We start from the raw sequence: 211,315 nt of genomic DNA, 5'->3' as shown, positions 1-211,315 counted from the left end.
AAGACAGGCTGAGAGAGCTGGGGTTGTTCAGCCTGGAGAAGGGAAGGCTGCAGGGAGACCTTATAGCAGCCTGCCAGTACCTGCAGGGGCCTACAGAAAAGCTGGAGGGGGACTTTTTACAAGGGCAGGTAGTGATAGGGCAAGGGGTCATGGCTTTAAACTGAAAGAGGGGAGCCTTAGATTAGATAGAAGGAAGAAATTCTTCACTCTGAGGGTGGTGAGGCACTGGGACAGGTTGCCCAGAGAAGTTGTGGATGCCCCGTCCATGGAAGTGTTCAAGGCCAGGTTGGACGGGGCTTTGAGCAACCTGGTCTGGTGGAAGGTGTCCCTGCCCATGGCAGGGGGCTTGGAACTAGGTGATCGTTAAGGTCCCTTCCAACACAAACCATTCAATGATTCTATGATTCTGTGATCTGCAGATGACTCTTCTTCCACTCGGTGTGGTTTTCCTCCCTTCCTCCCCTCCTTTCAGAGGCCCTGGCCTTGGTAATGTCACACAGTACTTCTGTATCACGGTAGATGTGATAGCAGGGGATGTTGATTGACAGCAGTGTCCCAGAGCCTGTGGTGGCCTCTTCCCACAGCCCAGAAGCTCTCCTGCAGTGGACAGCTGAGATGCTCCTGCTGAGAGACCACCAGACTTTCTTTTACCTTCATGCATCAAAAAGCCAAGCCATCCAGGGACACCGGCCGTCTTTCCTCAGTTGCAGGGGAGGGACACGAGTGTGGACCAGGAGGAACGGCCTCGCTAGGCGCGGAGCAGGAGCTGAAGGTACAGCACCAGCAAGAGCCAGCGCGTAGAGTTAGACTCCTCCTGGAAGACCTGCTCCCTTCTCCTTTCGGCACACAAAATGGGGAGGGACCCTCGTTGCAGACCCTGTCCTCCCACCCCAAGGGTCTGCAGCATCTCCTAGCAGGGATTTCACCCAGGAGGGGAGGCTGTGACTAATGTACGGCAACTCCTGGAGTGCGTACGGTGTGTGGGGGGGGTAAATGTGAGGGGAGAGGGGAGTGTTATTCCATCCTGCGCTTTTCAAGTAGATGATTGTACTGGTTGAGGTTTTAAATGCTAAAAGCGCAACCATTCGCGGTCTTCCTTGAATGAAAGGAAGCATTGTGTATGAAACGCAGGAAGAATTTCCTTTACTGTAACTTGTATGGAGCAAAGGAAATAAAAGCAGAACAGCAGCTAGATGAAGGTCAGGTGATCGTATGAATCATACGGTGATGCAAGTTATCGAGTGTGCGGCTCAGTGCACCGCCCAATAAAACCAGATGCCACCTAAGTACGCACATACCGCTTACCTGCAATCACTTACCCACATGGAAGTAATTCCTCTTGCTCAGAGCAGAATGGGCTGCTTTTTTTTTGGTTTCTTACTATGAATTTAAAAACCAGGAAAAGATCTGTCAGGTAGGACAACAGTGAAGATATTGGGGCAGAAGCAATTTCTTTAGATTTTTTTTAGACATTTCATTTCAGCTAGGTGGAAGTTGAGCGTTCCCCGGTCTGAAATACTGAAGAGGTGATGGAGGCTGCTGTCGGGGTATCGGCAGAGCTCTGTCTGGAAATGTATTTGCTGTTGCCATTAGAAGGGGGAACACGATGAAATTCCTGCAGAGAGCTGCCTGGCCTGTAGGAAGCACACTGACTTCCAGAGACACCGTGCCAGCAAGAACAATCTCGTCAAGGAAACACTATTGTTAATAACTCCGTATGAAATGACTGCGCAACTTGAACCAGCAAACTTTGACTTTTCTGGAAAGCTGAATGGGGCTCACTGTATTTTGACACGTCGCAGGTAAGCTGCCCTCCAAGTGCCCTAGCTCCCCTCCATGCCATTGGGAATACTCTCAGTGCCGCACGAGCATGCCAAAAGCCGTGGATGGTACCAGCAGGTATCTCAGCATCTGAATTTTTGAAACTGTTTTAGTGACTAATATTTTTCTCAGAGCTTTGGCCAGTGGGCAGATTCTTTCCGTAGAAGTGTGCGTTGCATCGAAACAGTTGGGTTTCATTGCTGTCTTTATCCAAGGCAAAATCGCCTTTGCAGTAGAAGCGGTTCTTTTATATAAACGATTGCTGTAGCAGTTGCTATTTGGTGAACCGCTAACTGAGCCTGTCTCCAGGAGGGCATTACAAATGTGCTGCACTTTTGAAAGAAGGTACCAAGAGAAATGGACACAGTTTGTGGGCTTAGCAGTTAAGGAGACCTTGAAGTAGCAGGAACCACCCCAGAGGTTTTTTCCAGTTGTGGTCTAAAAGAAGGATGTGCACACAAATGGTAAAGAATCTGCAACCAAAAATGGCAGTAAGAGTATTACAATGAGAAACTAAGAGAGCAGAGCTCAGCAGAAGCCCGTGCCCAGGACGGGACTCACCAGCAGCTGCAGGCATCTCCAGGGATCAGGCCAGTAGCCGGCACTGGCTGATGGTGAGTGGAGACGTGAAGGTGTGGTGGCTGTTGCACAGCCCACCGGTGACGGCGGTCCAGCAGATGGAACTGTGGGTAACACCGCGGGCAAGGAGAGGGTTACAGTTCTGTTGGCAAAAGCATTTTCCTCGCTGAGATAGCAAGACCGCCACATGCTCCAGTAATGATGCTCAGCTGCCTCTTTAGTTGACAGTCTGAACAGGAAATAGCCGAATCACAAATTAATTAGAAACGCTTAATGAGCTCTCATGCTTCGACTGTAAGTGATGAAGGCGGAGGACAGACACTGCTGATGGAAGACGTTTCCTCTAAAACTGTTGTACGTGTTCTGAAGAAGAGGGAATCCACCCCGTATTTCTGCGACCGATGACTTGCACTGGACAAATCCCGCGTGGGCTCCTGCCGAGCGCTGCCCGAGCCGGCGATTCTTTCGCAGACCAAAGGGTGACCTGCCACAGGAACCTGCGATCCGGCGGGGTCAGCAGCTTCCCAGCGAGCAAGCCTGGGAAAAAACAGACAAGAATGTGACAGTGAACTACAACATACTTGAAAAGTTCTATTTAGGTTAAGGATTATTTTCCCCCTAAAAATGGGAGGCTGAATAATTCATAGCTGTGAAGAGCTATTGCCAGGAGCAGCGGGGCTTCTCACTAGCCCGAGACAGGGCCCTTGATTTTAATTCTAAATCAGTTCAAGCCTACGGTTCTTACAAAACTATCTGTTTCCATGGGAAGGGCCTGCTTTTCACTAACCTATAATTTAAGAAATGGTTCGCAGACTTAAACTGTATTTTGAAAAATAAATTTGCCTCCAGGCTGATGGCTTTTACAGCCTAACCAGCCTCCGAACAATGTCATGTGAAATGACAGAGATCAAGACCTTTATTTAAACTGTTGGAGCTGTACAAGAAAAACAAGCCTGGAGAATAAAGCGCACGATCATTAATTATTGCGGCACAAGCAGCACAGCTGTAATTATCTTGTTCGCCGAGAATGTCTCCTGCAAATTTTATCAGTCATATTGTTAATACATGGAAACAGGAGCCCTTATTCTTTCTGCTCTTTCGGTAGTGATCAAAATTAGACAAGATTTCTAGTTACAGCTGCTATTAATAAATCTACTCCTTGAAAATTTGGTAGTTAATTTCTTCGGATTCAGTGCACTCAATAAGCTATTGAAAAATATAATTGCTCGTGGCTGTAATTTTGAAGTAATTATAGAAGAATTGCTGAATGTAGTCTTTTCAAATGCATTGAAGTTCTCCAAAGTGAAAAGCCTCTCTGGCAGGAAAAAATCAAGCACACAAACCCATTTGTACCCTCTTCCCAAAAGTCGCTGTTTATAAACGCCTTTGTAGCCTAACGACCTTTCGCAATCCCCACGCCAGAGCCTTTAAACGAGGGGGTTTGCTCCGGAGAGGCCCCACACGTTTGAAGCACCGGTTCCCGTGGTCCAATATCAGTGCCGGGAGCCGACTACGTGACTCGCCATCATCACCCCTGTACGACTCGGGCCTTGCCTCCGTGTGCTCTCACCGCTGCTTTCTGTGCTGGCTCCGGGCCGTTTATAAACCGCTTTTCTTTCGGTGACATCAGTGGAAACATTCTAGAAATTCATTCTGTTAGCCAAGAAAACTAAAATAATTTGCCTTTAGGAAGTAAGATGCTCATTTCTCAGGGCAATGCTCTCACCCATCTTTTTCAGCCCGACTTCATGCACTTCCATAAGAAACACCAGTTTCATTTTCTACGCCCCTCAAGGAAAACATCTGGTTTCTGTTAACAGGCTGGGACAAACTCCACCTTCGGCTCTCCCGCCCGGCCCCAGCGATGCCACGAGTGACACAGACGTGTGTCTCCGAGCTGCGGCTTCAGCACATCCTACCCGAGAAGGAACTAACAGCGAGCAGCCCTGCACCTCGCTCATCGCAATCGCTCCGGCGCAGCGGAGCCACGCAGGACGTCATGGCAGCATCCTGCACCTCCTTAGTGGTTTTTCCTTAAGAAAAAAGCTGAGTCTGTCCCACCAGCAGCACAAAAACTCATGCTAACGAGTTAACGAAGAAGAAAAAGCAAGTTCCAAATTAAACAGACGCTCTGGTTACGGTGGTTAGAAACTGAACAACGGAAGCAGCCAAAGGCACGGTGGTCGGAGAAAGTTCCTCTCTCTCAGCGGTTTAGAAAGCGCAGGATAGATGAAATCTTGAAACAATAAAATACCAGCATTGAGCAATGTCTTTACGGGCTAAAACCCGGCGGGGCCAGGGACAGCCCCGACCTCCGGCATCTGCGGCACCGCAGGGGCTCCCCCAGCCCCGGGCTGAGCCGGGCAGCGCTCCCCGGGGCGAGAGCTGGGACCTGTGCCGGAGATAGCGGCTCCCTCTTGTCCATGGGAGGTTCTGATTTTGTAATGGGAAAAAGATGAGCCAGGGCAGGACGTTTCCCTCCTGCCACCCCCACCCCGAGATAATAAAAGGTGAAGACTTTTCTTGGTCTGTAACTTCATCTCTGAGAAGACATACCTACAGAAAAACTGTTACCAGAGAGCCAGGTTGCAGGTCCTTAAGGAAAACAACAGCAAACAGAAAGCATGAAGGCATTTGGGGAACGAGGGGTGGATCACCCCAGGACCCCCCAGCAGCACCCGGGCTGAGGCCCTTCTCCCTGCCCAGGGCCTGGCCAGAGATGGGGCACAGGCAGAGCGGCTGTGTCACAAGAAGCAGCCATCTGCTCATCTCCTGTGCTGCTTTTGAAATCCAGGACCAAGCTACAGCCCAAATACTTCCTTTGGGATGTTGTGAGAAGGACCTGCCGGCTGGTCCAGGATGCCTCATCAGTGCCGAACGGCAGCGGGGCTCCGCCATGCTTCCCAGCTCTGCCCCGGAGCCACGGTTCCTCACCCTCGGTGGTGTTTGAGCACCCAGCCGGCTGGCCAGATCGTATCGCCAGGCTCCGGTGTGGAGCTTTGGTGTTAATCTGGCCTCGAAACAACGGCGAGTGTCTGTGGCAGGACCGGAGCACCCGAGCCCCGGCATGAAGAAGCCACATGGTCGGGCTCGCCCCACAAACCGCCGGGGCCGGTTATTCAGCCCCACGCCTGCCCCAGCCCAGCTCGCGGGGCTCCCATGGGCGCCGATGGGCCGGATCCGCGTGCACAAGCTGCCCTGCCCGCAGACCGGCCACGATGGGCATTGCTCAAACCCGCAGGGGCTTTGAGCAACAGGTACCGGGCAGAGGAAGCGACCACGTGCTGGCGTTCAGCTGACGTGCGGCAACGTCGTGGCTTGGGGAAGGAGCCGGTGCCGCCGTGCTGTGGCTCTGAGCCGTTCAGGAGGTGCTACCGGCTGCCTCACCGCAAAACGCTTGCGATGCCTTTCCTTCAGCAGTAACGTCTCAAACCGCAGGACCAGCTACTTACTGTCGTCTGCCTTCCTCCTACACCTTTTTCTTCCGTGCAGTAATTACCAGTGATTGGCATCAAGAGCTCTCCGTGCCCTGTTGTGGCTGGTTCTCGGGAGCGCAGCTGAAGGCAGGAGCTCAGGCGGTGACTCCCCACCCTCGGAGCAGATGTCTTCAGCTCCAGCTGGGAACAAACAGCTGGAACAGGCAGACATTTAGAAATCAAATTCTGCCGCTGTACAAATATTTTCGGTAATGAAAATAAACAAAGAAATGGGAGTAACATGCTTCCTCCTGCTACTATGCTTCCTAGGAGGAGACGGGCTGTAAGAGAGCAGAGGACTCTGCGTGGGACCCAAGCGGGTGATGGCTCACACGAAGCTGTTCATTTCCAGAGGCCGCACGTGTCCAGCTGCGCAGGACGGCCAGCAGACATCGCCCTGGCAGAAAACGCTGCCCGGCAGTGGTCCCTCCGGGGAAGGGAGAGCCACAGCACCTCTCCGACTCGTGGCCCCTCGTGCTGGCTCCTCAGCCGATTCCCACGGGGATCCACCACGCCGTGGGAAGCTCCACGTTGGCACTTTCTGTGCCGGCCGGGGCAGGACCTCACACCGCCGTACTTCGGTGCTGAGTGAGCTGCGTGTCCTGCAATGACGCTGACAAAGCCAGCACACTGCAGCTGAAAGCTGGAGGAGATATCTTTAAAATAATTTTTTTCTGTTCGGGACAGTATAAAAGCGCGCGCTCTGGGTCAGCAGTTAACCCCTGCTCTGCTGGGTGGGAGCTGTGCCGTGCCTCTGGCGTTACCACATCCAAATGCTGCTCGTCTTTCTCCTCCTCCTCCCCCTACAAGGCAGCAGGGCTGGCAGCACCAGCCGGGTTTGGTGCCCTGCTCTGGGGGCAGGCCAGGGGACACGTCCCCATTCCTTCCCTCTGACCCCCAGGGAGGGGGAGAATTAACCACCCTTTCGGGGGAGACACGGGCACATCGGGCACAGCCGATTTACCTCCTAGCTCCTCTCCCAGGAGAGGTCTGGAAGCAAAGCCCATGTTAGCGGGGAACCAGGTTCTGCTCTAAAAAGCCTGGATAGATCCCACCAGGATTTCAGCTTGTGGTTCTGTGACTGCCAAAGCTGAAAAGCGCCGATTCCAGTAAAGCAGCATCTCCGGTGAGCACCAGCGACACTTTTCACTGAGAACCGGTGCATTTAGATTTGCCCGTAGCAATAGCAAAGACGATGTTATTGTACGCAGGCAAGATGGAGAGGCCAGACAGTCGCATACAGTCGGCGTGCGGAGCCTGTAACTGCTCCTGTAGCCCATGAAAAAAAGGAGGGGACGGCTGGAACAGAACGTGCACGCTGCAGCACATACACAGAGGCATTCCTTTCGGCACAGACACGGACTCGGACGACGCGGGTGTCTCCAGGCTGTACGCTCGTTTTTAACTCCAGCTATGAGGCCAGTATTTTCTAATGACAAATGTTTAAGTCCCATTTGCAGAGGGAGAAGAAAGCAGCAGCGGCTCAGCAGTGAGCTGTTTAGGAGCTCTGCGCATTTGCGCAGCCAAGAGCGACACAGCGAGTGCTTCCCGCCCCGCGGGTCCAGGAGTCGCCCTGTGGCTACGCTGCACTAAGCCCCACAGAAAATAATCGTCTCCTCTCCTGCAGACCCCCTGGTAATCACGCAGGGGATGAAAGACGCTGTGGTGCTCGGATGCCTACAGCTTGCTTCCCTGCCTTTGCCTAGGCAAGAGTGAATTAGCTTTCCCCTTTGTTTCAGGAAGATTAAGGGAATTACAGAAAAGGAGTAACAATACATTAACAGTATTGGCTAGCAAGTGCTATATCCCAGTCTAGCTGGAGAGTTAAAAAGGAAATCAATTCTGGGCATTAACATCAGCGTTTTCGGGATGCTGCAGTGCTTACACTGCTGAATCTACTGCGAACGTCATCGCTTGCCAAGCACCCGCACAGACACACGATCACCGGCTCACCTCGGTATCCCTCTCAGGAGGACACCCCACGACCATCCGCTCTGGTAACACAACATTCTCTGCCCTCCCTTAGGGGCCCTCAGCCCAGCCCGAGGGACGCCGCAGGAGGGCCGGCAGTCTGTCTAAAGCGGCGGAGCGCAAGCGTGCGTCGCCAGTGCCCCACGGCAGAGCCTCCCGCCTCTCCTCCGGCACCGGCTACGGCCGAGCATCTCCCGCTGCAGATGGTGCCGGAGTCGGACTCGGTGCTGCCCGCTCTACCCCTCCAGCGCTGCTGTGGGATCACAGGCTCTGCCTTTTGAATCCGTCATGGCACAGGAAGACCAGGCCAAGCAGTAAACCCCTGTGTTATAATTATTAAAAGGCAATTGATTCTCTTATTGATTGTTCTATAATCGATTATTCTTAGATCACCCCACCCAGACGGAGCATTAAGCCATTTGGTATCGTACTACTCAGGATGGGAACCAAGAACGCACGGTCTGAACAATTCATCCATTCCTGCCCATAGGGACAGCTCACGGTGGTGTGGCAGGACCAGTTTAAACACCCGCCAGTCTGCTGTAACAGCTTTCATTCCTCCTGGAGATGGAAAAAAAAAAAAAAAGGCTGGTAACAGGTATCTCTTTACAAGACAGGACTTGGCAGGGGCCAGTGGAAATCCTAGAAAGCCCCGGTCTGGTAAGGCTCGCTGTGCTGCCCATCGGACCCGCAGCCTCCTGCCCAGCAGCTGGTCTCTGCAGGACGGGGCCCAGGGCCACGTACCTCTGCTCGTGCCCCGGCTCGTCCCCGTCCCCCCCCTCGCATGCAGCGAGGGCACCTGGGGAAGGTGCGTACCAGGAAAGGAAACCACGAGAAAGCTTATAAAAAATAGCGGGTGCAACTGCTTCAGGCAAAGCAAGGTCTCCATCTTTTGCCGATTATTTATTCTCCCTTCAAGAATACAGGACCTGTATTAATCTGAATGCTCTAAAAGCCAGCATAGGTACGCTCTGCTACATCTTCCCAAGTTAATTCTTTTTCCTGTTGTATGATTATTACTTTGCTTTTCTTGACAGCACCGTATCATAATTTGAACCTGTAGTTAATAAAACCTTACAAAGACTTCTCAATAACCTTTATTCCTGTGGAGCAGCAGCCCAGAGAGACAGAAAAGGGATTGTAACTGGGCAGACGGGCACAAATACGGTAACTGGTAGGAGAGGAATTACAAAGACTCGACTAGTGTGACAGCCTGCTTTGCAGGTCACTCTAGGAATGAACGTACGGACCAGGGCGAAGACCACGGCCTTATGCGTACGTCTGTTCTCCCCATGCGTCAGTACGGACGGTCAGGACCACCTTCCCATCTCAGTGTCGCGTTTTGGGCCAACGACGTTCACAACTGAAGGGACAGCAAGTTCAAATACAAATTCCTATTTGAAATGATTAATTCCTTAAGAGACCCCAAGTGAAATGGCTGCAGCACCCCCGAGTACCAGGCAGCATGCCCCGAGAGGGATGTGTGAGAGGAGATGGACAGATGTCAAGCTTGAGATGGTCATAGTTCATACACTCACCCACACTCTTGTACTACAAGTATAAAAAACGGACAGAAAAATGTACCAGAAGTAAATTGACATACTGTATTTATTGCACAAATTTCCCCTAAAATTGGGAATGGTTATTATAATACAAGTGCACATCTTGGGAAATATATACAAAAACAGAAGAGAGAACAAGTATGTACATTTTACCCAGCATTTTACAAGTACCACCATCTAAATAATTTAGAGAAAGCAAAAAATTGTCATAAAACATCTATAATAACTAATAGGGAGAACATACGCAAGGTGTAAAATCCTTTCTTTTAAATATTTTTTGTTCTTAGCAGCCCAGTGTTTGCCAATTGCAACAAAAACAAATTTGCTAATTTGTGTGCCTAGTACACTTAGTTTTCAGCCAGAAAATTAAGACATGTTAATGGAGATTGGTAACAGTGGAAAAAATAAATCAAACATTAGTTTTCTATTCACATAAAAAAAATCGCGATACACTTTTAAAAAGTCGATGCTATAGTCCTGTAAAAGATCCCTTTTTGTATTATTTAACAAATAGACATACGTACCTCGTTGTTCACGTACCCTAAAAGTTAACTTACAGAATAACTTCCCATCACACGAGGGTTTTGGCTGCGTTTTGACTACAATACTGCTCGTGAGGGTGCCGCCGCGCCGAGAGCCGCCGCTCGGCCCCGGGGGCTCTGCGGGGACAGGCACCGGCGGGCGGACGACAAGGAAGCCGCATCCGCGGCCGCTTCGTCTGGGACCGACTGAATACATCATTAGGACGACGTTAACGGGTTGCGTTAGGCAGAAGCCAGCAGAGAAGGATGCCGCCCACCAACCGCCTTTTGCTCCCTCTCCAGTTCATACTAATTTCAAGCTGTGCAAGGGCCTTTCTTGAGAGGCAAATCCGTTTCGAAGCAATACCCACAATTCGCCTAATAATGGTTAAATGGAGGAGAACACGGTATTTTCCTGTAAGGATGCCTTCTAAGCACGGTCCTGGGAAGTGCCAGGATCAGGGTGCGGCGTGCCCCCGCTATTCGGGCACGTCCTGCGGATGAACCCGCGTACGGAACCTCCCCAGAGGCAAGGGCAGGAGCGCGTCCTCGGGGTTCCTCAGCCAGGACCACGCCGCCAGCACTAACATCATCAGGTTACAACTGCAGATTATGTACAATGTTCAGAATCGTAACTATTGGCTATATAACGTATTACAGCAAAGAGTTAAAAATCCATATTCCGAGCTCAAGCCTCTATTTCATTTAAAATGTGTTTACACCACTGGGCCCCTACGTTTTGTGCTCATTCCAAAAGCCAGATGTAATAGAATTGTGTGGTGAAGAAAGGACATTTGAAGAATAGGGGAGAAACATATCCTTAGATCCCTTATTAAACACAAGTTTCTTCCCCGCAGCAGTCAGCGTTGGATTTTATATACAAGGGAGTTTCAAATGACACTGCCTATATTAAGGTTTGGTTTACTTTCTAACGTAGACTCAGTCCTCCATGGAAAGGGGTGCGGGTTTGCCATGTAGATCTTCCCTGGAACAGAGTCTTAAGTTACAGATTTTAAATATTACTGAAAAAACACTCGGGGTGAAACCCTGGCCCCAGCGAAGGAAGGGAGGAGAGTTTTGTCATTGACAGCGGTGGGGCAGGGATCTCTCCTATTGTTTTCAAGTTTATCAAATGGTTAAAATAGATTTGTATTTAAAATAACTCTGCAAACAACAATAGCAGGCGTGCTATACTATTGAAAAGATGATTACAGAATGACGTATTTATAGAACTGTTTATAGAGTTTAGCGACCAAGTGAACATGTATCTCCTACTTCTGTGGATAATCCATGAATTTCAACATACTGAGCGTAATCGATGAAAACAGAACCTAAAAATCAGCAACATTAATTGGCTGCTAGGACAAATACGCAAAGAAAAGCCTATAATGAAGTGTCCAGTTAAACTGAGGTAGTAGAGCCTTTGAAAACATAATCCACCTACCACTGTATATTTACATTACTTACACCAGATTGGGTCCATCAGCGATTCGTACAACTATTGTATATACAATGACAAGACAGCGATGGCTGAGTAGAGGAGAAATGCTGAGAATAAAATAAACAACGGTTCCTGCTGGTAATTACACGAGTGAGTAGAAAAGGGATTAGAGTCATCTGCATCAAGGGTATATCTGTCAAAAAATAATTCTGATATTACTACACTATGGCGTAATCAACGTTCATTTTTTGTAGAATGGTTTTAAAAAATATATCAATTAGTTACCTGAGCAATTAAGGGTAATAGTCTATTCGTTTTTTTCCCCAATGCTTTGGTACAATTCTTTCTAGTTCGTTATTTCAATAGCTGACTGACTGCTGTAAAAAGAATATGATGTTGCAAGAACATTATAGACCATACAAAAGTTAGAGGTAATAGTCACGTCATTCTGGGGACCCCACCGGGAAATTTCAGCCAACGTTCTCTTTAGATTTTTTTTTTTTTTTTTTTTAACATTTTGATTACGTTGTGGAAGAAAAGCATCACTTAGTAGAAAGCAACATTGAAACATTATAAACATTTAATACTGGTTATAACATCCAGCCAAGAAAGAGAATCTCCATCGCTAGTTTGTCTGTTGGCCTCTTCCTCCCTGTCCCCCCCACGCCCCCCGCTATTCCCTCTCCCCAGGAGAAAGATCATAAATAAATTTTGGAGCCGAGTGTCATTAATAAGCTTTTTACAAAACAAACCAACCCCCCCCCCCACCCCCTGTTCTTCCTCTGGGAAGTATCCAGAGTTTGACTATGCCGTGAAAAAGTAGAAGTTGTTTACAAATCATTGCAGCTTGAGAATTACAGATCTGAACGAGATCCTCATCAGTAGAAGCCAGTCTGAAGACAGCTGCTGCATTCTCTTGTTCAGTTTATAACTGGCGACGGCATCACATAGTCCTCAAAGCAGTTCTTCCTCGCATTCCCCAGTATAAATTACAGTTAGCCACTGTGGCAGAAACTGATAAAAAAATGCAGATCTTCAGCCTTTGCTAAAATCTTTGATTTTCTGTGGCTGCAATCTCAGGCTTACTCATTTTTCTTTTTTCCTTTCTTTATCCTTCTTTACAAATGACCAAGCGGGAGAGGAAAAGTCTCCAACTGTTTGCATAACGTGCAGTCATATATGGAGGTGCTGCAGCTGAACGAGCAGTTTGTTTTAGTGGCTTCCAAGAGAAAGGAGCCAGAACAAGTTGTCTTCCACTTTGTTTCCAGAGAGGAAAAAAGTCAACGTCTATGGCCTCTGGCATTTTAAAGTAGTATCTGGGCAACGTACGGAGAGTGAGTGCTTGCTACAGCTGCCAGCAAAGGGAGGTCGCTGGATTCAATCCTAAAAGGAAGCAGAAGAGTCACATTTAACCTAACCTGAAACGTAGCCGGGCCGAACACGTGCGTCAGTAACCACATTGCCTGCTCAAGCCCAAGCGTTTGTGCTTGGGCCGTGAGTGCATACAGCTCCGAGCGGCCGGGCATCCTTCAAGTAAGACTGAAGCCAAATTGCGCTTCCCTCCTGATGCAGAACTGCCCGCTGGGTTACGCACTCCAGCCACCAGACTGTTTCTAACATCCCCTCCAGATGTGCCTGCTCGCGCTGACGAGCGACAGCTCTGCACTGCCAACGCTGCCTTAGCTCCTACCTGCCTGTTTGTTTTTTTTTTTTTCCACAGAGCCAACAAACTGGTGAGAAAGCAAATGGAGGGAGGAAAAACAGCAGATTCCTTCCTACCCTCAAAGTAAAGGGAGCAATAGTTGGGGGACAAAGCGCAGCAGCAGAGGACTAAGCTAAACTACTTCTGCAGCTTCCAAGGAAGCCCTGGCACCATGCTGCAGATCATCCCGCTGCAGCTGCTCCTCCATCTCCAGCTCCACACATGCTCCGTGCGCCTTCCTGCTCACCCTCTGCTCCTCTGCATAAAAAGATATTCAGAGCCTTCCTATAAACACCCCTTAAATAGCTTCTCTGCCTGTGCCCCACACCCACAGAGAGGTATTACGTGCCTTACATGACACAGAGGGTGTTTTCTGCCATGTAGGGAAAGTCAACCTGGAGGAATCAGGTGCCCCATGTTGTTCAGTGATGACTGACCAACTAAGGAAGGAGTCTGATAAGCTCTGGAGTGCTGAGCCCACCTTCCTGCCCGGAGGGAAGAGAGAAAGGCTGGGGGATCCTCGGGATCAAGCAATGGCTAAAGGAGAAGCCTGCGGCCATGAGTGATTTATGCCACACTACGGTTCCAGTCCCATTTAGGAATCCATTTCGCTGTGCTTAGAACAAGCCCAGGCGGAGGATTTGGCACCAGGAAACCCAGGGCAGCACTGCTCGGAGGAAGTTTGTGATCGTACCCCAGCACCATGCCCAGCTCCTTGACGTGAACTCTCATCTGGCCCTTGAGATACTCAGACAGCATCTTGCTTTTGAAATAGAGCTCCTGCAGCCGATCTTCCAGGTGCATAACACACTAGAAAGCAAAGGGAGTTGTGTCAGGGAGAAGACAGCACTATATCCAAACCGCACCCACCCTCAGAGCAGAACAGCACAGACCCCATACGTCTATTGCCTTTTCTGCAGCCATGTCTAGGTGAATAATTAGTAAGATATTCACTGGCCAGACTCTTACTTTTGAGCAGAAGCCTTTGATTGCATGTTAAATCAGAATTAATGAGACAGCTGTCTTGATTACAGAGTAGCGTGTAAATGGACAGCTCAAACAGCTACATGAGGGGATGCACTGGCTACTCAAACCGTGGCTATGGATAAATAAACTAGGCAGAACCATACAACCTCTTTAACCTATGAAGTGAAAGGATGCTTTAGAAACACTGCCCTCCCGATCGTCATTCATACTTACAAAGTTTGGAGATAAATTATGCTTGTAAAGCTGAAGAGTGGAATGAAGCAGGTTGGAGACGAGACTGGAGACTAACACTTCTTTTCCCAGCTTATTATCAATCATTCGTCTCTGGCTACTGGCCACTTGCACCATCCATTTGTCCGTGTCTGCAATAATGCAGACAGCTTCTGCAATCGGTTCATCCAGAACAGGATGCTAGAAACAAAAAATGAATAGCAGAACCCTGAGAATGACAAACGACAACAGTCTTTTCACAAAACGTCGCCATCCTGGATAGCAGGGATAGCATCCCAGACACTGCTTCATCTAAAATACCGTAAAACGTGCTAACATTGCATTCCATCTATTAAAAACTGAGCTTTCTTGTAAGCAAGGCACAGTCTTAGAAGGATAGTCGCTATTTTACATTTTCTTCCAGGCTTGAAAGTGTGCCACTGGCTGACAATTAAATCTTTTGATATTTGATATAAAGAGTTCTGACATATCTAAAGTATATTTTAAACCCCTAAACCTGAAAGTACCAAAACCCCAACTTGCTGTTCAACATGGCTGTGTTAACGTGGTCGGTTTTATTCCCAGTTGTCACTGGTTTCCCTTTAAGGGAGGGCCAGCAGAGGGAGTCAGGAACCAAGCTTGCGCCCAGCTCCTCCATTCCTTCCAAGTAGCATTTCACCTCCCTAAAGCCACGGAGGTTTTACAAAGGGAGTATTTGGAACCCCACTGTCCTTCCCTGATACGCTTTTTGGGCTGGAGTGTTAGGAAGCACCTCTTTCCAAAGAGTTGCACAGGGACTTCACACAGGGCTAGGATGCAGTTATTATTTTACTTGAAGATAAGCGTATAAAATCTTGCTCGCTCCCTTTGTATCCTCTCAATCTTTGACTTTTGCAATTGAAGTTTAAGTCTGGTGATGGACATGCACCACTGTTAGGTTATATTTCAGACAAATCTGAAGCTACCTCACACTGCTGCCTCTGTTGCCTGAAGTTCAATTACACTTCACAAACGGCTTAAACATTCAGCCTAAAACACAATGGCTTAAAACAGCGCCTAGAACAGCCGCGCAGGGAGCGAAACTCCCCCCTGCAGGGTTGGGCCCAAGGGAAGGGGACAGTAACGCGGGGAACGGCCGCAGGAAGGGTGGCTGTGCCTGCATAAGGTGTGACGCACGTCATTAACTCGAGAGGTGTGGGAGAAGGGGACATTTCGGAGGCTCCCAGGGGAGCGCTCGGAGAAGCAGACTGCCTGCTCACCAGTCTGTGTGTGGGTCTTTCCCCATTCCCTTGGGAATAAACTCGAGGGGAGCAGAATCACGCTTTTCAGCGACAGCCTGCTTTCCACTCCTTTCCTGGTGACTATAAGAGGGGTAGGAAATACCATGCTTCCCAGTCATGCCCCAGTTCATCTAGGGAAAAGCCTCTGTGGAGAAGAGAGGACTTCCAGCACACCTGAGAAGTGTGAGACCCCCTTAGGACAATTATCTTTATATTGGTTTCTCCTTTTCCGACAAAGCCAGCACTACTGGACACTATGACTACCACCCTAAAAAAGGAGTAATGTCCCCAAAATACTGAGCATTCCTGATGGCTTCACCGCAGAGAAGACATTCTGCCCCACAAGCAGCAGCACGTTGATTAGATGTGCACGGAAAGAGGAGGGAGCAAAGGGAGCTTCTGCACAACCACTGCAGCAAGACTCCGTGCCCGGGAAGAGATGCAGAGCAACCTCGGCGTTTGGTCTTGTTCAACGTCATTCCATCCCATGGGCACGCAACCATCAGCAGGCTGCCGTGGCCTACAGGAGACAATGATTTATCTACGGCTTAGCACAGAGATCCGTCGTCCCAAGGGCACAAGCCTCTCAGCTGGCTTCAGTGGGAGTCCACGTTTTTGTGCTCCAGATTTGCAGTGAAATACCCGCATTTTTCAGATACATTGATTGAGAGAGGAGAAAAAATTGGTGACCTGGGACTGAAGAGAGCTGCAACAGTAAATATTTTCACTTCCAGCAGGTTTGTACATTCAAAAACATTTGCCTTTCCCTACTGTGACAAATACATTTACCAAATATAGCTTAATTACCTGCACAGCATGAGACAAATCTGACACCAAACAGTGCCTCAGCTTGTCATCACTTCCTATTCCTTGCAAAACAAAGTCAGGGACATAAGATGAACAGTAGCCACCTAGTAAGGATCTTCCAAAATTGGCAATGCTGGGCTGGACAGAGTTCACTTCAACTAATTTTGACCTGCAAGAAAGGCATATCAAAGAGATTTACCATAGTAAACAACAAATTCAGCTTACAGAGAGGCTGCATTTTCACATTTATCATCTCTCTTCTAACTTCCATTCAAGCACTTTTTGAAAAGAAAGAGTTTAAACGCAGCTTTTGCAGTCAGCCCACTGTGGAAGAAAAGGATACGAGCCAAGATCGCAATGCACAATTAATATTTTTTTCCAGACCACTGATCTCTCTCTATATTCTTTTACAACCAGCAAGCTCAAGAGACACTTTTCCAACCACTGATGCCAAGTTAGGCTACATTCCTCCAAACACATGACATGGGAAGAGGCTCTATCTTTTTTAGGCACTATTACTGCTGAATAGTACTTACCCAGGGAAGGGAATCTCATATTCTTCTGCCCAATCTTCTTGCTCTCCTCCATAATAGTTACCGCTTGGTCTAGTTAGATCATGACCTGTATCCTCACTTTCGCTGTCACCCAGGGCACTATCTGAACTCTCATTTCTTGGAATGTCCCAGTCAATTCCCGGGGCAACTTTTTTCTCTACGTTTTCTCTGTCCCCATGGGGGACACGAATAGAGATTTTCTCTCTTTGGTCCTGCTCATTAAAGCAGTTTTTGTAGGTCTCTTGTCGAACAGAGTCCATAAATTTACAAAACTCGCTAGGTGGTTTGCTAGTCTTTGTACACAGCTTTTTAGAAAACTCTAAACTACTGTTGTGAGCAAGAAGGTCTGTAGCTGCTTGCCCTGGAATATCATCAATAGTCCGGGTTTCAATTGAACTGTCATCGGTAAAATATTCGTCAAACAGACTCATGCTCTCAGCGTTGTATGGATTTGGATTCCAGCTCTGATGCTCACTAGCAACTTGAGGAAAGGGTTCAGCTGTCCCACAGTCTCTGTTTTGGTCCTCAACAGTTTGTTTAGCTTCACAGTTCTGATCAGCAGACACTCCTTCCTCCGCTGCTGGCGGGCTGTGATGCCTAGCGATTTGTTCCACTACTGCCTGACTTCGGAGTTCGATGTCTGAATCGGGTGACATGGAATCTCCGATGAGGAAAGTCACCTTTGTCTGAGCTTCGGCAGCACTGCAAGGAAACGCATCGCAGAAGAGCTTATCCGGCGGCTTCTTTTCCACAGCAATACCGGGTGACCTTGTTACACTGACCGCCTGGTTGCCCGATTCCAGCAAGTCTTCGTTCCTCCACACATTTGCTGTTGGCTCCAAACCAGATTCCGTCACCACACGTTTTTCTGGTGAAGCCGACCCTGTGCACACCACGGTCTCTAGTTTTGTGTCCAGGCCGGGTCTCGGTTGCTTAGCATCAACAGCATCTTCCTGGCAATCGTCAGGAACAATAGTTCTGTTCTCATCTGAAGAAGTTTCCAGCTCTACCTTAGGAGTGTTTTGCGCATCTTCTCTCTCTTGCTGTGAAACACCTTCTATGTTTTGTGCAAGGGAAATCGGACATTTGCAGTATTTACAGCTACAGTTAGGAGTTCTCATTTCTTCAGACTCCGTTGGTAGCAAGTTGCCCCTGTTCTTATGCATTGTGACAAGCACATACTCAGATTCTTCTACTTCTCCTTTCTCCAGCGTGGTAGTTATAACAGTTCCAGGCATGACAATGGCTTCATCTTCCCCATTTTCTAGAAGATGCGTCTCTTGAAGTTCAGAGCATCTGATGAAGTAAGTAAGGAAATAAAGCAATCTCTGTACCAGGTCATGCCTTTTGCCAACCACAACTGTTTTTGCTAATCTCACGGGTGATCCAATAGCCCCATACAGGTCACCTAGAATAAGAGATAAAAGAGAGAATTATTTTGCGTCTTTAACATAAATTATTCTTCTAACAGACAATTGTTGTGGCCAGTTTTCAAAGGCCAGGTCTACAACAGAAAAACACTAAAGCAGAAGACTGAGGACAGCTATGCTAGTATTTTGTTTTCAAGACAGAGAATCCCAAAGATGCTGTTGGTATCTTATGTAAGGTGACACGCTGGTCAGGGAGACAGCTGATCTTACATATTAGGGAGTATTCGCACCACCTAACTTCAGTGCCTAGCTTTGGAGGCTCATCTCCTGGGTTCCTTATATAGCCATGGGAGAGAGGAGGCATCTGCTCTGAATTACCCTGGATAGTCTGGAGACTGTGCTGAACTTTTAGCCACCAAGAGAAAGCTGTAAGGAGAAACAAACCTATGCCAAGAACGAGGGCAAAAAGTGACAGTGGCGGGTGCATAGCTGAAGCCAACCTTCTTCTCCTCCCTCCTGTTGAGCTCTGCTATGGGTTGGATGGGTTGTTTTGACTGTACTCCAGATTCACCTGGGGAAGTGCCTGTGTTTGTGTTGTTCTGGAGGTATTAGGGCACTGCATGAATACAGGGATGGGGGGACAAGGGATCCCAGAGGCCTCGAAGGCCAACCTAACCACAGTGGATCCCTTGAGTCCCATGAGCTCTGAAATCAAGTCTTCTTGCTAAGTCCCTAGCTATTCCTGCCTATACCAGAATAGGGCAACCTCACAAAACTTTCCTTTCCCTTCCCTAACCAAATTCCATACGAGTCTGTGTGCAGAGCAGGACAATCTGACCAGAGAGTAGGAAGCTCATCTCCTCTTCTCTACTCAGCAATTAGAAGACAGTATGACTACCTACTCAATCGACTAGGCTTGGAGACCTTACCCAGGGGGTTGCCTAGTCATGATTTCCTGTACTGTGCCGCTCCCTTGCCTGTTGTCTTGAGAGTATGAGAGTTCATTTCTTACCAAAAGATGGATTTCCTTGATTTGCTCTTTCCGGAACCAGGCTTATTGATAGCAGCATCCCCAAAAATAAAAACTGATTTTCCTTAGAGAGGGAGGACCAGAGGAGGACTGGAATCCTCCATCATCACCAGGGCAGGTGACCTTAAGAGACCTGCCACAGATGACTGAAGAGGGGTTTACTTTTTGGCTGCCATTTTATAATTGATAATGCTTTAAGAAATTACAGCACATATAAAAAAAAAAATACAGTGACTACCTCTGACCACACTTTTGTCTCATTTTGAATTAAAAAAAAATTAACTTGCGGGGGAAGTAACAAGCATCCATAAAAACCACCACACGCATACCCATTGATGTAAAGCTGCTGGATGGTTTAGAGATGTTTGCCACATACCGAGCTGTGCCCACAGTGGGTTGTATGGATGAGTTTTGGCCAGCATGTCCACACTCTGGGAAGAATGCTTTTCCAGGAAGATTCTTATAGGCGGCTGGCCGTTCGGCATGACGGTAGGGACCCAGGCCAAGTGGTTAGTCAGGACTGCAGTCAGTAAAGCCGGTAAAAACCTGAAAGCAAAATGTTCAACATCATTTTTTCCCGGTACACACTCAGGATGTTAAACTGACAGCAGTTCTACAGTCTATATGGATCAAGGATTGCAGAAACAACCAAACAAAGTCGGCAGAGATCATCCTTTCGGTCTTGGTTCTTTGGGGAGAGAAGGGAGGGCTGTACCCTCCCTCCTACCCCTGCGAAGCTCTTTTTTAGAACACACATTGAAAGTAAAATGAAATATTTTAAACTTGTGGCATCTCAGTTCCTCTGTTTGGCAATAATTATGAGACTTCCTATTTTGCAAGCTTTATGTTGTAAAACATCTCAAAACCAACTTACTTTGTTCGCTGTAAGAAAACAGTGGCACTGTGTGGCCTCTGTACTCCAAGAAGGAGATCCCAGACCCTTAAGATCTCTGACTGTTGATGAGAAGGCAGGCTATTTCTACCAAACCTGTAAAATAACTAGGTGCTGTAGTCTTTCATCTAACTGTTATGCAATTTCAGCACCCATGGCTGCTCCTTTTCAAAAAGAAAAAACCCCAAAGTTCTGTAGCTCAGCCAGAAAGGCTGTGTCCTTACACTGGCAAAACAGTTTTCACTAGCTAAGCAAGTTAAGGCAAAAAGCCTTTCTGAACAACGTTAACTGTCTGATTTATTGCAACGATAGAGCATGGCTTCTGCTCCGTGGAGGGAAGACTTTCCCTCCCAGTCTCCTTTCCTGGCAGGAGGAGTGTGCAGAAGCGCAGCCCAAGAACGTCCCACATGCCGACAGATGGTGCTGGCGGCCGCCGCAGCAGCTCAGGTGCCCAGACAGGAAAACAGTCACACGCCACCGAGCCTCAAAATCATGCTATTTGAATAGGTTACAAGCATCAGGAACCCTACAGCTTAAATTTAGCCGTTTCCTCGCTGGAGACAGCCAGAGGAGGAAAGGAGATTTAAAACTGCACTGAAAAGGAATATGGGGCTTGATTTTCTTCTTGCTTCCACCAGTGTAATTCTTACTATATTTAAAAGAAAGCAAGCAAACCAAGCCAAACAAATGACCATTTAAACGTAACCAAGATGTATAGGGCTCAGAATGACAGGGACCAAAGGGGCTAATCCCAGGAAAAAGCTGCCTCTACAGCGGGAACTGATTTTAAGAAAACACATTTGAACCCCTCGCAACTCCCTACGGTCTCTCCCATTGCACTGAGGCAGGAGAAGGTGGACCACACTGACCGCTAATTGTCACCCTCCCATCTGGGGGGGAGAGAAGATGACAAAGTTGGTGGCGAAGCTGGAAGATGATGAGCAGCAGCCCCTTCCCCACCCTGCAGAGAGCAGCTTCCCAGAGCTAACAGCTGGTCTTACAGTGCCATTCCCACTCAAACTTCACATGTTTGTGCTCGTTTTAGGACTTCAATGGAGCCAAACGCTTTAAAAACTTCCCCTATTCATGCCCTGGGGAAAGAGGATGAAGTGTTGACAAAAGAGTAAATTTATCAGATTCTCCCGAGTTTAAGAACAACATTCTCTTTCTCAATTTTTAACAACCACTCACGGCTTTGTCCTCAGGGCAGAAAGGTGAGTACTAATGAAGCACACAGTTTCTTTAGTGGCATTTTACAGAAGTCAGGTTTAATAGCAATTTGCGGTCAGACAGTACTACAGACACAGCTCTTACTGAATGTCTAACCTTGCTCATCATATGATAACTGATTTTGAAAGGCAGATGAATGCATTTCATAAGGTATGTTCACCCCCTTCCAGACATACACACCCATCACGCGCTTCCTATGGACATGGTTCAAATGTTTAGCCTCCACCAAGATTTAGAGGATTGTGGGGAAGCAGGCATTTAATGAGATACTTTCTGATTTCTTTTTTGTTTTGGAAAGAAGGTATTTCTGGATAGTCTTTTGATTCTTTGATTACCCAAATTTTAAAAACAGATTCAAAACTTGGTTTGAAACACGAAGGCATAAACGCATATGTAATTTAAAAACTAAAATCCACCATACTGATTTTTAGAAGCATTTTCCATCAAGAAAGTGAATTCCTTCATGAAGCGATGGCAAAGCTGGTTCTTTTCTGGTGTCCCCGACATCATAGTAAGCCAGACAGGCTCCCCAATCCGTGGCATCGTGTAGAGATTGCAAATAGTTGTTCTAGAAAACGAAAAAAAAACCAAAAAACAAACTAAACAAAGTAACGAAAGGCAGAGATCCCTATTCAAAGATTTTAATGCAACATTTCATTCCAGCTGTCATTTCTATCAGAAACAAAATTTCCCTCATTAACCATTACCCAAACCATGTTGTTCATTAAATAGCATGAATTTGCCCTTCTGCCTCGGGGAGTTAAGCGTCACAGGTTCTTCATGCATCTACCTGAAATGATCCCAAGCACAGCAGCATTCACTGTCAAAAGTCAAGAGCTGCCCTGTTCCGAATGGAGAAGAAATCAATGATTTTTTCTTGTTATCTCCCTGCTTTCTCTCCATTTCATTCAAAACACGTAAATCATCCACGGTTCTGCTTGATTTATGACTAGGGCAAGTTTATGTGTATCTGACTTACAAAAATACCTTAACTTCCTCCTTGCTTTAAAAAATTGGTGTATCTCCAGGCCAAACCCACCAAAGCGTGGATTTGTAGAGAAGCGGACCAGGTTACTTCTTTAGCTTTAAATAAAGCGTATGAGAGTCAAAGTTAACCCCCGGTTTCAAGGATTACGCACCTACCCACATCCTTTGTGACTCTACAGAAGACAGTAAATGTATGATTAAAACTTTGGCTCTGCAGTAAAACTCCAGATTAAAACCTCTCAGATTACTGTTAAACTCCTCTAAAATCTAAACCAAATTATAGTTCTGTTTTAAGTACAACGCCTGCGTTATGACACTATGGGAACCTGTATTTTCATCACAGTAAAAATGTAAGCCTGAAAAAAAAAAAACAACAACAAAGGAAATGACTGATCAATTCAGGTTTCTCCCCACCTAACGCACTACTTTTTCTAGAATAGATCTTTTTGTTTTACAAGACAAAGATTTACATGATCCCGTTATCCCTAGTACCACCCCTGATTTATAAAGACCTTCTCTGGATATGTTGGTCTAAAAATTTATAGACACTTCCAGAAGTAAAGCAAGGGCTGCGCACGTCAGGCAGGCAAACGCAACTTGAGCAGCAGCTGCCAAATCTTCCGCGGTTTAGTGTTTAAAGTGAAACTCCCTAGGAAGTAAGAGCCCGGCACGTCAGCAGCAGAGCAGCACACAACAGCGGCGGGACGAGGGGCACTCGGGGGAGGAAGGAGTTATTCCCCGGTTATTCAGCAGAGAAGAAAGCAGCTGTACGGTGACAAGACCCCCAGACCAGCTCCCCAAAGGGCAGCAAAGGTGCCCGTGCACCATGCCAAAGTCACCGGGACTGCTCAGGAAGAAAGGGGGTGAGGCGGGCAGTGGCATTTTCTACCTTATTTTTTTCTACTCGTTTGCATTAAATACAAAACCCATCCTGTGTGTTCACAATAGTCAAAATCAACCCCGTCTTCCTCAAAGGTTAGATTTTTCAGACACTTCACTGCCACAGGCACTATGGGAAAGCCAGAAAACAGTCAATGGGCTGGAGAGGGGAAAGGCAAGTTACCAGACCCACCGGCACTCAGAGGCTTGCTGTTTGCTGGGTCACTTTAGAGCAGCCTTGGAGCTGCTCTATGTTAACCCTCTGCTGCTGGTCCTCTCTGGGAGGAAAGCACAGACTGATTACAGACCTGGGCACAACAGTCCTGCCAGGTTAGACACGAGCGGGGCATGCAGCCGGGGGAGACCGGCACTGCCGCACCGCGGGGGGAACCGGAGGGTCTCTGGCAGCGCAGCGCTCTTGGGGCACCAGGATTTCATACCTCAGCAGTAGCAAGTTGGGACTAGAGGTGGGATTATTAAGGGAAAGTTTTCGGTTCATAGCCCATCAACTGGAGTGGATGTTAAAGAGGCCCAAAGAAAGGGAGAAACCCCATGTCCAGGGACTTCAAAGCTGGATGAGTTTCAAAGCTCAAAACAAGTACTGAAACCCCCCAGACACAGCTGACCTTAGAAGCTGCAGATAAATTGCACAACTTAACGTAAAATACAGCTTATTTCTCCTTCATATGCAAACTAATCCAAGCCAAGCCTCTTGCAGCTCGGCTGTTTTGAAAAGAAGAAACTACTTCTATACTAAAACCAACATATTAAAATATTTGTTTTTGTTGAAAAGATAGACCGAGTCTTGTGATTCGTTATTTACTATTCTGGTAACCCTGGCTGCATCTGCAACTGATAGTGTTTCCTCAGAAAGAGATCAGATTGCCCTGGCCGGCAGCCAGCAGGCATGTGACTGCAGTGCAGGGAACCCTCCATGCCAGCGCAGGCAGCAATGGCACAGAAGCAAGGGCAAGGATTAACTGCTTTCCAGCTCTGCAAACACGGAGGGAAAGGCTCTCCTTCCATTTATTAAAGAACAAAAACAACAACAAAAAAACCAGCACAACAACAACAAAAAAACCCCCAAACACTAGAGGGAAGTTAACTGGATTTAAAAAATAACAAGCATTAAAAATCAAATTGACCCCTCTTGGCCATCTGCAGCAAGCAGCCCCCTCCCCTCCGCTCGCTGGCCCCCACGCACACCAGCATCGCACAACGGCATGTAAGGGAAAGTTCAGTTAATGAGAGAGACTGTTCTTTTGAGGGTTCCAGTACGTTTAAAATGGTTTATATTTGGAAATGCTTCTGGGAGGGTGAACTCCAGCCTGGAGCTTACAGGCACCTCGGCACCAGCGATGGGTGCAGCAGGGGCTGGGGGAGCTCCTCAGGAAACACCTTCGCATTGAACAGCAGCTTGAAACCAAACAAAGCACAGCCCAGCCAAACGAAAATGAAGACCTGAGCAAAACCCCTCCTGCAAACCCTCTGGGGTTTGTCTGCTCTGCAGGCACAGATGGCACCGAGGCGAGCGGCGCTGCTGCTTGCAGACGCGATGGTGCTTGTGGGGCTGCGGCAGCTGCCCTCCGCACAGTGCGGCACGGCCGCGGCTCGGGTGTTGTGCTACTCCCCGCTTCCTGCTTCACCCTCACCCTAACACACCCGCCAACCTCCCCGGCCTCTGTCCTGCATTTTAGTACCAGTCCAAGACGTCTTCCCCCTGGTGCTGTACAAACCAAACGAGCCAGATGGCTCCGCGTGGATGAGAGCATCCCTCTGCAGCCCCTTCCTCCCCAAGGGAAACACTTCTGACTCTCAGCAGCATGCTGGCAGAGCTGCTCTGCTATTTAGGAGTTGCAATATAATGGCAAAGTTAGCATCTCTTTAGGGATTTGTTTCAAAAAAGGAAACACATCAGTGGTTTATAAAACTTAATTCACATGCATTTGCTCCCTGTCCTCATTCCTTCCTTTCGAAGGTGACTTTTCCTTAAAAAGGAGAAAGAAAACGAAGGCAATAATTGCTGCAATGAGCACAGGAGCGGGGCTCCCCTGTGCAGGGCGCCCATGCGACTCCTGTGCCCATTGCACAGGGGCCAGCCTGCACCGCTGAGCAAAATGCACCACTCAGTTCACAGCAGCATAAGCTGCTTAAAAATTACTGGCATAAAATAGGATCAAATTTGGCTGCCAGAAAGCAGAGAGAGGTGTTTCCCTAGGCCTTGCACTCAGTGTTTCCTTGCCAGTCTGCGTATTTGCCACACAGGTATTAGTCAGAGGCATAATCTGTATTATCAATGTGCTGCATTGGCCTCAGGGACCGGAGGAGTTGAAATGTTTATGCAAGTACAGTAGCTTATTTCATAAGTCATGTGTCTGCACAGCTGACATCCAAAGAGTTTTAAGCCTCTAAGTCAAGTGTGAATAGCTAAATCCATCAGTGCTTTAGAAAATTAAAAATTGTTGTAAAGTGGATAATGATGCAAGGGTAGGCCTGGAGCTGGGCACCAAATTGATGGCAAATTTATCAATAGCATCAATTTGCAGAAGCAGCCTAGGCCTTTCAGAGAAGGCAGCTTTGTTTTTCCCAGGGTGAGACGACAAGAGCAAAGGAAGGGGTCTGGCTTGCTGTCTTCTTTTCTCCCCCTCAACCCCCAGTACCGGCAGGTAAATGCCTGTAAATGCCTGCCTGACCCTGCAGCCAGCTCCTTGCAGTAACCCTGCTTGCAGGCTAGCGGACAGACCTACAACCACAGCACCTTCCCTGCAGAGGGGGACTTTTGGGTGGCAGGAGGCTACGGTAACAACTGTCACAGTCCCTCCTCCCTTTTCTGATCAGCACGGCAGCGTGTAGCCGGTCCCCCATGCCCCAGTGATTTGAGGATATTCTAATCATCAGAGGAGTGCACATCAGCTACACTTGAGAACCTCTGAAAGTCTGGGTTTTTACAAAAAAAGAAAAATTTCTCCTTAAAAAAAAAAAAAAAAAAGACTGCAATGAGTTAAACCAGCACAGGATTACGTTTTAGAAACACCAACTCACTGAAGTCAGCACCCTTCTTCCCTCCAGCACAATTTGCTAAGAGGGCAGGAATCAACGCAAGTCTCAGGTTCACCAAAGGACTCAGGCTCCTGACTTCCCCATGACTTCAGTGGGAAAGCAGACGCCTAAAGAGATAATAGTGGCCTAAATGGGTTTGCTGAACCTGTGCCAAAGCATCTTTGCATCCAGCCTTCAGTATTTAAATATGCCTTTTTTTATTTTCTTACCAGACACATATTGCATTGCTTTGAAAAGCAATTGGCTCTTGCATGTTACAGAAACACTTTTCTTGATGGCAGCACACACTGCCATCCCGAGATACCGCGGAGGCACAAGGACCTTGCCCGGCGGGCTGAGGGCACTGGCTGGTGCGCGCCTCTGAATGCATTTGCTTAAATTAAAAAAAAAATAAAAAACCAAACCAGAATTGCCAAAGTCTGCTGCCCCAGGAAATTCATTTATATGAAATTAAACTGGATTTAATTTACCTCGTTACACTATTAAAGAGTAATATTTATATCACCATGGAAACCTCTGCATAAAACTGGTAGTTAGACACATGCTTCCAGTGCTGGTTACGCAACGGCCGTGTCATGTGAATGACTGCGTCTTACAGCAGCTCAGGAGAGTGCCAATCCTCCGATGTCCGGTGGGACATTATTTTCCTCCTCAGCCTGACAAGAGCAGCCTTCCTCGTCCCATCCCAGCTCAGCACCGCCGAGCTTCCCTCCAAGGAGGAAAAAGCTAGCGAGGGGGGATTTGGCTTGTGTTTTCAGGGTTATTTTTCCTATGTTTGACTCGGGATACGCACCCCTCCCCACCACTCTGGAACTGTTTAACTTGGAAGGACAAAGGAGAACGGGCAAAGTCCGCTGAATGTATCTTGAGGGGGAATATTTTGGGGGAAGTTTTGGGAAAGCAGCTGGGAAGGTGGTGTTATCGGGGGTGGGAGTGCAGAGAAATGGCTCTGGGTGAGAACGGGGAGGGGAGGAGAGGCAGAGCGGGGCTGGGGGGAGCGGAGGAACCACTGTGGCTGCTCTGAGTTGCCGAACTCGTCTCGGGCCCCTGGGCAGGGTTGGCGGCTCCCAGCAGTCACGAGCTCCCTCTGCTCCTTCTCTTGGCACTGCTTATCCCATCCACCTCTCACGGCAGGCCCACGTGCTCGCTCTTCCCTGCCTCCTGTCCCTACCGAACATATCCTCTGCCTTCCCTCGCAACCACCCGGAGGTGAGGTTCTAAAAAATTTAAAAAAAAATTTAAAAATACAGTGTGCCTTCATCCTGCAACACGACCTAATCCGTGGCACTCAGATAGTAAGTGGAATTGTAGAAAAATGAGTGAGCCCTCACGATCCTTCACTGTTCGGTAAAATACATCCTGATGTCAGGATTTTCTTTTTACAACATCAGAGCACCGTCTTCTCTAATGTCTTTAAAAAGTAGTCCTACACTGGTTGTAAAAGGAAGCACCCTGCCACTCCCATCTGAGAGGAGATGAATCACTTGAAACAGATGGATTTCATCTTAATTCCCTCCCCATGACTTAAACTATGGAAAGAAAATACAGTTAAATGCCAGGGATGTGCTTATCTGTGTTACTTCGTATATTAACTGTTGAATAGAGACGCTCTGCAGGTACTGATAGCAAGAATTACAGGACCGCATTTTACTGTGTGAAAAAGATAGTCCTCCTTCTTAGTAGCTGGTTATCTGAAACGCCTTTAGAGCAGAATTCAGAGCAGGGTAAAGGTCTTGCTTTGCTCACACATCAGGAAAATATACACTAAAGGAGGATTTCCCTAACATGGCTTTGTAATTCTTTTCCCCCTCTCAACAGGCCATAAAAGAGAATTTAGAGAGGTTGCCGAGAGCTTCATTACTACTTAAAGCACAGAGAACCTTCATCATCTATGTCCTGTTCACACCGAGCCCTGATGGATATACTCACTTGGCAAAATCTAAAAACTCAAACAGATTATAATGGCACGCTATCCCCAATACCTTTATTGTACTTACTTTTGCAGAAGACTTTAGACATTATAAGGTACTGATCCTGCACTAAGGAGAAGATCCTTCTAAAACAGACTTGAGTGCTTTTAAAGAAACAGACACAAAAGACAGGAGACAAACTGCTCACCTGAATTCATTAAGGGCATCAACAATTCTGTTATATGCCAAACTCCGCTGACTGGCATCAGCTGATCTGCGACTCATTTTCATAGCCTTGAAAACAATCATTAAACAGATAAGTAACACATAGCTACAGAAGCACAGAAAATGGAAAACAAAGTCATGTGTTTGACTTTATCTTTCATGCAACTAGTCATGCAAATAATTTTTTTTAAGTGATAAAATGATGGTAGAAGTGCCAACTTCCATATCTGAGGAAAGATAGGTGAGGCACATGCATTTGCAGCCTCTGCTGCTTCTGTGCTTTTCATCATTCAAGGCATAAAAGGGGTCAAAGTTTTCACTGCAGTGGCAAAGTAACCGCTAAGTATTTCCTAGAAGAGAGATTTGAAGCAAATCTAACCGCACTTTTGAAACTTAGATCTTTGAAAATTTCCTACACATCAGAAGCAGGGAGTTAAAAAAAAAAAAGAGAAAAAAAAGCTTGATATTTATTTACAGCCTGGAATAGCCTAGAGATAGGTTCTGACCCTGCGATCCACTAGCCTCAGATACTGCTGAAGCAGGGAGGTAGGGGTGGCCTTAAAAGCACCTTTCCCCCTTGGCTGATCCAGGGCTTGGTGGGAGCTTACACAGCCTAGTGCCCGTTCTAGCTTTCAGCAATCCCTGTAGCGTAATGCAGCATACTCTGTCCTCACCCTGTGTAGTGCTTTTGCTAGCAACAAGAAACATCATCAAAGATGCTGTGGAGCAAAGCTCTCCTCTGGTGCAATTCCAATACCTAACAGCAAGTTGATCCAACTTTTGTAAACGAGTAACAAGAGTTAGGAATTAAATCTGACAGGGCTGGGGGGAACATACAACAATACAAGTGCAAGAATCAAAAGAGACGGTGTTTACCTGTTCTATTGCACTCTTCAGTTTGTTCATGTGACTCTCAAAAAGAGGAAAGTGTGAGAAGAAGAACTCATTAAATTTGTTGTTTTCATCTTCATCTCTTGAGAGTGAAAAAATAACTCCAATTGCTATCTTTTTCTTCCTAACAATTCCTGGGCTAGGACCAGAGCTGTCATCTGACAAGTTAAAGCTTTCATCCATGGACCTTGAAGCATGAAAAAAATAGAAAGTTAATGTAATCCACTGCTTAAAGTTGTACCTTGGTTTCCTGTGTAATTCAATTCTTCAACATTTAACTTCAATAAACACCTTTTCTTTGCATGTGTTGTCAAATCATCACCTTTGATAACATCCACTTTGCAATTTTTTACAACCAACCATTAATTCATCCTGCAATCACAAAAGCTGGAACCAGATTCAAAGTGTTCGTGGGATCAGAATATGGTATTCTAGTTCTCTCCCATCTCTGCCAAGAATTTGTGTTTTGAGTAGGATTTTAGGGCTTCTTATCCTCAAAAGTACAGCCTACAGGTTTACGTTTTGCTGAAGGCTTTCTAGTTAGTGCAAAACAATGAATGCCATGAAAAAAACAGATACTAAAAAAGATCAGGCGTTGAAGTGCAGCCTGACTTACACCTCTGTAAATACCCCACAGAAGGCAACAGCGAGAGCAGATGTACATATGCAAGAACAGAATCAAGCTGACAATGGTGGAAAATTTATGGGCAGCAACCAGCATTTTCATTCGCAGCTCACCATCGAGGGAAGACCCCATTCTCCAAGCTGGTAGTCTGACTGCGACGCCAACGCCGCTGGTAACTGCTAGCACAGCTTTTGTTAAACGAAGAGCCCGGAGATGGAAACGGAGTGATGAGCAGACTGCTAAGAGATGCTGCAATAATAAGAGGAATAAATAAAAATCTCTCCAGAAGAAAGAGCATTTGGAAAATAATACCAGCAACTAAATGAAGCCCCTCAAGATAAAGTGGTGTTGCTTCTCAACTGCCTTCTCTTTTGCTTATCTATGTTTCCTATCTAAAAATAACCAGTTTATAACAACATTAACAAGATATATAAGGACTACAAGGGTGGGACAGTCCTGCAGCTTTACATAATAGACAACATACAGGCTGCACCTTGCTATCAACCCTGAGTACTGGGAATTAAATTATTTGTGGAAAGGAGTAACGTTAATCACATCCTTTAACAGCCTTTCCAATCCTAACCTTAAGTGCCCAATATCCTGAATTTGGGGGGAGTGGAGGGGTGTTGTGGACACGAATTCATGTTTTAATATTACCGTCCTCCTCAATTTGGAAAGGAGATGACGACAAGTATCGTGTACAAATGCTGCAAACTCATTTCAGTATTTAATTTGGCTTGCTTATTTGCAGCATGCTTTAATAAATGGCACTGCTGTTCAGATTACCTCTGTGAGGTTCCTAATGCAAGACCCTTGACGCCTACAACATTTGTACATATAGGTACAAATTATAGGTATGCATTCATGCTTATATATGACAAAACAGAACAATCACGTTTCAGCACAAGAAAAACTGTTTGATGATGTCTAGACGTCTCAGTGACGAATATTACTGCATACTTTTGGAGTCTACAGGGTTAACACATGGAACTGACATTACCAGATCTTGCTATACCGCTGTCTCTGTCCTCATTCTGCTCCCTCCCAGGCATATCCATAGGGTTGCTATGAACTGTAAAACAAGGAATGCCAATTAGCAGGGGAATATACAGTTCCTTTCTTGTTTGCAGATCTCCATGTAATTAATGAAACAAAAACATGCTCATTAATTCAGATCAACAGCACTGCACAAGGCCATCACCAAGAAAGGCTGCTTAGCTGAACAAGCCAAAACACTTCTCTGAAAAGGCTGTATGTATTTTTCTGAAGTCCATAAACCTATTTTAGTACAAACTAAAAGTAGTACACTTTGTTTCTTTACACAGATATTTTTCAATGAAATTTTAATGTACCAAAAGGATGCTGGCCACATTGGTAGTACTCAGTGTATAGACAAAAACCCCACCAAAAACCAATATAAACACGACTTCATTCATATACCAGCTTTCTTGGGTATTATATATATAATTTTAAAAGGATTTTACGATGCTGTCTTGAAGAAAATAAATACTTTTAAATCGTGAGCAGTGCATTGGTTGTTCAACTAAGCCGTAAGCTGTCCAGATTCACGGTCTGCATATACAAGATCAAAAGTGTCTCAGGCTCAATAGTCTTTAAATGTGATACATTTTACAAATATGTGTGTGACATAAAAGCTACACAGCCATGGAAATAAGACCCAGCCACTAAAAGCAAGACATGTCCATTTTAAATGAAGCTAGGTTAAGCTTTAGTTTTTACAGTTCGGCTGAAACAAGTCTGGATCAAAACAGCTTGACACTATTGTGAAATATTATTTCCAGAAATATGAAATCCACCATTAAATATATAAGTTTCCAAAACAAACCAACACAACCAACCAACCCCAAAGAGACTATTAAAATGCCTGCTGTCCCCTGGGGATTTAAAGCATGTATCCAATAAGGTAAGAGAGCAGACATCACTGTCCATTTTGTATTTAGAAAAAAAATTTAAAAAATCTTATTTCCAGGGCTAAACTACAAATCCGCAGAGTTTTGTCACACCAGCTAGACTAGCCACACAGCACAGCACACAGCACACTGCAAACCTGCAAAGAAAGAGGCGCTCCGGATCAGGCGGAGCGGACCTTGCTCTGAGAATGCCCGCCTAGGGCTGCAAAGCTGTGAAAGACCTACATGGCAAAACGTAAAATACACATGAAAGAATGAGGTTAGTAAAGCAGAACAGTCTGTAGGGAGGGGGCCAGGGCAGGGAGAAGATATAAGCCAGCATAAATGCAGACTAACAGTATGCAGGAGAACAGCTCTTAGGCTTAACAAGAACGTCGATTCAAGGATATGGCTTACAGTTGAACTATGTAGTATTTATAGAATTAAAATAATAGACCCAGCTTTACACTGTCTCCCATACAAGGATGGGGTTTCTCTCCAAGTGCTTTTTCTTTTCTTTTCTTTTTTTTTTTTTAAGTTGAAAAATGATTAATTTATGCAGGCTCAAAGCCTAACTTGATCACAAACAGGAGATTCATCATGGAGTACAATGTTTGTTTTAACATCCACACTGGTGGGGTGGCCGAGGAACACTGTTGCTGAAGAGGACGGGGAGGAAGGGAGAGAAGGCAGGCAGAAATTCGTCTTAGTAGAACCAACAGAAAATTTTAGGCTGAAGTAGTTGTTCTGAGAACAGTCAGTACATCAGCTTAGTGAAATGATCATACAGAAAATAAACGTTAGCAGTCTCAGTAGTCCATTTTAAAAGTAATACTGGATTGTAGATGCACCAGGGGAAGAGTGTATTTACTGTACATGGAGCCAGGAAAAATGCATGGGTATTTTTAATGAGTTAATTGCCAGTCCCTCTCCTAAATTTGAAGCTACTGCTCACTCAAAGTATTCTGATTATACAAAACACGAAGGCTGCACCTCAACAAAGCTCCCTTCCATTCTCTTAGGTCTTTACTCATTAAAGGAAAGGACATGACCAGTGCTGCTTTTTTTCTTTTTTTTAACCAGCATATCTAAAAAAAGCAGCTTGTAAATAGTTCCCAACCAAAACACATCACATAGACCCTTCTCCTATCACAGGCTGGCGAGAGCCAGCGAGTCAGGAGCAGGCTTTGCTATTGCACTCAGTTGTTAGAAATACTGCAGTTACAGATTAACTTCTCTACCTACTTTACCCATGGTTCCCTCTGCGCTGAAACGGGAACTGTAAACAAGCGCTGTCAAACCGACTGAAAACTTGTGCAGCTCAATTACAAAGAAAGTTTCAGCATCCTCTTCTAGAAGGCAATCTCGTCACTTCTTGTTGCACGCCCTTCCACCGAGGTGCCTACACCTCCGGGCCAGCTCTCGGGGCAGTTATCCTTTCTGCTCGGTGGGGAAGAGTCACCCTCACCACAGAGCCAGACACAGATGAATGTGTGGCACTGGCTCTGATTTAGGAATCATAGTGAGTCCACACCTAATAGTTGCAGTATCTGAATTTGAACTTGCACTTGCAGTTTAGATCACACTGGTGATACAGCAAACTTCTGCCAAGCACAAACCACAACAAAACCCTAAAAGTAGATGAAGTGAGTTCCTCTCGCTTAGATCAGGCACCTCATTCACTCATGCACTGTGAAAAATCACAACTGAAGTCTGAAAGGAATACTGAATATTAAGAAAAATGCATATTTTTAACTTTTCTGACTTAGTAAATTCAGGAAGCTTTTAATAGGGAATAGGTTCTTACAGCTTTAATTGGCTTCCCTTATAAATGGACTATTGGGAAATATTTTTAGGGAGCTATACAGCTTTTGAGCCTGAAAAGCATTTAAGCCCATGCTTAGGTGTAGTCTTATCAAATTCAGTGTGAAGGAGAGAAGTAAGCACACCCAAGAAGAATTAGGACCATGTCAAAGCCAGAAATGCAGTTAGAGTAATGAAGTCATCAAATTCACTCCTTACTTCCAACCGTAGAAAAGTGTATTTTACATACAGTGATACTCTGGAAAGCAAACGTAAAATGAAGCCCCTTATTCCACCTACTACAACAGACATTTGTCTGGAAAGTCAACAATCTAAACCAAGGGAAAGGGAGGATGTGCTGAAGAACTCATCAGGCTGCTGTACTGGGCAGCCAAGCCCTAAAGTACAGTATCTTTACTATCAGCTCTACCGTTCCCACAGGGAAAAGCCAAGACCTTCCCCTCTTTCTGTAATCTAATGTTCACGGAGCCTTCACCCACAGCACTTCCATGAAGGCTGAGAACCAAAGATGCCAGATGGTTTTTCAAGGCTGCTTAGCTTCCATGGTCAGACAGAAAGAGGAGAGAACAAAAAGATATTCTGTCTCATCTGATCAAAAACTCTAGCGCAACTGTGCAAGGTTAACTTAGACTAGTACGAAACACGCGGCCACGTGCGCTCAGGTGGCCACACTACAAAACAGAATGAAAATTATTAGTGAAAATAAAACTGAGGAACTGAGCCAGGCAGAATCAATCCTGCCTGACCTGAGATATGCTGCTTAGAAAGTTCTACAGACTATTATTTTCCAACATTTTCTGTATTTGAACTTAAGTATATCTAAATATTTCTATTATGTATTTTATATACACGTATACAGCTGTATATATTGAACCACTGCTAATTCTTTGAACTGACCAATTTATTCTCCTCCAAACCCCACCAACATTAATTTTCTGTTATGTCTGTAGCTTTTTTTTTGTTTTTTAAATTTGATTCTATTTAGAAGACTTTCATATTCTAGAATCTATGATTACTCAGAGATACCAGGAAATAAAATCTGTTTGTAATTACCTATATTCCCGAGAAGTCCATTCATAATTGTACTGTGGTCAGGCTTTAATGTATTGCTGTCTTGATTAATGAACTCAAGACTGTCCTGCAACCTATAACAAACATAAAACATACAACACAAACAGTGATTTGCATTTCAGTAGAATATAGTGTGACTTCATCATAGCCCAAATGGAACGGACAAGGTAAGAAGGCAGGCTTCCACTAGAAAAAGCCTTCAGAGCCTAAGCCACATTCTCAGGTGGGTCAACTGATACACAGAAAACTAAACACTGAACCCTCTGAAGCCAGATGGTTTTGTAACACCTTTTTCTTCATCTTGGACTGAATTCCCCAATTCCAGTGTTCTGTCCTCATCCCTTCTCCTTTGGTGGTTGCAGGTACTATTGTACCTTACAATATCAAGCTTCACCATATCAGCATTAAAGGAATGGTTCATTAATTCGCTTAAAGCAAACTGAGGTGAAGACAACCCCAAGGGAAAGGTGAGGACACTAGTGACAGGACGTAACAGATCAGGGAACAAGAAGTTATTTTTCTACAGAAGGAATCTGGAAGGTCCAGAAAAAGTCTTCTGTGTTCTTACATTCATCTGCTTATATGCAATACATACAATTTGTAATGGACTCACGTATTCAGACTTCCGTAGATGCTGCTTCCAGTGCGAGCTGTGAAAACCTTGCTGAGCATGAGCTGAGGAGGTGAGCTAGGGGACAAAAAGGAAGATGTCAGTCAGAAACACAGTGCCAAGACAGGCTTTGCTTTCCATTTCACAACCCTCCAGATTTTATAGACCTAAACACAACATAACAGCCTTTTGTGTCAAAAGTGACATCAGAATAATTTTAAAGCAAACCCAGAAATTCTTTTTACTCTGCACTTGTGGCATGCAATTAATTACATATTAGCACTAAGGAGTAAGCCTTCTGAAAAGACCAGCAGTAAAAAATTAATCTTACCGGATCTGGTGAATTTTCAATGTGGAGCCCTTGTAGCTCATAGCCACAGAGCCAAACATCATCTCTCCAAGCATGTTAGCATCTGAGGAGCACCGAGAACCCTGCAAAAAAACCCCCACCAACATTTGTTTTTAAGCATTTTAGAAGCACACTTCTATTAACGCAACATACAACTAAGGAAAATATTCTTTATTTAAAAGAGAAACATGTAAAATATCTTGCTATAATACTGTTGAACATGCTAAGTTGAACAGTTCAATAAAGATAATGCTAGCATAGAAAGTGATCTTCACATTGGCTGTGAGCTAAACCACTATAATCATCCAACAAACCTAACACATCTACAGAGGGTGAGGGGAAGCAGATTCAAACTGCGCTGAGTCAGGGGACTAAAAAGTTTTCAGAGTGTGAGAACACACTTTACTGAATAAGAACCATTAAGCCTAAACCTTGTGTCTGCTTGACAAGAAGAATCACAAGTTCACTGGAGATCTTATACAGACTGTGCACTGGAGCCAAGTTGGACCAGTGCTTTCTTGACAAAGACTGATTCATAACTTATCCATGGATGGTATTTTATATTTGATGCATCTTTCCCTGGTGCTCCTGTGATAGTACCAGCAAAGAGTTGTAGCATCATGATGCCAGGCTTAAGTTGTACAATTCCTGCTTCTCGGCTGGTGAGAGCTTGCTGTAAGGCACACTGGCTAAATACAAAGGAGGAACATCACTATGCCACATCGCAGGCTAGATCAAATACTGCAAACAAAAACCTAAAATTAAAAAATTACTCAGGGCAATCAACTGGAGACGACTGCTCAGCTGACAGTCATCTTATCCATATACTTTCAATGATGGAGATTACTGTCCCTTTACCCAGGGCTGTTTCATCACTAGGCTAGCAGAATATTAGTGCTGGCTCTCTCCATTTGCGCCTTGCGCTGAATAATTTAAAATATCATGATCACTCGCTCACAGAGCTCAAGCAGTTCATAGGTGAGGTACTTTGGTACTGTGCAAGAGAGCAATACATTTCCTTTGAGGTGCATGATAACTAATAACACTTCCTTGGAGTAATCCTTCCAAAAGGTCCCTAAAACCAGCCACAGAAATAACTTTGTGTTTGGAAAATGCTAAGTGCCATATCTCCATATCCCTTATCCAAGCTCTGGACAACCAGGATCTTCACCTGGATTCCATACACAGGCTTGGAATATATCTAAATATTTTGCCCAGCGTCAGACAGTGAGCTCGGAGCACAACCAAGGACAGGGTGTCCACACCATGGATTCCTACCAGCAGTAAGGAGTGGTATGAAAATGACCACTCGATGCTTCTGCTCACGCTAGCCCGCAGAACAAGGGCAGGACAAGGAAATGCTAATCAGCCAAAAGGCAACACACTTATAACACTTCTCAATTTTTAGCTCTTCTCAAGCACTCTCAATTAAGATGATGGTACTTTAACAGACATACTATTAACCTCTGAAATCTGCTATCAGTGCAAGAAAGATAGGGAATGACTAAAAGTAGCAACCACAGTTATCAAAATGAGGATACAATTGCAAGGTTTGTGAGTGTTCATATAACAGGGCAAAACCTGATCATTAGCTGGGTCTCAGAGAAATTTCCATCTTTACCTCCCAGGATATCACACTGCCTAGGTGCACTGCAGGCAGTACTGGAAAAACTAGATGTTAAAATCAGTCAGTATGACCCAGCAGCTCCAAGGAAATAAAAGCATAGATGTTAATGGCTCCAGGAAATGATAGGTCTGCCAGCATCATGAAATCTTGAGGTAAGAACACTGCAAATTACTACAGCCAAATGTTATTATTGTTATTTTTAAACCTGTTGCAGATCTCCAATTGAAGGACTCGTTCTGAATAAATGTCAAGCCCTTGATGGCTGGTTTTGGTTTCAACTTTCTGCTGTTGTGAAAATCTAATTCTAAAGCTGAGGAAAAATACTTTAAGATAAAGTATTGATTTTTTTTGTCAAGCAACAGAATTTAAAAAAGCAAGTGAAAATCAGCTGCTTTCAAATTTAATTATAGGGGTTTCCCTTTCCTCTGAAAGTCAGAGACAAGCATCGCTGAAGGCAAAGAGTATGATAAGATGCACCCATGGCCTGTTTCAGACTGGTATTTCATCTACATTTAATAACAATAATTTTACCATGCATAACAGAAGATGCACATATTTAATGCATTTAATATGGAAACACTGCTACAGCTCAACTCTGGGCCTTTAATGCTGCAAAATAAAGGTCACTCAAGACCAAAGTAGAGTGCAATCAACTGAGGAAAGGGGTTAAATATTAAAAACTCAAACAAAAAATAGCCAAGGAGCATCTAGCAAAAAGGGCACAACCTCCGGCACTGACAGCTTGGACACAAACCAATTCCCTAGGTCATATTTACAAGCTCACATAAAAACTGATCATAAAATACCCACAAGTGTTTGTTATTGCATATTAGCATATTAGAGGTAGTAAAATTTGCATTATTTGGAAATTACATTTCTGAATGTATTTAAAGCATTTAAAATTCCACTTACCGTACATATTGTCCTATCAACAACTAAGTACATATGGAACTTAAAAATGCAGTACAGAGATAAATGTCAAATGTCGTGATCAACAAATCAGAAAGACTTTCAGTCCTGACTACGCTGACAAGCAGGTACAGAGGTAACACTAGTGTCATAATGTGCAAAGAACTGTGGGCAAGCTTAGCTTCATCTTAATGGATTCTAATCACATTTGTGAGGGATCTGGATAGGACATAATTAAAAATATGGAAGCCTGGAACAAACCCCTGTATTTCACCGTGCAACTAAAGTTGCTCATATACGGTCAAAGTGTATTTAAACAAGGAAACATAAAGAACTACTTTAAAAGTCCTATAGCATTGTATTATTTGGACTTCCATTTTATAGCTTTACAAAACCCCAAAAGAACTTATAAATACTGCAGATACATTAAGTAACTTCTGAGGTTACCAGACACAGCAGTTAGAAGATAGGAAATGCCAGGCTGACTGATGTCTGGACAAACTTACTCTGGCCCTTCTGCATACTCGATACAAACTTTTATTGTGCAGTAAAGAACTCTTGTATTTATGGCTCTCTGCTCACTTGCTGGGGAAGCCTGGAAGGAGTACAGGGATGCAGTAGATAGTTTACAACAAATACACTGTGGAAGACCAACCTACGCTGAAGGTTTCTCGCACACTTTCTGAGCCAGTCACGTGGCCACACATCATTTCAGTTCAACTCAGTAAGATTTTGACTAAGTGATAGGCATGAGGAAATGGGGACTCAAAAGGGAAAACTTTCCACAGCTTTAAAATACACTGTCATGCCAACCACTAAAATTAATTTCCTTTAATAACGGTGACCACTGTTTGCATAGAGCCTGCCCAGTAGGAGAGACAATTTCTGGATAGTGGGGGACATAATTTTTCTTGGTCACACAATGCACGAAGGAGGTTATTTTGTGCTGGAAGGAAGCTGCTGACAGAAATGTCTCTTCCTTTCATAACCGCAGCTAAGTGCCCTTCCAGGAAGGGAAGAATGGAAAACAGATCTTCAGGCACCTTACTAAAGCTGTGGAAAAGAGTGTGATGAGAAAGAGAAAACAAGAATACGCAGCTCGGCAAATATAGCAAGAGCTAACGTGACAGTGGGAAAGTCAGCACTGAAAGGTTCTTCATTTATATCTATGGTAGATTAAGACATCAGTAGTACTGTACTTCAGAATAGGTTGTGGAGATAGCAGCTTCCCTCAAACACACAATTACTTCATTACAAAGAGTGGAAGGGCTTAGTTCTATTTTAGGGTGGCTTAATATAAAACACTTGTGATCCATGGAAGGAGAGATGACAGAAATATATCCGTGTCAGATGACTCTAGCTGCTCTCATGGCCAAAATCTCTTATGTAAAATGTAACTCAAGTGCACTGAATCCCTTGTTATAAAGCTGTTACACAGACTATCCCTATAGATAGCGCGTTTCTCTGTTATTTCCCTGGCATTTAGCAATAAAGTAAAATAAACTACCTCACCTACACCAAGATAAAATACTTGTGCCAAGTCTGATCGTACCGAACGAGCGTTATCACCCGGGTCATAAGACAGAACAAATGCCCTGGAGAAATCACTGCCATTCAAGACACATCCTGAGAGAACCAGCTGGTTGGTTTTCGACTTGTTCAAACCCAAAGCTACAGAATTAAACATTACTGAGTCAGAACCAAAGTCTGATTTTGACTGGAAACTGCTCTCCACCGCCAGCCTCTAATTTCAAGCATTTTAAAACATTCAGTACCTCACCTGCCAGTTGTATTTCACGTGGGTTATGCAAAAAAAAAAAAACCACAGAAGAGTGACTCACCTGGTATTTTGGGCATTGTTCTTTTGGATCAGAGAATGAGGAGGATGAATTGATTGAACTGTCCAAGGAAGAAGAGCTGTCTCCCCCAGGCTTCAGTTGGCAACATTTCCCAAAAACTCTCACCTGAGCATCGCTGCAGAGTTTCTGAAATACAGACAACATGTGACACACTAAGACCCATGACCTGAAATCACTGTTTAGTGATTGTACTTACCTGTTTAGGTAAGATATTTAACAGCTGAAAGGCTTATGACCCAGGAAAACAGTTAGCAGGATATTTATTAGTGTCTCCTGCAGCCTGGCTGTACAAAAGAAAGCTGAGCTGTTTTACTTCCAATTAGCCAGGAGCTAACAGGTCACTCCAACTCCATTTTCCTAAGTAGCCATCTGCCTCTGAAGCTTTACAAATGACTTTTTTAGACCCAGGATTAGGAGAAAGGATGGTACCAAAGTGTTTAGAGGAAGGATGGCAACAATAGGCTCCAGCTGTCTTCATCGTGCTCCCTGTGCCCGCTGGGGCGGAGGTGACACAGCAGTGCGATGGGCACAGCCCTCCAGAGCGACGATGCCGGCCAGATCATGACAAGGAGCAGTTCACGCTGTACAGAAAAACACACTGACGAGGAATAATCGAGCAAGAACACAGAATTCAAGAGAGATTCATGTTACAAGGATAAGTGGAGAGAAAAGGTACTATTTTTATAGATCTCTCCCTAGCTGTGTCTAAGTCCCCTAGTCTTTTTAAAGACTGGCACAGAGGTGACACGTTCCTCTCGTTTTCAGTACGAGGGAATTGTGAGGCTGAAAATGGGCAAAGCTGAAAAACATAGTTAGTGTTACAGAGAAGCCAGAAAAGTTTCACAAAATGATGGAGAAATAGTCCAAGGGGTGATTTCTGCTAGAGATTCAGACAGAAAGCATAGCAAAAAAGGGAGTTAGGAGGGCTCAGATGGAGCTGGAACCGACATACAGGACGGGTGGGATCTGTGTCCACTCTACACATGCAGTATTATCAACCACTGGCACGGGAGATGCTCCTCTACTGTTTTGTTCACTATTTAAAAATATTTGCGATTTCCCCTGCGAATCTCAGCATCCCAAGCAGAATCAGCATCCACATTAGTTAATGCCATTTACACTAGCATTAGGCAACCCTCTTCACGTAAAGATCTCAACATATTTTTCACATACTCATTACACTTCAACACACCCACGTAAGGTTGGCATTATTTACATTTGCTAGTGGGCAGCACTAGGAGACAGAAATAGTCTACACTGCTCAAAATTACATACTAAATCTGCCCGAAGACTTTCTTAATTACCATTTCCTATACAAACACCAAACCAGTAAGAGCAAGCTGGAAGAAAACCCTACTAGAAGCAAGGTTCAAGGGACAGACAGAAATACAGAAGTGCTGTTATATGTCACAGCTTCGTCTCTGGACTCACAGGTCCACATCACAAGCTCCCCCTTCATTCAAAAACATAAGTATGTCTCAATCTTTAATAGCTATGAAAAAAAAGGAAAAGGCATAAAGAAAAGTGTGAAATATCCAAGGCACAGGGTGGTAAGTTCATGAGTCTGCTGAATAATCAGCAACAACTGTACAAAAAAAGATGACTACCCTTACTGTTGTGGAGGGATTTTGATGAGGGACAAGATGGGAATCCCATGCCTCTGTCCTAGGCTGTGCAGGTTACTTTTTTTTTTTTTTGGGGGGATAAATCTCACCCACAGTTAGGGACAGGTGACTTTTTTCTTGGCCCTCACTGTGGGTGAGATTCAGCAAAACAGCAGAAAACGTCAGGGATTACGGAGCTCCACGCAGCAGTCTGCACTGCTGCTCCCATTAGAGAGCTGCTGCCACAGAAAGCCTTAAGGAAAAATGTGCAAACAAATCAGTAATTCTGTGGCAGAGGGGAAGGAAGCATTCACTAGCCGCTGAGTCCTGTGCTTTACTGACATATACAGCCTCCCATAGTAGTAGCCTCTTATTACCACATCGTGGTGAGTACGTTGAATTCATGCAATACGTAGATTTGCTAATGGCTAGTATCTGTGTCTTGAGCACAGTACACAATGGCTGGAACATGTGAATGATCATCATATGACTTCAGCAGGAACTCGTGAACTAGAATTGCATTTTATCTCTGACACAAACAACAATGTCCTAGGCTAGGCAAGCATCATGTGATAAAACCACATAAAATCCACAGGGTTACAGAAGCTTTTACAGGCAAACCACATTTCAGCTTGCATTTTCCAACAGATGTTGAAAGTTCCTTCTAAAAAGTTATAATTGTAACTAAGCTTCCTGAGACTGTAGAGCCAGTAAATGCATTTTTACAGGTGAAAAAAATTTCTGTGCATTAAAAAAAATAGGCTAAGTTTGCAAATTACATACTTTTAAATCATTTTTTCTCATTATCACTGCATCTTTCTGCACAGCAGCTTTCCCCAGATCCATTGGGGAGTCTGGTATCTTGAAGTAATAGTTGCCTAATTTAAATAGCAAACCAGGAAAATGGCTGTTTGGTCTTTGCAGTGGAGTTTAATGAACCAAGACTCCTGCAAGGAGTCTGTAAAGGAGTGCAGGATCTTTCAGATACGACTTTTCAGAACCTTGTGAACAGTAAGTCCCTCCTAAAATGCAGATCACTGACGAATTTTGGTGTTTGCCCTTTTACAAACTTAGCACATGCTTAAGAATAACCTGTTGGACAATGAAAATAAGTACCTGCAATGCCCCTCTCCTCTGCAGTTTCTGACTCCAAATGTCAATGAAATTTTAGATGCTACAAATCTCGAGATATTATGCATCAAAGGAGTGGGATTACTTGCATTCCAATATAATATTCCAAAGATACTCAAGCCAGGTTTCCAAAAATAAAAAGGTATCCTAATTATTTAAGAACTGTACAAGGGAAAGTTTCAAAGTTGTGGATTTTCCTTCCAAATAGACATAGCTGCAACAAATCAGATCCCTAGGCAAAGTGCTGCTGGAGTCCTCCGAAACGCTCGCTTTTGCTGGAGAGCAGAACATCGGCTGGAAGGATGCCGCGGGCAGCTGCCGCTCCTGGCTGCCACGCTGCTCTCCCCGCTGTGGTCACACTCTTTGTTCTTTCTCTGCCAGCTCGCTGCAGATACCGCCCAGCTCCAAAGACTTCCTGGCAGTCACAGTTCTTACATTAGAGGTCATCATTTGCTGAAAGTCTTGGAGACCTATCAGGTAGTACTGAAGATAACTTAGAGTAAAAAGTCTTTATAGTACAACAGGGTACAAAGTAGTTTTCTTCTACAGTTCTGCTTCTGGAATCTTTCTCCACCTCTATCAGCAAAGACCTTTAACTCTTTGCCACAAGGTCTATAAATTCCTAAGTAAGTGGAAAGAACATGCCCAGTGCTGTGCACAGGAAGAGGAGTTTCTGCTGGGCAAGTTTTGGTTTGGGGATAAGAAGAAAGTTGAAAGGAGCCTGGTGTGTTGAACTAAATCCAGACTGTGTCCATGTGTGTTAGGGCTGAGAGTGACAGAAGGAAAGAAAAATGTCATCATATGCTTTACTCTTTTCTACCTCTCTGCAACAGCAGGTGCTCAAATACCACTGTGGTGGTAGTGATAGAGAAATCTGTATTTCCAAGCAAAGTTGCCACTCTTCAAGAGCTCTGTACCTCATTTCTAGAACAGGTTTTTCAGCAAAGCTGAAAAATTATTCCAAAATAGAGAAATTAACTCTTTCGCTTTATTAATATGCATTGGTCTGACTGTGTAATTAACTGTATGCATCCACGTAGGACATGGGAGTAACCTGAATAGGCATTCATTCCTTCCCTTCAAGTGCTGCTGTAAAAATCCAGGTATCTTTCTTAAAATGCAGCTGTCAAGTGCTACATTCTCCCTTTATTTCCAGAGTTGTCAAGTTCCTCTGCTACTCAGAGGTCAGTGAAAGATGTAAAGACAACCCTATGCTCCTCCACTCCACTAGTATTCTTCCGTTTCTGTTTAGAGAGAATAAGCAGAGTTAAGAAGGTGGGACTCTGTCTCTGTACTTACAGCTGGTGTCTTTATCTGTCCGCTCAGCCTGGCTCACTGGAAACCTGTCCACCGAGAGCCAGATACAGACCATACAGCCTCCGTTTCACACAACTCACCTAAAAGCAAAAGGCTCACTATCCAGTTACTAATCCCTCAAAGCAATTTGCTGCTCAACATTTATCCAGGGCTGAAGTATATTAGAACACGTGGCTAATCCTGGCTTGTTTAAAACAGCATGCCATTTTTCTACTTTGGGATAAATATGACATTTGGAGTGAAAGAAATTGCCGCAGTAGGAGATCAAGTATCATATGACCTTTCAGTTAAATTATCCCAAAGATAAAGACAACTAGGTTACGTGGCAAAAGTGAACTTTTTGCTCCCCAAATCCAAGTCCACTGTTGCACCTCTAGATCTCAAATTCTACACCCCGGGGCCACTCTTTCTCTTTCATTTCTTCAAAAAACCAAAACAAACCCTGCTTCTGAAAATCCTCTTCTGACTCTGGGTCCTGGGAACAAGCCATTGCCCTTGTCCGATTCCTTGTCTTTCTCCCTTCCCAGCCAGACCACCCAAACTCTGGATCCCCGCTCAGCACAGTGCACAGCTTGGCTCTTGCTTTCTTCTCCTCCCTCCTCTTCCTCATGGTCCCTTGACAGCCCTTTTCCTCCCTGGACTCCACGCCTTCCTCTAGGCTGATCTTTAGACTTAGGAAGTCTTTTAGCTTCTTATATGTCCATCAATACCTCTCTTCAGTCAAATCCTGAATGGTAACCGCTGTCTTGTCATAAGTCACCAGTGGACAACATAAAAAGGAAAGCGAGCAGTTAAACGAGACAGCTAACCCTCATCCCTGAACTCATTCAGCCTGCTCCGAGGAAAGCCCTGACACAAGGTTCCCCTTCCCAGGTTCTTCTTTGGTTTACTCCCCATTTCTCCCTCATGGCACCATTTCTGTGGCATCCTTATCCCAGTCAATTGCCGGCCCTTGGAGGAAAACTCATAACTTCAGCTGGCCTTTGCACACCAGCATTTATGGCAACATAACTCATGCGCCACACAACAGCAGCAGCACAGTGAAATACAACGCAGCCTTCGCGTAAGGTTAGCATGAACGCAGTGTCAAGGTTGAGAAGCCAAGCACACAGGGGTCAGGAAAGGCAGAGCCAAGGCTGAAAGCTCAGCACTGGCCAGGCCACCTGGCCTCTGCACCTTAAAAAGGAAAAGGAGCTGCTTGTCGTGCTTGATTTGAAATTCAAACCAGGCCTGGTATCACAGCTCTTGGAAGAGTATACCTGTGTTCACACACGGCTCCTGGCTTGGAAGCTCAGTACAACCCAAGGGGGTGGATGTGTGCGGGACTTCGCACAGCCCCGAGGCACCGTGCAGGGGGGCAGGAGGGGCTGGGGGTACGCGTGAGCGGAAAGCTGGTGAGGAGGTGTTAGAGGAAAAGGAGCAGACAAGCACAGAAATAAGTCTACTAGTAGAAATCAGTCATAGGTCGTAACACTATCACCTGCAAATCAAGTAATACAGTCTCATTAGAAACGAGACACTTAATGAGGAACAAACTCTGAAGTAACACTCTAGAGGAGACAGCAGATCAAACCCTCAAGCTTGCCCGTAGAAGTACTTTGATACCCAAAAGTCCAAGGGATGTGGATGTTTGGGTGTGGACTGAGGCTGTTTAGTAAAGGCATCAGTAATGTCTACTTCTCGTATCACACGCTGCCGTGGTATACTCAATATGCAAATGCCTGTTCTGATACATTTGCTTACGACCTAGTGTCACAGGCTGGAAAGGGCAGCCACTCTCTTCTGGGATACCCTGGCAGAACTCAGACAGGGGAGTTGCCCAATTTTCTAATGCTTGTGAAGCAGCAGTCTGTCGGCTCTGCTTACAGAGCCCGGCTGATCAATAGCCCATCCCCTGGAAAGCCGGGAAAGAACCTCTCCTGCTTAGCACCAAAAAAGGTATAGGACTCACAAAGGGGATCTCTCGGCCTCCCCCCATGCCAAGTGCCCACAGCTGCCTAAGGCGGATCTCTGCCTGGCCTCGGTGGAAACGCCTGGCACAGCCTTCGGCCAACATTCCCGGTGCGGCGGCTGCCAGCCCTCCAAGTCACCAGACTGCTGCTCAGCTTTGCTGGCCAAGTTTAACTCTAGTGAGACCCGAGGAAAACATCACTTCTCCTGCGCAACTGAAATATTTTAATGGCCATACTGCAAACTCTCAGCTGCCTTCTGTCTGTCTCTGTTCAATACCCTCCCAAAATTTTTGTTTACCTAATATTTAGCTTTACTGAAGACATGAAGGGGCTGATTTAATATCCAATGAAAATACAAAATCCTTATTTGTGTTATAGTCACATTTCCCTCACGGAGAATATGAACCCAGTAATGCTTTAATAATTAGAGCCCAACTTGGTGTGAGCACAAACTCTGCAGTTTTCACTCATCAAAAAGTCAGAGCCTACTGTTTTATGTCTTGAAGCATCTGTGTCTGGAAAAGTTTGCTCTGATGCTCCTTAAATTTTATAACCATACCTTCCCCTATAGAATTCAAATGACTGAGCCATGTTCAATCTTGGTCCACCGCACACAACTCTTGACATATGTAGAGATTAGACATATAAAATAGAGCAAAGTATATCTCACCTTGCTGCAGGCATACAACTCTCAACTTATAATTGCTTTCACATCTCATAAGCAACAGAAAATGGGAACTGAAGAGCACAGCAACATAAAGCAAACTGAAACCCTCTCGGTTTTCTGCGTTAGACTGATTAGACCTCAACCAGAACAGTCTGGCCACTGCTAGACACTCTTGCAAATCTCCCCCCTAGTGTTATTCGTAAATCCAGAGGTATAAATCATGTTGGGGGGTGGGGGTGGGGGGGGGAATGGAGAAAGCGTTGGCTTTTGTAGGGTGGTGAACAGATACCCTTTCAGAAGAGAGAGTGCCCAGCCCACCCACATGTCTTGCTGCAAAAGGGCAACAGTGCCTTGGAATGTGCTTAGAGCCAAGATCTGGCTTTGTATAGGCAGGGTGTGTCTTTGTTAATGAAAATGATGATAAAGAGCGAGAAAAATAAACAATGCAATTCCTTGAAAATGGCCAGTACGTACTGCTAACTGTACAAGCCTGTACTAAGCTCGCAGCAAGCCGAGCCGAGGACTCTTCTGCACGTTTTTACCTGCATAATGTTTCTGCTATCGCAAAGTTTTGTTTTACAAGGAAAGTTTTGCCTGACATGTCATTATCTGAGTGCTGCAGAAGGCAGATATCATGGCAAGCAAATGTTTCAATATAGTCTCTTTCAAAGGTTCCTAATACCACAAAAAAGAAGAAATATATCAAGTTACTAGAGATGAGTACTGGGCATTTCAAACACCCTGGGAACAGTCTTCCTCCACCAGTCTCACATATTTCACAGAGATGGTGAATACAGCCGTTTCCATCCCCCTTCCCCCTTAGCAAAGAAGAATAAAGGAGAGATTAATATGGAACCATATTAGTTTCATTATCAGACATTTATTCAGTTGCTGTTGAGCTGTCACAGTCAACGATCTTTCTGAAATAAACCAAAACAGTGAAGTTCGCAAGTTCACTGTGCAAGTACAGATCTTTCTTAAAGAGGTTTTAGGCTTTCAAGAAATCAATTGAAATATGGCAAGAGGATTTATACTGTACAACGTCTTTTTTATTAATGAAGTAATGCTTTATAACTAATGAAGTAATAGTAATAAGCATAGCCAGCAATTCGTACCAATAAACCACTTCTAAAGATCTCTTGTCTTTAAAAACCTGTTTTCCTGGCAAGAACACCTAGAAGAACAGGAATTTATAAATTATACAGCCATTCTAACAAGTTGAAATTCAAAAGAAAGATGCATTTTGTTCAACATCTGTGAAACTTGCTTTACTTCACAAATTCTCAAAAAGAACTAGGAAGTTGGGATCTTGATTCATGGCTAGGAAAGCGCTAGAGTAAGCGATGGAGAAGCCTGGAAGTTAGTGCCCGATGAGACACAAACTGACTCCCAGAGGTTAGGATATGCGGCCACAGGAAGCACTCAGGACCAGGATGAGAAGCATCAGGCTGGCAGCATTCAGCAATAGGCCGGAAGAGCTTACAAAGCTGCATGAAGAATCCTCTGGCTGTACTCCAATACCCAACATGAAAACCAGAGCTTGGGGGTAACGTTATTTTGTGTACTCCTGCTTACAGAACTTAGTAGGTCCTATGGGTAAAAGCAACTGGGATAATAAATTTCAGTTCACAGTGCTTTCTGCTCGCAGAGCTTAAAATGGTTTGCAAATGTTTTCAGAGATGGTGAAAAGGAAGTTCAAAGCAGCAAAATAAGTTGTCCAACCTCACACAATAGCACTGTGGCTAGAAATTAATCTTCTGGCCAGAGCCCTTAGAAGGAAGTATCCTCATCTGACTGCATCCATTACAGTTTCAATTAATAGATTACCATGCAGACCATGCCAAAACGAAAACCAGAGGAAAAGTTTTCAAGTAACTTTCTGTGAAAAAACTGTCAGCAAAGCATAGAAACAACGACTGGCAAAAGCTAAGCAAACAGGACGCAAGAGGACACAGGACTGGGAGGACCTTCCAATTAAGAATGCAGACCCCACCGTGGCATAAAAGCACATCCACAAATATCAGTTTATGCCCTGCCTCAGCCCCCCAGCATTGCCTGCTGCAGCCCCAGGAAGGAATCCTCTTTGAAAGAGCAGAATGTAGACAAGCCCAGGAATAAGAGATCACTACAGTATTTAAAGCTGTTAAGAGTGAAATCACTGAAGCCTGAATAATTTGCAACTTAACAGGCATTTAAATATAGCCCTGCATATAACTGACGTTTAAATGTTGACATGAATAAAACAGAACATTTGTGATTTATGAATCTTGCAATTTTAAAAAATATAGACGATAACCGTGTAAATGAGTAAAATACTCACCGACACCGAAACATCCTCTATTTTTCTTTTAGCACTGGAGTCAAATAAGACATTCCGTCCTCTTCTTTCGCAGTCCTGATACACAATCAGTCGGATCTGACTTGGGTCAAACTCCGGCAAAGGCCAGCTTTAATTAAAAAATAAAAGAGCAGAAGGATCAATTACCACAACTCTTTATTACACTGTTCTTTCTACATTATCTGTACATACAACTTTATTAAAACAAAGTCAAGCAAATGCAATGCCATTTCATCAGACTATTTGATCCTGCAGCCAGACCGATGCCTTTTGGTTTTTTCTTTCCCCTACACTTGCCAAATTACACCGGCATAAACGGCACCAGTCCACTACAACCATATACAATGATGTGCGCAGCATTACTAGCTCTTGTGCTTTCTTGTGATACTTAATGTTTTCTTCAAGTTCCAGCTTTTTGAAATCAAAGTCATAGAAGAACTCAGCTTTTGTGTTTAAAGAAAAGAAACGATGAGTCCCTCATCATTGCAAGCACTAGCTTGAAAGCATTCACAATTCAAAAGCAAAAAGAAAAAAGGTATATATTCACACTGGCCTCTCCCTTAAGTAATGAATTTCTGCATTTGTAGTCATGGGTTTTCAGCCTCATGGGTTGGCAAACCACTGAACTCCACAGCTGAAAAAAATGCAAAGTACCTTTCCTACCCTTCTTCAGGTTTCACAAACACTGTAGTAACATAGGTGTACAGAACTAACTGCAGCATTATAAAGTACAACATCCATACTAATATATATGCTTTGATGCTCAGGAACAGAGCACCACGTGTAGCTTGGTCCTGACAATATACTCAGGTCCTCGCTACATTCAGACTTAGAAATAATCTCCACTTAAGCCACTGTGATTCAAGGCCATGCTGCTGCATGGGTCAGCAAAACACACACAGCAGTCCTCTTCTAACACATCTATCCCCAAACTGGTTTTGCAGTCAGTAACAAGGAAAGGAGCCTTCCTGAGCCTCTGTCTTCCCCAGTGCCACTGACTTCAGAGGAGCTCTGCAAAGGGAGAACTTGCAGGGCTCAGGCTTGAATACCAATGCATAATCTTGCCTTTAAGGGTGCTTTGTAGCCATGATCTTAAATTTCCATTTTAAAAAGCCAGCCATCACTTTAAAGCCCAGCAAGCATTGTTGCCCGTGGGCTCGGGAATCCATTTTCACAGATATCTTCTCGGTTCTTGGAAGATAGAAAACAAGACGACTGCTCCATCCATGAAACCAACAGGAATTATCTTTCAGCTAGTCACGCGCCATTTCCTAGATCAAGTGAAATTCTATCTCCCTCATCCTTGGCTTTTAGGCAAGCAGCATTAGCATGAAACCCCAAGAAATGAGAAATGAGGCCCTGGAACTTTCCAGCCATTAATGAAGGATACAGGCTCCCAGTTTACAAGAAGGAGCTGTACATTTATTTCAGCAAAAAGACACCCAGAAGTGATAATATGGATTAAAGCAAACCTGGCACGCTAGACTCCAAGACTATGGTAAATTTTCTTCTCCTCTGCCCCTCTAATTCACCAACCCAAAGGTTTCCTTCTCTGCACCCATGCTTTATGTGATCAGTACACTAATGATGATTTGTAACCCAACAATTTCTATAATAGGTCACAGCAGAGAATCAATTTGATCACCAAAGCCATCGTTGCCTATCAGAAGTTTTTAAGCCTGTCCTATATAGATTCACAGGCTTTACAACTATTGTAGTCCCAGCGAGGTGAAACTAAGCACCAAGACATACAGTTACTCAGTCTCTTAAGAGAGGAAATCAATTTCCTAATGTGCTCAGCCCCACCATTTAGCAACAGGAGAGAAAAACAGAAGTTGCAGAGAAGATAGTGTGCAACAAATGTCAAAAGCAACTTATTACAAGAAAAAAGCTTGAGCAACTTGAAACTGAAATAACTAGATGTCTAGATTTGGGGGCAAAGAGCCCTGCACCCTCTCTGTTTGGGCAGAGCTTACATTTACGAGGGGCTCTGCTAATGAGCCCCACCTTGCATTGCAGAAAATGGAAGACAACAAAACCCATATTGTTTGATGCATATCTGGAGTGTTATCAACCGAGAGGCTCAAAGGCACTAGAGCTGGGAACAGTTACTTGTAAGAGCCTGACTTCAGCTAGAGGTGAGGCGGCAAGTGAGACCGCTGGATAAACTGGCTTCCTGGAGGAACCGTCTCCTTATATTTAAGTGAAATCAGTGGAAGCCTGGAAACGCATTTTGTTTCCAGATAGGCCACTGTGGTTCCTATAAAGAAACAGTATGTGACAATAACAATGAATTGCTTGCCAAAAAGGTGCTATCGCTTGCTCCACCCTTGCAACGCATTTGAATTTCCTTCACACTTAGACAAAAGCATGTCTTCCATTACCTAGTACTTTTGATATTTGACTTTGAAATTACTGGCAAAGAAGGGCAGTAGCTGTTCCAGATCTTAGGAAAGTCTACTTATAAAAAGCTCCAAGAGCAGATTACACGCTAAGAGGAGAGAAAGCTAAATATAAAACTCTTGCTGTATTCGGTAACATATTTGATCAAGGTAACAAGAGCTTGTTTACTTCTCAGCTTCTTCACATGACATTTTAACTTTCTCTAGACAAGCATTTAGTAGATATTATCCATCATAATTTGTGATAATTCCAAACAAGCATTATCTCCATTACATAACAGAGTCCTTAAGCACATGTCAGCCTTGCAAAAACACTCCCTGGCAATAGCGGGCCACTTCCCAAACCAGAAGAAACTTTAAGAGACCTGGGGGAAAGTTCACTTAGACAGACAGTAAACAGAGGCAGACTGGCACCTCCGACTCACCCCCACCACCTCCCAGCCAGGCACATTTTTCTGGAGGAAGCAGGACAGGGAGTAGCTTTGCCATTGCTGTTAGCAGCTTTAAAATACCGTTTAGCTTGATATCTGGGTAGATTATCCCCAGAAAGGTACAAATTCCTGCGTGTAATACGCAGGGCACGTTCTCAAAACAAATATAACAGGGCAATACTCCAGCGCTGCTCTTCAGGCAGATGAAAACTGACCTAGATCTTCTGAATATAATTAGTTCTGTTTATAAAAGGAAACTAACTTTGACATTTAACTGATGTTTTCTTGAGATTGTTATAGGAAAACCAGGAGACGTAGAATCAAATGTTCTAGTAATGTTAATGAAAGGCGAGCCTCCATCTCCCACGCTGTTCTGGAAATGACGGTTCCCTTAATGAGGACTTTTTCCTGCGCAACCTATCTACCAGTCTTTGATCTTTCCTTGAAACTGATTATATTTAAAGAAAAAAACCCAAACCAAACCCAGAACAAACAAACAAACATAAAAACCACCACCAAAAAAACCCCAACGATCTTTTCACCAGTGGAAGCGTCTGTGACTTTGCCACACAGTTAGTGCAGCGAGTTCACGCGTGGAGCAGGAGAAGAAATAGTGATAAACAAATGATTTCTGAGCAGGACACCAGTCCTGTGGAGATCTCCACTACACAGATACTGATATTTCTCGAATGAGGTGTTCAGAAATACCTATATGACTAGAATGAGGCAGAAATCTGTATAAACGCTGTGTGGGATATTTCAGAAACAAATCAGGTAAAACCAGATCTCAGACGATCACAGACTGCTTGAGGTTGGAAGGTCATCTGGTCCAACCCCCCTGCACAGCTGCTAATGCGAGTAGAAAACACAAAGGGAAAGGAATTATTTGGGACAGAAAAGCAAACTTCCACATGAATAATGATGAAGTTATTAGAAACTAATAATAATGAAATCAAGGCCTGAAAAATGGTATTTTAATGCATGGTCACACTTAAGCCCTGCTATTGTTCAGCTCTTCTTGCTCTTTCACCCGTTTTGTTTTCCTGCCTTTTTTACATTCAGCCACCAGGATTTGTAGTTTTTTTGTAGTTTACATTTACAGATCCATTACACGCTTCCTGACATCTCCACTGCAAGTTGCATGGCAATCCAGAACTCCAAATTCTCTCCAAGGATGGATTTTTCTCATGCATCTAGTTCCTGGAGTTTATTACTGCCAGACATTTCTCAGCAAGAGGCAACTGAATGGCTTTAACTTGGTATTCTTTTAAACTCTGTGCAAGTTTTAATAGATGAAACGACAGACACAAAAAATCCTTCGTTACCACTCCACCAATTAAAATACAAGATTTTTCCCCTGTAATTGAAAGCAAGTACATTCCTTCCTCCTTGTTTCCACTACAACATGAACAGCACTTCTTCATTACATTAAGGGTTCAGCTTAATAGTATTTTTCCTCCTGCCTGAGACTTCACATTTAAAACAATTTCATACTAACACAGCTTAGGTAGTATCCAATTACTTTTTAATAATTAACACAGATATTTTAGAAGTCTTAAAGAAAAGCAACTGAAGCAAGCTGATCGAGATATTAACCAGGTAAGAACTGTAAAAGAGTTTGCTAAAAAGTAAAGTTGCTCAAAACCCGAATGTGACTAATCATTGAAGAAGTAAGTTGAAACTATCAGTCAAACTATTGTTTCCCTACATCATGTTACCCATAGTTATAAAAACTGCCTGGTGATGAATCACTTCCAACTATTTTTAAATGCATCTACGCAGATGATATTTATAGTTTATGCTAGCTTATCTGTTCTGCATGTTTTTCATGTTAGCACCTTTTAAAAAGCTGACAGGAACAGCCAGGGCAGAGCAGACGGCAGGCCCACCTCGCCCCATGCCCTCCTCGCGGGGCTCCGCGTGGAAGGAAACGTCTTGCTTTACTCCTGTTAAGATGAGCATCAGAACAGAGGCATAGGGATCCCCAGGGCTTATCTCCAACTGCAGATGATCCTCTTCATGTCCTATTGTTGTTACGGTGGTGCTTAGACCCAGCCAACTCCTACACAAGCGCTGGACAGAGACTGTCCCTGTCTTGAAGAGCTTATGTCGTAAGTATGAGACCGTTGCATTGGGCGCACTGGGGTATTTCAGATGCAGATTACCTTCACGTTCCACGGAGATGCACATTCACATCGAAGCATGCTCACCTGTACATATACAGCCCAATCGTATTTAGGATCCCGCCGTTGCTTTGTTATAGGGAAGGGTGATCAGAAGCAGAAGGCAAATGGTCCTTGCCTCGCCCAACCATCGTATCATACACCTCTCACCCCTGCCCGAGATGCTTTTTCCAACAAGGGATTCCCTTCTCCTGCCCAAATTCCTCTGTACATTTCTATTATCTGTTACTGGATTTGTTCTTTTGGCTCTGAGAACATGCAACAAAAGCTGAGTATATAGGACACAAGGGGAGGGTATTCTATGTATTTTAATACCTTCCTACTGCAATTCAATAATTGGCTTATTATTTGACCGCTATTGTACAAAGACAGCTCTGTAGGCCTTTCTGAAAGAGCACAGCTAATTCGGAAGCAAGGAAAACAGCCATGTACGGCATGTTGATAATGCTTCCAGCTTTGGAAGACCATCCATTAGCTTTTTTGAAAGAGGCATGGGCAGGTTATTTATTTTTTTTAATAATAACACCTGAAACGCAAAAGAACTTTGTCAGGATTCATATGATAAGGATGATCCAGACTGCATTGCCAATTTGTAAAGTTGGCATTTTCAGCGAGAGATTCCATTTAAATGCTGGTGACATAACATGACCATAAGGCTGTGAGGAGGAAGAAGATCCCTAAACTAGAAACCACGGGGCCTATAGTTAGAAAAAATATTGCAAGATAATTATCTTTACAAGAGTTGAGGTCACTTCAGGGTTGTGTGACTGTTGTGGTGAACGCCTGCTGATCCTGCAGAGAAAACCGGCGTTTGTGACTTGACCAAGGCCACGGAGGGAGCCTGTGACAATCGATTGCGAAGGAGTTTACCCATCGCTTTGGGCAACGCTGTCCTCTATCACTTTGACCTCAGCTGGGGTTTTGCAAAAGTCAACGGACCTGTACTCCGGGAAGCTTGGAAGAACTGATAGATGGTGGATCATCTCAGGGACAACCACTCACGACGGGTGACTGCTTGTAGCACTTACATTTTTAACATTTATCAGGAGGAAATAATGTTTCTTTAAAAAAAAAAATATCCAAGCCGCCCCCTTTTCATTTCTTGAAGGAAGGTGACACGTCCACAGGCACTGCAGCACTGTAGAGGTCAGCTCCATGCCACATCTATAAATCTGTCTCGTTCGTTTACCAGCTTAGCAATCCTCACCTTGAATAGCTGCACTACTTGAGCTCCAGGAAACTTCTGCTGCTTACACTAAGCACATATTGTACACTAGGCACATATTCAGTCAGCCAGATATTTCACACTCAGTATAACAAACTTGGACCTAAACTTCAATCGGCTTCCAGGGTCCTTGGCTCTGTCCAATTCTTTTAACTGTATATGAAGCTGACTTTAGTTTGTTTTCATTTTTTTCTCCCTTCTACCAAGTCACTTGGCTCTCATTAAGGTACCCAATTTATACTCTAAAGTCCAATACATGAGCCAGATGCCTTTCCGCAAGCAAAAAGACATAATATATACATGTTAGGTGCAGTCTAGTCAACACATTAATCACAATCTGGAGTGTGATATTGAAAATAAGTAGGTTGGAAGGTTTTTGTTAAAGATGTGTAGCATGTTGAGTAACTTTGCAATTTACACTGCTTCAGAATTTACAATTCATATTAGTAATTTCAGAGAATATTTTTGGGACTACTTCACATATGTCCTGTCAAAAAGTACCTGTTCAGCTTTTAGCTGATTTAAGCACATATATGCATGCAAATATATGCACATAGATGCACACACACACAAGCTCTGTGCTCTTCTGAAATACCTGTTTTAATAAAAAACACACACAAACAAGACACAGTTCCTTTCAGTTAAATTCACTAGCATTGCACACAATATTTTACATTATTCAAGTAGACTGCACTTCCCTTTGCAAAATTACAACAGATAGAACCAATTCAGGGAAAAAAAAAACCCGCATTCGTGCCATTTAGCATATAATTCTAAGAAGAACCATAAAAAAAGTAAATCTCTAAAAGCTTCACATCTCTGGAAAATAAATACTTTCATCACAGTGAAAATATTAAGCTTTCAAGTAATCAAAATAATCTCAAGAACTGTGCAGTGACTGTACCTGGGAAGCATCTTTGTCCCCCGAGCAGTTCCACTTTTCAAAATCCCTATAAACTCCTGTTGTGCCCAGCTGCCAACTCAGGTTAATAATAGCAATGAGCCATATTCATCCAAAACCACAAGACTGTCAGGTGACATATCAAGAGGTCTGAATTTAACTCAGACAAAAGACTCTCCATGCTGCAATGCAAAAGGCTTCATCCTAGCAACAGGATCACAAAACCCGCCTTAAAGCAAGCAGTTCGCTGAAGCGCAATATCGGCGTTTGCACCAGGCTGGGTTTGCACTGCCCTGGAGTTTCATAACCCAAATCCTGCCCCTCCATGCTGTTGCACAGCCCGGGATTTCAGCTCAAGTAAATATCGCCCGTCTTCCCCATTCCTTTGTCTCTTCCAGTGTATTGCTGCAGAGAAGATCGATCTAATTCATTGGAAAGCTAAGCGCTGCTTTGGCAGGCGCCGGAGCGTACATGTCAGTCCCATCTATCCTCCTCCTCTAGCGAACGCGATCGGAGTTGAGTCTCATGACCGAAGTCCCCTGGCAACTGTGGCTGCCGTCCGTCCTGCACCTCCGCGACCCGCGGCCGTCGGGAATTCAGCCTGCTCGGACAAGAAGCGGGGGGGGGGCAAAGCAACGCGGCCTCCTTCCAGGCTGCACCCCCAGCCTTTACATTCTTGGAAGCGATGGGATGCTTGTGCTGGAACCCGGGAGAGCGGAGGCAGAGGGGTGGAAAAGTGAGCGCTGACAGCCATCATGTGACCCAGCTGTCAGCGTGTGCCACCTGGAGCCGCCATCCGCCACCAAGCCCAGCGCCGCCGCCGACCCCTGCCCACCATTTCACCCCTCAAATACGGGCCTTTAAAGGTCCCAGCTACACGGGGTCTTGTTTGCAGGCGTGCTGGGAAGGGGGAAGAGGTGCCTACAGCTACCGATGCTTGCTGCCTGCCTTTGCATGGCCGGTGCTGAGCTCTCCAGCGTGTCTGCAGGCTAAGTAAAACCAGCTCTGTTCCGCGCATCACAGCAGCACCCACTCCCCCTCCCCATCAGCTCCTATAAGAACAAAGAAAGCACTGTATGCCCTGTAAGGGCTCATTAATATTACAAGTGAAGCATCAGGAACATGCAAGACAACTGGATGGCAATATATACGTTTTTTTAGGAGGGGGAAAAAAAAAAAAAAAAAAAAAAAGATGTGAAATAATGCCCACAAAGAAATCCTGACCAACCTGATAGCTGTAAACAAGGTTTCGTGATTGCTCTTGTGGTAACCCGGGCCATGCTAGGAAGGCTGCCCGGCACATCACAAAAGCAAAGAGCTTGCTATTTAAAGAACTTTTTTTCTCTAAATTGTGGGGGAGGAGCGAGAGGGATGGACAGGGAAGTGAAGAAGGAACCAGGCATCCAAAAAAGCAATGCACATTAAAAGCCATCAACTATTGTCACAGGCATATGTGGGGCTAATCATTCATACTATTAATTTTGTATTACATTTGGACAAAGATCAAGAAATATATAAACGCAGGAGGCTGTAGCATCATAGCTCCTACTGTAGGAAAACCTACAGGTTTTGCCAATATTTCAAATACAAAGGCAGCAAAAATCCATTTATCATCAGGATCTCCTGTTCCACCGCACCCCACCACAAAAAGTTGAGGCTATCGATGATTCCCCGATATCACAGAGCGGGTGAGCTGAGGCGCTTGTTCATGGGCTCTGGTCCCCAGACCCAGCAATCCCAACAGCCCGGATGATGTTTTGCCACCCAGGATGGATTCTACCGGAGAATACTGAGCTCCCTCTTCTGCTACACATCTGCTGGATTACGTTCAGGGAGAAATTCTTAATCTATTGACACAACAGCACTTTTGCTGCTGACTTATAGGAAGGTAGTATTTTGATATTTGGTGCTGGGCAAGTATTTTGACACAAACGCAAAGAGATAGATGCTTACTTCGTTCCAAATCCAAACCCACTATCTTTTGTGACCATGAATGTTACATAGGAAATTTCTCATTTTGAAATGAAGAGCTGAGGTCCTGACCCCACACAGACGTACATTATAGACTCAGCTTTTCATATGTGACTAGTGCCAGGGAATTCAATGGAATTACTCACATGAGCAAAATTGGGTGTGTACTGTTTACAGGACCCATGCCTTAAAACCAAATCTTGCCTTTAAAGCTTAAAATGCCAAGCCTTGGGAGTTGTAAGCAGTAACATTTGACCTCTTCCTGCCTTCTTGATCTAGTGAAAGGAACGTGCTGTGCACAGTAACTTTCTTTACCTGTGTGGCAAACGCATTGCTCTCTAAAGGTTACTGATGTCAAAAGTGACCTTTTTTCCTTAGACATGCAATGCTGAGAAGTTCAGTGCAATATATTATGTAAACATTTATTTACAGGAGTAACATCTAAGGTTTCCATTTTACCTCAGGGTAACCTGATGCGTATTAAAGACAAGTGCTTTGAAAGCAGACCCAGCCTTCATCCAACAACTGACCAGGAAAAATACTGGAAGGAATTTCTCTTCAAATAGAGACAGACTCAAAGTGTACATAGAGTAAATAGTGTTTTAGCCAGATCAGTGAATATTTATTGCTTGAGGAAGGACTTCAGATACCCAATGTTGGTTCAAACACACTGTCACCATTCCCACATCCAAGAAAATACTCAGGCCTCTTTAAGATTAAACACGCACCATCCTCTTCTCTAGGTGTATATCCAGGCACAGCGAACATCCTATTAACTGAGCTGGAACAGAGGAGAGAAGTTTTCAAAAACAAAGTCTGATTCTAAATTTCTGAGGACAGCGAGATGTTCTGGTCACACCAGTATGTAGCTATGGTATTTTAAACCTGGGTCCAAGCCTGCACTCAAATCCAAACCTACTGGCTGCCAACCGCAGACGCAAAGCCGTGCTCAGAGAAGGTCCAGGCCATGCAGGGATGGGGGAACGCAAGGCGGGTGTGCAGAACCGTAACCCACCCTGCTCAACTGACGGCAGCCTGCAGTGCAGAGGGGCACGGCACAGCCCCTCGGCTGCTCCTCACTGCTTATCTGTACTGTTTCTACAGGGGGGGAAATAAAAATAAAACCCAAAATGGGCCATTGGTTAGTAAAAAAAAAGTTATAATTACAGTATTGGTTGTATTCCAGCTACAGTAACTTGTTTTCACCTATGCTGTGAAAGCTTTATGGGGTTTGCAACAGGCCTAGGGCATGTATCATTGAAAGGTGTCTCCAGAAAGGCAGCTTTCCCCACCCTCACACCCCCCCTCAATTCCAAAAATGTCCCTCATTTACCACCTAAGCAGTATTCGGCTTTGCCAGGGAATATGATATTCTCCATCACTTTGAAAAGGTGCAGGGTTTTTGTGTGTGTGCGCGCATGTAAATTTGAACTTGGAAAACAAAGCTGATAATATTTTCTAGCTTCAGAAAAACATTTAACAAGTTCAAGAAATAAAGTGATCAAAATCTCCTGCCTTAGCCCATCGCCTTCCAGAGAGATCCTGGGAGGGCATTTCAGTATCCATGCACATCCACCCGACTGCGGCTGGGAAAGATGTGGGTGATGGTGTCCAGCCACATGGATCGGCCGAGAGGACGAAGTACTTCCCACCCCAGGGGTTCTGTGCAGACCTCAGTGCCAGACTGGGGCTGCGGCTCATTCTTAAACATGCACAAGCCAAAAAAAAAAAAATCCTCAAAACAAAAGAGCACTGAAAAGAATTACTTTCTTCATTTTATCCAAAGGCATTTCTGAAAACGTTTAGAAATACTGCAAAGGCTCATACGCACCTTTTGGGTATAGATCACCTGATTTTAAACTGAGGAGACAATAGTTTGCTCCAACCACAAGCTAAAAAGTAATGAAATTACTCATTTTTGTTCTCCACTGCCTTAACAAGTTTTTTTAGTCTTTCTCGTGAAAGAAGGCTTCCCTCACACGTGTTGTAAATGCACATGACAAAGAGGCAGTAAGCAAGCCAAGAAATGTTTATTGCTTAGTAATGCACCAAGGTAGGAGCTGGAAGCCACGCTAGACAAAAAGAGAGAAAACCAATTAGGATTTTATTTGAAATCTGACTAGAAATACTTGGATATAATTTCTCTACAAAATACTTGCCTTAGTAGGATTACCACTGAGCTAGACTTTTTAAAAGAAAATGTGCTTTCTGTCCATTTTTGTATCCCTGCAAAACAAAGTTCCACTGAATTCCTCACTGCTGGAGAAGAATAGTGGACAGTGTTAAAGCATAAACCTTCCGTATACAACTGGAGCTCACACACATACCTGCACGCACCATAGATATGCACGCACAAACATAAGCCCAGCCAAAGGTCAGCAAGAGCCAAAATGATGAGAAAGATCACTTCAAGCAGTCTGCAGGTTTTTCAAAACCTAGGCCCCATTTTCTTTAAAGGAAACCAGATTTTTAAATACTGAAAAAAGTGCTTTTCATATGCCAAAAAAAAAAAAAAATCAACAGAGAACCAAAGTTTATAAACTCTCCGTACACAGGATTCTCAGTAGCAGCAAGACATCTCATGACTGGAATAAACTGTCTCTCCGGGCAGTATAAAGGAGCATCAGCATAAATGCGAATCCGCCTGGGAGCATGCTTGGAGGGTGCAACATGCAACATTATCTTTCTTTTAAGAACGTGGATGCTGAGACCTCAGCAGATTGACTGTCCCTTCACTGTTGTAATTTTTCAAGCCATGATAAAAGATGCTTAAAATAAAAAGAACTACCAAAGTAAAAAGCTGATGCATGGTTAAGCTACTGGAACATTGGTGTTTGTTTTGTATCACATTTCGAATTGCAATCTACTATAAATAAGACACCGAACAAACCTCCATAATACCAACTGGTACTGCAAGACAACAGGGCATTTTCCCCCTGCCAAACAGTTATTTTATTGTGCACTCTCGGGTGTGCAGAGCATAATAATCTTTTGCTGTAGCTATTAAAAATAAAGTGTAAATAGTTCAGTATTGTGTGTTTAATGAAAAGTTGGGAAGAAAAAAGTTGCAATACAAATTGCTTTTGCTACACATAAACAGTTGGTGGAAATAAAGAATTGTCCAAAGTCACACAGTGATGCTACACATCTAGAGTAGCAGAGAAGGGTTATGGGGGGAAGTCTTTTTTCCCCCCTTTAGGTTGTGTAATTCTGGAGATGTCTAGATAGGTTCTTCAATCCTTAAACCCACACATAAAGCTAACTTCTGTTTTCCATCCCCTCTTCAAAATGTGAATGACAATACAACACTCAGTGACATGCAGCATCTATCTTTGCCTGATACATGAGAGTTTCCAGTAGACAATAAAGCAAACTTGGCCCATGAAACCCAGCATCTATGTTGCATCTGAGCTACCACTGTTGAGAATTACTAATATGATAAAAAAGTGACTGTTTCACAGTTCTAGACAGAAAAAATGCGCTCACGGGCTTAGATGTATCAACTATAAAGTTTATTGCTCAGATAACTTAATGGTGAATTGCTGCTTTTTAACTTGGAGATCACAGATATTAATAGATGATATAACGAAGGGAAAAGAAGATATATTAGAGTCAAGGTTGACTGCAAGAACTCTGTTGCCATGAAAATGAAGACATCTTAGAGGGATCACTATAGCTCCACAAGTGCTATCAATTCTAATATTACTAATAAACCCTTCAATGACTCCTGATGTAACAAGAGCACGTTGGTTCAGGAATCCTGACATTTTCATTTTTTAATAGACAAACATTGAATTAATTGTATTTATCTTCAGCTTAAAGAGTCTTTAAGGCTTTTATTTTCACGCTCTTCCCAGCAACTGTAAGGACTATGCCAGTTTTCCTTTCTTCTTTTTACACAAGTGAAAACTGAGATTCTCAATACATTACTTCAGGAGATATAAAAAAAAAGCTGCAAGGTGCATAAACAAATTGCTAGTGTACTCTCACTATGCCTGACATGCCATGTGATTTCTGCACCAACACTGAGTAAACATCTAAATAACCACTTTTTTATCAGGTAGATATATCAGGAAATAAATATCTTTTTAAAGGCTAAAAAACCAGAATGTAAACAGCTGCATTTTTTTTATGTCATGCTTTTTAACTTGTGAGCTGTGCCGGGGTGGGCGACCAGGATGCTGTGCCCAGGGTCGCTGCAGGCAGTGGGTCCCTGCCAGGGCAGCTGCCCAGACCCTGCTTTCTCCTGGGCTGAGCCCAGCCCCGAACCCCACCAGCCTCGCAGCAGGCAGGCCAGGATGACCCCTGGTTGATACCTCCAGCCTGGAAACACTGCACCATGGAGCATCCCAACCACCGCCACCTCCGGTGCCAGGGCACGATGGCAATAACACCGCCTGCTATAGACCCAGGCATCTGCTGCAGAGCCCAGCACGTCCCACGCGCTACCTGGAAGCCCACTGCCGTGTCAGGGTGGAGGTAGCCATCTGCTTACGCTGATTAAAACATCCTGTAATACTTGTTTCGTGAGGTTTTTTTAAGGGGAAAAAAATATTGCCTTGGTGGTGAAAGTCATACAGCGCGAGCAGGCAGCATGGGGATTTGAGCATTCCTTGGCTGTAGGCCACGTCCGTGTAATTGATTAAGGTGGCTGCTCTTGTGACTGAGTGATAATTGAGAGCCCAGTAAATCTCCACACAAGTATTTGCCACTGAGAGATGGAAAGCAATTGTTATGGACCTTTCATAACGTGCTGCGAGCAAAAGAATTACAACTAATATTAAAAATATCAAGAATCCCCCCAGACCACTCCAAAGAGCTTACTGTACTTCCTTGCCCAACATTCACATTTTCAGTTAAATTCCCAGGAGTGTCAAATGCACCAGGACTACAACTTCAAGCTTTCAGCTAAGTCATCCCCACCACAAACTCAAATCATTCCAATTTCTCAAGATTTTGCCCAGTACTTCCAAGTCTTCTTTTCCCCCTACCCCAGGTCCCATTTTTCTGCCCAGACAGCATTGCTTTAGCTGAGGTTTACGTGATCTTTTTTCCCTTGGAAAAAAAAAAAAAAAGCAAAGCTGCAGCTGTTCAGGGTTCCTTGGAGAAGGAGGAAGACAGATGTAAGTAGTTATTCTCCAAAGATTCACAATGATCAGTGCCTGAGCAGCATTTTACTCTGTCCCTCATGTGACTGTTTAATTAGGTGTTGATTCACTCAGTCATGAGACACAAGGAAACAGGGCTGCAAGCCTTAACGTCAAAGAAAAAGTAATGCCTGTTCTGCCAGTTTCTGTACTAGCAAAGCACAAAGGGGACATCCAGTTCTGAGAAGCAAAACTCATGTTTCCTTGCCCATCAGCCAAACCAACAAATCACTTCAACCTTTCCGTATGAAAAAAAAAAAAAAAAAGACGACATCTCAACGATTTCAGAGCAAGATGCTTGTGAACTCCCCGATTCTTCACTGCCGTAAGGGCTGAGACCAGCTTGAGCATTTGCAGGGCGAGCTCCCCGGCCGAGCTCAGCAAGCCCTGCGAGCAGGGTGTGCCCTTCCATCTGGTAATCCAGGTCCAAGCTGCTTCAGGATATCATGCTTTCCTCTGGGGTTGCTTTGTTTGCTTTCGAAAAAAGAATACAAGCTATTTTGCTATAGCTTTATTCCTGAATCTTAACAGAATTTCTTAGCCTTCTTGTTACCAAAAAGCTTTTCTGTTATGGGGTCCGGCTGCCATAGCAACAGGCTTTTAAAAATATCAAAGAAATTTTCAGGACATGGTAAACCAATTTCACAAACTGTGTACAGTTGTAATAGGAAAAGCTGGCAGACAATTATTTGTATGTACTCGGTTCAACCGAGGTTTGACGTAGGGATAATCCCAAAATGCTGCTTTCTGTCTAAAGCCTGGTGGTGTAGAGGACTACAGCGAACTTTAGCTTGCTACATTACCAGGTCCTTTATCAAGGCAGTCACATAAAATTAACAGATAATGATCATTTTTCCAACAAAGGGGACATTTAAGCTCAGTGTGTCACTAAAATGCATTAAATGCCAAAAGCTTTCTTCCTGAATACTGCTACCTTAAATCTTTGATTTGTAACATTTTAAACATTGTGTGTTTGTAGTCCTACCCTCCTCATTTGTGTAGATTTTACTCAAAAAAAAAAAAATTAGACTCTGGATCAGCAACTTATTGAAAACACATGCCTAATGCTAAGCACATGAGCGGTTTTGTTGGGAGCAATGAAACTACTTACATACTTAAAGCACATGGCTCAAGTAGAGTGCTGACTCAGTCTTATTCCCCCCTCAGATTTCACCAAAAACCCATCTCAGTTACATAGGAACAACTGCAAACTAAAGACAGAGGATGACTGTATAAACAAGTATAACAAATTAATATCTATGGAATGAAATCCCAGTCTGGCCTATCTGTACGTGGTGCTCATTTATACCGATATCCCACGAGTGCTAATGATAGATACTCCCCGTGAATCAACAACTGTCTGACACCACTGTGTTTGTCACTTGCCACCTAAGCATCCTCCAACACCTTCAAAAGTCCGATGCGATGCTTTGCCCACTTCTGCAACCTTTCTGCACGCAGAGCGGTTACTTGCTTCCGTGACAGCTCTGCGCCTGGAAGCCTTTAACCAACCCCCTTAGTTAACCCTCAAAACTACTAACCAGGAAGTTCACTGCATTTCAAGACTACTGCCAGGCTCTGAACCAGAAACAATTAGGAACACTTTCATAGATCTGCCAAATAACATTAATGAACATCTAGGTGGACTGGAGCTATCCTACAGCTGCTTTTCAGGAAGGAAGACTTTTCTAACTTGGCTCCAACCCGCGGACTGAACATCCCTCCCTTACTGGCTCTACAAGTTGAACGAGCCCCTGCTTAATTTGCGGAAGGGATGAGATCTTGATTTGCGTAGATATTGCAAGAGCCCCAAGACTGTGAGGAGCCTAGATTGCTCAGTTCTCCAAGGCAAGAGTCATGCTGCTCAATTGTTTTCCAAATTAAGCATTCAAAGGTGACCTGAAACTATTTCAGGTAGATCTATATAGAGCAGACACTAAAGGCATTGCTTGACTTCACTTTTATGTAACTCGTAAGGACACGAGGACAAAGAAAAAAATCAGATGCTTGAACAAGCCACATGGCCATACAACTTCATTTAATATCTGCAAAAAAATAGACTCCCAGAATAATGGGCGTGACACCTAACAAACAAATGCACCAAAACCGTGAGGTCCTGAATACTCTGGTTCCCCAAAGCAGCAGAGCACTTAAGCATGCTTTTAGCTGTCAGCCAGCTAGCGGTCCCTCTGATTGTAAAGGAGCTGCTCAATCTTTAAACCAAGCTTAACAAAGTGCTCTACTGGGTTTGCAATAGAGTGCTTTGCCCACTGCCATACTGAACTCTGTACTCTCACATTTTCTGCCATCCCCTTTCGTTTTCAAGGTCTCACTACATGCTTGCCGTCTTGGGTTTCTAAGAATGGTAGGAATGGAAAATACAGTGTAGGACTGGCCACTGCCCTGTGATGATTAAACAAAATGAGCTTTTCAACACAACTATCCATCTAGAGGGATTTTCCACTGCAGAACAGCTGAACTGGTCAACTCTTACTGAAAACTCCACAAGACAGATACATGCAAGCTCTGAGCATCTGTTGAAAACAGCCCGTGTGTGTCCACATAGCTTTTCTTACTGTTAAAATCTTGGTCTGTGATAAAGAAATTGCAGGTTCAGCTCAGCGTGCCCTCCCTGGATATCAGCACTGAAACTCACTCCAAACACACACCTTCCTTATCACAGGATTGGGCTGGAACACACACTCCAAACCAGCTCTGCCTCACAGCTCACAGAATCAACAGAAACACTTGATAAAACCTACATTGTTCTGCTGGGAGAGGTTGTACTCAATCAAGATATATATATATATATTTAGTGTACGTTCAGTAAACCTCTTTTTGCCGGTGGTAATGGATTTGATGAGAATGCAGTTCCAGACACTCCCAGCCAACACAGCGTGCCAACAGATGTGGCTGGGGCAACTCCTGCCTGTCTCCTAGAGGGACTCTCCTGGGGTTGCAGCAGAATGAGACACTTCCCAACCAGCTCCGATCAGCTCAGCATCAGCTCTTGCATCTTCTGTAGTTCACATACCACAGTCTAACAAGAACAAAAAAACATTTATTGTTTCCTCTCATTCCTATGGAGTGGCAGACTCAGCTTCACTTTCTCATTCACAAGTATTTTCCTGCCTCATCTTTCTTCTCCCTATTCAGTCCATCCACATGAGCATCTGTAAGATGGGGGAACTCAAAGAAGCCTAGTGCCACAGATATCCTGCTGTGAACCAGTAACAGCACCACATGAAGCTATTTATTCTGCTGCATCAACAGGAAAGAAAGGCTCACGTGCTGGACAGCAATAGCTGTCAATGCCACCAGGACATTTTGGACTGGGTTGTTTTGTTGGATTTTTTTTTTTTTTTTTTTGGAAAGGAACTGTTGGCAAAGTAATCGCTCACTTGGCTCTTCCGTTCCCTTTCCCCTTCTCATGCTAGCGCATGTCATTTCAAGTGACGCAGCAGTAACCCCAAACAGGATGCACCCTACTGCTTGTGGCAGGAGGAGGAGGGGATGGTACAGCACCCAGGGGAAACCTTCAGAAAGGAGAGGCAGCACTGCAGGTCTCGGACAGGACAAAACTAAGGAGAGAACAGAAAAATGGAAGGGAAAGTCAGCTGGGCTTTAACTCTTTTCTTCCTCTGTGTGTGTGTGCACGCATGCGTGTAAATACTAGTTTCCAAAGCAGAGCACCAAACAACGGGGACAGTGATGATGAGGGAGAACATTACGAGGCTCAGGGAATACCAAGCAGAAAGAACCCTGTAAAATGGATGCATTAAATCACAGCAGCACCATCCAACTGCTTCCAACTACACTTGCACACGTTATCTTTCTGTCTTTCTGAGCACAGAGCAACTCCAAAACGCTACCACTTTATACTCATTACACTCACTTCACACCCAGCATTTCCAGCCTGACTTGTATTTTTTGTACTTAGCAGCTGTCACTGTTCATGTTGTACCTTCCAAATAAAAGCCCATTGCACCCCTCTCCCCTCTGCTTTACTGCTGCTATGCAGAAGGTGGAGCCAGACCACCTACCAGCCCTGGCCCCTTCTCTCCATTGAGATACATAAGCGGTGGTCTCCAGCTGCTCCTGGGGCCACAAGCGCTGCACTGACAAACGCGGGGAACGATCTTTTCGTGTCTTGTGGGCAAGAAAAAGTGAAAGAAAATAAAGATTTTAGTTTTCAAAAGTGTCTCCATCTCTTCTGTTGCTAATATCTTAGCATATTTATACGGCAACTATCACCCCCTAAATCCTAACACAAAAATCTTAGAACTATGGTTCTGATCTAAGAAGCAATCGAGTCTGTCCAGCATTATATTAAAACAATTTAGGCCTGTCTACACAGCGTACTGGATTTATCTATCTCACTGCTGGGGGAAAACACAAAAGACCTCACTACAAAGACAACAGTCAAGCACTCTGCTGAACAAGGTAGGCAGGCTCTTGCTTTATGGCCTCTGATTACTGGAAGTTTATACAGGTGCACATGCACTCAGAGCCATGACAGTAGATGAAGGCACCTGAGTATATTTTGAAATATACATATATATGTACACACACACACACATATATATATAGGAGACAGAGATCTGAGAGTAGGGTCTTTCTTGCTCATAGGCTCTCTTTTCTTCCGGCATAAATATCCTTCAGCAAGGCTCAAGGCTGCAGCACTGAAAGCCTTCAAACCCCACTGAGTTATGCTGAGGATGCTCAGAATTTCATAGGACTGGGCCATTTTGTATTTGCCTTCATCTCTAAGTTTCTCTTATTTTTTTTAATTTTATATAGAAACAATCTCTTGTCAAACTCCCTGTTCCCTGTACATTTTATTTTCCTCTGTTTTCTCTGTCCATACAGATGAGAACAATTGCCATTAGTGAATTTTACTTTATCTTGCATGTTTTTTTCTCCAGCATGGGTGTGAACTAATGTCATCTCCTGAGTGTAATTTAGCTGATTTGTCCTGCTAGCTACTAATAGAAAAGACAAGTCTTTAAATTAATATATACCAAATCCAGGTGGGGGGAAAAAAAACCCAAACCAAAACCCAAAACAAACAAAAAACCTAATACCTGGTGTCACCTTCTGGCCCCAATGTGGAAAAAAGTCTTACACAACACACAAACACAAGCCATCTAGCAGTTCTGTGAGCATTCTTCAACTGAAAAAGAAAATCTGATGACACATTTTAAAATAGATACATTGTCAGACTAACCAAAATAATTCATTTGCAGATAACTGCACATAAGATACTATGAAAAAACCACTAAAATATAAAGCAAGTAAATTAAATCAGTCTTATACCAAAGTGGTATTTTTGCTTATCTGAAAGTTTGATAAACATTTCTGTTTATATAAAGATATAATTCTGTCACAGTCTCATAAGAATTTATTTTAAGTTGCTTTGATTTTTTTTTTTTAATTCTATACATTTTAATTATGTCTGTTTTGGAAAAAAAGAGGTCATGAGTTCATGATTAGCATCTCTTGTATGACTAGATAATACACGTGGTTAAGAAACCAACATGCTCATTTTCACAGCTTCTTAGCCCTCCATGCTGTCAGTAGAACAATTTCCTTTTCTACTAAGAAAGTAATTTCCAGTAACTCACAGCAGCTGAAATATGTTTAAGTACCAAAAAAATAAACCAACCACCTTTTTCTGTCTGACTATTTAAGTTATATGTCAGAGTTTGGGCTGCCTTTAAATAGAAACAAAGTTAACGCTGTAAGCCAAGTCACTGTCCTAACATTTGAGGCATTTCTTTAACTCTGTCTTTGGGGGTAATACTGTTAGTTTTCCTGTAGGAACAAGAAAATTCTGGCAGACTTCTTCCTTAACAGCTTCTCAGATGTTCAGATAATGTCATTCAACTAGAACAAGCTTCTGAGGAGAGCATGCTCACCCCCTGTTTTGCAGCCTCTGCTGCCTGCACACTCAACCACACAGCTTATCATCGGCACTTATTTTTCATTAAGACCTGAACTAGCACCATTTTTCTACCAATTTCTGGTATCAAGTTTCATGAAAAGGAGTAAACAAACCATTCAGCCACCTCTCCAAATGGCAAGAAAATTTTTAGGTAGGCCTTCAGGAGGGTCACAAAAAAACCTGACAAGAATCTCATTGCTGTTTGATAGCTCGTTTCTCAGCTAGCTGAGACAAAGTTGTGCAAGGAATGCAGGAGGCAAGAGAAACGTGGGTATGTAGTAGACGGTGTGTATTTTAGTACTAGCTAGAAAGCAGAGTAATTCAGCAAACATAGATTTTTATATTCTGGTATTCACAGTAGTCCAGGACTGGCCTTTCTTGTGGTCACACTATAGCTGTTCCCTGAGCAAACTCTGAAGCCACATATCTATTGTCTTCTTCCAATATGCCCATACTCTGGCTGTCCCCATGTCTCTTCTGACGTGCCCACTGCAAAGAGCAACACAACGACATGTAGCCAACTCAGAGCTTCAGGGGTACTAACGGGCAGGAGGCACCCAACAGCACGTGCAGCATTTTTGCTAAAGTTACAGAAACTCAGCTCACTCGAACTTCTGTTCTTGTATTCTCCACCACACACAACTGAAGTCAATCAAAAGGTTTAGAAATTACTAAGAGGGGAGCACAAGACCGAGCGCAGCACTGCGTGAGCCACCATTTCCATAGGTACCGAGGCTAAAATAAAAAACAAAGAAAGCATATAGCAAAGCAACTGCTCCTATGGGCGATGCTCAAACAAACAATATACCTTCTGTCTCTTAAAGTGGAAAATGACACAGGAACTGGGGTGAAGATACTGCTCTGGCTTAAATAGGCACAATGCCAGGACCTTAAGTCAAGGCTGAACTGAGCTCAAAGTTTCTTCATTTATCAACTAAAACAGATGGCAGAGAACTGTAATTTGGCTCCTGTTTCTTTCCAGTTATATATCACGCAAACTGGAAGGGTAGAGGGTTTGTGGTGCTATTAGAAGTTTTATGTTTTGTTGACATTTTGGCTGGAGCAAGGGACAGACATTTGAAGACACTGCTAATGAGGCACACGCAGGTCTGGAGGAGTATCAAATACCATGAACGCGCAGGGCACGAACAGTACCTATACTACAGGAAATACGATTGTTTCTGTGATGTATTTTTACTCATTTTAGGCCAAAATCACTGCTGACGATGTTGTGGAAACATCCTGGAGAAACAGAGCAGGATCAGCGGTGTGTGATGGATCATTTCCATGCTTCAAGATGGCTGCTTTCGGCAACGGCTGCCTCCCTGGTCCGCACTCATGCTACAACCGATCACGGAGTACTGTTGGGTTGTTCAGGCTGAAGTGGACAGGGGGTGTCTACAGCCGAGCTTGGTGTTACTATGCGACACTGGCATCACTGCAAAGAGTCCTTCACCTGTACAAAACGGGGGGTTCTTTCAAGGCCAGGTAATACGTAAAAGCTGGAGGATACCCAGATTATCACCCCAAAAGCATCAGGCAAGACTGTTGAAAATAAAGAGCTTTTACATGTAGTCAAACTGCTTAAGTCCAAAAGTTTAATCACTCAGTAAGGGCTATGAAATTACTTTTTCAGAAAAGACAGAAAACTTTGTACAAACACACTGTACTCATGGATGCATGCTATATGCACGCACTGTTGATATTCTATATGCAGTTTGTGTAGTATTTTGTGCTGCAATTCACATGTTTGAACAAGTTTCTCTGCAGTGTATTGTATTCTGAATAATAGTATCTACAGAAGCTATCTGTTTCAGAAAAGAAAAAGGTCGTACTTCTTACGCAAATGTGCAGAATTACCTCAATTAAAAGCTTCAGTTGAGCACCAAGCAACAGCACAACACATTGTTGTAAATACAAATAAATCCTTTTTGATACAAAGACTACATAATAACTGTTCACACTTCTATGGAGCAGAACACATTTGGGCATGTATTTTTAGAAATTAGTGATTAATCCTGCACAGAGAACTGCCCCTTTTGAATGTAATCATTACGGTCACATTCCTTAGGCACAGCAGAATCACATGTGTATTTTGTGCAAATGAGTTTTTTCAAAGGAATATTTCCCTTATATGAATTCTGTTACTACTCGGTATAAGGTGGAGTAGCTGGCGCATTAGCAAGTTATTTACAGATGACTAAAATTACTTCCTGTTTTTAATGGGCATAACTTTTTTTCCCTCCAGCAGATATTTTATAGAATAAGGTTCTCTATCTATACCACAAACTCAATTTTTTTTTTCAAGTCCTCAGAAACAAATTTTGCTCTCAGCCAACTCTGGAAGCCCAGCACAACCGCGCTGTGGATTCGCTGGTGCAACTGAGCTCTGCATTTTTCCTAACGTTACTCATGAACATGTGATCTTGCAGACATTCTGCTCCAGATGTAGCAACAGGAGGGAACACAGCCTCTGAGCATGAAACCACCAAGCGTGTTACTTTCCACTCGTAAAAGACACTTCTAAAGTGGTCACTTCCAGCATTCAGCCAAAATTACAACACAAGTTTCAGACTCTAAGTCACACTGGACCAGTTTAATCCAGAACAGAAGCCTGAATTCATCCAAGCTGTCGCCATGAGCATACGCTAACTCAGCATACACACAGTAAAGGATAAACCCCTTTGAAAACACAAAGAATCCATCTGTCAACCAGAGGAGCTGATCATCCCAAGAAAGCAAGGTAAACTTGCTCGGGTACAACCCGAGTCAGGTAAACACACCGTCAGTCACCAGAAAATGAACGGTGGAACTGTTTCAGAAAAGGAGAAGACCTCACAGTGCACAAACAGGTACATACACCGCATGCTCCTGGCACATCTTCATGCCCCTACGACCTCACCTGGAGAAGGAGGGAAAAAACAGCACCCCTAAGTTTGCAGAAACACCTTCTTACAACACTTGCCAGCCTAACCCAAGTGTAAAGAAGCATTTTTACTCTAGTGTACCTACACATACATTTTTAGACACACAGAAACCACGCCAAGAAGTCAACATACTCTTCTCCCACAGTGGAGATGATGGGCCAGCTCACCCTGTCTCCACAGAACAAGCACAGGAGCAGGGTCCGTCTCAGCCCCGTTGGGTCAAACCCACAGGGAAGAGGACAGCAGACATCCATGCCTTCCAGAGGCAAAACTGCCACACTCGCTTGTCTGGCACGTACTGTTGGACACCCAAGAAAAACCTGAAGTAAAATCAAAGGATTCACCTGATCAGCTGGCAAGATCCAAAGTAGTACCATGGCCCGAAGGCCTAACCAGCAGAGATCCCAGTGGTAAAGAGGCACCACATGATTCACTCACTACAGCCTCTCCTCAAAAAGATTTCTAACTTAGAGGAAGAGTTGAAAAGCTGGAAGGGGAACCAAAAAAGCAACTGTTCCAGCTTAGCGAGGCAAGAGACCGCAGGCCATCCTCAGACAACCCATGCCATCCCAGGGGGAGGAAGCGATGCTGCAGGCTGGGAGGAAGCGATGCTGCAGGCTGGGAGGAAGCCGAGCACGCTGACGGCACCCACCTTGTGATGCCCACTAAGGGCAGCGCGACCTCGTGATGCCAAGTTCTCGAGTCACTGCAAGATCCCAACCACCACGGGAGACATCAGTACAAGAGGCAACACGGTGACGCTTAACCTGTGTGTTGCCTCATTTTGCATCTTTACCTCCAAAAAAAAAAAAAAGAGGAAAAACCAAGCAGAGGGTTTTTCCATGCCACTGTTTGCGTTCCCTGTTCCACAGGCGACGGGAAGAAGCTGAAGCAAAGCCCTAACCAAGGGCTAGGCAGGCTGTGTTCCCACCATGGCAGAGGAAAATTTTCCAAGGTACAAAGTCAGGCAGGCACAAGCACCCCAACAATTTTCAAAGTATTTGGTCATTCTCTGTGTTCGCGTGCACCTTGCATGATGGGGGTACTGATCCAAGTTAATTCCCTTAGATCTGACGATAATATGAGTAAATAACAATCACCGGCTGGACGGCCGACCCTCTGATTTGCAGCTCCTTCAGGCACCGTATGGACCCAGCTTGCAGCATTGCCTTATTCAGAGCTAGCATATAATTTTCAAGGACATGCTGGATCTTTTAGCAGCAAATTCATGCCTGCCTGGAGAAGCACTTGGAGACCTACAGAGTGGTGTCAAGGAGGGCTTGGAGAGTGGCCCCTTCAGCAGAAATCATCAAAACTTTCTCCGTGATCCAGAGGTGCTTACTGGAACCTATTAATTTGTATGTCTCTGCTTCCAAGATGAAAGCTGACTTAAAGCACTGGAAGGTACATAAAAGCTCAGATGACAGGAAATGCAAAACAGAATTTGGCAAAAAGAAGTACTTTAGAAAACAGCAATGTATTTCAAAAGACAGGCCAAAGTCATCATAGTGATAGAGAAAGCTGCGCATAAATCAAAGTGAAATATTTATTAAAACTTGTTACACTCAAGCTAATGAATACAACCAAAAAGCCAAAAACTATTCCAGAGATATTACAGAAGAGATGGATTTTTTTATAAAAAACAAAACTTAAGGGACATTAAAGGGCAGAAATGAGCTTAATAAAAACACAAGAACATTTCGGATGTTTAAGAATTTGAATAGTCTTAAAAACTTCTGGGACAAAAGCTTTTTAAATTCATCAGGTAACTGGAAATGATGAAAAGCTGGAGCTACTACAAAATGAAGTCCAGCTAAAGCCCTTTTTGATGATAGACTTTGAGGTGGTGAAATTCCAGGAATTTTACAGCTATTGGTGGAAGACTTGCAGAATGCTAGAAGTGAACAAATATCAAAACACACTATTTCATTAGTAGCAGGTTTTGGTCAGACTGGCTTGACGCATTGGCAGCACTGTTGAGGACAAGCCTTGTGCGGTGCTGTTAGGATAATGAATTCACTAGCTGTATTGCTCACAAGGACTGACACGGCTTGGTAAGAGGTTTGCTTCCCTGGGCTCAGGCAGGCTGCACGCAGAGTTACCTGCTGTTGACAGAAAGCCTTTAACTCAGTGGAGTGGGATATCTTGTTTGCTGTGGAAGGTGAATTCAGTAATAATTTTGGCAGTGCTTTTATCTGTTCAATTGTTTGATGATACTACAGTGTCCAGACACCGCCAGCTCTGAACTCCTTCAGCACTTCATGAAGCCGTACCTTAAAAATGGAAAGCAACATGGCAATCTGTGGTGGTTACCCCTGCTCTGAGCACAGGAGGAACAAACACAAAACAGTCCCTGCAACAATACCACACAATTTACGTCACCAGTGCCAGCCACCTTCAGAAATAATGTAAAAACTTACCAAGAAGTTTTGTGGGTAAAACTTTGACTGGAAAATCAGCGTAAAGACAACTTTCATGTTCCTCCTTCACCTTACTCCAGCCTCCACTTTAAAAAGTCCCAGCTACATGTTGTTAGATGTCTCCAAGTCTCTTCGCAGTTTATTTCAAGAAATTAGCTCCTGGTTCAAGAAGCAATTATGCCTTTGTAAGAAAGCATATAGCATTTTTACTGTGCAAGAACAATAGCTCTTCAGAGGAACTGGCTCGTGAAGCATCTTTGTATCATGCTACCCATTTCCAACTTTAGGTTTATTGCAATTCCCTTGATGAATTGCGCTGCCAAAAATTATGTGAAAGGAAACAAATCTCAGGATACCATTTAAAGTCACTGCCACAGAGAATAGAAAGAGTCTGGGCCGATGGGGGATACTTGCCTAGACAGATTTCAGGAAATACGACTCTGCAGCCAGCCTTAGGCCCTTCATTTCTCAGGAACCTGACAAACTATTCTCTCAATAAAAGAGCAGCACGTATTACAGAAGGACACCAAGAAAGTACGTTTCCAGGATGACCGAAAATGGCCTTCTCCATGAATAAAGAAAAGAATGTTTAAAGTTATTTATTCCTGTACCTTCCCACTTGGAAAACTGCACTCGTCCTCAGAAGTACCCAGATAACCAAAGCAAACCCCTAAAGGAAGAATGTGCCCAAAGATACTCCACACCGTTGGTAAGACTCGAAACTGGAAGGGGTTCTTTCAAGCTTGAACAATTACCACACAGCTGTACCTCCACAACAGGTGCTTTAACAAGAGCAAAACAGAGTTTGCAAACATCAGTGGAATGCCCCTCGGGGTGAGATGGTTCTTTAGAGCTCCCTAGATTTAAAAATAAAAAATAAAAAGACACTGAAACTTTTATTGAGCTGTAGTGTAAAAAAGAACTCCTAATTAATAATCCCTCTACCCCCCAGCTAGGTGGGAAGGATGTCTAGAGATACAAGGGAACAAGTATTTGAACTTTATACATAAGATGGAAAGAAGCACCGAGTGTCCCTCCTACATACAACCCCAAAATGTACCAGTCCCATAATTCAGTATTGCAGGACCATCCCTCTCCCTCTGCAATAGGTTAATAGTGCTCCAAGCCCAATTACTATCTCAACGGACGCACTCTCCTGCAAAAACTCCGCTGCAGTCCTTTACAGCTGTATTTACCATTGGAAATACTGCCCACACATCTTAACAACAAAGATATAAAGCCTGAGACCTCTTGGTAATTTACTGAGCTTTGAGTTCACTCAACTGAGCCCATTTTGAAGAACAAAAAGCTGGTTGAGTTATCAGTGGTTTAGCAGCTCCCTCTTCTCCAAAGCACTGAAGCAGACCCCTAGAAGGCCAGAAAAGAAATAGTAGCTCGAAATCAGTATCTGTGCCAGTCAGTAATGTAAATGTGCACTGGAATACTTTGTGCGCCCATATAATATTTAGCAGAAATGTGTGGCTGCTTCTGCTTAGTTTAAGGGAAGTTTTTTGTAAGATTGTTTCCATTTTACTGGGGAAATTGATCAGAAAATTCTGGAAGAGGGTTCATTTAACTGCAATTCAAAAGCATATATACATTTTAGACATGTACAGCACACAATTCACGTGAACAGCTTTATGTATTTTTACAACAGGAATACTTTGATTCTAAAATTCTAGAAAACAACATACCTGAAATCTCATATTCCTAATAACTGTAACAGCCCAAGCCTGGGCTGAGCTCTCCTGTCACCAGCAGCCGCCAGTGCCAGATGCTACAATATGGCCAAGAGCTCCTATTTATAGTAAAAGTTACCCCCAGGGAAAATCCACTCACATGAGTATTATTTGCAGTAGACAGCGGGTACTCTACACCTTGGAACTTAAGGGCTTGTCTCGTCTCTAGAATACTTGCAGGTGTTTCTGGTGAACAGATTTTACCACTAAAATTTTGAATATTCTTGTTCATCATGTGAATGTCAAGCTGTACCGAGAGATTTCAGTCTAAGAGCCAAGCCTGCCAATTATCCTTGGTTAAGACGAAGAGCTAAAATACTAATGCGTAGCAGATCTATTGTGATATCCTAAGCCTTCTGTAAAATAAACTTCATATATATATATTTAAAAAAAAGGCAAACTGCTACATCAGCAAATACTTTACAGTTGCCAACTTACCGGTCGCATCACTAGAACTGTTAACCTCTCCAGCATCTAGTTCTGAAGGATTTTACAGTTTGGCTAGACCCAGACTCATAAAATTTCACAGCACAGAAAGAGATTCTGGGCAGGAAAAAAAACAAAAAAACAAGCAAACAACTAAACAAAATATGTTTCCCCAGAAAAGTATTAATAATTTTCTTTTTGAAACAGTGTAAGCTCAGATTAAGCAGAATTTATGTCCTGGCAAATTTTCACAATAAGCCTGATGGAAATGCAAAATATAGTCAAAAAAAGAATGAGCATGAAAATCATCCTTAAATGTTCTGCTATACTGATGTCACTGCCAGAGTAGTCAGGCTTTTCTAAGTACGTATAATTCACAAAATATATTAAGAGAATTTATGTATTTTTTTAATGGTTGTTCTACACAGTCTCCTCAGTAAAAGGACCAAGCTTTCAGAGCGAAGACAGTCAGAAATAACAGCGCTCAGAATATTTGGAAAGTGTTCTGTTATTTAGAATACAAACAGATAATAATATATCAATCCATAAACGTAACCTTGCCCCACTGCAATTGATGAGGCTGTTGCCTTCACATTTACTGGAACCAGGAACAGTCTAAAAATCCAGAGTGCTTGTTTCCAGTCTCTAGAGACCCAGCTGTAATAAATAACGCTCTTTATTTTGTGTATTATCCAAAAGTTTCACCAAGAACTGATAAGACCATACACAGTGAGGATTAACTAAAGACTTATCCCCATTTGGAAAATGAAAGCAGCCATTAGGCAACATGCCTAGAGGGCATCTGTATTAGTCTTCAAAAAATAATACTTGGCTCTCCTAAGTAAGAGATGGGTCTCCCACTCCCCCAGAGCCTTAGTCAGAGGAGTCGTCAGCCTCCTCCTGGGATTTTATACCTGTGGGTCCGCCAAAAAGAACCAACTGCAAATTCACTAGTTACCGGTTGACAGTTCCCATCACAAAGTGGAACAGCACTACGTAAACAGAGGAGGGTAAGAGCAGACAGAGTGACATATCTTTTTTAAATTTCACGTCCAGTTTGGCACAGAACGATGCAGGTGAAGAGGGAAGAGACCTTGCCAAGTACTCACTCTCACTCCTTTCAACACAGGCGTGGTCCCCACATTTCTGCCCCAGGGTCTGCACTGCAGCTGTTGAATTAACCACCAGCCTCTATACAAATCCATCACCAACAAATGTCTTAACGGGGGGAAAAGGCAAGGCAATTATACAGAGCAGTCCTAGTGCCCCTTCCCCACCAAGGGGTCTGATCCCAGTAGTAAGCTGATTTGGAAAATGAGATGACACAGACATCATTTAAGAGACAAAACGTTTTAAAAAGATCATTTTAAAAAAGGAACCACCTTCGCAGTAAAGAGCGGAGAGGTGTGTGAGCGGCTGTGATCACTGTCTTTAAAAGGTGTGTGCTAGCAGTTAAAGCACTGGACTTCAGGTAGTGTCCAGGAGCATGTTCTCACTCTATAACCCATGAATATTCTGTGAAAACCCTGATGCTTAAATTACTGCAGATATACTATTAACCACCAAAATTGCTAAACTGTATCACTGCAGTTAAAAGGAATATTCCACCACATAAAATTAAGCCCATCAGTCAGAGATCTCCCTTTATAGAACGACCCAAGGGCTGATCATTTGTAGGTAATAAATTTAAAGAGAGCGGGTGGGAGGAGAGCTTTACCACACTGTTAGAAGTGTTTCAAGAAGCGCATAACTCTTACTAATGAAGCATATTGTATTTGCATCCAAGTCGCAAACTCTGCACTTTAAAATTATTTTGCAGGTTACCTCTTCACTACGCCAGCCAGGACGAGGACGAGAGTAATCATTATCCGCTCGCGGAACAGCACTTATTTTACAGCCACAAAAACTACCTGTTTCCAAGCTAACCAACCCCCGAGGAGGCCCTGGGTAATTTCTAGGCCCCGGCGCAGAAGCCCGAGCGAAGCCTCTCCCCCCACCAAGTCCCCACGCCGGACAGCAAACCGGAGCAGCCACCCAGACCCCGCCGAGGGGCTTCGTGACCCCACGGCCGCCCACCTCCGGCGGCCCACCCGACTCGAGGGGGCAGGGAAAGGTCTCCTGGAGAAGGGCTGCCTTTCCTGCCTCCCCGTGTTGTGCTTGGCACCTCTCGGCGGATCCAGTTTTGTTGCGGTTAGAGCATGACAAATTTCACGAGAAACCCTACACCTCTCTTGGCAGCGGCCAAAACTTCACGTTTTCTCCCCCCTTCCTCCACGCTTCCGAGGTTGCTCCCTGGGGATCGCCAGCCGCCTGCCCGCCTCAAGCGGAATGGCGCCTTTCCCCCCTCCCCGGCCTGCAGCATCGCCGGAGGGAGCCGCGGGGGGCCGGGGCCCCACACCCGCCCCCGCCGGGGGCCGCCGCCGATCGCGACCGGGCGAAACCGACGGGAATGCGGCGACGGGCCGACCTGGGGCTGAGCCCCGCGCCGCTGCGGGCTGCCCGCGGCGGGGGGCCCGCCCCGAAGGGGGACAGCCGGGGGCGGGGGAGAGGCGGCCACCGCGGGGGAGGCAGCCGTGAGGGGAGGCAGCCGTGAGGAGGCAGCGCGGCGTCCCCGACGTGGCGGCCCCGGGGGGCTCCCGCCCAGCGCCTGCCTGAGTAGCCCGGGCACCTCAGCGCTCCTGGCGCTCCCGCGGCAGGGCGGGGGACCGACCCCGGCGCCAGCGGTAGGCGCGAGGCTGAGGAGAGCGGCGGAGCCGCGCCAAGCGGCCCCGCCGCAGCACGGGCGGCTGCCGAGCGGGAAGGGGGCTGCGGCCGGGAAGGAAGGAAGGGGGCTGCCGCCCGCCCTCCTCCGGGGCCGGGCAGGCGGCGGAGGGCGGCAGGGAACTCGGCGCAGAAGTTTGGGGCGGGGGAGGCGGGCGGCCCCGTCCCGCTTACCTGAAGACACAGTCGTCCCTGGCGTCCCTGGCCGGGGAGATCAGCCCGTGCTTCTTGTTGAAAAGCTTCTGGAACAGGGTGGGCGGCATCTTGGGGCGCCGCCGCTGGCCGCCGAAGCGCCGGGCTCCGCGCAGCGCCGTCCCCTCGCCGCGGCTAGTTCCGCCCGCCCGACTCCATTCGGTGTCACAGTCATATGACAGACATTAGTCACTCGGCGCTGCCAGAAGGGGAGGGGAAGGCGGGCCGGAGGGGGGGGGGGGAGGGAGGGCCGGGCCGGCGGGGCGGGCCCGGCCGGGCGGTGCGCGGGCCGCTGAGTGGCTGCGGCGGCGGCCCCACGTGGGGAGCGGAGCGGAGCGGGCCGCGCCGGGCCGGGCCGGGGGGAGCCGAGCCCCGCAGCCCCCGCCGGGGAAGCGGGGCCGCGGCCGTCGACGCCCGAGCGAGCGCCGGCGGGGGCTCGCTCCAGCCCCGCCCGCCTGGGCAGCTCCTGCGGCCGCAGGCAGCGGCGTGAGAGGGGGGGACGCGGCTGCTCGGCGCGGAGCTCTGGCGGGAGCGAGGTATTTCCCCGAGGGGCTGGGTGGTAACACGCCGCTGTTTTGTTTTCCTTCTTCAGAGGGACGTTAAAGACAGAAGCACCGAAAGGCAAAACGAGGTCAAGAGCTGGGCATCGAACCCCTCTCGTTGCTGTACCCGGCACTTCAGGACTTTCCGTGCAGGGGTGCAGCAGAGACGGGTGACTTCTGTTACCCCTAAACCTAGAAAATCCTGCTCCTGCCCCCTTTCTTCCCCCCATGTACCTGCCTGGGGACATGAAGCGATTGTCGCTGGGCAGTAACACAAACAGCACGGCTCAGAGGCACTCACTTCGAAGCCTACACGGAAGGTGACCACGTGTATTGCATGCAGAGGAAGCCGTCGTTACAAGTAAAACATCCATCTACAAAATAGTATTTAGGACATAATAGGCAGCAGGTGAATCCAGAACAAATATATACACAAAACAAACCGACAGATTTTAGAAAATCAAAAGGATCTGCAGATTTTTGCAAAACTCTTTATTAATGTTTAAACGAGATGGCAATGCTGCCTACAGTTAACAGTCTCCTTCAATGTCTCACTGTTCAGATACAACACTACTAGAAGTTTAATTAAGAACTGACAAGACTGACTCATCTGCTTTCCCTAGAAAATGGAATTAAACTAAAACAGTGGATGATGTAAGATTAAATTAAGATTATTTTTTAAAGGCATAATTTGGTGCATGTGTAACATATCTATATGATGATTCCTCGCAATCTGCAGGAACTTTGGTTTTCATCTAGTAGAAGTTGAAGATAACTCTAAGAGAAAATAGGAATTAATGTTTAGATGCATCTTTTTCCCCTTGTTCTGTATGGGAGATACACCTGCCTTCTGTCACGGGTTTACAGATGACTGATCTTTACATCCTTTCACCACGTGAAAACCTCCTACCTTCAAGATGGGCATGTAAATACAGTCTCAAATATAAAAAGTCCTCAGGGAACACTATGAAATAATAGAATTTTGGCCAGGATATACAACTCTGCTTTCACTAGTTTCACAATTACAGCACTGCAGATCTAGCTAATCTCAGGTGCATTACAATTGCAGCTGATAGCGTCCCTTCAAAAGTAAAAATTAACCTGTTCAAACCTCCTAAATTAACAGCAAGTGATTCTGATAGGCTTGATTGACATACCTTAATCAAGGGAGAGGAGGATGGACAGTAAGAGAAAAAGGGATAAATACAAGTTTAATCATCCATTTTCCTGTAAAAACCTCCCTGTAGGCAAATCTTCATACCTACACAAAGAATATACAAATTCCAACTTCTGTGTCCACTCAGCATGCATTGCCTTGGGCCCCAGTCCTGCCCTCTCTGTGGAACCGAAAGAGAACCATTTGCGTGTAAGGTCTTTACCCTCCAACAGCGAGTACACGTACCCCGATAGCACTCCAGTGCAGGAAGCAAACATCTTTCATCGTCTCTGAGCACTTTAAGCCAAAGTCTCCTAGAAGTAGACTTCAGATAACAAAAATAACTGAACAGTGTTAATGAAAAACCTCTTATAGATTTATGTATCGTACATTTACTAAAGACGCATCTACAATGCACAATTCCTAGTGATAAAGTATTATCATACTTCTTGCATGGTCTGACTCACTGGAAGCGATTCCATTCAAGCCATTAAGACTTCATCATGTCTAGGACATGACAGAGCAGCCCTGCTGACACTGAACAGATTTCTCTCCTGAATCACTGCACAAATAAGCTCTTCTGTACCAGCCATTAACTGGCTATGACCCATAACCTTTATCCACTACTATGGAAGAGCCAGTTTCCACTTTGAATGAAATTTTATGTAGTCATTCTTCAGTTTAAAACCAAAACATGGGAAAATGCCTTCCCTGTGAGAAAAGCAGAACAAGAGTAGATATTGTTGCGGCCTCAAAATGAATAAATTTCCTTCCCTGGGGCACAGAGCTAGCCTGGTAATTAATTACACTTTCTCCAAGAGTCAGACAAAAGATGAAAATAAGAAGCAGCGCTTCCGTAACTGAAGGGAAGGACAAGAGAGATTGTGGTTCATGATATTTCTGTCCTCCTATACAGCCTCATCACATCAAGAAAAGCAAAACTCGGCAATTTCCAGGCTGCTACAACCAATTCTGCAGTTACTTGCCATGTTTTCTTCTCTTGTACTCTCCAATTAGTTTGTCAGTCTTCATCTGTTTCTTGTACAGAAACTACAAAATGGTTTGGGGCAAAGTAAGTGCTTTTTCCTAGGATTCCTAGAATACCCTTACGATAAACACCTCTCTTATTCTGGACCATCCTTTAAGTGAACAATCATCATAATCACAACTTAATACGTACATAACTTTCAATTTTGCTTAAAGCTACATCAAGGAGCTCACCTCTGTCTCCTAGGGGCTCTAAATTCCTGCATAATTACCAGTGGCTTAGTATTTGCAAGAACAAGGATATTGATAATTAGAAGCATACCCGAGAGGACTCCAAGGAGTTATTGGCAGAACTCATTCTACTAATGCTTAAAGGAAAAATACCTTAACAGCATCATTTTTAACCTTGAGCCATATAGAATGTTTATACAATACTTGTTCATAGACTAATCTAGCACCATTTATTTGCACTTCCTTCTACCCCAGAGCAATGGGAAAAAGGTTCAGGGTCTGAGCTTTCACAGGTATCTTCAAATGTAGTCAAACTAATTAAAGTTGTGCATTTTATATGTCTTCTTGACATGCTCTTTTTGGAAACACAGAACTGTTTTCGAGGGCATGAATATTCTGGACAAGAATACTGAGAAACAAACTGAGACTTCAAGAGGTTTGGAAAGCCATACTATCATTTTAAAACATTGAAAAACCTCCTTTATGTCTACAAAAGAGTCTGAGTAAGGGGTGTCGTAGTGAGAACACTGTAGGGATCTCCAAATTACTTTAGCCTGTAGTGAATGCAACTGGAGAAAAACTGTGCTCTTGTCAGTGTTTTCTGAGGCATTCAGCACACTGCTGAAGAACAACATTTATGGATTAACAATCTACAAACCGAACTGGAAGCACTGGGAATCTAACCTATGTGCCAGGTAGTGTGAGCAGTAACCTGAAAACCCAGAATGCCAATATCCAGCTCTTGAGACAGTTCAGCTGTAAAATATATGTTTCCACCCTTGTATTCATGTAAGGCACTTATGGCCTCTGCACAAGTCTGAAGCAGCTAGAAGAAACAATGACTGAGGCGACGTTACAAAATAACTGAGATGAAATGGGAAGGACTCTGAGATAACAGTGAATGTGCCTAGAATGGTGACAGTGCTGATCATAAAGAGCTAGCTGTACCGCGGTGATGGTAGGGTGAAGGCCACTTATATTCACATTTAGAGATCAATTTACAGCAGAACACACAGAGTCCTGTACCTCCAAAGTTCTGCAGACCCAAGCATTCAGGCAGTTTAACAGTAGCGTACTACTGACTTCTGAGAGTGCATGAATGCTTTACATACCCATTTTCAGGACATGCAGTTACCTTTATAAATAGTGTTAACACTTCTTAACTCAAGTACAAGTCACATCTTTAGATGCTAATGCTACTAGAGAAATCTAGAAATCTTGGCACAGCAAGAGGCAAAAATAATTCCATTAACACAATTTGGTCTGCTGTTCTCGAGTCACATTTTTTAAAAATCTAAATGAACTGAAGAATCATCTTTATGAAGTCCTTACAGAACAATGCCCAGAATAAGATTTAGTTGCTTGTACAAAATAATTTAATATTAAATACTTGAGTAAAGTATTTACAAGCTTACTGCAAAGCTTTATACTAAATTGCAAACAATGTATATGCCAAAAAAATATGGCCATTAATTACTGGTTAGTAGTTCTGTTTCACCTCCCTGCCACAGTAGCAAGCCAGTTACTTCTTCTGTTGACTCCAGCTGAAACCCAGAAATCTCATCTGCGTTTACAGTAGATCCAGTTTTTGGTACTCGTAATAATATCTGGGGAAAAAGTGGTAAGTTAAATACTATCAGTAAAGCGGCACATTCTCAAGTGGAAGAGAAAGTTCATTGATCTGACAAGCTGTTCAGATGCTCAATAGATATCCTTGCTATCATTTGTTTGGAGGAATCTGAATCTTGTACCTCAATTGCCAGTGATAAGAAAATAGTTTTGAGTGTATGTGCATTCCTAATGGAAATGAGCATCATCTGAAAGGCTCCTTGAGCAGAGATGAAAACATCCAGCATAAACCCCCCCCACCACCACCTTTAGGCAGCCTAATTCCCGATTGCCAGGCTCCTCTAGAAAAGCCGTAGTGAAACCAGACTTTTGTTCTGACAACAGCACTTGCTGATTTCTGAGATCCACCTGCCTACCAAGTACAGTCTATGTTCTGTATTACCACAGTTCTCTTGGGGACACGACTTAACATCCTTGTCATCCTTGTTCTTTGATCTGTACAGAACCATCAGATGATTGTCATTAATTAACACATACACACACTTAAAAGCACTTCCCTGCATTCTAGATGCTATATATACACTCAATCTTGTAATGAAATAGGAGAGTATTTGGACCTGGGAAACTGCAGTTCCATTGGAAATTTGTGTATATTCAGTATTTTTGAAAGCTATTATGCTTACGCAGTATCTCTGTATTAATTAAAACAACATAAATGACAAATATAACTTGCAGAAAACTTGCAGACATTGCAGCAGTAAAGAACTACTTTAAACTTAGGAAGACATATGCCATCCAGTGGCACACTGAGAAACTTCAAGAGAGATTGGAAGGGAGGGATTTTACCTCTACGGTAGCAATGAGACAGTTTTGTACATAGTTCTCATTTTTGTTTAACAAAAATCTAGGAAGTGAAGAAAGGAGCTTCCTCTATGTTAAGGGTCTCAGGAGAAAAGAACAGAAACCTTTAGAGAAAAAGCTGGCAATTTTTAAAGAAAAACACACCCTATTACATGAACTACTTTTGGGGGAAAAATATTGGATGCTAAAGAGCTCAGTTTAACTGAGAAAGATATAAAACACACCAGTGGCTGAAAGCTGGAGTCAGACATATTCACCCTAGAAATAAGGCACAGGACAATAATTTACTAAACAAGCTGGTATCTTTTCTAGGGAGTCTCCATACCAGCAGTGAAGCTGAAAGTTGTGTTTAGGAGTAACCTGAAGAGGTGCAGATATTCCCTGAGTTACCTAGTAGCACCTTCTGGTCTTGACGATCCAGCCTATGAAACAACGGGATTGTATTAATTCCTATGCTAACGATCCTTGGAGGAGAAAACGTTGGTGTAGTTCGTTAGTGAAGTACTGTTGCACGAGAACGCTGTTCAGTCAGAAATTTGAAGTTTTCAGTGTCTTTTACTCTTTAGCCTTGTGATTTTTCCAAATATTCAGACTTAAAAAAAACCAAAAAAACCTTTAAATGCTGAAATAGCCAGTTACCATCTGCACAGTGAACCAACTCTATATTCTGTTACCTTCAGGCACTCCTTCGGGAAGGCAGAACGCTCTTGTGTTAACTGGAATTTGGTGGAGTCTGGAAGGCTTCCGGCACGGTGAAGTTCTGACAATGGAGCAGATTTCTTGTCTGCCACACGGAGGCTGAAAAGATTAATGACATTTCATTCACACAACTATTTCCCTTGAAGAAATATTCTTCTAGCTTTCTTCTAGGGAAATTAGAGATGACATACAGATTTCAAGGGATGTTATTAGAAAATATTTAAAACTACTTGTGTACACTTAATATGCTGTTGGAAAGGGTGATAGAAAGCTTCAAAGCTTAAACATTTTCTTCAGCTATTTGTAATACTGTAAGGCTTTAATATCTAGTACATTACATACTAACATGCCAAAACCGGATTTTAAAGAGTGCAATAAAATTAGAACCTGAAAAATATTCCTTTCTTCTGGACTTTGAGGAATAATTTCTTTTTCTGAGCTCACATATGCAGGAACAATTTCTTTTGAATTTACATAGGGACCTGTGGTATTCAGGAACAGGTCTTCCCCAGGTAAGGCTTTGCACACTGGTGACAAGCTAAGCTACAGCTCCGTCAAAATATAACACACACAGCAATAACTGCCCAATTAAAGAACAGACAACAATTCAAACTGGCAAACACTTGTTCGCTCATGCAAAAGGCGTTCTATTGCTTCAACAATATGATTTAGGACTCCAGTGATTCCTATCTTCAGCCTCCAACAAGACCCTGATGTTCTCTATTTGTTAACCTAGTATCCATAAACTCAAGGATGCTTGCAACAACACTAAGAATTTGGCAGATTATTTCCTGCCAGATAATCTGGAGCAAAAATAAGCAGTCTTTCTATTGTAACCATTTCCCTTTTTCTAAAAAAAAAAAAAAAAAAATTACAGTTTGCTGATTTGATTGGGAGCTATGGCATGAAAGTGACAGAGACATCACTTCTATTCCTGCAGAGAGACGTGATAATACTATACTACCTTTACTGACAAAGAAGTCAAACTGGCATTTAAATATCAAGTTTGTTTGTATCAAAGGGGTAATGCAAGTAAGGCTACTAGGTCCTGGGTTTACATGAGAAGATGTTGCAAAAATACAAAGCAGATACCGAGGGGTTTTTGTTGTTTTTTTTTTTAACTGTCCGACTGATTGAATTTAACATGTAGTTTGTTTTGCAATTTGTATTGTAGCATAAGGATAGCCAGAATTGGACTGTGCCACGAAGAACAATTTGTTTGGTTTTAATCATTTCTAAAAAAGTATCAGGATAGACACTCACATCTAGCTCTGCAGGCTGAGCATAACCAAGGTTTTTTAGGGCTTTATTTTCCTCCATGATCAGCATGGTGGAACTCATCTGCTAAACAAAAACAGAGAAGAATTCAGTATGTTTCCAATTCTTTGCTGTTTATTATTAGTCCTACAGTATTCCCCTAGTACGCAATACTATTTGTAACAACTCCATTTAGAATTACTAATAGTTCTTAGGGCTTAACTACTGAATTCCTGTCATTCACTTTTTTTTGGTCTTATGCTCTCCAAAATTAAGACAAAGAATCAGTTTCCTGCAGCACAAAACACAAACATTTCAGGTCCCCTTCACAACTAGGGGATGAAGCACTTCCTACCACTTCTCATATTTAACTGTAACTTTTGTCATGATTCAAAACTCTCACTTCAATTTTATGCCTTTGCTAATTAGCAGGGCACAATGGGAATACTTACTACCACAGCATCTGTCTGTTTGGATGGCAGTACTTCTGCTGCCAACCCCACTGATTTGGCTGAAGTGTTTCCCGGGGCATCAAGCTGACTGAATGATGATGTACCTTCTTCTGATGCATTAGAATTCTTCTTTTTTTTCTTACACTTCAGCCTTTTGGGTTTAGCAGTTTGATTGTCAGGCTAAAGGGTGAAACAATTACATTTTGTGTTATAAAGTGAATCTTATAGCATGGTAAGCACTACCAAAGAGTCCCACTGTCATACTCGAGCTCTACACAACCGATTTGGTACCACTGACATAGTCTGAAGAACAGTGAGCTTAGGGGCACCCGTGACTATTACTGCTATCCAGAGGTAGAGGCAAGCTACATCTTCACTCTCTGCCATTGTCTGCAGACATCCCTTTCAAGGGAACTGCTACACTTCTAGGTGGAGTCTTCCACCTATAGAAGGAAGGGACAAGTCATCGATGTTACGATCTGGCTGATTCATTAAGGATCTTTCACCTTTCTTTCCGGTCCTAATGGCGAAGAACAGCGCATACTGGTTTCTAGGTCTGGAGTTCTCTCTCTTGCAGCTGTAATTTTACAGACTTTTTTTCCTGTGATAAATTTCCAACAAATTAATAAACTTTGAGACAAAGACCACAGCTACTCTCCAACCCACGTCTTACAGGATGGTTTTCAAAGAGGGATCATTCCAAAGCCACCCATGTAAACACACTTCCTCCCTTCAATATAATCTTCATCTCCCTCTCCCCACCAGCAGGGCTGCTTTACTCCTCTCCCTTTCCTTGAGGAAACAAGGTTGCTTATTAATCTTACGCTCACCTGGCTATTTACGGCTAGACACACATACTGTGGGAGCAGAGAAATTGCATAATCACAGCGGTCTTTGCCAGTGGCAACTTCTGCTGCTATTACAGTCCAAATTAAGCAGGGGAAAATTATGTGGTACCTGGGCCACAGCCAGAATTGCATCAGTCACAGTTCAGAACTGTAGTTACATGAGGGACTCCTAATAGTATTTATGAAGCTGATATGAACTAAGTTCAAGCAAGGAGCATGACACAAACAGTTCTGTTCCTGGATAAGTTAAATAAGAAATGCTAATTTTCATTGAGCATCACAGGTGATTAAATGGAAAAATGCAGGGTTTGGGGTTTCTTTGTTCTTCTCCTAACACGTTAATTAGAACCAAGTCTCATTTACAGGGAAGATTTTCGATTCACACTTTCCCTTCTAGACACAATTGAGCTTAGCCTGTGCTAGGGGAACAAATGACCCAGTGGAAGCCTGGTTCTGATATTTTGCCATCATTTAAGTTTGGGTAGAATATTCTGTTGTCTCATAGCTAGTACAACTGCTTCAGGTCATATTTTACCTGCCAGAGTAGTTGAAACACTTAATGCTGAAGAAGTGTAATTGCAGTTTGATGATCTCTTTCTAGGAGAGGAGGAAAAAAAAGTGAACATTCATTCAGAATAGTCGTTAACATTCAAAAAAACCAATGTATAAGGAAGTCATAGGAAAATATAGTCTGAGTGAAATGGATAAAGCTTATTTTTAAAAATATTGTACTGAGTTACTTCATCACACTTTACAGGTATTTGATAGCTTATCATCAAGTCACACAGCTTATTCTGAAGATACTTGCAATTTAAGACCCACAGAAGACATTCACTAAAGTACTCAGCACTGAAGCATACTAGGACAGAACATAGTTAAGGAGGATGCAGGGAAAAATTAGGTGCACAAGAAAATTCAGATTGAATTGTGTAGAGATCTGTAACACTAAGATTGGTATAAATGAGGTACGAATGGAAGTGTCTGCATGTAAGCCTGGAAACAGCAGCACAAGGGTTAAAGGATACTGTTCCTAGAAAAACACTCATGTTACTCAGGTTTTTATGTCAGGACTCGAAGGTGGCACTGTGACAAGGCCAAGCGCAGAAGACACAGTGAAGACCCTGCATTGTGAGAAAACCGCAACACAGATAACTTGTCAACAGAAAACCTGGCATCCTAACAGAAGGAGGGTGGCAAGAGGGTTCCAGCGTATCGCATACACCATTCCGCTTCCTGGTAGGCAGGTATTCCAAATAAGAAAAAACTGACAATGGGCAGCAACCTGGCCCAAGATTCATGAAGGCTGAAGTCAGCAAGATTCTGAAGCAAAGGAGTGCCCCATACAAGCTGATGATTCCTAAAGAACATAAAAGATCTGCCCAAAACCTAATTTTGTCCTGGGCAAGCACAGAATGCCAGAGACTTAGCGAGGACTTGACAACAGGTGCCCCTCATACTCTGTACTGCACAGGCAATCCTGGCCAGACCACCTGGGCTCACGCAGCTTGCTGCCTGTGACCGAATGAAATCTGACAGAATAAGTGCAGTTGGATAAAAGCAATTAATTTAGGGATTTTATAAGTAAACGTCACCTTCCCCTTCCATAAAATCCTTCACTGAGTTTTCTTACACTGATTTCCCCACAGCTGCAACACCAAAACAAAAGTCTGTAAGGCAAACTCTTACCTGACTTAATGCACCAGTTTCAAAATTAGTGAGGACGCAGGTAGCTGAAACTCAAAGAAGTGTTTGCAGCATCAGAGGCTTATTCATGCTGGCCTTTCTTTCAAATATCATTCAAAAGAGAAAAACCTGAACATTTAGGTGTGTCAAAGAGTCTGCTTTGCAGATTACCTTCTAGCGTATTGGTCCTGAAAATCCACCCGTACAGGTTCTAAAAAAACATAAAAGCTAAACTTTAAAAGAAAAAAATCTAAGCAGACCAGACAATGTTTTAGTGCACAGTAAATTATAAAGCAAAATATTAGAAGCAAAGACAGACCACTAACAGGGAGCTGTTCCCAGTTATGCAGACATGCCTTAAATGAAATGATCATTACATATTTTATACAGGTTCCTTGCACTAGAATGAAATTTGTTTAGGTATATATTCTTAAGTATTGTAGAAAAGAATTACCTAATATTGCTGAAAGATTTGACATCTGTGGTATCTTATCTATGGTCACTGCTTTGCTGGAGTCCAGGAGAGTGGAGTTCTTGTATTTGCCAGAGTCCTCAGAGTAAAAACTACTTCTTTCTGGACATAAAAGATGTAAGTGCAAGCTTCTTATGCTTAAATTCATTGAGTTATTAAATTTGTGACCAAGCTGAAAGCAATCACATTTGCAAGACAGGAACTTTAAAGCAAAGCGAAAGCAGTGTCTTGGCTCAAACAGCCGCAGAAAAGTTTGGGAGGAATTTGACTCAAAGCAGATTTGTTGGTCATTCTCAATAAACAGCTCGTATCAACAGTGCATACTTTAAGTTTACAGTATGACTCAAATTACACCAGGACCTGATTCACTCTGGATTGGAGGACCAGATATACAGATCCCATGTTAAGCACAGGTTGGCTTACAGCAAAGATCTGACCTGGTGAGTCACACCAAGAGAGGCCACTAGACCTTCTATTGTAGATAGTCCCCCCCCATTTTCTACATCAAATAAAGCTCAAAAACCAGAAGTCTCACCTGAACCATTGTCTCTGAATGTTTCAGGGGATGAGAAACTGTTCAGGCTGCCACTAGCACCTGCGTTATAATCTGCAGTTGAATCTACATCCAAACACTCTAGGAGAAAGGTTGAAACACCTGTGGGAAGAGTCAGTCCTGTACCTAGAGAAAGAGGCAAAAAAGGCAGCTAGGAAAAAAAAAAAGTATCATCTTGTACAAACCATCAGGATTTCCCTAAGTTTCATTCCTGTGATGAGCTAAATATTGTCAAGTCAGTATCTTATACTGACTTATAATACAGTTAAAGAAACAAACAAACAAACGGCATCCTGAAGCCCAATTTAGACTGCCATAAGCTAAGAGAATACACCTTCCTTGCCCAAGGCTCACTAGAAATACTCAAAGAATTTAGCCTCTGATAAGGTAATTCTTAGCCAGGTTTGTTTTCAGAAGGACAAACTATTTAGGCACAAGCTTTTAAAAACGCAGGTTTGAGTAAACTGAAGAACTCGTGTCAACAACTACTTCTGTCAATGATAAAACCAAGATCATGTGGTTTTCCACAGGCTGGGCTCAAGACTGCCTCAGGTCTTGCAGGGCTCCTGCCCTGTTTGTGCTGCCTACAATCAAGTCATGTGAACCAAGCCACATGCTGGGATAAGAGGCAGAAGTCCAGCCAGTGGTCTCAAAACCTTTACTTTCTAATATCATGCAGTCAGAACCAGTACAAGAACAGTACACCAGTACTTTTATAGAAATAAAATTATGTAAAGAATTTTACATTTAGTTTTATACAGATATAAAAATATATTTACTAATAACCTGTATTGCCATTATACTCACTTGAAGTCACTTCAGCATTTTTCAAATTTTCTTTACTTTCAAAGTTGATTATCAGGGATTCCTAAAATTAAACAGCCAATACAACCTGAGAAAACTGGATGTAGACAAAAAATGCAATTAAATGTATTCCTCCATTAGTAGATGCTCAGAAACTTACTGTCTGGTACTTCACCACCTAAACTTGCTATTCACAGTGTAATTTGTACCAGGGTTTTTCATGCATCAACAACAAGTCTGCAGTCTGACTTACAGTTCCAAAATTCATAATGAATACCCAATAATTTGATCCTACAGTCTTTGCTGGATGAGACTTCCAGTGAAGGCATACTGACATCAACTGAAGGTATGCATAAGACAGCAGTGGAGTAATCAATTTCCCTGTCTTTTTTTTTTTTTTGAGGTACAATTCATGCTGCTCACTTTCAGATTCCTAGATTGCTCCTATAAATACAAACAACTCTGTTGTTTATGTAGTATATTCTATGACACTAAGCATTTGCAGGAAATGTAAATAATTTGTGGACTCTAAATAACAGCGAACATTTTAAAGAAAAATAGTTTTACACCAATCTCACTCAAGCCCTTTGCTGTAGCAGATTTCAGTTCAAACACGCCTGGTGAACTATTTTCTTGCCATTGCAGCATTAACTGTCCTGTAACACTTCTGCTCAGTCATCTCAAAATACTTTCTTCCACTTGTACTAACATGAGGAAGAGCACAACAGTGACTTGCCAAAGGTCTGTGTCTGAACTAGAAGTGAGCAATTCTCTGGAATCACACTCTAATGAGATATCTTCCACACAACACAATTGCTACAGCCTTTCCTCATTAAGGATAATTAGTATTGCTGTCTTCCCATGCTACCAATAGCTCCAACAGCTTTTATTCTGGACAAAGACACAGGAAAATGTCACCAAAATACAGCACCAAGTTCAGCCTGAAAAATGTGCGCGCACACCTCGTGGGAAATTTTACTTGATTAGAAAAAGAATTTAACATGTCACATTTCTTTGATTTAGCCTCCGTAAATTACTAGTAGATAAAAAGCAAGACAGCATTCTCACCTTCAGCGGTACAGTGCTTTCTTCTATTTTCTCTTCATTTTTTTCCAAGTCTGTTGCTGCTTTGACATTCACTTGATCGCTGCAGTTGAAGAACAGAGCTAAGCTCAATACACAGGGCTACGCTGTTCTAGAGGAAGGCGACAAAAACTACAAAATGTCTTTATAAGGTGCCAACAAATGGTCTCACAAACATCAGTTTACCAAGAATTCAGACTGCGTATCTCCAAGAGACATCCCATGCAGGCAAAACAATATAAATGATTAGCTAGTGTTAATAATGACATATTTGAATGAGCTGTAACGGACCTTTGGCTAGTTGAATGGCTCACTTCAGCGACTTCAAGATTTTCTTTAATTTTTGGTAGGGTTTTCACACTGGACCTGCCCTTCAGGCCTAGGGAAGAACAAATATTTAGTTCAGTGATTTTAGTTTTAATATTAGAATTTAGATGATTATTTCTAATAGGGCACCTTTAGCTGTTCCCCCTATTCCATGCCCATAACAATTTTTGACACTATTATCACAAACACTGTAAAGTCTGAATTTGCTTTTTTATCGGTATATCAACAAGACAAAAAAAATAGCAGCTTTCAAGAAATACTTCAGGTGGTTTAGAAACCTCGATTAAAAAAGGAAAAGCCACTTTGGAAGTGACCTTTACCTAGGTTCAAAGTAGTTTGAGTCTAAATCAGTTTTAAATGGAGTTTATTAGGAGTATCATAAGAATTTCTACATAAACTGGTCCTCACTGCATGTAATCCCAAAGGCCACAATGGCACAATTACTTAGGAACCAGCAAATTTCAGAGACATATTTTCTTCTCCTAAAACCAATTTTACAAGTTGTTTAGCTTTGTGTTTAATTTTCAGTAGCCAGGAACTACAAAACAGCCAAACTTTCTAGAGTTACACTTTTATGACAGCAAGTCAAAAGAGCATCCATCCGCACACTAAGAAACAGCTCTGAAGTCCTGCATCCTCCAGCACTGCACAGAGCCCTTTAGCTGAAACTCCCTGGGAGTTCAGGACAGGATAATGTGTGAGCAGGACTCAACCCAGGACTTATCCTTTCCCTCGTTCTTCCATGTATATGTAAGGATGAGAAGCAAACAGACCTCAAGGCTGCTAGTTGTACCCAGTCAGGTACACAAGAGTACTAAACACCTAAGAGAGCACTAGCCAGCAGAGCAGGATCAAGATAGAAACTAATGTTCATTGTACTCCAGAACAGTAATTCAAAGCTTTACCCTTAAATTATCAAGATCAGTGTGGGACCAAGACATCCCACACTGGTCTTCCCCATTTACTTTAGCAAGTTACACTATTACTGACAGCCTTTACTTGAAACCCGTATCTTCCCCTCAGACCATATTGTTTTCTTTAAGGTCTCCAATTCTTAAGTCGAGATCTGCTAAACCGTATTCAACAATGAGGCTGTTCCTTTCGAGGAACAACTTTAAGCAATTTTTTAAAGTATCCTCTCAAACGTGGGCAAGGGTTTTGTCTTCCGGGGGGTATGGGGGAGGTAAAACCCTTTTTATTACTAACAGCTAAAACAGAGGAAACGGTCCCCTTTCCAGATCAGCTGCCTGCTTTCTCCAAGCCGTAAGGGACATGGGTAACAACAAACCGCTTCCCAGCCTCACACAGGACCAGCTGGGCTGGACGCAAAGGGGGAGAAACCCAAAGCTACACGGCTGTGGGGGGACGCCGAAGCCACACAACAACATCTACCAGATGACTGTTGTGAAGAACCTTCCCCGCAGGGTGACTTAACCTGACCGGCATCCTTACCCACTCCTCAAATTGCCATGAAGACACAAGTATTGGACAAAGCACGGCACAGGAGCCTCTCCCCCCGCCCGCCCTCACCCCTGGCCCTGGCCCAGCCGCCTCCCTGCCGGTGCTATCGGCCTCCCGACACCGCCCGGCTCCCGCGGCGCCTCACCCCAGCACCGGGGGGCTACGCGAGCATGGCCGGCCGGCGGCGGGAAGAAAAGCGCTTACTGCCGGGCTCCGGCCCGCGGGGACCCGCGCTCCCGAAGAGGCGCCGCCGGCACGGCTGGGACGCGCCGGCCCGGCCGCCGGCTCTGCCCGAGGGTGCGACCGCCCCCGGCAGCGGGGACGCGCGGCGCTTCTTCCGCGGTGCCTTTCCGCCCCGGGAAGCGCTCTGCCAGCGGGACCGCTCCATGCCGGGCCGCGTCCCCGCCTGAGGAGACAGGCGGGCGCTGGGCTCGGGCTGCCCTCAGGGGGCAACAACCGCCCCCTCCCCGGGCCCAGCGTCCCCTCAGGCTGCGCCCGGCCGCCCCCACCCAGCGCCAACCGCCTCCTCCCGCCGTTGGGCCGGCGCAGAGGGCGTCCCCGCGCCCCCAGCCCGCATGCGCGGCGTGGCAGCACCCACGGCCGGCAGCAGGCGGCGCTACCGCCCTGCGGCGCCAGGCGGGCGCGGCAGCGCTGAGGCGGGCGGCGGGCAGCGGGGCCACCGGCGGCTGCGTTCCGTTCCGTTCCGTTCCGTTCCGTTCCGTTCCGTTCCGTTCGGTGCCCTTCGTGCCTGCCTGAGGGGAAAGATGTGGCTCCGCAGGCAGCCGCCGCTGGGGCGGGAAGGTGGCGGGCCCGCGCCCCGCTGCGGGGCTGCCGGCCGGCGGGCGGCTCCCTGAGGGAAGGCAGCGCAGCTGTAGAGGCGGAGGAATGCGGACGGTTGCTTTTTCCTGGGTGCGTTATCAGCAGGCGTCTGGCCTGAGGAGTTTCATGCTGAACGAGCGTACAGTAATGTTGAGGGCGGTTATGAACCTGATCGAAAGAAACGGGGAGTGAGGGGGGAGCGGGCTGACCCCAGCACCGGGGCCGCGGCCGGGCCCGGGGCCCTCAGGCGGGCTGGGGGCAAAGAAACCTGGAAGATGATGGCAGGCGGCATCAGGGATGGCCGTTTCCCTCAAACCAAACACCAGCCACGGGTTTCTAATGCAGAATTGAAGTGCATCGTTGCCCATGCATAACCCTGCCTGGTCCCGCTCCTGTTCCCCACTGCTGGCACCTGCAGGGTTGCACTGGGTGCCGCTGCTCCCTGGGACTGGTTTTGGCCAATAACTGCTGATAGATGTGAGTTGATAATATTACATCCCACTACCAAAATTGCATAAGTTACATTCCTTTTATTAATCAGACCTCATGTTTCAGCTTAAGTTTCTAGAGCAGAGGAATCTCGTTGCTTCATTAACATGAAAAACCGAGATAATTGTTTGGCATTACTGGATTTCCAAGTGAAGGGAGAGATGCAAGTGCACACATAAACTGGAATAGAGACTGAATGCTTTTAAACTTTATTGTTTTAGACACATAGTCTGAAAAAATACTATGCATTCCCAATTGTCAATTCATATTAAACAAGCATATACATTTGGTTATATTATTACCGATTTAAAATAAAAAATGAAACCATTACAGAAAGACTGCTGCATCTTCAGAGAACTTTGCAACATTTTTTTCGTAGAAGATTGCTAAAATCAATCTCAGGTTCCAATATTCCTTTGGTCGTTATTTTACGTATATATATATATTTTTTACATGTTTAGTACAAGCACGCATTCTGAATGACTTCATACCGATTGTGAGGACAGAGTGCTGGAGTGACAACAGATTTTATAAAAGAGTTTTTATTGTACGTCAGTCCACGAGAAAATCTTATGAGCAGTTTTGAGAAATGTGACAATTTAATTCTTTACAAAAGTTTCCACAGATGACTTTTCGATGTACATGCTAATATACCAAAACATCTTTAATTACAGTTAAGATTTTTTTTTTTTACACAAATGTATCTGTTCTATTTTAACCCTTTCGCTTTCAGTTGAAAATAGAATAGGCAACGCTTACGGAAATGCCTCATTTGTTCGCTGCTTGTACTTTGCTAAAATACGTAACAAAAAGCTGAAATGAAGCGAAGGGCTTAAAGGGGCTCTAGATGCCTCAGAAAACATTTTATTTTGGAACAATTCCAGGGATCTAAAACTTTTTCCCTTCCAGACTGCAAGCATACAGATTTCTCCTCTGAGAAGCATAGCCTCAGCTTCATCATTTAACAGGAGTAAAGACGGTGTAGAAACCATTGAATATGCAAAGTACTGAAGAATGTTAATTCCAAGAAGAAACAAAGATCTAATTCTGATATCTTTTTTTTTTTCCCACGGACAAAACCAAAGTGAGCTAAAGATACAAAAAGTACACAGATAGAATTGCCTCTAAATAAAATGCTTTTCCAAATTTTCTGTAAGGCATCAAGAGGTCTTTAAGTAATCTGTTACCATGCAAAAATAGTATATTCTTTCCCAGTTTACATTCATCTTGTAGCAGTTTATTTACATATAGATCACCAGCTTGTGCTTTTAACACATGGAAAATGAAAAAAAAAAAAAGAAATCTATAGTTATTTTGTTTCATTCCAGAAGATTTAAGTCAGATTATTTTCTGTTATATGCAAGAATTTCGTATTCATGGCAAAAATGACACTGAACTTTACTGATTCCGATATATACTTACTAACAGTGATGAAAGATTGTGAAATAGTGCTTTTATCACTAAACAACTCACTATCTCTCTCTCACCTGATGTCTGTCAACCATTTTAACCTGCAAATGTGCCTTTCAGGACAGAATAATGCTGTGTATTTCCTGCCAACGTGGGGTTGAGACTGTCTGCTATGGTTTCTGCTCACACCTGTGTGTGTCTCTGACCATTTCTGTGGCAGAACGGTATTTTCTCTGTGCAAAGAAGCAGCAAAGAACGTACAAAATATATAACTAAGCCATATTCTCTTCCTGGAAAATGTATTTTATTCTGGTTTTTATAGACGAGCACTGGAGACGGTCTTCCAGTGATTTCACAGGCATAGCACCAGGCCCAGGAAGAACCTCCGGTATTTAAAATGTCTGAGAATACAGGAGCTGAGCCCGCAGCACACCGACTGCAGGGTGAGCCTTCGGGGGAGAGGGTGCCGAACTGCTTCGTCCCACTTGGCTGCCGAAGGCAACGGCGCTTTTGGGACGCCGAGTAACAGCCCCGTCGCAGGGGCCCGACTCTGACCAGCACCGATCCCACCTGCAGTGGCAGAGCGGAGCTGTGCTCGTTTCAGTGGGCTTGCTGTATTTTGTCATTGACTGATTGCGGAATGAACCCCCGGATGACAGCGATGAGTTAAAACCCGCCATCCTGAAGCTGTCAAGAATAGGGCTCTTCACGGAGGAGGGAAACTTGTGTTGCCACTTACGCAACGGCACTTGAGTCTCAACTCTTTCAAGAAGAAGAACATTAGAAATTAATTTTGTAATTAGTTATCCTGAGGAAAGAAAAAATGGTTATTGGACAGCCCTGGGGATTTTTCCTTGGTGGTCACAAGCAGTATTTCCGTTTAAGAAAGCTCAATGCAAAACAAATATTCCTGGAATTTGAAGAGAAGCATGTTTGTGCCTAGCTCATGTTACACGTGTATTCTTTTCAAGTTTTAATCTCCTACAGCATCATTACGATTATGGCAAGAGAGAGTGACCTGCAAAGGAAAATCTGATTACACAAGAAAGTATTAAAGAGCGCTTTTAGTTTATTTATACAGCTTTTCACAAGTTCTGAAAGTATTCACACTTTTGGTGTGACAACACAATTTCTCCCAAATTTTGCATTGTCCTAGTGGGGCCAAGTCTGTATTTTTTCTTTCTTATTCTTTTGGTGTTCACATCTTTGGCTCTAGTGCATCTGACATTCTGCATCAAATACCAAAAGAAGAATGCAGATATATTATTCAGCATTATATATGTAAAAATAACAGCCATCTAAGCCGTAAATAAACTCATATTGGGATCTTCTATACTTATACAAAGTCAGAGTTTAGTTGTCTAGAAAAGTCTGGTAAACTGAAATCATCTTAGGAGAAAAGCAAATTCAGTTCACGTGGTAGAAAAAGGTCAGTGGAAAATAGCTTTTCTGTACTTCTTTAGATGACTTTTTTTTTAATTTTAAAAGTATGTCACATTAAAACAGACAGGAAATTGCACTGAATCTAATTCTTCATTGCTTTGAAGCGTGTGTATGTAATGACTATCTTTTGGCTGATACAAAAAGGAGATGAATTAGACTCCGCAGAGATGAAAATCCTTTATGACTTGACCTAGAGCACCAGATTTTATACAGTAATTCCTATCCTCTGTAGACGTGGCAGATGCAAATTCCCCAGGGATGCTGTTGCTTTGTACATTGGTGAAAAATGAATGTACAGTGCCATCAGATCATAGTAGCAGTATTTCTTATTTGCTTTGGACTGATATGAGTCATTGCAATGGAATCAAATGAGGAATCAGGCGCAAAAAGGGATTCGGACAAATCATTCCACATTTGATAAATCAAATAGCTATGTTCTTTACAGGAGTGATTATGTTAGCTGATACGGTTTCCTTTGTATCATTTTGTCCTGAAATTACTGCAATAAATCAGTCTTCATGTAACGCTAACTCATTAATTCAATTTATTTCCTCTTGAAGCATGCAATGGAATTTCAGAGGGAAAATAAGAGATTACTTAGATTAAAAAGTTAAACTTTTAGCTTCAAAGTCTACGGTGGATTCCAGTTTAAGAGAGAAAATAAGTGTGCTTTCACTGTCCTAGCAAAGAAGATCTAGCAGGCACAGCTCCATGCTAGTATGCACTGGTGCAACACACAGCAGCTATTAAATACACGTAACATATTTAGGACCCTGTTTAGCAGAAGGAAGCCACCGACAGTCCAAGCATTCAAGCGACTCAACATTACAGTTTTCTCATTGTTTTGTACCGTGCTTTGTATCAGGAGAGAGCTCTAGAGTCTGTTCCTGCTCCACAGGGGACTTAATCCCCTTACCCAGACTACTTGCTGTTTATTCCAGAGAGGCCACTGGAAGTGATGACAGTGAGAACGGAGGCTTCCAGACGTCTGAACATAGAGGTGTTTTCTTAGCAGGCCTTTCTGCAACCACGTCCAATGTTCTACCGTACCATGACACCTTACAACAGCAATGGCTAACACAGCCCTTCGCCCAGCCCCGTGGGCCTTTTGGAGCAGCATTTGTTCCTCTTCCACGACCGGCCGAAGGATGCCTTCCGCTGCTGCATCTCAGGCTGGCCTTTCTCCCAAACCAATTCCTTTTGCTAAGCCCCATTCAGAATCGCAGCTTATACCTTGTGCTCCATTTCTTTAGCACTGTTTCTGAAAGGGAGTTAGTCCAACTGGACTACGCAGTATTAGCAGCATGTAAAGTAATAAATTAGGGACTGGGAGCATGTGGGTTAACGTGAACTCCCACAGAAAGCCGCCACAGAGCCAGCGATGCTTTTGCAACCTTCTCAGTTTGAGTAGTTCAGATGTCCGTGAGGGTACTGTGCTGAAGGAGGCCCTAACGTAAAACCAGCATGCCATGTATACATTGAGTTCGGATGAAAAGGAAATAGAGGGAATTCTATACTATTGCTTCCTAACCTGTTCTTGTAATTTCAAGGTAATATTAATCTCTTAGATGTAATATACTAATAGGTCTATTAAGTACAAATAGCGGGAGATTAATTCCTATTTCTATTCCGGTTGTTAGTTAGGTCATTAATGATTAAATCAAAGCAATGTAATTTATGTCCTGGAAAATATAAAAACTATCACTTAATATATAAACCAATATCCAGCTTGAAGTTCCAGATCAGGGATAATAGACTTTTACCGTCAATCACTGATTGTTTGAGGTAGACCACATTATTGAATTATCCACAATTTTAGTTTCTAATGTATTAGGTTCTATACAATCAAATATCAACAGACATACCTGAAATTTTCCCTCTTTTAATTAGAAATGTTTGTAGTTATTAGTAAGGTAAGTTTCCATAATTTACTTGGTCACAGATTGAAATTTCTGCATCTTTTGTGGCAATTTAGCATAATTCTTAGTAGTGCCGTACTGTGTACATAGAGTAAAAATGAATTGGATCACACCTGATGGGAAAAAGAAGGAAAATTATGGTTAGTGGTGAAATCCTAGAACAATGAAAGGCGCAACTGTAAGATTCAGATGCTTATCCCTTTCAGCTGTGTCATTCTGGCTCTGTATTTTTGAATGTTATTCTAATATTGCTACGAAGTCCATTATTCAGAACATTCTTCCTGTGGTTTCAGATGGAAATGCTTGAATATAGCTCTTCTATTTGTTTTTTGAAGTAATCTCTTAGTTCTGGTCTCTTAGCCTTTAACGTTGGTGTCAACAAACCGTTTTGTACCGAGAACATATCCGAGTGAATGTAAATGGCTTTGACCTAAAATAAAAAAGGGACATATTTATAGCAAAAATTACAGGCATCACACTGAATAAGCGTAACTTCTTACACCAGCCTTGCTGTGTTACCTCTGGCTGGCCCTGGAGCCCAGGGGACCCTGCCACCAGGTCCCCGGGATTTTCCTCACGTGCCCAAGTTTTCCAAGGTGACACTAAATCCCTCCACCACCCCTCACCACTCCCTGCTCTCCTGCTTGTTTTCTTGTGTCCGCGCTGACCCGACAGCCAGCCAGCGCAGAAGGGAGCTCTCCGAGAGAAGGAGCACATAAACCTCTTTTCTGTATGAAACCAAGGCCAAAACACAGCGAGGCAGAGCGCGAGGGACAGGATCACCATATGTGATATTGTAACTGCAGAGTTTCACACGGTTGAAAGACTATGGGAGAGAGGGGAAGGGAGGGAGGGCAGGGAGTCATGCTAAGAAACCTCATCTTAACCAAACTGCAAAAGAAGGTAAGCAGCACTAATTCGGTCGTGCAAAATTATCATGAAGCTCTGCAGGCACAAAGAATGTACACGACGATCATCTTTAAAGAAGACGAATTGATGGTGTTTTACGAGCTAATTAAAATGATATAAAATCATTCAGCCTAGGCAAACAGGATTTTACAAGGCTGCCCTTGTTAGCGGCGGTGCCTCTGAGCACAGCAGGGAGCCTGGCAGCGCAGATGGGAGCGAGCTTTTCCTTCCAGTGCATTTATGGGAGTGCTGGTGTGGGAGAAAGCAGAAAACTGCTGCGTGACTGGTCATAGTCCACCGATTTAAGACAAAATTCCCCAGCCATCTGCTGCTTTCGTGATTCCCCAAACCAGACTGGTTTGCATTTTGTTAGACTGGGAGTTGCAGGAATATAGACTGAGAATCAATTTTTAAATTCCCATTAGATAAGTGATTCATTTTCCCCCGGTAAGCATTGTGGTCCAGTTCCTCCCGCAGTGACATCCTTCACGAAATCAGTGTCCGTGCTATTAATGCTTCCCTCGCTTGCTGCACGGGCTTTCAGAGCCTGCGCCCTGGAAGCTGTTGGTTATAGAAGCCAGAGTTGTCATTTCCAAGCCAGAGGTCCAAGCTGATGATAAAGAGTGGCTCTTCCATATAAAGGGGATCCCATCCCACAAGAGCATTAGCCGTAATATCTGGCTCAAAGTTCGGTTTTAAGATTACACGTTGCAACAGAGATGTTAATTTTGAAGGCCTTTAGTTTTGAAATGCGAAACATTTCTTCTTAACTTTTAGAAAGACGGCAAGGCTTTCCTCTTTATAGTTTATTAATTGCAAACTGCTGGTGGACTAGATTACTTGAGGATATTTCATACCGTGAAGACTATGGCAGGAGCAAACCAGACTTACTACCACAGACAATTCTGTGCATTCCAAACCGTGCTTGATATTGAATTTCATTTTTAAACTCATTTCTTTTTACTATCATTTCATTTGCATATGTAAGTGAGAAATGAAGAATACCAAGTTTATGTTTAATGGTGCTTCTGCTGCACTCAGCTATGGCTAATTACTCATTACAATTACCACCCAGAAACAGTCTAAACAAAAGCAAAAAGGGCCTTGCTACTTATATGTAATGATTAAGATGTTCATTATTTTAACAGAAATAAGCATTTGACATTTTAAAATGTGGTGGATTTTTTCTTTACTGTGTTTTTAATGCTGGGTAATCCATGGTTGATTTCAGATCTCTCCTTCTGAAGTGTTTGTAGCTCTGTTGCAGAAATATTTACACAAGCACCAGAAAAGAATTAGTGCACAGGCTGAAAATAAATAAACCAGCAGCATTTCCTAGGTCAGTTGTAGGAATGGTAATTAGTGACCCAGTTTCTTAACAGTTCTTTCAGTGGCAGAAGCATCGGAGTCCTACAGATAATTTATCTTGACCCCTGGTTGTCTGACTGGAGATTATCCATGTCCCTGGATTCGATTTTTACCTCTGCACCCAAAACTTTCACTAAATTTAATTCAAATTTCAAGCATGAGTGGAAGGCAGAATCACAGCGTATATATTTTTCAAAGGAACAAATACAACTTGTGAGCAATAAAGCTCGCTCTCAGAAAACATTGTGTGCAGCCGCAACAAGGACATGTAGTAGCATAACAAATGCTGACAAATCCCCGTTCGACACAAATGGACAAATTGCCTGTCTGACCACACTGAATAATGTATTAATTGTTTCATTTTACCTGCTCAAAGGAATGAAGTCCACTCTCCTTACCTAACCGTACCATGTCTTCCATTATCGCTTGCTGCAGTTCCTGGGTTAAAATACATAAATTCCTCGTGAAATAGCAGAGTCAACCTTACGTGCAATTAAAGTCATTGTTCATCAAGAAAACAGGTTTCTGAGTAAGGTTCAAGTGCCTTATTGATAGTTAATACATAATTAGCCAATATTCTATTAAAGAAATGTACAAACATTGAACTTAAGTGCGGTGATGTTAACGGTTTCCTCAGTATGAAAAGTAAGGTTCTGTTTTCAAACATATATGACATAGATGCTTCAATTTGCAATCCTTCACCCAGTTGCCAGACTTAGATGCAGAATTATTTCCCACAGCCACCAGTGGGATGACTCCCTGGCATCAGTGTTCACTGATGTGATGCAACTCCGTTACTCAGCATTAGAGAGCGCGTGTAAATACGGCTGGAATCCTTATTTAAAACAGCTCGACAAACACAACCTCTCCTACTGCCGTACTGTTGTTCTCTGCAAGACAGACCCGTGGTCGCCGCCATGGAGGAGTTGCAGAGGTCTGTACCATCAGTCAGCACACATCACTGTATCCGGGTCAACTCTGCTTAGTTTTCAGTGAGGAAATAATTCTTGTCACTGAGATCATTAATAATAGACACCAACTCTTAACTGGGTTATGCTACAGTGAAAAAATGTCTGTACTGCAGATAGATAGAAAGACAAACCTTATTTTTACAGAGTTCTGCGTATGTTCCATCAAATCCTCTTTTCTTTGCCCAGCCTGGCATAACTTCAGAATCGGGCACCACGATTCCCACCAGAAAGGCCTGTAGGTGAAGGAGAAGGAGAGCTGCAGGCAAAGGCTGAACGACATTCAAGGCCCTACACTGAAGTGAGTACATAAGCTGGTTGAATTTGCTACGTGTTTCTCGCTTCTCGTTAAATTACGTTAATAATTTGCTAACATGTCATAATGAAGTATATTTTGGTGTCTGTGCCTTTTCCTCAGATAAAATGGTTCTCCGTGACTGTTCCTGCATTTGCCAGCAATTTGAACACCTTCAGTTGGGTTTGCGTTCAGCTTGGACGTTAATTAAATTACTTTTTCACAAGCGTAAGCCAGAGCAGAACATAGCCCGTATCATTTATACACATGCAGTTCATGGGCCTGTGAGTCTCAGGCAAACTCCGATGCCAAGGGAAGCCTCACGTTTGTGGCCACTGAATGTAGAGGGATGAATTGCAATGGTTTCAGAAGCTGTACATGTTCGTATAGATACGCGAATAAGTGGGACAAGACTGGTCAAAACGAGTAGGCAGTGGTCGTGGAGCAGCGGTGGCTCTGCCTTTGTCTGGCTGACCACAGGCAACGTGGCGAAGGAGAGCGTTAGAGACCCAAAGGGTGACACTGAAGCGAATTTAAAGGCTTGATCTTTGGCCACAACATCCTCCAAGCTGCTTAGGGTCACACCAGCTCCTGCGTGGCTGCCGGCCAGCTCCAGAACAGGAGGGAGACATCAGGGCAAAAACGTGGCATGACCCACTCACACTTTCCCCTCATTCATGCCCAGCAATCTGTCTTCTATTTACAAAGAATAAAGTAAGATTTTCTGAAAACTTAGTTTTTACCTGCAGGCTGTCTCCATGGACATAGATCTGGGCAACAGGGTCACTGCGGATATAGATATTCTCTATCTTCTCTGGCGCAATATATTCTCCCTGAGCAAGTTTAAATATATGCTTTTTCCGATCAATAATTTTAAGAGTCCCATTCTGTTAGGAGAAAGAAATGAGAGTTCCCAGAGAAGTTATTTAACCATACAGACTCGGTAAGCAGTCTGCTTTTAACAGAGCTCTTTAAATTGTCAGAAAATGCTTCACTGACATATCGAGCTTATTCTGCAAAATATAAACTTAACCCTTCGTAAAGACAGATCTGCTTGGAAATTTAGGTTCAGGACTTGAAAATTTATGTGGGATAATACAATAGATACAAGAACTAAGCATCTGATCAGTACACACAGGTAACCATTTCCCGATGTCTCCAGTGTGAAGCCAGCCCTCCTGGTCCAGTGCTTCAGTTGTCTTCTCTTCATCTTTCAGATAACCTTTGAAAACATTTGGTCCTTTCACACATATCTGCAAAACAGTCAGAGTTGCTGATAAATTATTTTATTATTCTGCTGTAAATACTAACAAGCTAAATAGTCATTCAGTAAAATTGCAGTATTTTAAAGGCTGACTTAATGACTGTGCTCCATGAAACTAAAATATATTGCGTTACAAAATTACCTATGGATTTTTTTTCAAGCTAATGGAAGTATGAAGCAGGGAATGCAAAACTGATTTGTTTGAAATTGGTTTGCATTCAGCTTGCAGTTAAAAAAAGTTATTTCAATAAGTTTAATTTCTGTGCAATATAGAAATATCAGCAATGCAGAAATCACAGCAGTTCAGCTCTTCTTAGCTGAACTAATTAATTCCATCTTAGCTTTTAAAGTAATCAGGCATGGCATTGGCTGGAAGTACTGCCACAGCCCCTTTTTAATGAATGCTTTGCGGCTCTGTTGCTGAATTGACGTTTTCATTTCCTGACTGTAATAGGTAACACATCAGCAACCATGCACCTTACAAAGGTAAAATGCTTCTGTAACTACGTAACTACTGAATACAGTGTTAACTAGTGAGAATTTGATATAAAAATGTGATTTACTACCTCTCCTTCTCCTTTGGAAGCAAAATAATTCAGCTCTTCCACATCCTTCAATCTGATTAAGTTACAGGGCAAAGGGGCTCCTACGTGACCTGGAAATCAAAGTTATCAAGTCACTTGTCAGCTCTGCTATAAACAACAGTTAGCATTTTATTCCTAGTTGCTTGCGTTGTTGTAGATACACTGGATGGTCTTCCAGGAGCTGTGTCTGTGTGCAGAAATAATTTCCTCATTTCAGGTTTTGCACTATTAAGACTAAATGCCCGAACCTCCTATTTGGATATATAGAAACCCTATTTTCAAACATGTCGAAATACAGACCATGTCTCCCTTACCTGTAAGAGACTAAACCCTTTTCTAAGCTTCACTCGCTATAAAAGCACACAAAGCTCTGGACTCCTGTTGTTTTAATCCCCTGGGAATACCAACCGCAATGACATTACGCTGACCGCAATGACATTACGCTGAACACATTTCCCCCCACCCCTACAGTTTCTCCAAAGATGAAGCGAGGGCAACGTCTGCTGCAGCCAACAAGCACTGCTAGAGCACAACCCACCCAAAACGGGCTTATTTTCCCCAGAAATAGCCACTAGGAAAAACGGACTGGAAAGAGGAGTCACAACTCCACGTCACAGCACTTTGGGCGCTGTAGCTCTCAGGGGCTGAGCCCTCATTTTGCAAAGGAGCCAGATCGAAGCGCACTGAGGCTGAGGATGCGGCGTTGGCACGCGAGTGCTGCTTCGCCCAGTGCCGCCCAGGGCACGGGCCGGGGGCCGGCGGGCAGCGAGCCCCAGGACACACCAGTATCTGCAAGGGGCTGGTTTTGGTTTGAAGAAACCAAAGAGATGGCCACTTGCGCTGGGAAAAGAAAGCATGTGCTCTTCTCCAGCCACGGAAAATCTAGGTTGGAAAGAAGGAAATGTTTAACTGGCCAGACCCATTAATATCTGATGTCCAGGTTTCTTACTAGTATTCATTTGAATAAGTATGATACCCATTTCAAAACATTTTTATAAACGCTGACGAATTGTGTTAAGAAGAAATTAAGCTGCAGTACTTGCATGTATTATCCAAATCTTGCTTAGTGCTAATTTTTTATCAAGATTCAAAAGTTTTGAAAGCCTGAAATATATAAAGTATTGAGCACCGGTGGGTCTGTATTCAAAGCCTGAGTTTGCTCCCTAATTACATGAATGTATTAATCTTTTCTTTGTTCCAGCATTTCATTATAAAAACGTTCTTTTAAATTCAGCTCCAGTGCTCTAGAGAGGACTCACAGGGCCAGGAGTGCAGAGACAAGAGTATCGCAAATAACAGCTCAAGGGACAATTCCAAATCTCCCCAGGCAAACGTGCCCAACATCTGATCCCTGCGTATTTATTCTGGACCAGCGATACTTTCAAGAACTTCACATTTGCTGAAGATTATTCACACGGCGGCGAATGTTGCATAACATCCCGTGATGTTACAGTTCAGAATTTTCAAAAGAAATGTGCATTTCTTTTCTTTCTGGAAATGGTGGAAGAAAATCATTACCTGATGTCCAGTCCCCTGGGGTCGTAAAGGTGCATCCAGCTGTGCATTCTGTTTGGCCATAACCTTCGTAAACCTGACAAAGAAACAGGTATCTTTGAAGCAGTATATACGATTTCACTGTTACAGAATAAAATTCTAAGCATTGCCTTCTGTTGCACAGTCCTGTGAGCTGATCCTGCCGGCTGCAATGCACAGGCACACATTTAACACAGGGACACTTTCCCTGGCTCTTACTGTATACACAATTTCATTTACGTGACTATGAATTACCATGGCTCTGTAGAGCTGAAAATAGTAAGAAGACAAGTTCAGCAATTAGCTTTTGAGTCAAGAAGTGTGTTACTCTATGAGAGGAATTTATTAGTGGGGAAAAAAGGTATTTTTGTGGGACATTTTGAAAATACACCTTTTAATTTTTTTTCACCTCATTTTAGACTCTTGAATGAGGCCTTTTACTTGCCCTGGGCTTCCTAGTCAAAGAGCAATAATGCAGTGGACATCTTAAGGGAGTTAAATGGCCATCTGAAGATTATCTTTCTCCATTTATATATAGAATAAAACTCGTGTACCAAAGTTCCTAGCACGTGCACAAGCACATTTAATTGCCCATACTCAATTAAGTGCTGAGAAATGGGTGGGATGAGTCTATCGCTTTTCTTTTGGCAGCTGCCCGCAGCGAAAGCAGCGCTTGCCCGCTCTTCACTTCCCAGGGCCACCGGTCGTTCCCAGTCCAGCCCACGGCTGCGGGAGCAGAGCTCCGGGGCCACCAGGGCGCTGCATCTGCCCCGAGCCCTGCAGCTGCTCTCGGATCGGTCCTGGGAAAGCTGTCCTAAATGCAGTTCTGAGGTCCTAACCCATCTCCCTTCTTAAATGCAGGGCGTTTCCTAGCCAGCAGTAAATGAACGCCTCCCAAGCGCCGCGCGAGCCCACCTGGCATCCGAGGGCCGCACGGAGGAAGCCCAGGACAGTCGGAGACGCAGGGGCAGCGCCTGTTACTATCATGCGAACGCACCCACCGAGACTCGCCTGTTTGATACCATGAGAAAACAACAGAAAGCATCACAGATTATTACAGATGGCAAAACCATCCGTTGGTATTGCTTATACAGAGCTTGCGCAAAATGCTCTCTCTAGAATAGATGCAGCCGTGCTATGGAAATATGACCTGGGTCAGAACCTTTCCTTAGGGATAAAAAGCCAGCTAAAAAGCAATAACTGTCCCCCTCGCAGGTAGAAATAGTGCCCCAGGAAAAAAACCATTCGACATACAGGGTGGGAGCCCCACATCTCTTGGAGGGTGAGCTGCTCAGTCTCGACTCCGGCGGCTGCCCGTGCCCGGGTGGGCTGCAGACCTGCGGGGAGGCAGCCTTGGCCTGCAGGAACACGTCTGGCTCTGAGGAACTGCTGGGTAAAAACCAGACTCTTCCCCCTTTCAGTTTTCTTTGCTTATTTGTATCTCGTCATTTTTAATGAATTGGCTCCCAAGCCATCTAAAATCATGCTGTCCCTTTTTTAAGGCAGATGACCTTCAAATATTTCTGGAGGGTATTACATCAATTCCTGTGTCACACTTTACTTCTTTCCCCCCCTCTTCATTTCCTTTTTCTTATTCCAAAAGTAAAAAGAAAACCCAGAACAAAAGAAAACAACTCCTGCTTGAGTCTGCCAGTCTCGCCAGATCCTGAATCAATACGCAGCCTGCCTTGTCTCATGCCTGCGCTCCCGTCAGCATCGTGTGAACTCTGCTGTCTTTGCACACTGAGGACAACTAATCCGCAGATGAAAAGTACAGTCGGTTTCTTTAGTTAAAAATAAAGTGGCGCGTCTCCAGATAAGTTATCCAATTAAAAAAATGAAGTAATCAGAGCCTCCTGGAGTAGTACAGTGCCTGGAAAACCTGGTTTAAAGCCAATTTAATCTTGTTTTCCTGAGGAGATGTGCGGCACACAGCAGGGCATTCTGATTTCTTTCCCCTGTTGTTAAATCGTGATTTACTTGTGCGTTTTTCTTTACACCCTTATTCTTGTTTTCCTAGGAAAAAAACCCCAGTCTTGAATACGCCCAATTGAAACCCGACCCTAAATCCAATCATATCTGTAGAGAATTTGCAGAAAACTTCGGAGCAACGTCTCTTTGATCATACTCCTCTTTTCATGACCACCTTCCTGAATTTCATCCCCACCGGGAGGAGACAGGAGTGGGTTTACTGCAGTCCTCTCCCCTGCCTGTTGCTGGCTGTGAGCGAGGAGAAACCATTTACCCACGGGGCACGGGCAGAGCCCGCGGCGGGTGCCCAGTCCCCGCAAGGCAGAGCACCCAAATAATGACGCACGCACAGGCTGCCCCGACAGAAGCCCTGGTGTCGGGCAGGAGGCTACGACCCTGCTTCTGGGCAACTTCACCTGGCAGAGGGCAAGTGCCTCCGCACCGCACCACGGCCCTCCTTGGTGCCTGTGCAGGGCCACAGCTTGCAGCCGAGCGCTGCGAAAAATAGGTGCTATTCCGCAAATAGGTGATTTCTGGGTGCTGCCGAAGGAGGGATGTGGCAAAAGCTGTCTTAAGCTGCCTTGCGTTTCTCCCTTCCCCTCTGGAAAACTATCCCTAATGGAAGTGAAATTTTGGCATCTTATGCGTGGTGTTTAAAAATAAATACATAAATAAAAATAAATGTGGCAAAAGCTAATGCAAAAGTTAGTGGAACAACAAACGGTGCTCCTTTTCCTTTTTCTATTCAAATTTTCAGTCTGCTGTTGGCTAGTGAGTAGCAATTGCCCACAGTTCATCATCAGGCAAGCGGACCACGCTGACTTTAAGGAAAACCAGTCCTTGCTAGAGGAAATGACAGTTCCTTGACTTTAGACTCACTTCTTAAATTCCTTACCTGTATTTTATTAAAGAAAAGCTTATCCCACAAGCTATCATTTCTGATGATCCCGTTTCGGACTTCAGCCTTTTTCCGTTTTGCAGCAAATTCCAGAATCCAGCGCTTGAGGGACGTGTCTGCCTGGCTGAAGATCTGCGGGAGTGCGGGGTGGCAGGCAGCGCGGCACCCGAGAGAGAGAAAACGTCAACGGCTGTTCTCACAATTACAGCTATGCTGCTCTGCTGGTGCCGGGTAGGGTGTAGATACATTAGCAGTACAGTTAAATAAGACTATGACTTTTTATAAAGGCACTATGGCTTTTTTATTGGAGGGGGAAAAAAAAAAGGAGTGGTTTGTTTTGCTCCGTTCACTATCGTACATACTGTTCCTTTGGGGAAAAAAGAGAGAGGATGACGGTGTAGGCTTTGACGAGATTTACATGACTGGTACTTCTCTATGGTTTCTACGGTAGGATTCAGTGCAATCATGAAATCTGAGCAACTAGGAATGAGCAACTTGAATACTTGGCAGTTGGAGCAGGTATCGGCGCTGGCTGAGGAGGTGATGGGGGCTGCGTTTACCTGAGCTTAATCAGACAGCAGGATGCGCTACATCTCTACAAATGAGAAACCCCCGGTGCCCATCCCTCTAACGAGGCACCAGAACCCCTGATCCAACAGTCCTGACCTTGGGGAAAAATTAAATCAGTAGCTTGTGCTTAAGCTCATCTTTAGAGGATAAGTCTTCTGAGGAATAAATATTCCCAGCTGGTCAAACAGATTTAACGTGATGACCAGACATGTTTGTCTTAAATACCTTTCAAGACCATCTCTTAGTTTTAAAGATTTCTAGATCCAAAAGCCAACCTCACATTTACGCTGCCTAAATCCTCACAGTCTTTTTGCAGCTCCTGATTTTGAGCTGTCATTGCCACCAGAGAGAGAGATTCAAGTTCCAAAACTGGTTGGAGGGCATAAAAAGTCCTAGTGCATCCAGGTTTGACTGGTGTTTCTCTGATGAAAAAAAATCCCTCGTCTCTGGAAACGTCACTAGTAACCTCGGTGAGAACAGGGTAAGAGGCTAAGGCAGAGGGATTTCATATTAACACGCAACAGCCACGTCTGCAGCCTGTGTAATTCAACATACTACAGACTTACGGATTCGAGCAGCTGGATCAGTTACGCAGGGTAAGAATGTTTTCCAGTAAGGCAGAAATGGTATAATCTGCTCAGGAAATCACCATGACTAAGGGAATGCTTTCACATAAGTACTAAAGGGACATAAACTTTATTATTACAAAAAGAAGAAAATTAAACTCACCTTATCGTACATCCTGTTTAACAGCCGCGGCACGACAGGGAAGATGGTTGGACGCAATGCTTTCATATCGTCAGATAAGAGACGAATATCTCCTTGGAAGAACCCAATTCGCCCTCCATGGCAATATACGACAGACTGATGGGAAGAAAAAGGAACACGTGTAACCTCTTTGCTTTGAATTCTGATGGCAGAGCATCCCTCCCAAGCGCAGAAGTGCCTTTCCTGAAATTCTACTCTCAGTAAGGCAAAAATGGAGCTTTACAAATATATCTAAATGTAACCATAAATTTTGCGCTGAATAGAGATATACAGATGGTTCTGGGCACTTATCAGAACTGGCAATTCAGCATCCACCAAATTTGCCGCTGTTTCTGGAAGAACAAGGAGCCACAGCTCTCGGAAGGGATTTCCCTTCACCCCCTGCGTACGGGGATGGAGAAGTCTGAGTTACGGTCAGATTCTGGATCTGAACTTCTCCTCTGAAGCCCAGACCTACCATAGCAGCTGACAGCATGAGGACCTATTGTCGATAAAGAAATGCACATTAAGAAGCATTGTAAAACATACTGAGCGGCAGCCGATTTTTAGATGTTAATACTTTAGTTTTGTTTAAATACAACAATATAGACTACGTTAGCAATACAGTGCCTGATCCTGTATCCCAGAAATAGAAGCCCACTTCATAAAAGGTGCTTTATGTGTATGGAAACTACAGATCCAGGAGTTTCATACTTGGAAAGAAAACAGGCCGCTTTAATCAGATCGGAATAGAGCTGGATGTGCGGGATCGGGCAGGGCAGGCTGCCTGCGATGAGCCAACTGGCAGCTGAAGCAGCAGCTCCGGTAGGCAGTAACACCGCAGAGGACTAGTCACTAACTTGGTAAAACTGGCATTTGATCGCTTATAAACGTGATAAAAAGAAGTGCTCCTGCTGGCGAGCGTTCCGAGACCAGCACCTTTTGGAACGCAAGCAGGAGAAGGCGTCCTCAGCAAAGCGCCCGCGATGCCAGGAGCTGAGCCCAGCCTTGCTGAGCCCGGACCAGCGCACTCGCTTTTCTGAGCTCTCCAAGGCATAGATTGAGAACATCAGCTCCCTTTGCTGTACTAAAAATTCCTTAAGAGACATCTAAGTCTTTTTGTGCTACTCCTAAAAATCTGTAATACTAACCAGAGTGCTCTCACTGCTTTGTCAGCCCGGTAGAGACTGTCTCCATCAACTGAAACCACAGGAATTTTATACATGTGGCGTGGGTTTAACAAACATCACTGCCAAATCTGTGCATTACACTGCACATGAATTAAAAAAAGGAAAATATAATCAGTGTGCTCATTGGGAATTACAAATAACTACCATAAATTTTTAGCTTTAAAGAATATACGTGTATAATTTTAACTATAAGTTCCAGGAACTAATAATGTTGGCTAAAACTAGGGAATTTGACAGAGTGCTTGCTGTTCAGAATAATTTGGAAAATTTTTTTTAGCCCTTTTGCACAAATCTTTATATTAATGAGCTTTTTTAGCAGAGAGGATAAACCTGAACATTCTTTGGAGGCCTGCCCCTCTCAGTATGGTAACATCCTGTGAAATGAGGTTATTTCAAATGTTTCTAATTTTTTTTTCCCCATCAGATGACTTTTTAATTATTATATCCTTGTTTGCTGGCAAAGCAGATTGCCTGACTAGTGGTGCCATACTGACCAACTTGCCTTTTAAAATTAGACTTACAAGTAAAGATAGGCTGGGCTGTAATTCTCCCAATCTTTCATGGACTTTCACTTCCAACTTGCAAGTTTTTTAACAGGGCAGAATATATTCTTTCTGGCACAGTTGCTACTAAGAAGTGGGAGGCTCATATTCAGACGCTTGTCTGACTCAAAAACCGTGCTTTCAGCCCAAAACAGTCCTCCCTGAGAAAGTACAGAGCTGCGACTGACTCCAGATCCAGTCTTTGGATATTGGATCAGTTTTTAGTTGGCAGCTTCTCAACTGATGTGATCGTCTCATCTGACTTGCCTAACGCACCGACTGCAGCACAAATTATCACCTGTCTTTTCAGAAAAGAGATGTGAAAAGTCAATTCTGCGGGCTGGCACGAGTTAGCGCTTCTATTTGCCGTTATTTCCAGGGGACGCTGGCTTCCAGTTAATGCCCACCGTACGCTGCCCTGCCAGGAGGATCACCTGTGTCACACCACGATCTTAGTTTCCTCTTTTTCAGTGTCCGCAAGTTTTTTGCAGACCTGGTTATTTCTGCAATAAAAGGATTTTGGCTGATGTAGAAAATGGCACGGAATTATTTTTACTCCCGTGATACCTGACCCTAGAGTGCTTTGAAAAGCTGCCCCCAAAATCGTGCAGGTGGCAGGTTCTGCTCATTGATGAAGGGCCGCTCTCCAGTCTCGGAGTCCCCGGTGGAAGCTGGAGAGCTTGGGAACCTCTCCTGGAATCGCTCTGGGCTCCCGGCCGTGTCACCGAGACCAGAGGCCAGGCCCTGGTGTTACGCACGTGGCACTTCTGGAGTACAAGCTTTTTTAGTGCTACAAGATATCGCTGGTTATTTAGTATTTTATTCTTTTTTTTTTTTTTTTTTGGCGTGGAAAAAGACGATTTCCACTGACGCTAGGACCTTACCTGTACCATTCTCTCAAACATGTGTGCTAAAGGCAAATAGGAAATGTGTACATCCTCACAAGTAGGAGACCACTGACTCTGGAAGAAAACACAAGGAGCCCCACGAGGCCTCGTCAGTTCAGGCAGGTTTCTTACCTGTATAACTCTTTCAAACATGTGAGCCAGAGGCAGGAAGGAGATGAGCACATCGTCCTGTCTCGGAAAGATCACTTTCTGCAGGTGAAGGGCATGGGAGACAGAAAGGAAAGAAACACTGACAGGAAGACAACAAGAAAGTCATAAAACAATAAAAAGAAAAATGGCACCAGAGGAGCAAAAGGGTAAAGATCGTCGAGAGAGGAAGGGAGCAGCGTACGAAGGGAAGCGTTAAGCCACAGCGTCAATGAAGCTCAGTTAGCAGGAGGAGTAAAGAGCACGGAGATGTACACAGAGGGCAACGGAGAGGCCTCTCCATGGCAGAAGGCGTATTGTATCCGCACAGCTCACGCTGGAAACGAAGGCTCACCCTGACAGAGAACCCAATTTGTATTCGTTGCTTTCTACCATGAGGTGCTACGACCACGATTTGCGCTCTCAGCTGGTGCAGACCTGCCGGGGCCGCCGGGAAAGCAGCGGGGCTCTACGGGCACACCATTTTTGCACATCGCACAGAGCCCGTCAGAGAGAGATTCACAGTGTTACTAGAGTCAAAGCTATAGATTTTTTTCTTTTCCTTAGGTTAATCATTGATTTGAATCAGAATATGTTGGAAAAATTAATGATTTTTTTTCAGCTGCAAAAATAAATGATTTCTGTTAGTGTTTCTCATAATTTGAAGGGATTAAAATGTGATTTTTTCAGGGCGTTATCACTGCCCCACAGGCAGGTGCAGTGGGGAAAAAGAAGGCTGGACAAATTATGCAAAAATAAAAATGACCAACGTCTTTGGTTTGCCAAAGTTTTAACTCTGGCTCGCAGGCTGGAATAAACAAAGGCCCTGAGAGCCTTACCTGATCCGTGCCCCAAAAGAAAAGTAGCCTTTCTACCTGCATTTCCAAGGGTAAGGCTTGCCATAATATTATGGATTAGAAAAACTGAAAGCTTGATTACCCAATAACTTGCACCAAAGCCAGTGGTTAGTGGAAAATGGGTATAAAATCTATTAGCTCACAGTATTAGCAGTTTATACCCACTTTGCATCTCCACTGCTGTGACAGAATCGATAGTCCGTGACCTGGGACAGGGCGGTGGATGGAGGCACAGGAGTTTCTTCCTCGGGGAATATTTTAGTGGAGTTAAATCTGGGCAAGTCAGATTTGGGTACGCCCTCCCAACCATTACCTAGTGAAGTCAAACATGATTGACCACGTGGGCGTTTTCAGCATCCTGTTTCCTGTTATTTTATGTGTCAGTCTGAATTAAACCATTAGGGCCCGCAGATCTATTTACCCATTATTTCGCATTGGCCTCAGTTTCTGCAAGCACAGTAATGTAAAACCATTAGCATCACTAGCTATGCTGCCTTTTTTTTTTTTTTAATACGGCTTGAAGTGCCCAAACAATAAATGATGTGGTTTTAAATTGGACCAAAATGATGACATTGAATAGTATTTCACAGTTGGCACAGTTGTCCAGTTAAACGTAAAAATTAAAGCAGCTTCTTGGCATTTCAGAACAACCTTATAATAAAGCTCTAGGTTCACTTCAAAAAATGTTCCATTTATAAAAATCACTGAACTAAGCCAAACTGGCACAAGAGCATGTAAACAGAAAATCTACAATATTTCTCAGCTTTAGGTATTTTTATTTTATTAATTGCTACTACTTTCAAGTATTTTGCACTTTGCTTGATTTCATTACTGTGGTTAGATGCTGCCCTAATCGTGTGGATCGGCTACAGGCATTTACACTCTCACCTTCTCATCTCTGGTGACTGAAGCTATTGAATTTACAACCACTTACACCACACTTACGTCTCAGTCTGACACCTTCGAGAATAATCAGTGTCCCCCATTGCCATCACTGAACACTAAATCCATTTCTGTCGGCCAGTCCTGGAAGATGCCAGGTTCCCTCAGCTCCCTCTGAATTAGTTCTCTTCCAAAATAAATGTTCCTGCCCTTGGAAACTCAGGCGTATCTAGGCATCATCTTTCATTTGTGCATCTTGCTGCCTCGGAACCCAGCGAAAGCTCCGCGCTGCGACGCCCCAGGGCTCACGGCAGCAAACTGCTGTATTGACACTTCGTGCTGCAAATTACTGGAGTCACAACCCTGCAAATACTTGAACACGTGAGGTCAGTGGGGTTTCTCACATCACGAGCCCAAGTTTCTTTACAACAGTGGTGTGGAAATCTCAGAAAGTTCAAGGATTAGGATAAGAAGACTGCAGTATTTTCAGTACCGATGATAAGACCAGCAAGAGGTATAAGGTAACAAATTGTCCATCCCATATGTACATCGCTACTTTATAGAATTGCCTGTTTACTACAAAAAATTAGACTTTTTTATATTTGTTAGGTACAAAATGCATATACTCCTTCATATGTTGTGCTCCAGCAATTCTGCTTCCTATATTGTTTCTAATCACAAGTTTACACATTGCATGAAACATATTATACGGGTACTTGGCCAGTGCTATGCTTTTTTTAAAAAATATGTATAACGGAAACCGAGATATACTTTAATATCAATGAAATTAACCATTCTTGTAAAAACATATATGTTCTCATATATACACCCTTTATATGCAGAAAGCTTTCAAATAAATGAGGATGACATTGCGTAGGCATCCTTAAAAGTGGATCCTGTAATCTTTTTGGAGCACCAGTTGCAACTGTACAGGGCTTGTTTGCTTTCCTAATTCTTGGAAAGGAGTTAAGTGATTTACAGGAGCCAATATTGCTCCTCAGAAGCACTTTGAGCCTTACGGAGCCAGGGAGCCAGTGCTGGAAAGGGGATTTAATGCCCTCCAGTGCTGTAAGCTCAGACCTGCTCCCATGCCCATGGATTTGGCCCTCTGAGTAAGAGACATTTCACCTCTTATCTGCAGGAGCACATTTCCAGCCCATGCAGGGACACAGCTTAACCCACACACTCCGCACATGGCAACATTTTCTAAATCAGGGTATTCACCTCCGTCACTTTCAAAAAGCCTGAAAAATCAGCAACCACGTTCCCATGAGTCAGCATAGCACCTTTGGGGTTTCCTGAAAGGAAACAAAGAGTGATTTTAAAAGATGAGCCAGTAGGTAATTTCCAAAAGCTTCCAAAAGCTTTAAAAGATGAGCCAGTTGGTAATTTCCAAAAACCAAACCAGGAAATGGTTAAAATATTAAGTTCTCTTTTTGAATTTTAAAACTTATGTAATTTTCGCAGTCATTTCTGTGCAGTAGCATGCACCAAAAACACTTATTGCAATCCTCAACATTTAATAAAATGATACTATAAACACGGTATAACATGAGTATTTCTCTTGGAGACTCTGAACAACAGGTTCCACCAGAAACAGCCCAACTGCAATCTATGAGAGTACTCGGATGGAGCTGCTTGGTGAGCACGGCCGTCGGACCTGGCTGGCTCTTCCCGGCCTCTCCAGGTAGGATTTATTTCATACGGATTTTGACTAAGAATGATCTTGAATACCAACAAACCCCATTTAAAAGGCTGTTAAGCTCTTACTAAGCCAGCGCACTGGCTAACCTGAACAATGCAGAAAACAGGTAATACATGGTAAAAATTAGGTTACAAGAAGACCCTATGAGACTGCAATTAAGGGAAGTCATTAATACTGTCAGCAGCAGAGCAGAGGTGTCCTGGAGACAGGGACGCGCGGCAAAGCCTCAGCATTTCACCGCCCGCCCACGCAGGCAGCTCCACACCCTCGGCATTTGCTTTTTCACCCTCTTTTCTCGTCTGAGCTGAGAATCCCCTTCGCACCATAATACAGCTTTTGCGTTTCGTATCTGTTGGTACGCCAAAATGCAGGGTTTGTTAAACAGCAACCGCACAGGCCAAAACCTCCGGGCGCGGAAACCAGAGCCGAGGGCCCCACGCGAAACGCTCTGCCTGCAGCGCTGGCACGTGGGACTCTGCATGTCCTCCTGCCCCAACCCCGTCCCCTTTCATCACCCTCAAAGGGTTTACTTCCGAAAAGAAGGTGTAGCTCAGCTCAAATAAAGATTACAGAGCCAGCCTCTCTCTCCAGCGTGTTTTTAAGCAGATTGTTTTAATTCGATCACACCACTGCAGCGTAGCTCCCGCTACGCCGTGCGGAAGCAGATCGGAGGAGGTTTACCTGCAGGCACCCCACGTGGCCCCGGCACGGCGGGCACAGGGATGCCCCCAGGAGCTTTGCAATCCTGTTACAGTTAAGGATGGATACAACGGCCTCACAAGATTGTAAATCGGCCAAAATTTCATTCTGGCTTCCTCAGATTAGGAAGGGGCAATGGTGTTTTGTGAATCAGGTTCAGCACAGGAAAATATGCTTAATCCTCTCAGTTTCAGAGCAGTTTGCAGGCTGTGGTGCTGGCAGCTCTTCGGTGTGGGCACGCGCCCACGTGGCACAGCCCAGCTCAGGCCCCGCTCCAGGAGCCGCGGTGCCGAGCCCTGTGCCCTGCCAGCTCCGCTGACATCGCTTCTACCTGGTCTCTCAAATAATTAAATAAAGGCCCAAACAAAAGCAGTTATTATCGCACACATTTATTGTACTAAAGCAGGACATTTTGAACACAATGTATTTTACTGAAAACCCATATTTGGTGTTCCAAGTGCCTTTGAGTATTTCAGTCCCAAATACTATCAGATGAGCACAGTGCACGGGAGCTATTTTGGTCTCACTTACATTCGTCCTCCTCCGAAGCTCAGAGGTGAAGCTGGGGCCGACATCTTTGCCAACCACAACTGCTCCTGTCCTAACGTGTTGTGCAGACCAGCTTGCAGGCACCAGCTCAGCCAGGCAGGTTTTGTTTCGAGGCGCTTATTTTCGCAGCTGGGTGCACGCGTGGATCCAGACCTCAAGAAAACGCCCGTGAACCAACGGCAGTTGTAAATACATGCCAACGACCCAGAAATTGCTCGTGTTATTTTAGTTGTATCTCGCCAAATATGCGTGCTCAGCCCCTGCAATTCTACAAGTAGCCGTACTCCCACAGCGTTGCACAAGTTTCTCCGCGTTGGCAGCCCCGTAGGTCGCACTCCGGAGGAGAGGACGTGCTCAGTACTGGTGTGGAAATTCCAAACTGCACCCTCTGGCTATACCAGCGGCAGATCTGGCTCCTGCACCTTGACACACCTCTTTTCAGACTTTTTTGGAAGATTTCTCAGATGCTTTGAGACCTCAGACTCATTTACTTACTCCACCTCTGGCTGGTTTTTTTTAATGCAAATTCAGTACCTCTGCTCAAATCACCGCGACATGCCTGGAAGCAGGGTGAACATCCTGGCTCCTTCGCCCGTGTCCTGCCCGCAGCAGGTTCAGCATCCCGGACAGGCTGTGGTGTTAACGGTGTCAAAGCAGAGTAGCAGCATTAGAGCCAGGAGAGCCTTCATCAGGAGAAATCCAGAGCAAACCATGCTGCCACAGGGGAGCTGGAGCTCTTGGGGCTGGGAGATACCTGTAAATTTTGACCTTCTTTAGTTCTTGTGTTTTAAGAGTTAACCCAGCAAAACAGATGCCCCTTGCTATGAGCCTTTCCCCAGAATTACCACTTCAAGAGAAAAAGGTTGGCAGTGATACTGCTTTTCTTTTTAAAAAATCAATGCCAGATCCGTAAGACTGCTCTCCAGTTGGAATTTCCTTGTGAAGATACACCTTGTGAGTGTCCTGTTACGGAAAGGGTTGCACTGCGATCCCGGTCAATTAACAGCCCGGGTACAGCAATTCCTCCTTATCTCAGTGCTGAGCTGGTTTGAAAGTTCTCAGAAGCAACAGAAGAACCTTTTCCACCTCACTAAATGGGTCTTTCAAGTAGCAGCTCCAGCACTAACGCGGTGGTGTGATCCGTCAGCATTTTGGGATGCAAGCGCTTTCCTCACCCTGGGAGCCTCCGGGAGTCAGGGAGGTGCACTTGGAGGCTGTGAGAAACGCCTAGGAAGCAATTTTTATCCAGTTGGTTACAGGTGGATCCTTGAGGGAATGACAGTTTGCTTCTCTGGAGCAGCCAGCATGAAAAATTGTATCCTGATGGTTTGGGGCCATCTGTGTGCCTTTGGCCCACTTATGAGTGCTGATGATTTCTTGGTACGACAATAAAAGTTGGTCTTGTGATCTGAGCTCAGCAATCGCAGTCTCTCCCTTCAGCCTGTGGAGGCATTTAGACATCTGATCCTATCAAAGGAAAGCACACATTAAAGTCCACTTCTGTTGGGTTTTTTTATAAGCAGCTAAAATTGTTTCCAATTCTACAATTTCCAGGTTACAAACTCTATAGCAAAGATTTCTTTCACACCATAGAAAAATATTTGGAGCCCTTCAGAACTGAAAAAGCCCTTGAGAACATATCCGTTGGAAGAAAAATTCTAAATCTGGTCATTAAAACCATCCTGACGAGGGCTATACACAAGCCAGGCCTTTTACATCAAAAGATAATGTTGAAAACAGACCAGAGTATTGATGCAACCCCTGGAAAAGCCAGAAGGTGATGTGCAGAGTCCTCCAGCAGCAGAGGATGGGCTGGGGGTTCACAAAGCACTGCTCTATGAGAGTTTAGTTTGCAGATAACCTGCAGAATTTGCAGTCTCTGGTTTGGGTGGGAGAAAGCAAATGAGCTCCCTGGTTGTCCTATTTCTGTAACTTCAGACACGTTCCTAAAAAAAGCACAAAGTCAGAAACTGGCCCATGACTGCATTTGCAAATAAAAAAAGAAAATCAAAAAACCCTTCTCTATTCAGAATTTCTTATTTAGAAATAAAAATATCAACAAAAATGTGACTTGCAAAAATAACTGCTCTGCACTTTAAAATCCACACAAACAAATTGTGCTCCACCATAGTCATAGGCCTGGTTCCTTTTGTTTCCTACAATTCCCATTTGTGCCCGGCCACTTTGCACTGGCACAGCTGGTGCTCACAGCGTCCATGGCTGTGATGTCCGTGTCCTGCACTGGGTTCAACCTTCTCCTTTTTAGGAACTCCCACCGCCGAGACGGAGCAGAGTCACAGGCTCCTTTCACCCAGTGCACTGCCTTGGGTACTCTGAAGTGCACAGACCTCAAAACTAAAAATGATGCATGAAGGTAAAAAAAACAAAGCTTTTTAATACATTTTGAGTTTGACTTGAAGTTGATAAAGCAGCTGCCTACCTGATCTGCAGTACAAGTCTTCTCCAGGAGGTGGAAGATGAAGATCCCCCCTCTTGCTCAGCCTGATCTGCAGGCTTTGCACTCTGCAGGCTGAGCAGCACAAGCAACTCCCTTCTTGGAGGGCAGCTTGGTGTCAAGCGGCATCATCTGCTTGCCTAAATGAGTGGAGGCCAAATCGAGGATGCTTTGGGGTAGGACCAAGCGTTACGCAATCCTGAGAGCACAGGTGGGCCTAGAAGAGCTGCTCCAGCGGTCCCTGGAGCATGGTCTTTCCCTGCAGGTAAGTATAAAAGCAGTTTCCCAAGCAATCATGCCTTGTGCATCTGCGCTGTCTGCCTGTAGAGCTTTTTGGTAGACATTATGGAGGTCAAGTTCTCAAGAGCAGGAAATTCCTGCAAGCCGTATGAAAACCAGGGTCTGGAGAGAGGAGAAAGCACTGTGTCTGCTAAGAACAGGCAGGAAAATGATGCTGCCCCTCTCCAAGAAAAAGGGGCCAGCGGCACGGGAGTACCGGCAGCATGGGCTGCCCGGGCTCGTCCCCAGGCCTGCCCCAGCGCGTGGTGCCCCAGGGCCAACCCAAGGACGTGGGCAACACGCAAGCAAGCTGGGGCACGCTGCAGAGGAGACAGAGGTGCTGAGGACGCTGGTGGGGCTGGGGACATTGGTGTGCTTCGGACACAGAGAACGGAAAGCTGTGGACCTGCATTTCTTTTTTTTTTAAACATTTGCAGAAGATAAGTACCAATCCATCAAGCGCTTCACAACTGCACTGCAAAAGGGGAAGCAGAAACATGGGCAGATTTCCAGACAACTGGAAAATCATACTGCCAAGGTGTATGTCAGGGAATTCAAGTGAAAAATAAATATATCATTATTTTTAATTTGCAATCTACAGAAATATATATACCTATGTATTCTTAAATATTAAAAATGCTTAGAAATACCATTGCCATATCAGTATAACAGCAAGTTTGCACATATTGAGGTGGTATTAATAATTAAGTTGATAATCTATTCTAACATTTAGAGATTAAAATGCCTCTTCTTTTACCTGTAGTGCCACTAGTAAAACAGACAATTGATAGATCTTCTGGTCGAGGAGGCTAGAAATACACAAGGAGAATAAGAAAATCACATCAATCAAATGCAGAACGGTCAACAGTAGACTGTTGTCACTGTATAAACTTAAAGATCAAACCAGTTGTATTTCAGCTCTGCCATAAAAAGCTTTCATTCCCCTTGGCAAATGTAAAAGACCATCATAAAACTCTTTTTATCAGGTTTCTTCAGTTGATGCAGACTCTATTCCTCCCTTATGTTTTGCTCCAGCTGCAATAAGGGCATGCTTCAGTGTAAGAAGACTTCGATGGAATATTTGTCCTGCAGTTAGTATTTTCAAAGGCATCATCTATACCTGTAGGTGTGTGGGAAAACTTGAGCTAATTTACTGATTTCCAGATAAATTCTGGAAACGTGTGGTTATCCACAACAGGGGACAACTTTCTGAAGCTGCCAATTGCTCCCATTTCCAGTCATCTCTCTGTATTCTCAGCACCACGGCGTGTGTGCGCGCTATTTTGGGTCACGAACGAAAAATACCAATGCAATTTCCCAAAAATATCCCAGAGAAATACTGCCAAGTACTGTTTCTGAGCTATAGAAACCCCCACCAGAAAGCCAAGGGTGCAAACACATTCCCCCGGTGCCGCCTGGCTAAGGTAGTGGAATTACCGTGGCTTAACGATGGCATTTAATTACTGTCCCATTAACATGTTCAGTAAGGATGAACTATCTCAGTTAAATGTCCCAGGCGGAGGGTATGAAGCAAGCACTGCACATCTGCAGCGGATGGTATCGACCGCCCCTGGGCTCCTCCACCGCCTCCCACGTGGAGAGGGTCTCGGGGCACTGCCCCCGAACACACGCACGCTTCCTTCTGCCCAGAGCAAACCCTTCCCTCTTTGGTCAGTGAAATAAATGTAACGTAGTCAGCTGTGGGAAAAGTGGGAAAAGCAGCATGCCAACACTCACCACAGGCACATGTCGACTCTCAAGGCCACAGTCCTGAAAGAGATTAAAGGAACAAAAATTATTTCCACTTTAATTCCTGTGGTGTAACCCACTTGCTAATGATCTGCAAACCACTAAGGAAGAGTGTGAGCTAGAGCAGAAAAATTTGTGGCTAACGCTTAGGTCATCTTTTCTATCCAAAGTTTCTTGCATCAACTGCAATGCCATCCTTGGATTTCACGTAGTGCTTGGGTTGGTTGAGCTGCATCCAGGCTGTTTCATAGAAGTGTAAGGCTGTAGGCTTACATGTAGGAGGACAGTGTCTGGAACAGCAAGCCCCCTTTCCAGGCTTAGTTAGCAGCTGATATCTTATTTGAGCAGGAAGGATTGAAATGTTGGCTCCTGCCAACAAGGAATAACACTTAAGAGGCAAATGCACTGAGCCGTGCATCAATATTAACAGCCACAAGCTGCGCTGTTGTGCTCTCCAGACAGTGAACCTGCCACGCAGTTCACAAGTCCCTGTATAGTTTACTGTCTTTTTACAGAAACTGCAAAATATAGTCAAAAGAGAGGGAGAACAAACTTACCTCCACCTCCTGCATGGTCTGGATGCGAACCCCACAGCGACTCCCTCTCTCCAGCAGCTCCTTCTCAAACGGGTCCATCAGGATGATGGAGCTCAGACCTGGTGTTTCTCTCCTCTCCACGTGGTCAAGGAGTATTCTGGCTTTTTCAGGTTTGTCACAAATGACTGTGGAAATGTCAGCTGGAAGAAAAGCAGCCAAACAAGGTGGCCCTGGAGTAATTCCCACTGTCAGAGCAGCCCCATCCACAGCTGTGCACGACCGGGCGCGTGGGAAATGCAGCAGAGCCAGCCCTGACCCAGCATGGGGACACACCGCTCCCCAGAAACCTCTCTAAACGACTTCAAGACGCTTAATGAGCAAAATCACCCGTCTGTTGGAAAGCAGAAGAAAATGAACCATTCTGAGCAACAAAACTGGTTTCTGAGATTACATCAATTTTATTTTTACCTGTGTTGACAATGTAACGAATGGCTCCAGGACCTAAGGTGTCGTAGAGGGGAACCACCACCATGGAGTAGGTGTAGCAAGCCAGCTCAGAAATGATCCACTGCAGGAGGACATCAAAGCGTGAAGGTGAGAAGGCGGCCATGGAAGCAGATTTAACACACTTGAGAACAAGCTTCAGGTATAAAGCAAGCTCACAAGTCAGGAACATTATTAATACAGCATCAAGTTGAACTTAAAATCTCACCTCTGGACGGTTTTGAGCAAAGACCCCAATGAACTGCTTCGTGGATGGCTTGCAGCCCTGCTGAAGAAGCCCTGAACCCAGAGCTTCTGCTCTTTCAGCCACCTGGAATTTGGAGAGAAAAAAAAATACATTAAAAAAAGAAATTATAAGCAATACCAAACTAAGCGAAGGCTTAGCTTATACAGGGAAGCTCTCAAATTATTGTATTTACTCTCTAAAAGCCCAATTTTTTACGTTATCACAAGCCATTAGTAGTTGACTAGCAGTTGACCTCTGGTTGGCATCGCCCCATGGCTTTGAGCGTGTCAGTGCCGCTGTCAGGAGCGGGCTAACGGCATTGAGCCGGTCCCCGGAAGCCAACACGCCTACAACGCCGGGATGTGCCCGGCTGGGAAAACCGAGAGCCCTCGCACGGTGCGTTAGCAACCTCCCGGTCTAGCGTGCGCCTGTTACCGACGGGTGCCTTAACACCCCTTCTTCTGCCGGGCAGGGTGAGAGCGCTGGGGGAGAGGATGCTGCGGGGGGTGTCATTTCCAGCTCACCTCCTTGTAGGACAGCCACTGGTAGGGCTGCTTGGGCTTCCTGAACCCCAGGCAGGGGCCGTTTTCTGGAAGACACAAGCAGAGATGATGGAGTTACAGGAGCAGCGCCAGGAGTTAACGCGCTGCCCAGTACCACGCTGCGGGGATGCGGCAGAGCCCTCAAAGAGTAAATCTGTTGTTATGAGGGTCGGCTCTCACTCCTGGGGCAGAGCTCACAGCAAGCCCGATCAAATTAAATACACGAGTGCGGCTAACGGGAGACCGGCTGCTGGGATCTCCCCGACAGTCGCTTCAGTCCTCCTCCCTGGGCTGCAGAGGGGACAGCAGCAGTTTGCCCCCAAACAGCCTCGTTCAAAGACACTTCTCCAAACGCAGTGTGAGCATCCACGTCTGATGAACGCTTTCATCCCAAACGCTAGCTCCCACTGCCTTCCCCTTTTGATTTACACACTTCAAGGTGAAAACTGCTATTTTTAGCACAGCTTACTCCGGAGGAGGGTAAGACAATGCGCAGCACTACATGACAGAAGGAATATTGCAGAAGTTTAATTAATTTGCTAACTGTACTTACCTGTACAAGATCCATCCCTCCATACACCTACTGAGTTATTTATTTACCCCTGTCCTGCGGGGTGGAATATTTGCAATTCCACTGAGGCTTTTGGTGGTACCGAAAATAATAATCTGACAACGAAACTGGTGTATTCAACGAGGCAGGGCGTTGTAAGCAGTGGACACAGAAATAGTTATGATACAGCAGGGAAGAGTCATCGTGGCTTTTTAGAGTGGGAAATGCTGTCTCACAAGTGTGTGAGAGCTCTTTGATGGTACCATCGATCATGGGGTAAGGGCGAGGGACCGATACACCACACTCAGCTTTCCTAAGAGCTTTTGGCAGAGTCCTTTACCCTACCCCGTTGCGGAATAAAAGGTAAGCTGGGTGAGTTACAGATGAAAAGGCAGCAACAAGCAGAAATAAGTATCAGCGTGTGCAGCGGAGGAAGAGCTCTGTTGGGTTCCACAGTTCTATGCCCGGATCAGCCCCGTTTAATGTATTCATAAATGTTCTGGAAATGAATAATGTACGATGAGCTTTGCTGATGCTGCAAAATTCAGGATGTTAAGCTGTCTGCCAGCAGCAGCAAAAAGATCTCATGGTACTAAGAGACTGCACAGTAAAATTCAATGGTATTAAGGGCAAAATAATGCATGTTGCAAATAATAACCCTAATTATAACCCCCACGCTCTGCACTTGTCAGGCCTTCCACACCTTTTAGGCCTCAACACTCAGGCCTCCCAGTCTTTGGCCTCAACACCCGTGGGTCCTCCCACTCTTCTTGGTCCTCCCACACCTTTTTGGCCTCTAAACTCTTCTGGCCTCCCACACGTAATAGTCCTCTCTAGTTTTTGGGCCTCCCACACTCTCTTAGGCTCTATGCTCTCCGGGCCTCGGCACTTTTTTGGGCTCCCATACTGTTTCAGCTTCCGTCTCTCCTTCAGCAGTCATATCTCCTTCGGCTTCCCACACTCTTTTTGCTTCTACGGTCTTTGTGCCTCCTGCACCCTTGGGGCCTCCTACACTTTTTCAGCCTCTCCGCTATTTGTGCCTCCCCCCTTATTTCAGCCTCTCGCTCTCTTGACTTCTACAATTTTGTGGCTTCCCACATGCTGGTGGCCTCCCACTCCTTTTTGGGCCTCCCACGCTCCTTTCGCCTTTGAGTCCAAATGGGCCTCTACACCATTTGAGCCTCCCACACTTTTATGGGCTTCCACGTTCTTTGAGCCTCTACGCTCTCTGAGCTTCCCTAAGCCTTTGAGCCTCCTACACCGTTTGGGCCTCTACGTCACCCGGTCCTCCACCTCTCCCCACCTCTGCTCCCAGGCCTCCTCGTCGCTGTGCTCTCACCGGAGATGCTGAATCCCCTCCTGAAGACCTCGTACATGGTCCTGGCGTCGTCGTAGTAGTGCGTCAGCAGCTGCGGGCTGTCCCCGATCACCGACCGGCGCGCCCCGGCCAGGCCCTGTGCGACACAACGTGACATGACGTGACACAGCCGTCAGCACCGCCTGACAGGCGGCAGATGGGGAAACCCCAAACCATGAAGCAGCACGCTCCCCAAATGCCGGAGAGACCTCCTGCAGCCGCCACCATGTTCCTGCCCCAACACCCAAAGGGACAGGAGAGGTGGGATGTCCACCTCAGTGCCCCAGTAACATGGAGAACCACCTTCCCGGAGAGGAGCACTTGACCTGGCTCGTGCCACAGGAGATGGCTGATATTTCCCAAGGAGATTTGGGGAGGAATTATAAATCTGCAGGTAACGGAGTGGGGACGTGCTGGGGGAACGACTGCTCTGGGGTCCACGGGTCGCCAGGACTGGCACCGCGGGCACCTTCTCAAGGACATCTAGACCAACATGAGGACAGACTAAAGCAGAGGCCAGACTCCAGACCCCAGTGCGTGGTTCAGTAGGGGTGTTTCAGGAGTGGGCGAGGGGAGGCAAGGCAGGACGAGAGTAACCGAACCGGGACTGCGCCGTGGGGCAGAAGAAAGTCTCACTAAAGCCCTCACCACAGGGGAAAACTGTCTTGAAAAATGTAAATTCCTCCTACTCTTTTAAAAAGTTGCTGGAACTAAAGACAGTAAGGTTTTAGAGGGGACATCACAAAAGGCTTTAAATTCTCATCGCACTTTCAGATATTAATTTAAGTGGAAACAATTTCCAGAAATATTTCTGCTCTTTAAAACGGAGCAGCTGCATTAAACTTTAAAACCTTTTGCAAGCATGAAAATTAATAACTCCTCAGCCTCTAAGCATGGATTCGGGTCTACTTTTTCTTATTATTACAAAGTTTGCAGCAGCAAATTCAGTAATGGGCACACACAAGAAGTGCCAGCTGATTTGATCTTATCAGCTGTTGCCTTTCAGTGCCTTCTCCCATGCAGTGGCAGCTCCTGCAATTTTCAGTCATGGAGGGTTAAGCAAAGCTAAGACCAAAATGTAACTGAAAATCTAAGAGAATAAATTAATGGGCTGTATTCTAGTTTTCCAGTTTACAGAAAAAGGTGAATTAAGGAGTGAAGCGATCCCTGGCATAGCGCATTACACGACTGATTTCAGGGTGAGGTTGGGGAGCCCTCGAAGCAGACAGAAGCACCTCCTGGCATCCCCTGCGGTCATTCCCACGCGTGCAAACCTCGGGTGAAACCCAGCCTCTCCCGTCGGGGTGCCCCTGGCCTCACCTCGACTTCCTCCGACTGCATCCGCAGGTCGCAGGGCGGCTTCACGGCCCTGGGCCGGCTGGCAAACCAGTAGGCGACGACGGCCGCGAAGGCACCGATGCCCACCAGCGCCGTGGCCGGCAGGTTGCGGAAAAACTGGCTGAGGTCGTCGAACTCGGGGAGCCGCAGGCTCCGCAGGATTTCCTGAGCCTGCATCTTCTCCACGAGCGAAACGGCAAACTCTGCAAGAGCCAGAAGGATGCGGTCAGGTCACGCCGTGGGACGGGCACGGGCAGCACGGGTCTCTGTGCGGCTTGGGAAGGGGAGAACGTGCTTTCCCTTGTCAGCCATTGCAAACACGCTGCTCTGCTGACCCCCGGGGCTGCCTACCAACAACAACCTTAACTTGAGAAGAACAGCACCTATGGAAGAGATAGGAGAAAGGAGGAAACACCCCTAGAAGGGTGAGCTGGAGCAGACAGCTCACTCCTAAAGGACAACTGAGTACAAATGCACATTAGGCGATGCAACTGCAGTTATCCGTAGCAGACAGATGCTGTGACAAGCTCTGGGATCCAGCTACGACTGTACCCTCAGGGCTGCCAGGAGCTTACTCTGCCTTCCCTGAGCAGGACGGGGACTGCGTGGTGGCTGCAGGCCCTGGCAGGGCCAGGCAGCACGGCAGGGCCAGGCAGCACGGCGCCAGCCACAAGCCCTCGGCTCACGTGGAGCGGGGCAAAGCCGGCGTGCCTCTGTGTGCAGAACACTGTGCAGACACGCTCTGAAACACCGCTTTCTGCCTTTATGCCAGCTTCACATTCTCAACTTTGAGTTCCTTACGATTTACATCAGGGTAAATTATAGGTGATTCAAGCCAAGTAAAGTTTCATTTCATTGCTTAAATGCTTCCTGGAAGAAAAAACAAGTGACTGCAGAGTGGGGATAAGGGAGTGCCGGGGTATCAGGCTGAGAGCGTGCCACCGCAGGGCCCCCACCCTGCAGCCCCGCCAGACGCGACGCCTCCGGGTGCTCCACGGGGGAGATGGGTGGCTCCTGGGAAGGAGAAATGCCAGGGCCCTCCCCAACGGGCAGTCCCGCAGGGTGCAGTCCTGGCACGAGAAGAGAAGGGCTGGAGCCTCGGCTCCTCGGACACAGTGGGGCTGCTGGGGACCCCCCGGCCCCTGCCGCCAGCCCCTGCGCTGCTCTGACAGCGCTGAAACTAAAAGCAAAGAGAAAAGCTTTCCTCCTTTTCTGTAAAGAGGGCTGCGCGCGGAGACAGGCAAGGGGACAAGTTTTATGACATGGGATGGTAACGCTCTGCCATCCCCAACTCATTCCCTTTATACCTGCCGGCATCGCTTTGCTGTGGGCGCAGGGAGGGCGGCTCTCTGCTGTACAGTCTGGCTTGGTGAGGCTGTCCTCAGGGGACTTGTGTTTGGGTGTCGAGTACCCAAGAAGCATTTTAAATAAGTTGTATTTACAGTAAAGGCCCAGTATCCGCTCCCTGACAGGGAGTCCCCGATAACTGCCAGCCCCACGAGGGACAAGCCAAGCAGATGCTGCAGAGGAGGGGATGCAAACAGTTAAGGTTTCCTGTTAAGCCCCACACAGCACTATTTATGACTTTACCAGCAGTCAAGATCTTAAAGAAAAAGCTTTTCTGCTGCAGGAGCCCCTTTCCTCTCGCCCTCTGGCCTCGCTCCAGCCTGCAGAGCTACCAAGCGATTAATGGAGGGGCTTCACTCCCATGGGGGGGCCAGGACTTCCCGCACAATGGCACCACTGACGTTAACACTAACCAGCTTTTTTCCTCCTGGGAACAGTGTCTGGGTTACGCTGAGGGTCAGGACTACCCGCTCGCAGCCTTTTCCTATGTTTGTGCCAAGTGAGCTCCGGAGGCCGGTGCTGGCCAGCCTGCAAACAGGGGGGTACCCCTCGCACAAGGCTCTGGAGGAGGTTTTTAAGTTTGCACGAGGAAAAAAACACAGCGAACAATTAACCTCACCCATTGTCATGGCGGGGGGCAGCAGGGAACGGCGGCAGTGACACAGAGCCCATGTTCGGGGCCACCTCCCTCCTGCGGGCTCTGGCCCAGCCATCCCTTGGGCCAGATGCTGTGCCCCGGTGCTAGCCCAGCATAGCGCAGCCACCTCTGCTCCCCCAAGAGTTCCTGACTCTGCAAACCCCCTGGGACCACAGCCAGCCCCTCCACAAATGGTTGCAATGATCATGGCAGACGAAACGGCATCCAGATGGCGTTACTGGGCAATACCCACCCGTGGGGTAATCTTCTCATGAGCTTTGAGCATCTTTCCAGAAATCTCCACATCTGATAAAATATTGACTACGTGGCTGCAATGATGTGAGGATGAACTGAGACAGAGTGCTGATTTCTCTCCTCAATATTTCTCCACATCAGGCTACGAAAAGCAGCTTGCCAAACACACTTTTACTAGCAAACTACAAAAAGCGGGAGAGCTCAGCGAGGGAGCTATTCATTTACTGATGAATTAGCTATTTGTGCAAAAGCCTTTCAGCAAGTCCCACTCAAAACTGTCTGCTCCCAGAAACACAGCCTGTCCCACCAAAGGTAGCCGCCCAATTTGCCACGGTTGCTGGTTACACTGAAATCTTGAGAATGACTCCCTCGAGCCGCGTGCCTCTGCCCGGCTCGGCTGCGGGTATCGCCTGGGGAGCACCAGGGCCAGGCCTTTATGCTCGTCTGTCCAGGCACAGGGCACCCGTGGACACCTAGAGTTGGCAGCACCGGCAGAAGGATCGCAAGAGCCAGGGTTGCAATAAAAAGAACAAGTGTTGGAAGCCCGACCCTATACAATACGGGAATAAAACTATTTCTGTTATAATGCAGATAATGAAGAAAGTGCGATTACACCTTTACTGACTTTGCGTCCCTCTGACGCGTGTCAGGTGTCATTTATGTCAGCACCTGGATTTTTAAAAATTTGCTCTAGAGACATCAAAAGCGCGCTTTTAATCTGCCAAAAAGATACGATGTTTAATCGTAATACGGAATTAAGAATCACTTATAATTGCCGGGAGGTATTTGGCTTGAGCAAACTGATGGGCACAGTGCTCCTTGGCTTTGCATGGAACGTATTCCCCTTATCGGGGCGGCGGCAGGGACACCGTGGACCATCGTGTGCCGCGAGCAGGGTGCCGTTGGCAGCATCTGCCTCTGCAGCGAGGTAAAACGTGCTACAGCAGCCAAAGTTACCCAAGACCTACAGGGAAACAACTTAAACTGCACTCATTCCATCCGCTCCCAGGGGAAAAATCAGACCGTTTCTCTCAGTCAAATGCTTGTGGTACGTTTATTATTTCTGACCATTTGTGCCACATTCTGCTGCCTTCTGCTAAATTCCTACTTGGGACATTACTTCCCACCGACCTGAGGTTTTTGTGGTGCAGCAGATCACATCCCTGGAACAAGAGCCCGAATCCTTCATTCATAACCACATCAGCAGGATTAAATAAGTATGGCTGGAAGACAGACATTCACTTTTCCCTGCTCAAGGGAAGCTGCTGGCCCATTTCCATGGTGAACTTAAAATCCTTGCAGACTTCATGGTTGCAGGAATCTCTTAGATCCTTTGTGATTAAATAAAAAATATGTAAGTACTTCTTGCTAGTGACTCATTGTAAGTACACCAGAGGGCATCTCAGAAGATGCCACAGTGATGGAGATGTCAGTAATGGCAAATAATACCAGAAAATACACTTGGAAGCAGAAATCCATTTAGTTTTCTGCCCAGATGCAGTGACAAGTGTGCTGGGGTCCCTGGGAGAGCTAAGTAGAAGTGCTAGTGGTAAGGAGAAGGTTCACAAACTCATCTGCTTATGTTTTCCCACTTTCACTTAATAATCTAAGTTCAATGAAGACTAAACATATACATTAAAAACAAGATCCTGTTCTCAAGAGTGAACTTACCCAGTCAAGGGAAGTTCCCGGCACCTCTGAATCCCCTTATTCAACCTGAGACCTGTAACTTCAGTCACTGACCCCCCCGTTTCTGATCACATTTGATTTTTGCCCTACAAAGCTCATCCAGCTTGGCTTTTGCAACAGTTAATCTTGATTTTTGCATCCCAAAGTGACTCGTGATGAGCCCGTACTTGATCTGCTCGGAGCAGCAAACCTGCCTTGGGAAGGTGGCCAGGAAAGGGGCCCAGGTGTGTTTGGGAGGAGCTGCACGGTCCAGACAGAGAAGAAACGCTCCGGCACCCTCCTACCCCAGGGGAGGCTGTTTCTCCCTCGCCTGTGGAAACAAGGCTCGGGGCTGCCCGGATCACAGCCTGCTCCGACGAATCGCGCTGAGCGGAGGAGCGCCTCGCGGTCACACGCTCTCTGTGAATATATTTCTCGTGTGACCAGGAAAATAAATAATAATAATAAAAAAGAGCCAGCATGGTTGGGCTGGGTTTCCCATCAGCCAGGCAGCATCACACCCCAGAGCACACCACGAGCAGCCGCTGCCATCGCCTCGGTCTCAGGAGCAGCGGCGGGACGCCCTCCACACCCTTTCCCCAGCGGTTTTGCCCCATTTCTGTTACCGGCGGTGAATCCACCGCCCTGCTGCGGTGCGTGCTCCCCATGAGCGAGCGGCCCTGGGCACAAGCGAGCGAGCAGAGCACCAAGTCTGTGCACATGGAAACACTGACGTCTCCATTTATTCCAAACAGGACTTCACATTACCACTGAATTTCTAAAGTATTCCCACGGCAGAGAAAAGAGAAACAAATATGCAAGGGGGGAGAGAAGAAAGGGGTTTTGAGAAAGGAAGAAGTGCTGGTTAATTGCTAGGAGGGAACAGCCACGGGCGAGAGTCTGGGGCTGCCCAAATTGGATGGCACGTCTGAAACCCTCCACGCCCAGGGTTTGGGGTGAAGAGGGCTTCTGCAGCCAGGCTTTGGGTAGCTAGCAGCGACACTGGGCTTTGAATCACCGACCAGCCTTTGTTAACAGGCAATCACCACAGGGACAATGCTTATTTGTTTCTTTTTTTTAATTACAAATGGCCCTGTTGTGCAATTCTGTTTTGATCTTTTCCTGCTGGAAGTGACCAGTGCAGTCGATGGAGTTTTAGTGACATAAACCAGTGTGGGAACAGCCTCCAACTACTGGTGTATGCATAATGCAATTAAAATTTTACCCGTCCTGTGCAGCCGTGCAATCACATCCTTCCTACCATTACGTCAGGACCCTGCTTAGGAAGGAGAACTTCTTTTGAGATGCCTTTATCTTCCTGCCCACCACGCATTCACAGCGGGGTAGGGAAGAGGCGGGTGATTCATTTTATGTTGGAAACTGGGCAAAACGTCTAATTACTATCCCTACACTCAAGCACAAAAAAAGAGACTATTTACATTTGACTTTATAGCACTAAACCTAAACCAAAACCAAATAAGCAGCTTTTCAGCCTGAGAGAATTAACAATTTGCAGTGGGGAACTACAAAATGCAGCCAGCGGACACACGATGGCTCGGAGCCTGCAGACCCCCAGCTTCTCTCCATGCAGCGAGAGGAATATCCCCATCAGCCGGCAGTTGCCACAGATCCGTGTCCCTGGCTACGGCACCGGCTGCTCACTCATTTCACTGAGGAAACGGAATTTACAGGATCTAAAACATCTCAATCCAGAGAGGCAGATTTAGAGGGATTTCACTCAAGTGAAACAGTCTGAGCTTTTTGAACTCTTAAAGCTGTGTTTTCTCACATTCGGCTCCGCAGACCCCAGGCTCTGAGATTTGTAGCTGCTTTCCTGAAACAGGGTCGGCTGCAGAAGATTTGCACAAGGAAGCATCCACCAAAATTTGCGCCATTCTCCTTTACCTTCCCCTGCAGAAGAAAAACACGCTCGCAGTACTCTGTACCCACGGTTCAGGTGACTCTGAGATGAGGATTCCAACCATCTTGTGACTATGTCACTATGTGAGAGTCTCCATTTACAGAGGGTAAGGGAGCATCAGAATTCACAGGGACACATAAAACTGGCGGGTACTAGTCGGACGGCATCACTGCAACCCATCTGCTAATTTAAATGAAAGCTGTTGCGATGATTAACTTGTTTCTGAAACAATGTGCACAGAGGCTGCTGTAACCGTGCGGGCAGAGGGCATTTGGGGATTTTGTGTATTGCTTGCAGAGTACAATTCTTTTTTTTTTTTTTCCCTTTACCAAGCTTCATGCAAGCATGCGGTGGCACAGCAATCCTGGGAGGAGCCGCTGTCATTAAATGCGGCTCAGGTACCACTGCCTTTCTCCAACTTGGCCAGGGCAGCAGCTCTTGGGAGACCACAGGCTATGAATTCCTAATCACTGCTGTAATTAAAACCAGAGCCGATGCCAAGCCAGCCTCTGCCATGCACCTCCGCAAATTTTGCTTGTACGGGCACAGAAGATGAAGAGTTGGAGGAACCTTCAGTTCCCAGCCTAAGGCCCATCTGGGTTGCGGTCGGGCTCAGCCGAGGAGGGGGGACACCGGCCGTTCTGCAGCAGACTGGTGTCATGCTTGCATAGACAGAGATGCAAAAGATTTTATGAGAACAAGTGATCTAATGATATCTCCCACCACAAAAGCTGAAGTCCAGCCTTCAGCCACAAATGCAATACCCAGTTTATTCCGAACCTGCAGATTTTTTCCTCATTTAAGTAGAGAGGAGAAAATTTGGAAAGCTTAGGCACTTGGCCACCTTTCTATTTTCAGCTAGTTTGAGATTAGGTCAATTGTGTTCTCTGTTTTAATAGTTTGACACTATAGCATTTATGGAAATGGTAAGGCCACACTTCATAGCAGGCCCAAAGCCAGCTGAACAGTGTTAATCACAGAGAGGAAATGCCATTATATACTTATTGATCGTTACAGATAGCTACTGAAAACCTTACAGAAGAGTTGCACTGCTGTGACACAAGAAGCCAGACAACCTGCGAGCCCTACAAACTGCTTGAGAAAGAGTAAAGGGCGTGATGAACATAAAGGGGAAAATATCAGCACCAAAAGTATCTGAAACTATGAAAGAATCAATGTGCAGAAATTCAGTAAACAGCCCCGAAACGAAGCAGAAGACAAGGGATACTCGGCTCACATACTTTCGCGGGACTCCTATCCGCTTCCTGGCCTGCACGTGTAATTGTGGTATAAACACGCCGCCACAACAGGGACCCGAAATACATCATTCCTTGGCCTGCATCCCTCCGCGAGCAGCTCGGGCACCGGCGACCTCGCAGCCCCGACCCATCTCGCACTTACTTAGATGTGCAACAGGGACCCTCTGTACTCTGCAAGGATTAATCAGCTGTAACTACTTGGGATTCAGCAATTATTGGGATTATCGACCAAGCCGAGGCTAATACTATTTAAAACTTTCTTAAACTTTACCTGCTTTTGCTCCTCTAAAGGGACATGTTTCACTATAGCCCTTTTCCCCGTTTAATGTCTCTCACCTTCAGTCAGATCACACTGAAGCGAACTCCTGCGGCTTCCGTGTGATGTATCACTGCTTTGATTTTTGGGACAGTATATTGTCATCAAAACTGTGTTTTCCGTTAAAAAAAATGCCCCCTACCCACCGAAACAAACTCTTGCAGATGCTTAATTTTACCCACTGTGAGTGAAATAATCGACTCCCAAGTGCAACAATACATAAACCACAATTACCGTCTTTTACTTAGATTACACGGTTCTTTGCAGGGTCAAATCATAATTTTGTATTTAATTTAAGAATCACAGCAAAGGCATTAGTCCTCACTGACTATGGTTCCACAATAACTCAGTAAGTCATAACTGGGAAGGGGGAAAAAAAAGAAATGAACCAGTTTAGAGATAAAATTGCTTTTTTTGGGTTATTATGCCAGGCCTCAGACAACATAAGAAGGTGTGAGAGGCGATGGATGCAGAATACATATTTGCTCTTGGACGTCTATTTGCATGGATAGCGAACAAGGGAGGAAAGGCACACAACGCCTGCAAGCCTGTGGCATCTCCCCGGTGAGCGGACACTGGAGAATCACCCAGTGAGCAAGAAATGTAATAACAGCAGGTTTTAATTTTTATTTTATTTTTACTAACAAAAAATGTCCTTCTCTCCTTCCTTCGGCAAGCAGACCCGTCCAATCTGTTAAACTGGCCGTTTGCCAACAAGACTATTAAAGAATGAGGTTTCAATGGTACGTAAGCCTCTTTAGCTTGAATTGCTTTCGTGCCGGTGGAGCCGGCCGGGGGCCTGGTGCACCCCGAAGTGGGTGTCTGGGGTGCGGGAAGCAGAGGTGGGGCTGTGGCAAGGCCATCGGGGACGGTCCCCGTGCCACTGCCTTCCCGCTCACCCCCCTCGGCACTGTCCCTCCCCGGTCAGCGAGGCAGAGCTATCTGCCATGGAAAAAGGCTTTACAGCCGGGTCAAGCCTCTTTGATCTGCTGGAGAGGAATAAAGCAAATAAAGTTCATGGCGAGGAAGGCAGCAATGCTTTCGCGTGTCCTCTGGTTACTGCACGGAGCGAGGAGAGCACAGCGACAAATGAAAGGGACCGGTTCAGCATGCGGTTGGAGCTGTGGTATAAATTTGGCCCAGTGATGTGAGACTATTTTTTAAGAGAGGCAGGCAGAAAAGTGCCTGGTGCAGAAAAATTGTCTCAGAGAGAAGGCTGCCAAAAGATTTGGTACCATTATATATACGTATATATATACACACATAAAATTATATATCTGCATATGTGGATATGCTTGTGTGTGCGTGTGCATATATACATAAAATATATATATATAAATTTCCCCCTGCTCTGGGTGACTGATGATTAACACTTGTGCCACTAGCATTATTGCACAGACATCTCACGCTCCTGCTCTGTGTTCCTGAAAAACCTCCTTCTCACCAAGTCTCTGGTGTGTGAACAGCACGGGCTCCTCCTCAGCGGGACCACGGCACCACGCTCTGCTGCGGCTCTCGGGGACCGAGCCGGTGGCAGATGCCAGCGCTGGGCGCAGGGGCCCCACGGACCCACCAGCCCCCTCCAGCCTCCTCGCCACCCCAACGCCAAAGGCCAGGCGCAGACAAAGGATGGGGATCTCCAAGCAACCCGGAGCAGCAGCGCTGGCCTCCGCTCCCTCCTGCTCTGCGCTGCCGAGAAATGCATTTGCAAGACACAAGATCTTTGCAAGCATCCACTAAAAAGGGAAAAATGCTAACAAGGAGCTCAATGTCCTCAAAGTCCAATTTTACAGAAAGAGCACAGTAATCGCACATAAACAGAGGTATTTAAAGTATCTAAAATATCTACAGCATACCAGTCCCCTGCCAAGAGAAATTATTCAATAAATAATTCAGTGGCTGTGCGGAGATCTTACTTTACACACTCGTAATGTTTCAGAGAGCAAAATCCACCACCCGGCTGGCTGGAAATGTCCCATGCCCCACGCTGCCGCCTCATCCCTCTGCGTGGGGTCCACCTATTCAGCCGCCGATGCCAAACTCCCCCAGAAAGCTTCACCCTCTGGTCCCACACCTCCTCGCCACGCTCAGGCACAGCTCACAGATGTGAACCAACCTAAAAATACCTTTTTGCATCCCCGGGGAGATCGGCACAACAGTACTCTGAAGCCACCGTGACTCATGCGTACAGGAAAGCTGAGGCTGGGATCCTGGTCCAAATCTGCCACTCGTCTGGATAACGAAGCATTAGGAAGCCCGTGCAAGTATTTTAAGTTTCCTACCAGAAGGAAAAAACTCAACGGCGCAGAGCTCTGTCGTCTCTGAAGTCTATCAATTGCCTAAGGCACGGTGACGAAAAAGCTCCTCTAACTGCTGAAATGTCCTTAAAATGTTACCCAGTGCTAGCACGTGATGAACCAGAGTCACAAGGTTTCATTGACCAGGCTAAAAATCTCGGTCTGTGGTTGCAGAGGATGAAGTTCAGATGGCAAAATCCACCTGGGATATTTTTGCACCCGCTGTCCTCCTCATCACACCCCTCTCGTGCCAGCGCGGCTGCTGCATGCTTGCCCAAAGCAGGCTCAGGCGATTCCCCCAAGCTAAATCGTAACCCAGCCAGAAGAAAAAGCAAATCCCCAAAGCTGTGTGGTTTTCTGGCTCTTTGGTCTTTTGCCTGCAGCTCTTTCAGGACCGCTCACCCGGCTGTGCCAAAACCAGCTCAGGGGCTGCAAAGTTTCATCTGGGGAAACCGCAGCCTGATCCTTCCCTGCCCGCATCCTGCCTGCTTCCTCGTGCTCGCGGCAGCAGGGCCCATGTGAGCAACCCACGGAGGTGACTACAGCAGGAGAGAATTTGCCCCTCAGCCTTATGGAAAAGAGTTTACAGGTGCCAGGGAATCCTGTGCGTGTTTGCTGGGGCTCATGTTTCCGCACCGTGCCCTGCAGGCATCGTTAAAGGGGGGCTGTTTTCTGTCCCCGCATTGCACCACGGTGCTGCTCTTGCCAGGGCTGGGGTTCAGTTCTGGAAGCTGCTTCCAGAGCATCTGCAAAGCTCCCGCACTTCCCACAGGTACCCATGATCGTTTGTAAATCTCACTTCTTGCGAAGAAGGGGTTTTGTTGGGGTTTTTTTGGTGGTTTTTTTTTTGTCTGAGTGACTTTGATAGTTGATTGTCCCATATACTATATGGTTCTTGAATGCCGTGTGACAGGCAGCGAACAAACAGCTTAAATAATTGCATAAAAATAGTTATCTGGGGCAGAGTACAAAGAGAAGCACTGAATGGAGAGGGAGAAGGCAGCTGCACCCATGACAGCCAGTTTTGCAGAGCGGAAAGACAAAGGTGCTCTGCAAAGAGCTTGACGGCTTGTTGCCAGGCAAAGTTTTGACATTTGCCTTCAAATATTGACTGATTTAAACAAAGCTTCGTACTGCCTGTAGAGGCCGTGATCCGGCTAAGAACCTCAGTAACCTGAAGTTTTTGCAGCCGTGGCAGTGCTGGTCAATACAGAGGCGCAGGGACCAGCAGCCAGCCGCGGCAGGGGAAGGAGGGGGGTGTCCGACCGCAGCACCCAGGGCTGGGGAAGTGCAGCTACAGACCTTGCTAATGCCCATTTCATTGTTCTAGTCTTTTTTTTTCTTTCTTCCTTTCTTGCTTTTATGAACAGCACACCTTTCGGCGCTCAGCAGAGGCTGTGATTTGCAGTAGCGCTCTGCCTCAGCCTCGACTGCACCAGCACTCCCAGCCCCAACCCACAGGGTACCCAGAGCCCCCGGGGATCACTTTTTGTCCCCCTGCAGACTCCACGCTGCCCTTCAAGGCACCCAGGTGGGACGTCACCCCCTCTGCAGCACACTGCAGGGCTCATTTTCAGTCTCCTTTGCCTGAACACGCCAGAGCCAGGCCCTCTGTGGCCATCTCAGTCTGCAAAGCCCCTAGCCCAGGGCTGGGGGGAGGAAAGGAGATTTGGGGTGAAATTTTCCGCTCTTGCACGCCCAGGCAGGGAAGAAGCAGGTACACGAGCCCTGGCTGTTGTGGGCTGGCTCTGCCCTGTCCCCACAGCAGGTCACTGCCAGGCAAGGACAGGCACGCAGGCAGGTCCCTACGCTGCCAGTTCCCAGCCCAGCTCAGCTCTCCGCGACCATTCACACCCTGCCCTTGGCTGTGGCTGCATGGTCAGTATGTGCGAGACCGGTCGCAGTGACACGGGGGGGGTTGAAGGGACAGCAGAAGGCAGGAGCTGGCCCTGGCTGCTCTCCCGCTGCGTGCACATACTGCACCAGGTTTGATTTCTGCTTGCTGTTTGCACAGCGGGATGGGGTGACCCAAACCCACACCACTGCTGGACGGGCCGTGGGGCTCCCCCCCACCGGCCAGCGCTCCCCTCTGCCTTATGCCCACCCTGGGGTGCATGGCTGTTGGCTGGAGCAGGCAACTGAGCTGGCACAAAACTAACTGTCCCGCAAAAGTAACAGAAAAAATGGTTCGTTTCCAACCAAATCCCCACCTGGGGTGATCCCGTGGCATCGTGGGGCCACGGCGCTATAAGCACCAGTGCCATGACGGAGCCAGAAGCGTGCGTGCAGGGAGGGGGCTGGAGACCTTGGCGGCAGCACGGCTCCGGGTGGCTTCGCTTAATGCTGGAACTGCAGCACGTGGTTGCAGGGACTGGTCTCAGGGACCACCCTGTGCTTTCCCTGACCGTGGTGGGTGGGAGCAGGGCAGCTCCCCCACCCACCCACCGCACACCCACCTCCCACCCTACCGGCAGCACACCACAGGCGAGCCCACGCAGGCTGCGATGCCCCGCTACACCCCGGGCCGTGGCTGGCTGGCGTAGCGAGTCCTGCCAGCGCAAGGAGCCCTCCCGCCCCGGGTGTCATTCCCACTCCCACCCTGCCTTTCCCAGGCACCAGCACAAATATTTGTGCGGCTGCCCAGGGAATGGCGCAGGGGGACTGATCCAGCTGCAAACCTTTTTGCGTTTGTTGCCGCTGTTTCTTTTGGTGGCAGTACCACAATGAAGTGGTTTCCAAATAACACTCCGAGCGTCCTGCACGGCCATTGCTTTCTATTCGGGCAAGTACGGCAGCCTTGGGAACGCATCATCCAAAGTGATGTAGAAACCTAAACAAGCTTCTAACAGAAGACCTTCCATAACGCTTAAGAGACGACGCAATGGCGTGCTCAGAGCTAGTCCTGCAGAGGACAGGAAAGAACAGGAACATTTTGTACACCACCTCCCTGCCATGCGTTAGCCTGCGGTGTTTCGCTGACAGCTCAGACTGGACTGAAACTCTTACTTGGTCAAATTTCAATTTCGTGTTGCCTTCTGTAATATCAACAGTTATGGAGAAAGTGTTTGCCGCAGGGCTAAACGGGCCAAACTGCAGCTGGCATTGCCTCCAGCCGTGAAGATCCTGGAAATCGGGCCCGTTGCTGTCTGCAGGATGCTGCCCGTGCACTGTCGCACCGCAGATTTTCATCTGCCGCTGCAGAAGACGTAGACTGAGGCTGAGACCTGCTAGCTTGTACCGTATAACAGCTAAGCACTGTCTTTATTATAAGGAGCAATTCGCTTTAAGCCGATACTACAGCTTGAAGAGCTCCAAAACTTGTTGACCTGCCGCCGCGGTAAAAGCAGAGCCATATGAACAACGAGCAGACCAAAAGGCCCTCTGCCAGTTGTGCATCAAACGTGTGCCCGTGAAGACGGCGTTATGGCTGTCACGCTGGAATCCGTAACTAGAAAATGACGTCGAAAATAGGAGCTTAAAAAAAGTAACAGTCATGTCATGATCTAACTATAATAAGTACAGTTGTATCCCTCGCTTACAGTAAGCTCTCTATAATTAGAACAGGTTAATTACCAATCAAGCGCCCTGCAAGTTGTAGCGCTTTTCTGAAGGACCCTGTCCACGCAGATGGGAAGGAGCGAGGGGTAAAAAGGTGTAAGTACACCTGGAGAGAGCAGGGTTTTATCCAGACCCTGTGCACGTATAACGTGACTGCCCGAATCAGACCCAGGCTTTATCCCAAAACAAACTAGCAGCCGAAGGCGGCTTTGAAAGTTGCTCAAGGCTTTTTTGGCAACCTTGCAGTGCAATAAGGGGCAAGAAAATAAGGGTTAAGAAGGAGGCAGGTCATGCGCCAAAAGACCTGAAGGGAAGCAACTCCTCCCGCTGCGGGTCGGCCGAAGGCAGCGGGACAGGCAGCGGGACAGGCAGGAGAAGCGCGGTGCGGCAGCCTTGCCCGCTGCACAGACCTGCCGGCTCCCGCCGTGCCCTCTGCCTGCCTGGGCCCCGCGCCAGCAGCCATCACCGAAACACGGTGCCCGCAAGCAGCCAGAGCTTCTCAAAATAATCCCCGCGTATTTTCTGCGCGCGAGAATATCACCGTGCTTTTAAAGGAACATAACTTTACGTTTCTCTCTTGCACGGGAAGCCAGTAAAAACAGACCGTTCACTGCAGAAATGGTCACCACGTTAGGGACCGCTCTCACTGCGCTGGAAAACAGCAAATAACCATGTTTGGTTTCTGCAGGTTTTCCGAGGAGGCCCCGCAGCTGCACGCAGCCACCTCGGCAGCGGTGCTGAGCAGCCACGCCAGACCCACCAGGCTGTGACCACCAGGAGCAAGCAGGGACCCTCCACCCTGCAGGAGCCTCTCCAAAACCCCTGAAAGCATCCTCTTCACATGCCCAACCCAACCTGTCCCCATCATGCCAAAGGATGGGATGCACCAGGGATGGGGACACACTAATTGCAACACGACAAGCAAGACACCACGCTCGACATCCGGAGCGGGTATCGCATGCCTACAGATAAGGTTTCCATGTCCTGTGCCTAACAGCAGGGTACACCCCGTCAGCGTTCGCACCCCACGCGCCGGCAGGCTCTTCCCAGGTGGATGGAGCACGCACGTGGTTATGTGCTTGCGGGAGGTGTGAATCCACAGCGTTCGATTAGGAACCGCATCCCACAGTACGTTTAACACTTGTAACCTGCAACCGCTACGTAGCTTTGGCAGTCACCAGCATTTGGAGATCCCACAGACAGCAACGTCCATCGCAAAGAGCCCTCCTCGAAGTCTGGGTGGTTGAAACTCAATATACAGAAAAGCCTAGAAGCCCGCAGGGTGTCAACCACAATTAAGCGAGTATGCCGGTCTCTGAAGAGCTCCTGCTATCGGAAACAAGCCCTGATGTTTTGGGGAATGAAGCCCAAACCGGCAGAGCCCTCCCGGGGCACCCCCAGAAACCAGCCTCCATCTCTGCATCCGAGTGACCTTGTCCCCGGCACATGGCCGGGTGCAGGCAGAGCTGCCGTCACCGGTGAGCCCCAGAGGTGCCTGGGGGGTCCCTGAGCCCCGGGGCTGGACCCCGAGCTGGCAGCAGCGGCCACCGCCGTTCCTGCGGCTGGGGCTCCCCAGCCCACGCGGGACCGGCCTCCCGCAGCGCTGCGACCTCCAGCCAGGGCCGGGCTGGAGCTTCCCCCCCTCCAAGGCTGGTAGAAACATCTGAAACAACAGGAAACTGCAAAAGCCACAAACTCCTTCTTGCTGCTGGTGTTTCATCCCCGGCCTGCCAGCCACGCCAGCGGGCTCTCCCCACATTGCAACACCCAGAAACACAGCCGAGACCACCTTTTCCTGCAGCAGCGCCCGTGGGGTTCCCCTCTGCACCCCCCCTTTTTTTTTTTTGGTGGTTTTGTGTTGTTCAGCATCCCGCAGCCCAACTACAGCAGAGCCTGCGGGGTCCCGCCCGGGCTCCTCACCAAGATTGCAAGAATAAAAAAAACAACTATAGCCGTGGATTTACCCACGCCAGGGAACCCCCACCCTCCCCTCCCTTCCTCTCTCCTCCCTTCCCTTCCCCACCCTCCCCTCCCCTCGCACGCATCGGCTCACGGCTGGGGCTCAGGCCGCCGGAGCTGGCGTTGATGCACTCGTTGGAGAACTGCTGACTCCAGGACGTCCCACCCCTTTCCCATCTGCAAACTGCTGAAAGAAGTTAAGCTCGGCTAATATCAGCTTAGGCTGTATTAGCGCAGCGGCAGCAGTGCCCCGGTGTAACCCTTCAGGCACTGGAGACTCCCGCTCCCGGTTGTGGGAGCTTCTCCTTCGCCCGACTTCTCGCAGCTGGGCACAGCTCACCCCTTCTGCCACTGAATATTGCATGATTTTGACACATCTACTTGTCACACTGGAAGCTTTACGGCTCCTAACAGACTCTTGGCAAGGCATTTGGATGTAAAACTGCAAAGCCTTCCTGCAAATGCTGAGTTTAAAATGAAAGACGGCATCGGTTTGGGTTTTTTTTTTTCCCTTTGGGAAAACTCATCGTAAGATGAAGTTTCTGACACTGAGAAAGTCTGCGTTGCCAGTCCTAGCCTGCTAAATTAGAAACGTGGTAGCTTGAGTAGAATAAATGTAAATCATCTGAATCAATAAAACTGCAAGAGAATAACTATTGCCAACATCACCCTTATATCGTTACATATATTAAAAGCAAAGAAAAAAGCTGGCATTTGAGCTGAAACCACTTCTTGTTAATTTACACCCATAATAACAAAACCAAACCTTTGCAATTCATTTGTGGTGGTAAAATTACTAATACTTAAGATTTGAGAGGTCTGGCTAAGACGTTTATCCTAACTAAAAGAACATTCCTTTCAACTGAAAGCTAACAGTCTCTGCTTGCTTCCAACTCCCCGCTTCCGAGCTAGGATAACCCCGGGTGGGCCACTCCTCTGGGCCCCACCACGAGCCCCTCTCCACATTGCCACGTTCTTTACAAGCAAGGCCCTGGAGGAGCCCGTCCCTCCCAGGGATGGATACCTGGCTTTGCTAACACTGAAATTCTTGTTTTCCTCACCTCTTTCTTTTTTTCCTGAAACCGTATATAGGCTGGGTCTCCCCAGTCCCTTGGCAGAGAAGAGGGGAGCAGAGGGGGAGATGCTGTCTGAACACTCTTTCACTATTATCATAGTTAATAAACTTTGTCTGACCTGTCCTAAATTGTACTTGCGATATTGTGCACTTGGAGAATTCTCAAAGAGCACTTAACACTCCTGAACGAGGAGAATATTTCATGAGATTGCAGGCAAGCTTGTCAAACATCACTCCTTTGGCTCAGATGTGGGTATTCTGCAATCAGGCTTAATTCATGAATTTGCCAGGGTAGGGCAGGGAGCACTGGCCTAAACGGTCTGCTGGTGTAAATCAGCATCACAGTGCTGGCTTAATGGGACCTCGACAATATTCATCAGCTCAGATTCTTGCCTCTTTGCTCCTTATGAGCCACAGCTTGAGAGAAACTTTGTAGTCAGGAAAATATTTCAGGTGGGTGAGCGGCCCGGGGCTGGCTGGGCACTTGGGTGCCTCTAGCCCACGGATACAACAGAGTTGTGTTCGTGATGGAGTGCTCCAGAGGGGATGTGGGAATACTGATTTTAAATAAATATTGGATTAAAAACAAGTTACTGTGCTGCATTTATTTGGAAGAGGTCTTCTTTCAAGCACCTGTTGGTAAGGGATGCCCTTGCCTACCTCCGTGGAGATGACAGTGGGCGACAGACTCTCAGCATGGGCGGAGAGCTTCAGTAAAACCAGTCTTTCAGGACAACTTCAGACCCTCCTAACTCCCCGGTAAATACCCTAAGCAGTTACTCCCTTTCTCTTGTCTTGCTTTCATTGCACATACATACAGCATAAGGACTCGCTTGCTGGAACAACCATAGGAGAAACGTGAGACAGAACAAAGGGAGAAAACTGGATTTAGGCTTCCTACCTTAAAGGAAGATGGACGTAAGCACGCTCTAAGTAATACACAGAATAAAAGCTTCTCCAATGCCCCAGCATTTTCTGCCAGGTGATTTGCAGAGCAGAGTAATCGGGAGAGCGTTTTATGGGAAGGCAACCTCCTTTTTTGGACATGTAGCCGAGGGAAAGCATGCAGTTCACCATAAGCAGGGTTTTGCTCTAAGAGCCTTTGGCACCGGCACTCAGAGGACGGTTCAAGCATGCGTACGATCCTCCTGCAGACGCGTTAGCTGTGCTCTGCGGAACGTGAGGCTGAGGGCTGGCGGGGCTGAGCCCGGAGGTGCTGAGCACCCAGGACCGGGCCAAGGCACGAGGAGCTACAAAGCCCTTTGCGCTTCAAACCAGGACTCAAGTGACTGCCGCTTCTGCAGAAACCTGCCCAAACCTGACCCTCGCCTTAGCGTGGTAAGTAGCAGGGATGTTTATACTCTACACGGACAAAGGAAATAAGACTTCACCTTTTGTGCTGAGTACTGCTCAGTCTAAAGCCCAGTGAGATCCAACTACCAGTAAAATCAATGGAAAGACTTCAAAGGACTTTTATGGGATTTGGCTGAGACCACCTGTCCAGGAAAAAAAAAAAGTTGTATCAGTAAATCACAGTGCTTTTAATGCTCACAGTCAAACGCAACGTGAAAGAAGAGTACTGTAAGAGAGAGTAACGTATTGAATTTCTCTATGCTTTTATGCTTTATCAAAATAAATGAGAAACACAGATTAAGGTGGAATTTTAAGCAGTCATGCTTACGGCCAGGAGGATGCAGAGCCATCAGAGCAGCTAACCGAGGCTGCACCACCAGGAAACCACACCGAGCTCGGAGCCGGCCCGCGAGCTCCTGGGCTTTCATCGCTCCATGGCCCAGAGTCCCACACAGCACTCCAAAATGCTGAGAACTCAATAAAAACTGCTGCTTCGTCTTTCAGGGCACTCCCACAACCCAGGGTGATAGCTTCAGTCACTGAACGGCAATCTGCCAACAGTATCTCTACGTTCCTTAAAGCCCATCCATGGAAAATCCTGCCGCGACTAGAAATAAAAAACAGCCACAAGTTAAAATAACGGAAGTCACGTAAAAAAGTTGGGGGAACTTTACTCTCTTGTGTTTCTTTTTAGCAGTCAATTTTTCCTTTCTGTGACTTTTGGTGACATATTGTGCTTGTATTGATTATACAGCGTATATTTTTGACCACTTACAAAGAGCAGCAGGAAGGAAACATACTGCGTGAACAGAGGATTAATTCAATAATTAGGAACACTACTGTGAAGCTACCAGGCAAGTGTTTCTGCCTCCTCTCCCTCTAGCCCTCCATTTCCTTACACCACAAGGATGCCAATGGATGGTGAGGGAACAAAAATAAACCCACGATGATGATTTCATTGCTTATGCATCTCTTCCCAGCTGTCATCCTCAAAACAGTTTACAGGCATCCAGAAGCACACTCTCCATTTTGCAGCTGAGCGCAGTGGGAGCACGCAGTGAGGTGCAGGGGCCGAATCCTGTCCCGGTCCAAAGGGCTTCCTTCCGCATCCTGGCACGTCAACGGGGCTGGCACCCACCAGCCCCAGCCCCACCCCCAGCTCCAGAACGCCCGGCAGCGAGGGCCTGGCACCGTGCCGGAAAATGAGGGGAAAAGGGGGGGATTGGCATCATCTCGCAGAAGGTTTTTGAGAAATCTGTGGTTGGGCTGTGATTGGAGACGTCCGTAAATATTCAAAGTGAAATACTTCACTGAAACTTTATTTTCTTTTGACAGTAATAACAAGCGGTTACATTGTTTGAATGTTTTTAAACACTTGGTTTGTGTTTCAGGGTCTTTGCTGTTGCTTTAGGGTTGTTTGGATTTTGTTAAATTAAGCAGCAATTAGGTTATTTGTATTTTTGTTTCTAGCCAGTTCCACTTTCTGATTTTCACACCCTGCAGCACGCTGCACGTTTCTGTGCCTGGCACTACCGTAACTTGCTTTTGCTCTCTGATTTTCACAGATATTTTCAAGTCCTCATGAAGGCATTTCTGCCCATGCTAAATTTTACAAACTCTCCCCAGGTCTGTCCACGGCCGCAAGAAGTGAATTTTCAGTTCAGAGATACATGGCACCTTTCCGCTGCCTCCTCGCTGTCAGGCTTTTCCCCATCTCCAGCCCTCTTCCCCTTCCCTGCTGCAAAAGCAGCCTTGAAATCCCCCTTTCTGGATATTTTAAGACGTGTCCCTCTAAGACACAAGGTTTCAAAGAGTTAAGGCGGGGAGAGGCCCTCAGGCAGCCCATTCTTCAGTCTCAGTGACCCAGAGCTTTTGCCTTTTCCAATGTATTTAATAAATAAAGCGAATAGAGGATATGCAAATGCCTTTTCCGAAAGGAAACACAGCCCTGAATTGTTGTTGGCAGGTCAGAGCATCACACCACCCTCGGCAGCCTCTCAGCTGCGGCGATTTGCCTGGCTGGGGAGAGGCGGCCGGGAGGAGGCACAAAAAAAAAAAAAAAAAAAAAAAAAAATCCCTTTTCAGGCAGAATAAAACCAGGGCTTGGGCATTCCGCAGGGGCAGAGGGAGGAGGGCACTGGGGGTTGCCCTCCCCAGCATCCCCAAAAGCCCGGCCGCCCCCCGCAGCAGCACACGTGGGGTGTGCGGGGACCCCCAGCCAACGCGGCGCTGTGGGAATCGGTCTCTGCTCCGAGGGCCAGTGGCATCAGGGCGCTGGTATGACTGGGGTGACCTTTCGCAAGCAGGCTGCTCTCAGCTGGGTGCTCAGGGAGTTACTGGAACATTTTGTGGCAGAAAAAAGAATTCTGGGTTAGGTCAGCTGGAGTTATGGCAAACGGTTCTGCCCAAACCATCTTGGACATAGGGCGTAAAATACACTTAACATTTCAAAAGGGATTCTAATATATTTGTCTTTTTTCTCCACCATTTGAAAGAATCTTGAAACAAACTCTAAATAATGTTCTTTCCACTTTTTATACCTAAGTACTAGTCTCTGCAGAAAAGACACTTAAAGCCACATGATTCACATCTTTTGTAATTTCAGTGCAAGTTTGCCTTAGATCACTTCCAACTCCTTTCAGTCAACAACAGAATGCTTTACTCTCTTTCTAGACACTTTTTCAAATAAAAAAAAAATTAAATTAAATCAGCTTAGCAATTTCAGTGCCGGTTCCTGTGCTGACCAGCTCATACTCACCCTTGGAGTAAAACAAAATGAATCCCAGTTCAGCAAAGACCTCGGTGCGTTCCCTGGCTGTGGCTCTCAGCTGGTGCCATCTAGCAGCGACTGGGACACCCCGGGGGTCACAGCAATGTCCGTATTGCTCATTAACTGGTTTTAGGGATTTGGCAGCCCTGGGAGAGGAGCTGCTCGTTGCTCTGGAGGCGGAGGGGAGCGTGGCTCTGACCCTCGCCATGCAGAGACACTTGCATGTCCTTCCCCGAGGAGGCTGTTCCTGAGCCTCCGTCCCTCCCCAGGCACCATCACCAGCCCACGCAGGTCAGCGCAGCCCAGGGGCTGCTCTACCTTGTGCACGGGGACAATGCAGCCTCGATTCCTTGATGGCTGGTGGGAGAAGGAAAGGTCATTTTAGCCCCTTTTCTTCTCGGCCATGAACAAGCGCAGTGGCTTGGCTTGCCTAGCCCGGGAAAGGAAGGCTGCGCAGCTTTCCATGCAACGACAGATCAAGCGGCGGCCCAAAGGGAGCCACCTCTGCACCCAGCCACGCGCTGCCTGTGCTCTCCACAGCAGGAAAACCCCATCCTTTCCAAAGGCTGTCTGCCAGGCTGAGGAGGGGACCCGGCCCCGGGAGCAGGCAGGACAGGGGCAGAGAGCTGCCACGTGGGCAACTGTTTCGGAGAGGAGGTTGGGCTGTGGGTCAGGAAGGAAACACCGGGGGAAAACAAACGGCTTGGCTGAGACATGACGCTGGCATCCAAACAAGCAGGATCTAGATTAGTCATAAGCAAATCTGAGCTGGAACTTGGAAGATTTTGGAGCAAAAGTTTCTAGAACAACTTTCCAAAATGAAAGTGTGTTCACAGCAGGGAGGGTCACGCATCTGCTGAAGGGCCAGCCGAGGTGGCACCCCATGCCAGGTCCCTGCCACCTCAGCACTTGCGCTTCCGGGCCTGAAGGTGCAACTCAGAAATGAAGGCTTTGCGGTGACTGCCGTCAGGCCGATAGCCTTGCAGGCAACCATCCTTCATCTGTGCTCAAACCACAACCCCAGGTGTCCAGACGGAGCATCCAGGTGTCCGTTCCCAGGCACGGGACTGGTGCTCCCCTCCTTCCTGCCATCACCAAAACCCTCAGCAGCAAGTGCGGTGGAGGCTGTCTTGGAGTTTGGCCACTAGACGATGGGCTTATACAGGTACCCACCTCTGCCACAGGCAACAGCGGAGGAAAGACCCTTCTCCGGGTTTGTTATTTTTCTGAATCACCCGGCATCTCACCGCTCGTGCAGCGTTCCCGTCGGACAGGAATCGCTGCTCGCTGTGCCAAGTGACACAGCTGAGCTCGGTGAGCAAAGCCACGTAACAAAACCCAGGTATTTCTGGAGCCCGTTGGCTTCACCAAGGCCAACCCATCTGACACTGATTTTGCAGCAGTATTTTGCAGTAATGAAGTGGAAACTGTTCACTGGAGTTCACATGTGCTGTTTCTGAGATTGTATCTACACCACAGCAGCCACATCATTGAGCAAATGGAAATGTGAGCTGCAATCTTGCAACACCATAGCACACAGGTCTAAATATAAAGACTCTTCCTCCCTTAATTGGGGGTTTCCTAATGAGATGGTGATTTCCACTGAATGATACTTTTATTTTTTGACAAGTGACACTTTCTTTCTGTGGCGCAAAAGAAAATGACTTGGACAAGGTGGTTGGATTTATCTTCTTTCCACATTTTTGAGAGTGGTATACCACACAGCATGGAAGACAGAAAAGCACCTTACGTGGCTAACAGAGGAACTTCTGGAACAGCAAGTGCGATACTTGGGTTTTGTGAGAGAATCACTGCAGGGTCTTGCCAAAGCCTGCTGTGAACTCAGCCCACACTGACCTGGGGCTGCATTTTTACCCATCCTTTTCCAAAGTATCTGCTACAGATTGTACGTACATCACTGCAATCGCTGCTCTTCGCAGTGTCTTATCCTTTCTCATCACCAGCCACCAAGTTTTCTATAGCGCAGCCTCCAGTAGAACGGTAAAATATTTATAATTTGATCTATATACAGAGCATAAGGAAGAAGCAGAATCAGGCAAAGCCTCTGGCCCCTTCCCTCCCTTGGCCTCGCCTGCCTCCCCACCGGCCGCAGGTCACCTTGAAGGCTCCGTGACAATCTTTATGGTGGAAGGAGGATTTGACACAGTAGATGACTCGTCATCGATAAGTGCTGATAGCACACTATGGCAATGAGTCCGAGCCCAGCAAAACATTTACTCATATCACGCTGTACGGTATCAACTCTAAGTTCCTCCGAGTCTCGGAAAAAGTATTTGCAAAGACTCTGAATCAGCGTGTCTGGGAAGAAAAGCCCCTGGAGAGCCAGACATGGCTCCCGGCAAACTATGGGAATGCGCAGAAAGGAGCGTGAGGGCTCCTACTGGGTTTTCATGGATTTTACAGCTCTATTTCGAGCACATTTATCCATATTTTAAAGCCACCTGCTCTCTGGTACACCTTACTCCACTGCGTTTGACTAGTTTCCAGGGTAAGAGGGCATCTGGGTTCACAAGCTCTGTAAGCCCTCCTGTTCAGAGGGAGAAGAGGAGAGAGGCCGAAGCAGTTTGGACACCGGTACCTTCTCCAGAGGGGACAAGGCCGGAGAGCTGCAGGAACGGAGCACTGCGGGTGGCCCTCCTCAGAGCTGCCCGTGCTCCTGGCACCCGCAGCCCTGCAGGGACGGCAGCAGGGACAGATGGGACCCCGGTGCCAAGGACCTGCAGGACTTTGGCTTCGCACGATAGCACAAGAGATATAAATAGCAGCGATGGAAGAAACTCATTACTTGTATTGATCCATCACCAAAGAACACATGCAGAGCACTTAAAAATAAAAAATTGTATTAATAGATGTTCTTCTTTCCTGTTCGTTCCTGATCAGAAAGAGGGTGATTAAGTCAATCATTTTGTTTGGGTCTGTATGAAGAAATAATCTAGCAAAGCCAAGAAAAAGCCACAGGAAAAGAGCCGCCCTTGATGGCTGCGCATCTATTGAGAGGTAAATGCCTGTGTCACGTTACCCACCATCGCTTCTTCAGTTTCACCCAGACTTGCCTCTAGTTAGCTACAAGTTATTCAGGTACTGGTTGCAACTCTGCAGTGATAAAGAAGGAAGATGCTGGTATTTCTCTCAAAGACCTCTCAGAAATGCAATAACGAGGAAAGGTTTAAACCCTGTGGTGCTCTGCAGTGTTTGGTGACATCAAAACAACGGCAATTATATTCTTACTGATGTAATGTTGTATTTCTTTGTTTCTGGCTTGCTCCCAAGTCAGCTTTCCTATTTCTGTGGGTATTTGGTTAATTCAGTTAACCATCTGTCTTCAAAGCTTTTCTCCTCTTTTCATTACTTGCATATATTTGTAATATCCATAGTAGCGTGGAGACAAGAATCGAATAAATGTCCAGATCAGTCCAGAGCAGCAGAGAAAAATTGCTATGTGCTGTCTTTCCCTGCAAGCAAGCAGGGAAATCCAAATACATTTACTCTTTCCTTTTGATGGTATCTAGCAACTGTTCAACTGGAGCAGTACTAGAGGGATGGAGAATAAAAGCAACTAAATATACCTTATCAAATAACACAGGCTTTGCCTCTTGTGCAGCAGCCAGCACTCCATGCGCTGGGCTGAGCAGCCTTGGGCATCTGCTCCGTTTCATACACAAAGCACGGCAGGAAATATTTCTTATCCAGAGACCTGAATTTCAGGCCTGAATCATCAAGGACTCCTGTGTCACAGCGTGAGAGCCAAGTTCAGAAGTGGGACTGTAGAAGTCTATTGCAACACCAGATGAACCTCCTGCTTCCCTTGCAAACATGCACTGAGACATATTTGGAGTTGCGCTGGTGCTGGCAGGGAGAAGGGACACCGCGATGGCAGAATTCCCTTCTTGTGCCTCTGCACATGGGTGCAGGTGCCCGCCGGGGCCTCCAGCAGCTGCCAGGAGAGCAAACCCTCCTCTTCCTCGCTGTAAGACAGGACTGACAGGTCGTGCAAGTGGCTCAGGGTTGCAGTCACATGAAATGAGGGGGGAAGAGGAGAGCAGAGGAATCTCTGGGATTTCCTACTTTTACTCAAGGGGAGGAGAGCAAGGAATAACCTGTAACCTCTACTGCTTCAACCAAACCAGCCCAACATCCAAATCCCTGGGGGGATTTGTTGCTAGGTTTGTTTTATTTTACTGTACTACTCTGCGCATCCATCAGACCATCCAAGTCTGCACATTAGAAAATAATTAGCTTTGTCTTTCTCTGACTTCTACCATTATTTAATCGAGGTGAGCATTGCAGACCTGTTCTCAACTTGTCAAAACCCTCGTAATGATGCCAGAAATTCCTTTAAAATAGACGAGAGTGCTGCACTGGGCTGTAACGGCCAAGGAGCCCCTTGTTCAGTAAATCAGCACAGCCACTGGGACCCCTTTGCAGCGTGGAGCAGCGTCTCACGGGATGGAGCCACCAGAAAACCGAGACCATGCACGAGAGCAGCAACCGCAGGCACACGGCCGAGCGAGTGCCACGCTGCCGGGGCAGGCAGGGCCCTCGCCTCTCCAGTGGGATCCGTCTCCCATAGATGACCCTTGTTGACGTACATCTCGGCTGCTGCCGAGAGCGCCGCTGCAAACGGCAATAACAGCACATCTCTCTTCCAGGGGCACCTATTCTGTAGATCAAAACGTTAGGCTAGAGTCATGTCCACGCTAAAATAAACCGAGCACAGCGTTAAGGGAGGCCACGGGTCAGAGCCGCACCTGAACAGACACACACTCCGGGACAGCTGGACTGCGAAGGAGATGCGTTTGGATGCAGCAGAGTAAACACCAAGAGGCGAAGCGCAGGGATCAATACCGCAGGGTGGACGTGGAGGCCTGAGAGCAGGAGCTCACGCAGGAGACCCGTTCCCAGCGGGCCCAGTTCTCCTCCCGTTGTCATCAACAGGCCTGGTGCATCCAGTAACGTGGCTCAGAGCAGCCCCTGGGGCCTTAGGGCCCAAAATACTCTAACAAACACTTGCCTGCAGCCTCCGAGCCAAGTTCTGCTTTCTGATTCACCCATGTAATTCCCTCTGGGCCATATTTGCACTGCATGAGTTTTGCTACAGTTCAAAAGCAGCCGATTCAAGCTGCTGATATAAGCAGCTGTAAGCCCACTGACTTTAACGGGAGCCATCAGGATATTTTCAGAGACAAAATTCAGGCCAGTGATACTAGGTTCCCTTTTTTTTTTTTCCCATGTGAAACATCCCGTTTCATAATCAAACCCAGCAAGTAGATATGAACATAAATAATTATGTTTTCCATTCTTGGCACCCCCCCCCAAGAATATTTACCTAATGATGCAAAGATGCTATCTTTTAAAATCATTTTCCCCTCTGTACTTCTTCCCATTGCAAGTCTGCTGGCCTAGAGGAAAGCTGTTTGATAGATAAAGGGGGAAACAGCACAGACATTGAACGTTACCTTTCCTTCGAGAAGACGCTTCACACAGATTCAAAGGACATGGTTTTGAATCGGCGCAGCGGATCATTTAAAGCTGAACCTTTAAATACCTTACAGAGAACCTCCTAGTTCAGACTTACAATAATTGTCTAGTCCGGACACACTCCGAATCGTCACCGCCTGCCCACAGAACAGTGGGATTCAGGGTCACCCCCCGCCCGATAGCTGTAACGCACGGGCACGCGCACCCCAGCCGAGCGCGCTGCCCTCTTTCACATACCCACTACAGTTTATCCGTACAAATTTGTCAAAGATGGATCAACTGAACAAACCGGCAAGATGATTTGCGAGAAATTATGTAATGCCTTTCCAGCGGAGCTCGCCGTATCGCGCTGCAATAACATCCCATTGTGCCGGCTTTCGAGTCGCACGCATGCAGCAGAATATCCCATTTCCATCTTTGCTATTAAATGCGCGCTCCCGCCTGCCTTTTCCCCCTTCGAAGCGCTTGAAATGCCCTTACTCCGGAGCAGGGGAGGAGAAGGGGAAGCCGGTAGCGGGCCCGGAGCGGGGGGCAGCGCTCAGGGGTGGTCTCAGCGGGCTCCGGGCCGGCATTTCGCTGCCGCCGGCGGGGAGCGCGTCCCCCGCACGCTGCGGGGAACGGAGCCGGGAACCCCCGAGCGGAGCGGGGTGCGTGTGCGGGGGGGGGGGGGGGGGTCGGGGGCAGATCCCAAACGCCGAGGCGGTTTTGGAGGAGCACTCACCCAGCAGCAGCCAGCCGGAGCCCAGGAGCGGGGCCAGCATCCCTGCGGCGCGGCCCGCTCCGCTCCGCTCCCCGCAGCCGCGCTCACTGCGCGCCGAGGCGGCCCGGCCCGCCGCGCCCCGCCGGGCCCCGCACGCTGCCCGCCGCTCCCCCGGCACAGGGCGGCATTTTCAGCAGCCCTCCTCCTCCTCTCCCCATCCTGCCCAGCCCTCCGGCTCCGTCTTAAAAGGGAGGACGCTGCTGGCTGGTGTGCGGGTGCTCGTCAGCCGGGCGTGCGAGAGCATCCCTTCCCCCGGGGACGGGCAAGAGCATCAGCGGCAGGGGGAGGAGGGAGAGGAAGGGGAGCACCTTTACGCCGTAATGGCTGTTATTCTCGCCTTTGGCCGAGGAAATTGCCACTGGACAGTGACCCGCACATCCTAGACCTAAGAGCCCTGACCATCAGAGATGCTGAAACACTTACAGCTCCAGCAGCAGCGCCTGCGAGACAGCTCAGCATCGCTTCTAGATATTTTAACATCTTAAAATACAGAAGCAAATGTGAGACAGCTCAGCATTGCTTCCAGATATTTTAACATCTTAAAATACAATTAATGGCCACTTAAAAAAAGAGACAAACTGCATGTGATACTAAATACATGGGGGGAGAGAGGGGAGAGAATAGCAGATTTGTGTTCTTAGCGATTCCATCTTTCCCCAAACAAGCTGGTTGTAGAAAAATTCATCCCCAAGCTCCATGGTACAAGAAGATGGCTTTGCAGAAAAAGGCTTTAAAGGGCTGCACCAGCAGTGAGACCACATCTCGCACCCCTCTGGCAATCAGTGCCAGTGGGGTAAACAGGGCAGGAGTGGGAAGAGGTAAAAGACACACTGTGGGGTTTGGTTTTTTTCCAACCTTTTGAGTGTCTAACATGGCAGATCTGCAAAGCAGGCAGAAGTGCTTGCTCAAACTGACATGCAGCTGTTTAACTCTTCATGAGCATGGACCAAGAGACACCTAAGAAATTCCCTGCCTGTGTGAGAAATTAGCACTAGTTCATGTATGATTACAGCTGTCCAGAGCACACATTTCCTTTGAAGATAAAGGCATTTGGTTTTCTTAAAGGTGAGAATGAAGTTGATGTAAATGATAGATTTCCATTTCATGGCAAACAATTTTTCACAATGTGGTTTCCTTCTGATTCACCATGAAAAGGACTTTAATAGATTTCCTGCATACAGAGGACCAGCAGCTAAACCTGATGACACTTGTGTTAGTGGCACCAATGCCCACTCCCGAAAGCTGTTAGAAAATTGCCACATCCTTTTTACTCAAGGGCTATTGGGCTTCCAAGATCCACGATCTCAAAGCAGAAAACCATCGTCAAGCATGCTAACAAGCGAGCTGGGAACCGGAGACCTGATATCTGGTTCCTCAGACTACAGTTCTCACAATAAATGCCTCTACAGCAACTGTGACTTCAGCTACACCTGGTGTCATAAAATCAAATAAAACAGCTATAAAATAGGACTCAGCAAAATCATATCTACTGCAATCCATTTTACTTGAGTAAAATAGGCTATAGATTAAGTGAAATCGATTGTGCAGTATTTAAGAGCTTTTGTCTAGCCTATTCCTACAACCGTCTCTTTCTTGGTAAGGAAGAACAGTTTCTACCCCACTTTTTACTTTCCTCCCTGCAGCAAATTTTGTGTTGGAAGGCTGTTAGCAGGTCTCACCTTCTCCAGGCTACCCAGATCCTACAGTCTGTGTGTCTAAGCAAGCCCAGACTTCTCCCTGAACCACCGGTGTCATTTGCTAAATCCTGCTTCTGGGCTCCTGAAAACCTCTGTTAGCTAGAATTGACAATACTGAAGCTCATTGATAGGACAAATTACATTGTCCTAGTGATATGGGATCTCTTGGCCTTTCAGGAGATGGACCTTTTGAAAGAATACTTCCTTAGGGAAACTGAGGGACCAGTAGAAACTGGTTGAAGTGTACCAGCTCCCAGAACTCCACTAAATAGGTTTACAGCAAACAGATTTGCACATACAGTTGCACAATGAGTCCTGAAAACACCTTTCCTCCATCTAACATAGGAGGAGTGAAGATCATTGACACAACAAATACCACCTGGACATGCCCTCCATGCCCTTGCTGTGGGGAGCCACAAGGTGTCTGCCTATGCTCTGCAAAGAAGACCTTTCCTGACCTCATCATCTCCGGCAGCAGCTCCTCCAATCTCTATGCAGATTAAAAAAAGATAAGTGACTTCCTGTGTTTTACCACAAACTTCCTCCCTCTCTGCAAAGTTCTCATGAACCTTTTTCCAGTTCTTGACTTTAAAACCTTTGATAACTTTCTGTTTCTCTGTACACTAGAGCTAAAGTAAACTTGGCCCAAGTTATCAAAAGGCCCAGCTACTCCATTTTTGGAGTTGTTCACAGCTCAACAGCAGCCAGTTTAAGTGCTCTCACTTAGTGTCTGTCAACTGGGATGACGGTAATGGAGATTTTGGCTTTGGAGGTGTCACAGTGACAGACACCTGTCATGGGGATGTTGATGTTTTCCACAGTAAGAAACCACCCAGAATCTTATGAGTCACAGAAGTGCCCCAAGTTGCTACTATGCCTCAGAGCTGTCTCTCCTGCAGAGGATGTACCTTCGGTCATCAAGAAATTTAAACCACAGCCACAGGCCAACAGCGATCTTCCTAATAGCCAGAGCAGAGGACATCATCAGAAAAGACTAGCCAAGGAATCTGAGCTTGTACCCCTCTCTAAACTATAAGTTTTCCAGTCTACCCCAAAACTCATTACTGCCAGAAGAACCCTCTACTGTGTTCCTTCACAGCCTGGGCTGGGTTACAGAGAATGTGCACTATACCACATCCCTGTGAATAAACAAATCCAAAGTGGCTCCTACTTGTTCTCACAATTAGGTGCAATAATGGTAAAAAATTAGCCTAGAAGAGAAGAAATATCAGCTGCTTCTTTCTTGAATACTTTCACATGTCTATTCAATAGTCCCATGTAATCTGTTTGCCCCAAGTAACTCAATATAAAATACCTTAGAAAGTGTTCCATTCTGTTAAGTCTTTTAAAAAGATATGCAATATATTTCAAGCTGCAACTTGTCTGATTTTTATTTCAGGTTTTTCAGTCTCTCCTCATTCCCAACCAGTTGGTAAATAGTTACTATGGCAGCACTTAACGCAGAGTGACTCAGCACTCCCCCACATTTCAGTAGCAGCTCTGTCTACCCTTCTGGTTTCTTATAAAGATAACCTTGCCCTCTCTTTGTTTCATTGCGGAATTATGATTTTTAGAAGATCATTCTTCCCTTGTGTAATTCAGCATTTATTGAGGGAATCAATGCAAGAATCTGCCAAGTAAAGACCATACCTATTCAGGATGCTATTTCAGCTTTCCTTGTGTTGATCACAAAGATGTTTGAACTGTTTCCATCATCTCTCAGTGTCTCTTTGGAGCTTTGTATTATCCATTGCCAAGTAAGCTAGTCTAATATCAAACCACAACATGCCTCGCTCCAAAATGTCCCAGTCCGGTTGACTGTGAGCAGAACCCCTCCTTCCCTTTGTTATTGTTCAAAGCTCCTTGCTTTCTGTTCCTGGGCAGGAACTCCTTCACTCTTCTTGAATTTTACCTTGCTTTGAAGGTTGTATTTACACCTTGAGTTTTCTCCTTGGTCCTTTCTTTGGCCTTTAGAGGCAAACTGGTCAACCAGTTCTCATTATCCCTAGCAGCACTGCTGTTCAGGTGCAGAGAGAAGCCACATACTGTTCTATCTGTACCTTAAAGCAAATTGTGGAGAACAGGAATCCACCAGAGTCATCCAATTAGCCATGTCTAAAAGCATGAGAAAGTTCTGATGAGTCATCAATTTAGAAATAATTAATTTTGATAACAGTGAAACCTGCAAAGCCTGTGGCTTTCCATCTCATGGTTGGATTGCTCCAGGGCTAGAAGGGTGTGAACTCTCTCTCACCATGGCTTTTCCTACAGTTGAGGTATTTGTTTCACCTTCTTTTGGCATGTGATAATACAGGTGAGTCTAGATTGGCTGGCCGGGGGTCTCACCCGAGTTCGTTTCTGAACTTTCACTTTCTAAAATTGTAGCTGACAGACTACAAGAAACAATATGTCAAATATCTGTGGAAAGGGTTAAGGAACTTTCATCAAGTGTACTGGAAAAGTAAAGATGGTTGGGTTTTGGTTTTGTTTTTTGGGTTTTTTTTTTTTTGGTTGGTTGGATTTTTTTTAAGACCCACAATGCCAAAACACGGCTGAGGCAGAACCCTTTATTTTTCTACCAAGCTCCTCAGCTGCCTTCCACTTTTCCCTCCGCTAGTCCCGGGCGCTCGCACCCCTGATGCCACACACGGGGTGCCAGGCCCTTTCCCCGCCTGGGCACCTTCCCTCGGCGGGTTTCGGAGGGGAATGAAGGGACGCGGGCGGCCGGGCGGGCCCGGTCCCCGCCGCGCCGGGCGGCGCCTCCAGCACCACGGACAGCGGCAGCCCGGCCGCGCCGGCTCCCGTTCCTGCCGTTAATGAGCGAACCCAGCTTCGCCTCATTAAATCACCGACACGGGCTCCCTGCTGCGTCCCTTATTACTTGCCAATACTAGAGGTAGCTTATTACTTGCCAATACTAGAGGTAGCAAGAGCAACGTATTGCCCTAGAAGTCGCGCTTGTTCCTTGCCATCTTCCCCTTCTGCGCCAGCCTCTTCTTTAGCCATTTCTTTTCTGTCTGTGGAAGAGAAGATAATTCAGTCCATGCTGTACTCCCCAATGGTCGTCTCGGGTGAATGTGGGCTTCTGGCTGAGGGCTGGAGGGCATGTGTGGTCAGGTTGAGCGGAGGATATATTTACCGGAAGGACAGCACACAGGTCGGTGCTATTTGGCAGCCCAGGATGAAGTGATAGGACTGACATTACAATAAATCTGTTTTACATCTTATAGCCAAAAGAACAGTACAAATTGCTGCTGAAAGCTGTACAAACATGCTGTATGGTGCCAGCTCTCCCTACCTGCCTGACCTTGAAGATTTAAAGAAAGATATTTTGGCTAAATGAAGGGACAAGGTCAACCCTTTGAAGTCAAAGGTAAATCCTCCCTCAAGTCAACAGAAACAGTTACTTCCTCTGACCACTACACAGGTGCCTAAAGTTTACTAGACTTTTGTATTATTCACATTAGCTTGCAGAGCATTTTGATTTGCTCGCAGCTCTTGTCTAAACTACATTTCTGTCAGTGTGTATCTTACCTTACTGGCAAGGGTAGAGCCACAGTCAGGACACAGTGAGGGCTGACTGCTCCCTAAGATGCAGGGGGCCAGGAGCCAAGCACAATAACACATCTGACCTCAGCAGCTGGGGTGCAGCCCCGTGGCATCCAAGCACGGCAAGCAGGACAGGCCTCAGGGTAGCAACGGGGGATCAGCCAAGAGCCCAGACCATCAGGTAACTGTGTGGTGATGGGGCAGGTCCAAGGTCAGGAAGCCAATCCACAGGTCGGGGTCCAAATCAACAGGGCCCGTGGCCATGCACAAGGACAGATATGGCTGAGCTTGGAGACCAGCACTCCCACAATACAGGCAGGGAATGAAGGCTCCTGGGACTGAGCTTAAATAGGCTCCTGGGCCCATGGGTGGGGGTGTGGGCGGGAGCCCAGGTGAGGCTGGTCAGGACCATCGAAGCCTGTTAGTGCCCTCAGGACTCAGACAGTTAAAAACTTTCTGCAGCAAGAGCTGTCTCTTAATGTTTGACTCCAGGTACTTGGCATAACGAGGGCCCCACATGATACTGTACTAGCACTAATTAACTGCCTTTTGTCTGCTAAACTTTCACAGTAAAGACATTTCATTTGGTAAATGCATATATTTATACACACACACAAATTATAATTCTTGGACTCTGAAGCAATTTACCAGGTGAAAATTTTTAATACATCTCATTAGTTTCATCAAATTTAACCTGTGCATGACTGTTAGCTGAGATGAATGACCTTAGTGCCAAAAATCTTGCTGGCTATAAGGAAAAAGCTGGAGACAAAACCTCTACTTAACTATTCACTTAACTATTCAGGAAAAATCAGTTGATTGCCTATGCAAACTAGGAAAAATAGAATATTTCATTTTGAGGATACAAAAATACCAGCAGGCATTAGATTAGAAATGTTATAATGCCCTACTTTATTCATTTGGTTTCTGTTACCATCCATTCATCGTCATGAACTCTCTGAACTACTTCTGGCCGAGTTACGCAAGGAGGGCGCGGGTGCCGCTGCTGCTCTGCTGCTGCCCCAGTCACAGGCTCCAGCTGCAAAAACAAAGCAAAAACTTACAAGGGCTTTTTGAGAACAAACAAATCCCAGTCCCGCTCTTCCTCCGTTACAGCAAGAAATGAGAAAACAAGTAGTTCTATTATGGTTGTTATGGAACAAATTAAGATATTCGAGTTGGACAGAACTCGTTTAACCTCGTAACCCTTCATGCCAGCTATACTGAAATCACATAAGGTAAACGAGATATTCAGCTTAACCTCTTCTGGCTTAGAGGACATACTTACAGCTTGAATCCAAAAGGATCTTGTCAACAAACAGGAGCAAGCTCTGGTCACACTTATGCTGTGGTCAGTGAGGATTAATTCTGTCGAAGGAAATTATGTTACACCTCCATCAGACTGGGAGTCAGCAGTAACCAGTCAGTATAAAAGGGAGTCAGTATAAAAGCATCAACCCTTTTATATAAATACAAATATACATTGGAATGACCTTTGCGCTTTCATTAGACAAACACTCTTCCCTTTGGATTGGGATAATGGAGAAACAGATATTGTGATTGGGCTTGTGGCTAATGAGCCACACCTCTAAAGTGAATAAATGACAAAACCAATACTTTAGCACATATGAAAGTGCCATCTTTTCACAGTATTTTGATGGGAATTCCTCAACTTTAAGTGGCTTTTTAAAGGATAACTTACATATATTAAATCATTTTGACACCGATTTTGGGTGGAGGATTCACCAGAGCATAAATGTTTTATATCTGTTAAACTACCCGTGCTTCACTTCCCCTTCTTCCCCAGCCCATGGATGAATGTCAGGAGGAGGGTGAATGGGAAGCTGATGCAGACCTGTTAACGGCAGCATTGCGGCGTTGTGCAGGTTGTGCAGTGACTGTAAAGCAACAGACCGTTCACGCCGGCAATTCAGTGAAGTGTTGATCATATTATTTAAAAAGCAGCCAGGCTCCTTTTGAGCTGTAAATGCTGCACAGAGAAACAAAGCACTCTGCTTCCCCAACCTAGGCGAGGAGAGAGATGCCCTCATGGCCTAATTTTGCCATTGACCAACGATGTGACCTTGTCAACAGCAGCAGGCTGGCAGAACAGGGCAATGAGCTTTCTGCTTCGTTTTCTCCTGTAGCAATCCCTTTTGCCCCTCTGGTTTTGAAGAAGCTGCCATCTGCTGTCAGAAGCTCATGCAGACAGACACACGGCGCTGGGGACGGAGCCAACGCCAGTAAAAGCAACAGAAGTCAAAGAGCTGCAGAAATAGCCCTTCGAGAACGCAGGCTGAAATGCTTTTTATATGACTTCTTAGTACTATCTCACACATTTATTCATGATTTTGTATACTTGGCTTGCACTGGAATAGAGCATCTTTTAAACAAGCATTTGCGCTGCAGACAACATTAAGCCAGTCTGTGAGGGCTTTTGGTGTCCTTTGCCTTCTTGCCATGATCAGCTGCCAGCTGCCTGTTTGTGTTGGTTTAATTAAAAGATAGCATGGATAGGCCATGTAGTTTTTATCACAGCAAGGTTAAGAATTTAGACAACTGTTCAAAATGAAAGATAAAAGAGGTATCAATACCAGAGCTGACCCTGAAAGCGGCAGGCACTTTAGAAGTACTGCAGGAGCATCAGCGTGGAGCTCGTTTGTGCCACGTGGAAAGAACAGATCACTGTTTACCAAGGTAACAGCAAAAGTGGCTGTGAAATGGTAAATCTTTCATTAATATTTTGAATCAAAGAATATATCTCACAAGGGAGTAAAATACACTGTATGGTCTAATAAAATGGATGTAATAGAAATGAATCCTAGTCTGAATGTATGGATGCAGAACTGAACGTGCAAAGAGGGGACATAAATAAAATCAAAGCGCTAAGGTGTTTGGATCACTTCAGTCAAAGGGAAAATGCCATTGCATGAAACAATTAATTTAGAGGAATTACAAGAGCATGTGTCATCAGCAGGGTTTAAAGCCAGAATTAACAGTACAAAAGACCCACATTGCTTAATGTCCTCTGGAAAAGGCGGTGGGTGTAACGTGAGAAAGCGTGGAGGATGCCAAGCACTCTCTGAAGCTGAGTATGAGGCGTCCTAGTAGGATCTCATGTGATAAGTGACTGGGCAAGAAAACAGCACATAAATTTGTGTTGGTAAGCACAAACACGCACATGGGAAACATAACGTCACTAAAAATAGCAAAGGGCTCTGCATGAGTCTTACTCAGCCCAGGATCACTGTGGACCATCGTCAACGGCATCAGCTCAGTTGTGGGAAAGGCTGTGGGAAAGGCTAATAAAATATTCTGAATTGTTTGGAAGTGATTGGAGTATAAAACAGAAAAAAAGGCATTGTGTGCGGTGGCCGTATCTTAAATACTGTTTATGGGTCTGATCGCTCCATCTCCAAAAGGGCACCGCAGAGTACAAGGGGGTGCAGGGGAGACCGGGGGCGCAGAGGAGCTTTCTGAGCAGGAGACACGAGGAAAAGGAGTGGTGGAAAGGGAGACCCTGGGCTTTGCAGTCGGGGGGCAAACAGAAGGTGAATTGCAAGTGATAATTCATTACTTCCCAAAATAGCAAAACCAGAAAGGCTTTCAATGAAATTGTCAGGCAACAGCTTGGAAAAAAAAAGAAAAAAGAAAAAAAAGAAGTACATTCTTACTTAAAACTTAGTTAAACCACAAGGTTAATTGCTGTGGAGTATAATGGAAATAAAATCTATAGGTAACTTCAAAAAAAAAGTCACACAAATTCACAGATCATAACACTGTTTGTAGCATTAAATTCAACAGTGGGGATCATTTGTCTCAGAGATTTCCTACACTGCCAAGGGCCAGGTGCCAGGAAGACGTGGTAGGGAAAGACTTTTCTATACAGTCTGTGTCTCAAACCGTTTCCTTAAATACCCACTGCTGCTCATATGACACTGGGCAATGACAGACCAGTACCTCGAGTCTTAGATTCTTTGGTAACATTAGTGCGTTCTAATGTAAAAGCTCAAAAAGCTGAGAGCCATCGCATACTCATTAATTACATTTAGGCATTTACATTGAAGTATATGCAAGAAGCTAATGCATTCACTACATACAAGAGAAAATTAATTGACTTCATTAATGACATTAGGAATATTTCCATTGACCTAAACTTTTTATACCCAACAAGAGAGATGGTAACTCAGCTCGGGTCACTGCTGCGATGGCAACGGAAACAAGGGACGGTGCTGCCAAACAGCAACGTTACAACTAGCCAGAAAAGCACACTAGGCTGGAAGTTGGTAAGCTGTGAACCGCTAGCCCATCGTTAAATAATTTTAAAATGAAACAGCTATTTTGTGGAGGGCTCCAAAATCCATGCTCACAGTTTCACAACCTGTCTTTCCACCTGCAAATCTGTAATCACAAATACAGCGATGTTCTTGGTGAAAGTGAAGCTGCAGGCACTCAAGTGCTGCTCGTGTCAATTTGAGTACAAAGGGTGATCTTTCAGAAACTGTCTCAGTTATACATCCCAAACTGGAGGCTCCTACAGAAGCAGTAGTAATTGTTTCTGCAAACACTGAGCTCAGTGAGCTGAAGCATCAGCAGACTTTGACATCTGAGGAAACACCGAAGTGACTGTGGAGTTGTAAGAAACCTCAAAATTATGCTCATATATCCTCCTATTTCTTAGTCTTGAGTAGTTACCTAAATTATTCCGTGGGGCGGTGCTTATTCGCACATGTTTTGGTGACAATTTTCTTAAAAAATGAATTAGCAATACAGCTTCAGGCTGATTTGAGCGAAGTTTGAAATAATGGCTGTGGGACCAAAAAGAGGAAGTTGGTTAGAGAAATGAAAAATTGATAAAATTAGCAGGAAAAAACATGAATTATTTTTGTATACTTTCTATGAGAGAAAAGCAGAAATGCAAACAGGTAAATTCTAGCTTTAGGTCTTTCCCCTGTGTGGTGCAGAGTTTCAGGCAGTATTTCGGTTTTCATGTGCCTGTACGAATACATGTAAATATTGTAGTGTAGCTTTTGACAGAGATTTTTCAGCCTTTCCTAGTTAAGAAGCAGAAACCCGCCTCGGCTGAGCAGCTGGTTTGATGGCTGAACACAAGTGAAATGTTGCAGTGCTGAGTATTGAGGACCGATGACACAGGTGTAAAACTCAGAAGGTCTAAGAAATCCATAGAAGGCTTTGACTTTCCATTTACATCTGCATTTTGGAAACACCTCTTGAATGCTAAAGCAGTTGCCTTTAAGCACACAAGAGACCTCAAGATCTTCCCCTAAGCCAGGACAAGCCGTTCCCTGGAGAGCAATATTTCCGTCCCTCTTCCAGAGGAGGAGAGCGGGAGCAGCTGGAGCTGCCAGCCAGCAGCACGGAAGCAAAAAGGATGTTGTGCTGCCTGTGACACTTCTGGCTAACGGTGATAAAGGCACCGTCTGCTGGTTGCTTTGAAAGAACACGCTTACTCCCAGACCCTACATCTCTTTTCCCCAGGGTGGGAAGTATTGAAATGCAGTAGTTTATTAGATGACCAAATGAGATCTAGAAACCTATTTTTCAGCACCCAGCAGGGGAAAACCAGACTGAAATCCTCACAGCAGTGTGAAATCTCCCCCTTTTTTCTCTGCTGGACAACCTGACTCTGCTATCTTTTGATTTCTCAGCCCTGCGCTCATGCCATCAGTTTGCTTGCAGCCATGGGGATGCTGCCGCGCACCCTGGCCTGTTCGGCACACACCGATGGACACGGCTGCGCACCACCGTCTCCATTGCCCTGTGGGGAAAGCAATCTGGGCGGCATAGAGAAAAAAATTCTGGCTGTTTGAAATGGGTGAGAGATAAATGGTCTCTTATTTTTTATTTAAAAATAGCATAGCAATTCTAAACATTGATGTTCCTATCAGCTTATTTGGAAATGTCAGAAACTTCCAAAGGATGTGATTAAACTTCCAGGCAGGGTCTCTTGCAGCCGCTGGGGAACCGCAGAGTGCTTTGAGACACTTTGCTCCGCAAACTTCATCCAGGGCTCTTTAACCTCTGACTCTCGGCGTTTTTGTCATTAAGACATTGCTGATCGTGGAAAACCTTCTGCCTGAGAAAGTCCTGCCTGCAGCCATGCAGTAGCTGGAGCACGGCTGGTCACTGCCGCGCTCCAGATGGGAAGATGAAACGTGTCCCAAGGGGTAAGGTTAGGTTTTGTCATCTCACAGGACCTTCTGTTTTCAGTTTCACCCATGGTTTTGGCCAACTACGACACAAAACAGTGGTGGAACCATGGTGATTTCTCCAATATTACTCACGCTGCTTTTCGATTAGCCACCTGAAACAGAAAAAATGTAATTTCTTTTTCCTAGCAGTGAGGAAAAGGAAGATGTTAAAGCAAAAGGGACATTCATCATATACTGACCAGTGCACAAAGCTGGAACTGACAGCTAAATGCCAGTAACTTGAATAAACCCAGGGAAAAAACAGGTTGGAAGATCTTTGTCCTTCTCTGAAGACTGCCTGTAAGTGAGAAGACTACCTAAAAGGGATTTATTTTGCTTTTGCCAGGGATTTCCATGAAAAAGATGGATAAAGAGTACCTATAATTTGGGATACAAAAAATGGCCAAAAGCCGGGAGGGATGGGGAGCCGGCACAAAGGCAGCGCTGCTGGAGCTCATCGGGTGCTGGGTGTCCTGGGGTGCATCACCAGCTCCCACATAGCCGCAGGTATTTTTTCCATCGTGTTGAATCCCACTGGTTTTACCAAGTGGGATGTGATGCTCTCTCATAATGCACTTTCCAAAGATGCATCTTTTCCCTTTTATCGGGGAGCCTCACGCACTGCCTGTCATTTTCGTTTGCCAACAGACTTGCCAATGTTTAATCACTAGGTCAAAATTTTCCACCCTGACTGGGTGCTTATGTTGAAGGTGTCAGTTCAGTAGTTTCTAAAAATAGGACTAAGTAAAAGAAGTTGCTTAGTAAGACTGAAAACATAAAAGTGACCTTTTGTTTGAAATCTCTATAGCCTTATATAGTGCAGGTTACCGAGTTTCTAACCATGCTGGTGTCACTGTGACTCCACAAGGTACCTTGCCTGGGATTTTGGTCTTTGTTTTACTTGATAAAAAAACCCCTTAAAATTAGGTAGGAAAAAACTGCCTGAAAGGATTATTATGGTTGCAAAGCAACCACTTAAAAGTTAGAAAATGCTAAAACAAGACAACTGCTGCAGTCTAAGAAAGGTCCACCCTGAGCAAAGTAGGGAGTGAACAAATTTTTCATGGGAAAAAAAATACAAAATATAACTAAAGAAAGTTTGAAAGCACAATGTAAGGAGACCAATTTATGGTCGCATAAGCAAACTTCATTTTAGGATTTCCTCGCTTAGGAATCACAGAATCATTTAGGTTGGAAAAGACCCTGAAGATAAGCTTCTGAGTGTTCGACTTTGGTCTTATTAGCAATAAGGTGTAAAAAGTGGTAAAAGGATTCATTACACAGACAGCAGAAGGAGAAGAGGTCAGGTTCGTGTAATCTATTATCAGGTCACTTGTATCCCAGACTATTACAAACCTCTGAAAAATGCCCAGATAAAACCCTTGGCTACAAGGACCCCATCAGCACCTGTGACTTCATGCTGATAGTTCCTTTCTCGGAGTCTGAAGGTTCATTTCATGAAAGATATTAATATATAAATCCACAAGTACTTGTAAAAACTAAATTTCCATTCTCTCTGCAGTTACTGTGCATAGGCGGCATCCTTCCTCCGAAACAGAAACCACCAGCCGCCACTTGATGTCTGCTCAGCATCGTCAGCTCACCACTACTGGGAATGAGGAGTTTCCAGTCCCTTCCCACCGCCGCCTGTGTCCCAGCATGCCGAAGACTGCCTTCCAAATCACAATGGATTGGAAAGAAAAAGGACTGATTTCTACACTCATCATTGACAGTGGTCTGACAGTCATCAGACTCATCAATAATTTGAATTCTGTTTTGCATTTATTAGGTAAAATATCCCAAACTGCTTGCTGTGCGTAAATCCTTCTTGTCTGCCAGGTCTAGTTCATGGACCTTCCCTGATTTGTGTTTGTGGACTGATGGTGATGATGGGCTCATTTTCCCCCTCCAGTGCTATTGATAATGTCTCTCTTTCACGTAATGCCAATGCAGCCATCTGGAGCTCATGTCATGGAAGTATTTATAAACATAAGCCCTCAGTGTACTTCCCTTTCTGTATACAGCCACTACCAAATGCACCAAATTTACCGTGAGTTTGAAAATAAGAAAAAATCAGGAAAAGCAGAGATAATAAATGAGGAGTTCTAGACACTGCACAGAAAATCACAAAATACCTTCAGGTACTTCCTGGCCACATGGGAGCAAACCGCACAAGAACAAAGTGTGCCTGTCCTGGGCTCAACTCCAGAGCAATGGGATCCCAACGGGATGCCAGGTTACGTGCACGGGAGGACAGACCTCAGGCTCTGCCGCGCGTTGGGAAGACCCAGGCTGACCCATGCAACACATGGAGATTGCTATGGCTTATATTTTTACTGTCTAAATAAACTTGCTTAAACTTGTCTAGATGCAGTTGATGATCGAATGGCAAACACGGGTGAAGCCCAGCAGAAGACTCGAGCTTTACATTTTCGTGTCAGGCTGACACAACCCATGACGTTACATCTGCTTAAACCTGGAAACCTTCACACAACTCAGAGCAGCTTTTTCAGAGGTCCATTTCACAGAGACGGGAATTTGGGTGCACACCAGAGTCAGTGGTTAAAGCACTCGTCAAACCATTGCATCTTTGATGTCTTGATTAGACCTCGCAAAGGATTTACTAAGAGTACAGAAAAGCACTTTCTATCTGTACTGGTGGTTTTTATGACAAAGCATCTGTAAATCTTCCGTAGGAGACTGGAAATAAAGCCTGTGTAAGATAAATTAACTTTCTGACATGAATATTTCTGTTACTCTTTTATTGCCTCAGGATTTTGGTTAATTAAACATAATTAACAGGATTATTTAATCAAGATCACACAATAGTAAGTCTTGATAGTTCCAGGAGAAAACATTATATGTTTGTAAACATACACACATTTCAAAATAAGTTTTTGGAAGAAGAGTAAATTAATCGAGATTAGTGAGCATGGAAGAAATTCACCCTTTAGCAGAAGCTCACTCCAGAGAGTGGGCATCCCAAAAATCAATTAAATCTTCAGCTCAGCTTGATAGGAAGCTGAGTGTGAGAGCAATTCAATGTCTTGCAGTACACAGCAAACCGTTGATTCACCTGTGTTTTGCTGTCTAGTTTCCAGTCACCCCATCGCTACAGAAGAAATCAAACACTTTCCTACATGATTGCATGCAGTGAATAGCAATGACAGCTGTGGAGGTGGGCTCACTTGCAACTTGGGTTGTGTACTGAAACATCTGGATTTTTTCAGTATTTACTATACTAACAGCACAAGATTAGTACAATATGCTACGTTCAGAGAAATTAATTTCATCTCATTAACATGAGATTCTGTTTGGAGTCAAAATAGAGGGCATCTTTCCTTCCCCCATGGCCTCCGGCACTGTTCTGCATGACCAAAAGAGCCTCTCTGCCTTTGCACATCTCCATACGGCATACAGAAAAAGCATATGGGCTGACGTAATTGCCACCGATGACTATGCATAAATCTTCCTCTACGCCGCTCTCCAATATAGGTCAATACTCATAATTTGCCACAGGTACGCTGTTTCCTAGAAAGGGCTTTTGTAGGTTTCTTAGAACAGACTTGTACATTATTTTGTAAGGAATCTGTAGTTTCATACATTGCGAAAGTTGGCACAGCAGTTGGATGCTCATGGTTTTACAAAACGCTATTGCGGTTTGAAATTTAAGGCTTTGGGGAGGTTTTCTTTAACTACAGATACTAAATGTCCAATGGGCCAAACTCTGAGATATGCTGAACATGTAACCCTCTGTAACTGGGTTATCTTTTTGGGGCTCTTCCTTTGCTACCAACTCACAGCTGTTATTACTCATCTATCGCAGAAATTTGGCGCAAAGATTCTGTAAACCAGGATGTATGTAGGAGATCTGGTCAACAAAACACACGGGTTGTCTTCACAAAAAAAGCATGAAAGAATATTTAAATAAGATAGCCATAGCTGAGTCTGCAGGACATGATGTAATTAATTTTCAAGCTCCTAAGGCTCTCTGCAGCGTGACTGTGGATGACTGCCAACAACCCTGGAAAACACGGAGGACTGTGGGAATTTTGGGGAGTGGAGAAAGTTAAACACAGCCTGGAGCCAGAAGAAAGCCGAGGAGCTTATAGAGCAACCAGCTCAGCCTGAGCTGTGGGAGGATCTGGGAACCAATTCTCTATCAGTCACTTCTACTACAAAATAAGGTGATTAATGAGTTTTAAAATAGTCAGTATGGATTTGGGGTGACACAATCTGTTCTTCACAGTTAAGCTGTTCTTTGACAGACTGACTGCCCTCGCGGGCGAGGGGGAAGGTGTTGCTGGGCTCCTGGCAGTGCCTGACGTGCCAGGCTGAAGACTGAAAGGTTGAAATGTCTGAAGACATTTTCTTCAGACGATGAAATGTCTCATCATTGCGGACGGTTTCCTATCAAACAGAGGGAGCGCACTGTGGGTTTCACAGGCAGGTTTCCTGGCCCAGATATAATAAAAACCCTATTTGAGTCATAGAACAGGGACAATCCGTATCAGATTGGAGTGCGATGTGCTCTTGGGAGGACAAGGCATAAAGTGCGACACTTAGGGAGGCAAATGGCCAAAACAGACACAAAACGGCCAAGCAGCACCGCAGGATCACAAACATCAGCAATGTTTGCCTGGTGCAGATTTTTTTCTTTTTTTCTTTTCTTATCTTTTGTTTTCCTGCTTCACATTTTATAAATGTGCAAACTCCCTTTGGGACGTACCAGCAGGCTGCGGAAATGTAAGACATGACAGATACTTACTCTGTCCTGCACATCCCTGGAAACATAAGTGTCTTGCTCCTCTAATGCAAAAGCCTTTCCTCGATGAAGCACTTCCTCAGAGCAATGATGCTGACACCAGACAGTGACACTGTTTTTTCCATAACCTCGCCAGCGCAGCTATTTGCTTACTTTAACCATCTAGACTGAATCCAATAAAGTAATCCTAAAAGTCATAGTCCTGGCATATGTCTCCGATTATCATCCCAGAGTTTACCACTGGCTTATGTTTTTTCTGGCAAGTGTCTTGATTGCAGGACGGCATGAGTAACTGCTTTATGCTGGCCTGTTTTAAATCACTTGCTATATTTGAAATATTCCTACTAATATGTTTTACACCTGTTGGTTTTCCTCCTGGACCGCTCATCTCTCTCCGCACAGTCTCTCCCTCCCGCCTAAGCTTTCAGCTGGTCTTCAGCCCTTGCTTGCACACCAGGTCCCCTGCCTTGGCATGAAAGTATGTCCAGAATGCTAAAAAATTCATCCTGAAATAGGCATGACCCTGACAACTGCAGTAAAAATGTTGGGAATTACCAGAGAAGTGTCATAGATTATTGCAGGAATGTGGAAGGAATTATTAAGCACAGCTGAAATATTAGTGAAATGAGGAGGAAATTCTAGCTCATTGGTGGAAACTACCCTTAGATGAAACATAGAGATATGGGGGAACACTGAGGTGGCTGGAAGAGAGCCTACTGATTATGTGATTTGATAATACATTAACTTAAGAGATATGCTTTCTCCTTTCCACTCTAACTTTACATTTTTTAAAGACTGTGCAAACTTACAGTGTCATCTACAAAGTGCTTGTCACAGTCCAATCTCTTTCATATTACAACAGGAGAAAAGCAGATTGTTATAGTAGGGTCGACATTTCAGGAGATGAATGTCTTCAGTGAATTTAACAAAATACATCCTAGAGATGGAAAAACACAAAACCATGGCTCCCCGAACATCTCCTTGAGTATGGTCCAGCCAGAACATCACCACAGCCTGCTCAAGAGCCAACCTGATTTTAAAACCTCTTTCAGTTTCCCGAGGGCAACAACAACCAAACAGAGAAAAAGCAAAGCAGATCATGTCAAAGATAACATTTGGAAAAAATAGTTTGCTCTTTGGACTTCTACTCTGGTTAGTAGAAAAACATTTATTGACATTTTTGCCCAAGACTACAGCATGTTTTCATAAGCAAACTAGGGGAAAATAACTGAAATTACTGTATTAGGTATATCACTGCTCAAAAGAGCAGGTAAGCAACAATTCACCATCAACTTGCAAGGTTATACCTAGCCCCAGCTGTAAAGATCTGGTCTGGGTCTAGCATTAGTCAGGATTTTCATTAGCAATATTGGATTAAAGAGCAAAGTATATCCTAACAGAATTTCTGGATGACAGAGTGTGTGCTACTACCGCTTGTATTGAAAGTGGGCTACGCACAGGGAAAATACTGAGTAGTGGATTCCTTTGCCTTCTCAGGAGATGTCTATGACCGCATCCAGCACCCACAAGTGCATTCTCAATAGCCCAGGAGGTAATAAATATCCTGATAACACTCTGATATGGAAAATATATTTTCCGACTTTAAATAAAACTTGGAAAACTAGTGCTTGGTTCCCATCATTCACTTGTAGCCCAAGATAAAAGCAGTGCAAGATGCCACAGCCGCCCTGTCCAGGGTAAAGCTGATCTAACGCCCCTTTGTCAGGACTCCCTCATCCATGGCTCATCGTCCTCTAATGCCAACCTAGGGGACAGCTGTTTTCATGAAATCTGATTTTTTTATATTCAAAAGCCCAGCAGACTTCTGAATCGTTCCTTACCAAATTCTTCCACTTGATATTCATAATTAGCTTGTCCTGTGCATTGGCAGCTCTACCCATGTTAAATGAAATTTGATTGCAAACTTTCTCAGTTGCTATTCAAGTTTTGGCTTTCTCCTCAGACAGCTGGGAAACCTGCCCTGAGGCTACGGTGCCTTTCCTAAGAGCCCCAACACCTTGGCACCTCTGGCCTGCCTCACAGTCAAGTTGCAATATATATTGCCACAGAATTCCCTGTAGAAACTGTACAGAATAGTTATGGTAGTTTTAATATAAATCTTAAAAAGAAGTTAATATTATAGTGTTGAGCACTATAACGGTAGTTTTCAGTGGGAGTCTGTACATTTTCTTTAAATGACCTCCAAATTTTTTGAAGTGCTGAAGAATTAATATAAACCAAGTTTTAATTCTCCAGCATCTACCTTTGTATGTATATTTGTCTATATATGTCTATGTATAGTCTATGAATACATACTCTAGTATCCTCAGACATGGATACAGATATCTAGCTACACTTTATCCACACTAAGGAGTTGTATAGCTCGTCTTTGAAGTACATACGGCAAAGAGGTTCAGGTATAGAGTCTATAAAATTCCTCTTTATGTAGGAAGTACGTAGACTCTTACTCATTTGAATAACCAGCAGATTCCATTCTTCAGGTAAACCTTCCCTGCCTCCCCTTTAGCAAGAGCATGTTTGTGGTGAGATATTAATCATTTCCTCTAGCACTGTGTATATAAGAGGAACCCAAGGCAGAGCCACACACAGTTCACCCAGCTGAAAGGCAGAGCTGACTTCGCAATGCTGGTCCAGGTCATGGTTTTGCTGAGTCTCGGGGTGCTCTGCAGCTCAGCACCACTGCAGAAGGAGCAATCCAGGGCTTTGGTAGGACTGATCATTCAAGAAGTTCTTCAAGACATGCAGAAACTAAATTTAAATGCAGTAAGTTCCTTTATTTTGAGTGGCTTTCACCTGGCTGCCTTTCTATTCCAAGTTTTGTTTTGAAGTTGCTAACTTCATTTTCTCTTGGGCAGGTTCCCAGCGTTGTAACCGTGAATTCTATGGTAAGAAACTGCATACTTTTCTTCTGTTTAAAATTATTGTCTCAAATCCCCAAATTTCTTTTCCACTGCTGAACTTTGATAGCACTAGGATAGCTCTAGAAACCCAGGGAAATGTAAAGTTATTGCAAGAACCTACAGAAAGCTGCTGCCAATGCTAATATCCTTCAGATGGCTCTCTCAGTAGCTATAGGTGCACCAGCATCCTCTCGATAGCCTCAAAAATTCACTCTGAACCCTTAGTTTTAGAACAGTCCAAAATTACTATTTGGTCTATATCCCATACAGACCCATTAATTTCACTGAGCTGCATTTTCCTGAAATGCAGTGAAAAAAAATGAGCTTTTTACAGAGGAGATGAGCAGTACAAGTGAGAAGTAGGAGCCCATCTCCTATTAAAAGTGAACAGGAGACAAACAGCATCAGCCCCTCTTACTTTCAGGGAGAAAAGTTGAAAATTCACACCAGCAGAAATAATTACTTGTATTTCATTAAGACAATTCTGATCTAGTTTCGACAGAGACACGATAGCAAGAAACAAAGCCCCAGTGGAGGGTTGACCTTCCTTTCTCTTGGGGAACAAATACCTCCGGTGTTGGACACCTCTAAATTTTACATGTCCAGTTTATAGTGGCACCTGCAACTTCCACTGAAGGCAGTGGGAGGGGTTTTTTTGTCCCTGGCATGTTTTAAAATGAAAATTATAGATTGTACCATGGTTTCCTAAATTTGATGTCCGGTAAATTGCTGAATACAAAATCAGGGGTCGTGTCAAAAAAGCAGCTCTTAATTCCTGTAGGTTATTATTTTTCATGGGTATCTAAATTCCTGGGATATGATGCGCTATTTATTTATGTGGTACCAACGTATCACACAACTGTTGAAATAACTATTTGCCGTCCTTGCAGGTGGAAAGATGCATGCGCAGCCACCTGAAAACCTTTGCTGGCACCTTGGCAGAACTTGACGTGCCAAGCAAAATAATCTCCAGAAAACTGACCCAAGTTAGCACCTACGAAAACATCCTCCCCAAAGTAAGTTTGACTTTGTGGTATTCAATAGCACAATATTCAGCAAAGGCTGTTCAATAACGGGACGCGGCAGCTGGGACGGGCACTGATTTGGCTGCAATGGGCACTAGAAATCTCTTCTGAAATTAATATAATTAAGAAGGGTGTAAATATGTCCGCTTTCTTCCTTGAAGCACTCTCCCTTAAGGAGCCATGCGCTGCCACCTTTCCCCACAGTAATCTCAATTGCAAGAAAGATAATAATATGAAAACCAACCAGATGTGGGGGGAAGCTGTGGCAGCAGTGGGTCTCAGGGCATCCTCTGCGTGCCGCCGGGCTGATGGGCTATCAGCCGCACGTCATCACGCTGCCTCGGCGTTTCCAGAGACCAGCTCACCCAGCTCTCCAAAACACCCTGCGGGATATTACAGCCCACGTTGTTGGTATTCTTTGGAAAATGGATGTATCATATAACATAGACTTAAATATGATATTCAGGTTACATGGCTGAATTATGTTCTCTCTTTTTTTTTTAAGGATCTTGAAAAGGAATGTAAGACTGCACAAGTAACGAGTGATGTGTTCCTGGAGACATTGGAAAGTTTCTTGAGACTGCTCTCTGAGAAAATCCAAAGTGCCTAAATAGAACAACTACACCAAACCCAAGCAGAAATTAAGAAGCTGAACTCTACTCCAACCAAAATGTGATGCAATTATTAACTTATTCTCAGGAATATGGCCATAGAATATTTATAGAGAGAGGTATATATATATATTGTGTGTGTGTATATATATATATAAGTTTTTAAAATATATATATATGAAAAGAGATGTTATGACAGCAGACATGTTCTATATAATGATTGAAACATGCTGCTCCGTTAAAAGACAAGTATTTAACATAATATTTAAATATAGTTTTATATAGTTTTAATATTGTAACTTGTGTCATACTGATTCATAAAGAAAAAGTAATTGTATTTATTTATTTATTCTATTTATTTAATTTGTTTATGGATACTTTGAGATATTTGTTGTGATGATGCTGTATTTAAGTATTTGCTTTAGGAAACTGCTATTTAATGGTGTGTGAGGAGGAGCTCTGTGGATCCAGTTTGGGGTCTGCAGTCACACTATTTCGCTAGCACACTAGCCCAAGCCACGGCCCCAGGGCTCGGCTCTGCATCGCCCGAGTGCTCTCAAAGCTGGGACAAAGCCACCCCATGGGACGGGGACGGGAGCCATCGGTGCCACCCAGCACCTTCGCCTCCCTCTCGGCCCCCGGACCAGCGCCGGGGCTGGAGAAGATTCACTTCAGTTGTGAGCTCCCATCTCTGCTCGCTCCCTGGGTGTTCGGAGCCAGGGATAACTTCAACCACTACATGTTTTATTAATGACTAAGCAGAGCCACCCAAAGCCAACCAAATTCTGGATAATACAAAATTAAACAGGGCTCTGACGATCTCGTTTGCTTTTCCTCAACATCTATTCAGCTGATATGAGGTGCTTCCCACATCTCATGTGAGCTGAGTTTTACTGAGCTGAATCCAGCAAAACTCGGTTTTCAAATTGTTTAATTATCCATAGCTATGGGAGGTATTCGGAAAGTGCATAACCTTCTAAAACTATCAGTTTAGATTCTGAAAGTTAATATTTAATAAAATAATACTCAAGAGGAATGTTACTGCTCGGGCTGGTTTGTAAGGAGCACGCCATGTGCCGCCTACACTGACATAACCATTACTAAATGTTTGTAACCTTCCATGAATGCAAATGGACCTTTACAAAAATAAACAAATTTTCTTCCAATATTAAGTGACCTTTATTTGTGAAGAGCGAGCGGTTTCAGAGCTCTTCAGGGGAGCTGAGAACGATTTCCAGGTGGGACGGACACGCGGATGCTGCCAGGGATGGGGGAGATGCACCCTGCTCAGGGTGAGCACCCGGCGTCTGTCCAGGCACCTTCCCGAGGACCCGCAGCCCTTGTGCTCCAGCCTGGCCCCGAGCTCACCTTTACTGAGCCTCGCCATGCTTAAGCTTTTAAGATGAGCTGCCCTCTTGCCTGCTACGGTGACTCATTCCTGGCCGCGCCATGACTCTGCCACGTTCACAGCACAGCGAAAGTAGAAGAGCTTTCACTTGCCACAGCCGAGAAGCATCCCCTCGCCTTCCCTGGTGTGGGAAGCTCCCAGCATGGAAAACTTGAGAAACATCTATGTTCTTCGAGAGGATGGGGACAGAGGGGACAGCCCAGCTGGGGCGGGAATGAGCGCCCAAAGAGCCAGAGACACAAAGAGCCACCGTGGCAAGCACCAATGGAGCCAAACACAGAATCCGTTGCAGAAACCCCCCAAAATCTGTTTTTTCCCCACAGACAGCATGGTGGCCCCTGGCCAGGGCTCGCTGCAGCGGAGGGGTGGCTCCCACGCACGTCCCATCCCTCCCATGCTGCAGAGCACACCCCGTTTTTCAGAGACATGCACTTCCAATGCTCAAAACAAAAGCAGCCGTGCTTTGCATTCAGACAGCATCTCCCCCGTGCAAGCAGCGCATGCGGCAGAGCCCAACCAGGTCGGACAGACAGACTTCATCCCCCGCCGCAGGAGGAGTGGCCCCGAAAGCCCCCGCAGTGGGGACGCAGCCACCAGCCCTGGAAGGGGCAAGTGCCCCGGCCATCGCTGGGTACCGCAAACCACCCAGGCTCTGCGGGCAAGGTCATCAGTGCATCGTTTGGTATTGAATTCTCACAGGAAACCTGGAAATAAAACCAAACTGTGAATCTGTTTACTAAAATCAGGGAAATGGAGAACCGGTGTCCAGATGGACTCCCGCAGGTTAAGCAGAGTCAACAAAACCTCTGGTCCTGAGCACAGTCTTGCCCAGAGCTGCAACAGTTCAAGTAGCAATAAGAACCACCCTGAAGAGACTCTTACTGCCATTGAATTTCAAAGTTTTTATTAGCAATGAGGTGTTTAATTTTTCACATATGTTATTTTAAATTACATTTAAATATTTAACATTGAATTTTAAATTCACCCTTCAGATAAACGGGAAGTCATGGAATCTCAGGTATATGAAAGAGAGAAGAATGTCAGGGTTTTAAGTAGAACACATTAACCAGGCTCAGCATTCTTGGCACAGCAGTCCCGGAAACTCTGACAAACAGACAAGAGGGAAAAGTGAAGCGTTAATAACTCAAAATTAACACTGGGCTGGCTGTAGGCAAATGCAGCCAGAGCTGTTGCCCAGGGCAGCAGACTGCTGGGGAAGCAAAACAGTGGTGGGCCGGCAGCTCTGGTGCTTTGCATGGTGCAGGCAGCGGGGTGCAGGCAGCAGGGTCCCAGCTCCGGACAGAGCCTCCCAGCCCCGGTGCCGGCAGCACCCTGCTATGCTCTTCGGCATGGCACAGCCGTTCCTCCTCACCACCCTGCCCGGGAGAGGGGAAAAGCCCATTTTGCTGGGGTTTCCAAGAGCTAGGGCTCTGTCATCTCTGATCCCCCACGCGGGCTCCTAAATACTCTGAATACCATTAAGCCGACCAGAAAACTGCAGTGCAAATAGGAATGAAGGGAATGCCCGGTTTCAAGCAGGCGGTAAGGTCTTCTCACCAGCATGACTGCACTGGCGTGCCAAGCACAGTTGCCTGAGCATGATAACCACGACTGCTTCATCACAGCTTCAATAGTGCTGATAAGAATCTTGCATCATCATAACACAATAAAACACACGTGCCTTAAAGTCTTAGTTAAGCTGCAACTTTGACTCTCAAGGGTTGCGGCAGACTTGTTCGTATAGGAAGCAGATTTTTTATTAAAGTATGATTGTTGCATTTCTTACACGACCGGCAGGAAAAGCAAGAGCCCCATGCAGCTCCACGAGCCCCAGGTGGGGATGAGACATGCGAGGAGGTGGCACAGTGGGAGAAGGTCTGTTTTAGAGAGGCACATTCTACTTTTAGAAGCTGTAGGTGTGAGTTATATTTAGCACTCCCCATTTGAAAAGCGAGAAATTATTCTCAGTAAAACCTGTCTCCCCACCGCAGTGGCAGGAGAGCAGATCCCCCAGCCTGTCCAACCTCTTCGAGGTGCATATCCCATGCCTAGACCTGCCCGTGCCCATGGGCTCCACGATGAGCCCTCCAAGGATGGGAGAAGCCCATCCACCCCGTGTAGGACCAGCCACAGTCTTCTGGCTGCACTTAATGGTGGCAGTTGTCCCGTGCCAGCACCACGTGCAGGGCTGGGGGAAGGTTTACCGAGACGCATCGGGCTCTGGGAGCACGTGGGACACACAACGCACCCCATTCTTGCACAGACACCAGCACCTCGAGGCCACGTTTTGCAGCTCGGTCCAGGGGTGCCTTTCCTAGAGCCCCGCTTTCCAGGCTGTGGATGGCTCTGGAAGAGCTTCTCCTGCACGGGAGCACATGGTGGGGCAGCCACGAGGGAGCCAGATCGCCCAGCATTGCCGGGAGGAGGGCTGCCCACCCCGCAGGCTCCCCCTCATTTATGCCAGGGCAGAGCTGACAGAAAGCAGCTTGGGCACAGAAATGCTGCTCCCATGCTCCATCCTTCCCCTCCTGTTTGAGCGCTGCTTCTGTTGCTGTCATTTCTTAGCCCTAAGGATGAGAAGGATGGAGATCAGCCGTGTGCGGGGGACGGTGATGCCATCATGGCCAGGTGAAGGCAGCCTCAAGTCCATCAAGTTGCAATCAGCAGCTAAATCTACAAGGGTAATTCCCCTGTTTTCTTTTTTGAAATATTTGATTACTCATTTTCTGTTGTTATTTTACTTCCTTTTTCATCTTCGGTTCCCATTAGTCACTTGTCAGGATTCACAAACTCTTTCTAGTTTCTGCAGAACACGATCCCACTTTTACAGGCTTTGGATCACTTTTTTTTTTCCCCCCCTCATTTGTATGCTGTGTCTTTGCAACTGAAAAATTGTGTCCCTTTCTGGCCACCCCCTCTCCAGAGCCAAATTTCAGCTGGTCACTGGGTGGGGCTTGAAAACTCCCATTACAGATTGTTTGGATTGATCATCTGTGATTCTCTCAGACTCGCTCGGTTTCAGACAGGTGACTGAGAAGACAAGGAATCACCATCAAGTATCGCCAGCCTTCTTTGGATGCTTTCCAAAAACTGCCAAAGCCACCGCACACGTGTGATAGGCACCAGCTTAAAGATGCGAGAGATGCGGGGCCACGGCTGCTCCCAGGGTGCACACAGGGTCCTTGGGGAGCTTGAATGGGATTTACACCATAAACTCAAGCCTACAGATGTCTTGCAATTACTTGCCATGGATGGGAAGATTGTAGACATAATTTCTTTCAAAAAATAGGGAAGACTATTTTATTTTCTCTGCTATCGGGGCTGGAGGGTGAAGTGTGCATGCGATGATGTACGTTGGCCCATGTGCACCAACCTGCCGTCACTGGGGCTGGAGAGGCACGGAGGCTGCCTGTGAAATCTCTTCTGACAAAACAGGCATCTCATTTCTTAGAATTTAACACCAAAATCCAGAACTTACCTCATCTCTAATTTTGCCTGAAAGGTAAGGAATTTGTTGTGGATCTCTAGGACAACATCTCTCTGAGTGAGCAGGGAGATTTTCTTTGCTTTCCCAAAGCTGGGTAGCTACAAAAAGGTCTATGAGTCCTAAAGCATCTAACCCCCCCTGCTAACCCCCATCAGATCGAGAGACCCTGGCAGAGCCTCAAAAGACAAAGGGATTGCAACAGAGGGCAGGGGGGCAGGAGGTTGAGATGTGCAGAATGAGTTGGCTTTGGACTCATTTCTGATTCCATTGGTCTGTAAAATTCTCCCCTGGTCCTGCGAAGGAAGGACATGCCTCTGTGACTCACAGGCTTTTCTTTCTGAGTAGCTACAGAGGAAGTCATACAAACCATGGGGAACACCTTTTGATTAAATAAAAAGTCTTTCTGTGCCCAGAGCCTATTTCAAAGCACACAGCCTCTGCTTTTCAATTAGCCTGACTTGGACCCATGCTCCAAGGGCCACTTTCCAAAGATGACAGCCCACTGTCCAGACGGCTGGCCGTGGACCAGCGACCACAGCCAGAGCACGAAACTTGAAAGGAATGTCCTTGGGCTGGGGAGCAGAGCTGCACATCTGCTGCAGATGCCCCGACCGAGCCCAGTCACCAGCGACGACGATTTCAGTTTCTACTGTTTCTTAACAGCATTGAAAATTACCCTGCACCCCGTAGAGAAATAGGGTTTCCTTCCTTCCTCAGAGGCAGGCCAGAGAGATACAATACTGTTTAACTCCTTCCAGTATCAAGACAAGAAGGTATTGATGCTGCTGTACAAAGAACGTTGAAAAACATTTCAGCCTCCCACGTTCAAGATTAATTCAAACTGGAAGAGATACAGAGAAGGGCCAAGGAGGGGAAGAGGGAGCCCGTCATGTCTGAGGAGCTTGGTGGTTTGCTCTGCTCAGAGGTGTACAGCTGCAAGTGCCAGCTGGAAATGAGGCAGGGGCAAATATTCAGGGAGAAATAAAAACATTTCAAGGTTGCACAAGAATGCGTAGATACGAACGTGATACGAGTGTGAAGAGGATATTCAGGGGAGTGAATGGGGGCGATGATCAATCTTTTCGTAGAGGAATGAGAGCAAGAAGATCATTTTAATCAGCAAAACTACTTCCAAAAAGGCCTGCCTTCCCCCTAACATGACAGGAAGCCTCACAAGAGATGCTCCAGCTGGCTGAAGTGCCGTTCAAGGGGTTATATGTGGTGACGACCGCATACTGATCACACTCGTGGTGCTGATCCAGAAGTTCTCCAGCAAATCCTTCACAGGGAGTGAATTTTGCTCAGAAGGAACGGTCTCTGCACCATCGCTATACTGAGACTTCTCACCAGGATTTCTACTCTAGTTATACAGAGCACAGCTCATAAAAATGAAGCCCATCGTCTTTCCAGGCCTAGAAAAGTTAAAATTTCTGTTAGCTTTCAGTTAATTTTCTGTTATCTTTTCAGTTTCTCTGTTAATTTTCTGTTAAGCTTTCAGTTAATTCCTAATGGGCTAGGCCATTTTCTGCTCATTAATTTAATTCTGCGTCTGACTAGGATATGGGTATTTCAGATGGCTCTGCCTAGGAGTGGAAATCATATCAGTGATTTACATCTCATTAGCTCAAATCCTCCTCGGATTTTTTGGTGGAGGTGGAGTTGGACGGGGGTGCTGCTGCATGAGTCCTCGCTGGAAACTCCCTCCTGCCATCTCAGCGTCCCGCAGAATCTATCCCCTAAGTGCAGAAGAGGAAAGAAAGGTCAACCCTGATCCTACCATGAGAGGAGCAGAGTGGTCAGGGCGGTTTCTTTTCTGAGTGAATATTTACAAATGAGTCAGTGTGTGAGAGACCAACTGATCAGTGTACGTACACAAGTATACCACAAGTTCCATCTTCCTTTCTGATTTTATCGGCTCTTTTTTTCCACCCTGGCTGCAATCTAAGAATGTATTTGCATGTCATTAGTGGCTATAAAAAGAAAAAAGAGAACAAGGTGGAGTCCCAGCTTCACGGTTCTGTTTTTTCCAGCAGTAAAAGTCCGTCCTGCCTACAGCTTTCCCTTCCGCCCTCTCTGCAGGGACCCTCATTTCTTTAGCCAGTTTTGACATAAAAGCAAAATCCCTGATGTGCACCGATAAGTTTAGCTGCAGCCCTAATTCCTACTGCCTCTTCCAAGGGAAGAAATTCTTCCCTGCGATTTGAACCTGGCTACAATAGATGGTACCAGAATGTACACTCAGCCACGTGATACACACGATATCCATCGCTTCCCTTTAAATCATACTGTATTCTGTTTTATCTCCAGCAGCCAGAGCGGTGCCAGGGCAGCAGAGATGGGGTGGCCTTCAGAGAAGGCAGCAGAGATGGGGTGACCATCCGAGTCTCAGGTGCAATTCTGCTTCCCGGGGTGTGTAATGCAAGGTATCACTGGAAGGGTCCACACTATTCCTGAACTCATTAAAATCAGAAGAACAGGGTTTTCTTAAAAGAGACCAGCTGTGCACCATGGTGACTGGTATTTATGACTGTTCACCTGCCGTCCGGATGAATTGATGCAAATCCCTTGATGGCACAAGGCAAAGATGGCATTCCTCTGGATGCTGCCCCACCAAGGTAACACAGAGTGGTTTAACCTGAACTCTGGAGTAAAGCCAATCTGCTGATTGCAGGGAAACATTGGGAAAATCAGGGTGACTCCAGCAAGGCAGGAAAACTACCCCAGTTCCCGCACCAGCGGAGTCGGGGCACACAGGCAAGGGAGCACGGTCTGCTCGGCACCCGGCTTCTGCTTCCAGCGCGGTGCATCCAGCAAAGGCTCCTAAACGCTGAGCTGTGGGGACTGGCAGGGAAGATGCCTTACTCACCAAACCATTAGCGAAAGGATTGAAAGCAAAGAACGGAACAAGACGGCTCCTCGGGGGAGGGAGATGCCCAGCAGCATGTCTGAGACCTGGTTTGTAGCTAACACGACAGTGGCTTCTGATGTAATTAATATCATGCAGGGAAACCGCTGGAGTTACAATACGTGTTCTGTGAAACATCAGCTCAGGGACCAGGAGGAAAATACCACATGAGCGCAGGAAAAGCGGCATCTGAGCTTTCGTCAGCTTGGATGGCACGTGTGTGTGTGGCTCACCTGCCTATGCCTTAGGGGAGGAGGAGCTCCTCAAACACAACAGTCACTATAGCTATGTACCACTTGATTTTTTTTAAGGATAGGAAAACCTAATGCACATTAAAGAATGTTAATTAGATAGTAAAACTCCAGCAGTATTGAAATAGCAAAATTTAAATTATGGCAAAAACATGTAAGCAAAAAATTCTGAATTTTTGGATAGTGAAGAAGCGATGTCCTGCGGGTGAATCCTGGCACAGTTTTCATTCCTCTCGGTGCGAGCACAGAGGAGCTGTGCAGCAGAGGCCAAGGGCAGCCCCGCTCTCCTCCCCAGCAGGCTCTGCGGGGCTGGGGGGGGCTCTGAGCACCCAGCACCCACCATGGCCACCCCAGAGCCCACCCTGAGCTTGAGGAGCAATTCTGCCAGAACCATCATCGACGGGATGCAACTCCATCACCCAGGCTTCCTGCAGATGAGGTACATGGAGATACTGGCCCAATGGTTTCAGCCTCCTCAGGGGAGCACAGAAAGGCAAATGAGAGTATTAGTCAAGATGAGAGTATTATTTAGTGTAATCGTAATATTAAGTAGGGTAAATGTGAACATAAAGGTTTGAGAAACACTTATGTAGCCTTGGTTTCTCTTGCACCAATCTTTAGGCAATATCAGTTCATAAAAATGCTTCAGCATCTAAGATCGGAATAGGCTCAAACATCCGAATTACGTAGCTCCTACTGAACTTATGGGGGAACCCTTATTTTAGAAACATGTAGTTTCCTCAATCAGATAAGAAACTAACAGCTTCCATTCTACAGGTGACTACTCGCCTTCAGTTTAGGCATATTTGTGGTGAGGTATTAATCATTTCCTTGCAACAAAGCACATATAAGAGGAAGCTGGGAGCCAGCCGAACCCAGTCCAAGGAGGGGAGCGCAGCGCCTTCGCTACGATGCTGCACCTGGTCTGGGTTTTGCTGTCCTGCGGAGCGCTGTGCATCGCGTCCCCCGTGCCACCCTCCACAGGAACGGGCTGCGCTGCCAGACCCCTCATCCGGGAAACCCTCGACGACATTGAGACACTAAAGACTGAGGTTGTTCCATTTTCTTTGTGCCCTGTGTCTGACTTTTTGCGCTAGTGGAGAACTTGCTAACGTGGTTTTTATCAATCTCTTTCAGGGCAGCAGCAAAATCACGCCTCTGGTAAGATCACTTTCTGGCTCACATTGCAATGTTGCTTGCTCGTGGTGTGGCTAGCGTGCTTTTTGAGATGAAAGGGGAGAGCAGCTATTGTCAAAGCCCATTCAGGATGTCTGCAAGCTCTTATGCTCTTAAGATAGGTCTTAGATGGCAACCAAGTCATTCATGAGCTTTGTGGGAGTGCTGTGCTAGAGGGAGCTGAGCTTGTGTGTGCTGAGAGGTGATGTGCAAGGGCTCGGCTCCCCGAGATGAATCCTCCTCCGTGCACAGCTATCAATGCAAAGTTATCTCCCTGAAAAACCAGTGCTCGGGGCTATTGCCTTCAGTACCGCAGTGCATAAAACCTTGCTTCCAGCCAGCACTGATTATTTTCATGGGGTAGATAGTCAGAACTGACCATCTTCTGAAGTCAGGTGGAGGCAACGCCTTCCTGCCATTGGAAAGCAGGGGGACAGGATGTCCCCCCTTCCTTTTCTGGAAAGAAATACCCACGTTGTTAGAGACCAATGCCAACAATGGCATCGGCAGCACGCTTCACGGGGGAAGCTCAGGAGAGGCAGAGAGCAGGTAGCAGGGTTGGAGGCTGGAGGTGCTCCTCAGCATCGCTGCCTGCCTGTGTCTGAGTGCTGCTAAGGAGGCAATTAAAAAGCAAAAGGTGCCTGATCCTGCCCGGTTTCGCCTCCACAGCCTCACTCTCCAGCTTTTGAAGGTAACGTCAGCCTTCAGCAGGAGGAAAGCACTGGGTTGCAGAGTTGGTTCCCTACTCTAAGGTGTCCAAAGTTACTGTAAAACGTTGGCCTCAAATTATTGTGCGACGTTATTTCTTGTAGTAGGCATTGTAATTGTATTAACGTGATACAACCTGTGCCAGCAATACAGTACAGAAAAGACAGAAATGACTAAACTTTGTTATTCCAGAACAACATGATGGAGGCTGGAGGGAACATAACCACCTATCTGCAAGGATTTATTGAAGCCCTAAAAAGCAGCAAAAAGGGGTTGAAGGAGAGAGAAATATTCAAGAAGCTGCAGAAAATCCAGGATGCCGTAAAGCCATGCCTCAGGAGGATGGTATGTTTGGGTTGGATTTTCTGCTTGGTATTTTATGTTGTTTAGATGACGATAAAAGACACTGTGGTGTTTGTCCTGATTGCACTGAGAACAAGTGCCTGACTAAAGCACGTGGCTGCCACTTGGCCATGGCCTTGGTGCCTCCTCTGCTCTGCTCTGCTCTGCTCACCTCTTCCCAATGTTTCCTTGCCAAGAGAAAGTCCATCATTTGGCAGAGGTGCCCTGGGGCAGATGGGATGGCTGCACTAGATGCAACTTGCTGTCCCACCCCATTATCTTCCTCAGAGCCTTCGTGGTCTTAAAATTAACTATTAAGAAAAAAACCCTACAGTCAGGGAACAGAATGCAACTTATGTGTCCAGATTCTGCCCTTTTACCTCTTCTCCTTTCTGTCTGCCCCCCAGGAACAGGACTGGGAGCCAGCGGAAGAGGATGATTTTTTCAGTAGCTTGGAAGATTTATTAAGGTTCCTGAATCACAATGTTGTTATGGAGTAAAGAGTGTAGTCTTCAAAGAAGTTTGAAGCTCCCCTGGTCCAGCCTGCCGGGAGACCTGAGCTTTGCATATCCTCATTTGCATGTCCTTACTCCAATGAGCAAGGCTATTGGAGCTATTATTTATTCATATATCTATTCATATTTATTTATCCTATTTATTTGTAGAAACTTCAAGTTATTTATTTTTACAGTGAAGAAATGCAATAATTATTTACTTTAGGAAACTGCTATTTAATGGTGTGTGAGGAGGAGCTCTGTGGATCCAGTTTGGGGTCTGCAGTCACACTATTTCGCTAGCACACTAGCCCAAGCCACGGCCCCAGGGCTCGGCTCTGCATCGCCCGAGTGCTCTCAAAGCTGGGACAAAGCCACCCCATGGGATGGGGACGGGAGCCATCGGTGCCAGGCTGGAGATGCTGCCTAGCATCTTCACCAGCCCCGTTGGCCCCCAGGATGCAGCCCGTGGCACGGCCGGCCAGCTGCTGGCCTCGGCTCCCCTGAGCTGCCACCGAACACGACCAAAGGCGGCTCTCAGAGAAGTCAAACCTTAGCAAACCCTTGAAGAGACTGCTTGCAAACTTAAGACATAGCTCATACCCCCTTAGAGCGTTTGAATGTAAAAATGACTCATTCAGTCTTACGAGTGGCCCATAGGGATAAACTGCCTAAATAAAACCTGATGACTAAGAGCCTGATATGGACCATATTCCATTTATTTTCAACCAAATGAAGTATTCATACAATACGCTTTAATGCTGTCGCGCTCTGGCAATTTCAGCATTTTGTTCCTGCAGCTGAAGTTTCCAGATGCCTTCAGAGGAGTTTCACATCTCTTTAGGAGGTTAGGGGCATTTTCAGAGGAGAGTCTCGTAAAAGGACACAACTTTTACTTTTTAAATTATGCTTCTTAAATTAGGCTTAAGTAATTATATTAACTGAAGAATATTACTATGCTACGAGTGCAGTGACAATCATTTTAAAATGTAAAAAATGTGAAGTGCCAATTGTGGAAACATGACTGTTCGTACAGCTGTGTGCTGCCAATATGTTGCATGTACATTTTTTTACAGTTAAATATTGGGGAAATTTGTATGCAGAACTCTATGAAATGTAACTAAACTCTAACAGAATCTATGCAAAATAAATCTCTTGCACAAAGGTGTAACTCTTATGATTTTTTATTTTGTGATGGTTTATGGTGATTTAAGAAATATTCCATCTAAAAAAAGTTAGATTGATTGAATCGGGGTCTTCTAGTGGTGAGGTTTTTACAGTTTTGGGGGGGTTGCTATTCAGAAATACATAAGCTGATGATTGATACCCCTGTGTAGAGGATCACCATGAGGTCCAGATACTATCTAAGACCACTTGTGTTTTCAAATTTGGGTAAAAGTAGCACTTAAATAGCGAGTTGGGATTTTGTTTCTTTGCTCTCACTTCATGGCAAACATCTCACTGCAGCATCTCTCCTTTTCCACCCAGCTGGATATTCTGATTTCAGGAGGATTCACCCATAGCGAAGAAAGCAAACATTTAGCAAACAGCCATAAAAATCCTGTTTGGGGCTGGGATGGGGCTATCCCTCAGCTGCGCCTGCGTCCCCGTGGGCCATCGGTGTCATCGGCCACACACCGACCCCTCCAAGGGGATTCTCCCACCAGAATTTCACCTTCAGGAAGCAATCCAAGCCCAGCCCATCGCCTTTATCTACTTCTGCAGGCAGCACTGAGCACCTGAAAAAATTTCCCTAAATACCATGATTCATGGAGAATTTAGCAGACAGCAGTGCTTGTGCAAGCTGTGGTGTGCCGGTGGGATCCCCTGAACACCACGCTGCCTGCAGGAAAGGGCAGGTTGAAGAGGCAGGGAAATCCGTGCTGGGATAGACAGGGATTCCTTAAGGCAACTAACATGTCTGAAGAATTAGCTAATATTTTTAATAACAGCTGCAGAGGAGTTTCTTGAGGGTGGGGGAAGGCAGACACAGTAGTCATCATATGAACATTTGATGAACATCGGAAAAAAACCAACGCTAGGTTCAGTCATCATCACCCTGCCTCCCCAGAATAGTCAAGAATAAAGCATTAACCAATACCTACAAAAATACGGAGTGCATAGAAAAGGAGGTTCAACATTTTTAGTGGCTTTAGGTCGAAGCAGCTCATCCTGTGAGCAGGTGAGAGGGCAGAAGGAGGGTGACCCCGGTTGTAGCTGTGCTTTGGGACGGTGCCTGTGTTGCCCGTTAGGACAGCCTCGTGAGAGACCCGAGGGGATGTTCTAGCCCCATCTCCACAAGACTGGCATACAGCCTGCTGAAAAGCTGGTCTTAAAGGGTAGTCAACGGCCTCCAGCCCAAAGGCTGAAAGCTCTTTGGAGAGCTGGATCACAATCCAACATACTGCAGCCAAAGCTGCTCTCTTGTTTGAAATTGGGTGTGAAAGAGAAGAACAGTTACAACCTTCCAAGGAGGAAAGGGGCCACAGCCCTGTGGGATGTGAGGGAACGCATGGCAAAAGGCTCAGTTTGCTTCCAAAGCAAGTTTTACATTTGTTAGCACAAACCTGAGAGGAAGATAAAGCAGTGGGCCAGGACTACCAGGAGATGCTGCAGACCATTGCTCGTGGTGGGGAAGGAAGGTTGGAACATGGTTCCCTTAGAGCAGGCTGAACCCGCCGTCATCGCTGCTGGGTGCCTGGGGAACGGCAGATACACTTACCCCCAGACACCACCTTCCCTATCGCTTGTTAAAATGCTCTCTGTATACAAATTAAATTGCCACCACTATAAACCAGCTCATCTCACCCAGGCAACTCTTCAGGCTCTTAGGCTGGGGTAAATCACAGAGCAGGCAGCTCACTTTGCTCCAGTGACCGCACACACTCAGGATGTGCTGAGGTTTGGCAAGTGTTTCTTCTCCGAAAATGAGAAAATAACGATCTGTCTGCAACTAGCAGTGGCCGTTCTCTAGGTGGCAGCCCTTGCTTGCTGCATGTCCCTCCAACGCCGCCGGACTGACGGCATGAACCAGAGGAGACGGGAGGAGAAGGAGGGCTGCCAGTTTGTTACTCACTCAGGCTTTTAATCAATTTTTCTCAGTATTACTCCACAGAGCTCAGAAGTGTCATAGAAAGGTGAAGGAAGATTTCAGACTAGCTGTTTTCTGAACGAGCCTGAAAAAGGGCTCGTGTGCCTGAGGTTCACCTGCAGTGCCCCAGCTAGAGCAACGGACGAAGGTGTCCCCTCTTTGCACAACCTCCCAGTCTTTAACGTTCATTATTTTTCACTATTTTGGAGAATTTTGTGTGCTTGCTTGCCTATCTCAGCTTCTCAAAACTCCCTCTGCCAACACCCTTGGAAAGTCAGCTGGTTACGAATGTGAGCAGTCCTGTTTATAATATCTTTGTTATAAAACATCTTTTTGTTACCAAAAGGCTGCAGAGGAAAAGGGTTTAATGAAGTACAGCAGATTCTTGCCTCTCATTACAGAAAAAGTTAAAAGCAAAATAGTGCGGCTGCAACTGTATCAGGCTGAAAGCCCCTAAGAAGAAGCTGGCTGTGAGCAGGAGGAGTCAGCGCACGGGCGCAAGGACTCCTACATCCGGCCCCTGCAGCATCGCTGAAAGATGCATCCTGTGCATAGCACAGGGAGCTGCTTTCTTTAAGCTTCAGCCTATTGATAACATCTTGCTCATTCTCTCCAACAGTTTTAAAGCTATTTGACATTAAGCCAGGGTATGTTTTCCAAGTGGGTGAGTATTAAAAGGAGCAACATTTTTCCAAATGGTATCTGGTGTGAAAATCATTCAATAAATGGATATGGTAGGTGTCAGTATTTGCCTAGTGGCTTAGATGAACGAACAGCCTACACGATGGTTTGCATCTGGTGGATCTGGTTATTAAATCCCCGTACAGAATAAGACGGTGGTTGAACCTCTTGTCAGCAGCTTCCCCTGGGGCAAAGGATCCAGACAGAAGTGGGAGAAGGTAAAGGAGGCAGACAGTCCTGCCCTCTCCTCTCCCACCTCCAGAGGTGAGGAGCAGAACAGACACCCTAGCGTTACCACAAGATGTTGAAGTTTACATAGGAGAAAGTACAGAGATATTTTTGTTGGTTTTTTACGTCTTTCAGTGTGCCAGTTTAGCACATTTAAACACTCATTTTAGTGACTCATTTTAATCAACTCTACCTCAGGTTGTTGGCTGAAAAGAGCTTGCAGATGCCAAATGCAAGTTGGTCTCCTAAAAGCTTGGTTGGGAGATGAGGGGGCCTGGACACCGGAGAACCAAGAGCAGTTCAATATTAAAATTTTGCCCTTTGAGAGAATGATTCAGGCCTTTCATCAGACATGAATCGAAGCAGGGCTGGAAAGCGCAGCCGTGACAATCGTTTCCCCTGTGGTTGTTGCTACAAGAACCTTTCACGTAGCACTGGAAAAGGTAAATACCTGCTCTGCAAACTGGAGAAGTTAAATGAACAGTGAATAACACAGCCACGGTTAACATGCAGACTTCTATTTTCTAGTAGGGACAGCCGAAAACATATCTAGACAAAGAACTTTAAACATCATCCACTCTCAAATTTTCATATTACATTTAGAAGACCATCCAAAGTCAAATGTATCCCTGACTCAACAGCAAAGATTTCCCTAATCGAATCTGGTAAAACCCATCTGCCCCTTCTGCGCTTCGTCAGGCATTTTCTATGAAATACCCTACCTAAAAATGAAATATAGATTTAGAATAGAAACTGGACCATATGGGAAATATTTAGGCCAGACCCGCAGCTGGCATAGCTTGATCGGGATGTTTGCAAAGCTCTGTGCTGATGTGCTCCAGCTGAGAGTCTGGCTCTTCGCTAACCCTTTCCAAATAGCACTTGCCAAGCATATTTCTTCTGGCACTACAAAAGGACATCGTTACCGCTCTCTGCTGGAGTCGGAGCTGTTATCGAGCAAACAGGAAGGTGAGGCAGGACGGGCTGCCCGGGTGTTCCCGGGGCAGGTTACCAAACCTCCCACTACGCTGCCAGCTGCGGTTGGCACTAATGCTGGCGATCCGCGAGTTCCCTTTTCTTGGTGGCCAGAAATAATTCCTCACTGAGAACTCCCTTGATGACACTTCTTTTATTAACTGTAATGTTCATTGCCACCCATCGTGGAACAAATTAGACTTTTTTTTTTCTTTAGAGCTGCATTATCTTAGAGTTATCTAAGCCCCAGCTCTGCAATCGCTTTGGCAATTGCACTCTTCAAATACAGATTTATCTAGAAGTGAACTCCCTCGCGTGTTTACTCGGCTCTTAGCTGATTGCGTTGGGGAGAGATGCAGTTCTCCGAAAGCCAGGGAAAACCTGGCTCCCCTCCTGCGGGCACGCCAGGGTCCCACCCTAAAGCACCCCCTGCCCGCGCTGCTGTACAATGCTCCGCTGTCATTTCAGCCCTTCTCCTCACTCACTTGCATGTTCCCACATGCATATAACACAAAGCACCTAATTACCTTTGTGAAGTGCTACACAAGGGCCCAGCTATCATTAACGAAGCGACAAACATTTCCCCTGAGAATGAGAAACTGCAGCTGACAGCTGAGACTGAAGATTTGCACGGCACTGTCATAAAAATTAATTACGTCAGGGTAAGATCCAGCCCTCACACTTACTAATTACGATGAACAAATGACATTTTGTTTTCTTTTCAGGTCAAAGAAAAGATATTTGCCTCAGAAAAGCAGTTTTGCAAGGCTGCTACAGGGCTTTGCACAAGTCTGTGCACCCCTCTGCTCCCACATGCCTGCCCAAGTCATGCCATAGAGATGTAGACGATCGATTAGGTCCTGTGGGCTCCATCTTCGGCTGATATTAGCTCCAGAGCCGCTGATATCTTTAAAATGCAATAATTTACAGCAATACAGGAGGTACTCTCATCTGGTGGGAAACAATCAGCTTCATGGCTGTGTTACTACAATTAGAATAATTTCCTCAGGTATTAGGATGTTCTTCTTTTACGACATCTCGTACATCATTACTGCCCTTGCACCTTGCTCTTGCTTGCATTGAAGCATTGCTCTGGAGTTAGAGGCTTTAGGAAATTTACCAGAACATTAATCATAAATGTTTCTCAAATCAGATATGCTGCTAATTCGACTGCTCAAGTTGTTGTTGCTTTCCTATTTTAATGATTTTTGAATGAGATAAGATAGTAATCACATCCTGCACTTACTCAGCTTCTCTATATAAGCGAGCTTAGTATCTGCCAAGAGAGACGAGCTTGAATTCAAAGCCCATTTCAGCCAAGAAGAGACGAGCTCCCAAACGTAACACCTTTAAAATGCATCTTCACTTGTTCTTGTTACTACTTGGCTTTGGGGTGTCCAGCTACTCTCTTCCTCTGAAGAAAATGCTGCATCTGCAGAACAAGACTGAATATACAATAATCGATGAAATGCTTTGCTTACTTGAAGCTGAAAAGCAGCCCATAAAAGTAAATAATTTTCCACTTCCCCTGCCCCAGCTTTGCTTTTTGAGATGATTTCCAGTTTGTAACTAACGGATTTCTATCGTTTTCAGGAGCAGTTCTCCAAACCACTTCACGTAATGGTAAGAAGCTGTTGTTTCCTATTCTATTCCTATCAGGCAGAGTCTCCAAAGGGAACTTAAAGTGTAAGCTCTGGTATAGCAGGTCTGAGGGCATTTGAAGGCAAGATGTAAAATCCTAGCTGAGATGGGATTGCCAGCTGGGGAGCCCAGCCGGACCGGCCAGGCAGGGAGGGAGCTCCAGGGCTCGACCCCATTCCTGTCCACTTAGAGGCTGTTGTGCTCCTCTTGCTGTCCCGAAATACCGTAACAGTGTCATATTTTTGAAATTTATAATAAATTACGTGAATGTGGCTAATATCCCATTCTAACTGCTAACAAAGATAAATAGTATGCCCTACCTCCATTTTTATCAGTTCTTTTTAATGCTTTTCCAGAGAAATTTCTGTTAGTGATTGTAAAGCCTGGTCTCTAAATGACTGGCGATATAAGGAAAAATGGTTGAAGCAGCTCTCTGTGTCCTACTTCCAAGGCAAAGACAAAAAAAAGAAATCACTCTCTGATTTAGATGGAATTGAATAAAATTCCCAGGGCTGTCACATTCACCACTGACAGAAACTGGACCATTTTTATTGCAAAGTTTCCAGTTACAATAGTTATGAAGACTGTACTTATAACATGAGCTCTTAAAAGAAGGTCTAAAAAGGAAATCAGGTAAAAGAAGTTAAGATTTCCAGAGAAAAATAATAGTTGGCATATTCAATATGATTTATCAACAGTTCTTTTAAGAAAGAAAAGCTTTCTGCTTGTAAACTAGAACACTATGTACTTTCCCTTTTCCTCCTAGAATAAAAGTTGTGCACATAATAACACCGAAACGTTTATTCATGAACTACAGAAGATATCCACAAATAGTTGTATGAAGACAGTTGAAATAAAGCTGAAAAAGCTGGAAAAAAACTGTTCAGTTTTGATGGTAAGCTTTTACTATTTATTCAATTTGAGTTTCAAATATTTTCTTGTAGTTATCCATTTACCCAGGTGTTTTACACCCAGTGATTTTGTTCAGCTGCCTGGTAGCTGGCTCAGACCCATGGCGAGCAATCCAGCAGCTGGAAAGCCACGGCCCCTTCTCCAGCTGGGCGATGCTGCTGTGGCTACGAGTCCACCTACATTGGTGGACTGCACCAATGCCTTCCCTTCATTTTTGCATAGGCATGATTCTTTAACTGAATCTAGAGATAAGCTGAAAACATATCAGGAGCTCTTCTTATGATTTAAAAGAAATCACCAAGCTTCCCTGAAAGTTAATTTCCCCAAAGGAATTAAAGAAACATCAGTGGGAGTTGGTCAGTAAGGCTTCACCTGCCACTTAACTTCTTGCTCGCTTTGTAGTAAATTCTAATTCAAAGCTTTGAGATTTGTTAGCAGAGATATTGCTCCTCCTCTTTAATTTTGGACCAGCTGCAGCCTCAAGGAAGGATCTCGAGGATTGTCTATCATGCACAAATTCATTCTTATACGGACTCTATTAATATAGTTCATTTAGACCTGCAGTAATGAAGATTATTTATTAGGTGCAATTAATAATGACCTGTATAGCTTGTCCTTCAGGAAGAACAGGGCAATTAACAGCAGAAAAGATACAGACCAGGAATACTGCAGAGAGAGGGATCTGCCTTTTGAACACAAAAGAGAGAAAGAGAGAAAAAATAAGGGAATAGAAAATAGGGTTTCATGTGTTCTGCCAGTGGCTGTACTTGCAGCAATGACTGTGCTTAGACATTTCCCTGGGACAGAGAAACAGGCTTTAGGAAGAAAAGCAGATTTGCCTCAATTTGCTAATTACTGCAGGTTGCAGAAGAAACCATGTCTAAATCCATCCCCTAACCAAATGCATGCTGAGCTCCACACTGCTGCAACTGGGTCCTCTTCTGCTCAGCGCTAAGAACAAGCGTGGTGTGATGTTGCTGGGATCCCGCCGTGCGTCCTGCACTCCCTCTCCACTCCCTCTCCGTCCCCAGGATCTGGACAGTATGAGAGAAATGTTTTGATGTGGTTTCCTTTCTTCCAGTTTGGCAGATGACTCCCCTGCCCCAGAAAACAATCCAGAAAAATCTGCAGTACCGTGAAAGTCAAAGACAAATAGCAAGGTCTTATTTGACTAATGATTTGTAAGAATTGTGTGAAATGGTTTGGGCTGGTGGAGGGCAGCTAGCTGGCTTTATCCTCCATCCCAGTGAGCTGAGGAAGCCACGGCGAATGTGCAGCATTTGGGTGGAATTCCTTCGTAACTTGTGCATTGTTATCTACTCTTTTCCCTTAGAAATCTTCATCCAATGACAAAACATGCTCAGAGAATAAAAGAACAAATTTCTCACATTTTAAAGAGAGTCTGGAAGACTTCTTGAAATGGGTCAACCAGAACCACATCTGCCGCAACACCATGAGAAGTGAGTCGGATTTGTATCTGGATGGCAAATGCAGATGCCCTGACCTGTGGAAAGGCTTGCTCTAGGGAAGAGCTGCCCGGGCAGCGAGGAGGGTGGGTGGGAAGGGGAGGAAGAAATGGCTGTTGCAAACCAGAGTCTTTGCTAAGTGTTAATGCAAGTAGGTGAATTAAAACTGTACACAGCAATTAAAACTTTGTATAACAAGCATGGCCAAGTATTGTCATTTATATCATGCACGGTTATCGAACGTGAAATGCCATCACCAGAGATACGTAGTAAGGCTTGAAGTTTGTGGGGGTTTTGCACAAAGGGACAGAAAACCCAACCCTCACCCACAGACCGTGAGATCATGAAAACGCTTTGGGGACTGGGGCCAGGAAAGGGTTCCCGCAGACGGGTGCTGCTGGGTGGCTCGAGGGTCAAGACATTCAGTAGGGATTTATGGGACCCACCACAACCCCGCAGAGCAACCCCCAGGGAGGGAAGAGACCTGACACCCACCGTTCTCACCATCTGCTTCAGCAACCCAGCACTAAAATCATTGCTTTTACTTTCTACTGGTTTACGATGATGTTTGACATAAACCTGACCAAAGAAACCTTGAGGTTTCAAGTGCCTGACACTTTGGTCACGGTATCTTCTCCCAGCATAATGAATAGCTTTTGCTTTGAATTTTTCAGATTTTTTTCAGTATACAGCATTGATACAGTTCATGACTAGATCCAAACGGGTGCTGAATCACATGCTTTAAAAAAGATGCAGAGCATAATATTCCTTGCATGAGACCTCACATACCTCTGTGTAAATCAGTACAAACCAGGTGCCAGATGCTGTTTTTCTGAGACATATTTGTATCTTTGCAAAACAGCCAAGTCTTAGGCAGAGACATAAAAGGGAAGAAGTTTTTTAAAAATGCAGACTATCACAAACTTAGTGGGAAAGAGCAATTCTGGTCACAGCAATACCACCACTCCCAGCCTGCAATAACAATACCAAGATCCCAGACACACGAGGTCATGGATGATGGGTCTCCCAAGGGTTTCTTGCCTGATGCCCGTTTCCATGCGTACCGGCAGCAGTGATACAGTGGGATTCCCAGGCACCACAGATTTCAAGGGTTTTATCTGCCAGACTTAGAGAAGATGGGGGAACCCAGACTGCTGACTTCTCCAAATACAGATAGAAATATAGTTTGCCATAAAAGTGAGCCAAAAGACAACTGTCAGGTACCATAACGAATCTAGCTGGTATCAGTCAAAAATCCACAATTCTTCTAAGCCCAGCAAAAGGCTGAGACAGGAATTTGAAACTACGGTGATAAAACATGACGGAGTCATCAAGCGGTCTTCTAACTCAGAAATATTGCAGATACCTGTTTGCAAGATGAATCGTATCTTGGTGCTTAGACCTTCGCTGCCGCCCAACACGCTTCACCACTCTTGTACTCACAGCCCACCTAACATCTATGGGTTTTGGACAAGGATTTGTGTTGAAGTCACTAACGAGCATGGAAATGACTTCCTATGAAAGTAGGATTTATCACACATGTAAAACCAGAATTATATCTGGTTTTATATCAACGCACGAAAACGCACAAACCACCATTTCCCATAATGCCTCAATCACTAACCAGTATCCAGTCTAGAACGGGATGTCAGAACTGATTTTTGCAGCTGACTAAAAGGTGGCAAGAGGGAGAAAGAGACACCGCATTTGTAAGTCACGTGGAGAAAAAATCTGTCCTATTTTCATGCTTCAGTCCAAAGATAAGTAGTTTTCTAGCATGCTCGGAAGGCCCCAAACCATCAGGCATCTCCAGGTTAAAAGAGCGGCGGGAATGGGGTGGTACGGGTCTCGGTTTAGCTGTCTGCATCTTTCTGCATCCCAGGCAAGAGGAGCACTTTCGAAACATCCACATCGCAGTGATCTTTGAAAATTGAAATGAAATGATAAATCGACAGCTCCACCTCACCTTCCAGAAGACTTTAAAAAGCACCAGGCTTAAAACAAACCACTTTTAAACTGGATATCCTCCCATGTTTTACATTCTTGAAGCCACTGTTTAATGTTACTTATCTGTGATTTTACCTTAGTCCCAGGGTTTTACTCAAGGGGATGCAGCTCCCTCACCCACCCAGCCCAGCCACTTCAAAGAACAATTCAGTTGAAAAAACAGAAAGCAATTGAAGAGCACTTAGTTTAGCTCCACAAACCCTAGAGATGAACAAAAGTGCTCCTGTCCAACCCTATGAGAAAGAACAGATCAAACCACAAAATTTTCTGGAGCTGGCCTGTTCAAACACACACCTTAAGGGCTGATCCGTAGTCGCAGAACCTCACAAAACCAGAGACAACCACACCAGTCAGTGTATGAACTGGGGTGGCTGACAGAAGAGTAGTGTTATCATCAGAAAGACATTTCTTCTGCAGGAGTCCATGGTTTTAAGGAGTTCTTAGCGGAGAATGTCTTTTTATTACCTCCTGTGGTCAGGTCTGCTGAGATACGGTTGGGTTTTTCTGCTGAGCACCCAGCCGGCACCAGCAGCTTCTCCAAGGTATTAATTTTACTGTAATTCAATTTAACTTTTAAAATTCTGAATATGACACTCGGGCTTACCTTGGAAACTGTGGCATCCCATTGTCAGGAAGCCCTGTAGCACCCCCAGCACGATTCATATTTGGCTTTTTAAATTCATAAAAGGGAAAAAAAACCCCAACCACCTACTCTCACTCCTGCTCTGCCCACTCTTAATTCTAGGTCATTACCCCTGTATAGATGTTTACTTTCCAATACATCTACTTGCAGCCCTTGCATCAAGCAAATGCAGAGAAGGAAACCAACTCAGAATTAAATCTTGACCATCAAAATTAGGTAGATAGCAGCATTTTCTTCACCAGCTTTACAAATGCATTTCTTTTGAATTTACAACATTTCCTACACTTGTTTCCTGGACACACACATTTCCCTTTCACAGCACCAAGTAGGGCCAGGCCACCTCTGCCAGCGCTGGCATGACCTAAGATAGATCCAGATCATGATAGTCAATGGTTTTTTTACCCAGTCTTCTTCCCCAATGATCTCAAATTATTTGTGTAATGAAAAATACTATTTGTTTCTGAAAACTGGGCCTTGGATTTGCTCTTAGATCACCATGGCTACAACGCACAGAAAAGCTCCGCAACTCTGGACAGGGAAAACGGTGACATCCCAGCTCATTACAGAAGGCTTATGGATAAAACACTCAAAAATTTAACCTCAGCTTGCAAACTAGTAAGATACTTGTCAGCATTGCAAAGGAGAAATGTAAGGTGATCTCACCACTTATTGCAAACAGTTTCACGTTCTGTTTCAACACCACCTTCTTTCCAGAGGTTTCCAGATCACATGCGAGAAGCTTCCAATATTGGGATGGAAGCCCCGCTGAGATCCCCTATTACCCACCCTATTGACACGCTGTGGATACACAGGTTTGGGATCCCGGGCGAGCAGGACACAATGTCACACACCCGCCGGCTCCAACACGCTCATCGGGTGCCTGCGGACAGCAGGGCATTAACCCGGCAGTTCCCTCCCCGTCCGCACGCAGCCAGCTCCTGCCTTGCATTACCAACCCTTACAAGCGCAGGCAACGGCAGCTGAAACAAGAGTGGAATAGCATATTCAGAAAACATCGCAGGAGGTTTAACTGGAAAGAAGCAACATCGCAAGTTTCTGTTCTGATAGATGAATCAGAATTTGGGTGCAAATTATAAATCACTTTCCAATTCCTGCACCTCCAATGCTTGCTGGGTGAACATCACAAAACACGGCAATTAGCAGGACAACTGGGCCTTTCTTTACTTCCAGCTCTCTCAACGTCGTCTCAAAACATCAGGTAAATGATAACCGAGTAAGACTTTCACTAAGCCTGCCCATAGTTTGTGCCGGTTAAACTGCACGGCTCACGCGTGGGGTAACGGAAAGGTTTGCAACAGGTTCACGGCTCCCGATGGTGGGGCCGAGATGGCCGTGCCCTACCAGCCCTACACGCCTCAAGTCATCCACAAACTCCTCAAGATCAAAGCCATTCTCGGCTACTCCTCATACTTCTACGGGGTGAAACAACCAAGCAAAACTTAGCAAACAAGCAAAAAATTAATACCGCCCCAGCGCTCCGGCATCTTTTAAGATACCAGGGTATATATCATGATAAAACAACCAAAGCTGGGCAAAGTTTTTGAAAATAAAGACTCTGATGCAGGTTATTTTTAATGTCAATGCTTCTACGGAAAAAGGAAGAGGCATAATTTAGGATGATTACTGATACCATTCAGCAATCTGAAATTGCTTGTCGAAGCCTTCCTGCTCTCAGTTATATTAGAGAGAAGACTCGCATGAGTCTAGCCCACAGGATTTGACCCAAAGGAAACCCAGTCAGATAACTTCAGCGTGTAAATTATTTCTTCCCACGACTTTATCAGAGTGGGGAAACACAACAGGCACTGAGGTTACAGTACCTGTTTATCACAGCTGAAATATTTTACGCTTTTTTTTTTTTTTTAGAGATACACAGAGTTGTTAGCCACGTCTTTGAGTCATGAATGCCATGAGCTGTAGTAGGCAAAGAATATATTCTTATTAAAAGAAGCCATACCCTTCTCTAATAATAATAGCACTAACTACAGGACAGAATGGAAAAATCATTTAAGCATACCATATTAAAAAAAAGTCAATGGAAGAAATGGCAAGTATTAAATCATTCATTTGAGCTAACAGCCCATGAGTACCATAGACTAGAAGTACGGTTACCATTGACAGTAACCTTCTGTGAAAGGTACAAAACAATTTATTTCCCAAAGACTTGAGATCTACAGAAACCCAATCTAATTCCGGTCAGAAACAATCCTGAACCAACCCCAATTCTCTAGATCCAATTTCCCAAGTTATTTGAAACTTCATCCAGACTTCGAAGCTTTTTAAGTACAATGCTCCAAGTATCTCAAAGGCAATGGAAAAAAAAAAGAAATCTGGATCTAATATTCTTGGCAGAAGCACAATCTTAATTCTAACAACTTCCATAAGTACTGGGCTCTCATGTCTTGAAGCATATTTTACCTGTGATACACTTCACATGCAAGGTTTTTTAATTTTTATTACTTGCAATTCAATGTTCCTACTCCGCCTCACGACAGGGTCTAAACTTTCGGTGCAGGACAGAACTCAGCAGGGACCTCCTTGACTGAGCGCAGTTTTAACCACCTACCACGAGCAAACAAATAAAACAGATATAATGGGAAAGTCCCGACCCTGCCTCCCTCGCCCTCAGCTATCTGTAAAATCACCGCGTGCGTTATCTCTCTGACCTGGGCTGCCAGCAATCGCCCTCTCAGATAGGCACGAGGCCCGTCCTACCGAACTCGCTGCTAAGCCAGCACTAACCCACACCTTTGGATGCAGGTAGCTTGCATCCACTCTCCATAAATCCAGACGCATTATCCCTGAAAGGCCACAGTCCCCCCAGAACCTGCTTGCAATTTCAAACGTATCAAAATAACGGTTGCTCTTCCTCAGCTTAAATATTACCTTCAAAAAATTGCATGTTCAAATCCATTGTGAAAAAAGCCAACAGCTAGAGCCACAGGTGCAAATCATTTTCCCAGTGGCCAGAAGGCTACTGGATGTATCTAGCAATCTCAAAATCACATCATGGAAATAAGCTTACCTTCTGGCTTCATTTTTGTTGACGAGACGCTACACGGAACAGAATCACTTGTGATCATTTACTGAACAACACAGCCCATGATGGGAGAGGTTTAAAAAGTATTTTAGCTTTTGAGAAGTTATAAAGGAAGGCCTATTAGCTAGAAAATAAAAAAAGAATGAGGTGTGATACACTGAGAGAGACCTCCCTCAGATAGAAGCGTGAGATAAGGCTGTGGTTGAAGAGCGGCAGGAGCTGAGCACGCAGGCAGTGGTCATTACTGTGCCTCAGCTTCCTGTGCCGTCCAGTCTTCATTCCCGGAAGAGCGTCATAAAATGAAATTAAAATGAAGTTACTTCAGTTTCTGAGATGAATGCATAACCCTGGATGAGGAATTCTGCATCCCAGGGATGGGTCCCGCCTTCCGCCGCCTTCCCAAATCATGCTGCCGCGACCGGAGAGTCTCGCTGCAGTGCCCACCCGGTCCTCGTCCTCCGCTGGGCTGCTGTCGCAGGGGAGGGGTGGGTCCCGTAGCATCAGGTCTGGTCTGCAGACTGGCAATCCAGCAGAAAGTAGAATGCAATTTCCAGAAGCTCAGATGAGCTTTTAGTTCTGCGATCTCACCAGGATTCAAATCAATCATCAGAAACATCCTTTATCCAGTTGTTACTCACTGAGCTTCTCGGTTGTGCAGAACATGTCCTTACTCGGCAGCTGTTCTGCTTCTGCGGCTTTCCACTTAAAATAGCTTCTCTTCATTTGAGTTAAAATGCATTAAAATGCAATGCTAGGTACTAAGCATCGGCACCACAGCCAGTATTATTTATTTGCAAGGCAATTTAGGTTATATTTTCTCAATTTAATAATGCAGCGTAGCAGGTAGGTACACGTCTACAAACGACGCACATCGTGAAAAGCTTTGCTCAGGACCGACGCTTGCAGAAGCAAGGGCTGCTCTACCATAAAACACCGCGACTACAAGACACAGTTTTACAAAGCATCGTAGCTGGTTCCAAGCAGTTTCCACAAGCACTGCTTCGCAGCTGGCACCGATCTCTTTTATACTAGCAAACCAATAGCTCTTGATAGTAAAATTCCATTTTAATTTCCACTTCATTTTAATAGAATTTTCGTATCACTTTCTACATGTAAGCCTCAGCCAGGCTTACAAATTCAGCTGCAGGCCTGCAGCAAACAGCAGGAGCACAGCTGCTGGGAAAGGGCAGGGCTAAGCCCTTGGAGAAGAGCAGAGAGTTTCCTCTGCCACGGCCTTGGCCAGCCCCACGGAAAGCTCCTGCGTCGCCCACCGTCCCGTTGCCCTGCCTGCACTGGGCCACCTCGCCTCCTCACCGTTCAGCTTTGCCAGATGCGTGAAACAGCATTTTGCTGGTAACAAGCCAACGCAACTGCAAGGTCCTCCTTACCCCCGTATTCCAGGAACACCGAAACAAGGCAGGGTGCGTTTACAAGGGCGATGGTGAGCGATGCTCTCAGGGGAAAACGTTGTTAAAAGTCAGACCGGGATCTGTCTTGCTTTGATGTGCTTCCACTGCAGGATGACTCAGATCACACCCCACGGCCTTTTCAGCTCAGGGCAACCCTACTGTGCGTTATGAAAGCTGCTAAAAGTGGGCAAAATGTCCTCTATGTACTACAGGTAATGTGCCAAGGAGACAAGGTCATTTCTATCCTCCCCCCCATCTCCAGAAGGATATTGCATCAACTTGCTGTGTAAACAGAGCATAATTACTGGATGCTTTGGCTTGTCCTATGGAAAATATTTTTTCTGCTGTGCAAGTCACAACTGTCACTGTGTCCTTCCACCCCGGCTGTGGCTCGGGGACACCGCTGCTCCCACTCCCGAGTACTGCCCTGGCTCCTCAAAGGCACTTAAGGGATGAGCATCAGTCACAGGTAAGAAGTCAGGATTTTATTAACAAGGAATTTGCTTTTAATAACACTTGGTGTATTTTAAAGATTTTTTTTTTTAATAGAAGTACTTTAAATAAAGGAAAGCTGGTTTCTAGGAAACAGTTCAGCCCTGCAGTGGTCAGGCAGTTGGACTAGACGATCACCGCAGGTCCCTTGCAACTGAACCATTCGATTAATTCCTCCTTTCCAAGCACTGAACACCCTTTCTCACACTATTCGAGCTGCAATCTGCAGCCCATGCTCTGGCCGACAGCTCGCCCAGCTGGATGCGATCAGCCTCGCCACTCCCCGCAAGGCTTTCGAGCAGCGCTTGCGTTCACGTGGCACCCCGAGCACGGGCCGGTGGCACTTGTGCTTACAGAGCGCCCCGAGCAGGGGACATCCCGCATGCAAGGGTCGCTTCGAAGCTGGCCACGGTCAAGCCTGGGCGAGGGGAAGTGTTTGACAGTGCTGGCTTTGAAGAATTTCCCAAATTAAAATTGCGCAAAGAATTAAACCCGAATTGCAAACCCGTCGTGACTTTACATACAGAACGTAGATGGGTCAAGTGTCCAGCTAACAGGGGACGTTACTTAGGTATTAACAGCTCAGGAAGTTTTTTTTATGGCACTAGCATGGTTGGGTAAATCCTTATTTTAAGCAAAGAGATTTCTTGGCCATCTATGCGGTCTAAGACACACAAGGGATTTGACCTGGCAAATATTTAGAGGAAAAGTGGAATTAGCACAGCACTGCTGGGATAACTCTGGGCGCATTTACGAGACCGAGCCTCTAACTCCTTCCAAACCGTGCGGTCAAGCTGCTCAGCCCCTGCGGGCTCGGGGCTGGGTCACAGGAGTTATCTAACCCCCAAATCGCTCTGTTTGCACGCTCGGCTCCCCACACCTGGATCCTGATACTGAGAAGCGCTGAGTTTTCCCCACCTTTAACTGATACAGGTGGGAGATGCGGTTGCCTATATCTGTATATCAAGCCCAAGAGCCGTGCTGGGGCATTTCTTAGAGAACATTTAGTGCCTATTGGTGGTTGTTCTGAAGAACGTCTCAGCTCTGCCTTTAGGCAACATTTCTTAGAGACAAAAATCTTCCTTGACTGTTTTATCTGTTTTCAGTTCTTGCGATAATTTTTGTGCTGGTTCAGTAAAAAACAGACAGCTGCCACTGAACAGCCATAGAAACGGAGGAAATTATTTATTCGCAGGTTAGGCAGGAACATCGTGCACTTGTTCACCCCAGCCTGATGGTGTCATTTCAGATCTAACAGAGGGAAGGGTATTTTACAAGTTATTTCCTGTTCCCTACAGCTTCTCTGTTGCAAGGAAGGGTTGGATTCAGCCCATGCCGTGGCGTTGACTCCAGCGAGAGCTGGGAGTTATCTGCTCTGCTGGAAGCTGCCGAGGGGCCCCTGGGAGGCACCCGCTGCTGCAGCTGGGTCGCAAACCTGCGACGCGGGAGTGAGCGACGGCAGAGCTGATGCCTCCTGTGATGGGGATGCTCCATCACTCCCAGATACGCCGCGGGAGCGAGCCCTGCCATGCGAGTCAGGAGCTCTGCCCCTCCCCAAGCAGCCTCTGGTCTGTGTGAAGCTTCAAGGCTGCGGTTTCCCCAGGTATGAGCTAAAAATGGCTTTTAATCATCGAATTATTTCCTCCTAACTGCTCTCCACCTCCTTTATTGACCAACAAAGGCAAAACTCCATCATGCGAACACTTACGCAAATCTTGGATCTGCTCATCCGTTCGGCAAGTTCACCAGGGTTTGCAGGGTAAGGGCTAAACAGGACAAAAAGGACATGAGATTGACAAGAGAAATCCCACTGCTGAAGGCCCTGGTGTGGGCGTGTGTCCCAGTGTTTCAGAGAGCATCTAGTAAGAACTGGGTAGAGTTTGATTCCTGGTGCTGGTGCCCTCCAAAGGCCAGCACCATTCCATTCGTACGGCCTGGCTGCATATTTCGGGGAAGCGGGGCGTGCAAATACCCTGAACACCACCTCTGTTTGCCAAGGCTGTGTCTTGCAGCTCTACCCTCCTGTGTTCCGACCGAGAAGGGAAACGCTGCTGTCGGGCCCTGGATTTCTTGTTTTTATTCGCAGAATCAGCGTCGTCAATTAAATGCCTTCTCTCCCCCTGCTTTTGCAAGAGGCTCACAGATTGCTAGAAACAAAATCGGCCATAGAAGCTCAGAGCCCAAGAGGAGACAAGCACGAGCGGCACTGGCAGCAGCCGGTGAGGCCGGCACAGGCAATGGGGAAAGGAGAGTCGGGCGAGGGCGTGCCGAGTTACTCTCCTACTTGAATTATCGCAGAACCAAAGGTTTGCTGCTCACAGGGGTGATTCTCCCTGACGCTTTCACTTGCTTTTGGAAGGTCTAACAGCTGTTCGGCTACGAATATTTTCACTCATCTTATTTAAAAAAAAAAAAAGATTTAAGAGGAAGATCTAATGGCACAAAGCAGAAATCTACCTCTCAGAAGCAGACCATCCCGACGCTGTCAGTTAATGCTGCTCTCGCACTCCTCAAGTCTCCCGGCGGCACAGGAGCGGTTAATGCATTAACCACGCTGGTGCGCACCCGGTACCGCTCCTGCTGCTGACCTGCCTTCGCTCTGCCGTCACCCCATCGCTCATTAGATGCGGCTGGGGACCAGCACGCTGCCCCAGCCTTTGGGGTTGCTGCCTGTGGCAAGCGGGGTCAAATCGAAACTAGTAAGGACGGAAATATTACTCTGAACCCAGGTAAAGGCACCATCCCCGGGAAGCGCTGGCCGAGGGGTGCCGGGCCAGTCCCCCGCAGCCCGGGGGCCGCGCAGGCGTTACGCTGTGAGACGCGGCTCTGCGCTCGCCGAGGAGGCAGACGGAGCGAGCACTGCCGACGGCTGTCAGCCGCTGTCCTCCACCTTTAAACGCACCCAAAGTTGTACAAGCCTTTCTTGTGTCCCACTTCAAAACCACCTACAGCTTGCCGTTTCCTCTTTCCTGTGAGTAAAACCATGCTAGTTATCTAGAAAATCCAAGATATCATTTACTCAGAGCAAAACACACAGATGAAAAACCACAGCGATACAGCCTGTGCAAAGCTTCTGACTAAAAGTGCCGGGGGGCCGGCTGTTCTCCTGTCACGGGCACTGCAATCACAAGCGAGCTCTTCTGGGAAGGAGCATTCAAAGATGGGAGCACGCAACAATTCAGATGCTCAAGTCTTACTCGGTTACAATTCTGAGTCATGGAGCAATCTGAATTTCTATGCAATGTGTTGATGCAGAAATTGTTTCTTTATAACGACCTACGTGATGCACTAACTCTTTCTTGCTTGAACGTGATGTAGTAGGACGTTTCCACCCAGCGACAGTGCCCAAAAGCATATCGAGACCACGCTGCCATACCCAGATGGCTCTTCTCTGCATACATGGTGTCCCTGAGCTCCCTCGTACCCGCCCAGTCCCCAGGGACGGCAAGTAAAACTCTACCGGATGCAAATTACACTAAAACTATATTAAGCAGGTAGGTAGCAAGATCCAACATTCCAAATATAAAATGTTTTCCACAGAGAGACAGATATTTCATTACACGTGGAGCAGACTCAGTTAAACAGAAACTCCTTCTCACTGTTGTTAAAAGACCTGGTCAAATAAGAAAAGGTTTCGAGCGTTTGTGCCAATGCTTTCGCAGCCTCTCCTTATTCCCAGGAGCAATGCTCATTAATGTTCTTATTCATTTTTTTCACATAAATCCAACAGGTGCCTACACCCCACTGATATACTCTATTGCTTATTTGATGCCCATAACGTTGCCCAAAACGAGAGTAAAATGCAGATTTTCATCCATTCTGTTTGGATGCAGAAGATGACGATCTTACAGAGGTCTTGCCCGCAGCAGGAGTGAGAGATCCCTTCCTGCCGGGGAAGCGAAGGAGCCCTCGAGGCACAGGGCCACCCCGGGGCAAGCACCCACCCATGCAGTCCCCCCCGCCCCTTCTGCCCTCCTCTGCTCACAGCCCCAGCCAAACGGCAAAAATACCCTGGCGATGCACTCACACGCAGGAGAGCCCCCAGCCCGTCGCCTCTAGCAGCCTTCCTCCTCACGGTGCCTTTTCAAACCATGGGAAAGCAGCTCGACTGCGTCTTCGGCAGCTGTAGGAGGGAGCCCGGGGAAGGCGGGTGGCCAGGGACACGGGGCAGCCCGCCCAGCCGCCTGCAGGACTCGGCCCCCCCCAGCCCCCGGGAACAGCGGACCCAACACCTGCACCTTCAACGACGACACAAACTGTGATGGTCGTTGGGAGATTTCAGCAGCGACTTTCAGTTGCTTCTGCCGACTCGCTGCTTCGCTCAGCTGCGCCCTGTGCCATACGAGACCAGTTCCCCTAACATCTGCATCCCCCGTGCAGAGCACCAGCCCTCTCGGACCAGTTAGTGCCCTTCACCGGCTCCTGCTAAGCCCGTGCTGTTGCTAAGGGGCTGCTCGGAGCCAGGAGCACCCAGCTTGTCCCCCTGCCGTGGGCACAGGGTGCTCCCCACCACAGGGGCTTTAGCAGGATCCAGCGGCATAGGAGATCGTGCGGATTTTTGCAAGCAGAGTTCATGGGGGAGGTTGGTCAGTGAGCAGGGCTTGATAAGAGATTTCCATCATTTATTTTAGCAAGGGTAAAACTACGTGAATAAAAGCTCAATGACCTCAGCTGCTTTGTCTGCTAATTCAAAACAGCTCCCTCGCTCCTAACCCAGAGCCCGAGCAGCCTGCGTGAGAGGCTGAGCTGCGGTGACGGTGGGATCCAACTGCGACCAGCTTGTCCAGAGAAAGAGCACGTGTTCCCAGCTGCTGGAGGCACTGGGGAAAGCCATGCTGGAAGCAGATGAAACCTTTGCATGGTCAAGGAGGACACCTGCAAGAGTCAGACTTGACTCTTTCTTGACAGGGTCACATCCTGCAGGCATACGTGCCTCCCACGGCAAGGGTGAGGGCTGCAGAGCTGCCACAGGCTGGGGACAGCCGCGGGCTGGGGACAGCCGCAGCCAGCACCCTCCTCCCTCCCGCAGACACAGGCATGTTGCACATTTTGCAGTATTTCTCCCACCAAAATACATGTGTGGAGGCAAAGTGAGACCAAAGAGTGTGAATAAATTAACACTTTTTAGGAAGTGACAGCCTAAGGCCACATGTGGTACTAGGGCTTACAAATTCATATACCTCACTGAGTCAGAAATGTTTCATTTGTTTGCCCTCATGCAAGAAGACTAAAGCGGAGGAAAGCAACGCAGAACCAAGCAAAAACATTATATTGCAGTAGGACCCGGGAGAGATCTCGCTGCCAGCGTGCCTGACGTGCAGCGGCCGTGGCTGCACGCTCTGCAGAGGGCTCAGCGATGCCCCGTGGGCGGTTGTGCACCTGGACCAGCTGAGCGTGGCTGCCACGCTCAAATGAAATCACATACAAGTGCTCCGCAGCCAAAGGAACAAGCAGTCCCACGGGCTCAACTCATCTTCTCCAGAAGACGGGGTAAGCGTCAGCATCAGCCACTACTCCAGCTCCTCTTCCAGGCGATGAGTCGCTTGGGGACTCTCTGTCCTGGTCTACAAATGGCCAAGGGTAGAGGACTGATGAACCTCGGGAGATCACAGCTGCGTGAGTCGCTCCACCCCGGCCCAGACAAGCAGAGAAGATTCATCAGGTCCTGTGTGGTCTGTTCTCTGGTAGTCTGGATGTGCAGCGTCCAGTCTTCCATCATCTTTGCAGATACAGGCTATGGACACTGACAGCAATATCCTCTGCAGCTATAAGGAATGATAAAGTACCCCAAAGCCCTAAAAGATTAGCAACCACACAAGGGGCTGTTGGTATTTGCTCAGCTCACTCCGGTATAATTTTACATCACCATCAGGCTTCAGATGTTGCAGGGCTCTCACCTCCACGCTGGAGTTCAAGGCTAAAAGTGCACCTTTGAATCCAGGCCCTATTTTGCAGGTGGGGGCCTGAGGCAGCGAATGTTGAAGGAGAAACCACCTCCCAGTCTGGGGTCAAAGAGGTGACCCCCCCTAGATTCGGCTATTCTAATTTTCCAATAAAAGTGCACCAAAATGTTAGTGCAGTGAAACTCTTCTGGTCGTCTTCGTCTCCTGGAAGCAGAAGCACGGGGAAGCAGGAGCACGAGGATGTTCTGAGCAAGAGCTCAGCCAAGCCGGCAGCACAGCTCCACCTGAAGCCTGTCCCTCATCGCAGCAGGAGGGAAGGGGCAGCACTCTGCCCTTTTCAGGTCACCGGAGGGAAAACCAGGATCATTTCATGAACGCTACTCAGACCTGCCCCAGAACAAACGAGGGAGTTAGAAACACGGGGGGGTTACACTGAGGGCACATTCAGGTCTGTCATTTCCAACCCACATCTTGATCCAAAACGCTTAGCAAAGTTACATTTCTAGCCCAAAACAACATGTTGCAAAACAGCTTCGCCCGTGCTCTCGTTTGCCAGCAAACAGCCCTACGCGGCTCTGTTGGCGGTATCTGGGCTGCACGAAGGTTCACAGCAGAGCACACCGCAGGCAAGAGTTTAATCAGAGACATGAGCTGCGGCCGTGGGGCTGCCCACCAGAGCCTGCAGCCGTTATCACATCCCTACAGCTGCTACTGCCCACCTGCCCCAGCAGCAGGGCAGTAAAACCAAAACTGCGACCACGCTCCTTCCTCCTGTCAGAGGTGGGTGCTGGTTCATGCTCTGGTTACGCCTGCCCACACACAGCAACACGCTCGAGGAGAGCTCAAGTCACCGGGGCCTCGGTTTCCCATATAAGTTGCTGATGCAGTTGTGAGCCCTTGGAGCACAGAAGAAAACCAGATTTCAAGGAGGAAGAATTCTTCAGCTGTCTAGTGAGTTTTGACCCAGTCGATGCTTAGCATCAAGTGAGCAGCTTGGGTTTATCCCTGACTTTCTTTCAAAGACTCACTAGAAATTTGAAAAGAACCATCCCAAAGTGTATGCTCGAGCCAAAGGCAGTCTCTGAAAGCTGGAGAATACCTGGGAGGCCGTTTCTCCCAGGGCTTTGCAAACAAAGTCTGGCTTTGTGGGGATTCTGTGTGCAAAACGGTGAGCAGAGGTAAGGTACGGGGCGTGGACTGCCTGGCTTTGCTGAAAGGTCAGCTTCCAAACAGCACTGCAGAAGGTAGGCGAGCTTCTCCTCTCACCTGCGCAAGCACCCCAGAGGGTACGTGCAAAGCGTTGGGCTTAGCCTTGTGTCTCCAGGTAGTCCACGATATCCCACACCTCTCCTGCGCTCATTAGGAAAACTCTCACCTTCATTATTCTTCCTTAGCATGCTTTACTCACTCTCTTCACACAGCAGGTAAAAGCATTAATGCTTCCCACCTATGGATGGTCAAACCTCATAGCCAAGCTGGCATTACCCTACAATTATTGAAAACCTATCGTTTGTTATGGGATGCACGAGCCATCAGCCAGCTATCCGCACACATCACTGCGGTGCAAGG

The 211,315-nt window shown here is 45.7% G+C and overlaps 3 protein-coding genes and 1 long non-coding RNA gene across 13 annotated transcripts; all 4 read right to left on the bottom strand.

Annotated features, from left to right (window-relative positions):
- Positions 1 to 9,437: 9,437 nt before the first annotated feature.
- FNIP1 (folliculin interacting protein 1) lies at positions 9,438 to 80,022 on the bottom strand. 5 transcript variants are annotated; one of them, XR_012044084.1, is made up of 20 exons: positions 79,829 to 80,022; positions 49,161 to 49,287; positions 40,152 to 40,295; positions 35,757 to 35,857; positions 35,429 to 35,503; positions 34,798 to 34,889; positions 32,079 to 32,162; positions 31,011 to 31,082; positions 30,124 to 30,259; positions 29,371 to 29,572; positions 28,478 to 28,563; positions 21,855 to 22,001; positions 19,688 to 19,857; positions 16,894 to 18,319; positions 16,358 to 16,526; positions 14,274 to 14,471; positions 13,768 to 13,883; positions 12,206 to 12,754; positions 11,657 to 11,748; positions 9,438 to 11,564 (listed from the first exon to the last, which is right to left on the bottom strand). XR_012044084.1 is itself a non-coding variant. In XM_072872156.1 (18 exons), the coding sequence occupies exons 1-18, from the start codon at positions 79,915 to 79,917 to the stop codon at positions 12,676 to 12,678; spliced, it is 3,513 nt and encodes a 1,170-aa protein (XP_072728257.1). In that variant the 5' UTR covers positions 79,918 to 80,022; the 3' UTR covers positions 9,438 to 12,675. The 5 variants fall into 5 exon arrangements, 2 of the variants coding, with proteins under 2 accessions (XP_072728257.1, XP_072728258.1); XR_012044082.1 differs by having other exon boundaries at positions 11,657 to 12,754; XR_012044083.1 differs by having other exon boundaries at positions 9,438 to 11,748.
- Positions 73,908 to 77,496, bottom strand: LOC140656452 (uncharacterized). 2 transcript variants are annotated; one of them, XR_012044086.1, is made up of 5 exons: positions 76,907 to 77,496; positions 76,014 to 76,097; positions 75,341 to 75,586; positions 74,730 to 74,888; positions 73,908 to 74,582 (listed from the first exon to the last, which is right to left on the bottom strand). It is a non-coding gene; the product is annotated as an uncharacterized lncRNA (long non-coding RNA). The 2 variants fall into 2 exon arrangements; XR_012044085.1 differs by having other exon boundaries at positions 76,014 to 77,491.
- Positions 80,023 to 80,894: 872 nt separating the features above from the next.
- Positions 80,895 to 95,544, bottom strand: MEIKIN (meiotic kinetochore factor). Of its 3 annotated transcripts, none has more exons than XM_072872160.1 (13): positions 95,036 to 95,543; positions 93,335 to 93,422; positions 93,029 to 93,107; positions 91,964 to 92,024; positions 91,139 to 91,282; positions 90,586 to 90,705; positions 90,303 to 90,342; positions 88,984 to 89,045; positions 88,107 to 88,201; positions 87,601 to 87,780; positions 87,155 to 87,232; positions 85,867 to 85,990; positions 80,895 to 84,369 (listed from the first exon to the last, which is right to left on the bottom strand). In XM_072872160.1, the coding sequence occupies exons 1-13, from the start codon at positions 95,217 to 95,219 to the stop codon at positions 84,323 to 84,325; spliced, it is 1,302 nt and encodes a 433-aa protein (XP_072728261.1). In that variant the 5' UTR covers positions 95,220 to 95,543; the 3' UTR covers positions 80,895 to 84,322. The 3 variants fall into 3 exon arrangements, with proteins under 3 accessions (XP_072728261.1, XP_072728259.1, XP_072728262.1); XM_072872158.1 differs by having other exon boundaries at positions 87,155 to 87,235; positions 95,036 to 95,542; XM_072872161.1 differs by lacking the exon at positions 87,155 to 87,232 and having other exon boundaries at positions 95,036 to 95,544.
- An 854-nt stretch (positions 95,545 to 96,398) lies between these two features.
- Positions 96,399 to 144,356, bottom strand: ACSL6 (acyl-CoA synthetase long chain family member 6). Of its 3 annotated transcripts, none has more exons than XM_072873192.1 (21): positions 144,324 to 144,356; positions 128,995 to 129,215; positions 127,657 to 127,771; positions 125,750 to 125,814; positions 125,208 to 125,309; positions 124,964 to 125,063; positions 124,517 to 124,695; positions 123,948 to 123,980; positions 122,968 to 123,019; positions 117,748 to 117,821; positions 114,635 to 114,712; positions 112,001 to 112,135; positions 110,699 to 110,833; positions 108,748 to 108,843; positions 107,818 to 107,890; positions 106,282 to 106,370; positions 105,588 to 105,704; positions 105,195 to 105,338; positions 104,291 to 104,392; positions 103,555 to 103,626; positions 96,399 to 101,341 (listed from the first exon to the last, which is right to left on the bottom strand). In XM_072873192.1, exons 2-21 carry the CDS (start codon positions 129,187 to 129,189, stop codon positions 101,201 to 101,203), a joined length of 2,097 nt encoding a protein of 698 aa, XP_072729293.1. In that variant the 5' UTR covers positions 129,190 to 129,215; positions 144,324 to 144,356; the 3' UTR covers positions 96,399 to 101,200. The 3 variants fall into 3 exon arrangements, with proteins under 3 accessions (XP_072729293.1, XP_072729294.1, XP_072729292.1); XM_072873193.1 differs by lacking the exons at positions 114,635 to 114,712; positions 144,324 to 144,356 and adding exons at positions 114,770 to 114,847; positions 138,542 to 138,741; XM_072873191.1 differs by lacking the exon at positions 144,324 to 144,356 and adding an exon at positions 138,542 to 138,741.
- Positions 144,357 to 211,315: the final 66,959 nt, after the last annotated feature.

The sequence above is a fragment of the Ciconia boyciana genome, chromosome 9 (assembly GCF_034638445.1).
Source record: "Ciconia boyciana chromosome 9, ASM3463844v1, whole genome shotgun sequence".
NCBI lineage: Eukaryota > Metazoa > Chordata > Aves > Ciconiiformes > Ciconiidae > Ciconia > Ciconia boyciana.
This window is presented reverse-complemented; position numbering and strand designations above follow the sequence as displayed.

Coding starts and splice junctions, on each gene's coding strand:
- FNIP1 (XM_072872156.1), bottom strand. CDS start 79,917: ATGCCGCCCACCCTGTTCCAGAAGCTTTTCAACAAGAAGCACGGGCTG. Junction 49,288..79,828: donor AGGGACGACTGTGTCTTCAG/GTAAGCGGGACG, acceptor TTTTAATTAAAG/CTGGCCTTTGCCGGAGTTTG. Junction 35,504..35,756: donor TTGAAAATTCACCAGATCCG/GTAAGATTAATT, acceptor TTTGTCCCCTAG/CTCACCTCCTCAGCTCATGC.
- ACSL6 (XM_072873193.1), bottom strand. Junction 105,705..106,281: donor CTTCCAAAGGAGAAGGAGAG/GTAGTAAATCAC, acceptor ACTGTTTTGCAG/ATATGTGTGAAAGGACCAAA. Junction 104,393..105,194: donor TCCATGGAGACAGCCTGCAG/GTAAAAACTAAG, acceptor CTTCACCTACAG/GCCTTTCTGGTGGGAATCGT.
- MEIKIN (XM_072872158.1), bottom strand. CDS start 95,219: ATGGAGCGGTCCCGCTGGCAGAGCGCTTCCCGGGGCGGAAAGGCACCG. Junction 92,025..93,028: donor AAAGCACTGTACCGCTGAAG/GTGAGAATGCTG, acceptor GTTTAATTTTAG/GAATCCCTGATAATCAACTT. Junction 90,706..91,138: donor ATTCAGAGACAATGGTTCAG/GTGAGACTTCTG, acceptor TTTTATGTCCAG/AAAGAAGTAGTTTTTACTCT.